Source organism: Rhinopithecus roxellana, chromosome 18 (assembly GCF_007565055.1).
Source record: "Rhinopithecus roxellana isolate Shanxi Qingling chromosome 18, ASM756505v1, whole genome shotgun sequence".
Lineage (NCBI taxonomy): Eukaryota > Metazoa > Chordata > Mammalia > Primates > Cercopithecidae > Rhinopithecus > Rhinopithecus roxellana.
In genome coordinates this window covers 41098820-41387177 of record NC_044566.1, presented here as the reverse complement: position 1 = coordinate 41387177, position 288358 = coordinate 41098820, and the positions used below count along the sequence as shown (strand labels likewise).

At 40.8% G+C, this 288358-nt stretch overlaps 3 protein-coding genes across 8 annotated transcripts; 2 read left to right on the top strand and 1 right to left on the bottom strand.

Moving 5' to 3' along the window:
• The first annotated feature begins 55787 nt into the window (after window positions 1–55787).
• Window positions 55788–115650, top strand: FAM124A (family with sequence similarity 124 member A). Its single transcript, XM_010363814.2, has 4 exons — window positions 55788–56028; window positions 64830–64861; window positions 84701–85434; window positions 111842–115650. Exons 1-4 carry the CDS (start codon window positions 55961–55963, stop codon window positions 112643–112645), a joined length of 1638 nt encoding a protein of 545 aa, XP_010362116.1. The 5' UTR covers window positions 55788–55960; the 3' UTR covers window positions 112646–115650.
• A 51530-nt stretch (window positions 115651–167180) lies between these two features.
• On the bottom strand, window positions 167181–287652 carry INTS6 (integrator complex subunit 6). Of its 6 annotated transcripts, none has more exons than XR_004054651.1 (22): window positions 286897–287652; window positions 286456–286533; window positions 285503–285652; window positions 264523–264612; window positions 228745–228928; window positions 222933–223058; window positions 221003–221157; window positions 216924–217076; window positions 216664–216796; window positions 215365–215459; window positions 212803–212913; window positions 211284–211499; window positions 209115–209241; window positions 207618–207760; window positions 207166–207397; window positions 201922–202293; window positions 200777–200870; window positions 198670–198812; window positions 187136–187295; window positions 178900–179092; window positions 176941–177119; window positions 167181–168090 (listed from the first exon to the last, which is right to left on the bottom strand). XR_004054651.1 is itself a non-coding variant. In XM_030921981.1 (19 exons), exons 1-18 carry the CDS (start codon window positions 287005–287007, stop codon window positions 198719–198721), a joined length of 2664 nt encoding a protein of 887 aa, XP_030777841.1. In that variant the 5' UTR covers window positions 287008–287652; the 3' UTR covers window positions 186825–187295; window positions 198670–198718. The 6 variants fall into 6 exon arrangements, 4 of the variants coding, with proteins under 4 accessions (XP_030777841.1, XP_030777842.1, XP_010362115.1 ...); XR_004054650.1 differs by lacking the exon at window positions 167181–168090 and adding an exon at window positions 172923–173168; XM_030921981.1 differs by lacking the exons at window positions 167181–168090; window positions 176941–177119; window positions 178900–179092 and having other exon boundaries at window positions 186825–187295.
• On the top strand, window positions 173383–194985 carry SERPINE3 (serpin family E member 3). The gene is given in 8 exon segments (XM_010363811.2): window positions 173383–173638; window positions 176892–177125; window positions 179683–179892; window positions 180870–181068; window positions 187995–188095; window positions 194256–194342; window positions 194794–194909; window positions 194911–194985. Coding segments are annotated over 8 exon segments (1278 nt in total).
• Window positions 287653–288358: the final 706 nt, after the last annotated feature.

Genomic DNA, 288358 nt, shown 5'->3' with positions numbered 1-288358 from the left:
TCAGGTGGTTCTTTACAGCCAAGCAAGAACAGACTAATATAGAAAATTGGTACTTAGGAGTGGGGCATTGCTATAAGATATTTGCAAATGTGGAAGCAACATTGGAACCTGGTTTAACAGGCAGAGATTAGAACAGTTTAGAGGGTTCAGAAGAAGACAGAAAGATGAGGGAAAGTTTGGAACTTCCTAGAGACTTGTTAAATTGTTGTGCCCAAAATACTGATAGTGATATAGACAACGAAGTTCAGGCTGAGGAGGTCTCAGATAGAGATGAGGAATTTATTGAGAACCAGAGCCAAAGTCACTTTTGTTATGCATGAGCAAACAGATGATCTGAAACTGGAAGCAGAGTGTAAAAGTTTGGAAAATTTGTAGCCCAGCTATGTGGTAGAAAAGAAAAACCCATTTTCTGGAGAGGAATTCAAGCCAGCTGCAGAAATTTGCATATGTAAAGAGGAGCCAAATATTGATAGCCAAGATAATAGGGAAAATGCCTCAAAGGCATTTCGGAGGTCCTTTGCAGCAGCCCCTCCCATCACAGGCCTGGAGGCCCAGGAGGAAAGAATGGTTTTGTGGGCCAGGACCAGGGTCTAGCTACTCTATGCAGCCTGAGGACGTGGTGCCCTGAATCCTGGCTGCTCCAGCTTCAGCCATGGCTAAAAGGGGCCAAGGTGCTGCTCAGGCAGAGGGTGCCAGCCATAAGCCTTGGCAGTTTCCATGTGGTGTTAAGCCTGCAAGTACACAGAGTGTGAGAGTTGAAGCTTGGAAGCCTCTGCCTAGATTTCAGAGGATGTATGGAAATCCTTGAATGTCCAGGAAGACTGTTGCAAGGGTGGAGTCCTCATGGAGAACCTCTACTAGGGCAAAGTGAAGGGAAAATGCAAGCTTGGAGTCCCCTACACAGAATTCCCACTGGGGCACTGCCTAGTGGAACTGTGAGAAGAGGGCCACTGTCTTCCAGACCCCAGAATTGTATATCTACCGACAGCTTACACTGTGCTTCTGGAAAAGCCACAGGCACTCAATGCCAGCCAGTGAAAGCAGTCAAGGGAGCTGTACCCTGCAGAACTGCAGGGGTGGAGCTTCCCACGGCCTTGAGAGCCCACCCATTGCATCAGTGTAACCTGGATGTGAGACATGGAGTCAAAGGAGATTATTTTGGAGCTTTAAGATTCAATGGCTACCCTGCTGGGTTTTGAACTTGCACGGGGCCTATAGCCTCTTTGTTTTGGCTGATTTCTCCCTTTTGGAATGGGAGTGTTTAGCCAATGCCTTTACCCCTATTGTATCTTTCCAGTAACTGACTTGTTTTTTTACTTTACAGACTCATAGGCAGAAGGGACTTGCCTTCTTTCAGATGAGACTTTGAACTGTGGACTTTTGAGTTAATGCTGAAATGAGTTAAAACTTAGGGGACTGTTGAGAAGAGATGATTGTACTTTGTAATGTGAGAAGGACATGATATTTGGGAGGGGTTGGGGTGGAATTATACGGTTTAAATTTGGGTCCTTATAACCAATGCCATGAAGCCTTCCTACAAATCCTGGGCTGCTTACACACCAATTAATATGGTTTCAATTTGTGTCCCTGTCCAAATTTCATGTTGAACTGTAATCCCCAATGTTGGAGGAGAGGTCTGGTGGGAGGTTATTGGATCAGGGGGGCAGACATCCCCCTTGCTGTTCTCATGATGGTGAATGAGTTCTCATGAGAGGTGGTTGTTAAAAAGTATGTAACACCTCTCCTCTTCTCTGTTCCTCTTGCTCTAGGCATGTAAAATGTGCCTCCTTCCTCTTTGCCTTCTGCCATGATTGTAAGTTTCCTGAGGCCTCCCAACCACGCTTCCTGTACAACCTGTGGAACTGTTAGCTAATTAAACCTCTTTTCTTTATAAATTACCCAGTTTCAAGTATTTCTTTATAGCAATGTGAGAACAAACTAATACACCAACTATGACATGAAAGAGAAAGAAATCTCTATTTTGTTTAATTTCAGATCTCTGCCACCATGACCAAGGCTATAGCCTAACTAAAATCTCTTTTTTCAGAAGATTTTCTCCTCTTATCCCTCTTTAGAAACAAGTATTCTCTCAAAGGAATTTAGGTAAACACAAGAATAACACATTTTGGTGGGAAACCCTTATTGGTTACAGAACACCTTCAAAAGCTAATAATTTTGCATTCAAAGAAATACATAAAGTCAAGAGATTTTGAAAATAAAAAACCTTAGCAATATCCAAGGGCCTATTAGGGTACATATTATGTTTCTGAGATGCACTGATGAAGTAATGTGTGTTAGAGAAACACATGCTACATTCATTTAATTTTTAACCTTTTGGGTAAATGTCCCTTTTTAAGGAACGTCCTGAAAATATGGATGTGAAAATAGTGGCTTTGAAATCAAAGAGAATCAAGGCCAGGTGCCAGCTCAGCCACTTAGTAGCACAAGTAAAGTCTTTAATTTTTCTAAGCATTAACAACTACTCAGCTAACAGTAACTCAGACCTCATACTATAGGAAAAGAAGTAAAAGCAATGATGAACAAATTCACAAACAAATAAATACAAAAGACCAATAAGCATATGGGAAAAAGTCAGCTCAATAGATATCAGAGAAGAGTAAAACTGTGAAAGAATTATATAACTCAAAGAACTGTCCCAGAATATTTGGAACCATATTAGAGTACCTTACATATAGTAGAAGCCTGGCAAGTGTCCATGGTTGGTCCAACCTGCTCTGAATTTTGTTTGCATTTCACAGCAACTAATTCCTTTAATTTCAGGGAAAGTGGCTGTGCCTGCTGCTTTATGTCTGTCTTATAGAAAAACTAGTTCAATATAACTTGAAGACTAGAGGGGGAAGTTATAATAATAGACAGTTCTGTTTGGTTTACATTTAGATGCTGGTGAGCAGATACACTCTTGGACACAGAAAAGGTCACAAAACATGAAGTCAGGAGCCACTAGTTTTAGTCTGAGTTCTACCATCTACTTGCTCCATCAAATTTTGGTCAGTCTCAGTTTTCCCATATGAATCTATGGCATTATACGTTTGTTTGTTTGTTTTTAATTAACGGACAGATACTCCAATTAGTACAAACATAGATACCAAGCAATGAAATAAACCCTGAAGAAGTGAAATGACAATGTGTAACAAACAACCAACTATGACTCAATGAGCAAGAGGAAGTGACCTGTCCTCCAGGATGCAGACAGTGAAAACCCTCACACTCTCCACATTCCCAACTGTCCTGAATAGCCAAGTCCATGTGCCATTATTTCAGACTGCAGCTCCCACCACACACACACATAAACACTCACATACCCTTTCTACAGATCTCTAACCCATCTTTGTCCCCTGCACTAGATTTCAAAGACTGACATTTCCAATCCAGTGTCTACCTCTATACATGCTGTAGTCACATGTCTGCTGCATTCTCCAAACTCTCTGGAACTAAACTGAATGTCTCAAGCCTCCATGACCTGGGCCTGAAATCCCATTGTTTGTTCTACTTGGTGGAGAAGTCTTGGAGTCTTTTTCCCAACTCAGATGCCCCTGCTACAAAGTAATATCTAAAAAGCCCATTGAAAAAATAAAAATAGCCAGGTGTGGTGGCTCACACACCTGTAATCCCAGCACTTTGGGAGGCCGAGGTGGAAGCATCACCTGAGGTCAGGAGTTCAAGACCAGCCTAACATGGAGTAACCCCGTCTCTACTAAAAATACAAGATTTTTACAAAACACAAGATACAAAAGATTTTTACAGAAATACAAAAAGATTGTGCCAAACCCATCTATCTGGGTCCTTTCCCACTGCAAAATTAGCCAGGCTTGGTGGCACATGCCTGTAATCCCAGCTACTCAGGAGGCTTAGGCAGGAGAATTGTTTGAACCTGGGAGGCAGAGGTTGCAGTGAGCCGAGATCACGCCATTGCACTCCAGCCTGTGCAACAAGAGCGAAACTCCATCTCAAAAGAAAAATAAGAGAAAAGAAAAAGAAAACTGAAAAGCTTATTGAATCAAGAGCTCCCAGCCTCACAATGACACCCATCACTAGGCCACATCTCTCTTCTGCTCTTATCCTGAACTTTGAGCAGTCTGCCCCTTTGGACTGTGGAAATCCTAGAACTCCCACAAATGACACTCACTTGGCTTATTATTTAACTTCCAAGTGACAAGCTGAGTAGCAGTGGTCTCCAGTCCCCTGCTTGCCCCCTTGCTGAACACCAAGTAATGAAAAGGCAACCACAAGGTTCAGAGTTCTTTCAGTGCTTATTGAAAAAGAGGCAATATATGTTTAGGAAAATGTCCTCCTCTCACAAAGTTGCCTCTGCTCTCAGGGGTCTATTGTACCTTCTCTTTGTCCTGAGTTAATCACCTCTTCACGGTGTAATTAGAATGTCCACTCGTTATTCCTAGGTAGAAATGGGTACCTCTAGGGAGGTAGTCAGGTTTCCCACACAGCAGTTGATTGACGAAGTGCCCACACCTGGACAAGCAGTGCAGCGATCAACCCAAGGACTATCCTACGGGGTCATTATTAAATAGAATATAGGACACACACCAACATCCTGAAACCACAGAGCTATACGTTGTTTTTGAAGGTGCCTTTTCCATCACTCCTCCTAATGTTCCCTTTACACGTTGTGAAATTCAGCTCCTAGATTGACTTCCCATGCCTTCAATAATGCTAGGCTTTCAAAATTCCTTGCACTCCAGTGCCTCACCAGGCCAGCCAGCTGTCTTGGCTGATAAATTCTGCATTAGCAAGAGAGACATTAAACTTGAAGTATTTCATTTCCAAGAGATGTGCTGTTTTTTCTTTTATATGAATTTTCATGGAAAAATAAAATTGACATTAAGTTCCAGGTTCATCTGGAAGACCAGGAAAACTCTCCCTTCAGTGAACACACTTCTCTTAATACCCAGGAGTGCCCATGGGAAGTCACTGTACCTCGGTGAGAAAGGATGGGTCTTAGAGTACACAGTCCTGATGTTGAATCCAGATTTTCCAAATCACCATCTATGTGACCTTGAACAAATTATAAATCCTTTCTGACCCTTTGTTTCACCATCTATGAACGGTGATGGTGGTAATATTACTTTGCCAAATTAGCAAAGAAATACATGTATAATATCTGGCACCTGATACTAATTCAATGGCTAGAGGCTAGTATATATCCTACCAGAAGGCTATGTCCCTAATCAGAAGTATATATCCCTTAGTATTTATCCCTAATCAGAAGGGATTAGGAACTTGAGCTTTCATTCCAGACAAACCTGGGTTAGTACCCACGTCAGTACTCTGATTTGTGAAAATTTATTTCACCTCCTGAGTTTGTTTCTCTCTGTAAAGTATTAGTGAAAACTAATACATTTCTTGTTGGAAGGATTAAAGGCAATTTTTGTAAGCACTTAGCACGTGGTATATGTTTAATAAATGGTAGCTGTTATCACCCTTGATGTTGCTACTACAGTTGTCACTTGGTATTAATGAGGGGATTGGTTCCAGGACCCCCTCGGATACCAAATGTGCAAATGCAGTAAGTCCCTGCTTAAAGTGGCATAGTATTTACATGTAACCTACACACATCCTCCTGTTTACTTTAAATCATCTCTAGATTACTTATAAAACCTAAAACAATGTAAATGCTATGTAAATAATTGTTCTATTATATTGTTTTTATTTGCTCTTTAGATTATTGCATATTTTATTATTTTTTCCCCGAATATTTTTGACACATGGTTGGCTGAATTTGCAGATGCAGAACCCATGGACAGGGAGGGCTGAATGTACTATTATTGGGCACCTTCCCTAACACTGGCTCAGAATGTCCCCTCTCAGCAGCATTATCTACCAAGTACGTTTAAGAGGCAACTTGGAGGCCACGTGTCTGTTTTGCCCATGGGGCAGCTGAATGGCAGGTAGGAGAACAAGTGAAGGTTTTCATTTCTTGATTTTAAAATTCATTAAGGAACCTTTGTGGCCTCCTTGAAAAATGTCTGTTACCCAGTCTTCAGAGTGATTAGGAAAGCTATCAGACATGATTAAGATTTCCTCTTCACAGGTGGAAGAGTGGTCCAGGGAACTACAAACCCAGGGTTATCAAGGCTTACAGGGCTGAAAGCCCCGAATGACTCAGTGCTATATGTTTTAAGGGAACCAATAAAGATCATTATTGTTACTCAGCAATGACATTCCTGCCACACGATGCAGGCTCTCTACATTTCTATTTACAATCTTTGTGTTAAGTCCCAAGTAATATTTAGATTGTTGTGTAAAACCCTAAATCCTGCTCCAAAAGAAGATTGTGCCAAACCCATCTATCTGAGTCCTTCCCACTGAACTCATCTTCTTGCCCAAAGGTAGTCCTTCAATCAATTCCTCTGGAAATCTTACTAAACAAAGAAGAGCTGACTGCATTTGAATGCTCAAGTCCTAAATTGAATGGGGAAGGAGTTACACAAAAAAACACACCAGCCAACTGGCTTCAACTCACTTGAAATATGAGAGATTCTAAGACACCTTTCATGAATAAGGTTGGAAAGGACTATACTCAGTTAAATTCTTTGAATACTCATGAAAAAGCCTACTCTATATTCAACAGAAGTTGAGTATAAATGGGGAAACTGCACTGAAAAAATTGAAAAGTAAATTATTATATGCAAAGCATGTACCTTTGCATGAAAACAGAATTTTATGACTGCACTATCTCTATTAGCCAATCAAGTTTCACATGATATTTTTGATCATGTCTCAAGAACCTTAAGTGTTGGAGTTTCCCCAACAGAGCACTCACATGAGAAAGAGACAGAAAACAAGCAGATGGCTCTCTGGGCATGACCATCTCTGTGGTAATCATAAGGGTGGGAACCTCCCTAACAGGTATCCAGGGTTCAAGGATCAATGCCCCAGGGGTGATTGTGAATGTGATAATTAGTTCACAACATTTGTACTCACGCATGGTGAATCTGTAAACCAGAATAATCATCATTTAAGTATATGTAATAATATAAATATATATACATAGATATCTATAGCTATCAAGGTGGCTATCTAGCTATCTATATCTATCATACATAATTGTGTAGCCAGGGCAAATCCTCCTTAGCACTGTCATCCTTGACTGGCAGCATAATTAATAATCAGCACTTTATTAGGCTATTGTGATTTCATATTGTCATTATCTGTTTCACTCTTCAAATTTCCATATGAAATATCCACTAAAATATATTTAAAAGACCAATACTAGAAACTTTTGTTATTTTTAATTTGATGTACAATACACTGAATTTATCTATCTATATTATATATATCCATCTTTTAAATTATTTTGCTTGAATCATTAATCCTGTGCTTGCTTTGTCAGAGACTGAATGTAGTATCTAGCGATCTCTTAACTTCAGCATCCTGACCTTAGCCCTCCCCACTCCACTCCCACCAGCCCAAACAAATCTATTAATAATCTGGAACTAGTTTCCAGCATTCTCAACTAAGCTTCATGACAAAAAATAATTCTGATCAAATAATCCAGTGATACCAGTTGCTAAAGATGCTTACAATAACTAACTGTACACTAACTTACAATAAGTGATTGTTGAGAAACGAATTATCACTCCAGATATCTCTGAAAAGTGTCTTGAAACACGCTTAAAAATTGATCATATCATAGGCCACAAGGAAAATCACAATAAATTCCTCAGTAAGCTCTGGTGGCATTGGGACCAGGTTTCCCATGGGGGTGGCCAATAGTTAAGCACCCTTCTTTAGATTTTCCTCGTTTACTTCACTAGCACCACTCTCCTACTCTTTGGATCCCATCCCAAATAAACCATCTGCCCATAATCCCTTATTTCAGCTTTGTCTTCCTTGAAAACAAAATCTAGGATATGTTCTTTCTTTTGCACTTATTGTCTGCATCCTGCTCAATTTGGATTCTATGTCCAGCTGTTTCTCCTCAGTGCATGTTTTGTCCTCCAAGGGGGCTGTACTTTCTTAGTTTTGACAGTCCGTGGGATCCAATCCACTCTAACACTCAACCATAAATTGGAGGTTGCAAAGTGCTCCCGAAGTTCTGTTCTCAGACCAGCCAGCTGCACTTTCCTATGAAAACCCATTAGCAATTTCGAGGCTTTTCACCCTTGATCTGTCAGAAATTCCTCTGCTTTCCCTTCTTTCTCATCTGTAGGTAAGTGCTAATATTAAGCAGATTTGGTTACTATGCCTAGTTCACTTGTATTTGAGTGTTCATGTGAATACCTTCTCATACACTTCTATGTGGGGGTTCATATGACTACCTTCTCATGGGGCTTTTGTTGCAGATTTCTCTATTCATTTGCGTTTGCTCTCCTAGTGGCATTCTATTCCATTTCATTCCACAACCACACATGAGTAAAAGATATATTCTGTAAATGATCTGCAAACTCAGTGATTGAAAAAAATAGTGGTCATCACTTTACAACACATACTAAAGCTGCAAATGAATTGAGATAAATCTTAAAATGCAAACATAACAAGAAGAAATAATAGGCAAATATGTATCTTATTTGTGAAGAGGAAACTGTTTTTCTAAGCTTAAAGTCCTAAAATGAAAAGAGAAAAACAATAGACTCATTTATACTAAAATTTCAAAAACTTGATATAAAATAGTAAGTTTAATGTAAGTTAAATATTAAGCAACAAAAATACTGGCGTTAATATGGCAAAGGATTAATTTTTAATATATAAATGCTCTGAAATATATAAGTATGAATGACACTAAAGTCTAGACAGAAAAATGAGCATAAGGCATGAACACAGAATTTGTAATAAAAGCAACAGAAATGACTAGTAAATGTGAGACTAATTTGCAAACTCTTTAGCAAGCAAAACAAAGTGTAAATTAAAACAACAGTATAATATCATTTTTCTCCAAATTGCCAATCTTTAAAAATCAGGTAAGTCCTGATGAATTTACTTAAATTATTCATAGTTTTATAATTTCACAAGTATTTCATATTTCATCATTTAAATAAATTTAGTAGAATGTTGCTTGGTAAAATAGAGAATCAGAGCAAAAGGAGGTAGTATATGAAGGTATGTCAAACTTGCTAAGCATTGGTGACTTCAATACATCATCCTTCTCCATTACAAGGATGAATCCAGTCCACAGATTAGGTTTGTCTATTTGCTATGGCATCCCCTACCCAGAAAACATATTAGAAAATAGTTACTCTGTAATTCACCTTTTCCTAAACTCTTCTAGGACTATAGTCTTTCTCTTTTCTCTTGTTAGGTCACCCTTCTTTATTTTCAAATCTTGGTTAATGGCCTCACCATCTAATTAGTCAACCTAGCTGGATCCTAAGATGTCTTTAACTTCTTGTATCTTGTTCCTCTCCCTCACAAGCAGAACCTTGGGATGCCAATTTAGATGTAATATCCAGGAAACTTAAATGGACCCCAAATATGGGGTATTATTTGTGGTGGCATTCACAAGGGAGTGGTCCAAGAAACAGTGAATCAGAGAGCTGGGTAAATTTCCAAAGGAAGTATCATATGAGAGGGCTAGATGAGTTACGTTCATACCATCTGTGAAATGTTGTGAAATACAGATGCCTAAGTCTCCCCACAAGAGATGTTCATTAAAAAATGCTTCCACCATCATGAGATCAGGAGATCGAGACCACCCTGGCTAACACGGTGAAACCCCGTCTCTACTAGAAAATACAAAAAACTAGACAGGCGAGGTGGTGGGCGCCTGTAGTCTCAGCTACTGGGGAGGCTGAGGCAGGAGAATGGCGTAAACCCGGGAGGCGGAGCTTGCAGTGAGCTGAGATCCGGCCACTGCACTGCACTCCAGCCCGGGCGACAGAGCGAGACTCAGTCTCAAAAAAAAAAAAAAAAAATGCTTCCACCAAATTCATCAGTGAGGTCCTTATCAGTAAATCCAATGGGCATTTTTTTAACCTCATCTTGACTGAACTCTCAACAGAATTTAACACTCGGAGGAAGAGCTCTGCTGTTCCCTTCTTCCTCTCTGGCCAAGACTTCCAGTCTCCTTTTTCAGCTTTTACACTGTTTAGTCTTCAAATGTAGATGTTCCTTGAAGCTTGCTTCTTGTCTCTTCTTGCTCCACAAACTCTGACAATATCATATATTCACTTAGTGTATACATGCCCAAGACTTCTACAAATATATCTTCAGATTTAATATGCTCTTCTGAGCATATTGAGGTTAATAAATGCTCATTGAATTCATAAACAAATGACAAACATTTCAAAAATGCATAACTACTTTATCTTCGATCTCATTTTAGATTAGTACATTCTTGGTGACATGGAAATCACCCTTATCTCATAATCAATATCTCCAATTCTTTATTTCTATAATCAGTAAATTGCATACAGAGTTTGAAAACTGGTATAAACTTTAATACAAAGAGTTTCTCTTTAATGATCTGTCTTCATTTTGACTTGCAAATTAGTCATCTCACATATTGTTGTTTATCCCATTGTATCTAGTATAATAGTTTACACATGGAGTTCAGTGAAAATGTATTGTATGTTTGATTTTGTTTATTCCTTAATTTCCCTAGAGGAGGCCAAAGTAAAATTTGAGGTATTTCTATTTTATATAATCTGATGTAATTTTGTATGGATTGATCCCACATAACAACATCTTCCAATTTATACCTTTTTGCTTTGGACTATTCAACTTTGGGCTATATTCTCTCTAGAAACTAAAAATATCACAAGTGATTTTTGTAGAAAAATAGTATATGGCTTTTTTTTTTTTTTTTTGAGTCTCGCTCTGTCACCCAGGCTGGAGTACAGTGGCGAGATCTCGGCTCACTGCAAGCTCCGCCTCCCGGGTTCACGCCATTCTCCTGCCTCAGCCTCCCGAGTAGCTGGGACTACAGGCGCCTGCCACCTCGCCCGGCTAGTTTTTTGTATTTTTTAGTAGAGACGGGGTTTCACCGTGTTACCCAGGATGGTCTCGATCTCCTGACCTTGTGATCCCTCTGTCTCGGCCTCCCAAAGTGCTGGGATTACAGGCTTGAGCCACCGCGCCCGGCCAGTATATGGCTTTGACAAGCATAATAACTGAAATCAAGCAATTAGAGACTGTCATAAGTGCACAGAAACTGGTACAGAAAATAAACAACTTATAAATATCCACATAGTCGATGTTTTTAAATAAATATTTCAGTACGAAAGTGTTTGCCTTATTATGTATCTTACTCTGCTTCTTGTCTTATTTCTTCTAGTCATAATCCTCCCTTTGTACTTTTACAGAGTAATTCAGAAAAGAGATATCCTTTCTTTTAATAATTTTGAACAATAGTCTCTCCATAACTATCTCTAACGCATAATCATTTCTGTTTTAGAACATCTTGTTTACCCACAGTCAGGAGAGGCAGAATTCCAAAATAAAAGATTCTTTAAAAAAATAAATTGACTGGTATAATAAGAGTGAACTCAAACTATTTCAGAATTCTACTCTGTCTCTTTATGCTCAGTGCAGATGTTGGGACTGGAGTGTTAACAAACAGCCTATGTATAAATTCCTCCTTCAATTTTTTTCCAGAATAGGAACTGCCCTCGATCAGTAGGGTTAAAATTTTACAGAAAATTAGTCAGATGTGAAAGGATACATAGCCTTGGTTTATCTACCTCCTGAGCTCCTACTTCAGTGGAGAAATATAGGGGAAGATGAGATGGGTGAGTGACACAGGGACCTGAATCAGTTATTGTAATATGCTCTTACCTGTTTTAAGTAAGTCCCTTTCAATATTTTTTTCCTTTGAGATAATCCATTTTATTTCCAACTGTCTTCTCAAAATGACATCTTGGTGCAATATATTTCTAGCTGTAAGAGTCAATAAGTACACCCTTCACCTCAGAAATGAGGTAATAGAACTCAGGGGGGGAAAAATGAGAAAAATCATTCCAGAAATGAAGACTAAACTAGAAGCATCACAGAGCATCACAAGAGTGATGGTGTAAGAGAAATGGAAGGACAACAATAATACATTTTTTAAATTGAAAATAAATTTAGAGATAAAAATAATTTAAAAACCATAACAAATATTAAAAATACGCAAAGGATCCATTTTACAGGTAATAGGAATCCCAGAAGAAACCCAAAATAAGAAAACACAGTAAGTACTAAAAAATATAATTCATGAAAACTTTCTTAAAATTAAAAGAAACGTTTGAAACTACACACTGAAGGAGCACACCATGTACTTGAGAATAATGACCCACAGTGACCAACATCAACTCATGTTTCACTAAAATTACTAGACGTTAAAGAGAAAGAAAAAACCCTGCAGTCATCTGGATAAAACCATTACATTTCTGATGGTAAGTAAATTGCCATCAGAATTCCAGAATTTTTAACAGCAATACATGTGCCAGAGAAAGTAGAATAACAGATTTTAGATACTCAAGGAAAACTGAACCAATTATTATATAACCAGCTAAACTGACTTTCAGATATAAGGGCAATAAACTATTTGACATGGCAACAACTTAGGAAATACTATTTGCATAAGCCCTTACTGAAGAATATACTAAAGAATGAACTTCAAGTTTGATTGAGAAACATCAAAATAAGGACTGGCGAATATTAAATACACATTGTAGAGCTAAATTATATTTAGGATAAAAAGGAAAGTGAACAACATACAATGTCTACATGTTCAGGCAGCATAGATTTTACATAATTGCAAAGAGTAGAGGATGATAGGGAGCATCATCTGCAAAAACAATTTTAACTAGCAGTGGTAGAACAGTATTACTGTGGATATTCTTATCTTAGACTATGTATGCAACAAGGAAAAAAGAAAATAAATACTTATGAAATTTTCTAATTTGATTATTCCTCAAGTCCTTGAGAACCAGGATTCTCAGATTCTCAATATGGAAAAACAAGATACAGAAGTAATATAGCAGATTAAGAAAAAACCTTACGTCTCTGAATTTTAATTAAAAGTATCGATATCAATTCACAAGATTATATAGCATAGAGTTGTCGGAGGTATGTATTAACTCTGCCTACTAAGAGCCTAGAAACACCCAGATTATGGTCTTAGAATACCCTTTCTACCCAAAGATGCTTGAATATCTTTGAGGAAGTGACTGATTCCAAGTCTGAGGCAGAAAATTAACAAGATGCAGCTAGAACACTTTGTTATGCCAGATAGCAAGGAGGCTATCAAAGACTACTAGGGCCATGTCAAAAATACTCAGAAACTGATTTGAAGAGGCTCCCACCAGCCAAAGAAGGAAAAAGTAAGCTTCAAATGGATAATTGCAATCATAGACCCATTAAATCAATGAGTTTATAATAATATTTTTTAGACCAAATTGTTGTTCACCTTCAGAGAATGACAGAAAAACAATTCATCTTGAAAGCTAGTAATTAAACGGAAAGAAAAAAGTATCATCCTGTCTTTCTGTATGAACTAGACCACTCCATAAGCAAATTGCAGATGTGTGAAATGTCTCCTTATAAAGAATTTTACATTAAATAAACTGCAAGAAATAACAGAATTACAATTTCACTATTTCCAAATCCCAGGGAAGTAATGAATCAAGGCATTGAGCATCAACAGCTGCAACCACAGAAAGAAATGACCAGACATTATGTGCCTCTTCACCACAGAACACACCACGGCCTACAGCCTTGAAGAAAGGATTAAGCATGAATCTGATCAAGACTTTGGATCCAACTACCAATCTGCGGGAAATACACAGGATGGAGGAAGATGTTGACTCACACTATGATTATGTAATTTAAAAATCCACACTGTAGATAACTTTCAGGTCAAATGCAACAGATAAATTTTAAGAGAAAGGGATGGAGGGAAAACTAGAGATTAAGAGACTTAACAGCTGTAATTTTTTAAATGGACAAGATTATAGTATCTATTGGTGTACATTTAGATAATAAAAATATTTAAATATCACAAATGATTGATTGCCAGGTTAGCTTATTTTACTATATAAACATAGTTGTGTACTACTGGGGAGGCAGAGATTAAGACTGGGGTAGACCTTATGGAGGGGCTTCTGGAGTGACTGGTGAAATTCTATTTCTTGACCTGATTGCTTGCCTTATAAGTCATTAAGCAAACATTTGTTTTGTAGCTTCTTTTGCATCTGGTTTACTTTTAAATATAAAAGTTTTTTAAAGTTTATGTGAGCATTCACTATTTTTCACTGCTTCTTTATTGTGCTATTAAGACAGACATGGTGACTTTATAAAAAATGTAAAACTGAAAAATTTTTTTACATTAAAAATTTGAGGCCAAAACCAACTGAACAAGTAGGCGTAAAGAAGATGTAAAGTTTTCACGAAAAGAACTTGGAAGTTTTATTTTATGGTAAGGTTAAGGTGTATTAGTATTTAGATAAGAAATTTCCCAGGCACTAACATGGTCTTGGCACCTTAATAAAAATATAAAATCTGAAACAACAGAATAATCATTGCTGTCTCCACTCTGAATGGTTGTAGGCTATATACCTTCACAAGGACTCTGACAGGCAAGGGTGCTCAGAGACAGATGAGGGTGGGAAGGGTCTCAAACCATATTATACAAGGAACAATGAGGCAATGAAAAATATTTATTCTGCAAAGACTAGACTGAAAGATGTGACCATTAATTTCAAACATCTGAAGAAAGCCTGTTGAGAAAGGCGTAATAGTTGTTCTCAGTGGTCTCAAGTTCAGTTGGTGGAAGAAACGGAGACAAATTTTGTGTCATAAAGAATTTTCTAGCTGGGCATGGTGGCTCATACCTGTAATCCCAGCACTTTGGGAGCTGAGATGGGTGGATCACTTGAGGTCAGGAGTTCGAAACCAGCCTGGCCAACATGGTGAAACCCTGTTTCTACTAAAAATACAAAATTTAGCCAAGCATGGAGGTGTGCACCTGTAATCCCAGTTACTTGGGAAGCTGAGGCAGGAGATTCTCTTGAATCCCTGAGGCAGAGGATGAAGTGAGCCGAGATCATGCCACTGCACTCCAGCCTGGGCGACACAGCGAGATTTCATCTCAAAAATAAATAAATAAATAAAAATTAAAAAAAAAAATTTCTGAGTGAGAAAATGTAGTGAATTGCTTTAGAAAGTACAAAGTTCTGTTTGAAGGTTTGAAATCCACTATCAACAGATATAAACCTTACTATACACACATACATGGACATGTTAATTTAAGATACCTTTATTGCTTCTGTGCCTTTTCCATTAAATTTCCCTGAACCCGTTCCAGATACTTCTCTTCTTGTCCTTGGCAGCATTTCCATAAGTTGCATCTATCTTACCTACCGTTCGAACTAGGCCATAATGGAGTGGAAATACACCATCAGTCTGCATATCACCCTTTTTTCTGGGAAACATTCTACTTTCATTCAAAGTGGTCAATGTGAGGATGATGCTGACCACACATTAGTCCCAGAGATAGGTATGTGACCCAAGATAGGCCAATGACAGGGCTCCAGCCCTATGCCCATAATGATGGTTTACCGAGATGGCCCTGTAATCCTAACTGAGGCACAGTCTTCCCAAGGAATTTTCTGTCTGGGTTTTTTCTTCTTCTGGGATTTTGAGTCCTAAAGTCAACAAGTTTAAGCTGCTTTGAAACTCTTTCCTTGATTAGAAAAAGCTATCTGCTATAGCAATTAAATGGACCAACAGTGAAAAGCAGAAGAAAATAGATTGAAAAATTAATTCTTTAGGTCCAAATGTACCTTAAGTATACCTAAATTTTGTAGTAACATAAATCAGTAAGTTTCTTTCTCTTTTCCTTTAAATCATTGTGAGTTCAGTTTGTTACTTGCAACCAAAAGAATTCAGATTAATATGTAGAGCATATCACAGTTGTACGTTTGTTTAATATAATGCTTTCCTGGATAATTGTGTTAATGAAACAAGATCTGACAATAAAACTTTAAAGTGCAGACAGTAGCATTCAATTAACTCGGCCACATATTCGTATGTTCAATTGTTATTATGGAGAGTAAGATTTGGTTGAGGAATTAGAAATCATTTATAGCATAAAGCTCTGATATCTGGATTGCAAAATTCTAATCTCTGTAAGATGAATAAAATATAGTTCTTTCTGCTTGAGAAATAACTGGCTTCTGCCTAATTTTGAATTTTTGCCTCATTATGTGCTCTGAATCAGTACTTTGACAAATGGAAAATATTAATTCTCATTAGAACCCATTTGAATTCTGACAATAGCTGTGATTTGTATTTGCATCTAATTACACTCTACTAAAGGGAGCAAATTGGATGCAGCAGAGATGAAATCTGTTGAGTCCTGAAGAGTAAGGGAGTCTACAACAATGAGAGGGAGAGTCTGGTGAAACTGAAAGTGGGTAGGTGCCTGAACGCTGTCATATTTTCACCAGCCAAATACATTACAAGAAATGTCAGCCTTTCTGGGCCCTGGATTCACAGTGAAAGTAGGGCTTCTCTAACACACACACACAGACACATACACACTCTGATTGTAGCTCCTTAAATATCTGGAAGTCACTGGCCACATTTATTACTCAAATAATTTAAAGTATGATTCAAGAAGTGACAAAAGTGTCACTGTGTCTACAGATTTACTCATTTCACCTATCCTTTTTAGTTACTCCAGGACTTCAACATCTTTAAAACAGGCACTCTATGGTTTATTAAAAACATTACATCCCAAATTTCTGATGGCTGTTTTAGATATTTTATACAGACATCTATAATATGTTTTTCCAGATGCTGCTGGAAATAAAACGTTTTGCTTGAAGAAGCTTCAATACTATCCTGATTCCTCTGGTTCTTGCATTAATTAATCTTCAACGAGGTTTTCAATAGCTCCAGTTCCAAAATCCTGCTGCATATCGGAGTTACCTAAGGGGCTTTCTTGTGAATTCAGTTGTGGAAATCCCTGCTCTAGAGCCTTGCCACCCAAAGCAGCATTGATGTCACCTGGGAGATAATGAGAAATGCAGACTCTCTGACTCCATCCCAGACATACTGAATCAAAATCCTCATTCAACAAGTTCCCCGGGTGACTCTATGCACATTAGTGTCTGAGACGTCCTTATCTGCAGATCGTGGTCAACAGAACTGGTCCCCTTTCCCTCCATTCCTATTATACAAAATTCTGACTTCTCCTTAATTAAGAACATTACATTGTAGACAAGTTTGATTTGTTCTTCATCTGTACCTTATTCCAACCAGATTTTAAATCCTGTCTTAGACCACAGGATAAAAATAAGACTTCAAACTTTTAAAAACTCCTCTTTATGTCTCATTCCATTCCTGTTCCCCATAGGCCACTGAAGCCTCCTGAACACCATCTCCCCTTCCATATTTCACCTGTAGGTTTTACTTCAAAAGCTGTTTGATCTTAGCTGTGACATCGCCATTCCCTTCCCGCTACCTCAATATAAAAATCATCCCTTTAAAAGACTTCCCAGGCTCTTGCCAGCCTTTCATTTCTGTATGGGCCAGCTTTACTTTTAGATTACATGGAGGCCTATTTTCCGGAGGCTCCCAAGTTGGACGCCATGATCTAGTCCAACTTCTAGATTTCATTTCTAGAAAATTGCCCACCAATCTCCACTTTCTGTCAGTTCCTACTTGACTTCAAAACATCTGAATAAAAAAGGGAAGTTCATCAATCACCTTGATGTTGATCTTCCCACTGCTGGGGGCTTGGTGTTGCCCGAACCACCTTCTTGAGGATCGTCATTTTTTCCCTTTTCCAACTGGATATTTTGTCATTACACAGGATAAAAGAAAAACTTCAGCCGAATTAAATTTAAAGGAGTTTCATCAAGCAATGAAAGATGCACAACTCGGGCAGCCTCCCAAGCCAGAGTAGGCTTGGAGACTCCAGGGCAGCCACAGTGGTGCAAGATCTAAGGAGAGAAAAGGGGAAGTGACGCACAGAAAACGGAAGTAAGGTAAAGAAACAGTGGATTGGTTACAGGTTAACATTTGCCTTATTTGAACATGGTTCAAACAGTTGGCTACATTTGATTGGGCAAAACTCGGTGACAGCCACAAGTGTAGGCTACCGTCTGTTTACATCTCCACTTGTTATAGTTCACGATTGTACAGAAAAACCTCTAGGCTGAATTTAAAGTAGGTAAGGAGTCAGCTTTAGGCTAAACTTGATTTAACACACAGATGCGGTGAATAGCAACTCAAAAGCAATGGTTGACTTGTTCTAGTGACAGTAGTAATGAGTAAGCACTGATAATCAGAGCATGAGGGTTGTTAGGAATGAATTCTGCCTAGTTTCTTCAATTTCTCAATTCCTAAAACTTGCAATGCCCCTCCCTTTCAGTCACCTCTCCCATGATCAGCCCCAAGGCCAGGTCATCATGGGGAATTACCAACCTCCAACACCCTGAACACCAATTTCCCACTGTTCTATTAAAAACATTTTACCTGTGACACTCATATTCCCACATTCATGCCTGTTGACCCTAATTCAGGCTGAATCAACCAGAACATGAACTCAGCCTTTCAGCAGTTTCCACAGGACATGAAATGACCTAAGAATGCCATCATTTCAGAAGTCATTACTGAAGACTTGTGGAATCATAGAGAAAAGTTACTCCACACATAGGACAGTGTTGTGAAGGTGCTTCTCTCCACACATCTGGCACTTAGCCCACAGACTCCACTCTCTGATAGCCCCTCCACCCCTTCTCAACATTTCACTCAATTCTCCCATCCCTCATGCAGGGTAATTCACTCTACACCCAGCTCCTACCCCAAAAAACCCAGAGAACCTACCAAAACCAAAATTAGTGCCTGATATGCAGCAAGATTCCAGGAATGCAAAAAACAAACAAAACAACAACAAAACAAAACATTGGTAGAAGATGAGACCAAACAGCAAAGTACATGGAGCAACAGAGGAGGAGCTCAAAAAAAAGAGAGTTTGCAAATAAATCCACTTGAAATCGAAGTGCATGAGCACCCTCTATGCTTCATGTTGACCTATATTTTTGCATCACTGCTCCTCCATGTATGAAAATTATATTAACTCATTAGAAGATGGTATCCATCTATCAGGCCTAACAGTATAGAGGCTAGATGCAAAGGCTCTGAAGTCTGGCTGCCTCTTACCAGTTGTTAACAAGTTACTTAGTTCCTCTGTCCCTCTTTTGTAAAATGGGAATAAAAGCATCTGCCTCCAAGGGTCATGATGAGGGTTATATGAAAGATTGTATGCACACTGCTTAGCACACAGCCTGCCCAAAGTAAGCACTAAATGTATTTTGGCTATAGTAAGAATCAGCATTGACCATAAACCTTCTTTCTGAAGGGCTCACATTAAAAAGAGCTTTTTATTTGATAACTCGTATTCATCTGTTATTTGGACATAGCATCTGTGTAGACAAAAAGATAAGATAAATAAAGATATAGAGTGAAAGGGAGGTAGGATGGAATGCTGGATTTTAAACAAACACAAAAGTGATGAAAAGAAAAATGATTCCTCTACCCTATTGAATTATTACAAAAATAGACTCAAAAATCAAGTCAACAATGCCATGGAAAATGAAAGGTCAGCGACTTTCCTCTCTCACCTTCATTCAGGACCACATCCAACTCAGCACTGGAAGAATACATTTTATTTCCAAAGGGCCTCTTAGCAGAGACTGGGCATTCTGCTTGAGTAAACAACTCCTTTCTTCTGACTGTCAGATTAGAAAATGCATGCCTTTATATTCAGAAATTGATGTATAGAAATAAAATTGAGTGGCCAGTGGGCACAGAATTGGGCAATGTCCCTGTCTCTTATTTAGAGTTCTGTTTTCTAGTTATCAAACATAATTTGCAATAAATAAGAAACAATTACCAAAAATGCTATACTCAGATATCCTCAGAAAATCTTGCATTGTTTCCTCAGTTTTTAAAACCCTTGTCACTAGTATAGTCTTGTCCATCTAAATTTGCAAAAGTGATCTTAATACATTTCAAACAATGACTGCCACTTCAAGAACAGGTCTTCAGCAATCATCCTTGGGTTTTAACCTCTAAATTTAACCTCTTCCCTGAACTCCAAGCTTATATACCCAGCTACCTACTCAACTTCTTAACTGGCATAGGTATTAGTTTGGTGCAAAAGTAACTGTGGTTTTTGCCATTACTTTTAAATCAACCTACAATAGGCCTCTTAACGTACCCCAAAGTAAATTCCTGATCCTTCCCATAGCCTGCTTCCCTGTCTGCTCCCCTCACTCTTAGTTGCACAGGTCAAAAGTCTTACAGTCTTCCTGACTCCTTTCTTTCCCATGCTCCTTCCAGTCCATCAGAAAGTCTCAGGTTTGCCTTCAAAATATATCTAAGAGCACTCCTTAATTCCAGTAACAATGAGCTAAATTATTCAAGACAAACCAACCTTGGCAACTAAAATCTCTGGATAAAATAGTTTTAAAAACATGAGAGCTGACAAAATGATAATGAAATACAAAAATGAAGAAAAAATTATAATCCAAGGGGGAGAAAATATCTGTCTTTGAGGACATGTGTACATCCCAAAACAGTTTTCTTGAGGACCTAAACATTATAGGGATATAACAAAAAAACTATTTCTAGTTTGAGAACTTAAAGGATTGGGACCTTAAAGGGCCTAGAAGGTGAGGCTAGTTCAGGAATAGATGACCTCACATAGAATTACACCTAAACCTTATTCCTGGGTCATCCAGTGTAGTGATCCCCAACCTTCTTGGCACTAGGGACTGGCTTCATGGAAGACAATTTTTCCACAGACTGGAGTAGGGGGATGGTTTCAGGATGATTCAAGTGCATTACATTTATTTTGCACTTTATTTATATTATTATCACATTGTAATATATAATGGAATAAGTAAGGACAACTTGCCATAATGTAAAACCAATGGGAACCCTGAGCTTGTTTTCCTGCTACTAGACAGTCCCATCTGGGAGTGATGGGAGACAGTGAGATCATCAGACACTGACAGATTCTCATAAGGAGCACGTAACCTAGATCCCTCATATGTGCAGTTCACAATGGGGTTTGCACTCCTATGAGAATCTAATGCTTCCCTGATCTCACAGGAGGCGGAACTCAGGTGTTAATGTGAGTGATGGGGAGTGGCTGTAAATACCGAGGAAGCTCCCTTGCCTGCCGCTCTTCTTCTGCTGTATGGCCCAGTTCCTAATAGGTCACAGGCCTAGCTAGGTAGGTTTGTGGCCTGGGGCTTGGGGACCCCTGATCTAGTGAATCCCAAGCCTTGAATTTATTTTAAGGTCGTACCAAACTGGTAGCATCTCCATGCCTGGCAGAAACAATTAGAAATCCTATCTGAATGAAGTTTTCCTTAATTACAGGCTTCAAATTACCCCTGTGATTTTTTTTTTTCAAACACAACATCTAATATCCAGTCAAAGATAACTAGGTAGGTAGGAAGCTAGACTCCATGAGAAAGAACCAGCAGAAGCAACAGATAACAGAAATAGATTCACAAGGCTTACACAGGAATTATCAGTATATAAAATAATCACGCTTGCTATGTGTGAATCCATAAAAGATAAAACTTGTGGATCTCTGCAGAAACAGAAAAAGATAAAAAGTGACAAAGCAGATTTTAAAACAGAATTTCATAGAAATAAAAACACAATAAAATTTAAAACAACATGGATGGGTTAAACAGCAGATTCTACGTGATTGAAGACAATTAGTAAACTGAAGGATAAATCAGAAGAAATTATACAGAATGCAGCATGAAGAAAAAAATGATTAAATAGTATATAGGTAGCCAGTAGGGGGTGGGAGGGAGCAGGTGTCACTTCTTTGCTTCATGTCCCCTGTCACTACCTGCATGCCATCAGCACCATGAAGATCCGGACTTCAGAGCATATCTCTGACCACCCATGGGGCACTGTTACAACAGCTGCAATGCAGAAATATCCAAACCCTAGAAACCCAGGAATTGTTGGATTTGATGTACTGAACAAAAACACAGGTCCCTCTGGAAAGTTGTACAGCCATAGACTTTTCTACAGAGACTGGGAACTGCTTTCCATTACGAATTCTCAAATATGGTTTATTCCAAAAGCGAAAGGATGATTCGACATTAGACAATGGAATGCACCGCATAAATAGCATAAGGAGAAAAACTGTATGATTATCTCAAGAGAGCCAGAAAAAGGTTTTGATAAAATTCAACATCTGTTATTACAAAAACTCTTGGTGAACTAGGAGTAGAAGAGAATCTCCCTTATCTGATGAAAAGTATCTATAAACATCATACCTGAAACACTGAAGTGCTGGAAGCTTATGCTGTGAAACAAAGAACAGCATGAGGATGTCTGCCAGTATCACTTCTTTACTGTATTTTGCTGGAGGTTTCAGCAAGTAGAGAAAAGCAAAAAAAAAAAAAAAAAAAAAAAAAAAAAAAAAAAAAAAATGCGTGGGGAGATTATAAATTATACAGATTAGATGCAAAGAATGAAAACTATCATTATTTGAGAATGCTATGACTTGTATGTATAGAAAGTCCCAAATACTCTACAGACAAATTATCAGAATTAGTAAGTGAGCTTAACATAAGTGATCTTGTTGATGAAAACAAGGCCAATGTGCAAAAATCAATTGCATTTGGACATCTTGCTGTGTGGGAAAGCAATGAAGCACTTAAAGACTAATGGGAGCAAGTCAAATGGACGTAGGAGGCAGCTTGAAGAGGCTTCCACTGGCTGAAATTTGAGAGAATTTAAACATTGAAGAGAATAATGATAGTAATTAACTGTAAAGTAATAAATAAAAATTCATGAGTACAGTGAGAGGAGAGAGACTTAATAATAAAGCTGCCTCTGAGACTACCCAGGAAGCTGCTGGGGCACCGGTGGAACTTACTGGGGAGCCCTTGTGTGGGTGTTGCTAAAGTCACTGGAAAGTTGCCCTCAGGGATGCTGCTGAAACTTGCTAGGATGTGAAAACACCTGGGTGTCCCGCATGCCAGCGGGCACCACAGGAGCAAGAAGAAAAGAAAGCACTGGAAATAAGAAGAGAAGCCCCTGGCTTGTACAATGTCCTAACAGTGTCCCCCACTGACAAAGCCTAGCATCCTATCATCTGGCAAATTAGAAAAGTGTACAGGGTCCAGCTACAGTATCATAAAGCAGAGCTGAGAGGCAATTAATCAATAAACACATACATATGTATGTAACATGTATATTACATGTATATGGTTTATTCCAAGAACAAAAGGTTGATTGGACATTAGACAATGGAATGCACCATTGTAATTACATTACAATTAATTGTAATGTACATTACAAATACATTACAAAAAATACATTACAAAAAATTGTAATGTATATTACAGTTTTTATTTAATATGCTGATAAAGTTAACTCTGGTTAAGCCAAAGTTGAAAGCTTTAAATTTAATTTACATTTGTATATGTGCGTATTTGGAAACATGGATATATAAAGATGTATTAAAATTATATTTAATTTTCTAAAGTAAACTTCTCAATAGGTCAGAAAATGAGAAATCTTTGAGTATATTTTCTTTGGGCATCACCATTGTAACTCACTTTAGCAAAAGTCCCTTATTTATCAAAAAAGCTCCAAGTTTTTAATAACCATGTCTTATTGCTGTACCCCTTCAAAATAGTACCTGTGACTATTTCCTGCCTTTAAATAACTATAACTTATATTCATATCTGACAGCTCTTGATAGCTATATTATAAACTATCTTTTGTTTTTTTTAGAATAGCTACCATGTAATTCAAAGATTTGCTCCATCCCCTTACAAAAGAATGAATCATAGAAATACTGAGATTTGCTGACTCTCTTTTCAGACTCAGCCCACCTGCACCCAGGTGATTAAAAAGCTTTATCGCTCACACAAAGCCTGTTTGGTGGTCTCTTCATATGGACGCGCATGACATTTTGGTGCTGTGACTTGGATCGGGGGACCTCCCTCGGGAGATCAATCCCCTGTCCTCCTGCTCTTTGCTCCATGAGAAAGATCCACCTACGACCTCGGGTCCTAAGACCCACCAGCCCAAGGAACATCTCGCAAACATCTCACCAATTTTAAATCTGGTGAGCGGCCTGTTTTTACTCTCATCAACCTCCCTCTTTCACTATCCCTCAACCTCTTTCTCCTCAAGAACTTAAAACCTCTTCAACTCACACCTAAAACCTAAATGCCTTGTTTTCTTCTACAATGGCGCTTGACCCCAATACAAACTCGACAGTAGTTCCAAATAGCCAGAAAACGGCACTTTCAATTTTTCCATCCTACAAGATCTAAATAATTCTTGTCGTAAAATGGGCAAATGGTCTGAGGTGCCTGACGTCCAGGCATTCTTTTACACATCGGTCCCTCCCTAGTCTCTGTTCCCAATGCAACTCGTCCCAAATCTTCCTTCTTTCCCTCCCGCCTGTCCCCTCAGTTCCAACCCCAAGCGTTGCTGAGTCTTTCTAATCTTCCTTTTCTACAGACCCATCTGACCTTTCCCCTCCTCACCAGGCCGAGCTAGGTCCCAACTTTTTCTCAGCCTCTGCTGCCCCACCCTGTAACCTTTTATCACCTCCCCTGCTCACACCCGGTCTGGCTTACAGTTTCATTCCTCCACTAGCCCTCCCCCACCTGCCCAGCAATTTCCTCTTACGAAAGTGGCTAGAGCTAAAGGCATAGTCAAGGTTAATGCTTCTTTTTCTTTATCCGACCGCTCCCAAATCAGTTAGCATTTAGGCTTTTTCATCAAATATGAAAAACCCAGCCCAGTTCATGGCCCGTTTAGCAGCCACCCTGAGATACTTTACAGCCGTAGACTCTGAAAGGTCAGAAGGCCGTCTTATTCTCAATATGCATTGTATTTTATACCCAATCTGCTCCCGATATTTAATAAAAACTCCAACAATTAAATTCTGGCCCTCAAACCCCACAACAGGACTTAATGAACCTTGCCTTCAAGGTATACAATAATAGAGTAGAGGCAGCCAAGTAGCAACTTATTTCTAAGTTGCAATTCCTTGCCTCCACTGTGAGACAAACCCCAGCCATATCTCCAGCACACAAGAACTTCCAAATGCCTGAACCACAGCTGCCAGGGGTTCCTCCAGAACCTCCTCCCCCAGGAGCTTGCTACAAGTGCCAGAAGTCTGGCCACTGGGCCAAGGAATGCCTGCAGCCTGGGATTCCTCCTAAGCCATGTCCCATCTGTGCGGGACTCCACTGGAAACTGGACTGTCTAACTCGCCCACTCCCAGAGCCCCTGGAGCTCTGGTCCAAGGCTCTCTGACTCCTTCCCAGACTTTCTCGGCTTAGCGGCTGAAGATTGACGCTGTCCCATTGCCTCAGAAGCTTCCCAGGCCATCACAGATGCTTTGGGTAACTCTTACAGTGGAGGGTAAGTCTGTCCCCTTCTTAATCAATACAGAGGCTACCCACTCCACATTACCTTCTTTTCAAGGGCCTGTTTCCCCTTGCCACCATAACTGTTGTAGGTCTTGACAGCCAGGCTTCTAAACCTCTTAAAACTCCCCAACTCTGGTGCCAATTTGGACGACATTCTTTTATACGCTCCTTTTTAATTATCCCCACCTGCCCAGCTCCCTTATTAGGTCGAGACATTTTAACTAAATTATCTGCTTCCCTGACTATTCCTAGGCTACAGCCGCACCTCATTGCCACCTTTTCCCCAGTTCAAAGCCTCCTTTGCATCTTCTTTTCATATTCCGCCACCTTAACCCACAAGTATGGGACATCTCTACTCCCTACCATCCCATTAAAACCTAATCGCCCTTACCCCGATCAATGCCAATATCCCATCCCACAGCACACTTTAAAAGGATTAAAGCCTGTCATCACTCGCCTGCTACAGCATGGCCTTTTAAAGCCTGTAAACTCCCCTTACAATTCCCCCATTTTACCTGTCCAAAACCAGACAAGGCTTACAGGTTAGTTCAATATCTGCACCTTATCAACCAAATTGTTTGCCTATCCACCCTGTGGTGCCAAACCCATATCCTCTCCTATCCTCAATACCTCCCTCCACAACCCGTTATTCTGTTCTGGATCTCAAACATACTTTCTTTACTATTCCTTTACACCCTTGATCCCAGCCTCTCTTCGCTTTCACTTGGACTGACCCTGACACCCATCAGGCTCAGCAGATTACCTGGGCTCTACTGCCGCAAGGCTTCACAGACAGCCCCCATTATTTCAATCAAGCCCAAATTTCTTCCTCATCTGTTACCTATCTCGGCATAATTCTCATAAAAACACACATGCTCTCCCTGCTGATCATGTCTGGCTAATCTCCCAAACTCCAATCCTTTCTACAAAACAACAACTCCTTTCCTTCCTCGGCATGGTTAGTGCGGTCAGAATTCTTACACAAGAGCCAGGACTGCATCCTGTAGCCTTTCTGTCCGAACAACTTGACCTTACTGTTTTAGCCTAGCCCTCCTGTCTGTGCACAGCAGCTGCCACTGCTTTAATACTGTTAGAGGCCCTGAAAATCACAAATTATGCTCAACTCTCTACAGTTCTCATAACTTCCAAAATCTATATTCTTCCCCCAACCATCACTCAAGACAACACTTACGCTGATAAGGTAGCTAAAAAAGCAGCCATGAAAAGGCATCAGATCCCATCGCTCAGGACAATGCTTATACTGAAGTTAGCGAAAAAAGCAGCTAGTGTTCCAACTTCTATCCCTCAACTTCTATCCCTCATGGCAGTTTTCCTCCTTCACATCGGCCACTCCCACCTACTCCCCCGCTAAAACTTCCACCTATCAATCTCTTCCCACACAAGGCAAATGGTTCTTAGACCAAGGAAAATATCTCCTTCTAGCCTCACAGGCCCCTTCTATTCTGTCATCATTTCATAACCTCTTCCATGTAGGTTACAGGCCGCTAGCCCACCTCTTAGAACCTCTCATTTCATTTCCATCATGGAAATCTGTCCTCAAGATCACTTCTCAGTATTCCATCTGCTATTCTACTATTCCTCAGGAATTTCTCAGGCCCCCTCCCTTTCCTACACATCAAACTCGAGGTTTTTGCCCCCACCCAGGATGGGCAAATTGACTTTACTCACACGCCTCCAGTCAGGAAACTAAAATACCTCTTGGTTCGGGTAGACACTTTCACTGGATAAGCAGAGGCGTTTCCCACCAGGTCTGAGAAGGCCACCATGGTCTTTTCTTCCCTGCTGTCAGACATAATTCCTCGGTTTGGCCTTCCCACCTCTATACAGTCTGATAATGGACCAGCCTTTACTAGTCAAATCACCCAAGCAGTTTCTCAGGCTCTTGGTATTCAGTGAAACCTTTATATCCTTTACCGTCCTCAATCTTCAGGAAAGGTAGAACGGACTAATGGTCTTTTAAAAACACACCTCACCAAGCTCAGTCACCAACTTAAAAAGGATTGGACAATACTTTTACCACTTTCCCTTCTCAGAATTCGGGTCTGTCCTCGGAATGCAACAGTTTCCATCCCATTTGAGTTCCTGCGTGGACATTCCTTTTTATTAGGTCCCAGTCTCATTCCAGACACCAGACCAACTTGGACTGCACCCCAAAAAACTTGTCATCCCTCCTATCTTCTGTCTAGTCATACTCCTATTCACCTTCTCAACTACTCATAAATGCCCTGCTCAGGTTTACACTGCCAGTTTACACTGTTTCTCCAAGCCATCACAGCTGGTATCTCCTGGTGCTATCCCAAACCGCCACTCTAAATCCCCTCTTAAAGTAAATAAATAATCTTTGCTGGCAGGGCTATGCTGAACCTCCTTGGGCACTCTCTAATTAGATGTTCTAGGTCTTCCCAATTCTTAGTCCTTTAATACCTGTTTTTTCTCCTTCTTTTATTTGGACCTTGTATCTTCCATTTAGTTTCTCAATTCATCGAAAACCATATCCAGGCCATCACCAATCATTCTATACGACAAATGTTTCTTCTAACAACCCCACAATATCACCCCTTACCACAAGATCTCCCTTCAGCTTAATCTCTCCCACTCTAGATTCCCATACTGCCCCTAATCCCGCTTGAAGCAGCCCTGAGAAACATCGCCCATTCTCTCTCCATGCCACCCCCCAAAAATGTTTACCACCCCAGCACTTCACAACTATTTTGTTTTATTTTTCTTATTAATATAAGAAGGCAGGAATGTCAGACCTCTGAGCCCAAACCAAGCCATCACATCCCCTGTGACTTGCAGGTATACGCCCAGATGGCCTGAAGTAACTGAAGAATCACAAAAGAAGTGAAAATGCCCTCCCCGCCTTAACTGATGACATTCCACCACAAAAGAAGTGAAAATGGCCGGTCCTTGCCTTAAGTGATGACATTACCTTGTGAAACTCCTTTTCCTGGCTCATCCTGGCTCAAAAACTCCCCCACTGAGCACCTTGTGACCCCTACTCCTGCCCACCAGAGAACAACCCCCCTTTGACTGTAATTTTCCTTTACCTACCCAAATCCTATAAAACAGCCCCACCCTTATCTCCCCTTCACTGACTCTCTTTTCAGACTCAGCCCGCCTGCACCTAGGTGATTAAAAAGCTTTATTGCTCACCAAAAAAAAGAGAAAGAAATACTGAGATTTGCTTTACATTCTCCAAATTTTAGATAATGCCTAACTTTAGATAAATGTGTTTCAGTGACTATGAAATTTTTTTTTCAAGTTAAAGAAATACGCTCTTGCTCAATCACAATTATTGGTACAATAACAGTCTAAAAATTGAGAGAAAAGGCCTTTTTAGTAAATCATTCAGAAATAGTTGGATATCCATATGGAAAAAAATTAAATTGTCCCCACTTCACAAACATATACAAAAGTCAATTGTATATCTAAATATGAAAATTAAACTATAGAACTCTAGTAGATAATACTAGATAATTTTTCCATGATCTCGGACATGTCAAGGAAAAAAATGGGTAAATTGGAGTACATTGAAATTACAAGCTTCAGTTCATAGAAGACACCATGAAGAGAATGAAAAAGGAAGTTATAGAATAGAAGAAATTTACAATAAAAATAATTGACATAGGGCTTATTTACAGGCTAAAGAACTTCCACAAAGCAGTGAGAAAAAACAACCCAATAGAAGAAGGGCAAATGATTTAAACAGGTACTTCACAATATGGGAAATGCAAATATTAAATAAATATATATATGTAAAGGTGCACAACCTTATTAATAATCAGGTAAATGCAAATCAGGCATTAGATTCTCATAAGGCACAGGTAACCTAGATCCCTCACAAATTAATTAATGCAAATTAATGCAAATTAAAACAACACCAAAGGCCTGGCGCAGTGGCCCACACCTGTAATCCCAGCACTTTGGGAGGCCAAGATGGGCGGATCACAAGGTCAGGAAATCAAGACCATCCTGGCTAACAGTGAAACCCCATCTCTACTAAAAATACAAAAATGTAGCTGGGCATGGCAGTGTGCGCTTGTAGTCCCAGCTGCTAGGGAGGCTGAGGCAGGAGAATGGTGTGAACCCGGGAGGTGGAACTTGCAGTGAGCCAAGATCGTGCCACTGCACTCCAGCCTGGGTGACAGGGCGAGACACCATCTCAAAAAAAAAAACAAAACACACACCAAAATATTACTATATAAGCACCAGAACATATAAAATGTAAAAGACTGACAATAACAACTGTTGGCAAAGATGTGAAACAACAGGATCTTTCATACATTGCTAGTGGGAATGTAGCCTGCACAGCCACTTTCAAAAACAGTTTCAGGTTAGCTACTAAAGTTGAAAATACCCATATCACAGCCAGAAAGGTATATATCCTGATACAAATATACATGCATACATATATACACATACACACACACTCACATATCCAAATATTATGTGTCCAAGAGTAATGTATATACCAATAGATATGTAAAAGAATGTTCACAGTAGCACTATTAGAAGCAGCTAAAAAATGGGGACAACCCCCAAATCCTCAATATGCACCTGTTCGAAATAATTTTGATCTATTCATGCAATTTTATATTGCACAAACATAACATTGAATACAAGAAGTCAAACATAAAATACATACTATATGACGTCATTTTCTTAAAGCTCAAAAAAAGGACAACAGCAAACTTTACGCGTAGGTGTAAAAAAAATAAAAAGAAAAGCAAGAAAGTGATTATTCTAAAAGTTAGGAGGGTGGTTACCCTTGGGGAACATGGTAGACTTTCTGAGGAGGTGAATGCTTGTGCTTTGACCTGGTAAATACTCACACTTAGACCACAAGTTGCTACATTTCTGTTTATGCTTTTCTGAATGTACATTCTATTTCATGACACAAATGGATTGTGTTGGGTGTGGTGACTTACGCCTGTAATCCCAGCACTTTGGGAGGCTGAGGTGGGCAGATCACCTGAGGTTGGGAGTTTGAGACCAGCCTGACTAACATGGAGAAACCCCGTCTCTACTAAAAAATATATATATACACAAAAATTAGCCAGGCATGGTGGCACATGACTGTAATCCCAGGTACTGTGGAGGCTGAGGTAGGAGAATCACTTGAACCCAGGAGGCAGAGGTTGTGGTGAGCCAAGATTGCGCCATTGCACTCCAACCTGGGCAACAAGAGCGAAAATCCATCTCAAAAAAAAAAAAAAGGTCAAAGTTCAAAGTCTTTTTAAAAAGTCTTAACTTGTGTATATTATTTAACTTCTCTGAACTTCAGTTTCGCCATCATCTTTAAAATAATATCTGTGGCATTATATACAATAATATAATATCTGTGGTATTGTAAGAGCTAAAGATTCAGAATATCATGATACCTCAATACAAAGTTTCTTTGTTTCCCCCCAACATCCAAACAGCCGATTCTCCCACATGAGCAGTAGGGGCAGATTTCTTGGGGGGTTCACAGGAGCAAAAGATTTTGGGCACCATCCTTCCCCTACTTGCCTGGGCCCTGGTGACCATTGGTTGAAGGGAAGAATATTTTTTCTCTCTCTCAAGTAGAGACCTATGCCCACCTCTACTCTTGTTCTCTGAGGCCTTCAGGCATGTGGAGCTAGTTAGTGGCAGACTGAGAGAGTGTAGGAGAAGAAAACAAACAGAACAAATGCCCAAACCCTAAGTTCTTGAAACAAAGGAATGTTTCAGACAGAAAGCATGGTAGACAGTGTGAGATGGAGCAGACAAGGCTCAGGTAGCCTGCAAAAGCCAATTTACTCCCACGTGATGGAAGAAGCAACAAGTGAAGGAAGAGTCAGCAGGAGCATAGGAATGTTACTTACCCAGTGCACTGTTGTGTCTGGAGTTGGTTCCTTCCAGTGGGTTCATGGTCTCACTGACTTCAAGAATGAAGCTGCTGACCTTTGCAGTGAGTGTTACAGCTCTTAAAGGTGGCATGGACCCAAAAAGTGAGCAACAGCAAGATTTATTGTGAAGAGCGAAAGAACAAAGCTTCCACAGCATGGAAGGGAATCCGAGCAGGTTGCTGCTGCTGGCTAGGGTGGCCAGCTTTTGTTCCCACATTTGTCCCCGTCCATGTCCTGCTGACTGGTCCATTTTACAAAGCTCTGATTGGTGCATTTTACAAACCTCTAGCTAGCTACAGAGTGCTGATTGGTGCATTTTACAAACCTCTAGCTAGCTACAGAGTGCTGATTGGTACGTTTTTACAGAGGCTGATTGGTGCATTTTACAATCCTCTTCTAAGACAGAAAAGTTCTCCAAGTCCCCACTCGACCCAGGAAGTCCAGCTGGCTTCACCTCTCAATCTCCCCTCTAAACAGTACACCCTAACTGCTCTTTGGAATTGGGTGATGACCACTCTAGCTACTTCCTGCTGGATAGGGGTGAAGAAGGGGCCCTGCAGTGGTAGTGTCCTCCAGAGAGGAACTCTCTAGGCCAGCCAGAGGACCAGAGGGTTGATCGAAGGGTCCTCGGTAGAAGTTGAGAGTTGAGCTCATTTGGGGGTCCATTTGTAAGACCATCTGTAGCTTGATGGCCTTGATCCTGGAGGAAACCAATTTGACAAGGAGCTTAAAAATTCAGATCCCAAAGGTGAGTAATAGCAAGATGGCTGTCACGGGACCTAGAAAGGGGAAAAGCCATGTCGTCCAGCTCCAGAGGTTGGTATAAGAGTTTGAAAGGCATTGTCAGATTTCAGAAACCTTTTCCCATAAATGTCGGGTAGCATTTTGTACTATCCCTGACTGGTTAGTGTAAAAACAACACTCTTCCCCTAAGAAGGTGCAAAGTCTTGCTTTTTCAGCAGTGAGGAGGTCTAGGCCTCAGAGGTTTTGGAGAGTCACTGCTGCCAAAAGAGTCTATTTGGGACTGTAGAGTAAGGATAGATTTTATTTCTTGCAAACTGTCTGAGAAATTATTTGACAGTGTGTGGTAGTAGGATAAGGAAGTAGATAAACCTGCTATTCCAGTTCCTGTAGCAGTGCCCATTCCTAACCCTATAAGAAGAGGTATTAGTTGTATGGTCCTGAGCTGACTGGACTTGAGCTTTGAGGGGCACTGATAGGATCTGATTTCCGTAAGATTAGAAGTTAGGATAATACATGTTACACTGTTAACTTTTAGCAAACTTTACTTTTGTTGAAAACCTTGTAAGTTTGGGATTTCAATTATTCTTTGCTATTAATAAGACCTCATTCAGTCCATATTAACTTAGAATTGATAGAGATAGCTCCTTCCTGATTCTGTAAGTACTTTAAGGTTTAGCTGAGTGCAAACAGCTAGCAAGTTTGAGCAGACAAATTATTAGGCAATTTTCCTAACTCTGCTTCTGCAAGAGTTTCCTTATCATTTACTGAATACCCATTTTGTCTTTTTCCCTTAATCACCCAGGAGGAGCCATCTATGGTCCTGTCCTGAAGGGAGTTCCTCCTAGGTCTGGTTGGACCTTTGTATGGTAATTAATGAAGATTTAGATCCCCTGTTAGGAAACCTGCTGGGTTAAGGATTTTTGATAGGAAGTCGATGGGTTGTCAGTGGCTTCAGTGCTGGCTGTGCCCTTGTTTACACTGACAACAAGGTGATATTGGAGTGTTACAGGGTCACACGGAGAAGATCTTCAATAATCAATTATAGGTTTTAAATTTACCCTGGATTTTAAAGAAATAGGGTACATTGTTTTTTCTTTACTACTTTTACCTCTCTCTCTCCTTCTCTCTTTGACTTTCTCTTTCTCTCTCTGACTGTCTCTCTGTCTCTTCCTCTCTATCCTTCTCTCTGACTTTCTGTCTGTGTGACTCAGACAGAGGTTCTTGGCTCTCACCTCTGCCTCCACCAGAAGCCCCACCTGTAACAGGCAGGAGCAAAGGTTTACCCTCCCACCCCCAGAGGGCCAACCTAAGAGAGAGGTACAAATGAACTCCAGTTCTATTATGGGTTAAGGGGTCTTGTGGTAGAAACTAACTACTGTGTTTAACATGATTTATAAGGAAGATACTTTCCAACCTCCAAACATGCAGGACTAATTTGTAAATTCCTCTATGCACTTATTTGTTTAAAATTAATATAATTTATGATTATGCCTTCTGAAAATATCTAGAGCTCCTAACTAAAACCCAAGTAAAGAGGTAAAGCATACTCATTAAAAACAACCAGAAAAACAATAATTTTAAGAGACTGTAGTAAAGGTTATCAGGCAACTAGGAAAAATTGATTACTGTTGTTGAGGACAAGATCTACCAAGACTCCTGGAAGTTCAGTGTGGTGAAACAAATGTCCTCTATGGTTTCCCTACAGGACGGTGACCCAAGGACTGACCGGGAAGAAGGAGCTTGCTGCTAAAGAATCCAGGGCATATGCAGCTGCTTTAACATCACTGGGCCTGTTTCTCTCCTCTGTAAAAATGATGGGATTCACCAGATGACATTTAAGGTCATTTTTAGTTCTAGAAAGTTGTGATTCATTCTTGATTCATTGATCAATATTTTTAAATGTCCCAGTTCATTCTGAGAAGCAATTTATTTTTCCTGGTATTAATTTGTAGGGGAAATGTGTCACAAGAGTTCTTGATATCAGGCGCACTGAATCACCCAGCTAACAATGTGCTCACTACAGTTTTGCAAAGAATACAGAACTGCACATTTAGAAAGATTTTCTTGTATCTTCCCTTTTAAAACTTGAGGACAAAAAATATAGATGAGCTCAGTGCTTCCTAAAGTTTGTTCCATTGGTACTGCGAGACACAATTTGAAAATTTTAAATGAAAATAAGGAGCAAAATTCACAATGAGTATTAGTTTATCAAGGTGCATAAAGATAGGTAGGAAAGACTTTTTTAAACCCAAGGTTTCTCAAAACTTCATTTGCATTAAACCAATGTAATACCTAATATAGCTCACATTCTGAAGAACTTGCTTTAGAAAATGTTAACGTTCCATTTCTCTTTATTTGCTTCCAGCAAAAATGTTCAAGAGATTTCACCAGGAATGTTGCCTCCAGCTCTTCCTCTCCCACTCCAATGGAGCTTTCGGTTTTTCCACTCTGGTGAAATGACTCTGAATAACGTCAACGAAAACCCTCATGCTCTCCATCCCATAGGCTCGTGCCTGTACCACCTTCCACAGCCCACTAGCTGAATTCAACTGATGGCTGCTCCTACATTCTAGAAGCAGTCTCCTCTCTTGGCATTTGTCTGGCTGTACTTTCTGTTTCCTCTTCCATCACTGCCCTCCTTCCCAGCCTCCTCTTTGAAGTCTGTTTGGCCAGACTTCAAAGTAGGGCTGTTTCTCCACGTGCTGGGTCTTCTCATTTCTGCCTCATCTATCTACACCCTTCCTCTGGGTCATCTTTTCCTTCCCTGCAATGTTAAATGCCATATTTTGCTTACGGCTCCACAATTTGGTCTCCAGCCCAACCCTCTTTGTCATATTTTGTTCCCCCTTTCTCACTATGCCCCTAGAAGATGCATTACGCTTTTCTGCGTTGGGGCTTCAGACTTGCTGTCTCCTGTTCCTGAGACACTCAGCTTGTGGCTTTTCCTGTTTCTTCTTTTGTCATCTTAAATGACAAAAGGCTTTTCTTAAAAAAGCCTTTTTTCAGAAAGGCTTTATCTCTGAGTTTTCCTTATCTAACATAAGCACCCTGCCAATCATTCTCCATCACATATCCTATTTGTTTTCTTTTTAACATTTGTTCAAGCTAGCAATGCTTTGTTTATTTGTGACTTTTTTGATTACTTGTCGAACAGGTTCCAAGAGTGCTGAACTATGTCTGTTTTCCCAAGTACCTAGCATACTGCCAGATGCATTGTAGGTCCCTGATAAATTTTTGTTGAATAACTAAATGAATATGGTTCTTCTGATTTCTTAAGCTAACAGAGACCTCCTCATGCTGTTTTCTGGTGATCTAGGTATACAGCCTAAAACAGAGCGCTTAGACATCTCTCCGAAGTATCAAAGCTTCAAGGGAGGTGATGTAGTTTGGATACTTGTCCCGTCCAAACCTCATGTGGAAAATTGATCCTCAGTGTTGGAGACAGGGCCTAGTAGGAGGCATTTGGGTCATGGGGGTGGATACCTCATGAATGACTTAGTGCCTTTTTTGCTGCAGTAATGAGTGACTTCTCACTCTACTACTTACAGTAAGAGCTGGTTGTTAAAAAAAAAAAAAGAGCCTCCAGGCCAGGCATGGTGGCTCACGCCTGTAATCCCAGGACATTGGTAGGCCAAGGTGGGTGGATCATGAGGTCAGGAGTTCGAGACCAGCCTGGCCAATATGGCGAAACCTTGTCTCTACTAAAAATACAAAAATTAGCAGGGCATGGTGGCAGGTGCCTGTAATCCCAGCTACTCAGGAGGCTGAGGCAGGAGAATTGCTTGAACCTAGGAGGTAGAGGTTGCAGTGAGCCAAGATCGTGCCATTGCACTCTAGCCTGGGTGACATGAACAAGACTCCGTCTCAGAAAAAAAAAAAAAAAAAAAAAAAAAGCCTGCCTCCCCCTCTCTCTTTAGCTCTCTCTCTCACCATGTGCCATGCTTCTTGTACAGCCTGCAAAACCATGAGCAAAATACACCTCTTTTCTTTACAAATTACCCAGCCTCAGGTATTTATTTATAGCAATGCAAAACAGACTAACACAAAAAGTTTGAGGAAGAGGTGGATGACAGACAATTCCCAATCTACTTCTCTGAAGAGTTCCCTAAATGCCAATTCTGGGACATTATATTTTCCTAAGATGGCCACAAACATGCCTCCCAGCCCACATAATCTTCTTTAAAATATGACTTTGACATTCCTCCTGTTGATTGGTAGGGTCTATATTCATATATGGAATCTAGGCAAGTTTATAACTTTAGCAGAAATGATACTGTGTCTTTCAATTTCCCTTGAACAAAGAAACAAACCAACAAGAAACAAGGCTACATCATAAAGGGCAATACAGCCTCCACCTGGTCCTCTAGGGATGCTTTCTCTTGAAACCTAGCTACCGCCCCAGGAGAATGTCCAAGCTGCTACACGCAGAGGCCATGTTTAGGTGTTCTGGACAATAGCCTCAGCTGTGGTTACAGATGAAAGCCAATATCAATACCAGATATGTGAGTGAGGAAACCTTCTAGATGATCCCAGTCCCCCAGTTAGCAAGTAACCCCAGCCTTTGAGTGTCCTGGTTGGAGCCTCTAACATGGAGCAGAAATAAGCCATCCTTAGACGTCCACTGTCCAAATTCCTGACCCACAAAATCCATGAGCATAAGACAGTTTTTGGGGGCCGTTTTGTTTTGGGGTTTGTTGCAGCAGTAAATACCAATATACTTTGTTATTAGTTATAGAAAAATGTCTAACCTCCCAATATCAACTGGACAGCATTGAAAATTTGCAAGCAGGGACTGTGTTTGGAGAGATGAACAGTTCTTTCAGATCTGTATAAAAGTAACGTGCAGTAGTGCACTAGAGATAGCCCAGACTGGCATGTGAGAGCCAGTTGTGTGCAACTCTCCCCAGCTGGTCATGGTGGGAATATTTACACCTCGAAAACTGGCATTCGGGGCTTTATTTTTTTCCCAGTGAATTGGTTTACCAGCATACCACTGGAAATTGCAGCTTCACTTCTTCATCTATTATTGAATTTCTGCCTTATTGCGAAACAAAACAAAAAGAAAAAATATTGGCTTTGTTGCCAGTTTTTCCACTAAGGCTGCTTTAAGGCTGGTCTGTGGTGTTCCAAGAGCTGCTCATGAGCCTAAGACTTGTAGGTTGGCTTCCCATGTTCTAGTGTTCTCTGTAAGTGCTTCCACATGGGCTGTCCCATCCCTGCAGCATCCTTGACATACAGTGATGGGCAAAGGTAGAGCAAGCTCGAATGTTCTGGAATGGGCCAAACGGCCCCATGATTCCCTAGAAACGAGGAATTTTCCTCTCTTCACATAGTATGCATCCATGAAAAGCTCTCCTGCTGGCCACAGCTAGGCTACCAAAGGCTTGGCCAGCAGGCTCAGCACAACTGCAGTTTTAGATGGTGAGGCATAGCAGGCAACTTCCATACTCCTCTCTGTTGTAGCTGAGGACCACATATGGGACTGAGATGTGCACAAAAAAATGAATCAGGCCAGCAGGGCACGGTAGCTCACACCTGTAATCCCAGCACCTTGGGAGGCTGAGATGGGAGGATCACCTGAGGTCAGGAGTTTGAAACCAGCCTGGCCAACATGGTGAAACCCAGTCTCTACTAAAAATACAAAAGAATTAGCCGGGCATGGTGGCAGGCACCTATAGTCCCAGCTACTCGGGAGGCTGAGGCAGGAGAATTGCTTGAACCCAGGAGGTGGAGGTTGCAGTGAGTGGAGATCGTGCCATTGCACTCCAGCCTGGGAAACAAGAGCGAAACTCCATCTCAAAAAAAAGAAAAGAAAAGAAAAGAAAAGAAAAAAGAAAGAAATAATCAGGCCCATGAGTTGAGCCTTTAATAAAGGCTTAAGGAATTGAATTATTAAGTCAATCTCCCAGTGCATAAGTGGTACTTTCCGCTGCCACTTTAATAAATTACATCTCCAGTGTATTATTTGCATAGCTATTAAATATCTTCATTATTAGAATAGGAAATTGGGCAGCAAGAGATGAAGTATCAAGCCCTGGGTTAGTCTAACACAGTGGGAATACTAGGAGTGAAAACCAAGTGTTCCATGTATTCAAACTACAGTTTGAGGAAGAAATACTTTAAACTATTTTAAGCATTTCCATTAACAATTTATCTTACAAATGTATTTACACATGGACAAGTTAACAAAGAGGTATTATAAGGATGTTGATCAAGGCATTGTTTGAATTCATAGTAACTTACTAGTTTAAAACATGATACTCTATGCAATAAAATATAAAAGGAAAAACTTTTTCAGAAAGGAGGTAGATGTGTATGTATTCACATAGGAACATCTCTAAAATATATTAAGGGAAAAAATAAAGTCAAAGCATAGTCTGTTTGTAATATTGCAAGTTGGTGAAAGATAATACATTCATATATGTGAGTATATGCATGGAAAATGTCTGGAAGGAAGCAGAAAAAACTTGGAGAGAATTAGGTAAAGGAGACAAGACATTTTGGGTAGAAAATACCTTGTTTTTCACTGTATTAGGCTTTATACTGTTTGAAATTTTTACCATTTGCACATATTTTTAAGCTTAAGAAAATCACATGCCTAACTCAATAATGACTTAGTATTTAATAGAGTAATTTTTGTTAAGATACTCAAAATATTCTATGGTTTGAATGTATTTCCCAAAAGTTCATGCGTTGGCTGAAAATTTGGTTCCCAATGCAGTAGTATTGAGAGTTGGAACATTTGGGAGCTGTTTGAGTCTTAAAGGTTCTGTCCTCATGAATGAGCTAATCCACTCATGAATTAATGGATTATCAAGGGAGTGGGTTAGTTATCACAAGAGTGGGCCTGTTATAAAAGCCAGTTTGGCCAACTCTCATGAGCCCCCTCACCACGTGATGACCTACGCCACCTCAACACTCTGGAGAGCGTCCCCACCAGCAAAAAGGGCCTCACCAGATACAGCCCCTAAATCTTGGATGTCCCAGCCCCCAGAACTAAAAGATGTCAGTTATTTTCTTTGTAAAATTCCCAGTCTCAAGTACTCGGTTATAGCAAAAGGAAGCGGACTGAGATAAAATCCTTTTAGACAATTTTTCCTCTTCATTTCTATTGTGTCTGAGACCCCTCAGTTTTCATCTTTGGTTACATGGACACACCCTTGGAAATTTGCTGCTACCTCAAGCAGCTCACAGAGGCATTTGTCTGCAAACACATTGTCTGTTTCATTTATCACTGTATCTCCAGCATCTAGAACAGCACCTGGTGCACAGTGGGAGCAAATCATTAAAATACATAGCATGTCAGATGGTGGCTAGTGCAATGAAGAAAATAAAGCAGAGCGGGGAAGGGTGAGGTGTAATTTTTAAAAGCTGATCAGGGAAAGTTTCCTTGGTAAGTTGATAATTGAGTAAAGACTTAAAGAATTTCGTAAAGCAAGGCACAAGGCTATCCAGTGGAAGAAATTTCGGGCAGAAGAGTACCAAGTGCAAAGGGCCTGAGGTGGGATATGCTTGATCAAACAGTAAGCTGAATTCTTTTAAACTTTACATTTCAAATACATACAGATCACTTGTGAACTTACAATGAGACATTAATACAGTATATTTGGTGTACTTCATCATTTATTTTATTCCTAGGATTAAAGACATTAACCAAGTAAATGATTTTACTATCTCAAGCAAATGGGGATTACTGCTCTAACTGCAGCCAACAGGCTACAGCTACTAGCCCAAGAAAACAGAGGTGACTCTCCAAGAAAGCCAGGGTGATTCCTCTAAGAATCAAAGTTGCTTATTAACTAGTTATTTGGGGCAATTTTGCCAATTACCCTGAGCAAGAAGACGTGAGCTTCCTTCTGTAGACATTATCCCAATAAGGACGCCCCGTGCACTTCTGCCCAGTGGAGTTGCCTTTCAGCCTGTATACCTGGATTCAGGTTCACACTGACTAATCCTCAGATCTGATTTGAACCTGCAACCACCTTGACTGGAATCAATAAACCTCTCTGTCACCCAGTTCTCAGCATCTCAAACTAGGAGCCACAGCTTTCCCAGTCATTGTGATGACATCTTGTTTTACTTTTCCAGCAAGCCTTTCTGACTCTCACTGACTTCTTAAATGGTGATGTACCCAAGGTCTGTTTTGACTTTTTTTCTCTCTCTCCCTCTGGCACTGGCTCCCACTTGCATGCTTATAACACCCTGTCTGTGCTGACCCACAAGGAGAAGCGAGACCATTTCCACCTTTACCCCATACCATCCATCACCATTGTAGCTTATAAATAATGTCACCTGCTGAGTGCTCAACAGAAACACAATGACATGGTAGATAATATGAATCATATATAGAAGGAAGCAAAGAGAGTGTGCATAAATACAAAATATGCAATTCGTGTTAACCCAAAGCCAGTCAAGCTAGCTTGCTGGTAGCTTCATCGTCGAGAGGCACAATTAGAGTGGAATTTTTAATTAAGAAAGCTGAAATCTGAGCAATTGTATTTTGATCTTTTAGAAGAAAGATTTGAATGGAAGACTGTGGTCAGCAGGTAGCTAGGGAAAGAGCCACAAGACAGTGCAACTCTGTCCAAGTGTCTATTGCACAGATCAGAGGAGAGGGAGTCCCTGTGGACTGACCTGAGAGCTTGTTTCCCCCGTATTTTGCCTGAAGTAAGCAGTCTGGAGCCAGGGCACTTAAGAAAGGGAGGCATTTGGGGGGATTATGTGAGTAAGGATGATAAAAACAGAAAAAGCACCAATGTCCCAGCCCAATCCCCAACCCAGGTCCTCTGCACCCTTCCATGGGTGCAGACATATGTCTCCTCAAGCGACTGTGGCTTACCACAGACATTGTGTTATTATCTCCTCTGGGACTATTGACCACTGACTTGGGTCATTTCCAGGGAGAGCTAAAGGAAGAGATCATGTTCTTGAGACAGTGAACTCAGGAATCAAATCACCTGGGTTGAAATCCCAGGTCAGCCATTTTCTTGACTATGCTTTAGCAAGTTACTTGCCTCATTGTGCCTCCATTTTCTTATCTGCAAATTGGGTAAATATACCATCTAACTCACAGGGCTTGGAGAATGCAAAGAGTTAATATATATAAAGGGTGAGGAATAGTGCCTGGCTCAGAGTCAAATTCTCAATATTATGCTAATGAGGACAGGAGGAATACCACAAAACTCAGCAGTTGTGAGCTTAGAACTTTTATTGCGCTTCTCCCAACTTCTGCTCATCAGAGAAGAGCTTGTGTCTCACTGATTCTTTTCCCCTAAGGCAATTATATAAGAAGCATGGTGCTTATCGTTCTTTAGTGATTTTTTCCTAAGACCTAAGCAGAAAAGAGGAATCAAATGACTATTTGCTAAACTGCTCTATCAGCCTCAAGGCAAAAAGTTTAATAAATTAAAACATTCTTCCAGCTGGTTCCTGTTGAGAGTGCAAAGTTATCCTTTGACTTATGATATATTTTGAACCAAAATGAGGACAGGAGGAATACCACAAAACTAGTATTTCTAAATGCTAAACATTTTCATACCCTTGTGTTTTTCTTTTGTTAATTGTTTGCTGTTTTGTTCTGTTTTTATAAGGGACAAAAACCATTGTAGAAAAGAAATGTATCATATATTTGTAAAAACTGCTTTACAGTTTTGTTTTTGTGTGTGTGTTGGTTTTTGTTTTTGTTCTGTTTTTTGTTGTTTGAGACGGAGTCTGACTCTGTCGCCCACACTGGAGTGCAATGGCACAATCTCAGCTCACTGCAACCTCCACCTCCCAGGTTCAAGCAATTCTCCTGCTTCAGCCTCCAAAGTAGCCGGGATTACAGGCGCCCACCACCACACCCAGCTAATTTTTGTATTTTTAGTAGAGATGGGATGCTTTACAGTTTTTGTCTCAATCTCAAATTTTGCTAAGCACAAACAACTTTAAGACACAGTCTTGACAGGGGCTAGAACATGTACATAAATATGCTGAACCCACAATTCAATAAGAATAATTTTTCTCACTTTCCTAGCTTGGAGTCTATGCTCACCAAGAAGCCTTTTGATTATAATTCGTCTTACAATAGTTTGTCTTTAGGCAGCAAATGTATTGAGCCACTGTTTGTCTTTGGTAGTTGTATTTCTTACTATGAATTAATAAATTGACATGTTAATTGTACATCAATCTTTTGTGAGTTTTGTCTGTTATGAACAGACCCTAAAAGACTGGTTAATTCTGGAAGCTCTAGAAAGCAAGAGTGTCCTATTCTCTAAAGTCTCTGTAATACTGTAACCACACCCAGGTATGATTGCCAATATGAGGTTATGACTTGGGGACCTCCTAGCTTGCCTTTACAACATCTCTAGTTGGTTCTTAGTTACTACAACTACTGCATTTATATATCCTATGATAACCTCTATCTGCAAATGCCCAATGGACTTTAACTTAATGTCTACCTGAAGCTCAACATTTCTAAGACATAATTTGTAGTATTGCCCTGCAAGCCCATTCTTCCTGCTACTTCTAGAGGTGTCAGGAGACCAAAGAAAGAAAGGCCTTAAGCAGAGTAGAAACAAGATCTAGTTTGCATTTCTGTAAGAGTTCTCTACCTGGCATAGAAAATAGATTGTCAGAGGGCAGGAGTGGATACAGGATGGCCAAGTAGGATACTGCAAGTTATCTATGTCTACAATGACATTGACCTGGACTGAGGAGGTGACACAGGAGATGAAAAGAACTAGACAATTCAAGAGACATTTATGAGGTGTATCTGTGATGGGTGGATATGAAAGGTGGCAGAGGCAGGGTGTGGTAGCTCACGCCTGTAATCCCAGCACTTTGGGAGGCCGAGACAGGCAGATCACCTGAGGTAAGAAGTTCAAGACCAGCTTGGCCAACACAACGAAACCCCGTCTCTACTAAAAATACAAAAATTAGCCAGATGTGGTGGTGGGCATCTGTAATCCCAGTTACTGGGGAGACTGAGGCAGGAGAATCGCTTGAACCTGGGAGATGGAGGTTGCAGTGAGCCAAGATGGTGCCACTGCACTCCACCATGGGTGACAGAGCGAGACTCCATCTCAAATAGAAAAAAAAAAAAGGTCGAAGAGATGGAGGTATCAAAGATGTCTCCCTGATATCAGATGGGTCATTTACTCAGAAACATGGAGGAAAAGCAGCAGGTTTGGGGAGGAAAACCATAGTCACTGTTTTGGACGTGCTGAATCTGGTATATCTCTGAGCCATCCAAGTAAAAATGCTATGTAGAGATTTAGACTTAGGGTTGAAGCTCAGCTGGGGGAAATGGGCCAAAGGCATAAACTTAGAATTCATCTGCATATTAATAGTGCTTATACTCATGAGAATGCACAGGATCTCCAAGGAAATGAGTGGAGAATGAGAAGACAAAGCAGGGTACAATGGACTGGAATAGAGATTCCAAAGCTCCAGTACTAGAAGCCAGATTGACCTCTAGGACCTAGCAAAGGAATCAGAGAAGCAGTGTCCAGAGAGGTGGGAGATAAACCAGCAAGAGTGATGGCATGGATGCCAAGGAGAGGAAGTGCTCCAGGGAGCGGGCATGGCCACCTGTGTGGGCTGTGGCTGAGACATCAAATTGAAGTTTCTACAATCTTTCTCTTAGGAAAAATCCTATAATAGTGTCAGAAAATGTTTATTTAAAAAAAAAAACCCTCTGCATATGCAATGTAAATCCCAGTTCCGTTTAATAAAACAACTTTTCAAAAATTATTTATGTAGCACCAAATTAAAGAATTTTAGAAAATATATAATTGTTCATCCAGAAAGTTGTCATTGCAATGCCAGACATTTGAATGTTTTCAAATATCTCAGTGTTTGGCATCTTGTAAACCAAACGGGCAGATGTTCGGCAGTCTTTTTTCTCCCCATGAATCATCCTGATATTCAGCACCATGTATAAAACAACCCAAAACTTCCCACAGCTAGCTGACCCCACATTCCCACCGATCTCACTAAAATCCAGTGGCTCTACCTTGATCTCTTTGGTTTATGCACTACTGGCTTCTTAACTCACTTAGAACACCATTTGTCAGTATTCTCAGATTCACAGATAAAATATTACATGCATTCCCTCCCACCATGAAGCCAAATCCAGATAAATTTTGATTCAGTAGCATAAGCCCTCTGAGATCCCCATATAGGGCTTTGCTTGTTTCCAAGGTGACGAAACCCTGCAGCTAGTTACTATTCCAAAGCACACAGCCAGATTCCCATCACTATGTTATATTCCATTTTCTATTCAATTTCACCCCCAGGAGAAAACTCAGAGGTTATACGGAATTGCACATTTAGACTTGCCCTTCTGTCAAACATTAATAGAATCATGGAATCATGAGGCAGAGGGAGACCTGGGGAACTCATGGACTCAATCTCCTCCCCTCAGCAGGTGGATGTTTAACCTAACTCCAAGGAACCAAGGACCCTCCTATTTAAAAGATAGCCCCTTTATCCTCCAAAGGCAAAGATTCTACAACCTGCAACAAACAATTCCTGGTGCTTAGCAACCTCTACCCTGTGAGCACCCTGAGGTAGCACAGCATCCACAGCTATCACAGTTGGGGATTGCCAGTCAAAGATAGACTGGGAAGAAAATGACCTACTGTACCTACAGATGATTCACATAGAATACTTTTAATTTTGGAAAACATTATGAAGAAGCAAAAGCATCAAAGCACAGCCAGTTCATAGTATAATGTTTTTCAGATTAGATTACTCAGCTTGGAAACGTCCAGAGGTCACCCACCATTCACTTGGGTTGCTTCTTGAGGGGTTGTGGGAATTAACCATTGTCACTCAGTGTACTCTGTTTTCATGCCTCTTCCAGTAAGTAAATCTCCCAGTGGGAGGAAACCTAGTTATGTGAACTGTGTCAGCTCTCCCACATATTCTGCTTTGCCCATGATGAACACTTTAATAAAATTCGAAGTCTTTTTTAGAAAGAGAGTGAACATCTTTGGGAATTCCTCTAGTTTCCTCTATGGGATTAGAAAAGGCATCAGAACATTCCCAGCCCGTGTGCTCAGTCACTTTTTGGCGACATTTGCAGAATGCCTACTGTGTGGTAGGCTGGGCGTTCAGTGCTAGGCACTGAAGCGTTTCTTGTAATAACACTTACCACGTGGCAGGCACTATGTTAGACGGTGAAGGTACAGTGATAAGCAGGATAGTGTGGTCTTCATGGAGCTTATAATTTAGAGGTGGGAAAGAGGAGATAATCAAAGAATCACATGAAGAAATACAAAATGATTTTGGTGCCAATCTAGTCAGGAAGGAAATAATGACTGAAAGGTCATCTAATGACTAAATAGGAGTTAACCAGATGAAGATGGGCCAAGAAAAGTATTCCAGGTAGAATACCTGGCATATGCAAAGGCTCTGTGCCTGGAGAGGAAGCCTGTCCTGTGAGGAACTAAAGAAAGCCGGTGTACTTGGAGTTCAGAGAATGCAAATAAAGTAGGGGGAAGACTATGATGACACATGGAAGGCTTGTCTCCATCCTAAGTGCAACAGGAAGCTATTGCAGTCTTTCAGTTATGGAGGGGACAATATGGCCAGATCTGTCCTCCAGGAAGAACACTCTGCCTGCAGTATGGCAATTGGATATAACGGGGCAGGAATGGATGTGGGAAGCCATTTGAAAGACTAATGTGATAAGCTAGGCTAGAGAGAAAGGAAGAATGGAATTAAGATGGTAGCAGTGGAATTGAAGATGAGGAAAAAATTTCAGGGCACTTCTAGCAAGCAGAAATGAATAGGCTCAGTGGTGAACTGAGAAGTAGTTAAGGCAGAGGGAATTTTCAAGGATGACAGCTAGAAAAAGGCTTGTATAGTAGAGAGATGATGGTACCACACACCGAGATAAGGAACAGGGAATCATGGCAGGGGCAACTGTGTGGGTGAGGGACTATGGGTGGTAATTATGAGTTTAGTTTTACATAACTATAATTGGAAGCACCCTCAAGACATGCAAGGAAAGATGTCAAGGACATAGTGGAATCAACAGGGCTGAGGCACAGAGGAGATGCTGGAGCTAAAGATTCACATTTGGAGTCATATGCACGTCAGATGAAATTATGGGCCCAGGGAGAAAGTGCTAATAAAAGCAGAGAGCTGAAGAACAAGCTTTGGGGACTGCAGTCCATAAAGACTGAGTAGACGAGGTGGCATAGGAGGCAAAGCAGACAGGACCAGAGGGGCAGGATGAAAACCAGGGGCCGTTGTACCTTAGGAAACAGGACAAGAGACCATTTCAAGAAGGAAGGAGGGATCAACGTGTCTAAGAACACTGCAATCTACCTGTAATGGAAGGGAAATGGAGATAACAACTATGGACAATGGTTTCAGAAAATCTACTGTGTGAAGGAGTAGCACCTGCTGAAAGGGGATGTGGAGTTAATTTTTTTTTTCTTTTATAACATGAAAAAGTTAAGTGTATGTAATGCTAATGGGAGAGACCACTTAGAAGACTGAAGATGCTACAGAGAGATGGAGCAAGCAATAGTGTAACATTTCTGAGAGGGATAGAGAGGATCTAGGTGGATTGACTATTTGTAAAGTAGTCATTGTAAAAGGGATGACCAGGTCAGGTTCTCAGACTGTATTAAAAACAACAACCACACAACTAACTGCAGGAGCAAGCAGCATCATTGCTAGCACCAGGGAACCCCAAAGAAACTGTCAGTTGTGCTTCGTGTTGCCACCCTGAGGACAGCCAAGCTAGTCAGGCAGTTGCCTACTGGTCGACCCCCAGAGTGGTTGTCTGTGTCTGAGACTTTGCTCAAGCCCACCCAGTGAGGCAACCTCTTTCTTCGTTCAGTGGCCCATGATGCTTATGAAGCTACAACTCAGAAAAAGGGCTCTGGACCCACAGGCACGGTACTGCCAAAAAGCAAGCAAGTGAGCCAAGTGCACCAACGGATGTTGTGATAAAAGTTATGATAAAAGGTCCAGGGACCTATTATGGGGGGTAAAGAGGATTCCCTCAGCCTAACTTGGAATTTGAGAAAAGTTACCACATTGTTTTCAAACTGTCTAGCTACTTTTCACCCCTGGAATATAGCTGGCAGCTGCTAGGGGCAAGGATTGTGCCTTTTTGTATCTGTGTCCCCAGTGCCTAATGCGGTCCCTGATACAGAGTAATTGATGAGCCAGGAGTACAGGGTCCATCACAAGGAAGGTAGAGAGAAATGGGGCTGAAAGATGAACCAAGGTGTATGCCTGTATTTGGTATTCTGTGAGATGGTAGCAATGAAAGTACTTTTTCTTTTCTTTTCTTTTTTTTTTTTTTTTTTTGGACAGGGTTATATTCTGCTGCCCAGGCTGGAGTGCAATGGTGTGATTCTAGCTCACTGCAGTCTCCAACTCCTGGGCTCAAGCAATCCTCCCACCTCAGCCTCCTGAGTAGCTGAGACTACAGGCATGCACCACTATGCCCAGCCAATTTTTTAAAATTTTTGTAGAGACAGGGTCTTGAAATGCTGCCCAGGCTGGTTTTGAACTCCTGGGATCAAGTGATCCTCCCTCCTCAGTTTACCGTAGTGCTGGGATTATAGGTGTGAGCCACTGTGTCCAGTCACAATGAAAGTTCTTAAAGCTGTGCTGTAGGCCAACAACTCAAAGCAGTAGGTATGTCCAAAGACTTTTAGGGTAGCTCAATTGAGATACCTAAGTAGGAGTTTTTATGAGGCTAAGGAATAGGTAGGAAGATAGAAATGAGAGTAGGAAGGACTAGAACAAGTGGTCATAAATTTGTATCTTGGAGTTTCAAATTGCAGGGTTAGAGCAGGTACAAAACGAAGATAAAAATTTAGGTACACAGGATGATTCTGAGCCAAATGCCAAGGTCCTCCCTGGGCCAGGGGGAGGTGCCAGGATGTCTGTAATTACAACACCAGCAGCCACGAGAAGTGGGGCTGGAGGAATGGTTTCTGCCCTTCCCCTCTTCATCTCTTTGCTGAATTCTACTCTTTAAAACTCAACTTACATGATCTATTCTCTGAAACCTGTGCTTATCACTTCCTCCCCTTTTCCTCTTTTCCCTGACCCCCTCCCTTCCCATTCTCCTGAGGATGTGTCATTTTCTCCCTTCCATGGGCTCTAACAGCATCTTGTACAGCTTTCTTTCCTTTTTTTTTTTTTTTTTTTTTTGAGACAGGGTCTCCCTCTGTCGCCCAGGCTGGAGTGCAGTGGTGCAATCTCAGCTCACTGAAACCTCCGCCTCCAGGTTTGAACAATTCTCTTGCCTCAGCCCCCCAAGTAGCTGGAATTACAGGTGACTGCCACCACATCCAGCTAATTTTTTTTTTTTTTTCTGAGATGGAATCTTGCTCTGTCGCCCAGGCTGGAGTGCAGTGGCGTGATCTCGGCTCACTGCAAGCTCCGCCTCCCGGGTTCACGCCATTCTCCTGCCTCAGCCTTCTGAGTAGCTGGGACTACAGGCACCTACCACCAGGCCAGCTAATTTTTTGTATTTTTAGCAGAGACGAGGTTTCACCGTGTTAGCCAGGATGGTCTGATCTCCTGACCTCGTGATCCGCCCGTCTCGGCCTCCCAAAGTGCTGGGATTACAGGCATGCCACCGTGCCCAGCCTAATTTTTTTTTTTTTAGTAGAGATGGCATTTCACCATTACACAGCTTTCTAAACTGAATTGCATATGCCACTGTCATAGCATTAATTACATTGTATTGAGATTTACTCGCTTGGATCTCCCCCTAATGATTGTCAGGGTCCAAGGACAGGATCTCTATCTTATTTGGACCAGATCCAACAGGATAGTCGGGTTAGTATAATTTGGAAGAGTGAGTGCACGAATGCATGGCTTTCCTGTGGACAGGGACAAGAGCACTGGGACAATCAGATGCAGAACCAGAAAGAGGTCATGAAGAAAGCTTTAGATATGGAAGCTGACTGCAAAGTAAAATGATAATACCAAATACTTCCTATGTGCCAGGCGTTATCTCAGCACTCTCTGTGTGACAACATCTCAGTCCTCATAAAGACCTTAGTAGCCTGTGATACAAACAGCTGAGTCCAGGCAAGGTTAAGTAACTTGCCCCAGTTCACAAGCCTAGCAGGTGATAGAGGGAGAGGGAAGACTTGGGCTTGTGCACTGCGGCTGGAGAGAAACTCAGTCTTACCCATGATAAGATCGTGCCTCCCACATGATACGGCTTCAAAGGCAGTGTTATGAGTCAAATTGTGTCTCCCAAAATTCATGTGGTAATATCCTAATCCCCAGTACCTCAGAATGTGACTGTATTTGGAGACAGGATCTTTAAAGAAGTGATTCAGGGCCGGGCGTGGTGGCTCATGCCTGTAATCCCAGCACTTTGGGAGACCGAGGTGGGCAGATCACAAGGTCAAGAGATCATGACCATCCTGGCCAACATGGTGAAACTCCATCTCTACTAAAAATACAAAAATCATCTGGGTGTGGTGGTGTGCACCTGTAGTCCCGGCTACTCGGGAGGCTGACGCAGGAGAATTACTTGAACCTGGAAGGTGGAGGTTGCAGTGAGCCGAGATTGCGCCACTGCACTCCACCCTGGTGACAGAGTGAGACTCCGAGAAGAAAGAAAGAAGGAAAGAAGGAAAGAAAGAAAGGAAGGAAGGGAGGGAGGGAGGGAGGGAAGGAATGGAGGAAGGGAGGAAGGGAGGAAGGCAGGAAGGAAAGAAGGAAAGAAAGAAAAAAGAAAGAAAGAGAGAAAAGAAAAAAAGAGAAAGAAAGAAAAAAGAAGAAAAGAAAGAAAAAAAAGAAAGAAAAGAAAGAAAGAAAGAAAAAAGAAAGAAAGAAAGAAAGAAAGAAAAAGAAAGAAGACGAAGGAAGAAAGAAGGAAGGAAGGAAGGAAGGAAAGGAAGGAAGGAAGGAAGAGAAAAAGAAAAGAAAGAAAGAAAGAAAGAAAGAAGACAGAAAGAAGAAAGAAGAAAGAAAGAAAGAAAGAAAAAAGAAAGAAAGAAGGGGAAGAAGAAGGAAGGAAGAAAAAGGAAGAGGAAGGAGAAAGAAAGAAAGAAAGAAAGAAAGAAAGAAGAACGAAAGAAAGAAAGAAGAAAGAAAAAAAGAAAGAGAGAAAGAAAAGAAAGAAAGAAAGAAAGAAAGAAAGAAAGAAAGAAAGGAAGGAAGGAAGGAAGGAAGAAGGAAGGAAGGAAGGAAGGAAAGAAAAGGAAGGAAAGAAGAAAAGAAAGAAGGAAAGAAAGAGCTTCAGTTACAAAGAGGCCATTAGAGGTGGCCTTCATCTAATCTGATTGTTTTCTTTACAAGAAGAGGAAATTTGGACATGCAAAGAGACCCAAGGATGCACACAGATAGAAGAAAGATACAGTGAGAAGGTGGCCATCTGCCAGCCAAGGAGAGGCCTCCAAAGAAACCCATCCCACTGACACCATGATCTTCCACTTCCAGCCTCCAGAACTGTGAGGAAATCAACTTCTATTGTTGAAGCCATGCTGTCTGTGGTACTTTGTAATGGCAACCCAAGCCGACTGACAGGTCCTTGGAGCTGGGGAGGACTGAGTCCCTGAAGGAAAGTGTCAGGATGAAAGCGGATGGAAGGCCAAAGTTTTCCAAGCCTAGGTTATTAGTAGGACCATAAATGAGTGACTTAGCCACCGTTCCCAGGAGGCATGTCTATCCTTACGGGAAACTGGAGGGCAATGCCCTGAGTCTAGGGTTCCCTTTGATTCTTAAATTTCCACAGCACGTTTCCAGAAGCCAACCTTTCACATTCCCATCTCATTTTACGCCCACCCACCCACCAGTTGTTGGGAGTCACAGTGGGTGGGTGGTCTGATGTCTGGCTTGGACTCCAGATCCTGTCCAGGTATAAACTGCAGGCTGAGAATTCTTGGGAAGCCTCCAAGGCAGGACCACTATCTGTGCTCTCCCTTATCAAAGCGGAGTCATTTATATTTTAATGAGATTATTTCCCAACACAACAGTTTATCTTTCGTTTCATTTATCCCTTTGCCATCTGGTCCCCTTATGCTTGCATGTAGGGCTAGTGGCTTCCTTTGTCTAAGTAGATTTGTCAATAGTTTATAAATTTTCTTCTCATGATCATAATATTTATTTTTCACATTAGACAGATTCTTCTGGAGACTTGGAAGAAAGAGATTTCTTTTTTTAAATTTTAATGTCATTCCTTAACCTGTAATTTTTGTTTCTAGGGAAATGTGTTTTCAAAAATTAATTAAAGTGAATGAACAAAAGTTCCCAGACCAATATATTTTCTGGTTCTGTTTGCTACTGTATAACCCAAACAAATATTTTACTTAAGGAGCTAGATCAAGCTCGCCTAATAGCAAATGGTGCAGATACAATGAAAGTGGCCTAGCTTCCCTTTAAATCGAAACCCACATCTGGGCAAATCCTATGTTCTGGAGATTTTTCTTTTTATCTGTTTTCAGTCTCTTGCTTTAAAGTTCTTATCTTAAAGCTACTTAGCTCCTCTTTTTTTGGCCCCCTCCCAATTACTCTTGGCCTTCTTAATCACGAATCCATCTCTTTCATCAGCATAGTTGACGGACTCTATTTACCATCCGATTAGCTTCAGTTTTTTCCTCCAAGACAGGGCTTTGGCATTCCAGTCCTATTCTAATGGCTGATGGCACTACATACCTCTCAGGTCCCTGGTGGGAAGGCCAGCCATGCCCATTGGCCATGGAACATGATAAACTGCCCTCTCTTGACCCAAAAAGTTCCATTAGGCCAGAAAATAGCTCTGGCCTATTTCTCAATGTATTCTCAGCACCAGCCACTGCCTAGTACACACTGAGTGTTCAATAATAAATGAATGAACTGCCTTGTTTTCTAACACACCAACACATGCAATAATATAAACAGAGACTAAAACATGCTTTATAGGTGAAATACAACATAAGATTGATGTTCAGACCTTTCTGAGAAAAAGTGGTTAAAACATCAGCAATATATTTTATTCATATACTTCATAGTTTCTAAGGGGCTTTGAATCTCCTGTGAGATTTATATCAACAACCCCATTTTAAGGACAAAGGAAACCTCACAAGGTTTTTGTGAGAATTAAATAAATCATGTATGTAAATCCTTATCACAATGCCTGACATGCAGTAGGAACTTTAGAAACAGTTGATGGGCTACCCTTTTTCTCTATCGAGAGTTTAAACAACTAGTACATGACGGATTCCGATCCAGAAGTCAGGTTTCATGTTTCCTGGCCTGTTACACTTCCTGCGATACCTCAGTATTCCCCCAACACTGTTCTCAGGCTCTGATAGGAATATCTTTAGGGCAGCATTCAAGATACCCTAAGCAGACCAGTGACACTTTTCTGAACCCATCTTAAAGGGGTGAAGAACGAGAGCATTGTACCCTCACAATTAGAGAGACTGACATTAAAAAGCTGGACTGTGGAGTGTGGGAACCATGTAATTTTAGGGGCTACATACCCTGCAGTGTTCACTTCAAGGTTCTTGTGCTGGTTACCTGCCAACAACTCTTATACCCACCCTCCCCCCCGCAAAAAAAAATGGGCCAGGTGCAATGGCTCATGCCTATAATTCCAGCACTTTGAGAGGCCGAGGCAGGGGGATCACTTGAGGCCAAGAGTTCGAGACCAGCCTGGGCAACATATTTTTCTCTACAAAAAAGTTAAAAATCAGTTGGGCATGGTGGTATGCCTGTAGTCCCAGCTACTCAGGAGGCTGGGAGGATCACTTGAATCAGGGAGGTCGAGGCTATAGTGAGCTGTGATTGTGCCACTGCACTCTAGCCTGGTCAACAGAGCAAGACCCTGTCTCAAAACAAACAAGCAAAAAATGAAGTGAGACTATTAAAACCTGGGAACTGAAGCAGAAAGCCATGCATCATTGGAATACAGTGATACTGTTCAAGCTTATCTTCCATATAATAAATGCATCACTGAGTTGCCATTAGACTGCTATGCCAATGATGAATGATAACACTATATCCCCTGTGGGCAAGGGGAACCTGAATCAATGCATCATTTTGAAATGTGGCTCGAGGTTTTGGTCTGGCGTGCCCTTTCTCTAGATATTTAAGAAAGGCAGGCCGGGCGCGGTGGCTCAAGCCTGTAATCCCAGCACTTTGGGAGGCCGAGACGGGCGGATCACGAGGTCAGGAGATCGAAACCATCCTGGCTAACACGGTGAAACCCCGTCTCTACTAAAAATACAAAAAACTAGCCGGGCGAGGTGGCGGCGCCTGTAGTCCCAGCTACTCGGGAGGCTGAGGCAGGAGAATGGCGGGAACCCGGGAGGCGGAGCTTGCAGTGAGCTGAGATCTGGCCACTGCACTCCAGCCTGGGTGACAGAGCGAGACTCCGTCTCAAAAAAAAAAAAGAAAGGCAGAAAGCATTTAAATAGCATCTCATTTTCCAAAGCCCATCTTCTAAAAGTCATGCTGATTTCACCCTTTCTTCCGTGGCCTTTTTCCTAGTACCATCTTCCTGAAGATACAACTGGCCCACTCATCAGCCTTCTAGGTAAGTGACACGGGCTCCAGCCACCTTAAGTGGACTACCTGGCTTCCCTGCTCACTGATAGGGTGTCCTGGGACAAGGCACTCGAACTCGGTGGGGTTTAGTTTCCTTGACAGTAAAATAGAAAAGTAAGCCTATTTCACAGCACTTCCCTGAGGATCAAACGAGGTACAGTTTGAATTGTTCCCACACAGAGTAAACAAAGGTGGGTTCCCTCGTGGCTGCAAGAAAAAAAAATGGCGGAATGTTCATTATGCTTACCTACTTGGCCACTTGTATCACTCCTTTCAGTTTGGATTCGTTGACAGTCTTTTTCTATTTTCCAAATACACTGTAATGATCTACTGGTGACTTCCCGGAGGTGTCACACTTAGGTCAAATGTCTTGCTACCTACCGTCTTTGCAATTTCTCATAGCTCCAGTCACCCAACTTGCCATCACTTCCCCTCTAAGTAAACACTCAGTGCTACAGCCTGCCTCACACTTGGAGGTCTCTCTTCCTGGAGCACCTCCTCACCTCACAACCTGCACCAGGCTGCTTCCCTGTCATTCACTGGACACACGCACATTGCTCCAGGGGCTGTTCCAGGTGTTGGGGACACACCAAGAACAAAAAACACTGTGTCCCTGCTCTCATGGAGCTGACATTAGGGGTATGGGTGAGGAGGAAAGAGCAGGTGGCCAGTAAATAAATCTATCATCTGCCAGCTCCTAGTAGAGTGCTAAGAAATAGAGTTGGGTAAGGGGATACTGTGATGTAGGATTAGTCAATGAGGCCTCCGTTATGAGGGGCCATGTGAACCCAGAAAAGAAGGAAATGTGGGGGGAGTCTTGCAGAAAATCTGGGAGAAAATATCTCAAAAAGAAGGAACAGAAAGTACAAAGGCCCTGAGGCAGAAGAGGGCTCAGGTATCCCTCCCTGAGAGAGCTTTCCCTGTTCTCTCACAATTTGAATTATGTTCTCTCTTTCTTGGGCACACTATTCTTTTCCTTCATAGTGATTTATCTCCATTTTATTACACATACATAATAATAATATATATATATACACACACACATACACACAGAATTTGTTTAACTGTCTCTCCTCTGGATTGTAAGTGCCATGAAGGCAAGGATCATACCTGTTGCTATTTTCTCTCATTTGTATATGCAGAGTTCACCCTCCTGTTTGGCATTTAGTTATTGAATGAATCAGTACATTAAAAATGATCATTAATGACATTGTGCAATGCATCACTCACAATGTTTCTCACCCCACTTGAGAATTTTCTTTTAGAGATTAGTGCATGGGCAGGGGAATCTCCCTTGAAGAACTGGCACGCTCCTTTCTTTCAGCTAATGAGCACCAATATGTCCGTTGCTGCTTGGGGTGCAAGGAATTTTAGGCTCAGTAAGGACAATTCCTCCCAGTGGTTTGGATAGGACTGTCAGAACTAAATTCAAGTTGTTCAGATTCTCCTTCCGACCGCCCTGCCAACTTGCCTTCCTCTTCATCCTCCTAATAGGAGGTGAGCCCCTCCAATAGTGATCATTAACTCACCCTGAGGTTATCCCCTTGCTGCAACAATCCGTGAATTGCAGGTTCATTCAATGCTCTTTAAATTATTTTTAAAGGCTTTTTTTTTTTTTTTTTTTTTTAAGTAGCAAAAGAATGCATGACACCTATCGTAAACTGGCAAGTTGGGGGGTGGGATGCCACTCAGACGTGTACTGAGAAAGGTGATAATGAATTTGGCGTCAGCAATTCTTCAGAAACTATAAGAAAACACCCAGGTATTCGAATTGTTCCCAAAAGGGAAACAAATCTTTCTCAGCTTTCACGATGCGCTGAGGTTGGTTTTCTCAGTGCTCCTCCCGGATCAGGAGCTGGGGAACCTCGTGGCAAGCCCCGGGGCTAGGGATTCCCGGACTGTGGGCCTGGGAGAGAGGGGCGGCTCTTCTGTGAACACTCACCCCGCCCCCACAACACATACGCGGTCACGCACCACACATGGGCACACGCGCTCATCGCTGTTGCACAGCCACAGTCGCGTGCAACCAGGAGTGCACACCGCACCCACATCACATCGCATCCACAGACGCACGGGACCTCACACGCCTCGGCCACCCACGCGCACACGCCCCCCACGCGCACACGCACTCGCTCGCGCGCACTCACCTCGCACCGCCGCGCGCACACGCGAGTCCCGCCGGACGGCGAGGGGCGGGGCGGGCGCGGCCGCGGGTGCCCAGCCGGGCGCGGCCGGGAGAGGGCGCGGCGCGGGGTTCGCGGCTGGCGCTGGAGTTGTTTGCCGGCTCCAGGGCCGCCAGACGCTCGCGGGGAGCCCGGCCAGCTCGGACTGGAAGGAGCGGCCGAGAGGGAGCGCGTCCCGGATCACGACGGCGCCCGCGAGCCGAGCCTGGCCAGGACGCGCATCATGGACCCGAAGGCGGGCGGCGGCGGCGAGGAGGACGACTGCGTGGACTCGGGCGCCGAGACCGGAGGGTGAGCCGCGCCGGGCCGGACCGCGGGCGGGGGGCGCTCTCCGAGTTGCGCGGCGGCTTCTCCCCGGCTGGGGACCCTCCTGATCCCCGCAATGGGACAGGGGCGCGGGGCTTCTCCTGCCGGATCCCCCGCTGCCTCCCGGGCGGGCCGCGCGATCCGTGGCTGCCCCCGGCAGGGCGGGCCCCACCCGGGGGAAGGAAAGTGGAAGGGCTCAAGGTTCAGTGCAAGCCCACCCATCCGGTGAGGCGATGCAGAGCGCCAGGCGGATGCAAAGACCCCTTGTCAGCATCGCTAGAGACAGGAGATGCTCTTGCACTTGTTTCCTCCTTCCTCGGGGACTTTCCTCCTGTAGCTCCGGAGCACCCTGGAGTCCGGCCCTGGAGATGGGGAGAGGAGGAAAAGCAGGGTGGGACACCCACACCTAAAGTCTTTCCGAAGTCGGCTAGGAGGATGGCATTTCTCGTTATATGGCTTCGTCGTGGGACTTTAATCTGTGCTGCCGAGTCCCCTTCCTCGACTCCTCCAGTCCCGCCGAACTTCGTCACCTCTAAGTGCACCTGTCCCAGCCGGAACCGTTGGCCTGTTGTACCAGCGGGATGGAGATGGTGTTAAGATTAGGATCTAGCCCTGCCTTTTTTTTCTTTTTTTTTTTTTTTTTTTTTTTTTAATATTCTCTTCGCTTCAGCGGACTCAAACAATGAGCTCAAACCTTTGGAGACTAATTAGTCTCCAAACACTGTTTTCCTGAGCGGAACAAAAGACAAAATGCCTTTTAGGAGATGAATGTCATTATAAAGGCTTCCCGGCAGCCCCTATATCTAAAGGACTTTCCTGTGCAGAGTCAGCACCACATCCAGGCCACGGGTACTGACCCAGGAGGAAAGGATGTCTTTTCCTATCTGGAGTAATCCTGGGGGAGGGCGGGAGCTGCCCAGACTGCAGAAAGCCTCATTCCTGAAAGGTCGGAGAGGTTTTAGACTAATCTCAGGATTTGGCAACCCGGTGAGGGCAGGTAGAGAATCTAGGCCCACAATCGACCCAGAGTTCTAACCCAACCCCGGCAAAGCTCCCCTACACAGCCCCTCCTGCCCCACCACTCCTAGCCCAAATGTGGGACTTTACTCCCTAGGGCATTCACCCAGCAATGGGCTTTCTCTGTTATCCAAACTCATTCATAGCTCTCTACAGCACCCAATTATAATCTGGTGGAGTAACCTGATGCTAAATGCTAAACTCTCTTGCTTCTTCCCACTCTTTGTATAAGTGGCATGTATCAACTTTAATTGAAGATTATTGGCTTTTTTTTCTGCCACTAGTTAGCTGGACCATGAATAGAAGAAACAAAGCAAAATTAACCAGCTTATTTGTAGCTGCCTTAAATAAAGCGCTCACTGGTCTATTCATTTTCAATTTGCAGAGCTCACCTAAAACTGATGTTTTTTTCAAGGGCTCTGTCTTAGAGAAGGGAGAGGAAGTCCTGACCCAGGGGGTGATATCGCCCCAGGATCTGGACATCAGCATGACAGCTGCCAGGCCTCCTGGGAGGGGCTCGCCACTCCTGCTGACACCAGAGCTTCTGTTCTCAGCCTCTGTCACTAAAATGTGTAGTTGTAACAGGACAGAATTGTTTAAAGAATTCTTGGCCGGGCACCATGGCTCACGCCTGTAATCCCAGCACATTGGAAGGCTGAGGTGGGCAGATCACCTGAGGTCGGGAGTTTGAGACCAGCCTGGCCAACATGGAGAACTCTCGTCTCTACTAAAAAAAAATACAGAATTAGTCGGGCGTGGTGGCACATGCCTGTAATTCCAGCTATTCGGGAGGCTGAGGCAGGAGAATCGCTTGAACCCAGGAGGCAGAGGTTGCCATGAGCCGAGATCACACCATTGCACTCCAGCTTAGGCAACAAGAGCGAAACTCCATCTCAAAAAAAAAAAAAGAAATTCTTACTGTATCACTAGCATCCTTAAGCTAAAGGTAAAATAGCATGCGTTTCAATGTATGCTCATTAGTGTTGTGTTTTCCATATATTCATAGAGCCCTTGAATTTCAGTTATCAAAAAGCTGTTCATCGTTTCCCTACTTTTCTGGAGCTTGCCCCCACCCCTTACCCTATCTAGTTTTCACAGAGATTGTGTAGAAAGCACATAGAAAACAATAAGTGTTTGCTATCATTAGTATTTTTAAAATGCAAATCTGATCATGTCTCTCCTTTTCAAACTTTTATGGCTCTGTTATCTACAAATGCAAGGAATTTAACATGGCCTATATGCCCTGACTCCTGTTATGGAGTCCCTTCTTCCCTCCTTGGCCTTGTTTCTCAGCAGGTCCTTCTTTGCACCTTGTATCTAGCCACATCTGACAGGTTTTTCTGTTTCCTTGCCTTTGTCAAGCTGCCCTCTTTGCCACCTCTGCCATTCCCACCTGACATGCCTGTCTGCTAGGTGAAACTCTACTCTTCTTTCAGGACTTAGCTCAAGTGACACATCAGCTAAGGCAGTGATCCTTAATTTGGGGTCCATGAATTGCTTCAAGTTGTATGCAAATGATGTGCTTTGTGAATTTGTATGAGAAGAAACTTATTTTTTTTATCACATTCTCAAAGTAGCTGGTGATCTCTTCCAAACCAAGTCTGGGCAAGGTCTGAGACATTTCATTTTCAACACACTGTGTCTGAGGTGTTGCGAGACATCCAAGTAAAGATGATGAATCAGCAGTTGGGTATATCTGTCTGGAACTCAGTAGGGAGGTCCGCATGATGACATTGCATTTGGGAACTATTTACCTAAAAATGGCAATGGAAGCCCTGGGAGAGACGAAATCAACTGAAGGTAACAGCAAGCACTTTCTTAGCATTTAGTATGTGCCACCTACTGTTCTAAGCCTTTATGTATTTCATGGACTCCTCGAATCCTTCAACAACTCTGTGCAGCAGCTGCTGTTTAAGACCAGCCTTGAGAAACTACATTTAAATGCCCAGTCAATGAGAATGAACTGATAAAGGAGGCTGAGAAAGAGTAGACATGAGGTCAAAGAAGGAAGAATATGAATCATTGAAGCCAAGGGAGGTTTGAGTTTTTGAGAAAGGAAGGAGAGATCAACTCTGCTACTGAGAAATTGGTGAAGATGAGGAAAGCTAAACGTCTTTTTTAAATGGAGATGATGAAGTGAAGGAAGAGTGGTATTTCACAGTGGGGCGGTGGAGATAGGAGCCAGATTAGAGAGGCTCTAGAAGGCAGTAGAAGGTGAAGAAAAGGAGGCAGGTGAATTCCTTTGTCTGGAAAAAGGAGAAGCAAAAAGAGGCAGTATCTAAAAGGGAGACTGGGGTGAAGAAAGATTTCCTAAACATAGGCACTGATTGAGCAATCAGTGTGATAGAAAGGATTCTATAGAAAGGGAAAGGAGAAGGAGGAGAAAAGATTATCATCTGTAATGTTGGCTTGCTTGTTTGCTTGCCTTTTTTTTTTTTTTTTTTTTTTTAACAGACAGGATGTCTCTGTCACCAGGCTGGCGTGCATTGGTGGAATCATGGCTCACTGCAACCTCAGACTCCAAGGCTCAAGTGATCCTCCCGCCTCTGCCTCCTGTGTAGCTGGGATTACAGGCCTGCACCACTGACACCATGCCCAGCTAATTATTTTTTTTAATTTTTATAAACACAAGGTCCTGCTATGTTGCTCAGAAACTGTCTTAAACTCCTGGCCTCAAGCAATCCTTCCACCTTGGCCTCGCAAAGCACTAAGATTATAGATGTGAGCCACTGCTTCTGGTCCTGTAGTGTCAGCATTCTGAAAAAGTGGAGGCAGATGGACTTTAGACCACAAGGGAATGGATGGCTTTAGGTAGGAGACAGGATATCCCCTCCTGCAATTAAAAGGGCAGGCAAGATGGGGTTTCTCTTTGGTGTAAATACAGCCCTCCACCATCTGAGGAGAAAGGAGATTTGAATAGTTGTTTGGGGCAATGTTGAGCGGGTGCCCAGTTGAAATTTGCAATTACGTATTTATAGAGGTACAAGTTCCCCTAGTTATTTATTTTCTCGCAGCAATGCTCAACTACCTAGGGTCAGGCAGAGAGAGAGAGTGGATAGTTAGGATCATCAAAATTTGGGGTAAGGGGGTGTGAACAAAACACAGAAACAAGAGCTGTCAGGGTATTGCTTAAGCTGATTATCCGTCCTTTCAGCGGCATGATGGAAGAAACAGTTCTGAGAAACTTCATGCATCCCACTGCCAGTGGCTGTGTTGGCCACTTTGAAAGTTAGTCACAAGAGCCAGTCTGCTCTTTCAAATTCTGGCTCCTCTACTTAGGGACTGTGAAACCTTGATCCAGTGACTTAACCTCTCTCTGCTCTCAGTTTCCTCTTCTGTACAATGGGGATGATGGCAGTAGTACCTACCTCCTAGGGTTGGTGTGAGGATTAAATGAGCGTATATATTTAAAGCCCCTAGAACAGTGCCTGTTCAGTGCCTAGAATCTTAGTGCCTGTTCAGTGTCTAGAACTTTTAGGACATGATTATTTCTCATCACACTATATTATTATTGTTATGAAGAACACTCCAAATTATAAACTTAGAGTTTTATATAATAAAAATGGTGAACTCAAGTCCATATGTTTTTCAAACTCATCACAATAGATCCTCTGTTGCTTTTAAATACCTTAAGTAATTTGATCATTCAGAACATGTGAGAGACTACAGGGCATGCCTCAGTATTCTAATAATTATATTTTACAGATGAGGAAATGTAGACTCAGAGGGCACATGGCTCGTTAGAGGCATGAATTGAAGTCTGGATCTCCAGTGTGCTTCCCACCTAGTGAAGTTGCCTCTCCAGGAGCTGTTTGATCTGTAATTCATTCTTGTTTTCTGCTCCTTTTGTTGCTGTCTCACCTACTTACTACAAGCCAAGACTAAAAGCAAACTAGTGTTCTTCTATAGCAATTGATGTCATTTTGAAACTCCCATTTTCCAAATCCACTTGAAAGAAGCCTTGTGCTCTTATGTACTTTTCGTTATAGCAAAAATTGGCAAGTTGGCTGCTGATGGTGGTAAACTATCTTAAGAAACAGAATCCCTTAAATAGGAGGACAGCCAGTTCCTTGTAAACCCAAATAAAAGCCAATGCTTTATAATGACTGTTTCATTAGTGATGCCTTCAAGATTTGGCATGTAAGCCACTCTTTTGCATGTGATGGATTATTTTCATTCAATAGTTTGGTCTGGCATTAATGAACTTCCACTTCCATCTCAGCTGTCGCTTCTGAACATGTAGGGCCATACCATGCCCTGTTTCTTTGGAGGACCTCCAATTGATACTTCGTTGTGACTTAAGACGTAACAAAAAATCAGGAGTCTAGACTTTAAATAGGTGGGTGGAAAAGAATAGGTGGGGTGAATTTTTAAATGGGACAGGTCTTTTAAAAAGATGAAAGGGGAAATGCTGTATAGAAGACCAGATCATTTGTTAGTACTTTGCTATCTTTGTGTTCAAGGTAGAGCTAGTTAACACTAAATTTAATTCAGTGCAATGAGGGTTAACAGATGAGGTCCATGATGCGTTGAACTGATATTTTACAGAAACATCAAGATCAATTTTACAGGAATGCCAAGATCAATTCTTATGCCATGATTTTCCTGGAAAATAATTTAGGAAGGTATTCTGTATGTATGTAGTATATCATTTGGTAGCTAGGCTGCTGTCTGATAGGGTAAACTGTTTTAAGTACAGAACCTCTATATAATCCCTACATGTAATAATGTAATTAATATAGTCAAGGGACTGCATCTAACTTTCTGTTCATTATTGGCACAAATACTAAATAACATTTGGAAATGTGTCTATATTTGTCAGGTGTGTGAATATACATAATTCTTGTATTAGTCTGCTCTATATCGTGTATAAATTTTTCATTCTGAATTCACCTTTCGTGCTTCATTCTGGCAGGGTTGAATGTCTTATGCATAGCCAGCTAACTACATTCTTCTGATGTGAGACCGATAAACAGAAATATCAAGGCAGGCACCCGACTGCTGTTCCTTCATGCCTAAGAAGAACTAGGGGAGTACAGGCTTGTCCAGAGAACCCTAATCTAATACCTGGTTATTCTCTGAAATGGTTTGAACCTATTTATTTTGTGCAAAATTGTTTCAAGCTTTGTAGTTTGTCTTTCCTGGCAGTATTTCTAGTAAATAAGCTTTTGAGGTTATTTGGAATATATTTTAAGAGCTATAAAAGTATTTATACCTCAACTCAGTCTATCTTTCTGCCCATGATAATGTTTCTAAGGAAAAGAAAATAAATATAAAGCTATATTCATAAATACCTCATTGCTGTGTGTTTTGTAAAGGTGAACAACCAGGAACGATCATTTAGCCAACAAAAGAGTTGAATAAATTATAGTATATTACTCAATTTAAAATGATAATTACAGGAAATGTGTAGCAGCATGTTATGATGGTATCAAGTGAAAAGAGCAATTCAAAATTGTGTCTCCGTCATTATGGCAACTGTGTACAAATTGCATATACTGAGGATCAGAGGCTGGAGAGCAGTGGGAGGCTGTAGGTGACTCTCTGTGTGTTTCTGTTGTGACAGTGGACCGGGGTGAAAGTTGGACTGCAGAGCCAGGCCATCCATCACAGAGAGAGGGGTTTGTGTTTTACACTAGCGAGCTTGAATTTCATCCAGAGAGAGACATGATCAGATTTATCCTTTGCAAAGATTGGCTGCTGTATGTGGAGGGAACTGGAGCAGGATCAGTGTGATTGTCAGAAGGCTGACCATTTGGCAGGCCCAACCTGGTGGTGCCCTTAGTCTAGAAACATGGAGGGACTCATAGAGGGGCATCAGTTATGCCAGCACTGTCCTAAGACACTAAAATACTATTGCACTTTAAGATTCTTGAACTATGTTTCAAGTGTAAATTTCATTCTACATACATATCCATCTGTATGCAGATCTTTAAAATGTATGCATATGTGAATCCCATCTGCTTCAAGAGAATTTGGAAAATCCTAGCTGAAAATACACATTTTAAAGAATAAAAGAAATAGAAATATCGCACATTCTTAATGTGTGTTGTATTTGAATAGTCATGACATTTCTTTAAAGTCTGTCCATCTCAAGATGATTTTATTGTAATCGAGTTGCTTTCCTGTTGCATCTACCACAGTGGATGTTTGCTGAGCAGTCACTCAGTTTATATATAATTACATTTTCAAGTATTGTTCAAAAGTTTATGTCCTGAATGGTTCCAGAAAGAATTTAATGCACCAGTACTGGGTTACAAATCCTGGGCTTCAGAACATTGCTAATCCTTGACCCTCCCCTCTCTGTTTTCTCCCTTAGCCGGTATGTCACCATGTGCTAGCCAGTCAATCCGTTCTGCCTTTGGACTCCTTCCTTTCCACCTACCCTGCACACTCACTTCAGTCACTAATCATTGCTCACCTCCTGGTCTCTGTACAGATAGTATCACTTTAATTTCCTAGTCAATAAAATAAAAAATTGAATTATATCTATATCTCTCTATATATATATGAATGCAGTTTATAATACATAAAGGGATATGCAAATGTTGGTAGCTGTTATTCTTTCCAGTTTTAAAATTCATTGATTCCATGACTACTAAAGTATTTCATTTGCAAAAGTGAAAACCACATGTTGTTTTCTTCCATTTTGTTCCTCAACCAATAAATCAATGCAGCATTTTGAGTGATGTAGGTTATTTTAACCAGTAAGAGGCATGCTGCTTACGATTTTTAAAAAAAGTTTTGCATGTGCTTTTTTAAACGTGGCAAGAAGTTCAATGGAGTGAAAATTGGATGATTTAAGAAAGGCAACAGGAGACTACGGAGATAAAAGAAATGTGTATCTATAAAATTAAACATAATTAAGCAGTTTATTTGCATAACTACATCCCATAACTTCCATGGCAGAATAAATCCCTACGTGCTAAAGTGATTAATTTCCTACTGAGAATGACTTTGGGACACTAGAGGAAAAAAATAAATAGCTTCCATATCAAATTTGTTGCCAGAGAGGAAAGTCTTAACAGCTACAGAAGTAGGGCAGAAACTTACTAGAGATTAAGCAGATCCTTGGCTAGAGCCTCACTGTTACAGAGGCTGAATGCCAGCAGCTGATTCCTCAGCGTAGAAACTGAAAGGGCGATTTCACTCCAACCTTAGCCTGCCTTTTCCCTTTCCCTATCACAGCTCACATCCTGTTACTGTAATATCCAGCAGGCTTTCTTCTCAGATGGAACTGAAATCAGTGGAAATATCATTGTGCCTTTGTGTCCTGGTGGTCAGCCCCACCTTGAATGCGGAAACCTTCAAAGCTGAGGTTCCCTCTCTCCTCGCACTGGGATCCTCTGCTTAAGTCAACTAAGAACATTTCCCCATGGTGTGGTGCGAACATTTGAAGGGTGCTCATTTGCAGTAACCTTTTGAGGGAATCTGCGAGTGATGAGTCTGTTGAAAACTTTGGGACTTCTCCCCAGAAAAATAACCATTCAAAATTTTTGCTAAACCTTTAAATGGCTTCTTCCAAAACCCATCAGAGGAACTGGCAGAACTCATATGAGGGCCCCCAAAATTCTAAAGTTCCTTTAAAGTTTTGCTTTCAAATTCAGACATAACTTTGTTTTGCATAAAATGAGCCTTAGCACTACAGTTTTTAATTGGTAACATTTCTTTACCAGTTAAATGCTACTTACCACTGACTGTTTAAAATTCTGGCTTGAATAAATCATTTGGATAAAGAATTCGACTAACACTGAGGTCTTGTGTTTCAGGTCCGACTACAGCCACCTGTCCTCCACCAGCAGTAAGTATCGTTTAAACATCCTTCAGCATTGTCTAACGGTCCCCAGAGAGGTCAGTACCATAGACGCCATGTGTGTACATGGTTTTATAGTAGGTATGAATAACCAAAGGCATCCTTGCCAAAGAATGTGGTACAGGATGCTGTAACTCTGGAAGCGGAGGCTTTTCCTGGAGAATCTGATCATACAGAAATTCAGCCTTGAGGATGTAACCTGGGCTTTATCAGCTGCTTGTGGATGCTTCTAGGAGCATCATCCCTGAAGAATCTGAGGTAGCACTTTCATTGAACAAACATGTATCAGATACCTGCTACCCTCAGGCAAACAGAAAGCTCAGAGCACAATTCCTGGATCCCTGTGGTTGCTCCAGCTTATCTCTTGCAAAATCTCTTCCCTTGCATGTCTGCATCTGCAGGCAAATATCCTTCCCTCTCCAATGGAGGGAACATCTATCTCTGGCAAAATCCTGCAAAGTGTGTTAACAGTTGGAACAGTTATAGCTAAAGTGGAAAAGTGATAGCTAAATTCCCTAATTATAACCTACATTAGTTATACATGCCAATACATATGTACATCGATATACATATATATCAGTGTGGGTAACCGATGTAGGTTATAATTAGGGAATTTAGCTATTACTTTTCCACTTAAATGTGGCTAAAAGGAATACAGACATTTTTATCAATCCATCATCCTGTATTTGTAATTCCTGGCTTATAGGTGGTTATTGTATGTGGCAAAAAATGATCGGGAATATGTTCACAAAGACACTCTAGTTATTTAAAATGTGCTTATATTTAATATTAAAGTACAGGTAAATGTGCTGTGAGAAATTATGCCTCATAACTAGAAAGAATTGAGAGTGATTAAGATTACTACATAAATGACCAAAGCCATTCAGATTGATTGAATACTTATTTTAAATTAACAAAAGTAATTGTCTTATAATAAAAGCCCTGATTGTTTAAATCAGTAAATACTAAATTGTTTTGCCCTATTTCACTAGCCTGTTAAACTCTCAATTCTAAATAGTTCCCAAATGGAGAGACACTTAATTGGGTTATTCTATTTATTGATGTTCTGGCTTAGTTTTCCTTTGCAATAACAGACTGAGCAGATAGTTTTATATCTGGATTTGTAATTTAGTGTCAAATTATATTTCATTATTACTATAACTGCAATGAGCAATTTCTGGTCAGTTCAGCCAATTGGAGACTGAATGTTGCCCCTTAGTTATTAAGAACCATTACTAATAATGAGAATAATGCTTCAGAGATTTGCACTCATTCCCCAAAGCTCCTGCATTTGTAAAACCAGAGAAAGCTCAGTTGAACCCTCTCTCTCTGTGCCACCATTTTCATTCCACTCAGTTGTGCCCAGAGGCTACATTTGTTTTCAGAATGATTTTTTCTAAAATACTTGTGTTAAGCCTTAGCTCAATTTGTAGCTCACAAATCAGTCCTCTGGGTCACAACACAACACCTCTGTAGTTATCAAAACTGGTAATTTGGTTTGAGATGTTTTCCTCTCCATTATTTTAATTGCAGTCTCTGAGTTGGAATTTCTATTAGTGCAGCTGGGATCAATACCCTGCTATTGCTCTTCTTTTCTACTTTAAATGTTGAGTGGTTCCTGCCTCACTCTTCAGTGTTGGGGCCTCTTGGTGAGTAAGTGTGTATATGTGTTTCAGTTAGGAAATGTATTTGACTACAAATAATGGTGGGAAATGATGGTTAAACAAGTAGGGATTAGTTTTCCTCTAACCCTTAAGAAAAAGAAAGAAAAAAAAAAGTCCAAGGAGGCAGTGCAGGTCTGGTGCAGAAGCTCCTTCCGTCATCTGACTACACGGTTCTCAGCTTTTGGCTTCCTTCCTCAGGCTTGTCATGTTATAACATGGCTGCCTCCACCCCAGCCATCACATCTTTGTTCTGGGCAGGAAAAAGGAAAGGGGAAGGGCAGAAGGTACCTGCCAGCTGAGCCATCCCCACTTTTTAAGGAATTTTCTCAGAGACTCTACCCAGTAATTTTTATCTCTATTGGCCAGATCTTGGTCACATGTTTATCCCTAGTTACAAGGGAGTCTGAAAAATGTTATGTTTTCTTTGGTTACGTTGTCACATGCTATGGTTCCATTAATAAGGAAGAAAGAGAGAGTGGATACCAGGGCGGGGCGGGTGGGGGGAAGCGGGAAGGGTTGACTGTTCCTGCCTCAGCACCAGCAAGGTGCCTGGCCTGCCTCTCCTCCCAGCCAGAGCATAAATCCTGGCCCCACCCACTTTCAGGAGAAGGCCCTGGGAGCAGTCAGTGAAGAGTAACATAGTTGACTTTCTGAAAAGATTTGGAAACAATTTTAAAACCTAAAGTCTTAAATCCTTTAAAGTATCAATTTGACAATGCTACAATAAGAAAAAAATATTTTCTAAGTAGATTTTTAAAATAGTGTTTCCCCACAAACTGCATAATCACAGGGGTCTGAGTGGAGAAAGGGGTAGTGACTTTGTTATTTATCCTGAGTGATTTAGTTGCAGGGCCTCTCCCGGTCACAGTCGAGACTTGGGGTGGCACTGTCTGTGTCCAGAAGGGTCCCAGGCTGCCCCTGCCCTACAGCTGCATTGTCCCAGTCCCAGTTTGACATCCTGGGAGCAGCTCCTGCATTTCATTGTCATTCTGCCACTGCTGTCAGCCTCTCTCGACTCAGTGACTTTTGAATGATTCCTGATTCCTGTTGGGAATTGAGAGTTAATTCTAATCATTCACTATTACAAAGTGGATTTTTCTACGTCTGCAAGTGGTTCTTACTCAACATTCACATGATGCTTTTTTACCCGTTTGTTCCTGAGTTCACAGGCGCAGAAATGCTTCCTTGGGGTGAGCTAGCAGGAGCATCCACCTTGTTGCCTGTTTGTCCACAGCTGAGTTTTCATTACTAGGGATTGTAACGAGACCTCCCTCCAGAGAGCACCGTTTTATTTAGTTGTTGTCTTTTTCCTCAAAATGCAGGGGGCTGCTTCCTCATGCCAGCTGCCGCGTGGGAGAAAAAGAAAAGTTATCACTAAGTGTAAGGTCTAAAAGTAGTGGCGTGGTTAGGTGTCCTGAGTTCTAGTCCCAGTTCCACCATGAATTAGCCACAGGCTCTTGGGTCATTCGCCCTCTCTGGGCCTTCGTTTCCTCCTCTGTAAATAAGATGATTGGGCTGGAAAGCCTTTAAGGGCCCTTCCAGAAGCTCTAGGAGGCTGAAATATGAATTTCCAAGAAACTCCTCTACAAAGAGATGGAAGGAAGGAGGAGGAAAGAAAGAAGCAGGGAAGTACTGAGGCACTTACACCTTTTCTCTTAGCTCTCTTTTTGGCCCAGAATACAAATCTGGAGGCCTGGGCATCCTGTCTTGTGGCCTGTAGTGTAAATCCTAAAACAAGGGACGGCCAGAATCAGCCCGAGCTTCTGTGAACTGTGAGCTGCCTGTAGGTTGGTCACAGGAGAGAGACTGGTGAAAGGCAGCTGCTGCTGTCTCCCTCCCCTCACAGAACTGCACAGGTCTAGGGTAGGGGCAGGCATGGGGACTGCTGGGCATCGCCCTCTTTTCCTCCACCTCACAGATCATGGAACTGCACTTCGCCGACTTGTCCTCTATTCCTGTCCAGATCTGGGGGGCGTGGCCGAGGGGCTTCTTTCATGGATGGTTTGGTTTTGTCTGGGTGAATTTTTTCCAGTTGCAACTGTGTCATTTACCTTTTTCAGATTGACAAGGAAGGCAGGATTTTTATTTTATTTTTTTCAATGTTTTCCGAAAGGCTAAACACACTGTTGGCACTCAGGAGATCTCAATAACTCATAATACTTGCTATGGAAGATTAATTTTTACTTCCAGAATCCTGTTTTTCCAGAAACCTGGTGAGATCATCAAGCCACTATGTACAATTTACATTCTCATGTGGTTTAAATAAAAGGGGGGAAATTATTTATAAATGAGAGAAAAGAAAAACAATAATTATGCCAGGAAAAAAAATCAACTCTGCTACGTAATGCTAATGACATCTGTATCATGTGTGATTGAATATTTCCATTCAAATTAAGATTATAATCATACTTAGAGAATTACTCTTAGAAGGTATTAGGAACTTAAAAATTATATTTTTAGGAAACTATGACATTTTTTGAGGATATCTAGCCCCAGAATAAGCCAATAGGAAATAGTCAAAGAACTAACCAGTCCTATTTGAGGCTGTGGATAGGAAATAGTCAAAGAACTAACCAGTCCTATTTGAGGCTGTTCTGAAGGAACCTTCTATGTTTTATCTCCTCATTTTACCTCTAAAACTGTTCCTCCTCAAAACTCAGGATAGTCATGAACTCTTTATCTGGCACCTTTAGGAAGTGCCAGCGATGGCAGGAATGCCTTGTAGACAGCAGAAAGCACAAATGGTAAAAGATTGGGTGAAGTGATAGAGGGCTTCTCCTAGCCCCTTGACAGTTCCCTGAGGAATTCTCTGTGGCTGTGGAAGTCAGGGAGAAAAGGCCACGAACAGTGTGCTCTGCTGATCTGAGCCTGGGAACATGTACTAAGCTGTGCAAAAAGGCACACATGATGCGTGGCTGTGAGGCACTGAAACTGTTTTTCAACCTACTGGGGCCTCAGATTCCTGCCCACTTCCATTTTGGCCCTACCTTCTTTTTCCAGCTTCCTGCTCTGTCCCTCCAGTATGTCCCTCAGATAGCCTCTCTCCCTGCTGACATCCTCCCTGCTGCTTTCCTGGGGTTGCCATGTCTGAACTGCCCTCAAAGCAGCCTCAACTAGGCACAGCTGCTGCTCGGGACCCCTGGATACACTCTTATTGAGGGAAAAGGGGTCAGGTGGATCACAAGTGTTTTTCAGATAGGCAAGTCCAGGTGTCTTGGTTAATTACAAGCCACTGTAGCTGGTCTAGAATCACCACTAGGACTTGTCAGTTCTGCTTCGCTGCCCTGTCTGGGAAGACATCGCATCCCTTCCTGAGACTGTCTTTTCTCACAGCTGTCTCTTTCCACATAAATGCTGCCTTCTCCCTCTAGTTTCTCAGTCATTTCAACATTTTCTTACAGGTTCAGGATACTGATGCAATAAATGTTTTGATTTTGGCCTTGGCCACATTTTTGCAACCCCTCAGCATTTTGCAGGGAAAGATGAGCTCATTGTGACATGATTAAGCAATTACATTTGTGATAAGCCAATGTAGGAGCTTTGAAAGCAACACATGGAAAAGATAGTGATTGCATACCGTAGAACTCCTCACCAATGGGGAATACGTGAATACATATGATCTGTATCTCCATATCCAAGAGCTAAATTCAGACTTGGGATAATGAAGTATTTATTATTTTCTTTCTGTTTTCATTAGAGAAGATGATAACTTATTGACAGATTTTGCTCATTTTAGAGCCAGTTTTTTATCACATCTCCAGAAAAGGAAGATCAATGTGTCAGAAGAGATGCTAGTAGCCAATTTAACTTTTATCCATTTGTAAATGCTAGTCTTCATTTTTTCTTCTGTGTAAAATACTTTCCCTATAATTCTCAAAACAAATATTCTTTCAGAGTCTTATTCCATAAGATCTAAGCAAAACTCAAATCTGTTTAATTCTCATAAAGAACATTTTTAGCTATTGAACTTGCTTTATTTTGTGATTAGAATGAAGCTGGCAGTGTTCACAGGTTTGTGAAAAGACTCAAACATCCACCTCTTCCGTCCCCAGCTTCACACCCTATTGCAGTAAAAGTGTCATAAAGAAAAGTCACCAATATTCTCTAAATTAGAATGTAGTCGCTTAGAGTTAGTTGTATACCTTGAGTGTCTCTGTTCAGGTCTGCCCCATTTTCATTAGTTTTTTACTTCCTTAGCTTCCAAAGGGCTTATTAGTAATACTAATGATTGCTTGATATACTGTAATAAACCCAGCAGTTGACATAAAACAACTGAAAGCACTGGGGAGATGGTCTACTTATTTCCAAGTGGGGGAAAATCATAGGGTTTAGAATTTCTACTCTACCATCCACAGAGCTGGAAGCACTTGAGTGTGCAACTTCCAGCCAACAAACCCCAAATAAGAACTATTTCCATTTTTATTACATTTAAGACCATGTCCTGGCACAACAGTCATGTTTATTCACAAAACTGTTCTCAAAGGAGATTCAGGGCGAGCTGTGGCACAGCTGGAATGAGTCTGCAGCCCTGGATCGGGTTCTCCATGAGGGGCTGAGTGTTGGTCGATGGTGTCAGTGATAACGTGTTCCATCTTGGTGTGTGGTCATGGCTGTAGAAACAAGTGAGGAACCACTGAAATGCTGTACATCTGGACAGATCAATCTGATTTCCTTATCCAGTCTGTCTTCTTTTGTGGCTTTTCCTTCAAAGTGACTGCAGAATTAAAGCTTTTACTCAGTAGTGTCTATTGCATTCCAGGAATGGGGCATCCGGTATACTTATAGCTACTGTCTCTGTAGGTGTATGGGAGAGCACCCTTAAGGTTTCTTTTCCCTGCCCCAGAAGCCGGGGGCCTCACTCCAGCTTTCCCTAACTGTGGAGAGAGGGCCCTGCTGCTGGTGGCTCTTCCCACAACCCCAGGCATTGAAGTGTTCTGTGGAGGGGCTTTGGGATACTTGTCAGGTTCCTGGGCCCTCCTCCTAGGGCTGGGGCCCATTTAGCATGTAGCTGGTAGGTGACACTAATAGGCCACAGGCCTGGGTGTGTCATTTATGGCAGGTCTGGGTTTTGCAGCCACTCAGGTGGTGGCTCAGCCATAGCCTCAGAGCCACAGAATGCCAGCTGTTGTGGGTCAGGGCATACTGCTTGCTTCGCATTTTGTCAGCTGCCCAGGGGAAGGTATTAATGGCCTAGTAGAGCATATAGAATCACCAAATTGGAAAACTTGCTGCTTAGAGTGTGGTCCAGGGATCACCAGGAGCTTGTTAGAAATGCAGAATCCCAGGCCTCCCAAGGCCAGTAAGTTGTATGTACTGAAAGTTTGAGGAACACCAAGCTAGCCCATCTCTTCGTTATGCAAGCTGGCTCTTAAATCATCCCTGATACACATGGCTTATCTGAATCTCTTACTTTCAGGTTCTAATTTTTAAAACCTATAGGCTCTAGGATCCACCTAATATCTGGATGAAAAAATTTTTCACTTGATATTTGCGTTTTTAAGTTGATAATTGAAAAGAAAAGATCATGTTTACCCACTGAGCATGGTTTATTCTAAAACACAGGGTATATCCCTTATGAAGAGGGTAGAGGTGTGTGTTTGGGGTTTCAGGTAGCAGCCTTACCTGTTGGACCATGGAAGTGGCAAATGAAACTTCTGAGATGAAGGAACTACTGAAGCTGAACGTGTGAGTCCATTAGATTGTTATTTCATGGTGTGGGGCCTGTATATTCAGAGTCCTCTGAATGGGGACCTGAAAAGCTAGGCAGTGTTAACTATCTGACAGTGGATAAGAAAAAAGCAATAACCAAAGATATGCATCAGGAAATCACAGGGTAAGGACAATACATGACACAGATAACTCCTTTGATGCTTTGCTATGCTGGTATCCATTTCCAAAAAAATATGGTGTAGTCTTCTGGATTCAAAGGTAAGTTTTAGTTGTGTGACTTCACGTCCAAAGAGGGTGTTGGTTTCTATCCAGGATATGAAAGAAAAATGGAGGCAGACTTCTCATTACCATGTTTTTTACTTGAAAAGCTGAAGTGGTACTTTAGGGATATCTGGTCTACCAGAATTGTCAGGATTTCCCCCAAGAGAGGAAACAAAAGTGAATAACTGCCACTACTCCTTACCTTGATGTGCCTGGTGCTTTTCTTAATTTCAAAATAATTTTTTGCTACCCAAATAATACACAGTCATTGCAGAAAAATCAGAGAATACAGATTAGCAAAAAGAAGAAGACCCAGAATCCTACCATCCAGAAACAACCATTATACATAATTTGGTGTCTGCCTTTATAGGATTTTTTTCTGAGCATCCATATATTTCTGTAGATATATAAAATTTGGGGTAATAATTTACTAAAAAATGACATTGTATATTTTGTTTTATAGTCTAATTTTCTAACTATAGTGCAAACATCTTTATATGCCAGGAAACTCATTTCTATAATAGTTTGAATATTCATACAGTATTCCCTTATATTTTTGCACTGTACTTTATTCACCAGTGCCCTATTGTTGGTCCTATAGGTTGTATTTGCTTTTTCACTACTATAAACAGCATTGCCAAAAAACATCTTTGTAAGAGGTCTTTGTGCATATCCTTCCTTATTAGAAGACACTCCTACAATCAGAATTACTGGGGTAAAACGTGTTCTCTTTAAAGCTCTTGATCCCTGTTGCTAGGGTATTCTAGCAAAGGTGCCATTTCACTGTCCCACAGACATGGATGACAGTGTCATAAAAATTGTCTTTATGGAAAATATTTTCCACTCCAGTAGAGTTTCTATCTTTATTCAACATCCATACTGCTGCCTTTAACCCCTCCATAGAATAACAAGTTGGAAGTAGCTGAAAAATATGATGTAAAAAGTCAAGTCATATCTTTTCAAGGTTACAAAATAAGATGATCTCATCATTCTTCCTTCTTTCTAAACCTTCTCTCCTTCTTCCACATTTGTGAAACTTCTATTTTGTACATTACCTGATTCGGGAAGGGAAGGAATGTTCCACATGCTCTCACTCCCCTTTTTATTTTGACCTGACCCTGACATCTTCTGACATTATTATTGGCACACAAAGGAAGCGAAACTGAGCAGTTCAACTTGTGCTTAGAAGAATGATTTTCCTTTTCGTAACAAGAATAGTTACAAGAAGTCTTTCCTTTGTCAATTATGGAGATAACTGGGCTTTCTCTACAAGTCCATATTTAATATTTCATTATCCCAGACTCAAGGAGAGTGAGGCTCAAACATGTAGGGCCACAGATAGCCTGAACTGGGAAATTGGAGGTCTCTCTATTAGACAGTGTGATGAAGGGCTCGCCATCTGTTAGATTATAACACTTTCTGCTCTTCATTGAGAACTCCTATAAGAAGCTCCTATTATAAAGAGTATGAATTTTCAGTCACCAACTCAGATATAAAAGCAGTACTGCTTTATTTCTCTATAATTGAGCTAAACTTCATCTTGAGCTGCTGCCCTCACCCCCTAATAAGTGAACACACAGTCCTGCTCTTCTCAGGGATCCCAATGCCTGAAGGGCTCAGCCCAGGGGAGGTTCTATCCATGATCCTTTCTCAGAACCCTTCTGGCATACAGATTTTTGTCAGATTCCTTCCAGTTGTCTTCCTCCCACCAGAAGCCCAGACTTGGCATCTGAGCTGGAAAAGCTGCCCTTGCAGCCCCACATGTTCTTCTGCCTTCCGGTTCACAATGTGAACCCTCTGCTCTAGGTTTTTAGCCTTTTCTGGCTGAGAAAGCCTTTTCTGTCTCCAAAAGCCCAGCTCTTGCAATAGAGAGACTTGCCCTTCAAGACCATTTCCTCTGCTATGAGTTAAAACAAAATTTTCAGAAATTCAATTACTAAGTTTATCTGCTACCATCCTCCCTGAAGCAGTGAACAGCCAGGACTCTGTAGCTGGAGGGCCCCAAGGCCATTAAGAAAACTGTGGGAGAGGGAAACTTGGTTATTATTTCTGCATTTCATTCTCCACATCATTTAGAATGTATCTTGTATTTTTGTTATGTTTGTCACATGTGAAGGTCTTGGCTTCTCAATTAGATTGTAAGCGGCCCAAAGGCAAGGACAAGCTATGGCTCCTCTTACTTGGAGTCCTTGGGGCCTTCAATGAGAGCAGGCACTTCAGGACTAGGTGCAGCTGAGGTATAAAGGAGAAAGCCCTGAACTGGGAGTTGGGAGATGTTTGTTCTCTTTCTAGACCCACCATTGACAAGTGGCCTGACCTCAGTTGTAAAATGAGGGGGCTGGACTGACTGTCTTACCCATCCTTAATTTTCTCATCATGTCCAGTAAGTTTGTTCTCCAAATGGGCCCAATGTACACATTTTCTAAGGAGACTTAGGAACAAGGACTGGAGACTTGTCAGTGTTATGTTAAAATTTTCAAAATATTTGACTATTGCACTGAATTTTAGGAAAAAAAAAAAAAAAAAAAAAGAGTCGCCAGGCTCCATCCACTTCCTACATTGCTCATTTGATCATGAGCAAAGGCCAATGCTGGATTTCGTCACTGCTGCGTCTACTGCGTTCAGGACGTGTTTTATAAGCACATATACAGTGGCTTTTCTTAGAAGAGTTGCAACAGCTAATCATTGTCCATCTGATTTCTCAACATCCTGCCAGAATAAATCCCTTTTTAAAATAAATCTTAACTAATATAATTGTAAGGATTTCTCCCATGAGCTCTAGTGTAAGACTGAGAGGCCTGGAGTTTCCTGATGAACAAATCCTTGAGATAGGCTTAGGCTAACTTTCTCTTTTGTCTTTTTTGTTTTGTTCTTTTTGGTAGATTTCTTTCATTTCCTAATACAAGATGAATATTAATTCTGTTCCTCTTGTTTCTAAGCCCTGCTCTGTCATCTCCAGATCTCCAATATTTATTGAGATCCTGACTTTCTCAGGATGACTTTGCTACAAATGAAAATGACAAGCACATAATGTGGTTTACAGAGAATTAAAATTACTGAGTAGAAGAAAGGACTCTGTGTAGAATGCTATATAGTCTCTTCAGGCATTTTGAACTGTCAAATTTTTATGCAAGAGGAGTCTTACTACATCATTAAGCATGGTACATTGCTGTGTATCAAGCCTGCATTACCTTCTCATAAACTTTCAAAGTTCTTGCAAGCCCAAGGACTTACACACGTGTGCTAGATAAGTTTAAGTGTTTCTAGCTGCAGTTACACCTCCTCAGACTAATTACATATCAATCTCCTGGTCTTCTCCCAGAATCTCTGTCAAGCTGTGTCAAAATTTAAAGTGTCTGTCATTCCTCTGGTTAGTGTCTGGCTTTTGCTCCCCCTCCTTTTCCCATCAGGAGAGTATGTTTCAGAATGATGGACCTGAATGAAGCTTAGAAATACATTTAAAGTAAGATGGATGTCCCATTTCTGAGTGGGGGGGGAAAAAAAAAAACAGCAGCGTGTCTAAAGTATCTGCCTTACTTTCTATATATTTTTTTCTTAATAGTGTCCTGGTTTTAGAATGAGCTCAGGAATATGAATTAGACATCCACATCACTGACATTGTTTCTGCAGCAAATCATAAAAAAAAATGAGAGGGCAGTCGAATAACTGTTATAGCAAAGCCACCCCTCTTATAAAAGTGTGAGAGGGCCTATAGACCAGAAAGATCCCTTATTGTACTCCTCTGCCAAATGAAAATATAAGCTTTAGCTTAATCATTTCAGCCTAGGTTCAGTTCTTCAGTTACAGGACACTTCTGTGAAATCAGGCTGAGGAAGAACCTTATGATCCGTATTATAAATGCAGTTTGGATCTCCATGTTAAAAATCCTATATGTCACTTCACTGCCACCACAGGTCATTATTTCCAGCACTGTGACCAGCCTTGTCACTTTCACAGCCCAAAATTGCAGGCCAACAGGCCTTGTCAAAATTATAAAATTACTAAGAATTAACAAAGTCTGAGATTTTGTCGTAAATATTGGTGGAGTAAAGGAGTTGCTTACGTATTTTTAATTAGTTCAGAGTTTCAAAGAACTGGCTTCTGAAACTATGAAAAAAAGAGATGAAGGCAGATTATTCATTACATTCCGGATGAATAGCGTCTCCCAGGAAGGAATTTGGAGGCCCATTTCTGAAGGCATTTGTTTCTGGCGTTCTGGGGAATGCCTCAATGTGGGGAGGCCAGCCCTCTGCGAGTTTTGTGTTCGTCGTCACCCAGAGCCTTTTTCCCTCCTGGTTTCAGATCTGTTTTTGTTTTTGTTGTTGTTGTTGTTGTTTGTTTTTGAGATGGAGTTTTGCCCTTGTTGCCCAGGCTGGAGTGCAATGGCGTGATCTCGGCTCACTGCAACCTCTACCTCTGGGGTTCAAGCGATTCTCCTGCCACAGCCTCCTGAGTGTCTGGGATTACAGGTGCCTGCCACCACGCGTGGCTAATTTTTTTGTATTTTTATTAGAGACGAGGTTTCACCATGTTGACCAGGCTGGTCTTGAACTCCTGACCTCAGGTGATCCACCTGCCTTGACCTCCCAAAATGCTAGGATTACAGGCATGAGCCACGGCGCCCAGCCCAGATCTGATCTTTATTCATGGTGTCAGCCGGTGCCCCGGATGTGTCTTTGTTGTGTGTGTGATGCACCATCTCACCTGAGTTTTCTGCCACTGGATCACATGGGTCTGGTTGGCAGACCAGTATCCCAGCTCCCCAGCCACTCAGTGCCATTGATGGGGGCTTTAGAAATGCAAATAAGGTGTTTATTCAACCTTATACAGGTCTCAAGCCAGGCTCCAGGGCCAGATTCCTAAACCAAATAGCCTGCAACAGCTGGAGGTGCCCTCGTTCACAGTCTGTTGGCCTCGTGGGGGATTACTGGGCACTGGGGAGTTGGCAGTAATTTTGGCACTGGAATGGTGCACGGCAGTTTATTCAGTCAATGGTAAACGGTTATGGCTGCTGCCTTGGAAACCACATTGAGCATGTGTGTGTTCAGTGAAGTGTCTGTAGGACTTACTACCCGGCTTCATCTTATATGTTTGTTTATTGTCTGTCTCCTTCACTAGATTATAAGCTCTCTGAAGGCAGAGACTGTTTTATTCACCACTGTGTCCTCTAGTGCCTGGCACATGATGGGTGCTCAGTAAACATTCTTTGATTAAATAGATGATGCAACTAAATTGCAAATTGTGAGTGACAAATTGTGTCTAAAGTGACAATCATATTAATCGTTGCCCAAAAATTCTAGAAAGGGGTACCTGAGCTTGTCATATCCTGAGACTTGTCCAGGAATTTCCTTTGGAATGAGAGATACCTTCAACTAGACATGCCCACTGCTAGGGAGGGGGTGCTCTGGGGACACACCAGTTGGCCAGTTCTGGGAGGAGGGCTAGTCTGGCAGGCATCAGGCAGCAAGAGGCAGTGCAGGCACGGCTGATCTAAAGCCCAGGACTGCAGAGAGTGGTTGTGAGGGGCCCTGGCACAGGCAGCATTGAGGTAGGTCCAGCACCCGGAAGTCTGTCAACAGGCAGGACTTGACTCTCCTGCCCTCTTCTTCCGAAGACTCCAGCTGAGGATGCCCACCCAGGCGAAACAGCCAGCCCATTCACAGCAGGCTCTCCCACCTAAGGTGGGTGAAGGAGCTAAGCCATGATTTCAGAGCCCCAGCCAATTTGGGGCAGAAAAACCAACACGATGATTCCAAGTGAAGTGGCGTCATTCGTCTGGAATAATACCCCAGATGTGTTGTCTTCCGCCAAGGAAATCAAGGATGTGGACACACAAGGATTGAGATTAAGAGCAGAGCTTTAATAAGCGAAAGAAAGAGAAAGGCTATCTCCTGCCAAGAGAGGGCTCCCAAGTGGGTTTCTGGTCTGCCACGAAATGCACAGGGTTGTATAGATGAGCTTGAGGAGGTGGTGTCTGATTTACATAGGGCACAAAAGATTGGTCGGAGCAGGTGTGCTATTTGCATAAGATGCAAAAAACTAGGTAGGACTAGGTGTGCCATTTGCACAGCTTGCGAAAATCTGGCCATCCCCCACTGTAATCTTCTATTATGCGGATGGGTTCTCTACCTGGCAGGCGCCATATTGTCTATTCCTTTACTGTACGCATGGGGGACAAAGAACAGGGAAGTCGGAGCCTCCATGTTGAACATACCTGGCCTTCAGGTAGCCCTTTTCTATTGGCGCAGCTGCTGGCATTCATCCGTGCAAGCTTCCAGCTTGCTTATCTATGTCTACAGCTCGAATTTTCAGGCTGCTCTTTGTTAGAAAAGAAATGATTTGGGGGCTGCTTTTTTGTTAAAAGCAAAATTCTGCCAAGGGCTCTTTTACACTCACTATATGCCTAAATAATTTCTTTCCATCTCCCGTATCACAAGGATTGTGCCCTTGAGAGGTGAGAGAACATACTGGTGAGGAGCACAGATCCAAGCCAAATGGTCTTGAGCGGGTCAGTTAGTGGTTCATCTATCATAGTGTTGCTTTAAAGATTAAATTAGATAGTATACATTAAAGCTTGTAGGACAATGTCTGGCAAATAATAAGAGCATAATAAATGGTTGCTATTGTCTAAATTAATTTTCTGTTAAATTTAAATGGCCAAAAACAGGATACACATGAGAGGTAAAATGTTGGAAAATATATATATAACAAATGCCCAGGCTAATAGTACACTTTCTGCATCATAGAAGGCCTGAGCTTGTGCACTCTTTCTTTAACACTGTTTTCATTTTATGTTATCGAAGGAAAGCCTGATTGTCTATAATCAAATGAAAAAGAATCTCCCTTCTCCTTAGGAAAACACAAACTAATTTGAAAGCCTTGTTAATGGTGTGCTAGCAGCTCCCATCCTCTCACCAGCCTTGGGGCAGTCTGTACCACTGCTCTGTTTGGTTCTGGTCTGTGTTTTACCCTAATTCAACAGGTGCTCGCTAGTTCCTTTGAGAAGACGTGTAATAGATATGATAAAGTCAGAGCCCATCCCACAGTCATGTCGTCTGTGCTTCTCCAGGGAGGCATAGAGACTTTTCGTGGCAATTAATTATTCACATTTTCTGTCCTTCCCCTCAAATACTTGGTTTCCTATCCAGCTCCACAGAGGCACATTTCTCTGGGGGGTGTGTAACTCTAACACTTGATGACAGCTTGAAGCTGCGTTCTGTGTTCTTTGCTGTGTGTTTTCAGGTCACGTGCAGCGGGTACATGCTAGTGATGGCCGGAGCATGCTAATGCCGCTGCTCATTCTCCTTAGCTCCTCTGGGGCAGAGTCTTAGCCACTTACATGTCCCTGGTTCACGCAGTGCAGAGGGGGCTCTGGGGGTTGGGTCTTCATCATCCTGGCTCGCCTGCTCTTGGCTGCGTCCCAAACTGCCAGGCGAGCTGGTACTTGGTGGCATGCCTTTCAGCTCACCCCCCTGCTCTGAGGCCGGGCATTTCGCCCTACTGCGGAGCTGTAAACATTCACTAATCCATGCAGACTTCAGCGTGGTCTTTGTTACTGCTCTCAGGGAAACCTTTGTGTAACTGATAGAGATGGCACAGGGCTGAGCGCCCTGACAACTCCACTGGGGAGTCTCAGAAGCCACCTTCTCTTGGGCCTCTCCACACCCAAGCCGCTCACGCCATGCTTTAGGCTTTCACTGTTGTGCATTCCTTTCACTTGTGCACCCACCTGTGGTGCTGGCCTGTTTGAGTTGCCCTTGAGGGCACTGCTGAGATGTGAAGACCTGGGCATGTGCCAACAGGGAGGGCAGTTTCTAGCTTACTCTTCCTCCAAGTCCTGGGGCCAGAGGAAAGAAACGTAAGTGGGTGTCCAAGAAATGGAGCTGTTGGCTGCTGGCGGGGAATGAAGCCAATGAGAATGAGGTGGGAGAGCTGTGCAGAGGGGCCAGATGGGAGCCACTGTGGCCACACATGGATGGAGAATGGCAGCTGGCCACTCTGCTATGAAACGGATACAGTGGAGAGGCGAGCACACTTCTCTGCAGAGCCTGGGTTGATGGTGCACACGGAACTCGGAAGCTGGAGTTAGTGCTCATACTCTGTGTGACCTTGGCAGACTACTCCATCTCCTGTGCCTCAATTTCCTGTTCTCTAAAATGGGGACAATCATAGCACCTCCCCTTTCTATAGTAGTTGTAAGGATTAAACGAGTTCATACATGTAGAACATGGAGACAGCACCCATGTTAGCTAACATGTCACCCTGTGTACCTGGCCACATGCACACCTGGGGGTGGGATCAGGACCTTGAAGGGACTGCGTGGTGGCCCTGGCAGCTTCTTTTCCCAGATGTTCCTTTACTTTGCATGGTGTTTTCCCCCCGTCATTGAAATCATCTGTACTTTTTTCAGGTAAAATTCTTGATCCCCAGATTGTTCAAAGTCTTTCTGTCCTTTTCCATTTACATGGAGCATTCACTGATGTTTAGCAAAGTTGCATGTCTCCACTGTTGGGAGTTCAAGGCCCCAGAGAAAAGTGAAATCCATTTAGATGAAGTGGTATTTTCTCCTAATTTTACTGGAGTTAGTGACTGGCAGGAAATTTCATTGCAGCATTACTACTTTTGCGTCAACTGTACTTCTGCCGATAGCGTCATGAATGTTCAACCAAACGGAAATAAACCAGGTAAGCAGAAAGGGCAAGCAGAGAAAAGGGCCAGAATCATCTCTGAATTCTGTTTTCCTAGCCATCATGATGAATTTTCATGATTCAAGCCTATATGGGGGCACACACTTATCAGATAACTGCATAAAAATGAGAATATGATCTGAAAGTAACTGGCCCATCCTTAAATTCAGCCCTTCACCTACACAACACAAAATTCCAGTTGCCAAAGGACATCTCTCCTCGAAGTCATTTGGATGTCTCAAGCCAAGTGGCCAAGGTGCAACTTTCTGTCTTTTCCCACAAATCTGCCCTTCTTCCTCTATTTCCTATTTCAGCTAAACCACATCAGATCACTTGTTCAAGCTGGAAACATTAAGGTATTCTCCTCTCCAACTTTTCCTACACCCCACGCACCAGGCCTGTGGACTCCCTGGCCTGCCATTTGCATCCTTATAGCCTGTGAATCCATGCCTCTTCTATTCACCCACTTGACTGTCTGTCCTGGATCTGTAAGTACTGCTGGGTAACAGCCACCTCCAGTCTCAGTGGCTTGAAACAACAGTCATTATTATTTCCCATTTGTCTTGGGTCAGCTGATCTAGACCATGCTCACCTGAGTGGCTCTTGCCCTGTGTCTTTGGATGTGAAGGTTGGCTGATCTAGGGCGGGCTCAGCTAGAGTGCGTCTGTTCCATGTGTCTCATCCCCTTACCAGGACCGGTGGGCTTACCCAAGCATGTTCTTCTCATGGAAATGTTGGGAGCACAGGGAGGCAAGCCAAAACACATGCCACTGCTGTCTTTTTCTCCTGGCCAAAGCTAGGCATATAGTCTCATCCTAAATCAAAGGGTGGGGAAATATGCCACCCATTTAGTGGGAGGAACTACACAGTCACATGGCAGAAAGTAAGGGTACACAGTAGGATAAGGAACTGAGGCCACTAATGTAATCTCCTACACTGTCAAGTCCTTGTCATCTCTTGTCTGGACTCTTCACGAGTCTTCTAACTCCTTATTTTGCCTATAGCCAACTTTCCCCCAATTTGATCCCAACACCCCTTCATTAAACCTTCCTTTGCCCCTTATCAACTACTGAATTGAGCTGAGGCCCCATACAGCTTGGTTCTAATCCATTTTTCCAGCTGCATCTGTTGCCATGTCTCAGAATTACCCATGGCCCCCTTCCAAATGTGCTTGTTTTTTGCACAGTTCTATACCTTCATAAACACTTCCAAATCGCCTCAGCATCTGAAGACATCATGAGCAAGAGGATGTGCTCTCTGCCTTTATCCTTCAAGACCCAGTTCATATGGTACCTCTTCCAGGAAGCCTTCTGTAGAGCCCTCCTTCCTTTGTCATGTGTAGTAAGTTGGAATTGCTTTATGCTCATATTTAACTCATACAAATTTGGGAATACATGCTCAGCCAGCAGGAAGGAAAGAGAGGGAAGACAATTGAAAGGATTCCACTTGCCATTCTACTCCATGATTGTGGAGAGCTGAAACTTGACTCTGCTCTTACCTTAGTCATCCGTAAGTTCCAGAAGCCTCTTAGGTTGCCAAAAGCCTCTTGTAGAGTGAAGGGCAGGGTTTGATGAGTAAAGGTTTAGTGTTTAAAGAACAGACTATTCTCTTATACATGACCCTGCAGCAAAATGGTTATTTTATATGGTGTTCAACTAAAGAAACGTCTGTCTGGCCATCTTGTCTTGTTACAAGTTAGTGCTTTATTGGAAATTTGGGAGACTTTCAGTGTTAATGGTGTCTGTAGATAACCTTTTCTTCACAGTGACTTTAGAATCTAGCCCCCACCCCAAGTTACTATTCCATTGTATTCCTTTTAGGCATATATCAGATTTAATTTTAATTTATCAGATTTAATTTTAATTTTTGATGTTTGTGTTTCCCAACTCAATCACAAAGTTCTCATCTTATGGGCTTATGGGTCTTCAGAGGGCTGCTGCCTATGGTTGTGCATGTTGTGCACTGCACAATTCTCAGGGAGCATATCATGCCAGAGTATGTGTAAATGCACTCCGATAGTGCTTGGGCATGCATAATTAGTGCCAGCTTCTTTGTGTCCCCAGTGCCTGGTACAAACTGATTGCTTAACAGATGTGCAAATGAATGCATGAATGAGAGAGAAGACCACAAGCTGGACTGTTTTCAAGTGAGACACTTAATAGAGTTGGGATGAAAATTCAGACAGGTTTTGATCCGATTAAATTAAAACCATGTTATTGCAGCTGCACATGGTGAAATGAACTTGTAAGCCCACTTGGAATGTCTACCTACCACAAAAAAATTTTCATCCTGTGACTTGATCAAGGTTATGATTCTGAAAAGCACACCACATTGGTAGAACACAATTGACTACATGATCACTCTATGCCTGATACCCCTAGTGGATACTGTGAGGCATGTGTGTTGTAAAGGCAGATCTAGATTCTGGGTGAATCTAGCCCCCTAAATCACAATTGGCCTAAAGATGTCTCAATTCCCTTAAATGAGACCTAAAACTTATATAAATGCAAATAGAACCATCTTTTAAAAGAACAAGCCTTTTATCAGGTATAGTTATATGATTTAGAAATATGCCAAGTCTGGCCAAAAAAACTGTCACCCCATGGGAAAGTGTTGCCAAGTTAAACAGTCAACTTCATGCTTGGAATTCAATACTTTCGGGTGTTTTGCCAGAGATCACAGGGTAACCAACCCATTCAAGATGTGTGGGCTTCTGGGTGGACGTGGCCCAGCAAGGGGCACAAAAGGTATCCTTTCATGGGCAATCATGGTCTCACCCTGCTTTCCTTCCGCCCTAACCTCCGCCCCAGGAAGCTCCAACAGCAAGCAAACACTGCGCTTGGCTCCAAGGGTCATCCTTCCCTGTGTTTCCAGCTGCAACATGACACTGTGCACAATAGGGGACACTGTGGGCAGGACTCATCACCAGCCAGGGCATGACCTGTCTATAGAGTAAGCCCCAGGGGGCAAGCACAGGTCTCTCTTGTCCTCCATCGTTTGCCTTGTGCCTCACTCCCTGTGAGGCAGGTAGGAAGGAGCCCGTGAGTGTGTGTTAACAAAATAAACAAATGAAATAAGCAAACCAGAGGAGTGCGTTTGTGTAGGGAACATGTATAGGGCAAGGCCCTGCAGTTATTTCAGGAAATACTTAATGGTGTCCACAAGATGCTATGGCATCTTTTCTAATGGGCCTGTTGTTCCTTCCAAGTCACCAGACTTAACTTTCCATTTGTCTGATACATAAATATAAAGTCAAATGTTCCCTATACCGATCAACCTGATGAAATACAGGACCAACGTTCTCCTCACCCTGTCCAGCTTGGAAACTATTCACGTAGCAACAGCCCTTTCCTCTTTGGCTGCTAGGGTGCTGACATAGTAGTTTTTGTAGGTAAACTTGGGATCAGAACATCACAGGTTATGGAGTCAGTTCAGTTAGAATTTGACTTCTCTTCCTGCCAAGCCTGTACACGTCATCACTGGACACTTTAATGAAATAATCATAATTGTATTCATTCATCCATTCATTTTTTGTGTGCCCCCAGGTGAGCTTTCCGTTGAAGAGGCGCAGGACCCTTTCCTGGTCAGCATCCATATAATCGCAGACCCAGGGGAGTCCCAGCCCCTGCAGGAGGCCATCGACAAGGTCCTGGCATGGATCCACCCGGACCTGCCGCTGTTCCGGGTGTCCGAGAGGCGGGCATGCAGGCGGCGGCGGAAGCCCCCCAAGGGCGCTCAGCCGGCGCTGGCGGTGGTGCTGTTCCTGCAGGAGGAGTACGGCGAAGAGCAGATCCTACAGCTGCACCGCACACTGCAGCAGCCGCCCTGGCGCCACCACCATACGGAGCGAGTGCACGGCCGGTTCCTGCCCTACCTGCCCTGCAGCCAGGACTTCTTCACGCTGGCCCCTGGGACGCCGCTGTGGGCCATCCGGCCAGTGCACTACGGCAAGGAAATCGTGCGCTTCACTGTCTACTGTCGCCATGACAACTACGCCGACAGCCTCAGGTTCTACGAGCTGATTCTCCGGAGGAGCCCCAGCCAGAAGAAAGCGGACTTCTGCATCTTCCCTATTTTCTCCAATCTGGATGTGGACATCCAGTTCTCCCTGAAAAGTCTGCCCTGTGACCAGAGCCCGGTGCCCACCGACTCGTCCGTGCTGGAGTTCCGAGTGAGGGACATCGGCGAGCTCGTGCCCCTCCTGCCCAACCCTTGCAGCCCCATCAGCGAGGGGCGCTGGCAGACGGAGGACCACGATGGGAACAAGATCCTCCTACAGGTACTGGGGGTACACCTGTCTGTCTGTTTAGGGGACCCGAGAAACAGTTAGCTCTGCCTCAAACCCTATAGTACCAGTCACAGAGCAATGGTCAAGGAAGGAGAGATCAGTGACCCTCTGCCCAGCTCCTGGTCAAAGTCAAAGTGGCCATACTGGATCCCAACAAAAGAGGGGGAATGAAAGACTCTTCCCATTGGTTCTTTTCATTTCACTGTCAGCAAAGGTGTTCCCAATTCTTCCAGATTCCCCTTCTGTCCTCCCCTGTTGGGCATCCACTAAACACCCATGACTCCTGGGGATTTCAAATGAGCTTATTAGCTGCGGAGTTTGCCATTAAAGATTCCTGAATCTATGCCCATGTACTTAGAAGTTTTTACCACTGGATTCTTCCCTCCCACAAAGAAACTTCAGGAAAGCCCATCTATCTGGAAATTTTAAAATATATAGTGATGTTCATAGAGGAGATAGCTGTTCTCTTCCTTCGGGTGCCTCCTCCATCTTCTACTATTGCACCTTCTACTGCTGGGCAACAGGTTGTTGAAATCCTGTGATCACTTGGAAAAGGATGTCCCGTTAAACATTTTAAGGAGGAAGCGATGCCTTGGGAGCTTCTGGTTTCACTAAGCTTGGAAGGGGTGAGCGAATTCATTTTAAGTAGGCTGCCCTAGTCCTTCTGCGGTGAACTCTTTAGCTTCATTACCAGCCCCCTTTCTCCTCTCATCCTTCCAGTGGTTGACTCATTAGAGATAATTAGTTATACTCAATTCAAAATTCAGCATGTGTATTACAGAACATCCTACATCTGGTCCTACCTGATAAATGCTTTCCAGACCCAGGCTTTCTTGATTTAACAAGCAAATTAGTTCCAGGAGCATAGGGCTTTATTTTTCTGAAAAGCCTCTACCTCTGACGTCTCGATTTTCACACTTGGCTACCCGAAAAGGGAAAGTTGATAGTGAATTGGGGGACGTTGCCTTAAGAGGCAGGGATTGTGGTTACTTGAATCTCAGGTAAAGTTTCATCGTTTTTGTTGGTTTTGGCTTTAAGCACCAGAACTATAATCCACATATCATGAAATGAAGTCAGAATTTGGCACATGTCAGACAACTGGTTCAGACTACAGCCAGGCCTCATTTCTCATCAGAAAGGTCACCTTGAGATTCTTACTATTTATAGGAACTAGATAATTTTCAGTCTTCCTTTTGAACTATGCAGTTAAGGAACTAATGTTTTATTATTCAATATGCTAGCATTTACTCTATAATCCCTTTTGAAATGTGAGAAAAATTGTCTTCTGTGTTTGAAGAATGCCAAATCTTTATGCAAAATATAATGCAGTTGCACCAAGTAAAAGTTAATGAAATGCAAAGGATATTGTTTGTACTAAAAGACCAAAAAGAACGTGACTGTTTCTGAAGTGATGTCTTCCTTTTGGCAGTAATTAGAGAACTTTTTTCTCCTGATCCTTCTAATAAGATAAATAAGAGAATGCAGTATGAAAGCTTGGCCTGGACTCTACTCAAAGGAAGCATGGAAAGAATATTTCAAAGAAGATCCACACACTTAAATGGCTATAAAATCCATATAGGTGCAGGCTTTTGAAGTTAGAGCAACAGAGTATGAAAGAGTAGAAAAAAGATTTGTATCTTGTGACTCCGGAATGCAGGCCCTTGTTCAAATAGTAATATGTTGAGGAATTAAATTAATGTGGCCAGAAAGGACCCATAACCTCCTCCCCCAAGATTCTTGGTAATGTCAAGCAGGTTCCTGTTCATCTGCATCAGTGCAGATAGCTAGCATGAGATCCACACCTGCCCATCTCTGTCAGTTACTTTTCAAAGTAAAAATTTATATTTCAGTCTTCAGCAAAATTAAGGTAGTTACGTCTTGGCGGGAGGAACAGTTGAGAGTGAACCTTTCTATCCACATTCTCTTTAGCAATGTATCTTCCCTGAATGCCATTTTGAACTGTAATGTTTAAGATAAATTTTTTTGTTTAGTTGAATGGAGCTATGTATTGAAGAAAATCTCGATTGGGTAGTTTTTAGTTGCTTTCTTAAAATATAGTTTTTTGTTCAGAAAGATTGCATTTATTTCCTCATCCTACACCACTGACTTAACGTTCCATATTTTGGGGACTTCCTCCTCCCATTTAAATTCCTCCAGAGAAGAAAAGTTGAGTTTTTTTTTTTTTTTTTTTTTTTTCTGGGATCAACTCAGCGCCTTGTAAGAATTTGGAAATTTTTTTACTGAGATCAGATAAAATGCAAAGAAAGCTGTCCTCCTCCTGAAACGTATCTTCCCCTCATTCTTGGCATTGCCTGATTCATAGGGGAAGGGCAGAGAGGTAGATGGGGAGTTACTAGCATCAGGTATGGCTGAAGATTCCTCTGGAAAAAGCAGAGGGGGCATGAAAGAGTCTTCCCATTGGTTATTTTCACTTCACTGTCAGCAAACATGCTCCCAGTTCTTCCTGGTGCCCCCTGGAAGAATTTTGTAGAAATTTGCACTGATGCCTGATGATACTAAACTATGGCTTTGTGGAGTCAAGGACTGCTTTATGAATCTTTCCGGATCCCCCATAGAACTAAACTGACATTCCACTTTGAACACATCTCCTTATATGTTTTTGTTTACTTTCCATTGAAGAATATTATTAATTATGTATATACCAAAAAGTTTGCAGTGTAAATATACAGCTCAGTGAATTTTCACAAATTTAACGTTTGTATAAGCAGCACAGATGAAAAAAAATAACAGAGACAGAAACCAAAGAAAAGATTCTTCCTCCCCCACCCTGGGACTCCCTCCACTTAAATGAACATCTTAATTACTCTATATTACCTGAAAGGGGGAGGGAGAAGAAATTTCTAGTCCAAAAAAATTGGGCATATGGCTATGTTATCCTTTTTATAATATTTATAAGTGGATCTCACATTTAAAAAACTATGTTTAAGATGGCTGGCAAAGATATATACCATGAAAGAAGATTAGTGATAACAATTATATACAAAGGGATTTCAAGTAGAAGGCAAATATTGATAGAAAAATTAGATAAACCAAGTGTGACATCCAAAATGCATGTCATTTCCTATATACTTTCTAGAGCTATACTGTTCAATGATAGCCACTACTACATAGTTAATGTCGCCATTAAAATTAAAATTAAAATTTCATTCCTCATTGGCACTAGACACGTGGCTAGTGGCTACTGTACTGGATAGCACTGTTGCAAAATTTTCCTTATCGCAGAAAGTTCTATCCGCCAGCACTCTTCCAGAAATAAGCCCCAAAGTTGACTTGGAGTTCTTGTAGCAGCAAAAGCAAAATGAAAAATCATCAATGATATGATTCAGAGTTCACGAAGGAAAAAATCAACTATGCTTTAGATGCACAAGTAGTCCCAGTTCAGAGTCCTGGAAGCAGAGATCCCCCAGCATCTCACATGCTCAGTGGTGTCAACAGCCTGTGCTCAGCCATACTTCTCGAATAACACAGCAGGGGACTCACAAGGCTTTCTTACCTGATGCCTGCAGTGAGGCCAGGTATGCCCAGCCAGATGTAGTTCAGAAAAGCTGCTTTACAGGGGGAGGCTGGGCAAACAGAGTAGCCCCCACTCACACCTCCTGGTGGCTTTGCTTAATCTCAGAGGGAAGAATGCACCTTCAGATACTCTCCCACCATTTGTTTCTCTCAGCCAGGCTTTCAGTAGCTAGTGTCAGTGAGTTTGCCTTTTTTATTCCCAGCCAGGTTCCTGGAGCCTGTTCTCTATGTGATGGGTAAAGGACAGGCTCATGCGTCCTGCAACTCGCCATGCGGGGTTGTGCACTGTTCCTTTCTCAGGGAGCTCCAAGCAGCCTGGTAGGAACACAGGCCTGAATGGAAGGCCGCCTGCCTCTTTTGGAGGCCTGCTATGGGAGTGCTGTGAGCAGGGCCAGAGTTCTCCTTAAGAAGTGACTTGGGGCCCCCTAAAATACACAGACAGAAGCACAGTCCGAGGACCCAAAGCTCCATTCCACAATGAGATTGTGGCTGTACCTTTAGGCTGGAAAATGGTGAGAGCAGGTAGTTCCATGTCTTCAGAGTGGCAAGATAATTTAACAATGGTCTCCAAGTCTATGGAAAAGTTCTTCTGTAAAAGATGCTCACCACTATCCCTTGGGTCCTTAGAAGGTAGAAAGAGAAAAGAGCTTCAACTAAAGGTTTTTAATAAGGCTTAAAAGGCAGGAAAACCTGACATAGAGAATTATTACCAGTTGAAATAAGTTGCCAGGCAGAGGCCTGGGACTGTCGTCACCAGAGAGCTTTTCAGATCTCATCCACACCACTGGTATTGCTTATCTTCTTCATGCAACAAGGAGATTGACTGGGCCATCATTCCTGGAATACTGGGGACACTGGTTTTGTGAGGACAGAGAGACAGATGCCTCTGAGGATGTGATGAGGGACTGATGTGGGCTCTAGAGAATTATTTTTTAATTGTTAATTGTGGTAAAATACACATAAAATTTACCATTTTGGCCAGTTCAGTGGCTTTATATATTCACATTCTTGCGCAACCATCACCACCATCCATCTCTATAACTTTTTCATCCTGCCAAACTGAAAGTCTGTACCCACTGACCACTTCCCATCCCTCCTCCCCGAGGCTCTGGCAACCTCCATTCTACTATGTGTTTCTGTGAGTTTGACTGCTGTAAGTACCTCATGTAAGTGGGATTGTATAGTATTTGTCTTTCTGTTATTGGCTTATTTCACTTGGCATAATGTCCTTAAGGTTCATCCATGTTGTAGAATGTGTCAGAACTCCCTTCCCTTTAAAGCTGAATAATATTCCACTGCAGGAATATGATAGATTTTGCATGTCCATTCAGGATGGACACCTGAGTTGCCTCCATCTTTTGGCTATTGTGAATAACACTGCTATGAATGTGGGTGTATAAATACCTCTTCAACACCCTGCTTTCAGTTCTTTTGTGTGTATACCCCGAAGTGGAATTGCTGGATTATACGGTAATTGTGTGTAATTTTTTGAGGAAAGGAACCACGACACTGTTTTCCATAGCAGCTGTGTCATTTTATGTTCCCAGCAAGACTGCACAAGGCAGAAACTTGTTTTTCAGGGAAGCAGAGAAGAGCCTGCTCTTTGTGAGGTGAAGCACATGGTTTTCTGCACTAGGAGGTGCAGAAAGTGACAGTGGATGGAAAAAGTGGAGCTGACCCTGAGATGGGCCTTGTTTTGTCTTCATCCTGCACACTCCAGATCTAGACCATTTGTGTGCATGTGCTTATGTGCGTCGTCATAAAAGATGCATTGCATCATGTCTCTTTCAAGATTCAGAGTTTCCAAGGGCTTCCCATGGCCCTTGCAATCCCTTTAGATCTTCACCAAGGCCTATGGCTTTCCAACAGCTGGTCGCCGCTTACCTCTCTGGCTTTATTTATCTCTCATTTCCCTTCCTTCTTGCTCACTCTCCTTCTACATTGGCCTGTTTTCTGTTCCTCAGATGCAGCAAACTCATTTCTGCCTCAGGACCTTTAAACCTGCCGTTCTCTCTCCCTGGAATGATCTCCTCCATGATTTCCTTCCTGTTGTCCAAGTTTCAGAGGGGCCTTCTCTGCCTTCCTCACCTGGAGTAGTTCCCTTTCCCCAACCCTCAGCACTCTGTTTGGTTTTTCTTCTAACACACTTAATCACTTTTCTAAGTTACTCTCTTGGTTTTAACATAGTACCACAAACTGGGTGGTTTAAACAACATAAATGTATTGTTTCAGAGTTCTGGAGGCTAGAAGTCCAAAATCAAGGCATCAGCAGGGTTGCTTCCTCCAAAGGCTGTGAGAAAGAATCCGTTCCATGCCTCTCCCCAGCCTGCTGTTGCACTGGCCTTCTTGGTCTTCCTTGGTGTGTGGAAGCACCAGCTTGGTCTCTGTTTTCACGTTCACATGGCATTCCCTCTGTGTGTGTCATCTCCAAATTCTCCCTTTATGTAAGGACACCAGTTCTATTGGATTAGGAGTTCACCTGTCTCCAGCATGATATCATCCAAATTAAGCTCATTCCATCTCCAACAACTCATTATTTCCAAATAAGGTCATATTCTGAGGTTACTAGGAGATGGGACTTCAGTATATGAATTTTGAGGGGACACAGTTCAACCCATAACAACTATCTTGTATATTTATATGTTTACTTGTATCTTATCTGTCTCAGTTATTACATTATCAAAAAATGAATGAGTGTGAGCTGGGGATAGAGGAGTGAGGGCCGTCTGGGATCTCTCATGGGTCCCCGAACCCTCTTTAGACTCTAATATCTGAGTTATTGGGCAGCCCCTTACGCCAGGCTTCACCTTTCAGAGAAATGGAGATAGCAGACATGCAAATCAAGAAAGCTAGCAAAGCATTCCAGTGCTGTGGCTTCAAAACTCATCTAGGGCAGCACGTGGCATAGGCTTCAGAGTCTTACCTCCTGGACTCCTGTGGAGCGGCTAGGGGCATGTTCCACTGTGTTGGGAACCTTCATTTCCAAATCTGAAAGCGCAGGATGGTCATTCTTCCCTAGCAGGGTCACTGAGACCTGCGGGAAGAATGCTTCTGGTGTGCCCTCGGTCAGCACCCATGACCCGGGAATGGCAGCTGTTACCACATAGAGAGTAGATGGGTTCGTGTGGCCAGGGTAGCAAGATGCCATGAGAGGCTACTCAGAAGAACCTATGCCTGAGCCGAGCTGGGGCAGATGTTGTTCCGGGGAGACTGGGGAGCCCCAGGGAGCAGAAGGCACAATGGCCTGGGCAGGACGGGGCCGGGGCAGCCGTCAGGGTTCCGAGCTACATATTCCCTGGGCCAGAGACGTCTGGTAAGAAACTAACTCAGGAACAGACAAACCATGCTCCAGTTCCAAAGCCCAAACCAGCGGAGTCATCCCTGAGTCCTTTCTCAGGAGACCACTTGCTCTACCTCAGGACGCTTGCAGAACCCGGCCACTTCTCCAGTTCTGCTGCCACCACTTCTGCTGCCTCCATCTCTAAATGCCACTGGCATTTCCTCTTGTTTCTGCCCTGGGCTCCCACAGCACTTCTCCACTGGAAGGCTGACGGATCCTTTTACAATGCAAATCAGATAATGTGACTCCTGCTCAGCCCCCTCCAGCGGCTGTGCATCCACAGAGTAAAGCCCAGTCCTTCCCAGGGCCTCCTGCCTTTGCCTCCCGCTGACTTCCTGCCTCTCCTTTCATCTCCCTGTGACCCTGTGTCACTTGGGGTCCTTCAGAACGCAGGTTACCTCCCATGCTCACCTCTCCTGCACCCATCTCCTGATCCCCTCCCCAGATAAACACACACTGGCTGCTTCACCCCCACAGGTCTCCCCTCCCTGGAGGCTCACTGAGATCTGTGGGAAGAATGGTCGGTCTTCCCGCTGTGAAACGTAGTTGCCCCTCTCTCATTCTCAGGCACAGATGCCCCAGCCCGTCCCCCTCACCTCGCTGTGTTCCTCCCTGTAGCCCTGTCAGCTGCCAGTGAATGGCAACTGCCCACATCACAGGCTTGGCCACCCCCCCACCAGGGACAAGCAGCTTGAGGGCAGGGACTTGGTCTTGTTTGCCCACTGCTGTCACGCTAGCACCTCTAACAGTGTCTGGCACGTGTTAGACACCCAGTGTTTGTGGAATGAATAAAAGAAGGAAAGGGAGGAAAGGTGGTGGAGATGGCGACCTTGGACTGGTGGGGGTGTGTGCAGGAGGCTGAGGGAGCAGTGGAGAGCCTCAGCAGAGGGGGCGGTTCAGAAGCAGTTCCTGGGTGTGTGCAGAGTGAGGAGGACCCCGCAATAGGACACAGGAGGAAGCTATGTAAGGAGGTGTCTGGGAGGAGGGCTCCTGGGGCCGTGGTGTCTGCTGGCTGGCTGTGAGCAGGAACCTCCAGCCACTGAAAGCAGGGACAGAGAGTAAAGCAGGCTATGAGGTAGCCATCCTGGGCCCTGTCCCTGCCCCTCATGCCAAGCCTGAGGCCTGTGGGCCAGCTTCCCTTCCACACACAAAAAATGGTGGCTGTGCTGATGGAGTCCTCCATCCCCAGGCCAGCCATGTGGCTATGAGAGAGCCCCCCTTCTCCCAGGGGAGGGCTCAGCCAGTGTCCCTGGGAAGGCCAGAGACACACACTGCCATGGTCTCCCCTCCTGGCATGACACCTCTGCTTCTTGCTGCCAGAAGTGGTGACAGACTCTCCCCAACTGGTCTTGCCTGGGAATGAGCTCATGCAGGAAAGCCTTTACCCTAGAAATAATAATATGATAACTGATGTTAATTGCACGCTTAATAGGTTCCACACTTTGAGCTAAGTGTGATCTAATATCTTACTTAACCCTCAGCATTTCTACCAGCCTCATCTCCATTTTGCAGATGCACACACTGATACTTAGGTCAGGAAACTGCCTGCTTCCCAGTACTACAGATGGTAAGTGGTAGGACTGGAGTGGATGGAGGCACAGCTGACTCATGGACCCAGTAGAGACCTGGCATTTCCAGTGCTGGCATCATCTCCAACTTTAGAAGGCATAAAAGCCTGGAAGGCTTGTCAGACAGACTTTTGGACTCCACCTGCAGAGGGTCTGGTCCAGCAGATGTGGGCTGAGGCTGAAGTTCTGCCTCTCTGACCGGCTCCAGAAACTGGCCAGTAGCGCCCTCCTAGACATTTGCCAGGCACAGCGTACTCTAGGGCAGGATAGCCCAGCTGCTGCTTCAGGTTTGATTACCGCCACCTAAGACACGGCCACTTTTTGAAACATTTGTAGTCTTCATTAATAACAGGCTCAGTAAGACCATCAAGAATACAAGTCTCAAGAGGTGTCTGGAGAGTGAACAAACCTTCCTCAAACTGATTTTATCCCATTAGCACCTGATGTCTGATACACAGCAGCTACTCAGTAAGCATTAGCTTGCCTTATTACTCCCGCCTGGGCTCTGGTATTTTCTGGGCAGGGGTGCAGTGACCTGAGGGGCAGGAGATCCACATGTGGGGGCAGGAAGACACCTGCGAACAGCAGTCTATGGGGCACAGGGCTAGCGCAGAGGGTCCCCGGACCTGGGAAGTGATACTAATATGCCCACCATGGGCTTGCCCCTAGGCCGAGACTTTGAAGGAAATCGCTATTTCAGCCAACTGCATTGCCTGCACAGGGCCATTTTATCTGTGCCGGCTACCCAGAGTGCTTGGAAGTCACCCCAGAAAATCATTTCTCAGAGCACTGTCTGGGTTTGATATTCCTGCGGCAGGTATAAGTGACATCATCACCTTTTCAGCCCTGAGAGGAAGAGTAATTTTCTTGTAGGAAAAAAGCAAACTATGATTGCAGGCAGATCTTTGAGGTGGAGGAAGGAAATGAGGAGTCTGAAGCACTGTTTTCTACCCTCAGTTTGGAACAGCTTTCCCTTTTGGCCTTCCTTTCTCACTTAGCTTATTTAGTTTGGTGTGTTCAGGGTTCCGTTTCCTAAGGGAGGTTTGATAGGAGATCTGGAGAAAGTGCTGCTGCTTCTTCATGTAGCAAGTGGTGCCCAGCAGGCAGGGCCCCTCCCCAGGGACACAAGACTGCAAGCCAACTGCTCTGTGCCTGTGAGTAAACCACACCAAAAATGGCCAGTCCAGCACTTCCAGGAGCTGCTCAGGTCAGCAAACTCTTTGAACAGCTCCTTTCAGCCAAGTACAGCACTGCAGGGGGACAAAGATGAACCAGAGGGTCCCTGTGCCCCAAGTTCACAGCTGGTTCCGATTGTTCTGTGCCATGGCTCATGAGAGCCATGGCACAGGGAAGTGGGGTGTGGCTTTGGAGGGATACCCTCCTGGGCCAGGAAAACAGGAAGGCATGGCCAATGCCTGCTGGGAGGCAGCAGTTAGAAGTCCAGGCTCTAGATCTCACAAAGCAGAGACCAAATCCTATCTGTCCTGTGACCTGCCAGCTTCGTCAGGTTGGCCTGTTCTTCAAACACCAGATCAAAAACCTACTTTAATCTCCACTGAATTTTCCCCCATGTTAGTAGTTATTTTTTTGTTAGCTTCTATTTATCCTTCTTTTGATGTTTTCATACTTTTAATTATAATTTTATTAGAAAGTAATAAAACCAAATTACCCAAAAAAAGTTTTGGAAGTTGCACAGTATTTTTAAAAATCACTCATGATACAACCACCATCACAGAGCATTTTGGTACATTTTCATCCACATCATTTTTGTCATGTGAGCTACATGTCAATATTTTTCTTTAAATTCTTTAATTTTTTTTTCTTTTTCTTCCTCACTTATCCCCCAAAATGTAGGAGAAGAACCTTTTCCTAAATGGGTTTCAGACCTTTGGGTTAGTTGTCTCTTTTCTGCTGCCAACCTCTTTCCCATTCAAACGGAAGGTCAAACATTACGTTCACTTTAAGGAACTTTCCTCCTGGTTCTTGGCTTCATGCTGAGAGATTGAGCCCCTGGGCCCTGGGACTTTATGGGAAGGGAATCCCTGCTTTGCTACCAAAGAATCTAGGTTCTACTAGTTTGGATTTTTGTTGTCTCAAAGAAGTCACTTTCTTCCCAAGGTGGTCTGGAAGCGGACATGTGTGAGAATCCAGTTACTATTTACCCAGGCAACTAGCTCAGCACCTGCCCACAGCAGGCTCTCAGTAAGCTTTAAAATTTAGTGTCACGTGACCAGCATCAACTGGCCTCAGACGTCTGCAAGCACCCATCCAAGCCACAGGGTCAGGCAGAGGGCTCCTGGGCCCACTGTAGCCCCTGCTGGGTCAGTGTAGCTGGAAGGCTGCGAGTCCTTAGTGGGGAGCCACAGCCTTTCCCACTAGGGGGCCTCTCACTCTGACATCTCCTGTGGTGTTCGGACCAAGGGTGGGAGGGAGACACGCTGGCCCCAAAGGGAGGTGGTAAGGAGTGAAGACCTCCAGGCCCAGCCCACAGGGGCTCCGTCCATCTGCTCCTGAAAAGCCCACGCTGGCCTGCCTGCCATAATGCCAGCCCTGCCCCAAGAGACTGGGTTACTCTTGGCCAGGCAGAGAGCCTGCTCTCTGTGCATTCCCCAGCATGGGATGGAAAAAGGGCCTGAATGGTCGTTGGTCCCTTTGCCAACCTTTCTGTTCCCCTGGACCTCACCACATCCCTGAAGATGCCTCTTCTCCCGTGCATCCTCACCCTTCCAGGGACAAGAGCATTGCACAGCCCTGGCTGGAGAGTGATGGGATCAACAAGAGATGGAGCCCCACATGCCTCTCAGGGGGACCCTCACTTGGCCGAGTGAACCCTGTGCTACATGAGCTTCAGACTCAGGGCTTTGTAAGTAGGTGGGAAACCTGGCTGAAACAAGCACAGCACCCCGCCTAGGCACACAAAGCTCTCCAATCCCCTTTGAGAAGGAAGCAAGTCAATGGTGTCCCTTCAGTGTGCTTCTTGGGAATTTCCTATAATCCTGTTTAGTTTGAGTTGTTATTTCTTCAGTACTTCTTAGTGTCTGTATTTGGTATTTATAAATTATATACTGCCATCTTTAAAAATTTCAGTAAATATATACATAGCAGGATAGTTGTCCTACGAGATTAGAAAGCAAATATAGCAAGGGCAGAGAAAGGAATTGAGGATTAAGTGCTCAGCTTCCTGGAAGCCAAATCAGAAAGAAAAATGAAATTTTCATTAGTTGATTAAAACGAAAATCCAGATCTGAAAACAAACTTTTCTGGGTGCTGAATCTCATTATGTCCTTTTAGGAGAATCATTCAAAATAACAGTAAATGGCCTTCCATTATGACTTTTTGAAGGTGCATAAATGTTTTTCAGGTGGCCAAGAACAAAGTTAAGGGTGACTGATGCCTTTAGTAGCTATACCCATTAGTACTCTAGGCCAGTGGTGCTGTCTTGCTCGCTCTGGAATGGTTTTAATGCCCACAATTGCTATTTGTCCAACTTTGGAAAAGGAAATAAATAAGAAATGGCTTTAAATAAAACCTTATAGTCACTGGATGAAAGCAGCCACTTGGGTTCACCCCCAAGGCACCCCCTCTCCCTGCCAGTTGTCCATGTTTCCATTATCCTATAGGATTCTTCAAAACCTGACCTTTCACCTTCTACATCCTCAGAAACTCAAGCCCTGCCTATATGTCAGCCCCTCTGCATCAGTCCTTCCTCAGTGGCCTGTGCTTTGAGGTATCTCTTAACTGAAACTTAAGACAGCTTCAAAGTTGCATACACCTGCCAGATGTAGTGGCATATGCCTGTAGTCCCAGTAACTTGGGAGGCTGAGGCAGGAAGATCACTCGCACCCCAGAGTTCCAGGCTGCAGTGCTCTATGATCACGTCTGTGAATAGCCACTGCACTCCAGCCTGGACAACATAGCATGACCCTGTCTCTTAAAAAAAAAAAAACAAAAATTGCATACACTGTTTATCTTCCACAGCAGTGGCTTCCATTTATTTATTTGAAATTTTGGCTTATGCATTTTATGGATTCATAATAGCTGTACATATTTTCACAGTACTTGTGGCCATCTGATACACTCATATAACCAAATCAGAGTAACTGAGATGTCCATCACATTTATTAAGCGTATATTTGCACCTGTCATGGTTCAGACATTGTGTATGTATCATCTTCAAGCCTTGATACTAAGAATCATTTTTCCTGTTTTGTGCATTAGTAAAACAATGATCCAAAGACTGGTCTCTAAGCCAGGGTTTGCGTTTGTATCCTATCTCTTCCAAATGCTAGCTCTACAACCCTGGGCAAGTTGCTTTTCTTCTCTGTGCCTCTATTTCTTTATCTGTAAAATGGGGGTATTATGAGTAAGCACCTCATAAGATGACTGTACCACTCAGGGCTCACTCAGAGGCTTACCAGTGATCTAGCCTAAGGATGGCACACAGTCAGGGGAGCTGGTGGAGAAGGAGACTCCTGGTGTTGGGGCTCAGATCTTCCCAGGTCGGCTTGGCCACCAGATGGGAAAGAAGTCTGGGGGGAAGTCAGGGAGATCTGGGATGTGCTGGAACCCACATCTGTCTCTCACCACCTCAAATTCTGTGACATGGTGACCTGAGGAGCAGCTGGTACCCTTTGCCATGGTCCTAAAACACACCTGCCCAGGGCCAGGTGAAGCTGAAAATGGAGATCTAGTGAGAGCTGGGGAGCTGCAGGCCTGGGAGCACTGAGCCAGCTGACTGGGGACAGCCCTACTCTAACCTTCAGAGCATGAAGAAATGACCACTTCTGCATTTCCACCTCACACCCAACCCTATACAATGTGGCAGGAAAGGGACTTCTGGGTGGTTCTTGTGTGCCTAAGTCAACACAGTCAAGGCCACATGGTTATGGGATGAAATGAACAAAATATAGGGAAAGAATTTAGCATGGTAAATCCTGGCACACGGTAAGGACTATTAAGAATTAGCTGCTGTTATTACCATTATCACCGCCACCACCATCATCAGAGCCCATAAAACACTAAGGATTGAAATACACAGAGGTGGCTCCACCATTAGCTGAATTTGATGGCTGCCCAGGGCCTTCCCAACAGCAAGGGCCTCTTTTCAGACCACAAAATATATCACCTTCCTGACTGAGATAGGAATTCAAGATGCTTGATTGGTCGATGGGAATATGTGCCCATCTCAGTCACATTTGTGGGATTTATATAAATTATTCTAGAAGATGCCACAAATTACTTTCAAGTGGCTCACCAAAAAACTATACAGATTATATTACATATGTACTCATACATATATGTTTACATATATAGATAATATATGTGCATATGTAGATTTTTAAAATAAGACAACTTCATCTAAGTGGTGGGTATAGGGGTGTTGTCCTTTAACACTTTTGGATGTTTGAAAGTTTTATGATAAACATTGGAGAAAAGTGCACGTATTTTCAGCCATTTTTAGGGGATAGTTTTGGGGGCCTTTCACCAGTGGAGGCCACTGAATAAACATTGCCAGATTTTTATTTAGAATATATAAAACTGTCATCTGCTAGGTAAAACATAAGACAAACACAGCGTCTCTGTCCTCCTAAAGTAGGTATCTAAGTTGTACTCTTTTCCTTTTTTGTTTTTTTCTTTGAAACCACCTTTGTAAAATAAAATTGTACTTTTAATGTGCATTAGTGACCAGGAATCTACCTGTCCAACCCCAAAGCCGGTTCAGTTCGCAGGGACTCAGTAATGCTCTGAGGATGCATCTGCAGGTGTTTGTTTATGGCAGAACTTGACAACTAGATTTTAGAAGGTGATGGGGCCCATTATGAGCCATGGAGACTGATGACTTACCAGTAACAACACTGCAAGTTTATAGCAATTGTAAAAATGTCTGTAAGTCAGAATGGAGGTGGCAAGGGCAGGAAAGCTTGAGTACTATCATCCTGAAAGACAAGGCCACCTACTTGAGAAGGGGGGCCTGCTTCCTGCATAGCCACGTTCCTTGGCCTCTGCTCACACAGAGCCCATGGGCTTCTACCATGCACCGCTGCCCTCATAGTGACACTCGGGAAAAAGAAAAGTCCTGCCACAGCATCTGCTACTATAGTTAATCCTTATGGCAGTTATTGGCATCAACACAGACCTGTAATCTTTACGTCAGGAGGAATTTCTGTCATGCCTAAATTTAACCAGTTGTCCATTCAGCCAGTTTATAGAGTGCCTGCTCTGTGCCAGGCCCTGTGAGCTCAGAATCATCAGTAAACAACACAGACAGAAGTCCCTGCCCTAGTGAAATTATATTCTAGCAGGGGCAGGCAGATAATAAACAATAGCTGTAATAAAAATTATGTAGTGTATTAGGAAAGTTGATGGGGGAAATGGGTTCAACCTGCTTTTTAAAACTTGTAATAGGAGGCTGATTCTGTTTCTCAAATCACTGTTCACTAAACCTCCAAAGCATAAGGATTTTTAGTTACTTGAATTAAGCCATTATTGTCCTCACACATGCTAAGATCCACTAGTAATCCAAACCAAAAACTTCTGGAAGCATGTAGATAAACCTCCTGTGGAAGAAATGACCACATTTGTTTTCAAATATATTCCCTTGTGTTTACATAATATATATTATACAAAATATATAGGATTTTGAAATTTTTTAAATGTGTGTCATTTTAGTTTGATCCTAGTATCTAATTGTTTATCTGAAATACTTGTAGGAAACTGCAAATAGATTTTTCTGGACCTCAAAAGAGAAGAATAACTTCCTGAAATTGAGAAGCAAAGAAAATACCTAGAACTGCTGGGTTGAAGTCAGACCTAAATCTTTAGGCTATGGCTGTCTGCTCATTTCCTATAAATTTCCAAGGAATTTGGTTTTATAGATTTCTTGTCACTTAGTTTTCATGTAAATAAGTTTTTTTCTAAAAGCGTTCTCCTTTTCTGATTCATTTCAAACAATGTAAATGAGAAATGTAATCTAGCTGTTTTAAGAGAAACAGCTACTACTGAACCACCTAAGCAACGATCTGAGTGTAAGGGTTCAGCTGCCCCTCTCCTAATATTCAGCACCGGTCAGCTCCAGATTGTGGCCAACTGAAGTGTTCCTTTTCAGTACTCTTTTACTGAGAGCCTCCTACCCTATTCACACAGAAGTGCCATGTCAGAATAACCCAGTCCCGCCTCCCTAGCCGTAGTCAGTGTGTCAAGACTATCTGTGCACCAGATGTCACGAGGCATTGGGGATTGGAATTGGGAAAGAAAGTTGGCTTTTCCATGTAAAGTTTGGGGAATGGTCAGCAGCTGTGTTTTCCATCAGGGAGAGAAAGCCATCCTGCCTTGAGTGAGAGGAAGGGTGCTGACCTGCAGAGAGAAGGCCAAAGAAGAGAAAGAACAGGACTTGTTGCATCTGAACCCTTAGCTCCACTTATCCTGTTGCCCAGCTGCATTCCTGCAGTTGTGGACATCTCCCCAGTTCATTAAATCTCTTTTCTTAATAGTGTGAGTTGGGTTTCTGTCCTTGACAAACAAAAGAATAAAACAGTCTTAGGGGACAAATTCAGTTCTGACATCTTTCCTTTGAAAGGGCAATGGAAAGGAGCAATGAGAACGGCTGAAGAAATAACAGGACCAAGGAAGAAGTTTCCAGAAGTTGGTCATTATTGAGTGAAGAAATAATTTTATAACCTTCTCTTAATGTCATATTTTTAAAAATAAAAAATAAAAATAAAAAGGTCTTTTATCTCCTTTTCACTAGAGGAAATGGGTGAAAGTCAAAACCCAACCCACACTATTAAGAAGAGGGGGAATCCAGTTGGCTCAGCTCAGTCTTTTAGTTGCTTTTCATTAGGTCGTAGTTTACAGTTGCTATAAACTTGCAGTGTTGTTAGTGGTAAGTTACCCCGGCTCAGTCACCCCGGTGGCAGGATCAGGGTCCTGTAGCATAAACAGGTGCAACTGGGACCTCAGGAGGAGGCCTGTGCATGGTCGACACCATGTTGTAGGGCCCAGAATGTCAATAAAGGAAATTGCTTTCCAAGATCCGCTTAAGTCTAATGGTGTTGATCGCCAAGTTATGAGCACCTTTAGCAGCTTTCTTACCTAAACCTGCTTCTCTCTTCAGTTGCCCTGGCTGGTTTGGGGTTGCTCCTTTAGTATCACACTCAAGTGGGACATTTTAAACAGCTGGGGCTTCCAGGTTCAACTAGCTCCTCTCCTCCATTAACTCAGGAACATCAAGTTATCAGAGGGCTACAGAGGCAGCAAAGCCTCAAGAGAGATGCAGAATCCAACTGAGAAAGATGTAAGTATCTTAGGAGAAACAAAGACATGCAGAGCCAATGAAGCCATGATGGAAGTTAGCCACAATCTGAGTAAAGTGCAGAGAGATGGGCCATGTGCACAGCCCTGTTCAGTTCTGAATCCCTGTTACAGAAACCACAAAAGAGGCTGCTGTGTGTCCCTCCTTGTTGGGACACCCCCTGGCCAGAATTGCTGTCTGTGTGCAACCTCAGTCAGCTAGAAAAGCAACACCAAACTGTTGGAAATGATATAATTACCTCCTTAATGGACACTTAATCCCAGAAAACTTTAGAATAGAAATAATACAGTAAAAATACATTATATTAACATAGTTTGTGGTAGCTGAGAAACAATTTGGTCATGTTTGGTATTTTAAGAATTTGTTGTGTTTCAGAGAATTTGACCTATTAAGACAAGAGGTCAACCTTGTGATACCAATTTAAAATGTAGTTGAGAATTGATTTAGATTTGTACTTTTAAGTTAAGGGATATGAGAGCAAAGCTTTAGGAAATTTGTAACATTGGAACAGCTAAGAGGACCTAATTGTCACCATGTTTGTATGTTGAATTGGTTAGATTTACAAGAGTCACTTAAGTACTTTAAAGATTTTATTTATTAATGAGACCACTGAACTACTTAAAAAGAAAATCAAAACATTAAATGTATAAATGAAGTTTAAGATGTTAAAGGAAATTAAGCTACATAGCCCTTTTAAAAATAATTGTTAATTGTTAACATTTGCTAGACTTATTAATAGAATAAGATTTGTGAGTTGAACTCAATCAATTTAAGGGAAAATTGGGTTTGAAATTGGTAACTTTAATTAATTGAATGTTAATTTTTAAAAGTATTGTTTTGATTTTTTTTTTCTGTACCCAAAAGCAGATCAGAAAACCTACCTTGATATTCCAGAATTTTATCTGATTATATAAACACCCACCCTAGGTATCTTGTGGAGGGTTAGTTTAATCCCAGCCAGGACTACTTCAGGTACAGCCAGGATCCCAGGACCCAAATACTGTCCTGGGTGAGTTTAGAATCAGTGAGACAGTTCTGGGGGCCACTTCTCACCCACAGTGCTCCTGGAGATGTCCTGTTTACTCTGGGTTCTTCCAGATCCTGTGGATGTGGGGTTCTGGCCTGTCTCTTTGAAGGCCCTTTGCAACTCCAGGGTGGGCCCAGCCTGAATCAGAGACCCCAGACCCAGATCATCCTCTAGCCTTAAGGGTCCCCAGCAGGTTAAGAGGCTGGTACTTCTTCAGGCAATAGCCCACTGACTACATACAAGGTTGCTGCCATATCTGAAAATGCAAACTTGAGATAACTCATTACTTACAATGTACTTTCTTCCCATCTTGTCTCTGGAGAAGATGCTTAGTTACTTGACATATTCTTTGAACATCTGTCAAGTTGTCCTGTCTTTAGGTCCTTTTGTTTCTGCATTTGTGTCTTAAATACTATGCACTTCAAAGATAGGAATTTTTTTAAATTTATAATGTTCTTACTTGCTTTTTACCACTCAAGAAAGCCCACACAGAATTCTGGCCAGGAGAGCACCTAAGGACTGCTGCTTTGCAGATAATAGAATAGCCACAGTGAGTTTTTGACTTATTCTTGGCATGAATCTTACTAACCCACAAAACTTTGAGGTGTCCTAAATTCTATTTGCTGAGAAGAGGCATTGTTAGTACAAGGCTAATTTCAGCAATCAACATTTTCCCCCCTTAGGCAGATTTATGGAAAAGATTAGATCTATAGTTACTCTTTAAAATCTACAATGGCCATGACGTCCATGTATTCTGAGGAAGGCTGGATGGGCCCTTTGTTCAGCCTGAGTCTTTGTCCTGTGGGTGGTTAGTTGATCTCTTCTGATGTAGGCAGCCTGTGTTTTGGGCATAAGCATTACAAATATAATAGTTCTCTGTTTTAAGTGAGCTAACAGATAATACTGCAAAAGCAAACTTATGTAAGCCATAGAGATGGGTGGAACTGATGAGGATTCAAGGCTAAAAAGCAAGTTTTGTTATTTAAACAGATCTGCAGATAAGAACAAAATAAAAATTTATTGAGAGGGAAATGTGGCAGTGGAAATTCATTCTCTGGAATTTCCATTATCCATATCATTTTCCAGACAGAGGTTAATTGAAAGGACAAGTTCAGCCTACTTTAGCCAAGATAATTGCATACAAAGAGGGGGAAATGTGAATGCTAAAGGAATTAAGATAGTAGGGATAAGACAGAAGGGGACAGAACGCTCCTGTGTGCTGGGCCGCCTCTCCCACTAGCTTTCTCACTGCACATTAGACGGGGCACGGTTTTTCTAGATCTCCATTTTTACAGCTTTCCACAATCATAGATTTTTGGATTTGGGAGGTTGCAAGAGTTTAGTTCACAGAGAGTAACAAAGGGCATTTTTAAGTTTGGAAGAGTATATAGTCATGAAAATATAAGGTCATTCAGAATAAAATAATTTCAGTAGCCATAAAAGTAGATAAGGGCCCCAGAACAAGAGAAGTAAAGTCAGCTAGGCAGAAGGGAAAATCAGAAAGTTGACCCTTGTCTGGCTGCACATTCATTCAAATCACCTGGGGAGCCTTTCAACTGATGCCTGGGACCCACCCCCGAGATTCTGTTTCAGTTGCTCTGGAGCGTTTTTTGTTGTTCTTGTTGTTGTTGTTGTTGTTGTTGTTGTTGTTTAAAGCTTCCTGGGTGATTCTTATGTGCAACCAGGATTGCAAAGTACTGACCCACATAATACAATAAATTCTGCTCTCATTTCTGTTCCACTTGGCATGATTTCATGACAATCTCAGTCTTGAGGATGCTGCCAGTATCTTTCCTGGCAAATACGTGTATTCACTGATTCTAATGATGGTGTGGGTGGCCAGAGTGGAGGATGGTTAGGTGGGGACTGTGATGCCCAGCTGCAGTCTGGGCAGTAATATAACCTCACCAAGTCTAGTGGAAGGTTTTGAGAGTGTTGAGGAGACTTGACTCACTGGTGTTACCACAGTTTAGGCGTGGATCCTTTTCTGACATGGTCAGCTAGCTCAGCCTTGCAGTAGCACTGCTTCTGAGTTTTCGTAATCCATTTTTATTATGTCAAGTAGTGGGGGCTCACTTTTCTCTGAATTAGTGATTGGAGTCCAGGCCAAAAAGCAAAAACAGTGGTAAGTATCTCACACTTAAAGTTCAGAGAAGCTCCAGCTGTGAGACCAGCCACTTCCCTCTTCAAAGCAGGCTGGGTGGCCCAGTTCAGCAAAACCAGAATATCCTTTTTCCCCTACCTTCTTACAAGGAAGTTGGGGGCACATGAGGTCAGTAGGTTGGCTTTGGGGGCACACCTCCCCTCTGCTCCCTACCAAATCAAGAGTCCCCAAACCACATTTCCCTCCTGCCCTGATTGTCTCTTGTCTTTATCATTCAGAGCCACTGAATGGCCAAAACTTGATGCTGCAGGCCTGGGCCCTAAGAAAGCAGCAGGAAGGAGATGACCGGGCTAAATGGGAGATAGACAGTGTCTGTGCCTAGATGAAAGAGTGGGAAAATTGGTTTAGAAGTTTGTACAGAAAGCAATTGACAGGAGTCAACAAATTAAAGACCACAGGCCAAATCTGGCCCAGCACCTATTTTTGTAAATAAAGCTGTATACACAGACACACACACACACACACACCAGTTGAACACCCAGATCAGCTACCTCTTCCCCTTAAGGTCAAAGCTTACACTCTGGAAAGATGGACCAGGGACCTAGACCACAGGACACCAAGCACAGTCAAGGGTGGGAGTGCCATACTGGGCCCAGGAGGAAGAAGTGCAATTCTGTATTGCACTTCTGGGATTGCCAGGTTCCTAACAGCTGCCCAGGCAGGAGGCTGAGGGAGTCCCCTCTGGGGAGAACTGGCAGGCTAGTGGCTGCCAAATCAGACAGCACAGATATTGAACATTTACATCATTGCACAGAGTTCTATAGACAGCACTGCTCTAAGAAATAAGACCTGGATAAGGGTAAACCTCTTTTTTTCCCCCATTATAAGCTTTGTAGAACGAATGTATACTTTGTTTTTAAAAGTCTGTTTACATATCAGTTTATAAAAATAAAAATTTAATTCAAAAAATGATAGGGAGGCATTCCCGCAGAACTTACACCCCCAGGTTTATGCAAGGGCATTATATTTTCATAACACAAAAGCTTAGCAGCAACTCTCACCTGGGGGCACTTGGCATCTCTCCTCCACCAGGGGACATTTGGCAGTATCCCGAGGCAGTTTTGATTGTCACAACTGGGAGGTAGCGAGGGTGCTATTGGTATCTAGTGGACAGAGGTCAGGGATGCCGTTAAACATCCTCACAGGACAGCTCTCCCAACAAGGAGCTATCTAGCCAAAAATGTCAATTGTGCTGAGCTAGAGACAACTGGGATTAAACTGAATCTCCAAGATTCCAGGCAGGCTCCCAAATAGATATGTATGCATGTAATTTTTCTTTTAATGAGACAGGGGCTTGCTATGTTGCCCAGGCTGGTCTCAAACTCCTGAGCTTAAGCGATCCTTCCACCTCAGCCTCCTGAATAGCTAAGACTACAGGCATGTAACACTGTGTTGGCATAATTTTTTTTTTTTTTTTAACTTGAATCCTTTGGGCTAGAATGCAGTAATTAGCTAAACTTCAGTCCCACAAGCTAGCATTATACCCTTAGTGCAATAGAAAATTAAATTGGAGAATTGAACAAATTATCTGGATAATTCAAAAACAAAATACTCTATCTCTTGTTGTTCAAATAAAGTAAGAATGGGATTTTTAACCTAAGTTATTGTTAATCATTTCTGTCAACTCCTCCTGGTCATTGAACTATATCACAGGATATTTCTCTCTTGAAATTTCTTAAAATCAATGATACTTAATGAAACTCTGCTGATCCTTTGTTAATATAAAAATCAGTTCTGTCTACTCCTGTGTTTTACAGCCAATGGGCAGGGTAATTCACAAATTACACCAAAAATAAATGATTTGGGGAAAGATGCAGAACTTGTACAAAGAGAAAGCTTGCACCCGAGCATGATACTCTTTCAAGTTTTACAGATTCTATCATTAGATTTGTTGGTACCAGCTCCGGGTCCTCAGCTGCAACTTTGATTTTCTCTGTTGTTCCTCCTTAAGTGAATAGCTTTTTAATATACGTCAGATCAATATCCAGATTGTTTCCTAGAACTTCTAGGTGCCCCGCCCTTTTCTGTTTATTAATAGTATCTATAGTATCTCCTGTGATCTTTGCCACATTTTCCCAAGAGTCGCTGCTGACACAGGTTGAGTGTCCCTTCTCTGAAATGCTTGGGATCAGAAGTGATTAAGATTTCAGATTTTTTTGGATTTTGGAGTATTTACATCATACTTATCACTTGAGCATTGGAAATCCAAAATCCAAAATGCTTCAGTGAGCATTCCTTTGAGCATCATGTCAGCACTCAAAAGGCTTCAGATTTTGAAGCATTTTGGATTTCGGATTTTGGATTAGGTATACTCAACCAGTATTAAACAAAGCTGGTTCCTGAGGCAACTACTCAGATTTTTTAATTTGAAAAGTTGCTCTTTATCATTAGATGTGGCTACTGCTTTTCCCGAAAATATCAGAGTCCTCATAACTTTTTTCTGTTAAAATCAAATAATATTTATTGGTATTTATGACTTATGATATATAGGTATATGCTTACACATGTATAAGTACCTTGAAATTACCTTAAGTTATTTTAGAAGATATGTATTTGTATCTCACATGTGTTTTTGTATTTATTCATTCAAGAATGTATTGAGTGCTTGCTATGTACAAAACTGAACATTTGTTTAAACACATAATTGCAGGGTCAGACGTCAAGCAACCCAGTTTCTAAAAGCCTCAGAGAACTAAGTGAAGATATAACAATTAACCCAGTTCCTCTAGATATATCAATGTCTTTTATTTGTTGAGGTAATTTGTAAGCTCAGGTTCAACTGAGAATGGCAGGGACCTAAAGAATTGTGGCTTAATCAAGAGTGGCTTATTTTCTCTCCTACTTGTGGTCATCCACAGTACTCAGGAATCCTGGTTCACAATGGCTACTGGATGCAGTAGCAAAAAGTTTTTAAAATAGAGCAAGGGGCCAGGCATGTTGGCTCATGCCTGAAATCCCAGTGCTTTGGGAGACCAAGGCAGGAGGATCACCTGAGGCCAGGAATTCAACACCAGTCTGGGAAACATAGCCAGACTCTGTATCTACCAGAAAAAAAAAAAAAAAAAAAAAAAAATTGGCTGAGCATAGTATCACATGCCTTTAGCTCTAGCTACTCAGGCAGCTGCGGCAGGAGGATCACATGAGCCCAGGAGTTTGAGGCTGCAGTAAGCTATGATTGTGCCACTGCACTCCAGCCTCAGTAATAGAAGGAGGCCCTATCTCTAAAGAAATAAAGAAATAAACCAGAGCACAATAAGTACCAGCCTTAAAGGAAAAAAGATAAATGACTTTAAAAAGAACTTCTGTTCATGAAAAGACACCAATAAGAGAACAAAAAGGTAAAGCCATAGACTGGCCGGGCGCGGTGGCTCACGCCTGCAATCCCAGCACTTCGGGAGGCCGAGACGGGCGGATCACGAGGTCAGGAGATCGAGACCATCCTGGCTAACACGGTGAAACCCCGTCTCTACTAAAAAATACAAAAAAACTAGCCGGGCGAGGTGGCGGGCGCCTGTAGTCCCAGCTGCTCCGGAGGCTGAGGCAGGAGAATGGCGTGAACCCGGGAGGCGGGGCTTGCAGTGAGCTGAGATCCGGCCACTGCACTCCAGCCTGGGCGACAGAGCGAGACTCCGTCTCAAAAAAAAAAAAAAAAAAAAAAAGACACACACAAAAACTTAGACGAGCATGGTGGCAGGCACCTGTAGTCCCAGCTACTCAGGAGGCTGAGGCAGGAGAATCACTTGAACCCAAGAGGCAGAGGTTGCAGTGAGCTGAGATTGCACCACTGCACTCCAGCCTGGGTGACAGAGCGAGACTTCGTCTCAAAAAAAAAAAGAGAGAGGGAGGGAGAGAGAAAGGATTCTATCCATGTGCCAGGGAATGAGCCTCTTGACACCCAGATCCTTGAAAAGGGTGCTTTGGCTCAGTGGTCCACTGCAGACTGCTTTGCTTCCCCAACTGCAAACTGCACTCAAAGGTGCAGGAAAAACTTTTGGATCAGTTTCTGAATTCCAATCTTTTGGTGACTTTAGGGACATAAGTAAATTTCCCGGGCTGGTTGCCTTCAGCACATTAATTTATGTGACGCTATTCTGTTCCTTAAAGTTCCTTAAATAGAAAGAAGGGAGCTTCTGGATTCCAGGGAGGCAGCTAGCCTGTACTGCTTCGAAGAGAAAGGAAGGAACCAGTACATCGCTGCTGTGGCTTGGAGCAGCTCAGGAGGGCAGCCCCTAAGAGCTGAAAGCCAGGGGGAGGCTTCCATGTGAGGAGGATTCAGGTTCCTGTTTCACTCTAAAAAGGTCCACTGAGGAGGAGTCTCTGGAAACATCTAAAGTAACTCCCTCTCAGCCTCTAGTGTTTCTGGTCAGCAGACAAGCACACAAGAGAGGCCAGAGATGGAACCACCACCAGGGGAACCGCACTTAAAGGAGCTCCAACCTTCACAGGTGCAAGTTCTCTGTAAATACAACAAGACCCCACTTTTAGAAACTGACCCCTCTGCCACTGGACAGAGCCAGGGAATACTACCAGATCTGCCCAGCAAACCCTGCATGCACATTAGCTCCAGGCCTCAGGAGGGATGTGGAGACTCCTCAGCCACCTGCCTCCTGCTGCCGCCCAGGATTCCTGCCGTTATTCACAGTGCCGTGCCAGCCTCAAATTCCGCCCACCCAGCAGGCAGCTCCACTGTGCACGTGGGCACCCTCCAGTGAAAAAGACCAGGTACCATCTCTCTTCAAAGCAGCAGAATGTAAGGTTTGTCTGGATTCCTACCTTCATCATGTGGTAAAAATAAGAGAGTACAGATAGATTTCTGTTAAACAAGCACAGTCATGAAAATCTCTGCAAAACTACACAATGTTCATCCTCCATCAGTTGTGCCTGATTTTAAGCCAAATTGAACAGTCCCCTATTCCCTGACAGTGGGAAGATTTAGACGTCCCCTGGCATTCCTTGTATGGGAACCTTGACCTTTTGCTCCTCATAAAGCAATAACCACAAAGGCTTCCTTTTTCAGGCAGATTCAGACTGCAAAATTTTTCACCAAGTGCATGTTCTCAAATAAGACTTTGAAGACAGAAGTTATAAGGTGATGCATACTTATCAAGAAAGAAAATGATATCAGGGCACCCAAGGGAATTGGCTTTTGGAAAAAATAAGATAGACATTTGAATTAATCAACATTGTTCCCCCTACCCCAAGGACTTCTTTCCCTAGCCTCATGACTTATTTTCTCTTTTATTCAGCCAATTCAAATGATTAAGAAAATTGGTTTGTTTCCCCATCTGCCACCCAGCTGTGACACCTCTCAGGCCTTTTGGGGCTGCTCCTTACTCCATCCCAAAGGGGTAACTCTTCATTCCTGCTGGATGCCAGGAGAGAGCCCTTGGAGTAAACCCCAGTCAGAACTCTTTTCTTATTTCAGGGATTTGTAAATCAGATACTATTAATATATACTAAGTCAAGCCAGACCGACTGTCCTGAAACCCATTATTTAATTGAAACCTTGGATGGATAGTAAGGCTGGCCTTGGGTTCTGGCCTGTAGGCCTGGACACAGACCAGAGAGAGAATCTGAGAGAAGTAGACCCTGGTGCAAACGCGCATTGGAAGAGAGGTCTCCAGTTCTGCGCAACAGAAACGGGTTACTGGTGAGCTGCAGTGAGGGCTGGGTAGGGCTGCTGGACCAGAAGGACAGGCTAGGATATGACAGGGCAAAGCTTCTCATCCAACCCCTGCAGGATCTGCAGGATCAGTCAGCAGGTGGCAGCTCCCTTTCGTGTACACAGTTCCTGAAAGGCGTCGTATATAGAGAAATCAGTAGTTACAGCAACAAGTAGATAAATGCTAACCCCAATAGCCCCTCACTCATGGAGGATTTACTGTCTGGAACCATGGACCACCCCACCCTAAGATTGTGTCCTGGCTATCATGCATGTACTAGAATCACATCCCATGTGGATCTGGTCTGAAATGGTCTGTGCATAGCCCATCCTGATCACTTCTGTCCTCTCATCAGGAACATTTCCAAACAGTGTCTGTCAATCAGGTGGGCACATTGTGATTCTTTGGTTGGAAGGAAACAAACCCTGCAAGCATTCTTTTTGCATTTTGTGATCATTCTTATCTCTGTTATCCTGCTCAGCCAGGCCCGTGTTCTTTTTGCCAAATTGTTGAGCGCAATGGGCATGTGGCTTTAAAAAGTATTCTGTATTGTGATAAGGAGCTGAATCTCCTCCTGGCCTCGGAGATGGTTCCTCAGACTGAAAAGTCTGTCTGGTGCTCCTCAAAGCTCTGCTACCTCTGTCTTTGCTCTAGAGATTGCAGAGCTGGTAATGCTGGTAATGCTTTATTGCCATGACATTGCCAGGAGCTTCCAATGACTGGTAACTGTGTTTCCTGATGGATTTAACAATTCCCATCCTGCACTAATGTGATCTGCCTTCCCCCCACAGGCACAGAGGGTGCATAAGAAGTTTCCTAAACCTGGCAGAGTGCATCATTCCTCCGAGAAGAAACGTCATTCCACTCCTTTGCCCAGCACTGCTGTACCAAGCCATACACCTGGCAGCAGCCAGCAATCCCCGCTCAACAGTCCTCACCCAGGGCCCATCCGGACAGGCCTGCCTCCTGGGCACCAGCAGGAATTTGCTGGACGAGCCAACAGCACCCCCAACCCTCCCTGGTCTTTCCAGAGAAGCAAGTCCTTGTTTTGTTTGCCCACGGGAGGCCCCTCCCTGGCCTTCTCAGCTGAACCACAGTGGTTTTCAAACACAGGTGCCCCAGGGCACAGGGCATCAGAGTGGAGACATGGCTACCTCCTCTCCATCGATGACCTAGAGGGGGCCCAGGAGACAGATGTGGACACAGGCCTGCGGCTCTCCTCCTCGGACCTGTCTGTGGTCTCTGCATATTCTGCACCCAGTAGGTTCTGCAGCACAGTGGAGACACCCCTCCCCTCCGAAAGATGCAGCAGCCACTGGGTGGCTCGCAAGGATTCCAGGGAGGGACCACTGCCCGCTGTCAGCAGGGTGACCACAGAGACCTCCTGGGCTTCCCTCCCTTTCTTCACCAAAAGGTCTTCCAGCTCCTCAGCGACAGCTGGTGCTGCTCCCCCAGCTCCCAGCACTTCCACCCTCACAGACTCCCCACAGCTACCATGCAACACCCCCAAAGTCAAGCAGACTGATGGAGATGTGCCACCACCCCCAGGGTCGGCTGGCCCCGGGGATAATGACGTGGAGGAATTCTACATCTGAATGCCCTCTGCTCTTGTTCTCAAAACACACAAACTCAGACACACAGACTCAGGCCACACTGCCCCTCTGGCCGCTGAGCACACCGCATTCTTCATGATCCATTTCCCAGGAGCTGTAGCACATTTGCCTACCACCCACTTTTATCTGGGGGGTGGTATATCTCTAGGGACACAGCAGAAAAATACTGGCATTTTTATGCAAATAAATTCTCAACAAACTTGTCATAAAATATATTTTTTGAATATTCAGCATTTGAGATATGGTTTAGAGGGTTTATACAATTTAAATGGCTTATATCATTATTTGAAATGAAAAGAAAACCTAGTCAGCCAGAACCAATTTGGCAATTTTTCCATGGTATGAAGGAAAATCAATTAAGGCCAAAACATTGAATGTGGGAGAGATACTAAGTGACTTGTATGAGGGATTACTGCCTAATAATGTAACGCACACCTTACTGGATTCTCCATATATATTTACTTTACCAGAGAACAGTGGCCCTAGGGATGTTTAAGCACTGCTTATAGTGGAGAAAGTCAGCTTGAGAAGTAAACATATATCAGACTACAGGTAATTCCTCACCTTGAAGCCGTGCAGCGCCTAAAACTCTGGATTTATACAAAAGTTGCTAATGTGTTTTATAAAGATTTAGCATGAGTAACAGACTCTTGGTGCATTTAAAATATGTGAGTTCCAGAAAGTAGATTTGCATACACCTTTTCAACAGCACATTTCACTGGAATGGACGAGGGGCTTCAGAAGACCACTCCACTACCTGAATTTATTTGGATCACTGAGGAAGAGCATTTGTTGGGATTACAGAATTACAGGCCATTAGACATCATGGGCAGGTAGGCTTAAGATTCTTCAACTTTCAAAAACCACAGTCTAAGGGCTATATTCAAATGACAGGAGCCGCACCGTCTACTGCTTTCTGCAGTGACCATGCTGGGTCACACATCCTATGTTTCTCATTTTTCAGTGATTCGGAACATTTTAGCCAGCATTTTGATTGCACAGATTAATAATACTGTTCTCCCCCAAACGGGAAACTGTCCATGAAACACTCTCCTGAACAAACACCAGTGCACTGCCAGCCTCACATGACTGCATGGGAGCTTTAATTAACACTGGAGCTGGAGCCCAACGACCTTGGCTTTTCCTGCCTGTTATCTGCTACTGTCACAGCATGGATGGCATTTGAATCTCACCTCCCTCTCACCCCAGTAAGGGTATGTTTGTTTACAGCTCCAACCTCAGCAACGCCAAAGGCTGGCATCGGGGGCAGTGCCAAGCTGTCCCTGGATACTATTTTACCTTTGAGGAAGAAGAGCATGGGTTTGCCAAGCTCAATTCCCAGGCTGGTGCTCCTTGAATTAATAATGGCACAGTGTTCATCTCTCTGGAAATGCCCACGCCAGCCCAGACACAGCCTCAGAGTCCTTTCCAACACAACCCTCCAGGCAGCAGTTACCAACCATCAGCCTTCAGCTGAAGCTTCAAGTCTTTGCCATCCTTGTAATGAGAGCCTTAGGTCTTGCCCCAAGCATTCTGGATTCTCCAACACTCAGAATTGTAATATTGTGCTTTAATTCAAATTTTTAAAAATATATAGTCTACTAATTCAGGACAAGGGGTAAGCAAACTTTTTCTGAAAAGGGCTAGATAATAAGTATTTTAGGCTTTGCCAATCATATGGTCTCTGTTGCAGCTACTCAACTCTGCCACTGTAGTTTGAAAGCAGCCATGGGTAATATGTTATTGAATGGGAGTGACTGAGTTCCAATAAAGTTTTATTATTTATTTATTTATTTTGAGACGGGGTCTTGCTCTGTTGCCCATGCTGGAGTGCAATGGCACAATCTCAGCTCACTGCAACCTCTGCCTACTGAGTTCAAGCAATTCTCCTGCCTCAGCCTCCCAAGTAGCTGCGAGTACAGGTGCACACCACCATGCCCTGCTAATTTTTTGTATTTTTAGTAGAGATGGAGTTTCACCATGTTGGCCAGGCTGGTCTCAAACTCCTGACTTCGTGATCCGCCCACCTTGGCCTCCCAAAGTACTGGAATTACAGGCATGAGCCACTGTTCCCAGCCAATAAAACTTTATTTATAAGAACAGCTGGTGAGCCAGATTTGGCCCAAGGGTCATAGCTTATTATCCCTTGAGCCAGTCTGTTGCCTGAGGTTGATTCAACATTCCCAGCTCCAGTCAACAACAAAAATTCTAAGTCTCCCGCACACTGCTGCTGTGGTGTGTCATGCCAAGAAAATGGGCTACTCAGGTCAGACCAATGACTACAGAACCACAGGGCTCAGAACAGGAAGGAGCTTCTTTCTGCAGAGCTGATTCCTGGAAAGCCACCAGCACTCCACCTCCTGCCCAGAAATGTGATTCAGTCAATAGCTGATGATGAAAAGCAACCTGCAAACAACATTAGGGAGAAGGAGAAAAATAATTCAGAGGTGATGATACTGCCTCCAATGAACAGGGAAGCAAGTTCATCAGTAGCAAAAGTCAGTGAGGCAAAAAAAAAAAAAAAAAAAATGGCTAACGGCCGAGGGCTAGCTCCTTCTCCCTAATCAGTGTCCTTATTTCAGTATGCCCACATGCTCACCTAGGACTGCTTTAGAGTGCAACTCTGGCCCCACCCTTTCCCAATGACCTGCTCTCATCACAGTCCAATCTACCAAACTGAGTGACCCCAAAGGACATCATAGACAGCATTTGAAAGCAAGAAATGCAAAATGTTCCCACAGCATCAGGTGAGCAGGGAGAGGACACCTACTGCAGACTGCATGGAAATGGCAGTCCCTCCACGGACAGGGAATCACAGGAACACATTTACCAAAGCCTTCCCTTCCATTTCTGGCCATTCCAGTAGCATCTTCCTCATCCAGAAGGGCTCCCAATACTCTCTGGAGGATCCTGACTCGTTTGAAGTATTATCCTTGTAAAAGATGCTGGCACATTGTAGGTGCTCAATAAATGTGTTCAAATTGAAAGATACTGAGGTTGTCTCCTAAATTACTCCTCTCTGTATGTATTAGGCTCTGTAGTATAAGAAGTCTGGATTGTAGCCCTGGTTTTTTGTCACTTAACGGAACCCTGTCTCTTGTTTCCTTGGCGATGCACTTCCTCCAGCATTGCCAGGAAAGGGGGCATGTTAGTAAGTGCTCTGGTTGAGTTATATCCCATCCTTCATTTGCCTCTTTCCCAAGTAAGATCCCCTCACCCCTAAATAACTGCTCAGAGTCCCACTTTGGCCTACACTAACCACCACCTAGTGTCTGCTTTAAAGAGCAAATCTGTCTGTCTGTCCCCAACTGACCTGGCAAGTCCTACAGAAATCCACCTTGGGTCACATCAACTGGTTAAAAGGAGCATAAGAGGAACTGGTGGAAGCAGTGGGTGAAGCCACTGCAGAGACTTTTGTGACATGGGAGGGTTGACGTGTGCTTGAATAAATGGGTTTTAGTACTGGCTGCTCCTTGAGCCCCTGGGTCTGAGGGCAGGGGGACAGTCACAGCAGAGTGTATTAGACTGCACCACCCAGTGCGTTCCCAGGTGAGACCACATGTTTACTTGGAATGAGCTCCTGGCCACAAATAAATCAGGAGAAATGCAGGTATCTTCCCATCTCCCTATTTTCTTTTCCTTTTTTTTTTTTAAGACAGGATATCACTATCTCCCAGGCTTAGTGCGGTGGCACAATCATGGCTCATTGCAGCCTCAACCTCCCAGGCTCAAGTGATCCTCCCACCTCAGCCTTCTGAGTAGCTGGGACTACAGATGCACAACTATGCCCCACTCATTTTTTATTTTTTGTAGAGACAGAGTCTCACTATGTTGCCCAGGCTGGTCTCAAACACCTAAACTCTAACCATCCTCCTGCAGCAGCCTCCCAAAGTTCTGGGATTACAGGCATGAGACACAGCACCCAGCCTATCTTTCTACTTTCTGTAGATGAACTAGTTCTCCAGACGGTCAGCCAAGAGGCATCTGAATAGATACATGGAATTCCTGTAAGATTTTTAAGGGCAATAAAACCAACTGTGGACAGCTTCTCCCTCCTCATACCCTCAGACTGGTATCAGCGACCAGTAATGACCAGTGCCTGGGTCTGAATTTCAGGAGAGCTGTAGGAATAGCTGAATAGTCACCCTCTCCTTCTCCGCCCCAGGCCACATGGCTCCATGTGCTCATCATTTGTAGGGTGCTGCTTCTCTTGCATTCCTGAGAAATACAATTGATCAGATACTGCAGAGCCTTCAGAAAATAGCATGAGAAACTGACATGAATAAATTGGGTTCTCAAGGGAAACACCTTTTGACAAACTATTATTATAACAGATGGAACCATGAAGGGTCAGGAACCTGAATTTAAAGATTATATATAAGTACATTCTTCCACCTTTTACTGAAGGCTTTTTCTAGTCTTGGGTGCAGAGGTCTATTTACAAAGTGGCTTTAAAAGATCTGATTTCCCTGAGTGAATAATGGAGGTGATCATGAATGGTAATGTCGGCAGGCTTGGGTCTTTTTAACAATTTCCATCTTAGGGGGGAGAGGACTGGTGTCCAAGTGATGTTCCCATTATGAGGAGCAACACGCTCATTTCAGACTGAAGTCACTTGAACACGTGGTGAAGGCACAAAGATCCCTTCTGGGTCCCACTGACAACCTCCACAAACTCTGTTTGTGATGAGGGTGTCGCCTCCTGTTATCTGGGATGGTGGCATAGAAAAATGGAGCTGTAGGCCAGGCACGGTGGCTCATACCTATAATCCCAACACTTTGGGAGGCTGAGGTGAGTGAATCACTTGAGGTCAGGAGTTCAAGCTCAGCCTGGCCAACACAGTGAAACCCCATCTCTACTAAAAATACAGAAATTAGCTGGGTGTGGTGGCGCACACCTGTAATCCTAGCTACTTGGGAGGCTGAGGCAGGACAATCACTTGAACCCAGGAGACAAAGGTTGCAGTGAGCTGAGATCACGCCACTGCACTCCAGCCTGGGTGACAAAGCAAGACTTCATCTCAAAAAAAAAAAAAGAAAGAAAGAAAGAAAAAGAAAAATGGAGCTGCTTCACTGTTCCCCACTGCACTGTTCTGGCTGGGAGTGGTCCATTTGAGACATTTGAGATATTGATCTTACCAGTTGAGTGCCTGAAAGAAGCTGCCTGACTCCCTTAGGTCAGTCTTGCCCAGTCCCTAAAACTAAACCCAGAGCATTTTGGATTGGAGTCACTCTGAATGTGTGTGGCACAGTCTAAGAAATGACCAGCCGGCTGAACAGAAACGCTTTCAAGCCAAATCGCATCCCTGAAGGTGGCTGTGGGGAAGCTTTGGTGCCACCTGGTGGCTGCTGTGCCCAGGAGGGTCAGTGAGTACCCTTTTCGTTGAAGAAGCCTCCACCTGGATAAACGGGAGGGAAGCACTTCACTTTATTATCCTGCATTTAATTTTCTATGCTGTTTATGTCTACAAAGGATTGAGGCAATTGAAGTTCCAAATGAAACAAGACAATGCAAATAGAAAAGCAGGCCCCCAAAAAGGAGCCTACAAATATGTCCACCATAAAGGAAAATGTAACTGCTGTAGGTAGTTGAATTTCCTGGAAGCCAGAGTGAAAAGGGAAAGATGAGTAGCTGTCTAGTTCTCATTTATGATTAAAGAATCTAGAAACACTATCTTATTTCATTGTAATTTAAGTTGCCTCAACACAGTTCCTCAGAAGCAAACAAGTTTTTCTTAGCACAGATTTCTAAAATCTCTTTCTCACCAGGGGATTTTCATTAGGGATTTTCTCTGTAGGGTTACTAATTTGGTCCAAGTCTTGGGCTTTCGTGCTGGGGAAATGGAATCAGCAACACCTGGAGGAGACAGTGCACCCACAGCTTGTGGGTGAGGCTCCCTAGACATCCTTCTCCTTCCTGCTGCACTATGCAGCAAGGTGGAAATTTCTCAGCAGAAAGCCTGGAGGGCTGGGCTTCTCCATTGCTCTTGAGGCCATATCTGTCAAGTTTAGAAACAGAAGGGCCAATGATAAGGTTGCTCCGCTTTCCAAAGCTAACCTTGCCCCTATTCAACCAAGGCCAGAAGCGTCTATTACCTCCTCAGGTTTCCTCATCACATAAGATGTGTCACATCCTAATGAGGTAAGAAGCAAGAGGAGACTAAAAAGTAGGCTGGATCTGCTGCCAGGGGCATAGCTCTTAGCAGTGACCTGAAGACTGAAAATGCAGTCTGTCAGAACAGAGGAAACTGAGGCGCAGCGGGAGACTCCTCAACCTATTTCTACTCCAGGAGTTATGTTCCGCTTCCTGCAAAATGAGCCCTCCTGTGCCCGATATGAGCTAAATCACCTCATGCCAGGGCCTCTGAAATTCTCTTTGGCCATAAAGCTCTGTGGCTGTCTGGGCCTGTGTTCATCACCCGAGCTGGTTCTGCACTCCTGCAGTGACCTCTTTGGGCCTTTGGTCATTTCAGATCTCACTGCCCCCCACCCCCACAATGGCTTCCCAGGAGTGTTCCCTCTGGCCAGCTTTGCCCTTGCTTGAAACAGTGAACTGGCTGCAGCTGTGGAGGTGAGCACCCGGGCATCTGGCAGCAGGTTCAGGACTGTGACCCAACCTTGTGTGGCCCTCCCAAAGAACTCTGCATGGCCACATTCTGTTCTGAGTCTAACCTCACCTTTGCTCTCAAATTCAGTACACACTGGAGCTTTCCATTTGGTGGACACTGGCTTTCCTTTCCCATCCTGCATGGGCCTGGCCTCTCTTACACATTCAGCCACACTTTCCTGGGTGCTAGAGCTGAATTTTCAGCTTCCTGCAATATACCCGTGACTTGGGGTTTTCCCGTGGCGCCAAATCCACACCAACCCACCACACACACATCTACACCAATAAGGATATCGTCATCATCCTCTTCCTCCCCCTCCCCCACCCCTCCTCCTCCTCCTCCTCCAATTCCTCCTCCCTTTTCTATCTCATCATTCACATTCGAAAATGAAGAGTGAAGCACCAAGATAGCCCAGTGGAGAGAAGCAGGGCTTTGGAGTCACATGTATTGGACTTTGAATCCCACTGAGACTTGCTAGCTGTGTGACCCTAATCAAGCTATTCCATTTCTCACTCTTAGGTTCCCCATTTGCAAAGTGGGAGGAGTAGGGTGAGGTAGGTGAGGTACTCGCCTCAGGGACAAAACTTAAGACAGTTCCCAAAATCTCATTCATTAAGATTAATATTATTTTTGAGCTCATAGAAGAAAGAAGTAAAACAGAGGATACTAGAGGCTGGGAAGGGTAGGGGAAAAGGAGGGACAGGGAGAGATTTGTTAAAGGATACAAAATTACGACTAGACAGGAGGAATAAGTTCTTGTGTCCTGTATCACTTCAGGATGACTCCAGATAACAATATTACATAGTTTCAAATCACTGGGAGGGGGATATTGAATGATAAATGTTTGAGATGATAGATATGTTAATTACTCTCATCACTATAGATTACAGGGTTCCAAACATTACTACATACACTATGATATGTACAATTATTTGTCAATTTAAAAATAAAAAACTGAAAAAAGAGATTATTAATAATAACATTTTAAGGAATGAAGCCATCTTCATAGGGTCATTCTGAAGAATAAATGAGATCCAGAGGCAGCGCCTGGCACAATGAGCTGTCATTTCCACCTTCATATTAGCAGAGGTTTTGAAGATAATGCTCCATGATGTTTATTCATGGTTTTGGGCATGGGAAAGAAGTGTAGCAATAGATATATCAGTAGCCTTAAAAATGCTTATGTCAGGTAGGGTGTGGTGGCTCACGCCTGTAATCCCAGCCTTTTGGAAGGCTGAGGCCAGCCAATCGCTTGAGCCCAGGAGTTTGAGACCAGCCTGGGCAACATGGTGAGAATTCATCTCTATTAAAAATTAAAAACAAAACAAAACAAAACAAAACAGTAGCCAGGCGTGGTGGTGCATGCCTGTGGTCCCAGCTACTTGGAAGGCTGAGGTGAGAGGATCACCTGAGCCCCAGGAGGTCCAGGCTGCAGTGAGCCTTGATCATGTCACTGCACTCCAGCCTAGGCAACAGAGTAAAACCCTATCTTTAAAAAAAAAAAAAAAAAAAAAAAAAAAAAAAAAAAAAAAAAGCTTATGTCTGGTAATTTAGTTTCTGGGAGACTATCCCAAGGAAATTATCCAAAGCAGAGGTAAATACTTGTACACTTGTTTGTCACAGTACATTTATAATAGCAAGCCACTGGGGATCCACCTGAATGTGCAGTACATTCATAAGAAAGAAAAGTACGGCTGGGCGCGGTGGCTCAAGCCTGTAATCCCAGCACTTTGGGAGGCCGAGACGGGTGGATCACGAGGTCAGGAGATCGAGACCATCCTGGCTAACACGGTGAAACCCCGTCTCTACTAAAAAAATACAAAAAACTAGCTGGGCGAGGTGGCGGGCGCCTGTAGTCCCAGCTACTCGGGAGGCTGAGGCAGGAGAATGGCGTAAGCCCAGGAGGTAGAGCTTGCAGTGAGTCAAGATCCGGCCACTGCACTCCAGCCTGGGCGACAGAGCGAGACTCCGTCTCAAAAAAAAAAAAAAAAAAAAAAAAAAAGAAAGAAAAGTAAATGAGGTGCCCAGGAAATGGAATATTATACAAGCATGACAAATAATGCTTCAAAGCATGTTTTATAACAAAGGGAAAGCTTGACATAACTTTAAGCTCTAAAACATCAGGATAGAATGTTAAATGTAATAAAATGCCCTTGACCATGTAAGATACTGTAGAAAAAATAGATTGTAAAGAAGTATGTCAAAGGAAGATGGCTTTTGCTTCTGGGTGGTAGAAGCATGGATGGTATCTCTTCTTTTTCATTTTCCTTTTTGAACTTGACATTTTATATGATAAACATTTATTAATTTTATAATTAAAAGGTAGAGATAGTAAAACTGGGCTGGGCACTGTGGCTTATGTCTATAATCTCAGCACTTAGGGAGGCTGAGGTGGGAGGAGTTTGAGACCAGCCTGGGCAACAGAGTGAGACCCATCTCTACAAAAAAATATTTAAAAACTGGCCAGGCATGGCGATGCACGCCTGTAGTCCCAGCTGCTTGAGAGACTGAGGTAGGAGGATCACTTGAGCCCAGGAGTTTGAAGCTGCAGTAAGCTGTGATGATACCACTACACTCCAGCCTGGGTGACAGAGTGAAACCCTGTCTAAAACAAAAACGAAAACCTGGAGAAACCCAGCCGCCTTTGAGTATTCTGTACCTTCACATCACATCACATCTGTCCCCTCCAGCTTGTTTGTCCTCTCCAGGTTTTGTGTGTTGTGTGTTTCTGCTCCTTCCTTCCCCTCCCACCCTAGTTATACAGGTGGGATAAACTAGTGGTTAGAGCAAGAGTCTCCTAATCCTTAACCTGAACAAGTTCCTTAACCTTCTGTGACTCAGTCTCCTCATCTGTAAAGTGCGGACACTCGAATACTCCACATCTCGGTGTATTTGTCTTTGTGGTACAGAAACTGCCCTCATGGGCCACTGTGGGCTGGGATGGTAAGGATGTTGGCAGTAGCACCACAAGAGACCAGAGGCCCATCCCCATCATCGCCTACCACATAGTCCTTATAGAGTCAGCTGTGTCCCTATTCAGAGGAAGGGGTCCCCAGTTATGATTACAATGGAATTTTTCAATGACACACAGGATGATAGCTTCAAGTCAGAATTAATTTGGTTTAAAGAAAATGCAGAAGTATTTTTTGCACCCCTGATTTTGTTGCCTGAGAGTCATGTCTTGTACCCATTGTCATGAGCTGGGTTACCACTTTCCAAGGTTGTGGCCATAGACTCCCAACTGTCTCCTGGCCCCAACATCAATCCACTCCTGTCCATCTACACACAACTACCAATTTTTTTTTTTTTTTTTTTTTTTTTTGAGAAGGAGTCTCACTCTGTCACCCAGGCTGGAGTGCAGTGGCCAGATCTCAGCTCACTGCAAACTCCGCCTCCCGGGTTTACGCCATTCTCCTGCCTCAGCCTCCTGAGTAGCTGGGACTACAGGCGCCCGCCACCTCGCCCGGCTAGTTTTTTTATTTTTTTAGTAGAGACAGGGTTTCACCGTGTTAGCCAGGATGGTCTCGATCTCCTGACCTCGTGATCCGCCCGCCTCGGCCTCCCAAAGTGCTGGGATTACAGGCTTGAGCCACCGCGCCCGGCCTACCAATTATTTTTTAAAAGATCTTTGCACATCCTTCTGCTCAAGACCATCCTATACCTCCCTCTTGCCAAGTAAAAAAGCCCTTTTCCCAGACACTCTCTCAAGGCCTTTGCTGCCTGGTCCCATCACCTTTGCTATCTCGCACTCACTATTCCATGCTCCAGCCAAACGGGCTCTTAACTCTCCACCAAACATACCTTGGGCTCTCCCACCTTCGGGCCAAAGCTCAGGTTACTCCTGTAACTCACAGTCTCTGCCCATCAAACTCCTGCTGTCTACCAAAGCCCAGTGCAAACACTGCCTCTTTCTGGAAGCCTGCCCAGCTATCCCTGCCAGAGCACACGTCCTCCTGCTAAAATTCATGAGGTCGTCCTTGACTCAGGACAAATCACAGGTTATTTAGACTTGTAGTGATTTAGGCATACGGCTTATCTACCCAGGCCAATTATAAACTAGTCCTTGGTCCAAAATAGGACCTGGATAAATACGATTTGAAGGAATGCATGTGTGAGTGGTTTATGGGCACAGGGCAGCCTCTCTGCTGCCTAGCAGATGTGCTTTTCATGATAAACCCCATTATCACATTCCTGTGTCAAGGTCCCTGCCCTGATCAGGCTGCTTATTTCATGATATTCAAATGTCCTAGAGGGTCAACAGGGAGAGATTATGTGCACAGAGGAAAACACATGAGGCCATTACTGAGCCTGTTTGTGTCTACCTTAACCTCTGCCATTTACTTTGTGTTTTGGTCCTGATCCTATTTGTCTTCATCCTTCCAGGCTGAAGAGTCCTGACTTTTCAAGCCTGTCCATATGGAAATTTTCTCTCCCCCTTCCTTCCTTACCTCTTTTTAAATTTTAATTATTTTTTCCAGGCCTTCAAATGCCCTCATGATGTATTTCTGAGTCACTCTATCCACACTCTCGTATGGATCCAGTTGTGTCTTGGTTTGGACCAAGAGCAGGGCAAGGTTTGATCTCTGAAATATTTCTTGTCTTTGCTGACATTAAGGCTAAAGACTGAGGGCATTTGCTTACAGAACCTTTTCCCAAACTAGAATTTACCCTCATTCCCCTACAGACATCCTGTGTGTACATAGCTATTTTTAAACTTTTTACCCACAAAACTCTTGGCAAAAACACAAACTGAGTAGATTCCAAACCCAACTGGCTTGGAGCCACAGGTTTGAAAAGGAGCATTAGAATGGCTTGACTGCGCAAGCTTGCTCTGTGTTTGAAGGTGAGAATTACAGCACTTCAAGATAGGGCCGGGAGTTCAGGTATTTGACCTGTTTCTTTGCCTCAGACTGGAAATCGTTTTCATTGTCACTTTCCAGTTGTTTTCTCAAGATCAGTCTTCTGTACCTCTAAAGCCACATGTATAACATAAACCAACAAATGGGGTCCTCTGGGAGTGGGGCTGGGGCTGTGCACTGAGAGTCTCTCTGAGAGTGGGAACCACTCCCTGGAGCTACAGTTTCAGACTTGGTTATTTGCTTTGCATTCTCACCATATCCGTGCACTCACTGTGCAATTGTTTACTTCTTTTTAAAATCAAATGGAAACCAGCAGACTCCCCCACACTAGGTTTCCTGGGAAGTGCGGTGCAATGCCCAGCATTTGGGAGCCAAAGGCAAACTGAGGCGGAGGGCGGTGGCCGGCCAGGTTCAAGGTGCGCGGCTACCTCTCTGTGCTCAAAGCTCTGGCCTTTCTTCTCAGTACCTCCACCGCTTTGAGGCCACCTTCCTTGGAGGCTGGTCAGACCCCAGGGAGATAGGCATGCCCCAATCTGTCCCAGGGCAAGAGGCACCATGAGAACACCTGAAAGTATTCAGTGAAGAGCCTCCCTACAAGACAGTTGCCGCAAGGGCTCGCTGAGCAGCCACAGCCCAGTAGGAAAACATATAAGTAAAGAAACAAAGGGAGGAGAGAAGGTGACAGAATCTGTGAATTGGATCATGCCGCTATCCTGCTTAAAGTCCTTCAGCGGCTTACCATTGGCCTTGAACTAAAAATACAAATGTGTGTGCAGAGGCCACAAAGCCCTACATGACCCAGCCATTCCATCTACACCCAGCCTTGTCTCCTTGTCTCTCGCCCCCTCTGCTTTTTTCTCTATCTCCCGATGTCACCAAACTTCTTGCATTTCATCAAACACTCTGCAAGACCTTTCCATGTGCAGTTCCCTCAGCCAGGGATGCCCTTCTCCTTTCTTTGCCCATAGTCACTTCTTACTCCTCCTGTCTCTGTTTCAGTGCCATCTCTTCTAAAAGGCCTTCACTGACCATCTATCTTTATCTGCGTACCTATCCATCTACCTACCCACAAGCATCCCTTCCCTCTATTCTTTTTTTTTCTTTTGAAAGGGAGTTTTGTTCTTGGTAACTCTAGCCCAGGCTGGAGTGCAGTAGTGTGATCTTGGCTCACAGCAACTTCCGCCTACCGGATTCAAGTGATTCTCCTGCCTCAGGCTCCCGAGTAGCTGGGATTACAGGCATGCACCACCACGCCTGGTTAATTTTGTATTTTTAATAGAGATGGGGTTTCTCCATATTGGTCAGGCTGGTTTCGAACTCCCCACCTCAGGTGATCCACCCGCCTCAGCTTCCCAAAGTGCTGGGATTACAGGTGTGAGCCACTGTACCTGGCCTTTTTTTCCTTTTCTTTTCTTTTCTTTTTTGACACAGTCTCACTCTGTCATGCAGTGGCGCAATCTTGACTCACTGCAACCTCCGCTCCCAGGTTCAAGTGATTCTCTTGCCTCAGCCTCTCGAGTAGCTGGGATTAAAGGCATACACCACAATACCCAGTTAAATTTTCATCTTTTTAGTAGAGACAGGGTTTCACCATGTTGCCCACGATGGTCTCAAACTCCTGAGCTCAGGCAATCCACCAGCCTTGGCCTCCCAAAGTGCTAGGATTACAACCATGAACCACCATGCCCCTTCCCTCTATTCTTTTTATTCTCCAGCTCAGCCTCTACTCTTTTTTCCTTTGTGATTATAATCTATAAATGTATATATTTGTATCTGGCATTATTTTTTATCTGACACCCTGACTATACAATACTTTTCATGACAGCAGAGGTTACCTCTAACTTACACACCACTGTCTTTCAGGGCCAGGCATCTAGCTAATGCTTAGTAGACATTTGCTGAAAGGATGAATGAAATGAATGAATGAATGACTACATGAATGATAAGCATTGATCAGGTGTTTGTATAACTTTAGGCCACAACTTTAGGGTACATGATATATCAGATTCCTTTGTTTCTATGGGAATATAAACATATATAGAGAGAGGTCACATGTTACCTCCCAAAGCACCCACCTGCCATTCCCATAATGAATCTGATCCCAGCCCTCACTGAAGCTCCCATACTCTCTCCAGGGATCACATAATAACGTGGGCTTATAAGGTCCTAGGAAATCGAGGAAGGGGCTGGCTGCTCCCCGGTGTCAGCCATCAGGGCCACTGGAGTAGAACCCTGGTCCTGTGTGTGACAGGCTCTGTGCCCGAAGCAGGCTCAAAGAAGGCCTCATAGCTGTCTGTCCCTCTGCTGCCAAAATTCTAGTACAACACAGAAATGGAAAAATTATCAAAGGCAGATCCATGCCTTTTAATGGTTCACACTCTACCAGTAAAAACAAATCTTTAAACATATACCTGCTCTCTAATAAGGTAGTTGCAGTAGTGCAAATAAGAACAATCCTGCAAGAGGGGAGGCAAGGAACTCTTAATGGACGCTGGGGAAAGCTTCCCGACCGAGGCACTTGTTTGCACTTGGTCTGGGAAAATCAGTGCAGGATACCAGAGGAGAGGAATAGAGAGGAGCTTTGGTGAAGTTGGAAAAGTTGGAGGCCACAAAGGGGAGAAACGCTGTATCCAGCTCTGACTTTGCAAAAAGACTGTCCAGTGAGAGAAACTGCCTCCCATTATCATCCATAGATATTGACCAAATCTACTTTGGGTGTGGACCTGAAGGTCACAGAGTGATTGCAAAGGCCTCTGCTTGCTATGGGGAAATGAATGCAGAAAGAAATAGGCATCAATTTAACCTTCCTTGGAGAGTCCTTGTAAAACAGCAGAGTACCAAAAATACCCACCAAAGCCACGCTGTGTCACAGGGAGACTAGCACAAGATGAGTTCACTTGAGAGTGGACACAGTTATCTGGGCTATAGATCAAATTTATAAGAAGGTTGAGTTGTATTTTTATGTGCTGAATGTAGAGTACATGAGACCCTTCTGGAAATGGCCTGTTATTGTATATAGAACTTGAAGCATTATTTTACCAGTTGAAATTACTCTCGCTTTATAGTTGTTACTTTGCTTTTATGGGATACTGTTGATCATATCTATTCATCATTTACCACTGCACCCTTGGTCAGCAAAGAAACCACCCTACCTCAATGTAACTGCTGAAAAATACATTCCATGTTAGTAATGATAGAATAAACAGCTAACATGTATTAAGAACTCAGTGTGCCAGGCCTTTTGCCAAGTACTTCATATACATGATCTCATTCTATCTTAAATGTAGGAGATTGTAGTTGATCTCCATTTTACACATGAGCAAACAGACAGGGACAGGATAAGAAATTGTCCAGGATCCGCCGGGCGCGGTGGCTCAAGCCTGTAATCCCAGCACTTTGGGAGGCCGAGACGGGCGGATCACGGGGTCAGGAGATCCAGACCATCCTGGCTAACCCGGTGAAACCCAGTCTCTACTAAAAAATAAAATAAAAAAATAGCCGGGCAAGGTGGCGGGCGCCTGTAGACCCAGCTACTCGGGAGGCTGAGGCAGGAGAATGGCGTAAACCCGGGAGGCGGAGCTTGCAGTGAGCTGAGATCCGGCCACTGCACTCCAGCCTGGGCGACAGAGCGAGACTCCGTCTCCAAAAAAAAAAAAAGAAAGAAAAAAAAAGAAATTGTCCAGGATCACACAACTAACCAGGAGTAGACTATCATCATCTATTCATTCATTCCTTTAAATAAACGTACTGAGTCTTGTAAATTGCATCAGAACGTACGAGTTGTACATAACATGAACTTTCCCCTAAGGAGTTCAGGATATAGCAGGTGAAGAAAAACTTAGAAGAGTGAGGTATGTGACAAATGATTGAGCACTTTATGCTTATAGAGAAGTGAGAACTCAATTCTGAAAAGGTAAGTAACAACTGAGCTAGGTTTTGAAGGGAGTAAAATTGTTAGAATAAGCTATGAGAAAGTTCTTCCAAGCAGAAATATTTCTTAAGTCAAGCTCCTCTAAAACAAGAATAATAAAACCAGCACATCAGGTATAATCTATTTTATTACTATTTATTATTTTGTTAATAAAATATTAATGTCTTATTTCTTCACATATTTAACTGTAAGCCCAAGTCACAATCCTGTTCTTCTCAGAGGTGGCAGTTGAACCTGATGGTAAAAATCTGGCAGGAACAGCCTGTAGTCACTGGGGACACAGGTTTCAGAAGTCCTAAACAGATTTAGCAAAACTCTGTCCTTGTGACTTAGTTATGGTCATTAACGAGACTAACTGTGGATTGTCTTCTTTTCAATGGGAAGGTCCTGCCTGAAGCAGAAATGTGCTGAGTTTGAGTCTGAACTCTGCCTTTGAAAAGCGGGCAGGAGTATCCACGTATGACATATGAAAAATCTGCTTTATGAAAATTGTATACACATAATTTCAGGCCCCATCCATGGTCAGTTAGTGCACTCAGGGCCACATATTCTCATTGGAAGTGTCCTTGTCACACTTGTGGTTTGACAGGGAGACCAGCTTCTTCCCTCTGCATCCAGGGGGCCAGGGCAAGGGAACTCTGGGGGCTCTTCACCTTCCTGATTTGGGGTGAGAGGAAGAAGAAATGAGAATGAGTCTCTAGCTTCCTGTCACTCCCAATCAAGAGCTGAATTCTTCCACCACTTTGATGTTTGCAGCAACAAGAGAGAGGAGAGGGAAATAAGTAGAGGGTAAGAAGGACAGATAGAAGGATGGGAGGAATCAAATGGTCCCCCAGAGGGACCAGAGAGACACAGCCCTCTCTGCTCCTTCTCACCACTGTGGTCCGAGAGTGGGGGTGAAGGCTTGGTGGGGTTTCCCTGCATTTCTGAGAGGTCTTGACTCCCCTGCATTTCTGAAAGGTCTTTAATGGTGCCTTTAGCATCACTAAAGCACTGCATACCCACTTTGGATTAAAGCGGGGAGGATTGATGTCTCCACAATACCCTATGGTGGACACCAAAGATGGGTATGTTAAAATTCTCCTCACGAATAAGGAGAATCCAGCACAGAAAGGAATAGTAATCCAGCCAAGATCAGACAGTTTATCAAATCAGATCTGTGACATTTCTAACTCAGTTGAAGGATGTCATCAATTCTCAAAACAAAATTCACATCGATTTGCTCTATTTGGTAAGTTATAACATTCATCTGGAATTAGGGAGGGATGAAGGGTAGGAATGGAGCGGAGGGAAGGAAGGATGAAGCTGAGTCCCGCTATGGTCAGAAGAAACAAATGATGAGGATGAAGCTTCAGGAAAACACAGTGAAATGAGTCTCTGGTCCCACACATGGACTTCACTCTTGCAGAGAGGCCCCTTGCGCAGGTCAGCATTTGCCACTGAGCCCCTCAAGCCATGAATTTGGCCAGCTTTTCCTCTTCTAAGTACAATCACTTTGGGAATCTGAGCATTTGACTTGCTATAACCAACATAGGGTCTTCAAAGCAGCTGCCCTGACCAACTGGATTTTTGTCTGTTTATTTAATTACACTGTCTGAGATCCCTCCTGCAATGCATCACCTCTAGACAGCAGAAAGATGGCACCATAGGTGAGACAGGCCTGCTAAATTGCAAATGTCTCCCAGGCATTTAACAGCTCACCACAGAGCTCTAGCAGGGCCCCGGAACCAACATGCTCTGAACAGCTGAAGCAGAAATAACCAAAGAGGATTCACCAAATGGAGAAGGAGTCCAGGATGAAGGGTGAGGAAAAGTGTGTGATGAAGTAACAGAGACATATGCATTAAAAATTATATATTTGCAAAAGCTTTGCGGAAGTCATGCCTGATACTAATGTTTATAGTCTTCTACTCCTGATCTATCCCACTTACTATCTGCAGGGTCTTAATAGAGTTAACCTAAGTAGAGTCAGTAACAAAACCAATGTCCAATGCAGAAAGACCAACCCCACATTCTAGAAAGACAGTGGTTGGCCTCACCACATTGTTGGCTTCCAGAGGATTCCAGATGTCCCATGGAGTAGGACAGGTGGGAAAACCACCTCTATGAGACAGAAAGAGAAACTTTTGCCTCCAGCCATTTCCAATCCTTCATTTTGCATCTTTATCACAGAAAAATTCTAAAATGATAAATTAAAAGAGAATTATGCACACCTCACTGGAATAGCTACACTTTTATTCACTGATTGTCAACTATATGCCAAGCATTGTGCTAATTGCCTTGCATTTTCTTTTGAATCCTCAGAACAACCCAGTGTGATAGGTTTTAGTTACTTATTTTATCAATGAGAGAAGAGAGACTTGGTGAGATTAAGTAAGATTTCCAATGGTATATAGCTAATTACTAGCTGGCTCAAGTTTCAAACCCAGATCTGTCAGACTGCAAAAACCATCCTCTAAATCATGATACGGTCCTGTTTACCCACCACTTGGTTTGAAGTAGTTCTTAGCTGTAAACAACACAATCCAGTCTCCTCGTTGAATGTAGAAAGAAATTTGTGAAAGGGTACCAGACAGATCCCAGAGTCTGTGAAGGGGCAGAGACCCAGCTTGAATGCCACACTGCAGGAATAAGGAAAGAAGGAGACCAAACTGCTCTTTGGAATGTTTCTAGCAGACAAGCCACTGCTGCTGTGACACTAGTCCTGATTATGCCTGGAACTGGGCATCAGATTCTCCACTAAAATTGCCCCAGAAAAGCCAGAAGCCTCTGCCACCACATTTACCAGGAGGTCAGTCTCCCTGCATTGCCTGCCATTGTTCAGTTTCCATTCCTGTCTTGCATGTGTGCTTCTGACTAAATCACATGGCTGTATCCAGTTGCAAGGGATTCTGGGAGATGTAGTTTGGGAGTGTTTATCTCAGGAAGGTGAGACTTGCAATACAGAAGCCATGAAAGAAAAAAGAGGGGTTAAAGAGATTTTGATCCACTAAAAATAGTAAGATCAAGCATTTCTTGAGGGGCTACTATGCATAGAACATGGAACTAGACTCAAGGATTCCACGTATGAGGAAATACGATCTGAGACCTGGTCCTTGGAGGTGTGAAATCTGACTGTGTAAAGTAAGTGGTTACCCACCCACGGCAGCCCTTATGAGGGTCAAGTAAGCAGTCAGAGAAGAGATGAGACTGTAGTTCAGAGCCATGTGCCACCTCAGTGAGCTGGGGCATCAAATGGGATGGATGAAGACATAGGACCAGACGCTTTGTCCCTGAAAGGCACAGACGGCATCTACAAAGCAGAGGAGACATGGATGGAGATGGTGGCCCTCCCCTAGCCTGGCTCAGGGTGTGTGGGGTCAGGAAGAAGGATCACAACCCCAGGGTAGGGTCTAGGGTTCCACTCCAGCCACATGTAGAGGGCCCGAGTATGCAGGAACGTACTTACCATGGAGTGGTGTTTCTTTAAGGATCAGCGAGGGGAGAGGGATGACATGGGATGGGGAGAGAACACACACAGAGTCGTGACCATGAGCGTGTGGAAGAGGACAGGAGCCCAAAGTGGCCTGTGTTTCAGACAGCGGCATAAGGAGGACAGGTTGTAAGACTATGCCAGGCAGAATTATGAATCATAAACAAGACCCCTCTCCCTCTAGCTGTTTAAGCAGCAAGGATTTGTTTCTAAAAAAAAAAAAAAAAAAAAAAAAAAAAGGGAGTTACTTTTGGATCCCTGGAAGAGCCAAAGAGTCAGTTTGGAGTCTGTGCAACCAGGACCCATGACCAGAACCCGAGTGTCTGTTGCTGTTGCAGCAAGACAACCTTGCAGCCCAGAAAGTGGAGTCCGAAAGGTGCTGTGGTCCTCCCTCCCATCGCTCTGTATAGGAACACTTCTTTGTGGGTGCCTTTGTCAAAGCCCATGTTCCAGCTCCCAGGGAAGCCTGACCAAATGAGTTCTGCCTTCTCCCGTGGGGAAGCAGGACAAATATTGTGGGAAAAGGTTGTTCATGGATCCAGGTACCCACTTTCAAAATAAATGTCCTCCACAGAGGCACAGTGTGAGCTGGCTCTTGTGCCTGACTAGGGAACAGTGACATTGGACTTGGCTTCATATACCCTGACCAGGAAGCAGCACCTCCTACAGCCATGGAGAGCCTCCAGGGTCCAGGACACCCAGGTGTGGGGCTTCTGGGCAATTGAACCTGTAGGAAAACTGATCTCTGAAAATATGAAAAGTTCACTCATCCCAAGATATGAAAATGACTGACAAAGCCACAGTGGCTCCTGCCTGTAATCCCAGCACTTTGGGAGGCTGAGGTGGGCAGATCACCTGAGGTCGGGAGTTTGAAACCAGCCTGGCCAACATGGTGAAACCCCATCTCTATTAAAAACACAAAAATTAGCCGGGCATGGTGGCGCATATCTGTAATCTCAGCTACTCAGGAGGCAGAGACACGAGAATCACTTGAACCCAGGAGGTGGAGGTTGCATTGAGCCAAGATCGTGCCACTGCACTCCAGCCAGGACAACAGAGTGAGACTCCATCTCAAACAAACAAACAAACAAAAATGACCGACAATGCTTATAGTGCTTATAGGCTACCTTCCCAGAGGTTCTGCAATTCAATAGAAAACAATGCTTTAAGTAAAAGGGATAAGTTACTACTAATTGGCCCATTTTGGGTATCAGGCACCCAGTGGAACAAATATTTGCTAGTCGGTGGGAGGAGAAGCTGTGGTGAACACCTCAGATTGCCCGCCCAACACCCGGTCTTCATTGCTTCACTATTGACAGTATTCCAATTTGGTGGGAGGGGAACAGTAATGTACTGTTTAAAAATAGTCACTCCCTTGCAGCCCAGGTGGTCAGGTGACCCAGTTTTGGCTTTTGGAGTATAAGCAAAAGTCTACTGGAATGGATCTCTCTGGAAGCTATTATTTTGTTGATGAAAAGGGGCAGACTCAACTGGCCCATTACTTTTCTTAATACTTTATAGAGCAGTTTTAGATTCATAGCAAAATTGAGCAGAAGGTCCAGAGACTTCCATTATATCCCCTGTCCCCACACACATACAACCTCTCCCACTCTCAGCATCCCCTACCACAGTGGAACGTCTGTCACAGTCAATGAACCTACATGGCCATGTCATTATCACCCAGATTCCACAGTATTTACATTAGGGTTCACTCACAGTGTTGTCTTTTCCATGGGCTTGAACAAATGCATGACACATACACACCACAGTAGTACCTTACAGAAGAGTTTCACTGCCTGTATCAGTCAGTTTTCCTTGCTATAAAGGAATCCCTGAAGCTGGGTAATTTATAAAGAAAACAGGTTTACTTTGGTTCACAGTTCCACAGGCTGTACAGGAAGCACGGAGCTGGCCTCTGCTTCTGGTGAGGGCCTCAGGAAACTTCCACTCATGATGGACAGTGAAAGGGAGCGAGGGAGTTAACATGGTGAGAATGAGCAAGAGGGAGAGAAGGGGGAGGTCCCATACTCCTTTAAACAACTAGATCTCTGTGAACTGAGTAAGAACTCACTTATCACCAAGGGGCTGCTGCTAAACCATTCACAGGGAATGCACCCCCATGATTCAATCACTCCCACCAGGCCTCACCTCCAACATTGGTAATCACATTTCAACATGAGATTTAGAAGGGACAAATATCCAACCATATCACTGCCTGAAAAATCCTCTGTGTTCTGCCTATTCATCCATCCCTCTCTCCCCCAACTCCTGGTAACCACTGATGTTTCTACTGACTCCTTTTTCGGAATGTCATCATACCGTTGGAATCATAGCCTGTTCAGATCGGCTTCTTTCATGTAGCAATATGCACTTGTTTCCTTCACCTTTTCATGGCTTAACATCTCATTCCTTTTTAGCACTGAATAATATTCCACAGTCTGGCTGTAGCACAGTTTATCCACTCACTTACTGATAGACATCTTGGTTGCTTCCAACTTTTGGCGATTGTATTATGATAAAGACATACCCCAAACTGCGTAATTTATAAAGGAAAGGAGTTTAATGGACTCACAGTTCCACATGACCGGGGAGGCCTCTCAATCATGGCAGAAGGCAAAGGAGAAGCAAAGTCACATCTCACATAGCAGCGGGCAAGAGACCTTGTGCAGGGGAACTGCCCTTTATAAAACCACCAGACCTCGTGAGAATTATTCGCTACCACGAGAACAGTATGGTGGAAACTGCCCTCATGATTCAATTTTCTCCACCTGGCCCCACCCTTAACATGTGGGGATTATTACAATTCAAGGTGAGATTTGGGTGGGGACACAGCCAAACCATATCAGCAATTATGAATTAAGCTGCTATAAATATCTATGACTGGTGTCTGTGTGGACGGAAGTCTTCATCTCATAGGGTAAGCACCAAGGAATGCAATTGCTGGATCGTGGTTCATCATTTGTGCATTTTGCCTATTGCCCTTCCTCCTGCCTGCAACTCAGGGGCAATGCCCAGAGGAGGAGAAGCCATCCTGCCACCTCAGGCAGAGGCACCCCAAGCTAAGGAAGGAGGAACTGGAAGTCAGAGAGGACATGGTCCACGGTGGCTTCTTTAGCAACTGCACCAGCCCTCAAACTGTCTGCACCAGACTTTTTGTTACACTCAAAAACCAGATCCCTTTTGGGTTATGCTACTGTGGTTTGGTTTTTGTCTCATCCAAGCTTAGTCCTAACTGGTATGGAAACCCTCTTGATGTTCCTGAAATCGCTTCAGATTGGCACCTTCTGGGTAACAGGCTTGGTTCTTAAAATATTGTCAACCTAGGAATGACTGTGGAGGTACCCCCTTTTTAAAATTCTCTATTTGAATTCATCTGAATCTCGAATCTTTTGCCTTTCATTTAAAATAGACATCCCCTCTTCCCCAAGTGAATCTCAAAGAAAAGAGAAAATGCGTTGCCGGTGTTTGAGAGCTAGACCCCTTCCTTCCTCATTAAATCCCCAGTTGGGAATGTAAAAGCACCATCTGCATTTCAGTACCTGCTGGGCAGAAGATGTGCATTCTGAGCAGAGAATCCATTTGCTTTTATGAGAGAGGTTTTTTTTTTTTCCTTCCTGTGAAAGTCCTATTATAAAAACAATTAGTCTCCTTGAAGGATTTTGTTCTGCAAAAGAACTAATTCTCTGCACAGCTGCTCATCCTTAGAAATGGCCTAAGTACCAGAGGGAGGGGCTCCTGCCACTTCCACGGAATCTGCTTCCAAAGCCAGCACCAGCTCTCTGCCAAAGCAGAAGCCCTTGGGTCCCCCTACACCTCCAGAGTGGTAAGAGCTGTCAGCCACCATGTGTTAATCTGCCCTCCCTGCCATTTGGAGGACCCTCAGGAGCCTGGGAGGCAGGAGACAGACAAGGCTTTTAACCCATCAGCGCTGCTCTGTGGTCAAGAGGTCACAGTGGCTCAAATCCAAAGGTGAGAAAGGGCTCAAGGATCATGTTGGGAAACAATTCTTTGGGACCCCCAAATACTTCATAGTGTGTTCAGCAGCAGCAGCAGCTCTTGAAAAAAAGGGCCCTTTTCAACATCTTTAGTTTTGTTGAGGTATGCAGTTTGATTGAGGAGGTTCAATTTAGGAAAGATAGACATTAAATAGATTATTTTTCCACTATGCCATCATGCTTTGCCACATTCAACTTTGTTGCTGGGTACCAGGCTTCCTTAAGAAGACTTCCATCCCATTTAATAGCTTTTCAACAATTTTCTGTTATTTAGATAGTAAATAACTGTCTGGGCACAGTGGCTCATTTCTGTAATCCCAACAATTTAGGAGGCCAAGGTGGGAGGACCACTTGAGCCCAAGAATTCACGACCAGTCTGGGCAAAATAGCAAGATCCTGTGTCTCTACAAAAAGAATACTAGAAATAAAAAGAATCAGTTGGGTTTGGTAGCATATGCCTGTAGTCCAAGCTACTCAGGAGGCTGAGGCAGGAGGATCACTTGAGGTCAGGAGGTTGAGGCTGCAGGAGGTGTGATTGTACAACTGCACTCCAGCCTGGGCAATGCAGTGAGACCCTATCTCAAAAGAAACAAAAAAAAAAAAAAAAGAGAGAGAGAGAGAGAGTGTGTGAGATTAAGTCTTAGTCTTGTCCATTTTTAAATCTAAATCCTATTTGACTCACATGCTTCCCCACCACCCATCTCAACTTAGCGGTAGCAAGTGGAAAAAGCACCAATTGGTATATTTTGCTGATTCTTGTGGTTAAATCTTACCCCTATGGTGGGTTTCCAAAGGTGATGTCACTCAACACAGATTTGGGAAGGAAGAGATGGGCACAATGAGCTCCCACCAGCTGATAACAGCAGAACAGCACCGTGTGGAGGGCATGGAGGGACATGGCCCCCTTCCCCATGCCCTTCCCTGGACCTGCTCTTCTGGTGTTGGGGCAGGGAGTATCAGAGGCGTATGAACCAGAGCAACTCCATCTTGAATAGGAGCTGGGTAAAATGAGGCTGAAACCTACTGGGCTGCATTCCCAGATGGTTAAGGCATTCTAAGTCACAGGATAAGACAGGAGGTCGGCACAAAATACAGGTCATAAAGACCTTGCTGATAAAACAGTTTGCAGTAAAGAATCCAGCTAAAACCCACCAAGACCAAGATGGCCACAAGAGTGACCTCTGGTCATCCTCACTACTACACTCCCATCAGTGCCATGACAGTTTACAAATGCCATGGCAACATCCGAAGTTACCATATATGGTCTAAAAGTGGGAGGCATGAATAATCCACCCCTTGTTTAACATATCACCAAGAAATAACCATAAAAATAGGCAATCAGCAGGCCTCGGGGCTGCTCTGCCTATGGAGGAGCCATTCTTTATCCTTTTACTTTCTTAAAAAACTTGCTTTCACTTGACTCTATGGACTCGCTCTGAATTCTTTCTTGAGTGAGATCTAAGGGGGTCTGGATTAAGGCCCCTTTCCTGTAACAGGAGGACAATAAGAAGGCCAAAGAAATTTCCAGATTGAGCAATTACATGATAGTGGGACTGCTCGTACCAGCAGTTCCAAACCACCACCCTTTGATTCAGCCAGTGTCACCATAGCTCATTAGTGATTGTGCAATTATTTGACATGTTATTGCATTCTGCCTTTATTTAAAAGAAAAGTAAAGAAAACTACTGGAAAGTAAGAATTAAAAGGTCTTCTATGGAAGATCATTTCCACAGAACGATCTTCCAAATGATCTTCACCAATATTGATGCTGGGGGCTTTTTCTTGGCCATCATTCAGCCATTTTTTTTTTCCTCTCCTCCCCTGTGATAACGTCCCTCTCCCTGAGCAATGTGCGTGCTTCTCACTCACTGGGTGGGGAGGCAAGCAGGGAGCAGGGAGTAACGCTTCAAAGACATTCTCATGGATCTGTAGCCACAGGAAGCACAGGCATCGTAAGTTTCATGTGCTTGGAAGATGTGACATGCCAAAACTGGTGAATGAAGATTCACTTCAAATCAGATGTCTTAAACACTTAATCAGATACACAGCAAGGCTGTGTATTTTGTCAATGTTTATTATTGATATAAACTCTTAAGGAAAGTGATGTATACTTCTTTAAGATAAAGTAATGACTCGCTCTCTCTGCTCAGCCCTAGGCCAGCTTAATGAGGAAATACTAGGAACATTCCCATGTAGGTCAGAAACAAAATGTCAAGACTGTCTACCTCCGCCCCCTTCAATTATTTAACATCATTCTGGGATACTAGCCAATGCAATCAACTGGTAGAAAGAAACTGAAGAATAAAAATTGAACAGAAGAAGATACAATTATAATTCTTTGAATTATAAGATTGGTTCACATGAAAAAACTAAGAGAGCCAAGTGAAAAACTATTATAAACAAAAAGAATTCAGTAAGGGAGTTGGCTACAATTTTAACATATAGAAATTAATAGCCTTTATGTATACAACCAACCAATAATTAGAAGGAAAAACAAAAGAAATGACCCTATTTACAATGGCAATAATAAAAAATCCCTAGGAATAAGCTTAACCAAAAATTTACAAGATGTTTTTAAATTGCCATTTAAATCACCAACAATTCAAAGAATTTATCCTATAGGCACGTGCACATATGAGAAATAACACCTACATTGAAGACTTGTTTATAATAGGAAAATTCAAGACAGGAAAAAGAACTTGGAGAAAATGAAAAGCCTACTATGTTCTTGATAGGAAGTCTCTGTATCATAAAGATATCATCAGTTCTCCTTAAGTTAGTCAACACATTTAACATGGTTCCAAGTAAATTCCAATTGGATTTTTTTTTCTTTTCTTTTCTTTTCTTTTTTTTTTTTTTTTTTTTTTTTTGAGACAGAGTCTAGCTCTGTCGCCCAGGCTGGAGTGCAGTGGCACGATCTCAGCTCACTGAAAGCTCCATCTCCCAGGTTCACGTCATTCTCCCACCTCAGCCTCCTGAGTAGGACGGACTACAGGCATCCCCCACCACGCCTGGCTAATTTTTTTTATTTTTAGTAGAGACGGGGTTTCACCGTGTTAGCCAGGATTGTCTCGATCTCCTGACCTCATGATCCACCCGCCTCAGCCTCCCAAAGTACTGGGATTACAGGCGTGAGCCACCGTGTCCGGCCTCCAGTTGGAACTTTTTAAGTGAACAAGATGATTCTAAAGTTTCTATGGAAAAACAAATAAGAATAGCCAGGAAAATAATGAAGTGGAACTGTCCCTACCAGGTATTTAAACATAAAGCTACTAAACAGTATGATGCTAATACATAAACAACAGACCAAAGACACTGAACTGAAATAAAACCAGATACATGGAGGAAATTATTATATAATGATAAAGATAGAACTTTAAATCAATGTGGAAAAGATAATGTTGGATTAACTGAGTGGTCATCTGAAAAAAAAAAAAAATAGAGCCAAACATCATATCTTACACCAAAATAAACTACAAGTGGCACAAATATTTAAATGTAAAATTTTAAATGAAACCATAAAGGCAGAAGAAATCACAGGAGAAGTCTTTTCACCCAAGGCAAGGAAGGCCCAAGGTATGACACAAAAACCCAAAACCAAGAAGAAAAAGCAGATTAATTCTATGATATAAAATTTAAGATTTTAGTATTTTCAAGACAAGAATCATCACAAGCAAAGTCAAATCCAAATGACAACTTTGAGAGAGGGGCAATGGGGGAGCACATGTAATTCTTGATCTGCAATCAAGTGCTCTACCCCGAGCTATACCCCCAGGCCCAAGCACATATAATTCATATCTCAAACAAACAACTCATTTTTCTAATATACAAAGAACTCCTACAAATCAATAACAAAAAATGATAGAGCAAAAGAAAAATAGGCAGCCCACGGATAAGCAAAACAACGAAACATGAAAAGGTGCCCAACTGCAGATGAAATGAATGTTGCTAATCAGCTCACCGTAAAATTGCCCAGAGCAATCAGAAGTGTCCTTAAAAGTGGCAGAAGGAGGGAGAAGAGAGTGAGAGATGTGACAACGAAAGCAGAGTCAGAGAGATGCATTTATAATGAAAACAATGCCCATGAAACACCACACTTAGATGCCATTTTTTATCTTTCAGATTGGAAAAGATCAGAAGGGTTTTTTTTTTTAATTTTTTGAGACGGAGTTTCATTCAGGTTGCATGGCTCACTCCTGTAATCCTAACACTTTGGGAGGCCAAGACAGGTGGATCACCTGAGGTCAGGAGTTCAAGGCCAGCCTGGCAAACATAGGGAAACCCTGTCTCTACTAAAAATACAAAAAATTAGCCAGGCGTGGTGGCAGGTGCCTGTAATCCCAGCTACTCGGGAGGCTGAGGCAGGAGAATCGCTTGAACCCAAGAGGCAGAGGTTGCGGTGAGATCAAAAGTTCTAAGACAGACTTTGTTGGTAAGGATGTAAGGAAAGAAGCACTGTCACACACTGCAGGTCAAAATGTACTAGTACAACCTCCGTGGATGCCAGCTTAGCAATACCTAGTAAAAGTCACAAGTACCCTTTATGTATCAATTCCAATTCAAGGAATTTACTCCACAGGCATACTTGTACATAGGAGAAATAATGCATGCATTTAAGCATTGTTTACACAAAGAAAAATCACATATGGACCAAATGTCCGTTAATAGGCTACTAGCTATATGCAGCTGTAAAAAACAGTAAGAAAGACTTTTATGAAGAGAAACAATTTCTTGCATTTTTAAGGGAAAAAAGGCCCATAACACACATGCATATATAGTAAAAATTTAAATGTAAATATGAATATAATCATGTATATCCATAGTTGTTTGCATAAAGAGAACTGAAACACAAGAAACCAGTACTCTTGGTTGCCTTCGGGTACTAGAACTAGGTGTTGAGGACAGAGCTTTGACAGAGAGTCTTTTCTTTTTTTTTTTTGAGACGGAGTCTCGCTCTGTCGCCCAGGCTGGAGTGCAGTGGCCGGATCTCAGCTCACTGCAAGCTCCGCCTCCCGGGTTTACGCCATTCTCCTGCCTCAGCCTCCCGAGTAGCTGGGACTACAGGCGCCCGCCAACTCGCCCGGCTAGTTTTTTGTATTTTTTAGTAGAGACGGGGTTTCGCCGTGTTAGCTAGGTTGGTCTCGATCTCCTGACCTCGCGATCCACCCGTCTCGGCCTCCCAAAGTGCTGGGATTACAGGCTTGAGCCACCGCGCCCGGCCGAGTCTTTTCAATGTATGTTACTTTGCGCCTTTCAAATTTTGCAACCTTACGAATACCTTTTCTAAAAATAAATTTTAAATTGTGCCTAAAAGAGAATAACTATTTGGGATTTTGCTATTTTGAGCCCTCTAAAATCAGAGCACCTCCTCTGCCCATAGTTCTAAGTCTGCTCTTTCATTTTCTCACAGTCAACCTTTTAGCAAGTTTTCAGGAACATTTTATATGAAGAGGGAACAGCCGGCACATCAGTGTTGCAGACCTTAGTCTCTTTTCAAAATACAGACATCTCCCCCTTACATGCAGCGATTTCCCGTGGATCTTCACTAGAGGTGGATTTACTGAGAAAGATCTCTCACATGCACAGACTTTTTCTTGTGGTCAGGTACTTTGGTAAATTTGCAAAGGTAAGATATTTTAACCATGAGTTGTTAACACTCATGTCTCTTTTAATTCCCCTTCATTCACTTCCCCTTACTGGAATTCAGTCAGTCTGCAAGCCTTTTAGGGATCCCACTAAGGGGGAGTTCAGCTGAGGCTTCTCGTAATTTGAGTTTAAGAGACACACTTCTGCATCCTTTTGTAGTCTTTTCCATGCAGAGTTAAATTGTGGTTGGGGGTCACAGTGCTAAGAATGGCTTCCACAAGAGCCCATCAGGCCTTGCACTCGGCCTCCCCTGTTAAGATGCAGCGCAGGGGAGTCACACTGGCATCAGGGAGTATCCTCTGGCACCATTACCAGGCATCGCAAACACTTGAGTGGTGGAAGAGAAAGAAGGTTCGAAATGTCTAAGACCAGAAGCTTGTCTGGGGAAAATCCTCCAATCCTAACACATGTAAAACTGTGAGCAGATTCAGTTCTGTTAAAGAAAAATAAAAGCCCACAGTTGAGATATACCCCGAGTCCGATGGCCCATAACCACACAACCAAAACATAAGTCATTCCGATTTCCTTGAAACGCTAATTCTAATCATAAACACAACATGTAAGTTTTACATCCTTGTCAATATGTTTCAATGAAATTAAACTAAACAGCTATGAACAAATCAGTTTAAACAGCTCTGTTTGCCCTAAATAAAGGTAATATATAACAGCAAATCATAAAAAAAGGTCAAAATACATCCTCCCTATGCTTTACAAACTGTAATGTAACTGTTGTAAGGCAAGCTTCTTTTTTGTTGTTTTTTTTGTTCGTTTGTTTTGAGACAGAGTCTTGCGCTGTTGCCCAGGCTGGAGTGTAGTGGCACAATGTTGGCTCGCTGAAACCTCCACCTCTTGGGTTCAAGAGATTCTCCTGCCTCAGCCTCCCAAGTGGCTGAGATTACAGGCACGTGCCACTATACCTGGCTAATTTTTGTATATTTATTAGAGACAGGTTTCACCATGTTGGCCAGGCTGGTCTCGAACTCCTGACCTCAGGTGATCCGCCTGCCTCGGCCTCCCAAAGCACCAGGATTACAGGCATGAGCCACCATGTCCCACCAAGGCAAACTTCTTACTACTTGGTTTGAAGTCTCCCGGATCAAGATCTATACTTTTTGTATGACAATAAACTTTAAAATTTTTTCTAACTTAATCTGATTTTATTTTAGACAGTTCTCCACAGATGCCGAGTAAAATAGAAGTTCTCTCATTAGGAATATACTCAGTATTAAAATATATACAAATATAAACATACCATGCATTTTTTTTCCTATGGGAATTACATGGAAGATAATTCATTAGAATTCCTTTGTCTGTAACACATAAACCTACAGCTAATAATACAAATAGTTTGTACTTCAGTAGATGAAGTCACATGTTTTATATATCCTGACTGTCAATTAAAAATTTTTTTGGTCAACCTTGCTAGAGGAAAGTCTGAATTATCTTTCTAATCTCTCTACAGAAAAGGATATTACAAAATTATCACTATAAAAAAATGGATAACGGCTGGGTGCAGTGGCTCACACCTGTAATCCCAGCACTTCGGGAGGTCGAGGTGGGTGGATCACTGGAGGTCATGAGTTTGTGACCAATAGCGAAACCCCATCTCTACCAAAAATACAAAAAAAAATTAGCCAGGTATGGTAGTTCACACCTGTAGTCCCAGCTATCAGGGAGGCTGAGGCAGGAGAATCACTTGAACCCAGGATGCAGAGGTTGCAGTGAGTCGAGATCGCGCCATTACACTTCGGCCTGGGGGACAGAGCAAGACTCCATCTCAAAAAAAATAAAGAGAAAGAAAAGAAAAGAAAAGAAAAGAAAAGAAAAGAAAAGAAAGAAAATAAAATTTAAATTTAAAATGGATAACAAGTATGCAGCCAAAAAATTGAAGCTAAAAGTATTAGGGAAGTGTGTCAGGTACTTAGCTTATTAACATAGGTTTTCCTGGATTTTGTATATTATGCTACTTGTCAGATATTTCCAATCTGTAATTTGTTGTGATGTCTTTTCTCATTCTAAGTCTTTATTTTCCTTTCTAATTTATTTTAATATTTTCTATTCTTTTTTCTATAAAGTACACCCCAAATTATTTAAACTTCAGGCCCTACAAAACTTGGACCCATACCAGGTATTCACTATCAATTTAAAATTTGAACTTGTCAATCTCCCACATAAAGATTAGAACTAGTAGAGCAGGGTGATTTTTATAGTATACAGGGTTTTTTACACTAAAGACACTGACATCCAGATCAGCCCAGTAACCTGAGCTAGTGAAAACTCTGGAAACAAAGCCCTGTCTCTAAATCCCCCATTAACTCGCTTTTAAACCTTTGTCTCTTTGGGGAATGGAAAACAAAAATAGGTTTTTCCCCAAAATCTTCCTAAGCCTCAGTCTGCTAATCCTCAAGTGCTGTCATTCTCCCAACATGCTCAAGGCCTCAGTGAACTTCTCATTTTACATCTTAAAAGTGGAGAATTAATTGTAAGACTTCATTCACTCAGTGATGGAACCTCTGCTGAGTGACACACTTTGCAGTCTCATTTGGAGGGCTTGAAATTAACCCAGCATGTGCCACACAGCTCCTGAATTCTCAGGCTGCACAGCTGCTGTGCTGCTTTGGGTTTCATTACATGGGAGGCTTTTCTACCTGCTGGCTATGTCGCAAAACCCAATCTGTCCTAGCAGGGCTTTTTTTGTTCAGTTATTGAAAGTTTGGTTTTTAGCTGTAAGCCGAAATCTATATGAAAACCTCAACAGACAACAATAGCAGAGGTTGGCCAGGCGCAGTGGCTCATGCCTGTAATCCCAGCACTTTGGGAGGCTGAGGCGGGTGGATCACCTGAGGTCAGGAGTTTGAGACCAGCCTGACCAATATGGTGAAACCCATCTCTACTAAAAATACAAAAATTAGCCCGGCATGGTAGCATGTGCCTGTAATCCCAGCTACTCAGGAGGCTAACACAGGAGAACCGCTTGAACCAGGGAGGCGGAAGTTGCAGTGAGCTGAGATTGCACCACTGTATTCCAGCCTGGGCAACAGAGTGGGACTCTGTCTCAAAAAAATAAAAAATTATAGTAGAGGTTGTTGTTGTTCTTCTTTGCATTTGGAGAAAAAAAGTTCCCCTTATATTCCTGGCAACTACGGGAATGCATGGTTCAACTCTCCCTTGCAGAGAGAACTTGCTGCAGGGAGTATAGCTGGCTGTCAGCTGCTGCCCCTTCAGGATGCAAAGCAACTCACACAAGGCCATGCTCTCCCTGGACTGTTCCTAGACAATGACTGAGCACAGGGGGATTTTAGAGCCAAGACATTCCTGCTCAATGCAGGATCCTCTAACAAGCAGTCTTTGCTCTGGGGTTCCCCATTGCTAGCCTAGACCTTCTCACAGTTGCAAACTCTCAAGCTCTTCCTACCCAATCTTTCTCCTTCCCTTTCTCCTCTCCCAGGTGTCAGGCCAGTATTACAGTCTGATGACTCTCTGCGCCTCCTCCTGCTCCTTCTTTCCTTTGCTCTTCTCAGATACTTCCCCCAGTGAATCTCTTGCACATCTAACTTCATCTTAGCATATATGTCTCCGAGGACTTAAACTGATACACCACCTTAGAACCGTTGAATTACGTGAGTAAAAGGGGAAAAAATTAATGCTATCATTTTTTGCAAAGAAAGACAGAAAATAATATTTATGGAGCATCTACTCTGTCAGGTATTGCTGGGCATTTTAAAATATATTGTCTCATTCAATTCATAAATGAGAGTTTTTTGTTTTTGTTTTGAAATAGACTCTTGCTCTGTCACCCAGGCTGGCGTGCAAGTGGTGCGATCTTGGCTCACTGCAACCTCCGCCTCCTGGGGTCAAGCAATTCTTGTGCCTCAGCTACGCAAGTAGCTGGGACTACAAGTGTGCACAACCATGCCCAGCTAATTTTTGTAACTTTAGTAGAGAGGGGGTTTCACCATGTAGGCCAGGCTGGTCTGGAACTCTTGACCTCAAGTGATCTGCCCACCTCAGCCTCCCAAAGTGCTGGGATTACAGACATGAGCCACTGTGCCTGGCCAGTGGGAGCATTCTTATCCCTAGGATTTTAAAAATACAGGTGAAATTCTGGTTGGCAAAGTGACTGTGGATGCCCTGGGTATTTACAGAGCTGCCAGCCTGATTTAACTTTCTAGAGAAATTCTAGATTTGAAGTCACGAGGTAGTTTACATTCAGTTTTCCTGAGCTTAGGGGAAGGGCTAATAAATACGTTATTTTGTAGGCTGCATGGAAGGAAAACTATTACCTTTAGTGATCTTATATCCTTCCTTAACCCTAGCCCCTCTCAGATGAGAAATCTGCCTGGCATTCTTTCCTCATTGACTGTCCACCACTCTGGTTCTGAGAATTCTCTGCCAAAGTCCAGACTGAGCCTGAATCTGTGTGGCGGAGTCTCAGTCTTTCCACTGTAGCTTCAAATCTGACAGCAAAAGTTGGATCAAATTGTGGCTGTAGAATATCATGGGATGGTTAAAGCAATGTTTGCAACAACATTTATTTGGAACTCCCTAGCCTTTTATTATAAAAAGAATATAAAATCAAAAGAGTAAAAATATGGCTTAAAATGTTGGGTAGATATATTAATAATGATAGCACCAACTGCTAGAACATTCGCTGCCATCTCACTGCTTTCACCCAGCAGAAGCTTGTTTCTTGTTTTTGTGAAGCCCCATGGTAGTGGTGGCAGGGCAGATGGTGAGGTCCTGGGCCACATGCAGTCACTCAGAAACCCGGATCCACAGAGGCTCTGCCATCTTCAATACATGGCATTTCCAAGATTGCCTTGGGTGTCAACATCCATGTTGTATAGGAGGAGAAGGGAGAGAAGAGCCTGCTTCTTCTTTGCTGCTCACATTACAGCCATTGACAGGAACCAGCCACACAGCCACACTTAGGTGCAAGGGTGGCTGGGAAAGAATGCGTCATGATATGTGGGGGACAGTGGCCATCTCTGCCACACTGGCAATGTCACCTAGGGTGGCCACAATCTCAATTTGCTCAGAATTCTCCAGTTGGAGCACTGAAAGCCCCATGTCCTGGGAAATCCCCTCAGTCCCAGGCAAACTGGGACCGTTGTCATCCTATTAGTCAAAAATGAATTAACAAATTAAAATCATAATTTTTGGACAAAATTGGTTTCACATGAAATCAAGCATTTTGCGGATACAAAAACCTGAATAAGTGATTGGAAAATTTTAAGAATTAATGAAAACAGTGACCAGCAAGTAAAAGAGTTACATTTGGCTGAAAGTAAATTGGAAATAAAATATTATAAAAAAATAACTTCCAAAGCTATTGAAAATCTTCAATACGTGAGTACACGTGGACACAAGGAGTGGAACAACAGATACCAGGACTTCCTTGAGGGTGGAGCTGGGAGGAGGGTGAGGATGGAAAAACTCTCCATCGGGTGCTATGCTCACTACCTGGGTGACGAAATCATTTGTACACCAAACCCCAGGGATTCGCAATTTGCCCATGTAACAAGCCTGCACGTGTACCCCCTGAACTAAAATAAAAGTTGGAAGAAAAAAAATCTTCAATATGCGAGAAAATGAGCAAAAATGCTTAATAACACACACACACACAAAATTGCTGAACTGCCCATCTAGTAAAATAAAACCATCAATATCTGGGAAGAAAACAGTACTGTTCACTTTCCCCAAGACAATGTGTTATTTTAAATGATGTGTTTCAGCCAGTGTTTCCACCCATTTGTTGGATGCCACCTCACCCTGGCCCTGCTCTGTGTTGACTGTAGAGTGGGTCCTGATTCTCTGAGAAGCCCTCCCAAACCAACCCACCCACAGGTGATCACTACCTGACCTCCTCCCCAGCTCCTTTTTGTTTCAGCATCTTTAGTCAGCTTTGCCTCTCAAGGTCTCGTTCTCCTCACCTGCATTATCATTTCTCTCAAGCACAAAGGCAAAGTGTTTCCTTGGGGTGTACTCTCCTCCCCCACCCTCCAAAATGTCTCATTCCAAAAAGCAACACAAAGCAAAGAAAGTCTGAGAAGATCTAGTTCCCACATTCTCCCCAGAAGGAAGAGATGCTTCATTGAATACCCTGCTTCCCCCAACCCCTCTACACACACACACACACACACACACACACACACACACACACACACACATCAGAATTAATCGCTTCCTCCTGGCCGGGTGCGGTGGCTCATGCCTGTAATCCTAGCACTTTGGGAGGCCAAGGCAGACGGAACACGAGGTCAGGAGATGGAGACCATCCTGGCTAACACGGTGAAACCCCGTCTCTACTAAAAATACAAAAAAATTAGCCAGGCATGGTGGTGGGCGCCTGTAGTCCCAGCTACTCGGGAGGCTGAGGCAGGAGAATGGCGTGAACCCAGAGGGGCGGAGCTTGCAGTGAGCCGAGATCAGGCCACTGCACTCCAGCCTGGGTGACAGAGCGAGACTCTGTCTCAAAAAACAACAAAAACAAAAACAAAAAAATCTCCCTCCCATATGCTTATACTTCCTTTGGGCTTCCTCTGTGAGTGCCTTTCATGGGCTGCCGGGAGCATGTGACTTCCCCTTTGCTACTCCTGATCTCCTTAAGGAATTCCACGTTGCACCTTACCCCTCTCAGGAGCCCAAAATGCATTGCATTGTGTTGAAGTTTGACTTGAAAATGCTAGATGAGGAATGGATCCACAAACTTTAGTCTCATGATAAAATAAAATTCTCTAGGGAGGTTGGAACAGCTATAGAATTTGCATTTAAACAATTTGGCAATTTCCGCGAGAAATTTGAGCTCTAGAAGGCCACATGGACAAATCCATAAATTCTGGCTCTCAGTTTCAGCTGCTGGGAACCATAACATTTTCATTCTTGTTCGTGGCCTTTCAGTTTTCAGAGCACTGACTCCAGCTAAATTTCCCGGGCACTGGGGTTTATCTACTTAGGTCATTGCTGATTTAAAGAAAGTGAGTGGGGCTGAACCAGCTTTTGCTTTCCACAGCTGTGAACCACAGCTGTGAATCCCCAGGGTGCTGAAATGACAGTACGGTACGCTAATCCAATCTGTGCTTTTCCTGGGGGCTGTCATTACTGCAAAATGAGGTGAGCTGGGTGGATGAAAAGCTCTAAGGTGGCTACAACACTGTACAGTTAGAAGTGATGCAAAACCATGTCTGGGGCTTAATGAAGAGTTGTGATCAGAGGAGAAGGTAGCTGGGGACCCAGGGGCTTTTCTACTGTAACCACTATATGTGCTATACATACACACAAACACACATGTATATACACACACACACTATAACCTCTATACATACTAATATCCCTACTATATACAGTGATATGTGTATATATCAATAATTACTTTGGCTACTACTGTAGTTAACTCACTGCTATACTGTCCATCTGTCCAGTGTTTGGCTCCCCTATTCCTACCACACTGGCCTCTTTCAGCACCTTGAGTGTGTCATGCTGCTCCCAGGCCAAATCGTATAGACAGGCCCCTTTCTTAAAACCCATCTCGCCATGATGGGAGACAAACCCCGCTTACAATACCAGGTGCCATAGTGATTGCTGGAGTGGTATCTCCATTACAAGCCTTTTTTGGTATATCAATGAATCTCACTGTTGTTGACTGAATTGTTTCCCTCTGAAATTTACCCTCAGCACCTCAAAGTATGACTGTATTTGGAGATAGAGCCTTTAAAGAGGTGATGTAGTGAAAATGAGGTCATTAGGCTGAGGCCTAATCCAACATGACCAGTATCCTTATAAGAAGAGGAGATCAGGACAGGAGACAGGTACAGGGGAAAAGACCATGTGAGGACCCATTGAGAAGCCAGTCATCTAAAAGCCGGGAGAGGGGCCTCAGAAGAAACCAACCCTGCTGATCAATCCATCTTGATCTTAGACTTCTAGCCTAAATTTCTGTTGTTTAAACCACCCCATCTATGGTATTTTGTTATGGCAGTCCAAGCAGACTAAGTAAGACGCTCATATAACATGGAACAGAATCATCTCAAGACCTCTACTTGCACACAACATTCCATGGCCCCAGCTTCCTACACTTCGCTCCACTGGGCTGAGGGACACTCCACTGTTTTACCTTGGGCCAGCTAATCGGCCCAGGCAGATAATCCAGACTGGTTAATCTCCGGTACCTGGCAGCCCACTTCTGTTCAGTGACCAAATATTAAGAGGTAGGGGTTAATTGAGGCTCCCTTAATCCATGCTGACTGCCTGTCTCTGTGTCTACATGGTACCGAAGGTTAAAAAGTATTAAGAACCTTAACCATGAACTTGAGGTTCCAGGGTTACAGACTTGATGCCCAATCCTATCCTCAAACATAATACTTGCTTTCATCCCTGGAGCCAACTCATGGATCTGAAGTTTCTCAAAGAGAAAAGCTTGTCATAAGACTGGTCAGCTGTCTCATATCAAGGCTTTTTATGGGGATCAATCAATGATTATTCATCAGTTACCCCTGGCACTGTTAGAATTTCAAGGAAATATTATACTTGGCTCCTGTCCTCAACATGGTGACTGTATAGTTGCGATTGATGTGGTTTAAGATCTTCAAAAGTTAAACAAAATAAAGGAGCTGAGTAACTAAACAAAGATCAGAACTGAAGCCTGATTCTGTCTCTGGTTAGCTGTGTGATCAAAGCAAATTCTTCAACCTCTGAGTCTCAGGGGCCTTCCTTGGCCCAATGAGGATAAGAGAACCTTCCTCACAGGGTTATGGTGAGAATGAAACAAAACACCATACATAAGAAGTACCCAGGGCAGAAATGGTGGCTCACACCTGTAATCCCAGTGCTTTGGGAAGCTGAAGTGGAGCATCACTTGAGGCCAGGAGTTCAAGATCAGCCTGGGCAGCATAGCAAGACTCCATATCTACAAAATAATTTTTAAATATAGCATGGCATGGTTGTAAGTCCCTGTAGTCTCAGCTACTCCTGAGGCCCAAGGGGAAGAATCCCTTGAGCTCAAGAGTTCAAGGGTACAGTGAGCTATGATTGCACTACTGCATTCCAGCCTGGGTGATAGATCAACATCCTGTCTCTAAAAAAGAAAAAAGAAAAAAAGTGTTCAACTAAGTGTTTGGCACCTAGTAAGTGCTTTGTTTTAAAAAAAGAAAATCAACAAGTGCAGGCTGTGTATGCAACAGCAGTGAGTGGGGGATGGTCACAGGACCTTGTTTCTAGCATTCGCCCAGTATTTACTGGGCACTTAGTATGTGCCGGAAACCTAGCTCTGTGTTGGGAACACAAGAAAGACCTGGTCACAAGCTGCTCCCAGTCTGGTGGAGGCAGGCAGGTAAATAAGCAAGAAGAGACCAGTACTGAGTAGGACTTGGGGTTTTTATAATCCTGACTCATCAAGCCATTCACTGAAGAGGCTAAAATGAGCCCATGAGGCCAGGGATCATTTTGACACACATGCTCAGAAGGGTGTATTGAGGTTCCCACCTCACTTTGCAGTTCGATGTTTTGTCTATAATGGCACCTTGGGGGTCTAATCTGGGCAAGGGCAAGACCTGAATTCAGGTGAAGATACATTGTAGTTTTCTGTGGTCCATCTGGATTGAGGTAGGGTCCTAAGCAGACCCAAGGGACTTCTGGAGTCATAGTCCAGCTACTTGACAAGGGCTAGTATACTAGTTGGTGTCCTCCAAACAGAACCAATAGGAGATATCTATCTATCTGTCTATCTATCTATCCACACACACACACACACACACACACACACACACCTATTGAGAGAGAGAGATTAAGAGATTTATGATAAGCTACTGGCTCACACAATTATGGAGGCTAAGTCACAAGATCTGCTGTCTGCAAGCTGGAGACCCAGGAAAGCCAGCGATGTCGTTTGAAGGGCTGAGAGTGGGAGAGCTGATGGTATCGATTTTGGTCCAAATCTGAAGACCTGAGAAACAGGAGCACCGCAGGCTGGAGATCAATGTCCCAGCCCAAGCAGTCAGATGAAGAGCAACTTCAACCTTCCTCCATCTTTTTATGATTCAGGCTCACGATGCATTGGATGATACACACCCATGGTGGGGAGGGCCATCTGCTTTATGCAGTTCAACAGTTCCAATGCTAATCCCTCCTGGAGATGCCCTCACAGACACACCCAGAAAGAATGTTGAACCAGGTATATGGATATCTCATGCCCCAGGCAAGTTGACACACAAAATTAACCATCGCAGCTAGGTAAACTTACACCAAGCACAGCCAGAATCCAAGGATAGTCACTGTCTCAGAGTGGGGCCTGTACCTGAGATGGAAGCTTCAGAAACCCTAGGAACAAGGAGCGTGTAACAGGAGGAGGGGAGGCATTAAAGACAGTGGTAGTTACTGCTTAGTGAAGAATTTATTCTATGCCAAGTGCCTTCCAGGGGTCATCTCCCCTGAGCCTCACAGCAACCTCAAGGGGTAAGTCCTTATTACCCCTGTTTAACAGATGAGGAATCAGAGGCTTGGAGAAGTTAGGAAGCAACCCAAGATCTCATAGCTAGAGAGATCAGCAACCCAGCCCAGACCCGATTGTGAAGTTCACATCTTTAACCTCTCCACCCCATTGCCTACAGGCGAAGCCCCTGGCATTCAGCAAACAAGGGCTCAGTCCAGCAACACTCTCAGGATAACAAGAGCAAGACTGACTCAATTCCTTACCCACGGTGGGAGACAGATTCTTTCTGTATTTACTGACCTGGTCAGCACTGGCTTCTGAGGCAGGGAGGCACAGTTCACAGGTGCCTTGCTTCAGTTACTTCTGCTGAGGAGGGCTGGGGGAGACAGTGGTTAAGATCTAACAGCAATAATGGTAAGAAGTGAAAAATTCAGGGCCTACATTTCCTCCATTCAAATCTACAAAATAAACATTTGGATGGCAAACTGTGTTTTCTACTTCCTACCTGGATGCTTTGATAAACAAACTCTAAATTATCTTCTTTTTCTCATGTTTAGGAATTTTCCTGTGCTTCACAGTCATTCTGATCATTCTTAATAATATGGTGAACTCTGAGTAGAAATGGCTTATGTTTCTTCCTGCATGTCATCATCCATGTAGATTTCATGAAGAGTTTTTAGCTGGAAGAAGCAAGCCAGAGAATGCATCTCGTAGTACCAGTCACTAGAAATGTTTATTTCATAAGGAGAAGTGTTGTAATGTTCACACCTATGACACCAGTTGAAGTGGGCTTCCTGCCAGGGGACAGCCAACAACGACCAACACAGTAGATGTGAGGATGTCCCATATCCAGATACCAGATCTAGCCCCTATCTTTGGTACCAGAGGGAGGGACCAGGCCCTCCCCTCAGTCATTGTGACTAGACTCCACTGGGACCTGAATTTGAGGGCCTGTCCAAACCCCAGCAAGAAGGAAATCAAGGCTTAGGCCATACTGGGGTTTCAGGCACAGGGACAGGGCACGGGTATAGATAGAGCTAGCCCATAGCAGCACTGGAGTCAATCGATGGCCAGTGCAGGGCAGCATGGCAGGACTCAATACCCAATTCCAGAGATAAGACAGCAGATCTGCAGAAGAGTCTGGACGGCATGGAGTAAGCCAGGTGTGCCTGAACAATGGCCGGAGGAGACAGGTGCACGGGCCAGGCTTTTTACAGCAACACCCTCACTGCCCACATGAGGCTCCAGGCTGGAGAAGAGAGGCTTGTGAGGAATGCCCCCTTGTTTACACACATCCCAAAGCAGCTCCCTGGCTCTCCCAGCAGGGCGGGACATCTCCAAACAGGGTGATAACTCCTTGAATTCATTTCCTAGGGCTGCCATAGCACAGTACCACACACTGGGTGGCTTAGAACAACAGAAAGCTACTGTCTCACAGTTCTGGAGGCCGGAAGTCCAAGATCAAGGCATGAATGGGGTTCATTCCTCCTGAAGGTTGTAAAGGAGGGTCTGTTCCTTGCCTCTCTCCTAACTGCGGCTGCTTTGCAGCAATCCTTGGTGTTCCTTGGCTGGTAGAGACATCGCCCCACCTCTGCCTTCATCTTCTCGTGGCCTGCCCCCATGTGCTGTCCCTGAGTTTCCCCTTCTTATGAGGACACCAGCCGTATGGGATTAGAGTCAGCCCCAGTGACCTCATCTTATCTTGACCGCATCTGCAAAGATCCTGTTTCCAAATAAGAGCACATACGGAGGTGCAAGGGGTTAGGACCTCAACATGTCTTTTCACGGGGCAGTGATACAGTTTAAGCCATAACCCCCCTCTTTACCATGCCTTTGAGCAATTGTTGTTTCTCAAACCCAGCTCCCATTAGGTATTGAAAAATACCCATGTCTCTATCCCATCCGCAGAGATTCTGACTCAGTTGAGCTTGTATGGGGCCCAGGTATCAGCAGTTTCTAAACGTTTCTCCAGGGGACCCAAAAGCACGGCAGGTTTGTGCACCTCCATCCTGGGGGTGAAACAAGGTGAGCAGCCAGAGACGGCAGGGCAGAGTCACCAGCGGAAGAACTGAGCCCCTGCTGGCAGGAGCTAGCAGCCCTGGGGAGAGCACTTGGATTAAAATCATCAGCTCTTTGGAGCAATATTAAATGATGGCTCTCAGTATCTTGGGATGAGGGAGTCCAGGGCTTTTTGGGTTTTCGAATCACTAAATAAAAAAGGCATAACTAATCTTTCTTTCCATGAAGATCTATTTGCCTGGGCCAACCCTGAGGAGAGTCCTGGTGTTTTTAGAGCATACAATTGCCTGCCAAGCTAAAAAGCCAAGGGTTTTAAGTCAAGCTGAATATTACAGAGAAGACTGAGGCTGGCTAACCTTGCTGCAAGGTAAAACAGGAGATCACAGCCATATGTCATCCAAGCAAGAGAAAAAGCAATGAAAATCTACACTCATGTGGCAAACTCTTTCAACAGTCAGAGGCCTGATTGTGTGCCAGTCAAAATAATTTTGCTCTATTTTTAAACACTGTTGACATGAAAACTGAATTAATAGGGGCTCAAATTTGAAGGGAGAAAAAGGCACCAAAATTCATAATAAACTGACAAGCTAATGAATGTATCTGAACAGAGGAAGGAAACCATAGAAACAGATTTGAAATCATGTGGATTTCATTCATATGAGGGAGAAAGCAACTGAAATATTCTCGTGCAAATTAATTAAATTTCTAATGCACCCAGAATGCAAGTTGTTCTAGCTCCCTGCTGAGGCCCATGGGAGATGCTTAACATTGCCTCCTGACCAATAAGAATGTCTAAAATGCATTCTGACAATGTTTTAGAAGAAAGAAAAGACACACATGCAATTGGATCATTGTCACTGAGCCTCCGTGGGCCTGAGCTTACAAGGCCCTCAAATTCAGGTCCCAGTGGAGTCTAGTCACACTGACTGAGGGGTGGGCACTGTGGTGAGGATCAGGCCCACCGTGGCCTTTTCTTTCCACCTATGCCCTCCATCCCAAGCTCCAGCCTGGGCAGGTTCGTATTATACCCTGGGAATAACCAGGCCCCAGGGATGCTAAAGCCAGGATGTCTAGCCCATGTCAGAGCAGGTGGGTGGCAGAAGACTTTAGCTCCCCTTCCATCATACCCCAGAGGCAGCTGCCAGCCTGGCCCCTGCTGAAAGCCACCCCCATGTCCAAGCCGAGGTGGGCAGGTGGTCTTAGAAGAATCACAAATTTTATAAGACCGAGAATGTAGATGTAATTTGGCTAAATCAACTTTTAGACAAGATTATTCCAGAAGTACCTGAAATTAGCTCTAAAAGATATATTATTTTTGTTTTACAAATTCACGTTGGCTGGTGAGTATTAGTTAATATTATTTTGGTTACAAATAACAAAAACTCACTTAATGAGGGAAAAAAGAACTTTTTGGAAGGAGAATCTCAGATAATTTGAAGGAGAGTTGAATAACTGGGGTTCAGAAAGGAATCCGTGACAGCTTGGGGCCCATAGTAGGAGACTCAGGTATTTCGCCCACTACCAGCCTTTGGGTTTCTTACTTCTAATCTAAGAGAGAAAAGCCTATAAGGCAGTGTGGGCTAGGTGCTGTCTCTTGGCCAATTATCTAGGCCAGGGTTGCTGTGTAACAAGGTACAACCCTGGCTACCAGGACCTGCCCCTGTGGATCTGAGCAGGCAATGGAAGGGCGTTTGCAGTTACCTCAACTGCTGTCTACTAGCCAGTAGGGGCTGGGAAAAAGCTGAGTGTGCCATATGCATTTATGCCCTTGATCATGCCTGAGTTATCTGCCTGGTGTGTGCCCTCGCCTCCCCACCCACTGCCAATCCTTCGCAGCAACTCCCGGGTGAACCCTGGTCCTGTCCCTCCAAGTCAGAACGAAGCGATTCTCCTTGAGGCTCCCGCAGGCCTTGCTTCTGCCCCTCCTGAGCACTAAGGACAGCCCTGTCTCAGCCTTCTACATGCTCTCCTGCAGGCTGTCCTGTCCCTTTAGATTTATCCCCAACCCGGTCTCCACGTGCTCCATCCCACATGCAGCTCTGACGAGGGCACTCTACAGATCAGACACTTGAGGGATGGGATGCACTTTCCCTCTAAGAAAATAAGACCCCTCTCCCACCAAGCCCTTGCCTTGTCTAACATCTCCTCCCCTCCCTTCCCCTCCTGGAAACCCTTTCTTCCCAGCACTTGCTCTGCTGACATTAGGCACCCCTGCTCTAGGGCCCCAGGCATGGCTCCAACAGCACACTCGCCACATGATAGAAATGCAGTCTCCCTCCTGCTCAGACTCGATGCTACATATGATTGCTTGATTTTTAAAAATCACTTGCACTTAGCCTAAGGCCTTCGCCCAAAATCTGTGCTGAAAAGGTAATAATTTTGGATGAACGGATGAATGAATTAATACATGCATGAGTGAATTAATATTTCTTGTTATAGTTAACTGATTTCAGCCTCTCTTCTCCACAAAGATGCTAAGTTTTCCAGATTAGACATGGTGTCTGAGTCAAATTTATTTTCAGTTTATACAGACTAAGGAGTCCAGCAGTGCTTGTTCCTGTCCCCTTTCCACACGACTCCCTTTGTTGTGCCTTCAGCCCTGGAGCACTCCATAAATATTAGATGAAAGGATACTCTTCTGCAATTCTGTGACTGGTGCAGATGTGGCTTGTGTCCTTGAGGATAGGTCTGGGCTGGGAGCCCTTGCCTAATGCCAGATAGAAACAGCCTACGTGCTAGTATTAAAACTCCACAGTCATTCAGCTGGAGATTTTCCCTTAAGTCACAGTCATAGGTTCAGGAAATCCTTGATCACAACTTACCCAGGGAGGTGTTCAAATGTTCCCTCCCTTACCCCATACGGAGCAAGAACTGAGACTCAGGAGTCAGGGAGCTGGGCCAGAGTCTCACCCTCTGCAGGACTTTGACCACACTTCCAGTTACTGTTCTCATCGCATCTGTCCTTTCCCTGCCATAACAGTAATTACATTGCTCTCCACACTATGATTCATGTGCTGACTATATGCCCACAGGACAGTGACTCCCTGTGCAGACAGGGACTATGCGCATCCTCTTCCCTGCCAACTCTCAGCACCATGCCTGGTACATGGAGATACTCAGGAAATATCTGTTTAATAAGCGAAAAAGAAGGAAGGAAAGACAGAAAGGCACAATGAGGGCAGAGGATGGACAGAGCAACGGAGAGACAGAGGGGCAGAGAGAAGTCAGGCAAGAAGGAAAGAAGGAAATTTTTCTTACCTCAGTTTCCTCATCTGTGAAAATGAGCCAACAATTCCTGTCTCCCAGGGTTGCTGGGATGGTTAAATGCATTGACTATTTTCTCCTTCTTCTGTCTTCCTGTAACCTTTGTATGCACTATAATTACAAAACTTAACACAGATATTTGTTTGCACGTCTGTCTCGCTGTTAAACTGTGAGCTTCTCTAGGGCAGGGGCTGTTTCTTCTTTCACTGGGTAAGCCCTGCATCAGCTGCTGGCACCCGGCACACAGCAAGCTCTTAGCACCACCTGTGTGCTTCCTGCCTTCTCTGGAGTACTGAGGCCTGCCAGGCACTCGCCCCAGGGGACCTGGCTGAGGCAGCCAACCCAGATGTCCACCCAGCACCCACCCTCCCACCGTGCCCCCACCAGCCCAGCTCCGTAGCCTCGGCTGCCTCCCTTAATGAACAGAGATGAACCGAATACCCTGCCCAGGCCTGCAGAGGGGCGTGCAATGGGAGAAGCAAAATGTGAGACCAGTGGGGAATCAGAACAGTGTTGTTGCTGTGGCAAGAACAAAGTGCCAGGACTCATGGGCCCACCTGCTATTTTGCATAAATTTGCATCCCAGACTCAGCGAGTTCTTCTCAAGCTTATTGTGCTGTCAAAGCACCCCTCACTGGTGGGCGTGGCCAGCCTCACTCTCACCCGGGGATTTCAGACCAGAGGGCCCTGCGGCTACCTCCAGTGCTTGGCTCACTCAGCCCTGACGCCCAGTGCTGTGGCTGTGGCCGTCCCTAGTGGGTGGAGGACCTCCCAGAACCGGCAGTGAGTTATGTTTCTCCAGGAGATTTACCTTCCTATTGATGGCAGGTTTTGCCCTTGTTCATACAAGTTTGCATTCCCAGCTTTTACAATAAGTAACAGCAGGATCGATTGGTCCCCCAGGCTTCAGGGGCATGGAGAAGGATCCAGAGGTTTCAGAAACTGAGATTCACCAGCTGTACCATCCTTGCTATGATGGTTAATTTTATGTGCCAACTTTGCTGGACCATAAGGTGCCCAGAGAGTTGGTCAGACATTTACTCTGAGTGTGTCTGTGAAGGTGTGAGATGAACGTTTGAATTGGTTGATTATGGAAAGCAGACTGCCCTCCCGCATGTGGGTGGCCCTCCTCTCCTTTGGAAATCCTGAATAGAATAAAAGTTTGAGTAGGAGGGAACTTCAGCCTGAGTGCCTTGAGTTGGGACACTGAGATATTGGTGGTTTTCTGCCTTTGGACTCAAACTGAAACGTTGGCTCTTCTTGGTCTCAAGACTGACAGCCTTCAGACTGGAACTGCACAATTGGCTCTCCTTGGTCTCCGACTGGCTGACTGCAGGTCTTGGGACTTCTCAGCCTACATAATCATATGAATCATATGAGCCAATTCCTTCTCTCTCTCTCTCTAGCTCTCACACTCTCTTCTGTGCTCTGTGTGTGTGTGTGTGTATGTGTGTGTGTGTGTGCGCGCGTGCGCGTGGGTTGGTTCTATTTCTACGGAGAGCCATCTGTAATACACTTGCTGGGGAGAACATAGTGTGGTTATGGACAACAGGCTCAGGCCTGCCTTCCTGCCTTTCTGCACTCTCCTGAGGGTGCCACCACCCCACTGCCACCAGAGTCAGTGCTAGAGCACAGATATATGCATACCTTTGCACACACATACTTGTCCCCAGCCCTTCCCCCTCAACTCAAATTTCTTTCTTCCTCTGAAAGGGATAGCTTTCCAACAATACCCAACAAATATCACTGGATGAGGGGAATTTTAAGGACTGTGGTTTTTCTCCTTTATATTGTTCTATTTTGTTCAAATATTTTTCTTTTTTTTTTTAATATGATGTTTGTTTGTTGAGACAGAGTCTCACTCTGTTGCCCAGGCTGGAGTGCAGTGATGCGATTTCGACTCACCGCAACCTCCGCCTCCTGGGTTCAAGCAATTCTTGTGCCTCAGGCTCACGAGTATCTGGGACTACAGGCATGCAGCACTACGCCCAGCTAATGTTCATATTTTTGGTAGAGACAGGAGTTTCTCCATATTGGCCAGGCTGGTCTCAAACTCTTGGCCTCAAGTGATTCCTGCAACGCTGCCTCCCAAAGTGTTGGGATTAAAGGCGTGAGCCACTGCACCCAGCCAAAAATATTTTTCAAATGACCATAAGGAACATTTACCTGACAGGATCGTTATAAAGATTAAATGAGATAATACTTGTAAAAGGCTTTGTGCAGCATTTCTCAATAAAAGTAGGCTCTTATTTTAGAAATCTAACTAAAAATAATAATACAGTTATGCACTGCACAATAACATTTCAGTCAATGACAGACCACATACATGACAGTAGTCCTATGAGATTACAATGGAGTTGAAACATTCCCGGCATCTAGTGATGTCATAGCCATCATAACATCATAGCATAACTCATTACTCTCATGTTTGTAGTAGTGCTGGTGTAAGCCAATCTGCTGTGCTGCCAGTCATATAAAAGTATAGCACATGCAATTATGAACAGTATGTAATACTTGATAATTACTCTGTTTCTAGTTTATGTATTTACTATACTATACTTTTAATCCTTATTTTAGAGTGTACTCCTTCTACTCATGAAGAAAACAAGTTAGCCAGGTATAGTGGCCCATGCCTATAGTCCCAGCCAGTCATGAGGCGGGAAGATCACTTGAGCCCAGGAAATGGGGGCCAGTTTGGGTAGTCTGGACAAGATACTGTCTCTACAAAAAGAAAACGTTTTTAAAGTCTGTAAAACAGCCTTTGTCAGGTCCTTGAGGAGGTATCCAGAGGAAGGCATTGTTGTGATAGGAGGTGACAGCTCCATGCATGTTGTGGCCCCTGAAGACCTTCCAGTGGGACGAGACGTGGAGGAGGAAGACAGTGATATTGATGATCCTGACCCTGTGTAGGCTGAGGCTAATTGCAGGTGTTTATATCTTAGTTTTTTACAAAAAAAATTTAAAGAGTAAAAAAAAATTTAAATAGAAAAAAGCATATAGAACAAGGATATAAAGAAAGAAAATATGTTTGTATAGCTCTATAATGTATTTGTGTTTTAAACTAAGTGTTATTGCAAAAGAGTCAAAAGTAAAACAAAATTTAAGTTTATGTAGTCAAAAAATTGCAGTAAGCTAAGGTTAATTTATTATTGAAAATAGAAAAATATTTTCTAAATGGAGTGTAGCCTACGGGTACAGTGTTTACAAAGTCTACAGTAGGCTACAGTAATGTCTTAGGCCATCACATTCCTTCACCACTCACTCACTGACTCACCCAGAGTAAATTTCAGCCCTGTAAGCTCCATGCATGGTAAGTGCCCTATACAGGTGTACCATTTTAAAATCTTTTATGCTGTATTTTTATTATGCCTTTTCTATGTTCAGATTTGTTTAGGCACACAAATACTTCCCGTTGGGTTACAATTGTGTACAGCATTCAGTAGAGTAGCATGCTGTTCAGGTTTGTAGCCCAGGAGCAATAGGCTACACCATCTAGCCTGGGTGTAGAGTAGGCTCTACCATCTCGGTTTGTGTAAGTGCACTTTGTGAAGTTTGCACAACGATGAAATTGCCTAACAGTGCATTTCTCAGAACCTATCCTTGTTAAAGTGATGCATGACAGTATATGTTTAAAGAACTTCAGGATTTACAAAGTACTTTCATATACATGATTTCACTTAAACACAAACTTGAGGCGCACTTATTATTTCTAGTTTACAGATTAGGAAACTGAGGCCCAAAGACATTAAAAAGACAGGGCCCAGGCAATTCAGCAAGGAGCAATGTGGCAGGGTCGGGATTAAGTTGTGGGACATGATGGGGCCCCTGCTCACTGACTTGACTTGTGGGTTCCCAGTGCAAACCCCCTGCTCCATCAGCTCCTGCCACCTTAGTGGCATCACAGTGCACACCTGAGTCTCTCTGAAAAAGAAGCCCAGCATTCCCTGGCACTTTTCCCTGACTCTGGGCTCCCAGTTAACTCCTGAGTTTAGACACCAGGCATGAGTTCCCCTAATCCCTACAAGCCCCTCCCACTCTGTGGAATCTGGATAAACCCCAGGCCTGAGAGATGCAGGAGGGAGGCACCTTCCCCAGTGTGATTGGCAGGATGCAAAGCCCCAGGGCTAGCATGGGACAGGAGGCTGCCTCTGGCAGGCAGGCAGGCAGGCAACCATCTCACAGCTGCCCCACTAGGCTGCTGGGCCAGTCCCCTTGAGCCTGGGATGAGGAGCCACGAGTCCCCACTTTAACATGAATCCACCCAGGGCAAAGCTTCCTAAGTCTTTATTTTTTTCTGATTTGTACAATGGTTCAAATATCTGCTGTTTTCTTATCTCACAGGGAAAAAGGTTTTGAGTAAAAAATAAGATCTATGTGATACTGTAAACTACTTGGCATGGAGAGTGGGATGATAAAGTGTCTGTTAAAAAGGCTACTGTCCCTTTCTTTGATTGATTCATTCATTTGTTCAATAACGAAGTATTAAGCACCTTCCATACGCCAGACTCTATTCTCAGAATTGGGAATACAGCTATGAACAAGAAAAAACTCCCCTCATCCTCATGGAGTATAATGTCCAGAAAATTCAAACCCAAAGCCACCAATAGTCAGTACAGTCAGAGCTCCATTATTCCTCTGAGTCTTTTCTACAGCATTTTTTCAATGGAGTGTTCCCAAATGAAAGCAGTGCAGCCCTGCTTCTAGGATGACAAGCCCGGTGTATTGGAAAATACAAATTAATCTCAATACACATTGAAACAAATAATAGGTACCAAGGGTAGTTCACTGTCTAGTCTGTGATATGCAAAGTGAATTTTTGTAAAGGATATCTCATCCTACATTTTAACAGGCATAAATAAAAACCTGTTTGCTGTGCTTAAAACTGGTAAACAAGCTTTTCCACCAAAAAGATTCCTTTGCTTATAAACATGTTTTTCTCAAAAGTAGTTAAAATTATAAATGTGTTTACCCCATTCCCAATAAACATATGGCTACCTCCTTCAAAAGTGATAAACAGCTCTACCCCAAAGTCATAAACATGTTTTGCACTGTACAGAAAATTTATGGCATAAATTGGTAAGTTGTGATATAACTTGGAAACCACATATATAGGCAATGATGTAGTGGCTTAGGTAATTTTGGAGTACAACCAATATGGTAGATCCAACCACAAACCATTAAACTATGAGCAAGTTCAGAGTTTCCAGGCTCTGCAGTTAACACAGAGACCTGCTGCCAGACTGTGTGAGTGTTGATGACCCCCTACATCTTCCCGGTGTGTGCTGAGCTGGCTGCAGTTCACCACATGCCACCCATAAGGGACTCTGCCCGGAGGAAGATGGAGACCAAGATCTCTGCCAGTGGAGGCCACTGGATGCATCAACCAAGAGTGAGTGGCAGCTAAAGCCAAGGGGAAGATGGGCCAGTCCCTGACAGGTGGCACATGCGTTCCCCACTCAGCCTCCTCTTGCTGGCTCACAGGTGCCCCTTGGCTTGTTGAAGGAAATAAATAACTGAACCCTGTTTAAACTAGGTGGTGTTTTGTGTCTGATGGTTCCCACTCATTGACATTCTTTTTAAAATCCTTTTTATTTTTATTTTTAGAGATGGGGTCTTGTTCTGTAGCAGACTGGAGAGCAGTGGCACAATCATAGCTCACTGCAGTAGCGAGCTCCTGGGCTCAGGCAATCCTCCCACCTAGGCCTCCCGAGCAGCTGGAACTACAGGCGTGCATACCACTCCTTGGCATGCTAAATCTAGGCTCTAGCTTTGACTAAAGGTGTAATTCCTCAGAATAAAAAACCCATTTATACTACTATGTGCATTGCCAATCCCAACAAAGAGGTTCTGGGAAGCCCACCATTCGTGAAATTTTCCATCTTTTATAAACAATCAGCTTTGGGCTGTGTTGGAGTGTAGCTGCTCCAAGGTGTAAGGCAGCGGGCCCTGAAGGTAGAACATTTTGCTCAAGGTAAGAACCCTGGGAGAGCCCCTGACTTGTCCACCAAGACCTCCATCCCTCATACCCTTGTCTAAGAGGCGAGCAGGACCACGGTCTTCATTACCCGAAAGGGCAATCCACCAGCCTCCCAGGGAGGCCTCACTGTCTTCCGTCAGCAACCTAGCTCTGACACCCTGCTTCCCAATTGGCTTGCTGGGTTCGGAGCACTGGGCACCAAGTCTGCATTTTGGTGTCATTGCTATTCACACAGACATTGTGTCCAGGTTCCTGCATCCAGAAACATTCCAGAACAGTGCCAGCCTTTGTGGTTTCTCTGTGCTGCCTCTCCCACAGCACTCACTTCCCTCCAACCAAACCACATCACCATCACTCTTGTGACAAAAATAGAAATAACAAAGTTTAGAAATCTTGATCTCACAGCCTCCCACCTCCTCCCACCTCTGATCTCCTGTGGGGCATGTTCAAAGAATGTGTGTGCCACAATTCTGCCTCTGCTTTCAAATTATCCTCCTTACCTTGTCCCTTAGGCCCTGCTGCACTCTTCCAGGAATGGTCTGGAAAATGGAGGTGCAGCCTCCCTGGCACCCCAAGGGCAGAGCACATCACACATCACAGTGCCAGGGGCCCACTTTCATTTGCAAAATGCTTTAAAACCAACTGTTGCTCTCTCCACCTCCTCCTTATCTTATTTCCCTCCTTTCCCAACTAAAAAACAAAACAAAACAAAAAATGGTCATCTTGCTTTATCTTCAACTTGAACTAGAATGGATCGTGTTGATGTATCAACATGGCATCCTGTCCCCAGGCTCTTCCCTGAAGTCTGCAGGGTCTGCCAGAGATCATGTGCCCCTCTCCCTCAGCCCTAATCTCTCCCTCAAGCAGAATTTGTTTAAAGCCACTATTGAAAGACTCACGGAATTCCCCCAGCCTTGCTGTTCTCACTCCCACTCATGAACTCCTGTGCAGCTTCACAGTGGCTCGTGATTTGTTTTCTGAGATTGTGACCTCAATGTGACCAGGAACAAATGTTTCTGATGTGTTTGGCTTGGGCCATAGTGTGTGGGAAATGAAAAGGATATACAGGAATAACAGCCAATGCAGTGGCTGACCACAGCCCATGGCATCGCCGGGGAGCTCCCTCTCTGGGCTTCAGAGCTTCAGAGCCACCTGGGCATGCTTGTGACCCATCAGTTTCTCCACTGTGTAATAACTCCACCAGGTGGCTTGCCCACATGCTGTCCAGCATGTTGTCCAGTAGCCAGTGGAGTCCTATACTTTGTGGGTTCACAGGAGGTCACGGAGTTTTCAGAGCTGAGCCAAACGGCCCTTATGAAATAGTTCAGGCTACTTCAGGGATGGCAGATACGTTTCTTCTCACACACCAACTTTGACATATTGGAAGTGGCTCCCAGGTGCTACTGAGAAGAATTGCAGGTCATGGCCGAGCTCACTGGGAAGGACGATTGTAACAAATCAGGGATGCCCCCACTCCTTGGAGAGAAGGAAAAACACATGCCCTGTGCCTACAGCCCCTGGGCTGCTTTTTCCTACTAACCAAGCTTGCCAATTCCTGAAGAGCGAGGCTGGCTTAGCGAGGACCAGCCTCACCTGTCTTGTTATCCAGCCTGGGTGCTAGGGAGAAAAATAGGGGATAACCCTAACTCTCCTTTTTTTTTTTTTCTTCACTTTTAAAATCTAACTGTATAAAAGGGGTCAAAGTGCAAATCATATAGAAATATCTGAAAAAAATGGGATGGAAAGCACGACTTAAAGAACCAGAATATACCAACAGTTTGATACATTTTTTCCATTTTCAACCTTAGTTACTTTCTGCTGAATTTTTTCTGTTTTTAGGATTACTTGCCAAGCTAAATAATAATCACTTTGAACTCATACCAAGGCCTTATTTGGAACCAGAAAGTGTTTGAGGCAGAAGTGCTATTCACACTGGTTCACACAAATTCATCAATATCATGATGAGCCCTGAGCATGTGTCCCCAGCATTTATAATGTCCCCAAAACACTTCTGCTATGGTCCTCCAAATTTGTATGTTGAAACTTTATAGGAGGTGATTAAGAATTGAGGGCAGAGCCCTCACAAATGAGATTAGTGTCCTTATGAAAGGGCTCAAAGGAACTAGCTAGCCTTTTGTATCTCTTCTGCCATGTGGAGACACCTAGACACAATCATCTATGAGGAATGGGCCCTCACCAGACACCAAATTGGCCAATATCTTGATCTTGGACTTCCCAGCCTCCAGAACTGTGAGCAATACATTCATTTTGTTTATAAATTACCCAGTTTATGGTAGTTTGTTATAGCAGCAGGAGCAAAGACACCTTCCATCTCTTTGCCTTATTACTTAAGTCTTTTACTTATAGTTCACAGCATGTGGCTTCTCACACCACATCTACACTTTAAACTTCTCACAACCACAAATCCACTCTTTCTAATCAGGACCAAAATATGAGAATTTAAAAAATCACCATGCATGCCTCTAACATCTGCCCAACACTTTCTCTGATTTAGTGACATCCACCCTCCCAGACTGTCAACCAACCACCTGTTGATCTTATCACCTAAATTTCATTGACACTTGGCAGACATTTACCAGTTTACATTCTATAAATGTTAATAGAAATAAGTAATTCATTAAGAGTTGAAAAGACTAGCCACAAACTGGGAGAAAAAAAAATTTTAAAACCACCTACCTGAAAAAGGATATACATCCAAAATATACAAAGAATGCCTAAAACTCAACAATAAGAAAACAAACAACTCAATTAAAAAGTGGACAAAAGATCTGAACAAACATCTAACCAAAGAAGATATACAGATGGTAAATATGCATATGCAAAGATGCTATCCCTCACATCATCTGGGAATTGCAAGTTGAAACAACGATGAGATACCACTACACACATATTAAAATGGCTAAAATACAAAACACTGACAACACCAAATGATAACGAGGATGGGGAACAACAGAAACTCCTATTCATTGCTGATAGGAATGCAAAAAGGCACAGCCACTGTAGAAGACCAATGGGCCATTTATTACAAAGCTAAGCATAGTCTTACCATAAAGTCAAGCAACTGACTCCTAAGTATTTATCCAATTGAATTGAAACCACAAAAATCTGCACACAAATGTTTACAGTAGCTTTCTTCATAATTGCCAAAACTTGGAAGCAACCAAAATGTCATTCAATAGGTGAATGAATAAATGAACTATAGTACATCCATATAATAGACTTTTACTCAGTGATAAAAAGAAATGAGGTATCAAGCCTCAAAAACACATGGAAGAAACTTAAATGCATTTTGCTAAGTGAAAGAGACCAGTCTGAAAAGGCAGCATACTGTATGATTCCAACTAAATGACATTCTGGAACAGGCAAAACTATAGAGACAGTAAAAAGTCAGTGGTTCCTGGGGTTGAGGGAAAGGGAGGAGGGAAGAATTAATGTATGGAGCACAGAGCAATTTTAGGGCAATGAAACCATTCTGTATGTTACTATCATGGTGGACACATGACATTATGTATTTGACGAAAGTCACAGAACTGTACAACAGAGTAAGCCCTGACATAAACTGTTGACTCTATTTGACAATGTATCAATTATAACAAATATACCAAAATGCAATATGTTAATAATTGGGGAAACTGGGGACAGGGAAGAGGGGGTTTATGGGAACTCCATGCTTTCTACTCAATTTTTCTGGAAACCTAGCACTGCTCTTAAAAAAGTCTATTAATAATAAAAAGAACATGGCAATAAGAGCACGAAGCATGGAAATTTAGTCAAGAATATACACAAGATCTCTATTTTTAAAACTTTAAAATTTTATTAAAACAATCTATCAAAGGAGATGATTTTAATAAATGGAAAGACATTCCATAGTCTTGGATGGGATAACTTATTGTTAAAATTTTCCAGATTAATCAATAGATTAAATGCCATGATAATCCCATTTTAGTTGGATTTTCTTGAGGCGCTTAATAAACTTACTTTAAAATTGATTTGGAGAATCAATAAAAGCTTTTGAAAGCTAAATCAACTTTTAAAAAGTAAAGAGGGGAACTTGTCTATTATATAATAAGACATTTGTTGTCCAGGCACGGTGGCTCATGCCTGTAATCCCAGCACTTTGGGAGGCCGAGGCGGGTGGATCACCTGAGGTCAGGAGTTCAAGACCAGCCTGGCCAACATGGTGAAACCCCGTCTCTACTAAAAATACAAAAAATTAGCTGGGCGTGGTGGCGGGCACCTGTAATCCCAGCTATTTGGGAAGCTGAGGCAGGAGAATTGCTTGAACCCAGGAGGCGGAGGTTGCAGTGAGCCAAGATCATGCCACTGAATTCCAGGCTGGGTGACAGAGCAAGATTCCATCTCCAAAAAAATAAAAAAAGGACATATTTTAAAGCCATAGTTATGAAAACAATTTGGTAAAGAGAAATTGACGATGGAACGGAGTAGAGAACTCAGAGCATCCCCGTGTGCATACTGGGATCTAACAAACAAGAGAAGGGGCACTACACATCAGTGGGAAAGAACAATATTAATAGAAATACATGAAAATTAAGGATTTCTCTTCAACAAAAGACATCATGAAGAGAGTAAATACATGATGGCCAAAAGGGGAGAAAATATTTGCAATATCTGTAATTGGCAAGGGATGCATAACTCTATATGGACTACAAATCAAGAAGAAAACAACAACCACAATATAGAAAAATGGATAAACAGTATAAATAGGTAATTTCAGAAGAGGAAACACAGAAAAGTAACAAGCATATTATGAGATGCTCAAAATCATTGGTAACCCGCCAAATCCAAATGAACAGAATCAGATACGACTTTGCATCTATTAAAGTTGAAAAATAAAAGTGATGGGAAATACTTGGCAGAGATGCTGGGCTTTAGCGGGGTGTAGAAGGATGTAGATGTTCCAGAGCGTGGTGTGGAGCTACGTAGTAAAATTAAATATATGAATAGTGTATAACCTCCAAATTCTCTTCCTGGGTAAACATCCTAGGGAAATTCCCGCACAGTCCACAAGAGCTGTCCAAGGGCTGTCTGCACTGGCGAGGAGTTAAAGGCAACCTGGATGTTCATCACTGGGAGAGCAGATAAAGAAAATGTGGCAGTTGCACACTATCGAGTATCGCCCAGAAGCTGGAAGCCAGGATCAGATGCATGCATAGCACCACACGGCTACATCTTAAAAAACGTTGCGTTTACTGAAAAACATTAGGGAACATAACAAAATACATAACATAAAAGCAGGTATGTAAATGTAAAATGCATGCACATAAAACAACAATGTATCTTTTTCAAAGCATATTCGTAAGAGGAAACAAAATGACAAGCAAGAGAGGGGTGCTTGCATGGAACTATGTGGCATGAACTGAGGAGGAGGATTAACTCAACCCTCTGCACCTGAGACAGCAACAACTTATGTTAACATAATAACAAAGTAAATTATTAAACAACTTACTTTCTCCAAAGTTAGATTAAAAACTAGCTCTGAATTCAAGTCTAGAGACCTTTGTTAAAGTTTCCAACCTATTTCTTGCAGGACATTTAAAAACATACTTCCGGCTGGATGCGGTGGCTCACGCTTGTAATCCCAGCACTTTGGGAGACGGAAGCAGGCAGATCACTTGAGGCCAGGAGTTCGAGACCAGCCTAGCCAACATGGCGAAACCCCATCTCTACTAAAAATACAATATTAGCCAGGCATGGTGGCAGCCCCTTGTAATCCCAGTTACTCAAGAGGCGGAGGCAGGAGAATTGCTGGAACCGAGGAGGCAGAGGTTGCAGTGAGCTGAGGTCATGCCACTGCACTGTAGCCTCAGAGACAGAGCAAAACTCCGTCTCAAAAAATAAAATAAAATTAATTAAAAAAAAACATATTTCCGGATACAACAGCATAGATTCATAGTCCAGCCGGTTACATGACGATTCCCAAGCTCCTTCTTATGTGAGCATGAAAGGACCTCGATGGCAGTTTCTTAAGTAAGATGAGATGAGAGATGGGGACATAGTCCAAAGAAGCTGATGCTTTCAGCCTTTCCTGCTTATCAGGTGCCATGCTAAGGCTGTTTGCTGTCATCTTCACAGTGAGAGGGAGGTATTATACACCCACTTTGTGGAAGAGGCAACTAAAGCTCAGAGCAATTCAGTGACTCGCCCAAGGTCTGCAGTTATTTTGAAACCAGCCCTCTGTGCTCTCTCCAGTACACCATTCTGAAAGATATCAAAAAGTAGAGAAGCCCAGGTTCATTTTGAGTCTAAGCACTGCATAGCTATGAAGAACTTGAGGGCCGTGTTGCAGCTATCAGCCAGGACAGCAGGAAGCCCAGCAGCAGCGCTTTGCCTTTGCCTTCCTGGAAGGACAGGTGGAGGCTCACCTCCACCATTTCCCATGAAGGACTTGCTAATTTCATCTGGCTCTGCAGCACCATGTGCTGGGCTACCTTGTGTTGCCCTCTGGTTTGCTCTAGCTGTTCCCTGAGACTTCTTTTAGCAGTGCCCATGTCTTCAGTGGGTGTGCTCTCTCTTCATGGCAAAATCCTCAAGGTCAGGGCTACAAATGGGACTCCCTCTGTACAACCCCAGACAGGCAGCCCATATAAACACAAAGGAGATGCCTACCTATTAATTATGTCCTAACTGAATTGAAATGCAATGCTTCTATCCATCACATTAGTTTGGTAGACCTTTGGATTTGAAAGTGATTTGTTTATAAGAATCGGCTACTGAAAAATGTCAAACCATAATTGTTAAAAGTGCTGGGCCTCATAGCAGTCTGCCTACAGGTGATTCAGCACAGCATTCCTGGTAAATGCGGGCAAAGTGAACACACATTATGAGCGAAAGAGTCTGGGCTGGCCATCGAAAGACTTAGAATCCTACAGCCAAGAGGAATTTTAGGAGACCCCATCCCTTGGCTCCTGACAGCACCAAGACTGTGATGAAGGGCATATGCCTTAGCGTCAAGGTGGCCCTAGGTTCAAACCCCAACTTGACCTGGTGGGACCTTAGGCAAGATCTTAAGCTCTTCAGACTTAGTTTCTTCATCTGCAAAATACAAATGATAATACATTCCTCATAGGATTGCTGTGAGGATTCATTGCAACTGTGAATGGACAGGGTCTAATACAGTAGCTGGAACACAGTAAGTGCTCAATAATGCTCCCTATGTATGTTGTTAAAATTACAAATAAATGTCTCCAAGAATGGAGCTTCACTTAGCAGTATAATGAACATCCATCCCAGCAAGATAGAAATAAACATGATAATCTCTGCTTAAATGGTCAGGGGCACAGTGACTTACCCAGGTTCAAGGCCGAGTACACGGAAGAAAAATCATTTCCAGTTCATCTTTCATTCATTCACACTTTAAAATGTTTAGCCTATATAGAAAATATATCCTGTATGTTAAATTTCCCTAGCATTTTTCCTGAAGGATGTTTCTTAAAAGCAAGTTAGAATGGTGTATTCATAGAGTTAGAAAGAAATGTTTGTAGAAGTTACACAAACAACATTTTTTTCAATCTGGGAAATCTTTTTATAAGCTTCTCTCCACTGCTACCACTGGCAAATAGTGAATCAGCTGTTTCCCCCACAATTCCTGCTACAGGTAGCTCACAGTGTGACAAGGCAGTCCTCACAAGTTACTGCGGCTCCATCACCATCAACATCTAAAATATGCAGGCAGTGAGCAAGACTCTAAGTCCCGTAGGAGCTGAGTCCAGGTAACTGGTTCACTGCCATATGCCCAGAACCTAGAAGCACAGTGATTTGTGACCAAGCAGATGATCAAGAGATATTTGTTGGATGGATGGATAGGTGGATGGATGGATGGATGGATGGATGGATGGATGGATGGATGCATGCATGCATGCATGCATGCATGGACAGATGGATGGATGGACAGTTGCATGGACAGATGGATTGATGGATGAATGGATGAATGGATGGATGGACAGATGGATGAATGACATGCCCTCTCTGGGTGCTATAGAATAAGTTAAACCTGTTTATTCTCCTTTCATACTATGGCTTAGAGTCCAAGGCACTGAATCTAAAGATTTGGGGATATTTTATGTGATGCAGTTACAGAATTGTAACTATCCTAAGACATGTAAACAATCCCAGGTTTGGGTGTCAGTAATAAAACTCCTTAAAGTGAATTACCCACTGATTACAGGGGTATGGGTAGTTGTCAAGTGAAAACAGTCCACTGATTTTCAAATATTAACACTTACAGATGCCTGAGACATAATTATTAAGAATTGCATTTAGTTCTTCTTTAATCTGTAACCACATATAAGCTACCATCTATTTTGAACTTAATACAAGGCCTAAGTCCTTAATAGAAATGTATGTAATTCTGAACTGATCACAAGGACAGACTTTTGACAGAACCTGCTCATATTTTTCAAAAATATCTGTCTACTCATTGGTCTCTGTCTACTCAATATGGTCTCTTTCTCAAATTAGTTCTTGGACTTACTAACTGTTGTATCTGAGAAGAACCAGATTATTAATAGCTCAAGTTATATATATAAATTAGTGCATTCACTTTTATTAATAATAAATGAGGCAAGTCACCCTGCTCCGAACTGACTGTGCCATATCTTGCGTTGTTTTCTCTTTTGCAGAATTTCTTTTCATTTGCTGAATTAAGTAGTGCCCAATGACTGATTTATTGTTTTCTTCACAAGAGGAGGGGGGAAACATTAGGTACCTGGTACCCAGCAAAAGCCCAATAAGCAAAGTTATCAGTGGAATTCCTCAATGTGACAAAGGGCTGGATGAGGGGTTCCTTGCTGGTACAACCAGGTCACAAGCCTAAGAAGGCTTGACGGGTGTGGCTGGCTCCCCCCCATGGCCCTGCTCTGTTTCTGATCTGGGCTTTGCTGCCCTGGGCTGGGCTGCTTCTCCTGGCTCTCTGCAGGACCTCCAGGCTCCAGGAATTTGGACCGAGTGGTAGAGACATCGCCGGCAGAGACGGCAATCGCCAGCTTCCTCTCTGCGCTGTCTTGTGATTCAAAGCAGATTCTGCTCCACTTTTTTAAAAGGGGAGCACATGAATGCTGGAGACCCACAAGGACAGAATTGAGCAAGGAAAGGTGCAACAGTGATACAAAAGCCCGTGAGTAAGTGGCCATTCGAGGTGAGCCATGACAGGGATTTGTTCATGGGGAGCCCAGGGGCATCAAGGTCTGATTGCTGAGAGTGTTCTTGTGGGAGGTGGGAAGTTATAAGAGCTGCAATAACCCTGGGGCTTAAGAGTTTTGCAAATGATCCTGGGCTGGGACACAAACACACACACACACACACACACACAGAGAAAGAGAGAGAGACAGAGAGACAGAGAGACCGAGACCTGTGTACCAAGGTCATCCAAGCACTGCATTTGTACTTGGCTGCAGAGAGGAAGGGTTGGAAAAAAGAGGATGTTTTCTATCTTGGACCTTTACCTAAAATAGGCACCATCACGCTCAGTGGCCTTGCTTGCAAACTTCTACAGCAGGGTGAGCTGGAGAAGTGAGTGTGAATGTGAGCAGCAGGGTAAGCTGCTCACTGGCGAGTCCAGGAAGTGACTCTGGACCTCTTCTTACATCAGTCTGGTATGATACCACAGTTAGATAACTTAGCAAAAATTGCTGCTGGCTGGATGTGTGGCATGATCATCGAAAACATTTTTTTGCTTTGCCTTTTTCTTCTTGCATTATTTTCCAGCTAATGATCTCTCTTCCTTGGAAGAGTACATTTCTGTGGTAGGAACTATCTTTGTGAAAATATTCTTTTTTAGAGACAAATTGGCATCACAAGAATTCTGATATTCGAGGTACAATTAGTTCATGTATCAACATTTTAATGTACATTGGTATTCTCAAAATTGTATACACCACTCATAGAAGAGCAGGATTTGAGTCACAGCCCTGTTTCTTTCCCCATATAAATGAGTCACTGAGCCTCAAAGATTCAATCATCCTCTTTATAGATGAAATATAATAACAGATACTAGTGACATTGTTGGGATGATTAACTGCAAATGTACAAAGTCCTTTTTAACATAGTAGATAATTATTTATTATTATTCCTGATAGACATGGCACAGCTATAAGCTGGCTAAATACCAAGAACAATGAGTAGGATTACCTCTTACATTTCTTTTCCCAACACAATGCTTTGCTTCTGATCTGACCAGGGCTTTGCCAAAGTCACACATCCAGTAAGTGGACGAAGCAGATCTTCAGACCACAGTTTGGCTTCCAAAGGACCACAGTGAGTATTTCTAATGCTGAAACAAGAGGGTGCAGCTCTGCAGCCCAGGCGGGTGGGCCTCAGGGTGGGTAACCAAGACAGCTCAATGCATGTCTCCCTCAGCCGTCCCCAGCCCCTAAAAAGAGAGCTGGGGGTCCCAGTCCTCTGTGGGATACAGTCCTCTTTCATCACCAGTTTCCAGCCTACCTTGCATCTCTTCCCTCTGAATTGCAGAAACCCTCCCAGCCTCCATGCCACCTTTCCTGGTCACCCTCTTCCTCCTTCACTCTTGCTTCCTCCAAGCAAATGGCCACCTCCGTGAAGGAATGACATTGCTGAAGACTGAATTTGCACTTCGCCTCTACCAGAGCGTGGCCGCGTGTAAAAACGAGACGAACTTCGTCATCTCTCCTGCTGGTGTGTCCCTCCCCTTGGAGATCCTGCAGTTTGCAGCAGAAGGGAACACTGGCCAGCAGCTGGCAGATGCCCTGGGGTACACTGTCCATGGTAAGAGGCCTGCCCACATGCACACTCACTCACCCTCCTGCTCACACTCACTCTTTCCAGCTCACCCTCCTGCTCATACTCACACTCTCCAGCTCACCCTCCTGCTCACACTCACATTCTCTCCAGCTCACCCTCCTGCTCACATTCACTCTCTCCAGCTCACACTCCTGCTCACACTATCTCCAGCTCACCCTGCTGCTCACACTCACACTCACTCTCTCCAGCTCACCCTCCTGCTCACACTCACACTCACTCTCTCCAGCTCACCCTCCTGCTCACACTCACACTCACTCTCTCCAGCTCACCCTCCTGCTCACACTCACACATTCTCCAGCTCACCCTCCTGCTCACACTCACACATTCTCCAGCTCACCCTGCTGCTCACACACTCACACATTCTCTAGCTCACCCTGCTGCTCACACTCACTCTCTCCAGCTCACCCTCCTGCTCATACTCACACTCACTCTCTCCAGCTCACTCTGCTACTCAGGCTATCTGGGAGATAGGGAGCTCAGCTCCCTATGGCGTGCAAGTGGGGAATAGTGATCACTGGACAGGTCTGTGACAGAAGGCATTCAGACTTTGGAATGGTGGTGACCCTTGAATTTTAAGGTTTCCTTTTAACCTAACAGGTTTCGTGGCAATGTTTCAGTTTCATTTGACATGCCCTAGCATCATGCTTTCCCAGGTGCCAGGCAGCGCTGGAGGCACTTACAAACATTAATTGAATTAATTGTCACAACAGCTCTGTTGAGGATAATTTTATTATCATCCCAATTTTAGAGATGAGCAAATAGGCATGGAGAGTTGAAGCAACTTGCTCAAGGTCACAGAGTCAATAAGTGGCAGAGTTGGGACTCAAGCCCAGGCTGCCTGGCTTCAGAGCCCATGCTTTTGACCAACCTGCTTTTATAAATCTGTGACTTCTAGCCAGTGCCAGATCTGCCAGCTTATTTCTATGGATTATGTATTTTAGAGCAACTCTGCCGGCAGCAGCATGAGTCTTTCGAATGCCAGGTCAGCTTCACCTCTGCCTACGCTCAGTGCCTCAGCTCAATGCTTGACCTCAGAACCAACCTACCAGCTCCAGCTAAAACAGACACTCACGCACATACTTTTTTCTTCCTAGACTAGGATCTAGGAATTCAGCAAAGACAGAAAAAAAAAAAAAAAAAAAAAAAAAAAAAAAAAAAAAAAGAGGCTATGAGCTCTGTGGCCTCACATTCATTCCAAGTGGAATGAAGCTGTCCTAGGTAGGGTCATCCCAGCCCACCCATTCCTCACCCTGTGGGTGGGCAGGGTAGTAAAGCCCCACCACCTATACCTGGGTGACACTGAGCACCTTTATTAATCTGTCTGGGCCTCTGCTCTCTCATCTATAAAATGGGGATAATAATAGCCCTCAATTCACAGAACTGTCAAAAGCGTTTAGTGTGATCAGGAGTGTTGAGTGTTTAGCACAATGTCTATAAACACAGTTAACCTCCAGCATTTTTCACCCTGTCATTGCATATTCTGGTGGGTCTAAAAATGTTCTTCCTGTGTGCAAATATGCATGGACAAACTAAGCTAGGGCAGAGAAAAGATTTCACACAAAAATTCACTTCAACCCAATGTACTCTGCTGTTGTATTATTTCTGACTAAAAGAATGTGGGTCCCCTGGCCCAGAGAGGGTGGAAAGATAGAGAGGAGAGCTCTGTGACCATTCCTCAGGTCACATCACACTATGGACCAGGGAAGTGTTTCAGTTCTTCTCTGCAGACAGTCAATATTCCTAGGAATGTGATCTTAGAAATACATGTGACCTTCCTCGATAGAGTAAAATCTGATTATAAGTATGTTTTTATCCATTTTTTTTCTTACTACACTCAAATACAAGCACTTAAGTTAGGCTGATTCATGAGATAAAGATTCTGAGTCAATCTTTTGCAATTGTGGATTCTCAGAAGCAGCTTTGGTAGTGAACATATTGTGGACAAGTGATGTCTGCCTACTAATGTCCTCTGCAGCCTCGTGGCTGGGGGCCCTGGCAAGGGTAGACTCTGGATTCCTGTGTCTCCAGAGAACATTAGCCAGGAAACTCGGGGGTCTGCTGCTGCCTCCTGGCTTGGCTTCTGCAACATGAAGGGTGTCAGAGGGGACAGACCCCAACTGAGTGAGAGTTTCAGCCCAGTGAAAACCAGCTGGAGCCAGGTAGTGGAGGAAAAGATACCCAGCATTTTGTCTCACAGGGAGGGTTTGTAGATAACTGCAGGGCTGTGCCTAAAAGGGAGTAGAAGCAGCCTAAGCAAAGGGGCTTCACTTCCGGAAACACTCAGCTTGCATGTGCCAGGAATGTGAAGCTTGGGGTATGCAACTGTGTCTGGACTCACCAGCAGGCAAGAGCCCTCGTTCCAGCCTAAGGGATGCCTGGGAGAGGACGGAAGCTGCAGCTTGTGAATAATAACATGAAAACAAAATCCACTATTGATCATGGAGAGAAGGAAGCAATCTCCTGTATAAACAGTAAATAAATAGAAGTCCAGCTGCCATCCATGAAGGTGGAAGCTATCGACTCTCTCAAATGCTTATTATTTCCTCGACATTCTTGCAGCCTCTCACTGACATTAAAAACACAAGCTGTCTGCTGGGTCTTAGGGAAAGGGGGGATGGGAGGAGTTCTTACCTTTCCTCTGTATTTCTCAAATTGAAAGCATAGTTCTACACAAGGCTGAATCCAAATGTTACTCAGGCTCATGACACGTAGTTGTGGGAATGGATTTAAAGCCCTGAACAAGACATATTGACAGTACAACATCCTGGCCACCTCTCATCATTGTCACTGTGACATTGCACATAAATATCCTGATGTTGTGTTTGAAACCCCATCACCCTGCATGGTGGACCTGCTGTTTTCCCAGCTCTAGAAAATCTACTCCAGCACACATCAACCTTCCTAAGGCAGGAAATTAAGGAAGAATAACCTCTATTCATCTACAGGATGTTGGTAGTGTTTTTCTACTTGACTTCATTGCAGCCTGATTTCTTTCAGATTCTAGCATGGTTTCTTCCCAACTTTTAATTGGTGGATCCAGGCTGATTCCTGAGCACATTAGCTATGACTTTTTCAAACTGGCTTTGTGTGGTAGATGAACTTTATGAGCAAGAGTGGAGTTGCTGGGGTTCCATCTCAATGCAATGTGCGCTGGAGGTTGTGCTAACTCCTTACTCACACTCACCATTGTCAACTTATCCCAACTTATTTTTCACAGACCAAAGGGTGAAAGATTTCTTGCATGCTGTTTATGCCACAATACCCACCTCCAGCCAAGGTGCCGAGATGGAGCTGGCCTGCAGCCTTTTTGTGCAAGTGGGAACACCGCTGTCCCCCTGCTTTGTGGAGCAGGTCTCCTGGTGGGCCAATAGCAGCCTGGAACCAGCCGACCTCGGTGAGCCCAACAGCACCGCCATCCAGACTAGCGAAGGGGCTTCCAGACAGACTGCAGGTAAAAGAAAACTGTCCATTTCAATAAGGCTAAGTCAGAGGGCTGCAGAGAAAGAGTCTCACTCATCACTTGTCAGAGGCCATGGTGCTCAGGCCATCTTCAATTACAGCAGAAGTTTGTCCACTTAGGAGATCCTACCCTTGAATGACAAGGGGACACTAAGTCCCTTTCTGCCGCTTTTCCTGCTCTGACCCTCCCCCACACAAATATACACATGGGCACACATACACACACACATGAGCCACAAGAACACACAAGAACAAAGAAGTGTGCTCTTCAGAGCCTCCCAACTTGGAGGACCCCACAGGCTTTGTCCCATGCAACTGTTCACCCACTGAGCTCTGCTCTCATCTATAATAAACTACCTGTGACAGCAAAATGCAACAGGAGTCAAAAAAAGGGTTTCCTGGGAATTTAGATTAAGGAAATAATTTAAGAAAAAGTTACACACAATAAGATGTTTAGCTCAGCGTTATTGAATAAAGAGACTTAAAAACAGCCTCGCTGCCCCGCAATGAGGGGTAAATCAGTGTAGCACAGCACCTGCATGTTATGCAGTTGTAATTATTACAAAAGATAATTAAAATAATGAATGCTTACCGAGTGTTTAGTTTATTTAGTTAGCACTGCTCCAAGTTTATTATCTCAGTTCACCCTCACAATAATCCTAAGAGGTAGGCGCTATTACTCTCCCCATTCTATAATTGGAGAAACTGAGGCACAGAAAGCTCAGCCTCCTGCCCAAGGTCCACAGGCCAGAATTCTAACCCAGGTAGTCTGGCTCCAGCATCCTTGATCATTTCAAAAGTTTCACAGCAATGTGGAGAACATTCAAGACCCAGTGTTGATTAAATAGCAGAACAGGATTGGGAGGCCAAGGCAGGCAGATCACGAGGTCAGGAGTTCGAGACCAGCCTGGCCAACATGGTGAAACTCCATGTCTACTAAAAATACAAAAAATTAGCCAGGCATGGTGTCATGTTCCTGTAATCCCAGCTACTCGGGGAGGCTGAGGCAGGAGAATCACTTGAACCTGGGAGGCAGAGGTGGCAGTGAGGCAAGACTGCATCACTGCACTCCAGCTTGGGCAACAGAGCGAGAGTTTGCCTCAAAAAAAAAAAAAAAAAAAAGGAGAATAGGAAGTGATATGTATACTATGACTGAATGGAAAGCGGTGAGTGTGTGGACAAGGATGGCAGAATTAAATGCAAAAATTAACATCATTTGTGATAAAGTTCTCTCTCTCGCTCTCATATTTTACCATGTCTTTTCAATTTACTTAAATATGTTTAATTCCCTGCTCAGATCCTTGTGCTGCCAGGGCATAAGGCCAGAGAAGCAGCTCCCAATGCAGGCTGATTGTCCTCTAAGAAAAAGGGGCAGTTGGCTCAGTTGCTCAGAACACAGAGTCCAGAGCCAGGCTGCTTGGATTCAAATTCAAGCTTTCCATGGAGCTGCTGGGGTTCTATTTCAATGCAATCCACATTGCATTGGCTAACTGGGTGGATGGTGGCTTCACCCCTCATAAGTATGTGACCTTGCCCAACTTCTCTGAGCCTCAGTTCCCTCACCTGTGAAATAGGGAATAACAACAGAACTGTTAGGAGGAGTCGGTGAGGATTTGCTAAAGCACTTAGAACAGAGCCTAGCACAAAGTGTGTGCTTATTAAACAAATAAACAGCTGGGACAAAAACTATCCCCTTAGGGGTGGTCTGCCTTCTCCTCTTTCTGGCACTGCATGAAATTTTAACTGCAGCCCTCCAAAGACCATACCTTGAATATTGTTGTCTAAGCAAAGGCTCAATGAGAGATTCAGCTCAGCAGCAGGGCAGGATGGGGACTGGGGGCGACATTGTGCAGGATCTCCCATCACAGCACATACTTCTTCCAAGGGTCTGCCTGGGGAGGGAATGTCTAATAATTCCTAGGAAATGGCCCCAAACAGAACCAGTAGCAGCATCCCAACCTGTTCAGAAAAGAATAAAAAGCAGAGTCTTCAGTAACAGCTGGTTATAAACACGTATCGATTTGCAATTAACAGATTTTAATAAATATGCTACCAACCCAACTCCAGAGATGCCTCACTGCCCCTACCTCCCCTGAGTGGTCATGCAAGTGTCAGGACTTCTGAGTTCTCACTTCCATTTCCCTCTCCACACCCTCATCCCCCAGCAGGGGGTGTCATTGTCGCCCTCATATCCAGCCCTACAGAGCCTCTGACTCTGGCCCTGTGAGGTTATCTTAAAGACTCTATCTAGGTCTAGGATTTTTATAAAATGACCATATCACTCAACAGTCCCCAAAAGTTGAGAGCAGCTCCTGGTGCCTTGGGTCCTTGACAGCACAAGGAGCTGAGACAGGGAATTAAATATTCTTAAGTAAATTGAAAAGATATTGTAAGATGAAGAGAAACCACCTTAAGCAAAAAGATCTTCATTTTCACGTTTTAACTCTGCATTTAACTTTAGCATTTAACTCCTTGTCCACACATGCACTGGGTTCGGTTCAGCTTCAGTGCACATTTAACCCACGCCCCCCTTGCTTTCCTGCTTGCAGGTGAGAGCCCTAGTGAGGGCCCTGGTGGCTGGCCGTGGGAGCAAGTTGGTGCAGCATTTGCTCAGCTTGTGCTTGTGAGCACCATGTCCTTCCAAGGCACTTGGCGGAAGAGATTCTCCTCCACAGACACGCAGATCCTGCCTTTCACCTGTGCCCATGGCCTCGTCCTTCAGGTCCCCATGATGCACCAAATGGCCGAGGTCAACTACGGTGAGCTCTGCCCCTGCTGGTTTGTCTAAAGGGAGAGGAAGCCCGGGCCAGAGGGCAGGAGAGAGGAGGCCAGGTCCCTGCTCCTAAGGGATTGGGATGTGTTTCTGCAGGGTTTAGCTGCTGGACTGGGCACACATGGCAGAAGGAAAGACTAGGGTGCCCAGAGACTTTAGAGAGGAGTGTTGGACAGTGTGCTCTGACAGGACAGTGAAAAGACACAGATGTGGAAGAGAAACTCAGTTTCATGCTTGACATTTCCTTCTGCACTAGTAGAATTTGGACCAAACTGCCACCCTGGCAGGCACAATAGGCCCGGATTGAATTGGCTGTTCCTTTAAGACTGGGTACAGTAGTACACTGTACCCTTATCCATGATTTTGCCTTTTGAAGTTTCAGTTATCCGCATCAGAAAATATTAAATGGAAAATTTCACAAATAATTTTCAAGTTTTAAATTGCACGCCCTTCTGAATAGTCTGGTGAAATCTCCTGATGTCCTTCTCTGTTCCACCTGAGATATGAATCATCCCTTTGTCCAGCATCTCCAGGCTGTCTACGGTACGCTGATTAGTCACTTAGTAGCCATGTTGGTTATCAGATCGAGAAGACGTAGTATATGCAGGGCTCATTACCATCCACAGGTTCAGGCCTCTACTGCGGTTCTTGGAGCATATCTGCCAAGGATAAGGTGGCACTACTCTATGTGGTTCTGCACATGCCATCATCCCCCCCATACCCAGCCCTACAGAGCCTCTGGCTCTGGTCCTGTGAGGGTATCTTAAAGACTCTAGGTCTAGGATTTTTATAAAACGACCATATCACCCAACAGTCTTTGGCCTGAAACTGCCTCCTGAGGGTGAGGTGGATGCTCCGTTTTATTGTTTCCAGTCCTCTGAGCCAGCCTCTCTCAGGGTCTGGCACTGGTTCGTTCTCCTGGCTCCTGGGACAGAGCTGACCTCTGATCCACTGTACCCTCAGGTCAGTTCCAAGACACCGCAGGACATCAGGTGGGGGTGCTGGAGCTGCCTTACCTGGGAAGTGCAGTGAGTCTGTTCCTGGTGCTGCCCCGTGACAAAGACATCCCCCTGAGCCACAGTGAGCCACACCTCACAGCCAGCACCATCCACCTCTGGACCACCAGCCTGAGGAGAGCCAGGATGGATGTGTTCCTGCCCAGGTGAGCAGCTGAGTCCCCCTCACAGGTGCTGTGCAGCCAGCAGTCAGAAGAGCGTAGATTTGCACACAGGTGGTCTGCCTCTAGGGTCTGTGCTTAGCCACTGGGATGACTTGTCTAATGTGTACCCCCAGAAGTTAGGCCAAGAGGAGGTGACCCTCGAGTTTGAGTCCATTTCAGAGCCACCACTGGCTAGCTCATGGCACAGACTGAAATAAACTAACTTCCCAGAGTCTTCCCAGGACAAGATATTCTGCCTTCACTGGGCTGGACTGGAGCCCCCCGAGGACCCCTGATCCAGCCCTAGGCCACAACCAGTTTTTGGAGAGGAAATGCTCATGGTTCCCTTGTAGGAACATTCCCCAAATCTTATCCCATCCTAAGAGTATACAACTGTCATTTTTCCAAAACCAAAGAGATAAGATGACTTATGTAATTGAGCAAGTACAGATAAAATTCTGATGAGATGCCAAATTAAGGCATAAAAATATGACACTTTAAGTCTCTATGCAGAAGTTTCTCATTCTTTCTAAATAGAGGTGAATTCTCCTTTAAGAAGACCCAATAGGTACAAATATAAATCAAAAAGTGAACTGGCAGCATTCTATTTTGCTTTTTCAAAACAAAATATATTAGCAAAACTCATAACTTTACAAAAAGATTCCTCTTAGGGCTTCTTTAAATGATGAGCTTCTGTGATATATTTGAAATCAGAGTACATTTATAACCATTTTTTGACCAGCATTAAGCAAGGAATGTTGTCCAGTAGCCACTAGCTGCCTTGGCCTCTCTCCACTGCCTGGGCTTCCAGTAGGCAAAGGCAAAGTCCTCGGCAGTACTCCCTCAAGGAGTTAAAAATAAATCTATGCACTAGAAGGAAAACATACAAAGAGAGACCCAGCAAGTTAAGGGCCAAGGTCTAAAGTGAGATCTGGCATAGCCCAGGGCAAAAGGTGCACCTAACTCTAAGGTAAAGGGTATCTCTCAAAACGAAATATTTGGAACCCAAACCAAAACACAAAGAATGAATATTTCAACAGATCTCTCAGGGAGGGAGCAGAAGCAACCCTAATCTTCCTATTATATTTGAGAGAAACTCAGCAAGGGAAGGAAGAGCAGCGTTCCATGTCAAAAGTAGAAAGAAAAAGGAGGCTGCTGCGGGAATTTGCCACAACCTTTTTGGGTTTAAGAGACAGACGGTGGGCCTCATCTTGGAGCAGCTCTTCCCTGGAAGAGACCCCAGGGAAATGCTCAGCTCCACTGAGAACTCTCCACTGTCCTGATTCTGCTTTTAGAAGTCTCAAACCCTCAAGCAGTGATCCTGAAAAATGCTGGCAGGCAGGCAAGGCAAGGCAAGGCAGAAATCTTAGTACACAACTATTAGTTAGCACTTAACCTCATTCTGATAATTTTTTTTTTTTAATCTCCTTAAGACTACCAAGACTGCTGTCCAAGAAGGATAGAGGTTTTTAGGAAAATTAAGTTATTTCACAAGTAAAACTAACCAAGTTTTGTTTGTTTGTTTGTTTCTAAGCTAGCTTTAAATCCTTTGGGGAACAAAACAGAAAAAGTAAAAACTGTCTTAGGTCTAGATTTAGGTATAAGCTTTGGATCATGATAGACAGAAAGTCAGCTTTTAGGCAGGAATTTACCTCTCATTCTCTCAAATCACTCATTCTTCTTTTAGTATGACCTGCTCTACAGTCAGCAGGCATTTTTTGTTTAACAAGAGCAAAAAATTTTGCACACCGTGGGTAGCAATGCAAAATTGTGTGACTATGAGATGTGCTTTCAGATTACACATCACCAAGCAGTGCACTGGTAGATTCTGGATGAATTATGGGGTCTAGCTTCCAAAGTAACCTTTTATGTATAAATAAATAAAAAAGTGCATAGGGACTGTTAATCTTCATGAGGGATGCTTAGCAAACTAAAGAAATAATTGGCCGGGCGCGGTGGCTCAAGCCTGTAATCCCAGCACTTTGGGAGGCCGAGACGGGCGGATCACGAGGTCAGGAGATCGAAACCATCCTGGCTAACACAGTGAAACCCCGTCTCTACTAAAAAATAAAAAAAACAACAACTAGCCGGACGAGGTGGCGGGCGCCTGTAGTCCCAGCTACTCAGGAGGCTGAGGCAGGAGAATGGCGTGAACCCGGGAGGTGGAGTTTGCAGTGAGCCGAGATCCAGCCACTGCACTCCAGCCTGGGTGACAGAGCGAGACTCCACCTCAAAAAAAAAAAAAGAAAAAAAAAAGAAATAATCAAGAAAACCAAGAATGTGTTAAGGGTTATTTATAACCACAATCATGTGATGTCCCACAAGAAAGACTAATAATGTCAAATATGTATGTAATGAATAAAACATTTGATTATCAGGTCAACATAGAAGGCTGAGCAATGTTTTGATATTAGACATAATATATATCTTCTTAAAATCCACCAGATCCCACATATTCAAAATGAGTTTTGCCCTTCCTCCCAGGAGCTGCTGATTATCATGGTGTGTGGTTTATGCTTTTCTAGGAGTGTTTCTTTTTTAAAAAATCAAGATATAATTCACATATTATAAAATTCACTCTTTGAAAGTACACAATTCAGAGGTTTTTAGTATATTCACAAAGTTGTGCAACCATCACTACTAATTCCAGAACCTTTTCATCACCTCAAAAAGAAACCCCATATCCATTAGTAGTCACTCCCAACTCCCCTCCCCACCTCCCAGCAACCTCTGATCTACTTGCTTTCAATAGATTTGCCTATTCCAGAATTTCATGTAAGTGAAATTATACAATATGTGGCCTTTTGTGTCTGGCTTATTTGCATAATATTTTCAAGGTTCATAGTAGCATGAATCAATACTATCTTCCTTTTTATGACTGAATAATATTCCATTATATTGATATACTACATTTTGTTTACCTATTCATCAATTTATAGATATTTGGGTGCCTAGACACATTTTGGCTTGTTTTAACTTGTTGGCAACTAGAAACAATCAAGTGTACATTTTTTTGTGTATATATATTTTCAATTCTCTTGGATATACACCTAAGAATGCAATTACTAGGTCATGTGGTAACCCTACATTTTACCTTTTGAAGAACTACCAGACTGTTTTCCAAGTCACTGCACCATTTTACATTCCTACCAGCAATGTGTGTGGAATCCAGTTTCTCCACATCCTTGTCAACACTTCTTAATGACCATCTTTTTATTTTAGCCATTTTAGTTGGTGTGAAGTAGTATCTCATTGTGCACTTCATTTGCATTTCCCTAATGACTAATGAGGTAGAGCATCTTTTCATGTACTTGGAGAAATGTCTTTTTTGTAGAAATGTCTATTTCAGATGATTTACCCATATTTAAATTGGTTGTCTTTTTATTATTGAGTTGTAATAGTTCTTTATTCTGGATACTAGTACCTTAACAGATTTATGATTTGTAAATATTTTCTGTCATTCTGTGGTTTTTCTTTTCACTTCTCAATGCTGTCCTTTGAAGCACAAAAGTTGTTAATTTGGATGAAGCTCAATTAATCTATGTTTCCTTTTGTTTCTTGTGCTTTTGATGCCATATTCTTTTGAATAGACACCATTGTCTAGTTAGGGTCACAAAAATTTAGGTTTATGTTTTTTTCTAAGAACTTTATAGGCTTAGCTCTTATATGTAGGTCTTTAATCCATTTTGAATTAATTATTGTATATCGTATGAGGTAGGGATTCAACTTCATTCTTTTGTGTGTATCTATCCCTTTGTCCCAAAATCATTTGTTAAAATGATTTTTCTTTCCTCTACTGAATTTTCTTGGCATCTTTTTCAAAATCAATCGCCCAAAAATGTGTAAGTTTATTTCTGGACTTTCAATTCTATCCTATAGGCATAGATGTGTGTTTGCCAGTACCACACAGTCTTCATTACTGTAGCTTTGTAGTGACTTTAGAAATCGGGAGTGTGAGTCTTTCAACTTTCTTCTTTTTCAAGAGTGTTTTAGCTATTCTGGGCCCCTTGCATTTTCATATAAATTTTAGGATCAGCTTGTCAATTTCTGCCAAAAAGGCAGGAAGGATTTAGACAGGGATTGTGTTGAATCTATAGATCAATTTGGCGAGTATTACTTTCTAACAATATTCAGTGTTCTGAGCCATGAACTCAGAATATCTTTCCTTTAAGTTTTTCTTTCTTTCAACAATGTTTTGTAGTTTTCCATATGCAAGTCTTGCACTTCTTTTATTAAATTTATTCTAAGTATTTTACTCCTTTGAATTTTTACTTATTTTCAGATTGTTCTATAGTGTATACAAACATAATTGATTTTTGTATCTTAATCTTGTATGCTGCACTTCAGTGAACTCATTTATTAGCTCTAATAGGTTTTTTTTTTGTGTGTGTATGTGGATTCTTTAGGGTTTTCTATGTGTAGGACCAAGTCATCTGTGAATAGAGATAGATTTACTTCTTTCTCTCTAACCTGGATGCCTTCTATTTCTTTTTCTCATGTAATTGTCCTACTCACCCTCCAGTAGCATGTGAAATAGAAGGGGTCAGAGTGGACATTCTTGTCTTGTTCCTGATCTTAGGGGGAAACCTTTCAGTCTTTTACTGTAAAGTGTGATACTAGCTGTGGGGATTTTGTAGATGCCCTTCATCAATTTAAGAAAGTTACCTTCTATCCAAAGTTTGTTGTATGTTTGATGTTTGTTTGTTTTTAATCATGAAAGGGTGTTGGACTTTGTCAAATGCTTTTTCTGCATCTATTGAGATGGTGGTGTGGCTTTTGTCCTTTATTCTATTAATATGGTATATTATATTAATTGGTTTTCATATGTTGAACCCACCTTGCATTCCTGGGATAAATCCCACTTTGTCATGGTGAGATTTATATGGTGTTGGATTCAATTTGCTAGTATTTTGTTGAAGATTTTGCATCTATATTCATAAGGTATATTGGTCTGTAATTTGTCTTTCTTGTAATATCCTTGTCTGGTATTGGTAAAGGGTATTTTTTAAATCAAGTTATTTTTGTAGCATTTCTTCTGGATCTGCCTTCACAGCCATACAAGACAATCACTGTAAGCTTTTATAGTCATACCTCACTTTTACTGCTGTTTTTAGTTTACAAAAAATTTATCACCCACCATAATCACATTTAGTTTCAAATAGCCCTTAATTAACTCTTTCTCAATATAATTGAAAAATAATTTAAAAATCACAATGGTAACAGTAAGTGCATGGGCTGTGCTGGGGATTGTTCCAAGCACTTTACAAGGATTCATTCATTTAATCTTTACAACCCTACAAACACGCATTACAATTATGGTCATTTCACAAATGAGGACTGAGACAAACAGAAGTAAAGTAACTTCCTGTGGAGGTAAAGTAACTAGTTTGCAGGTAGTTACTCGATCCAGGATTCAAATTCAGACATTGGATTCCCAAGTTCATGCTCATAACCACTGCTTCAGCAACTAGAGGTTTCAAAAAGGATGTGTTTTCAGTATTTAAGAAAATTTCATAAGAGATGGTCCAAAAATATTTTGGAGAAATGTCAGCATATTTGGAGAAAGTATATTTCTTTTTTGGAAACTATTCTGAAGATTCAAAAATATACCTTTATGAGAAAGTATGATATTTTTGGTTAAAGTATGAGTCACATTGTCTTGTATAGCAATGAAGACCTTTGATATTAAATGGTCTTGTTCAATATTTTTACTCTCCTACAAGTTCTGTATTATTTATAGAAAAAGACCATCTAATTTTCACTTTGATCTTTTATATTTTCAAAGAAAAATAGTATCAGCAGCTCTTTTAAAGGATTTTTCAACAGTAAACTTTTAAAAGCCTTGTTCCTGGGGAAATATAAAATTGGTGTGCTGATTCTTTATGCTCAAAGGGTTTACTAGGAAAACCAAGGCTTTAAGTTCCATTCTTTTCCTACTGTGCTCCAAAGGCATAAACTGCACACAGCAAATATGAAAATAGATTTTATCCAGTATAAACACTCTATTAAATAAAATACTCTATTAATTGTCAATAAGGCAATTAGTCAACAGCCTCTTTTCTGCACCTACTATAAGTGAGATGCCACACGAGATGGGAGGTAGCAAAATGTAGGTGATTAGAGCATGGACTCTGCACACACACAGGCTTGATTTGAATCGAGGTCCATCACATACTCATTATGTCATCTTGGGCAAGTTTCTTAAACTCTTTAAGTCTTGATTTTCCCATCTGTAAAATGAGGATAATAATAACATAGTTATATGAAGATGAAATGAGATAATCCACATAAAGCTTTTATAGTATCTAGCATAATGTAAGCATTCATTAAATATTAATTCTTATTAAGAAACAAAAATTAATTGGAGTCTGGCACAGTGGGGCACACCTGTAGTCCCAGCTACTCGGGAAGCTAAGGCAGGTGGATCACTTGAGGCCAGAAGTTCGAGTCTAGCCTGGCAACATAGGGAGACCCCCATCTCAAAAAAAAAAAAAGTGTTTAAAAAATGAATTGAGATAGCCACTCTTCTCAGGTAGTTTACAATATCATAAATGACGCTAATAGGAAGCAGAATGTTCTATATATCATAAGAGCAAAACAAGGTGTTAATGGGGCTTTAAGAACCAAAGGTCACAAAATAGCTGAAGAAGAGGAGGAGGAGGTAACAACTGAAAAATGGATAACTAAAAGATAATCCAAGTCAATGGGAAGACTTAGAATGAACAGCAGGAACAAGAGTACAGAGGTGGGGAAGAGCTCTGTGTGGTCAGATTAGGGCTTATGGGAAGGCGCCATGGAAGATGAAGCTGGAAATAAATCTGGTGGAGCCAGTCCGACTTCCAAGTTAGGGACTTCGGACTTCATGTGGTGTGCATGAAAGCAAATTGAGTAAGAATTTTGAAAGTTGATGGTTTGTTTTTGCTTTTCAGGTTTAGGATCCAAAATCAATTCAACTTAAAAAGCATTTTAAATTCTTGGGGAGTCACTGATCTTTTCGATCCACTCAAAGCTAACTTAAAAGGAATTTCAGGTAAAAATGGTTCTTCTTCCAAACTTTCTAGCCTTGTGTTTGGGGCAGTTTTATCATACTTTGATTAAGGGATTCTCGTTTCCACAGAGCCTTCAGTGGTAAACAATCAGAGTCAACATTATGTAAAAGATAAGAAAGGTGCTCTGTTTGATATAAAAATGTGTTGCTTCTACTAACAGTCAAATTTGAGTTAGATCTTGTGAGGAAGGGATGTTTCTTCAGGCCTTAATCACGGTTTTCAGATACCACCTTCACCATGGGGTCAATGTCCACAATATACAATAAAGTGACCCTCCCTCCAACCGTCATGACTAGGAGTGGATCCAAGGCATTGCTACAGCAATAGATTCTTCATTATGACCTCCTGCTGTTCCATCAGCTTCACAGGCACCCTTTGTTTCTACACCCTTTTCCTCTCTCCTTCCCTATACCTTCTCTGTCCTCTTCTAATAAGCTAGTCTTGAAACCTCCCTCATCTGTCCAATTTCCTTTCTTCAAATTACCCAGGCTCTTACAACCTTGTCTTAAAATGTTCTCCTTTCCACCAATCATGTTGAATTTCTTTGCACATAGTTGAATTGCTACTACCAATCAATACATGCTGTTTGCTTATGATAGGGAATTTATATCAAATATAAACAGGGAGTGAATGCCAGAACCTATGTTCTACAATCCTCTCAAGACACCATTAACTAAACTATTGCCAACTCAGAGGCTCAGGTTTGTTTCTACTCTGGATATTAAATTATCTGTGCAAAGATGATACTGTAGCTGGTATTTCCATTGGCCTTGACATTTCCCTTACCTGAAGAGCTTGAAAATCACTATTTTGAATTCTAGAACATCATAATGTGGACTTTTCTAAATTTTGGCTCAGAATCTTCCTTCTTAAGCAATCACAGGAAAATTGAGATTTTGACCCACAAGAGAAGTCTTGGTGACCAGATTGACAGAGTTACTTATCAAATAAAACACAGGAGTGAGAATCTATTCTAGAGAGTTTAAAATCTACCAGCTCTGTACTCATTGCCTGAACACGCGAAGAGATAAGCAAAGCAATAGTCAAGTTTGGGCATAGTGTCCACAACGATGCTGGGCACACAGTGGGATACCAAGTAAATATTGTTGACTTGGTCAAATGACTCAAACAGAAACTTTCCTTACTGACACAGGCATAATCTCACATTTCAGGGAAAGGAGGAATACTGAAGAGAAAAGATCAGAGGGCAAGGAAAGAGCAAGGGATGAAGAACTTAAGAGAATTCTATGTTTGATAATGTGCAAAATCTAACCAGTGTCTTCTTGCAACTCCAGAGCTCAGCCATGGCATCCCTGTTGTTGGTGGTGATTTTGAAAATCAGAGTTCAAAACTTTAAGACCATTCTTGACCTTTCCTTCTACATCACTATATTCAACGAATCACTAGGGCTTACTGACTGTCCCTTCACAACTCCTAAAGCTCTCCCTTTTATGTCCTAAAAGTATATTCTAATGTGCCATCAACCCTGTGTTCTCAAACAGGACTGATCTTAACACACATCATGTAGCTCCCCTATTGGTGAAGACTTCCAAGGTCCACAAACTCCTCTGGCAAGATCTAATAAGTAACCTGGTTTTAAAAGTACCTTTTGATACCAAACCTCTTTTTTTTTTTTTTTTTTTTAATGCAATTCAAATCTACTTATATTTGCTCAAACCAGCAGAAAGGTAGGCAGGCAGATCTGGCTTATTTAATAATTATCAAGCAATTATCATGTGCCAAGTGTGAAGCTTGCATTCACATTTCCTACTGACAAAACATGCCAGCCTGGTAATTTTCTCTTGTGAAGTTTTGTTCCCCTAAAGCAGGGTCAGCAAACAATGGCCTACTACCTACTTTTCTAAAGTTTAATTAAAACATAGCCACTCTCATTCATTCATAAATCATCTATGGCTGCTTTCCTGCTACAACAGCAAAATTGAGTAGTTGAGACAGACACCATATGGCCTGCAGTGGCTAAAATATTTAATATCTGGCCCTTTATAGAAAAAGATTGCCAACCAAAGTATTGTTTCTTAATGTCCTTCTTTAAACATAATCAAGAGACTAACCACTTCTCTGCCCAAATTGGCTTTCATCTTAATATTCTAGAGACAGGGCCACCAAATCCATCTCTCCAAGAAATAGTTTCCTCATTCTTAAAACGGGGGTAGCTACCACTCACCACACACCTTAATTGTAGAAACAAAATCATTTACATAAAGTATGGCATCAGCAGAGAACTTGTCGGAGAGTAAGTGATCAGAAAATGCAGGCCTCTCTTCTTCCAGTTTACAAGGGATTACCAAGCAGTTTTGTACTATTGATGGAACTGCAACAACCACAGCAGACATTTGGCCTTTCGGTCCCAGAATCATTTTACTCAAGTTCTCTTTCCCCATTTACAAGTCACTCATCTCTTCCTTCTTGGCATCAAATATTTTTTTTGCTGCCTGAAGGACTCATTAAATATTATTTCAAGGCCCAACTGAAACCAGAGTATAATTTCCTCCCAGTCTCCTTGATACTAGATGTTATGCAGCTTTTACGAGTAATTCTCGTTTCACTCACACTGAAGATGCCAGCTAAAGATACTCTCCTTAAGCAATCCCACTGGCTTTAGGATCAGCAGGCTTTGATATAGACCCATGCCTCCTAGTCCACAAAATACTCCTTGTGCACAAACTTGAAACTCTGAAGAAACTGTCTTCTTCTTGGCTTTTGTAAGTAGGTAGTTTTCAGTCTCTGCCCGGTAAGAAGTACAAGTTCTCTGTTACTATGACTTAAATGAACAAACCACCAGAGTTGTTTGGTTGAGTATGGAAGTTACGTATAAGTTAACTCATGCCACACCAGATGTCTGGTCAGAATTGCAATAGAAAGAGGTGCAGAGTGGGCTAGAGGAGACAAATGGAGAAAGCAACTAACCATAGCCTAATTTCAAAGGCCATTTCAGATTCTTCTTAGCACTCTTTCTCTCTATCCTGGGCCGGATACTATGTCTCTCTCTCTCTCTCCCCAACACTTAGTGTTAGCAACTAAGTGACAAGATGAAAAAGATAAACTAGAAACAAGTTCTGAAAGCCACTAACTTTGCCTACAGAAAATAATAATTGTAAAGACAAAAGAAACAGCAAATGATTATCCTGATTTATGAGAAGCTGAAGATTAAATGTAGGGACACAATGTTTATACAACATCATGTTACGAAGTATGACCTTCATAACATGATGGTCATACTTTTTAAGTATGACCAGCCACACCTTTTAAACTTTTGAGTATGACCAGCCACACACAAAGAATAATGGTCTCCACCAACAAAGCACTGAAACAATCATTTGGCTGAGACTTGCAGATGACCCATCCTGTGCCGTGCCTTTATGGTTCTACAAACACCAATCGGCATTTCCTTACAAGTTTAACAAGGTTAAAGAACATTAAGGCCATTTGTATAGTGGTAAGGGGTGTCTATTATTAATTCATCCAGCATTTACTAAACACATTTATGTACCAAGTATTCTTAATGTAAGTTGGGCAAAGAAATATTTAAAATGATTAAGACATCATTTACGCTTTCTAGGAGTTAATAGTCTAAAAAGGAAGATAAACACCCTAGAAGATGTTACGGAAGAAGAGTGGAGAGTATGCCAGGAGGGAGGGTAGGAAGAGTATCACCCCTTTGCTTTGTATACAGAATGTATTGTAGGAGCAAGCGGGTTTATGGTGGGCTACAGTTTCCCAAAGTATGTTCCCAAAATGCTAATCCTGTAAATCTGGGACAGAGAATGGTGTGGGTGGTTCCATGGTTTAACACCACATAATTGTCCTGTAGAGATTCACTATAAAAGTTAGCAGATTAGCAGCTCTAAGAAGTCCCCTACTGAAAACATGAGTGCAAAACTGTTTACTATCTCCCACATATAATTAATCATGGAACCCTTTTATAGAATGCCACCTGTAAACAATCTTGAGAACAACTTTTGGGAAAATAGGATGTATGCCCCTCAACGGCATTAAGCAGCTGTCAACACTTCAGGGGAGTAGAAAAAGACCAGGAGAATCCCTTTGTGCTTGACTTCTTCTAGGTTCATTTCATTAGTTTTGAAATATTTCAAAAGGTACTCAATAAAAAAATAATAGGAATCTGTAATACAAGATCAAGCAGGAGGAAAAATGCAAAACCACAGATGACTCCCAAATTCTCATTTTTATCACATGTTGGTCTTTTGAAATGTCAACTCTTACCAGAGATAATATTTAAAAGATGCTGATGCTGGGGCATGGCATGCATAGGCTATGGACCTTGGTTTATGGCTGTGCAAACATATGTCAATTATTGGACCACTCTTATAGTCTGATGGAGAGAAACTATTTAAATGAAACTCTTCAGTTGCAGTTTCAAAATACTGAAATAGCCTGGACCATCTAACCAGACTCATCCACATCAACTGGTCCCATTTCTCACACTGCCAAGGTGCCCAGACTAAGACAGACACATGTTAGCTGATAAGGGGTTTCGTAGTGAATCTCTGCTTATTTCACCAACATTCATTTAAAATGTTCAGACTCCATCCTATATGGTAATGAAGTCATGGAAATTAGTAAAACCCTCTCATGACTCTCATAAAATAACCATTCTTTAACCCTAAAGCTCTCTTTGTAACTTTGGCACTGCATTTCAGGTTGCTTAATTAGCTAGTAAGAGGAGATAATTATTAATGATAGTGAAATTTGTTTCTTAAAGACCCTATAGAAAAATACCAACTGCTAAAATAAATCAAATTCTTTGCTGGTTTTAGGACAAGTGACACTAGTGAATGTTTCTATTGATTTTTACTTCCTCTGGCCCTTCCTGTCCCCTTCACTGATGCTGGAAAATAACTGTTCCTTACAGTGAATATAGCCAACTCACAACATTCTGTGCACACCTTACTTACAAGATGGATGGAATGCCGCATATTCTTTATTTTAGTCTGGTTTTATTCTCTCATGGCATTCATGGGCTATCTCCTGTATGAGTGTGACAAACAAACCAATTTAAGCATTAGTCTAAGATGAAACAAAGCTCCCTCACATAGGTGTTCATCAAACTGATTGTTTTAATATTCATGCCACAGATACCTCCCAGTGGCATGTTGGAGTTGACTAGCATACACTTTCTGAAAGGTGGGAATGTTTGAGTGGAGTGGAGAGATGGGATGGGAGTGGGCTTTCAATCAGAATATTCTCAACTCTGCTTTTCAAGTGTGTGATCTCAGATGAGTTAACAGCTCACTCTAAAATGAAAGGATTGGACTGAATGATTTCTTAAGTTTCTTCTGGTTCTAAATTTTTCATTTTTTACTGTGTCATCAAGTATCCTTTCATCTTTAGAGCTGTTTAAAAATGGTTAATGATTAGCTTACAAAAATCAGCCAATTCCTCTAAATTATCACTTAGTCCTATTTGCTAAACTTATAATCTGTGAAACTTAGCACATAGAACATTTATACTAACCGCTCTGCTTTGTAGATTCTAGCCCATGAGGCATATTAATTGCATAACTGATACATCTAAGTATACAGAATGCAGTCATGCAACACTAGACACATTCATATTACTCTGAATTGTGCCTCAATAAAGCCTGTAATAAAATCCTGTGACTTTGTCATTTAAAAGTGGCTCTTAAAATGCAGTCCAAAAAGACATTCAAGGGAAATGATCTCTGAAGCTTGGTGAAAATGATTCCTGGGCTACAGAATCTGCATTTTAACACATAGCCGGGTGATTCTTATGACTACTGAAGTTTTGGAAATACTGGCTGAAGGAGGGATTGTAGTATTAACTAGAAATCATTTCTGAAAATGAACCACCGAAAAAAATGGGGCAGTGCTCTGAATATTATTTTGGGAGAGATTACATATATTTAACAAATTAAAAGTTTTGAAAGTTTGGTAACATATTGAACCTTAAGAATTTTCCAAACAGCTACCTGAGCCTCCAGTAAAAACAAAAACAAGAATTTTCCACTCTTTCCCTAGCTACACAGTAACCAGCATTGGATACTATAAATTTTGTAAGTACATTTTTAAAGAATGTGTTCTAAATGTGTTAGAAAAATGTTAATGAGCAACTCACATTTTTATCATTTTCTGGGGTTAGGCCAAGATGGCTTTTACGTTTCTGAAGCAATCCACAAGGCCAAGATTGAAGTTTTGGAGGAAGGCACCAAGGCATCTGGAGCCACAGGTATGTTCAAACAGAGAATACCCAGTCACACTGCTCACCCATATCTACCTTTCTTAAATTTACCTAGTTGAATCTTCACACTTCTGAATCTTTCCATAACCCCCAAGTTCAGGTGTGGTATAGCATTTTTTAAAAAGGAACACTAAAGAAAACAAAAAGATTTTGAAAAATGATGGGGAAGAGGAGATATCCATCCTATAAAAATCATTCTGAAAGTTACCTTCAATAAGGAATTTATTCCATGGAATGTGTTCAAAACAGGAGACAGGATTGGCTAGATGGCATCTTTTAATTTTCCCATTTGCACCCCCATCACAACAGTAAACAATGAAATGCCATTAGGATGCTTGGATTTCTTTAAAAAAATGGGATATAACTTACTTCATAACCAATAGTTATTTTCTTAAAAATGCACAGAAAATGCAATGGGATTCTTCTTTCTTTCCTGCAGCTCTGTTGTTATTGAAAAGGTCTCGGATTCCTACTTTTAAAGCAGATCGGCCATTCATCTATTTCCTGAGAGAACCTAATACAGGTATTACAGTGTTTTTTGACAGGATTCAGATAAATTATGTATCAGTGTCTCTCTAGCAACAAGGGCTCATTTGTCCACTATCCCCTCAAAAATAAGCATTCTTTCTAGCTGCTTCAGAAGCTTCCCAGTTGCTGTCTTGTGTCCTAAGAAAGGGAACTATTTCGTAAGTACAAAGAAACTTATCCTCCATGTTTTTTACCTTCTCATTTTCTCAGCTCATATATAGTTAATGTAGATTTTTAAAAAATGCTATAGATTTCTACTTCTGAAGATACTTGGAAAAATTATGAAAGCAAAATAAATTATAAATCTTTCCCTTTTTTTCCCTTTGTCCCCTAGCTTTCTTACCATTTTAGAGTTTTTTTTCAGGTCACTAGAGTATACCAGAGTAGTCCTCTTGTGATCCTAGTATTCTGATGAATGCACCTGGATTTCTATACTGTTCTGTTGATCTTTCTCAAAAATCAAATGTTTGCCCTAGTACTTTTAAGTCCTACTACATAACCTTATGGTAATCCAAAGATGGTGTGGTACCGGCAAAGCCTCAGTACATCAGAAGGACACACAAATATCCTTAGGCTTCGACAACATTGAACAAAGTCTTTAGATTATTTCTCTTAATGTTCTTCCTCCCCCACTCACAATTACTTAGCCTAGGAAGGAAAAGAGATTCTCAGTTAAGAGTTGTTGGCAAGTCTAAACAGTGTATTAAAAAGAAATAGGATAGAACAAGACTAATAAAATCAAGCAAAGGTGGATCTACTTTAACTAAACATCAAGCATTACTTTTATTTATGGAGAAAAAATGTCAGAAGTTAGGATAATGAAAATTATGCATAGTTTTACATAAATTGTTAAGGAAATACTGTCAACATCATTTTATCTGAGAATCATTTGCATCCTGCTGTACCTCGTGCTAGAAATCAAAGGAACATTTTTGTGACGAGAAAGATATAAACCATTCACTAGAAAATAATCTATTTGGGATTATTTGGGGAGAAAAAGTCCATCAACAGAATATGTCTTCCTAGTATTTCACCATGATCATCCCAACCCCATAATGATTAGATGAAAATATCACTTATCACCCAGAACAGGCAGCAGAGAACCTTCTCTCAGAAAGGACACATCAAAAAAATGAAAGATCAAAAAAAGGACAGGTTCTACTCCCTAAAGAAACAAAGAGACAGGACTACATTTGAATGGAAAGGTCATTGCCAAAAGCCAATAGCCAATAAAGGTTGATAGGTAAAAGAGAGATTCTGATTTTGGAATTCAAGTGCATAAAAATGATGTAAAATCCTTAAACAAGGAAAAGACACACCACTATTTCAATGGTAGGCGTTTTCAGAACTGCCTCAGTAATCAGAATGAAAATATAAGGATAATCCAAAACCAGTTCCACAATCCACCGGAATTCTAATAGTCCTTGTGACTTTATTTACCTCTATCTGGGAGGCATTAGCTCACATCACACAACACAGTGGCTGCTTTTCTGGTGATGGTTATGGAGGAGTTTAGAAATGAGTCTCAGCCTTCATTATTCCAAACTGACATATCTTACTAAGAGCAACTAATGAATCAATCAGCAAATGGGAAACATGGGAGAATTTAAAAAAAAAAAAGATTTGAAAACCTCAAGATTAAACTTTCCAAGAATATCATTTGTCGAGCCATAAGTCATTCAGTGACATAAAGGGCCTAAAAGACATGATGTTCCCCCTAGATGTAATCCCCTTCCAACAGTAATTCTACAATAATATACCCATAGTTTTTTGGTTTTTGTTTTTAAATGAAAAAAGCCTGAGGGAGATGGGATATTAACCTTTGGTTCTAATAGGTTTCAAACTCTCCTGACTAGGTTTTAGGATGAGGTGGGAACAATGGCAGAGAGATAAAGGACAAAAAGAAGAGATGAACAAAACTGCTACTTTTCACCTCCCTCCAGGGTTCATTCAGAAAAATGTATTAAAGGTCATGAGCAATCTGTGAAAAAGAAAATAAAACTTTCTGATAGGGAAAGCTGCTAAATACTGGGATAGGCTGAATCTCTTCCCTAGATACTCTTGTTAAGTATGAATTTTTATCTGAATGACTTCTAATCCCTCCTACTAATCCCAGAATCTAAATACATATAATTTAGGAACAGACAATATATTCTGGATTTTATGCAACTCTCATTGAATTTAGCAATGTGACTACAGGCAATTACCTGAACAATTCCACCTAGTAATTGTTATCTTGCATTACTTGAAAGTATTTGTATAGAAGTAAACAAAGCTTAAAGAACTGCATATGAAAATACTATATAATATTAAATTCTTTTTCTTGACAGGGTTTGTCTTCAGTATCGGGAGAGTTTCAAATCCCCTAGACTAAATGCATGTTCTCCACTTTCATCGATGCTTTTCTTCATAAAGTTATAATTTTGCTATACCCTTGAAATTTAAAAAAATGTTCTGATAAAGTGTAAAAAGCTAAGGGTATGTGGTTTTCAATATCATAAACCTAAAAATACTTCAATTTTTAAATTTTATAAGTTTATTTTGTCTACTCTTAATCCAAATCTATTTTGACCTTCTTTTCTACTGGTTACCCCCAAACCACTAAAAGGCACAGCAGTGATCTATGAATGGTGAGTGAGTCAGGCCGTAAGATCGCTTCCTCAGTAAGGATATTCTAGGCCATGTTTAATTGAGGGTGGAGAATGAATACTGTGGTTTTCCTTATCCTGTGAAACTCAGGGGGGGATGCAAAATGAGGAAAGTCTTCTTAAAGGTGTTTCCTTTACATTTAGCTTATAAGTAAAACAGAGTTTAAGTGTGAGAACAGCAGAGCAGAACAAAGAGGCCTCCAATTTGTTGTGGGCTTTTGCAAGCATGGCATAAAGCTGCTAAAGGCTAGATATTTCAGAGTATGTAGTGCACTCCAAACCTACCACTCCCTAACAGCTTCAACTTTGTGCCACCCACAATCCTAGTGAGAAAGGAAAAGGTGTTGAAGGAAACCAATAATATCCAAAGTTGTCTGCTTTTTAAATAGCTTTTAAAGTATCTATCTGCCCCAGACAAAGTCATTCCCATAATCTAGGCAGAAATGGGAGTATGTTGGCATGGCCAACAAAAACTACAAACATATAGTAAAAAGGCAATGCAGATTATGTAACATGTAATTACAGTTAGGCTTAACAAACATAAACTTCAAGTGGTGTATTTTTTCCAATGCTAAAAAGCAAGGCCTTTAAAACTCCATTATCTTAGGACGTTTTTAAATGATTACTTTAAATGTGATTATTTCCTAAACCACACAAGAGTAAAATAGAGCATTTATTGATGGAATAACAAAAGTGCTTTTCTTAAATATTCTTCAAAATACATTTGTACAACTTACAATAATATATCCAAAATAACTGTATATACAAAACATTACCTAGTTTTAATGTATGTGCTTTTTTCCCCAAAAATTACAAAGTAACTTCTTTTTAATTTTTTTTGGCAAAGTTCAACCTTAACAGAGGTGACAATTTTAAAGGTTGGTTTAAGAAAATAGAACCTGAGGGAAATTGACACGCAAGAGTCAATGACAAGCAAGAGATTTGGAGGAATATTTTTAGTTCGTTAAATAAAAATGTTTTTTAGAGTGATACTTTTCACATTACAAAAATAAACCAAAATGAAGAAAAGGTCACTGTAAAATGATGGAAAAAGGATCTGTAATTTGCTTTTAGTATTTCAAATAGCCAACAATGCATGTCAGAAAATGAATGCAAGATCACAACAGTCTTGTATTTACTTTGTATTTGAAGAAGATAGTGAAATAAGTGGCCACATTCTATTTTCTTTTAATTGCTATTAATATGGTTGATCTGATTGGCTCTTCGATGAATTTCATCCAAGAAGTTCTCCAGTTGTTCTATTAGCATTCGTTTTTTAAACCTGTATGAAAAAATAAATAGTACTCTCAATTACTTTTTAATGAATAGTATATATCAGTATAATTTTTCTTAAAAAGGAGAGAAAATTGCTTTGGGAAGATGTTTCAAACTGAAATGAAAATAGAAAAATCAATACTATGACAATAGAAAATATGTTGAAAGATTAGCAAATTATTATACCAGTACAGTATTTTAGTTTGTCCCTAAAACACTCTATACCTAAACAATGGGAAAGAGGTTGTTCCTTCCACAACCGAAAAGAAAAAGGAAAAAAACAAAAAAAATCAAAAAACTAATATATTCAAAATATATTCAAGGGCTGCAAACACTCTAGTGAAATCTGGGCTCCCAAAGCAAATACTTCAATAGCTTCTTCTCATGCTCTTTGTAAGTTGAATGTTGAAAGGAATGTGAACAAAGTATGAATATAAACTCCCACAAAATGGAAGAAGAAATGAAAACTGGGCAGTAGTATTTAAAAACCATGGTCTTCTATTATAATTTGAAAACTAGCAAATCAAGGATAGACATCTATAATACAGAGTGTAGCAAGCAGTTAAAGTTCAAGTAACAACTTTTAAAGATTTTCAGTAACAAATATGGGCAGACTAAAATTGCATCTGTCTACATAATTGCCGATGGTTTTAAGAATATCCCCCGGCACTGGACATTTTATTCCTACTTCCTTGCTAGTTGGAAGCTAATATAAATAGCCACTGTAATACTACACAACTCCCTAAAAGGTGGCAGAAGTGAAGTACAGATACCGGGAATATAAATTCCTAATGAGGTTTTAGCTGACAGAATGTTACCATAAAGAGCATAATAGGTTAAATACTCAAAAGTATATGAAAAGTTATAGCCTTATCTTGATCCTGCAAACTGGCCTATGCTCTAGCCACTCCAAAAGTATGAAAAGAAAAGAAAGCCAGAAATAAAAACCAACTTTATCTAAAATCTTCATGTGTAGCATAGAAGAGACAGGAGGACAAAGTGTAAGTGTGTTTACATTTAGAAGGTCAAATGAGATAAGCCCCAGGTTTTCTTATAATACTAAAATCCCCAAAATATTGAAGGGAAAATAAAAAATGTTTTTAAACTCATACAACTATGTTTTCCAGTTAATTGCACTTCTTAATTACCATTTATAACCTTTATCCACCTTCATTATACAGTGATCCCTCTGTATCCATGGAGGATCGATTCTAGGCCTCCCTATGAACACCAAAATCCATGAATGCTCAAGTCGCTTGTATAAAATGGCCCAATATTTACATGTAACCTGTGTACATTCTCCCATATGCTCTAAATAATCTCTAGATTATTTATAACACTAACACAGTGTAAATACTATATGAATTAGACTGAATTATTTAGAGAATGACAAGAAAAAAAAAAGCCTGTACATATTCAATACAGACACAATCATCCATTTCTCCACCTCCAAATACTTTCAATCTGTGGTTGCTTGAATCCAGTGAATGTGGAACCCAAGGATACAGAGGGCCAATGTACTAATGATCCTGGGCTACTGAAACAATCAGAATAAGGCCCATTTGTCCAATTCTGGTCCCCTTAATTACGCTTTCCCATGTAAAAATAAATGACATTCAAATATGTTATTTTTAGTCACCAATATTAAGGTATAAAGGAGAAAAATTAAAGGTTGCAAAATATTAATGTAAAGATATCAAAAAGCTACAGAGAAGAATAAATAAGAATTCTCCAAGTATCTAGTAATTTGCAGGGAGAAAAGGTCCATAATTCCTGAAGAATGTGTATGTGGCTGTTTTCTAAGTGAATTTCTTTCAATAAACTAAAAAGGAGTAAGAATTTATTTATATGTTGGTATGCCATATACGTTTATAAACAACACAAGTGCAAAACAGATATTGTTAAAATACTGCCTATATAAACTGTGGACTCATTTAATCACCATTTCATTATATGCAATAATTTATTTACCTTGATGCTTCTTTAATGACATTTTGTAAAAATATTAGTCTTGTTTGTAAACTGCCTTGCACATGCTTCAGTAAAGTGAAGATTCTTTCATATTCTTAAAGCAAAAGAAGCAAAAAGAAAAATTAAGTGCCTTTCATTTATATTCTTATTCAATATTCTTCTTTTACAGTTTATTATAAGATATACTGAGACAAAAAAAATTCTACATAAAAATTTCACCACTCATTAGAGATTTTATATTTTAACATATATGTAAAAGTACACAGCAACAAAGATAAAACAACTAATCAAACCCTGCTTTGTAAGTAAAAGTTCCTATTAAGTTATCAAACATAAAGCTTAAAAGGATGAGTAAATAGCTTTTTGGTAGTATCACTAAAAAATAAGAACAAGTGGCCTTTACAAAACTCCATCCTTACAGTTTAAAATTCTAACAGCTAACATGGGGGTAAGTGGGAAGTGGGGGTAAAAACCAAACAGGTTAGGAGTGTTATTCCAGTTTAAAGTTTTCATATGAAACTCTGCAAGGGCTATAAACGTCTAAACTCCAAGGACTGATTTGTACCCATTTCTGGACCACCCAGGTCACTGTACTACCCCAGGGCAAGTGATGTGTTAACATCCTCTAAATGAATGCCAATAATACTGAACTTTTTCCCACGAAGTTCTTTTGTGTTCATATACCAGATAGCTTTCGTAACTTTAGTTTTTCGGCCTAAACATATCCTATAATATCACTATCACAGTTTAACTATTAAACATAGTGGTAGGCACTATGACAAGAACTTTACAGACATGAAGTCATTTAATTTTCAGTATATCGTTTGTGAGCTAGCTGCTATATTAAAATTCCATTGTTGGTCAGAAGAATATTCAAGATTATGGGTTCCTGTCATGGTAGGAACTATATGTAATTTATCTGTACAGTGTTGCTCTGCTCTTAGTCCCTGCTGCCTACCATACCTAGTACCTTGGAAATAGAAGATATTCAGTGTTGGTCAGATGAATAAAGAATCTTAACTGAGATGTTGTTCAAGACAGATCTAGAATCATATCTATTCTTTTACTAGTTACTTGACCTTTTTTTTTTTTTTGCTTTTTGAGCACATACAAGAAATCAGATCTTCGTCTCTTATTATACATACTTCTTCCTGGCTTTCGGATCTCTTTCATTATTTGTGCTTTTAATTCGGTATTGACCTCTTCATGGCTTCTGCAATGCATCAATTTCTTTCCTTTGTTGAGTGAAGATGCTGGTATGTTCTCTTCAGCACATTGTTCTTTATCTCTTGGCTCCTCATGATTCTCTAAAACTCCACCAACAGTGAGGTCATTGGTTCCTAAATGGTCATGACCAAGAGCCTCCGTATGATTGGTTGGCCGTTCCAGTAAACCGGCTGGAGAAGATGTTGAAAATTCAGTATCCATAGCATTTGGTGTAATGTCTGATGAAAGTTGGTCTGCAACATGATTTTCAACCACATCATGTATTATTGAATCATTAGTGGTCTCTGAAACTAAAAACAAAGATATGGGGAAAAAATTATGAGGTCCAGTCTCAAAGCATACAGTAAATAAAGCTACAAAAGAACATTATTACAGCAAGTCAAAACTGATTTCCTTGACTAATGCAAGTTAACAAATAATGTGATATAGTTCTTAAGCATTGCCAAAGATACAGTAGATTTCAATGTGACACATACACAGTATTTACAAAATATTTACAATTTTTGCCCTTAGAGGAAAAAATAAAGTCGATTTCAAGTAGTTTTTAGTTTTCCAGTTTATTCTATGGCAATTTTATTGAAACAAGTAGGTTGATACTTCAATGAAATATCTATGATCAAAATTATCACGGTCATCTATCTCTACCTTAGAGAGCCCTAACTCAATATGCCTTATACATCTGGTATCATTTAGAGGTAAAAGTAAATAATGGGTAGTTTTTACTTTCTACTTATACTTCTGCCTTTAAGTTCCAAATTCTGCAGGGAACATAGCACCAAACAGGTAATGTTTTACAGTATACCCTTCTGACTACAGAATCTAGTCATCATTTATTCACCACTGCAGAGCAACCTGGTGCCCACTTCAGCTCATTAGACTACTAAAATTGAAAGCTCGCAAGCCTTCCTCTTAACACCAGATTATTAGGCGTGCCCTACAGAAAGCTGCTGAATTTTAAGTTCTCTGATTGCTCACCAACCTCCAGGATACCAGCTGAATTCATCTCTACTGTCCTCATTTCCTGTCCAAACTATTAACTCAATTTACTCATATTCCCCTATACACTCATTTCCACAAATCCCTCAAATTCCTGACTCTCTCCTAAATTCGATTCCATGAATTGCAAACTCCCCTTTACTGAATATTCTCTACAACTTATGCTTTAACTGAAACCCAGCTCTCCTGTATGCAGACTGCTTTCCTTTCCAGACCAAAAGTAGAAATTGCTTTCTCTTGCACACTCTCCATAGGCATAAAAGGACATGCAGTCACTGAATCCTTCACTTCCTAGTGCTATTGCAAAATTACTCCCTTGTACTCTTGTGAGATTCAACCATGCCACTCACACTGTCTCTCCTTATCACTATCTTATGCCAACCTCCAGGCCACAAGCCTATAAGACACTGTTGTCTCTGGCACTCAGTTACAGCCTTCCTTCTGTTGTGCTGAGCCCCTATCAACTCCAGTGGGGATGGCACCAAGTTCAAGAAGGCAAAGAAGAGATCCAGAGCCAGTAAATAAGATAAGGGGTTTTGTTGGGGGCTTACATAAAGGGGAGCGAGCCCAGTGGTGGCAAGCTAGGCAGAAGAACCCCCTTACATACAGTCCAATGGCAGTGGGCTGGACAGGATAACTGCATGGCCCAGTGGCAGCAGGCTGGACAGAAAAATGGCAACTACTTGCAAAAAGTATGCAGTTTATATCGTATTTTCACTTAGAACTCTTCCCCCTAACAACCTCCACCTGGCAACCTTCATTTAACCCAAAACAAAGGGCCTCAATCCCCTGTCTGGCCTGCATTCACTTCACAATGGGCTGGGGCTCAGATGTTCCTCATAGATAGGGAATGGATCTTTGGGTTAGCCACCCTATTCCCTAGCTCAGAACTCCCAACCACATGCAGGTGTGTCTGCACGCAGGGTCAGTCTCAGGGTATGCTTCAGTTATTGCTATCAAGTGCATCTGCCATGCACATTCCACCCCTGAAGCCCTTGTCACTTCATTCTTGGTCCTTACTACTACTCGAAATGTGGTGTGTGGACAAGCAGCAGCAACACCAACAGAGTGCTTGCTAGAAATGCTCATCTGCCTCAGACTGAGTAAATGAGAATCTGTAGTTTAACTAGAACTCCCAGGTGATTCACATGCATATTCAAGTCTGAGAAGTGCTGTGGACTTCAATGTTTAAGCAGATCATCTGGTAAGAACCTGGCCTCCCCGTTCCCCAGCTTCTCTCCAAAGAACTTACATTTACACCTTCGCCTTTCACATCCAGACAAATTCCGAGATGGAGAAGTATAACCCTCATCTTCAGAGTACTCCTGCTGCTGCTGCTTAACTCAGCCAGACTCTAGCAATTCCTCTACTTTCTTTCTCCTATTAACCATATCCCTTCTAAGTAGCCAATTCTGTATCAGGCTTATATCTGATGATACATCACTTTTACTAATATCTTAATTTCTCTTGTTCTACTGTCTTCCCAGAATATCTGCCAAGCAAAATCCCATCTCTTGACTCACTCTGCTTGCCCCAGACTTGCATTTGGAATCATGAGCACTGCTGGAGAAAAAGGGTCCAGCTCTACAGAGTGGTCACAATCACCATCTCTACTTGGGTCCTGGGCACTGTCTAGCAATCTTATCACAACCTTTTCTCTCTCCCACAGAGATTGTTAAGCTCCCTCACTCTCTTCAAACCCCTGATTTCCCAATATCCCCTTCTGTCTCAGCAGTATACTTTACCTTCTACCTCACAGAGCTCAAAAGAAAAGCAAAGTCATGATTAAAGGACTTCCTTTACCTCCCTCTTAACTAAATTACACCCTCATCACGCTTCCCCCCACATTCTGCTTCAACTGAGGGAGCATTCTTTCTTCTGTGCTCTAGACCTTTCCCTCTTGCGTTCCCAGTAATTTTGTGCTGAGTATGCCTTTTCTCATTTTCATTTTCAACTTCTCCCTATTTACTGGTTCCATCACCAGCACTGAAACATGCTCAAGCGTCTCTGATCTTAAATACAAAGAAAAATCACCATTTTCAAAACCCTGTGAACTCTTCCAGGTACCATGCTCTTTTCCCATCTTCCTTTTACAACTAAACTTAACTAGCTGTTTATACTCATACTGATTGTTTCCATTTTCTCACCTCTCACTCCTCCCATAACCCCTTATTAGGCTCTGCCCCTTTACTCCACAGAAATTGCTCTTGCTAAGATCACCAAAGACCACAGAATTTTTCCATTTCTCTTGATTGAACTGTTTTTGTTGTTGTTATTGTTTGGTTTGTTTTTTAAGTATTTGGGACAACTACCCACTCAATTATCTTGCCCTTTAGCTTCCATGACATTACATTCTTCCCTATTTTCTCCTATCTCCAAAATTCTTCCTTCTCAATCTCCTTTTCTGCTTTCTTATCTTAACTTTGGCACTTTCGAGGTTCTGTTCTGAGCTTTTTTTCTTGTTTGCCTTGGTGAGATTTTATTCAGTGCAATGGGCAGTAATCTGCCTCTCATACTACCCCTCTAGCCCAATCCTCTTCTCCTGAGTCCCAAACTCAATATTCATCTTCTAACTTAGGATCTCCACTTGATGACCTAATATGCACTTCTAAACTAAACTCATTTATTATTTATTCTTCCACCCACCCAGTGTCTCTCAAGACAGATGCCTGACTCCTCCCACCCTGCTCTGGTCCCAACATCCAACCAGTAACCAAGTCCTTTAGTGATGTCTCCCAAGTATTTCTCAAATACATATTCTTCTTCAAACCCCACTGTCAGGTCACCAGCATCTGTTCCCCGGGTTTCCTAACTGATTCCTGTGCATGCACAATTATTTAATAATATCAAATATACAGTCCATGTCCATACTCTCCAACATGTTTTCTGTTTGTGGAAAAGTTTGATTTTGTTTGATTCTGAGTACAGTTAAGGCCTATACATTGCAAAAACTGGCTTATATATCTCTTAAACTACATTTGCATCCGTAAAATCCTGCTGTACCTCTTTTACTGTGTATTTTTCTGGAAAAAACCCAACAGATTCTTTGTCCTACAGAGTTTTCTACAATCTGGATTTTACTAACTGTATCCCACATGTTTCTCTGTCCCCTGTATTTCCTATAAATTGGTTTGATTACATTGATGTTCAACTTGGTTTTTGGGTCTTTTTTGGTAAGACAACTTCAAAGGCAGTATTGGATACTTCCATCAGCAGTCATAAAAGATTTTGTTTCTCTTCAGTTAATATGCTGTAAGTATGACCACTATCTATAAGTGATAAGTCCATTAATTCATTAGGGTTTCCCTACATTCATTCTTGCTCCTCTCTGATAATATTCCACACACATTACAGTCAACCTGATCTTCATAAAATGCTAATCAGATTAGGTCACCTTCACTTTAAAACCTTTCAGTGGATTCTCACTGTCCTTAGAATACAGTTGAAAACAGCTTCCAAGGCCTTCCATCATCTGGCTTCTGTCTTTCAGTTCTCACCTTACCTCATGCCCAACACCCTTGCTATACTGGAATTCTTTAAATTCCCTTAATGTCTTTCTCTTTATGCCTCTGCACATACTATTGCTCTAGTATAAGCAAATGCACAGCTTTTGGCTTCAGCATTAACTTCCTCAGTAAAGTGCCTTGACTTCATTGACTTAAATCCTCTTGCCAAATGCTTCCACAATATACTTGACATCTTTTCTGTAACATTCAACATACTTCTAGTATCTGTTCAATGACTGATCTTCCTTGCTGATTATAAATGAGGGCAGAGATCACTCCTGTCTTCAGTGGTATACCTCAAAGCACAGCATTATCCAAAATAGCATACATATTTAATAATTAGTTGACTTCAACTGAAATTGAAAACCACTTTCTGTGGATAGTGATAATGCTCCTTTCAAAAGTATTATTTTGAAAGATTTGCAAATGATATGTTAGAGCATTATAGCTAATAAAGCATCATAAATATAAGAAATGTTCAAATGTTCATTAAGACATACAAAAATGATCATATGCTCATTTAAACAAATATCTTCTCTACACATTCATTCACTCATTGTACTACTAATCAATTTCCTTCTACAATCTATAACAAAAATCTCTTCCTTGAAAAGGAACCAAAAGGCAGCAAATAATGTTTAAGAAAAAAACAATTCTTACTTTTATGAAGAGGAAGAGGTTTAATAAGATCTGGCTGTGCTTGAGTTGTAGGTGCAGGTGGTCCTTTTCCCCCGATATGATTGTTTACAACAGGATTCTGCTGTCTGCCTCTTAGTAGTGGAGACATACACCGACGTCTTTTAGGGATCCCTTGCATATTTGGTTCTCCAGGTCGTTTATGTTTATTTTGAGGTCCAGCCACAAATTCATCTGCTTCATCTATCATCATACCCTTTAGCAAAAAAGAATACAATTTTCTTGAATTTACAAACAATGTTTAAATGGCACAACCAGTGTCAATTCCAATGAAAGTAACTATATTCTAATTATGTTGACATTTATTAGATGCTCTACCAGGAAAATAGCTTCAGCTTACTTTAGTTAAATTAAGAACTATAAAACTGACAATGTCTACCACAAACAAATTACATAATAGAACATTTCAAAATTACCTTCTTATCCAGCTTGAAGGGGTTGCCAAATGTATGCAACCTTCGCGGCTGATCAGGATCAAGTTCTCTTAGTGGAGAAGGTACTTGCTTGAGGTATTCCTGGTAGTTCCCCATTTGTGCTATAGGAACACTGTGCACTTGATCTTTCAAAAAGAACACAACAGCAACAAAAGTTAACCTCACTAAGACTATACTCCAATTAGTTCTTAAATAATGTTTCCTTATATATGAATGCTACCTAGTGTTATTCTAGACAGTCTTCTTTACCAACATATTCTAAATTCATTTGGTGCAATTATAACCACTGCGACAAAATATTTTAAAATAAAATTTAAAACACTGATTTCATCATCTAAACAAAACAAAAATTGCCATTAATTTCAGTACAGAGAAAGTATGTGTGGCCGGGCCCAGTGGCTCATGCCTGTAATCCAAGCACTTCGGGAGGCTGAGGCAGGCGGATCACTTGAGGTCAGGAGTTTGAGACCACCAGCCTGGCCAACATGGCAAAACCCTATCTCTCCTAAAAATTCAAAAATTAGCAGGGCATGGTGGCACGTGCCTGTAATCCAAGCACTTCGGGAGGCTGAGGCAGGCGGATCACTTGAGGTCAGGAGTTTGAGACCACCAGCCTGGCCAACATGGCAAAACCCTATCTCTCCTAAAAATTCAAAAATTAGCAGGGCATGGTGGCACGTGCCTGTAATCCCAGTTATTAGGGAGGCTAAGGAGGAGAATCGCTTGAACCCAGGAGGCTGAGGTTGCAGTGAGCCGAGATCACACCACTGCACTCCAGCCTGGGCGACAGAGCAAGGCTCTGACTCAAAAAAAAAAAAAAAAAAAAAAAAAAGTATGTGTGATCTTACCGTGAAAGGTATATCTCTTCTCTTCTACGCTATTCCAAATAAGCAGAATTTTATTATAGTAGAATTTGTAGAAAACGGAAGTACAGTTTGGAAAAGAGAAGCCACATAGCTAACCCTTTTTATATAAAATTATTGTTAGAACGCTTAAATCAGAGGTGGCAAAGGTTTAAAGTCTCATCTGACTTGATTTATAGTAGGTGCCATGGATAAAGGTGAAGGAAGTATCAAAACATGTCATGAAACTGGCCATCCAGAGTTAAACCATCAGATACTGGTATATCTCAAGAAAATGACTGAGATAAGAAAAATCACTTATTTTAAGTATACAGTTTGATAAGTGGTGCGGGCGTGTGTGTGTGCATGCACGCATAAATGCATGAGAAAAGCTATAAAAGGAAACTAAACTGTTAAGAAAGGTTGTTACCTCTAGGGAAGAGAATTTGGGGCAACAGTGATGGTAGGAAGAAAGGTAGAGAATCAGGGATGATTCACCTTTTACTTCATTTGAACTTACAATAAGAATGTTATACTACTATAATAATTCTTTGAAATTTACATCACCATGCTATGCTTTTTCAGACTATAAAGAAAAAAAAACATTAAAAATACCAGTATTAAACTATGATCTAACCTTCATCCTGTCCTTTAAGAAATCTGCGAGTGCTCTTCAAAAGATTAGATCTCATTCTTGTTAAGTGATCCAAAAGATTTCGTCTTGGTATGTCATAAGCATTTCTAAATGTCTGTGGCTTCAAATCCTATTAAACAACATTCAAGGACAAATTTATTGTCAAACACAGAATTAAAAGAGACTAAAATCTCTAACCTGAAGCATAGGTTTGAAAATAAGATATATAAACTAGTTAGCTTAAAAAAATGAAATAAAGACATATAATCTTAATGTACTGGTTCAGGGCCAAAAGATGAATATTTGGTAGTGAGATCAACCAAACAATCTCAATTCACCATCTAACTCTAAAGATTTTATTATATATTCTGGATAAAAGAAGTAAACTCAAGTAAAAACCAATTTCCAAATTTTAAAAACCGAAGTTTTTTAAAAAAACAGCTTTGATGTGTGATTTATGTACCATAAAATCACCTATTTTAAGTATGTAGTTTGATGTGTATTAGTAAATTCGTAGTTGTGAAACCATCATCATAATCCATTTCTACCATCCCCAAAAGTTCCTTGTACCCACTTGCAGTCAATCACTATTCCTTATCCCCAGGCAACCACATGATTTGCTTTCTTTCTATGTTCCATTTTGTAAATGGAATTTTGCAGTGTCCAATCTTTTGTACTTGGCTTCTTTCAATTAGCATGATGTTTTTGAGATTCATTGACATTATTCGTGTATCAGTAGTTTGTTCCTTTTTATTCCAAGTAGTCTATTATATGGACACACCACATCTTCTTTATCTATTCACTAGTTGATGGGCACTTGGACTGTTTCAAGTTTTTGGCTATTATGAAAAATGCTGCTATGAATTGGCATACTAAGCCTACAAGTAGATGATTGATTGTACAGCAAATTTATGTTTACCTTCTTAAGGAAATATCAACTATTTTCTATCAGTAATGTTAGGAGGGTTGCTCCACATTCTCATCAATACCTGTATTTTTTGTCTTTTAAATTTTAGTCATTCTAGAAGTTATGAAGTAGTATCTCATTATGGTTTTAATTTGCATTTCCCTAATGGCTGATAAGGCTGAGCATTACTTCATGTTCTTATTTGTATTTGCATATTTTCTTTGGTGAAATGTCTGTTCAAGTATTTTGCCCATGTTTGTCTTTTTGAGTTATGAGTTCTTTATATATTTTGATACAAGTCCTTTATGTGATATGTGCTTTTCTCCCAAGCTGTAGCTTGCCTCTTCATTTTTCATTTTCTTTTAAAGAGCAAAGTTTTTTTATTTTAATGAAATTCAATTTATCAACATTTTTGGTATGTGCTTTTAGAAATCTTTGCTAAGTCAACATCATGAAGATTTTTTCTTGTGTTTTCTTCTAGATGTTTATAGTTTTAGTTCTTACATTTAAGATCATGACCAGTTCAAATAATATGAGGTAATGGTCAAATTCATTATTTTGCATATGGATATCCAATTGTTCCATTTGTTTAAAAGACTGTCTTCTTATCCACTAACTTATTTTTCTATCTTTGTTAAGAATTTACTGTGTGTGTGAGGGCCTACATCTAGACTCAATTCTGTTCCACTAATCTCTATGTTTATCCTTATGATAGCACCACAATGCATGGATCACTGTAGTAAGTTTTACAGTAAGTTTTAAAATCAGATGATATAAGTCTTCCAACTTTACTCTTCTAAAATTGTTTTAGCTATTCTAGGAGCTTTACATTTCCATATAAATTTTAGAATCAGCTTGCCTATTTCTACAAAAAGGCTGCTGGGATAAAGATATCTGTAACCATGAGTACTCACAAAACATTTTTGGATCATGGTGTGGGCCTAATAGGGTCATCAGTTTAAGTACAAAACTATAGTGAATTCTACCATCCACTATTGCAACTTAAAGCAATTTCTAAACCTCTGTTTTCTCATCTATAAAATAAACAAGTTAGTTTACTCTTCATCAATCTATCCATTCATTCACACACCATGTACATTGTTTTAATTCTAGTGGTGACAGTATAATGATCATTATTCTGCAAGGATACAGAAGTACTCTTTAAAGTCTGGATAAAATGAATGTCCGAATTAGCAAAAAATGTGATTTATCCAGTAACAGAACGGAACAGAACTAGAGTAGTACTAAATTCATATGATTATTACCTTATTCAGCAAAGCAACCTGGAATCCAGTGTATTCCTTCATATTAAGGTCTAGCAGTCTGTGAGGGACATCCTCTGAAATTCCCTGGAGGAGTTGTTGAAAATCTTTCCTATACGCCATTGATAAACCATGTGATCGACTCCGGACTTTTATTCCAGTTTCCTGTACTACTTTTTTGCCTACAGATCCAATGACTCGATCAGATTCTATTTTGGCCTAAAATAAAAATAAGAATTATCTTGATAAAATCTAAATTAATAAATCAGATACTAATGGTTATGATCTTCTATAAATTAAATATATATTTTTTAAGTATGTAAGAAGTTAAAAACTCAAGTAGCATAGTTTATGTCAAGTATTGGGTAAACTAAACATAGTTTAAACAACAACGTCTTATGATTTTAAATCATTACAACTCTTAAACTTTTGGAACAGGACAAACACACTTTCAACTTAATTTTATTAACACCCATTATACTTAAGCCATGAAATGTAAATGCACACTAAATGAAATGTGTATTTCCAATTCAGGGGTGATAGAAGATTATTTTTTTAAAATCATCATTACATAAGACATTTTTATTAGCACATCAATATGGCAAATAATTATGCAGTTCTTCCCCGGAAAGCAAGAAGCAATGTTTTGACTCCTCCCAAACTGCCTTTTGATTTGTAGTTAAGGTAGCGAGTCAGAAGTACTGGAAAAATAAACTATTTCATAGGACATTAACAATTTCAGTCAGTTAAACTATATACTGCTTGACTACTATAGCATTTATTAATGTGGTTTATGGCCAGAATGACAAAATTCAGTGTTTTGTACAAACATTTCAAAGAAACTCCCATTCTGAAAGAAAAATCTGCAGGTTTCAAAACATAAAGAAGTTTTTTTTTCTCTTTTAAGGAAAAATGACTTTCTAATCTAAATTTCTCAAAAGATAAATAATGTTCACATATAGGAAGTCTAGGACCACACTCACGAAGCCATTTTCATAAATTAGGAATTACTATACCATTTTCTTTTTTCTTTTTTTTTTGAGATAGAGTCTCGCTCTGTCGCCCAGGCTGGAGTGCAGTGGCACAATCTTGGCTCACTGCAAGCTCCACCTCCTGGGTTCACGCCATTCTTCTGCCTCAGCCTCCTGAGTAGCTGGGACTACAGGCGCCCGCCACCACGCTCGGCTAATTTTTTGGATTTTTAGTAGAGACGGAGGTTTCACCGTGTTAGGATGGTCTCGATCTCCTGACTTCATGATCCGCCTGCCCTGGCCTCCCAAAGTGCTGGGATTACAGGTGTGAGTCACCATGCCCAGCCTATTATACAATTTTCAAATTAACATTTCAAACCATAGCACACCATGGGCGTGAGACAGAATTATGTAATATATGGCTCTAAAATGTAATATAGTAATATAATGGAATTCCATTAGAACCATCAAGAACCAGCTTTAACCTGTTTAACTATCTTAGTCCAAACCATTCAAAATACTTAATGGCTCACTCTATTTCTTGATATTACCTGTTGACTCAGTTTTTTGAGGTATGAAATGACACTGTAACTAAGTCCATATTCCATACTGTCTGCTATTAGGTTAGGTGCTCCCATCATCCTAACAGCTTTCTTCAAGGGCTATGGGAAAAAAGAAAACATCATTCAATATTAAGCTTATTAAAAACTTATGGTTCCATGTATAGTCTGTCTTAAAATTTTCTCCAAAAAATTATTTCCCCTTCTTCTCCTCAATAAGGAAGTAACACAATCATATTTATGTTTCAGTAAAATGTTTGTCAGTGGGATGAAAGGCCATCTGAAGTAGTTAAAAAGGATTTAGAGGCCACAATAACTCCCCAAGACAAGAAGGATAAAATACTGGACTTCCTTGGTACCACTGGGAGATACTAGGAGATACTGGAAGAAATGGACAGAAGACACATTATAGAGGTAGCTCTGGGTAGTAAGTGAAAAACACTCAAGGAAAATGCAAGATTTCTACTTTGAGTAATTAGCTGCTCAACCACTCACTAGTTACATGATTCTAGATTAGATTATAAATAAGCTCTCTGTGGCTTAGTTTCTCATTTGTAAAATGAGGAAAATAACAATACCTACCCCTTACAGGGTTGTCATGGGATTAAATGAGTTAATACACATAAAGCATTTTATAAAACCATTGGGTACAAAGTATTAATCATTACTATTAGTATAATATGCTGAGCTGAAAAAAACAAGCTCTGAAGGAAACATAAGCAGGAGGAAAAAAAATCTAATATTTATTATGGATGTGGTAACTGAAAGTTAAAAAACTTTTCAATTGCAAGGAGAGACTGAGAACTACTTTGCATGACAAAAAATATCACTACCAAGAGTGTCTAGCATATGTGAATGGGATAGAGCCAGAAAAAGGATGATAACCATTGACACATTAGAGTGTATAAGCACTGGTGTCAAAATGAAATCAAATCCCAGCCCTGATATTTAACACCTATCTGGCTTGGCTAAATCCTCAGGGTTGCTATGAAACATAAATGAGTCAATATATGTAACAGTTCCTATTCAAAGTGTTTGTTCTTTTTTGCCCTTCTACTTGCCAGGCACTGTGTGCTAGACACATTCAATACAACTTATCTCTTAGAACTATAAAATGTCATGATTTTCAAAGCTCAAGAAATTAATCTCCTAATTATATTAGGGATGATTTAGAAAGATTATTTATAGCCAAATGCTATAATATTCCTGCATCAAAAACAGAAGTAATACAGTAAGTGATTTTAAGTACTTTTGTTAAAAAGTTACCTTTCACAAACTAAATCACGTATTTAATAAAATGTATGTTATTGGTTTTACCTACTATGATACACTAGTGTTGAAGTAATGAACTCCTCTAAAGCATATGGTTCTATGAGAATATACACTTATCCACCTTACAAGGTGTTTCCAGAGATTTGGGAAATAATACAACAAAAACTATTGTGCACCCTTAAAAAGAAATATAGTAGGCCCTACATATCTGTGGATTCCGTATTCTGTGAATTCAACCAACCACAGACTGAAAACGTTAGGGAAAAAAAAAAAAAATGGATCGTTGCATCTGTACTGAACATATACAGACTCTTTTTTCCTTGACATTATTCCTTAATCAATACAGTATAATAAGTACATACATATTAAGTAACCTAGAAATGGTTTAAAGTATACAAGAGAATGTGTGTAGGTTATATGCAAATACTATGCCATTTTATATGAGGGACTTGAGCATCTGTGACTTTTGGTGTCCATAGGTGATCCTGGAGCCAATCCTTCACAGATACTGAGAGACAACTATAATCATAAAACTGTAATTTAAAAAGGTAGTACAACACTTGAGGTTAAAAGCCTAAATCTAAGCCAGACTGAATTTCAGGCCCCTCATCCCCTCACATATTAGCTATGTAGCCTTGTGCAAATTATTTAATTTTTAATGCTTTAGTTTCCTCATCTGTGTAACAGAACCAATAATCATTTCTACCTCATAGGGTAACTGTATAAATTAATGATGTTGCTTAGGACAATACCTGGCCTGAGTAAGCAGTACATAAATGTTCTCGTGATCATGATCATCATCACTACTCTGCAAATCACTGAAACCTCTCTTTACCTTTACATCTATAGTGGTCATTTGTATACTCAATTTTCATGTCATTTAATCTACAAAAGCAATAAATAAAAGTTTACAATACCCACAATAAACCATAAGCATAATATAATTAACAAGTTCTTTTTTTTTTTTTTTTTGGAGATGGAGTTTCGCTCTTGTTGCCCAGGCTGGAGTGCAGTGGCACGATCTTGGCTCATTGCAACCTCTGCCTTCCGGTTTCAAGCGATTCTCCTGCCTCAGCCTCCCGAGTAGCTGGGATTACAGGCGCCCGCCACCACGCCCAGCTAATTTTTGTATTTTTAGTAGAGACGGGTTTCACCATGTTAGCCAGGCTGGTCTTGATCTCCTGACCTCAAGATCCGCCCGCCTCGGCCTCCCAAAGTGCTGAGATTACAGGCGTGAGCCACTGCGCCCGGCCAACAAGTTCTTTTAAATAATATTCTTACCCCGAGATAGTAGGGAGGCATTGTCTTCAAATAACTTTCAAATGACTGTCTCCACTTCAATGTTGGTTTTGCTTTATGCACTTTAAACAAGTCATCTAGAAACGTATAATGTGAACAAACTATCACTACTCATTATTTTCACACATAGAAGTCAAGTCAAAGATGCTTCCTTTTTAAAGTCTGCCTTGTTATTTTTGAGAGAGTAATATCAGACTTTTTTTTAACATGAAAGGCAGTAAGATTTATGGTTTTGTCATTTTCTATAAAATGAAAAGATGCCAATTATGGTCTAAAAGTACATGTAGGAATTAAGTTAGAAATAGAAAATACACAAGGAAAATCTATGCTCTCCCTAGACCTAGACACAAAGCAGATTTGAAGACAGAAACAAAGCATGCATAATGTTTTCTATAAAATATATCTACTAATATTTTGACTATAACTTTTAAATTTAAAGTGATTTCATGGAGCGTAAGTTTTCTCCAACAGCACTCCTCAAAAATGATAGCTAGATGGTACCTAGAAACTAACTTTAGGCTTTTATCATATTATTTTGGAACAAACTCCTTTATTTAAAAAATATTTCCCAAATGAAAATTAAAGTATAAATAAATTCTTAGAAAATGCACTCAGATCTTGTTAACTATACTATGCTTCTACAAAATGTCTCATTTCAAACGGAAAGCCTACATTACCAATTCTAACTGTTAGAAATCTAACTTGCAGAAAAGTTAGAATATTTAATTAAAAAATTTAAAATGTAATACCTTTGGCCGGGCACAGTGGCCCATGTCTGTAATCCCAGAACTTTGGGAGGCCAAGGCGGGCAGATCACCTGACATCAGGAGTTCAAGACCAGCCTGGTCAACATGGTGAAACCCTGCCTCTACTAAAAAGCAAAAACTTAGCTGGGCATGGTGGTATATGCCTGCAGTCCCAGCTACTTGGGAGGGAGGCAGAGGCAGGAGAATCGCTTGAACCTGGGAGACAGAGGTTGCAGCGAGCCAAGAATATGCCACTGCACTCCAGCCTGGGCGACAGAGCAAGACTCTATCCCCAAAAAAACTAAAAAAAAAAAAAAAACCTTCATTAAATTGCAGACTAAGAAGTGTTTCAGTATCATCTTTTAATTTACTGTAAACACAAACAGTTTGTTATCTTTTCTTCAAGATGTTCAATATTTTAGAATATTCGAAATATTTTCATTGATTTCCAAAAGACAAGAAAATCTATAAGGAAATGCTCTTTAGGAGAACTTTTGCATGCTAAATCAAGGAGAATGTGACAAGAATGACTTACCTAAGAGGGGAAGAAGGACTGGATAATTGTAAGGCATCACAAATAAGTTGACACAGTTCAGTGCTGTACTGGCTTTCAAGTAACCAAAAGGATGACCAAGTTCACTATATTTTGCACTATTGCTCACGTACACCTGTTAAAAAGGAGCAATTAAAACTTTAATAACCTTTAAAGAATGTTATATAAACTACTGATTCAATTCAGCTTTTTAAGAAACACCTCATTTAAATTTTGGGGTCACTATAAGTTGTTCAGCTCACCTGCCAACACGTTTGAGGAGATTTCCTTTCCAGGATAAATTGAGTCAGTGGTGAAGGTTCCAACTCATATTTGTCAAAAGGAAGTTTATCAATAACCATTGGTTCACAGTCTGTACAGGAAAACTTCACTACAGGATGAGATGTACGAGGTGGCTAAAGGGGAAAGTCTTGTAATTACTATTTTACATGAAATTCCAGAAACAGAACTAAGTATCCCTCATTATCAAAATTTACTCAGTTCCTCCATCTTACTAATAAGAGTTTGATTTACTGTTAAAAGCAACATTAAGCTGAAAGAAAACACTTGAAAATGTAATGCTAAAGTTATGTAATATTCAAAAGAAAGAGACAAACACTTGAAAATCTGTAGAAATGAGAATAGTTTTAGGTCTTATGCAAAATTTAGTAATTGAGTATTCATTAATTTTTACATCCAAAAAATGAGAAATGTATATGGAAACTGTCACAAGTCTTCATTTGTAGCAATTTACTTATAGAGAGTACGGCCGGGCGCGGTGGCTCAAGCCTGTAATCCCAGCACTTTGGGAGGCCGAGACGGGCGGATCACGAGGTCAGGAGATCGAGACCATCCTGGCTAACACGGTGAAACCCCCGTCTCTACTAAAAATACAAAAACTAGCCGGGTGAGGTGGCAGGCGCCTGTAGTCCCAGCTACTCAGGAGGCTGAGGCAAGAGAATGGCGTAAACCCGGGAGGCGGAGCTTGCAGTGAGCTGAGATCTGGCCACTGCACTCCAGTCCTGGCGACAGAGCGAGACTCCGCCTCAAAAAAAAAAAAAAAAAAAAAAAAAGAGTAGTGACTTCCAACGTAATCATAGATCTTGATAGGTTTTTGAATATACTATATCATATATTTCTAATTATTTAAATTATAAATGTAGATGTCCATAACAAAATATATGCCAAAATGGTATTAAAATAGGAGAAAAACAACCATAAATAAAACTTCTAATGCTTCCTTCCCTATTCCAGCAATTATTTTGGTAAACTCTATAGGATATACACCCTGTTCTAGAGGTATAAAAAAGAAATACTTTTTTTAAAAAGGCACGTTACCCCCATCTACCTCTTAATAGTCCTCTTTCTAAAAATCCCACCAATTGTGAGATTTTGTGAACAAAATGAGCTATGAGGAAGTAATTTTAAATTTCATAGCTATTGGCCTCAGTTACTGCTTACACCCTGGTGGTTCACAAATCTACTGTGTTGGGGTCAGATGGCTCTCATTTCTCTGCTGTATCTATCTACTGGACATAACCTGAATCTTTCACAGGTCCCTCAGACACAATATGTACAATTTGTTATCTCTCCCCCAAGCTACAAAACCTGTTCTAAAAACCTAGTCGTTATTCTTGATATCTTCCCCTCATCCTCCATATTTAACTGTCACAAAGACCTGGATAAACCGATAACACAAATTCTAAGGCACTTACCAGAACACATAATCATGGTAGGTAGTTAGTCCTAGTTGCTGCCTTCTGTTAATACTAAACTCTCATCTCTCTAGAAATGTATCTTCTATTTCTTACCACTTTAATTTGGGCCTTCATCATTTCTCAGATTAGACTAGTACAACTGCTTTTTGCTTTGTTTAGTCTCTAATCAGCCCCCCTCTGATCAATCCTATGGCAGTGAAATATAAATAGGATCATATAATTTCCCTATCTAAAATTATTCAGTAAAAGTAACAGCCAAACACCTAAAAATAGTGTCTAGACTCTCAATATCACATACAAAGATCTTCAATGATCTGGTCCCTGCCTTCCCACACCACGCCATACAGACTCCATGCTTCTGCCATGCCAAGTACTTATTTTCTCCCTTGTGTATTGCAAACAAAGTTTAGAAGAATGAGTTGGCATGTAACAACCTCTAAAAGACTTCTTCCCTCATACCCCTTCCCACTCTGTACTCCAAAAACACATCAGGCTGTCAGGCCCACCTCCTCTGGCTCTGCCCCACCCCTCCATGACAGTTGGCACACAGTACTCTATGATGTGTACATGTCTGATCTGCCCATAGACGCGTAATGTTCAAGAGGGGAAGCACTATGTTTTACTCATCTTGTGCTCCTGTGCCTAGCATGCACCTGATACACAGTTTATTCAATCAGTCCACGAAACACACTTACTCTGTGAATAAAAGTACTGAGATCCAAGACAGAAAGTGGAAGGAAAGATCCTCTAGAACTTGGCAAAGAAAATTTTGCATATATGATTTTGTTTAATTCCCAAAACAACCCAATGAGATGGAGCTATAAGCCACTTAACAGATGGGAAATTGAAGCTTACAAAAGATAACCAAAGGCACTAGTTAGTAACTAGTAGTGCCGTGATTCAAATTCACATCTTGTAAATTACACTTAACTTCAGTAGTAATATTTCTTCAATATTATAATTTATAAAAATTTCACTTCCCCTAATATCCTTCAGTTACTAAAGTTTGCCAGTTCTTTCCAATATTATTTATTATTCTCTCTTCCATCATCATAATTCAACCACTTAAAATCTCTTACGTGAACCATATCAATAGCCCTCTAGGTAACCTACCTGCCTTTCAGCTCATCTCCCCCTTCTAATTTTTCTGCATATAACCACTACCAAATCAATTTTTCTAAAGATGTCTGTTAAAAACATCTTCAACTGTTCTTTGAATTCCACTGTTAAAAAGCTAATATTCCTTAACCTTGCATTTAAAGTCATAAGCAATTTGGTTAGTTTAATAGTACTCTCAATATCCTATATACATGTTATGATCCACCCATACTGAGCTACTTGTTACTCTCTAAACATACCTTGTTCTTTTTCACTTCCATATTTTTTTCTCATACTATTTCCTTCTCCAATTAGAGTCCTACCCACCCTCTATGGCTTGTAAGAATTTGTGATAGACTGCTAGAGCAGCATTAATAGATAAGGGTTGTGATACTGGTTTTGGATTTCTTTCCATTAAGACTCAGGTACTGTATGTTCTCCTGTACGTGTTAAATAAATACAATAGAATAAATAACCAACATGACAATATTTCATACAAATAAGGTATCTATTCTGTAAGAGTTGAAAGACCTCCAGAAGAGAAAGTAAAATGACCAAAGAAATTGAAAGTTTCTCCATAAAGCCAGACTAAAAAACTATGATGGTTCTATCAGAAAAAAGAGAAGGTATGAAGATACTTCAATGAAATTTAGAAAACCTTAACTTCATGCACTACTTTATTAAATCCCTAATGAATAAAAGAAATATCACTTTATAAATTCAAAATAAAAATTATCCTGAAGAGCTGATACAAGTTTGAAGTACAAAAGGTTTCAAAAAGGTTTTGTTGTATGAAACATTATTAAAGACTGCTTAATGATCTCTGAAATACAATTCTTATTTTCTAAGGGTAAAATCAAGGAGAACCACTGCCATGCTCTCCCATAAAATATCCCTTAATGCCCTCAGATACTTGGAAAAAAAAATATGGAAAGAAAAGAGTACACTAACACAACTAAATAGATATTAATCTGTATAAATGTACCCTGTTATTTTAAGAATTATATAATGAATACTGATAATTCACCATGATCACTGAGCAAACTTCATTGTTCCTAAAAATAATTCAGGTAAACAAAATCAGAAAATCTGTTCTAGCTTAAACCTCCAATCTGCAACACTGTATATAACTAAAAGCATACACATCAATATGAATTTAAGACTAAGTCCTAAAAAATTGCAGGCAAACTATTAAAATTATTTTCTAAACCTTCATTTAAATCCTAAATTGTGTCCCAGAGACAAATCCTCATTTAGAGTTCAAAGAGGAAATTTTGTACCCAGAAGCCAAGAATAAAAAACGTGAGCATAGTATTAGATTCTAAAGGAAGGAGATGCCTTTCTTTTTTCTATTACTTCATAATAAACAATACAGTACACTAAAGCAAGTAACAGGGTATCACAGCACTTTGAACATCTGTCTAATCCCCATAAATTAATCACAGCTTTCAGAACAGAATTTAAAACTAATAGGAAAGGCAGCTGAATGGTTACTATTACATAGTTACAGTCTCTCTGGTACTTACTAGTGTTGGCGAATTTTGATCTGGCCAAAAAGACTCTGGAACAGGCCAATGACCTATAGGAACCCCAGTTTTAGGATTTGGTCTGACATATATGAGTTTGTGACAGCTATGCCAAGGCTGAGATCCAAAAGGCCTTGATATATCTGGCTGTCCATCTATAGCAAAGAAATTAAGACAAAGAAAGCATGTATCATAAGTGGGGGATAAACATAAAAAGTTAAATTATATCCATTATTACTTAAATTAATAAAAAATTCCTAATATTTGTTCTTTTCTAGGTTTTCCTATTTTTCTTAAATGGCAAAACACTATGACTGCTTAATATTTAGACTAGATTGTAATTCATTAGACAATAAGTACAAATTCCAACTATGAGTTCGCCAGTTCAAAGGAGGTCCGCAGCATCCTTTGCCTTCCCAACTGGAACACATAAAACATGCTTTACAGTGAATATCTGTTTGATGAATGACATGTTTTCTTCATCAGATGATAAGAGCAAGCACCAAATTTGCCACCTTTATCATCATATTCCAAATGTCAAAAACAGTGCCAGGCGCACAATAAATACTAGAATAAATAAGTATTACAAATTAAGTATTTCTTAGAAATCATTTTAACTGAAGCCTAAAAAAAAACTTAATAAGCAAATCTAGACCAAAGCACCTACCTTTAATCTAAAATAACTTCAGCAAAATACCAACTATCTTCAACAATTCAGTGAACATTTACTAGTACCAAACTCTAAACAAAGCATTAAAATAATTTAAAAATAAATACATTGTAACAATTCAATTAAATTTTTTTTAAGTTTGGTTTTGTTAAAGACATGACACAACTTACTGTTATCACCCATTCCTTCCCTATGGTACTCTCTCAGTGCCCCCATTCTTTCATTTATCTCTATGATCTTTCTCTTTTCCCAGGTACCAACTTTAATGGACCACCTCTGCCGATTATCATTAAATGACTCTCTAAATCTTTGTGCATGTGTGTGTGTGTGTGTGTGTGTTTTGAGATGGAGTTTCGCTCTTATTGCCCAGGCTGGAGTGCAATGGTGCCATCTTCGCTCACCACAACCTCGACCTCCCGGCCTCCACCTCCCGAGTTCAAGCAGTTCTTCTGCCTCAGCCTCCCGAATAGCTGGGATTACAGGCATGCGCCACCACGCCTCGCCTGGCTAATTTTGTATTTTTAGTAGACACGAGGTGTCTCCATGTTGGTCAGGCCGGTCTCAAACTCCAAACCTCAGGTGATCCACCCGCCTCGGCCTCACAAAGTGCTGGGATTAGAGGTGTGAGCCACCACGCCCAGCCATGACTCCCTAAATCTTGAAATAGGTAACATACAATGCAGAGGGTCTCAGCTATAAACCATCCATTGGTTGTACTATAACTCCTTATATCCACTGGCTATTGGAAATAGTTCATGATACAGAAGCTAAGAAAAAGCCATGTGGACTCAGCTAGAGTTACAAGAATCAAGCTTAATAAAGCCTGGTTCCTCATTTTTGACCCACATACACCATTTAGTTTCAATCAGTTTGATCCTTGGTCCAAAAGTAGCTAAGGAGTTAAACATCTAGGATTGAACACTTTGGGAATTAAACAGCATAGGAGAAGCATATATATGTTGACAGGCAATTGTATAATACTACAAAGAAACTATAAATTTGCTTATCTATAAATACTTTAAAAGGCTTTTGACTCATCGAAATGTCAGGCAATAAACAATCATTAATACAAAAAGGTGATGCTACTAGACCACCATTAGTTTACCTTGACTTTCCTATTTAAGCTTCCCTCTTTACCAACAGCCTGTCTTAATAATTTGGTCTTGCCAATCTTAAGGTCAAATCATAGTAAGTTTCCAATTCTAGTTGAATAAACAATAAAGCAAGTTTTGAATGTCTAAAAGAAAAGTACAGTAATACCTTCTACGGGGGAAGGATCTGGTCCTGCTTTTTCAAAGTTTATTACCACCCCACTTTGTACTTTCTGCACCAAGGACTCCAGACACTGATTAAGCATTCTTGGAGAACACACAGAATACGAACGGCCTGAGATTTAAAAGAAAAAAAAGAAGAAGAAGAAGAAGAAGAATATAGTAAACTAGTTAGTTGCAAGAATTCCTATCTTTAGCAAGGAAAAAACAACTGTGGGGTTTCTGACAGTACTAATTAACAAAAGTTCAATGGTAGAAGTTGACTAATTTCATTATCTTATGAAAGTGCACAAAAAATCCTTATTTCCAATCAACCAACAATCCCATTTTGTGAGAGTATGTATTTTCTTCTAATTATAGGTATTTGGAACATAGAATTCTTGGTCTGAACAACACACAATGAAAACAAGTCACATATTTTATGTTTTTAAAAACATATACAAAAAACACATTATCTCCAATTGTTATGCAATATAATTTATCTTTAACACATCTACACACACACATCTAGTAACTGTCTCCCCAAAATCTTATTCCTGCTTAACAAAAGTATTATCACTAAGATTTACTGTGCACATAGTAGATATGTAATAACTACTTAATTAGTTCATTGGCAGTTTTTAAGTATTTTAAATATTTGCGTTTTAATATACAGATGGTAGCGTGTGCTTTTCTGAATTTCACTTAGCTTACACACTTGGGAATTACCTGTCTTACGTGAATTCCCCTTTTGCACATTTTAACCTATATTACTTTTGGTTCAGAAGCATTAAATACTAGTGATTTTTTTAAAAGATATGAGTGAAAAGATTTTTTAAAGAGGAATTTTCAACAAAAATATCTAGACCTTAGCTATACAATAATTTATATACTAGACACATGTAGCTATTGAGAACTTGAAATATAGCTAGTCTGAATTGAAATGTATAGTAAGTGTAAAATATACACCTGATTTTGTTGACTTAGTATAAAAAAAATCTCAGTAATTTTAAAATATCAATCGCATACTGAAGTAATATTATGGATATATTGATTTAAGTAAAATATATTATTACAATTAATTTCATGTATTTTTAATTTTTAAAATGGCTAGTATGAAATTTTTAATAACATATGAAACTTGAATCAGATTTCTGTTATACAGTTCTGATTCAGACCAACACTAAAAATCTAAAAACCTTGACAGCTAAAACTCAATCTTTGGCCAAATATTTTGCACTATTATTTGTAATAAGCTCAATATGAAGCCCTACTCTTTTACACATTCAACCAATTATTTCAGAACACAAGCTACATCATTACATTTGACACATCAAATTACTCATGTCAACTTACATTTAAGGTGATTTGTTAAAGGCTACTCAGAAAAGAGAACATTATAGACAATGGTGATTCAAATCGTCAAAGTCAGCTTTACTTAGAAAAAATAAGTATCATATGACAACTTAACTGTATAAAATAATGATTGTAACCTTAACAAATATCTACCAATTACTGATATCTATGTGCCTGGCACTGTTCCAATCATTTTATGATATTAATTTCTTTAATCCTAGCAACAATTGTATGGGTTATTTTCCCCATTTTACAAATAAGAAAACTAAAGCACAGAAAGGTTAACTAACTTTTCCAAGTTAGCACAGTGATACAGCTACAATTTAAATCCTTACAGGGTATCAGAAACTATTCTGGATATCCTTTGTCCCCTGGAAATCCTCTGTTAATTTGAAATTGTACTTAAAATAGAGCATTTATATGAAGTCATAGTTATTTGAAAGAATTGGTAAATTTAAATCTTTTTTCTAAGTCAATTTAAGTACATACAAAAAGCAATCCATAAAAAGGTTAACCATCTTTACATGCAAAATATTAGAAGTTTACATAAAGGCTGAGTATCTTATTTCATGAATTTTAAACATATTCCTAAGATGTCATTAAAAAGCAAAAGTATATAAACTATGACAATTATCTCTGCTCTCCTAAGTTGTGTCATCAGTTATTAAGAAAACATAAGCAAATCAATCTTAACATGAAATAAAATTACTAATCAGTACATTTTACAAAAATTGGAGAAAAAGAATAAAATGAGTCATTTGGCAAATTAAAATCTATTAATTACTTTAAAAGTTAAAGAGAAATAGCAAATTTTGCTTTCTTTACAAAGTGAGCCTATATCCTACGTAATGTTCCTCATGCTACTTATTGTCTATGTCAAAACTTACTCTTTGGAATATACGACACTTTGTGCTAACGCATAAAGTTTCTGGGATCGCTACTTGTATTTGTGAAAAAAGTTATATTAGCACACACCTTCAAGTCAAGAAGCTGTCTCACTTTGGGTTATGTGGAGTCCACAAAAAAGTCAAACTAAATATAGTGAGTCTAAAGGTAGTATTAGCATCTTTGTCAAATAGAGAAGAAGCAAATGAATATTTCTAAGTTGGTCAATAGTCCTTACAGAGGCTAAGAAAATTAAATGTATTTAATCTAGAAATATCTATAAATAATTTTTATAAAATACTTAAAAAATTCTTGATATATTCAACAAGTCTATTACACATTTTAAAATTTATTATCGTCCTTGCACCTCCCCCAAACCTGCTTCTCCCTAGTGTACCATCTCAGTCCTTGGCACAGCCATCCATCTCTAGTGGTTCAGACCAACTGAATCATCTGGGAACCATCCTTGATTGCTTCTTCCCTGATTGTCCTCATCTTTGGTTCTCTTTTACGTTAGGCCACCTCTCACCACCTCCAAAGCTAGAACACAGTACTACTACTAGTCTTCCTGCTTTCATTCTTGCCACTCTATATTCTCATCTAACAGGTGAAGTGATATTTCAGAAATAGGAATCAGATGTCACTGCCTATAAAAAGCCTTCAAAAGGCTTCCCATCATACTTGGAAAACAAAAAAACATTTATTGTAGCCTAAAGAGCCATTCAATATTTGGCCCCTGCCTACCTCTCTAAACCTAGCTACTATTCTATTCCTCCCTATGTAAGCTCCAGCCATGCCAGCCTTCCTGTCGCTTCCAAAAATACAGAGAGCATGCCCCTTTCCTTGCCATTTCCCTCGCCTAGACATATGTGTAATTAACTCCATTATTCAGGTCTCTGCTCAAATGTTACCTCCTCAGAAAAAACCTTAGAATATTCCTTCTCTGCCTCAAGTTAGTCCCTATTCCCTTACTCTGTTCTGTCTTCAAAGTAGGTAGCACCCTACTATGTACTACAATACTAGTAGGTAGTACTACTACAAAATATCATTTATTTTACATGATTATTATCTGTCACTCAGTACAAAGATGTAAGCTTTCTATTGTTCCTGCTGTACTCCGAATACCTAGTAACAGTTATTTGGCATAGAGTTACCTTTACCTGGTATCAAAAGAAAAATGCTTACAATGACTATAATTATGTAATTAAAAAAATACATAGAAAGAAATATATTATTATTTTGGCAATACAGGTGAATTTTTTCCCATATTTCCTTAGTGAACGTGAATTACTCTATAATGGGAAAAATAAATGTACACAAATATACACATGAACAACCACTTAAAAAAAATTTTTTTTTTTTTTTGAGACAGAGTCTGGCTCTGTCAGCCAGGCTGGAGTGCAGTGGTACGATCTCGACTCACTGCAACTTCCACCTCCCAGGCTCGAGCAATTCTCCTGCCTCAGCCACCCAAAAAGCTGGGATTACAGGCATGAGCCACCATGCCCAGCTAATTTTTGTATTTTACTAGAGATGGGGTTTCACCATGTTGGCCAGGCTGGTCTCAAACTCCTGACCTCAGCTAATCCGCCTGCGTTGGCCTCCCAAAGTGTTGGGATTACAGGCGTGAGCCACCGCACCCAGCCAACCTCAAGTTTTAAAAATGCACAGGAATTGTTAGCAGTGACTACATATTTAGATAGTGCAATACCAGTGGGTATTATCTTTTTTGTTCTTGCTACTTTCTGGTGTTCCCCAAAACATTCTTTAGTGAACATCCTTTAAAAAAGAAAGAAAACACATTATTCAGAGATATGAAAAGGTGAGTGACATTTGAGCGGCTTACCTTATTGCTAGTAAGAGCATGAAAAGGGGCAAATAAACTATCACATCAGGAAGGATTTAGAATGTATATTTAGAGAAGACTTCCTAATTTCTTGTCTAAGATTTCTGCATCATTGAAAGACATCACCAAGGATGACTTTGGAACTTCTCCTCTAGAGATGTTCCTTTGAAAGAATAAGCAAAGTAGCTTTAATATATTACTGCCTAAAGGCAAGGATATAACTGCTACATGATGTCTCATGGTTCTTTTCAGACTCTTTGATTATACCACTCACTTCACTTCACACTGAATATTCCTGATCCTAGTGACAAAGTTATAGTACATTTAAGTCCCAAAAGTTCATCGTAATTCTAAGTTCAAATTAAGTAATTCACAGTAAGGAATTTCCAATGTGAGAATGTTATAGCCTCCAAGCCTTTCAGAATCTGTTAAGTAAAATCCCCAGTTAAAAAAAAATTTTTTTTTAATCAGAATTTTTAACAAGGGTGCCAGTTCAAAGCTGGAAACTGAAATTTCATGAATATAAATGTGCACCCTGCCACAGAAAAAAATACAACTGTCACCAAAAAATATTATCTATGTAAAGAGAACTGTTAGTTAATTTTCAAATTTAGATGACAGGTTGTCCCTTAAAAAAAATTACATATATGCCCTTTTTGCCCTTTGTTAATTAAATTGTGAAGGCATTACAAAAGTTCACAAAAAGCATTTCTATAAAATGAAAGCATTTAATGACATGAATAACAGTTTTCTAACTTATCTATTTCACACACCTGTGTAAGGTTAATCCCTTTTTGTCTGTGAATTTTGCAGATTTCCAAAACCCATAGAATTTTAGAAAAAATGCACCTAAAATATTAATTAGAACTTATATTTTCTCTTATGTAGCTGGCTATGATGAATCTCATTAGTGCACCAACTGTGTCTGCAGACTATGTCACAGGCCCTTATTGTAAGCAAAACAGTGGAATGCTAGACTTGCACGTTTTAATATCAAATACAGAATTTGATATTAAAATTACTTTAATAAAATTTTCAGGTGAGAACTGAAATGCTCCATGAAAGCAAAAATGCCATGTCTGTCTTACTGACTACTGAAAGCCAAAAGCACGGAACAACACTTAGTACACAGTAGGCACGCAATACATACCTATATGAAATTAATCCACCTGTCAGCCAATTCTACATTAAATGAGTTCTGAGTTGATTACACACGTATTTCACAATTTCCCTTGCTGTTCACTTAGCATAGTACCTATCTAATCTGATGTATAAGTGAAACAGAAGCTGGATAAGACCTCACTATCTGTTTCCTTTAATCTATCAATCTCTTTGCCTCTGGGAAAAATTGCACTTAACCAAGCATATCCCATCAAATATACAGAGATGATTCTCAAAACATTTTTTGCAAAAAATAATGCTATGGTACTTCTAAATCATTGGCAATCTTTCTAGATAAGAAAATTAGTTTAACAGCTTCAAATACTAGCATTTTCTATACAAGTAGAAAAAATATTACCATTCCTTGTCATATCCAATAGTAACCACATTCTATTAAAATGAAGATCATAGACCATTATCAATAAATGTACTGTTAAAACCATATATGCCTATTAATTCCTAATATTAACTTGTTAAATAAAAACAAACATGGATGTTTGTTTTTGTACACTTTTAAAACATTCAGATAAAATCTGCTTTAAGTTACCGAATTACTGCCAGCAAAAAAACTTACCACCTGTCACTTCACACATTGGTGTGATTGCAGAGTCATCTAAAGGCACACCTGTCAACTGTTCTGATTCTACTGACATGGTGCCAGGCAACCGCAGCACTAATGCAAAGAGTCTCTGATCCCAACGAAAAGGTTCCTTGGTCAATTCACTTCCAGGCAAAGGAGAATTAAGAGGTAAATGAAGCTGAAAGTAGGGGGAAAAAACAGTAATAAGAATTCCACAGGCTATTTTTTCAAAAAGCCTACTTTAACTACACTTATGTTAAAACTTCATCAACTCTCCTATCATTTGAAAAACAAGCTCAAATATAAAAGCTTATTCAGACATAGCTAAAACAGCACATGATACTGTTAATTTTCTATAGAATGAAAAATATCTGTATTGTTGGAATGAATTTCAGATTTAGAGTCAGTTAATTACTGGGTGCTGAATTGCCTCCAAATAAATCATTCCAATTATTCATTAAAACAACCCTGTGATAGATATATTATTATTCTTTTCTTTTTTCTTTTTTTTCTTTCTTTTTTTTTTTTTAGGTGGAGTCTCACTCTATTTCCCAGGCTGGAGTGCAGAGGCACGATCTTGGCTCACTGCAATCTCTGCCTCCCGGGTTCAAGCGATTCTCCTGCCTCAGCCTCCCGAGTAGCTGGGATTGCACGTACGCACCACCTCGCCCAGCTAGTTTTTGTATTTGTAGTAGAGACAGAGTTTTGCCATGTTGGCCAGGCTGGTCTCAAACTCCTGATCTCAGGTGACCTACACCTCGGCCTCTCAAAGTGCTGGGATTGGCCGGGCGCGGTGGCTCAAGCCTGTAATCCCAGCACTTTGGGAGGCCGAGACAGGCGGATCACGAGGTCAGGAGATCGAGACCATCCTGGCTAACACGGTGAAACCCCGTCTCTACTAAAAATACAAAAAAATAGCCGGACGAGGTGGCGGGCGCCTGTAGTCCCAGCTACTCCGGAGGCTGAGGCAGGAGAATGGCATAAACCCGGGAGGCGGAGCTTGCAGTGAGCTGAGATCCGGCCACTGCACTCCAGCCCGGGCGACAGAGCAAGACTCCGTCTCAAAAAAAAAAAAAAAAAAAAAAAAAAAAAAAAAAGTGCTGGGATTACAGGCGTGAGCCACCGTGTCCAGTCTTATTATTTTCTAAATATTTAAAAAAAATAGACCTCAAAAACATGATTTGGCCTCCTGTGTCCAGAGTTAGTACTTTTTATTACACCACAGCAATCTCAAACATCTTCACAGCTCTTAACATTTTAAAATATGCTTCACTTTATACAAGATAAACAATCTTAAAGCATTTGTAGAAGAGTAAATTTTGTCACTCTAATTACATTTTAAATGTAGTGATTCTTACCACATCTGAGTAAATGTAGAGAGGTTTGGGGGGTTTTGTATGTTGCATGTTTTATTAATAATAGATGTTTCTTCCCTTAGACTTGCTAAGTTAGAATCTTTTCTGAGATTCTTAAGCATCTTATAAAGTTTTAAATGACTATAACGGGCCCTTCTATACCAACAGAGTAACAGTGTACAAACAGAATCCACATATTCATCTCAGCATCACTCAATGAGGATGACCAGACACTATGTTTCTCATGATAATGATGCAATACCACAACATCAACTATAAAGGATTCTTACTCAAAAAGAGGAAGAAAGAAAAGATTCAACCCGAATGGAATCAAGCCTTCAGTTCTACCAGTTTGCAGGGAATAGTGGGGATATAGGATCAAGTTAAACACCAGCACAAGGGAGCAATCAGTCAAATCCAGAATGTGCAACATTATACAGGACAAATGACCTGGTTTCTCCAATAAATTAGTGGCATAAAAAAGCAAGGGAAGGGAATCTGAGGAGTTAAAACTGTTATAAAAGAGGCAAAAGCAAAGATTTTTGAGACAATCAGGAAATTTCAAAATTACATTACTGGAATTGCTAACAATCTTTTAAGTGTGATAATGGTACTTAAGTATATGGTGCTTAGGAAAACAAAAATCCTTACCACTTACAGATTTTTAAAAAATAAAGTCAAAACTCAGTTTAGGACTTTTTTTCTACAAATACTGGAGTATATTTTCATACAGAAAATGCTTTAAAATGATCACTTCTAAATTGTCATTTTTTATACTAATTTCTTCACAAGCAAGACCTAATTATATTGTGTACAGCCTTTCTAAATCTCACATAGAGAAGACTTCCAAACTTGATGGGGGTTGAAGTCATTCTACACTAAAATAGACTCAAGTTTCTTCATTGACTTACATCAAACCATTAAAAAAAGAAATCCAATTCTATTCTAGGAAGAGTTTTCCTAGTGAAGCTATGTTTTACTGGCACCTCTCTTCAAAAGATTCATGCCATGAGAATATGCTGCAAGACTCCTTCATCAAGATCAGCCAAGATTTTGTGACTCTGGACAAAAGTCATGAGCGCTTTCTCTGGCACGTAAGGCAGAAGGCAGAAGCAACAGAGAAGGAATGCTGAAGAAATCTGGGCCAGGATATTCTCGAAGAAGGTTTCCTAGCCTCACAGACTCTGTGACAGTTGTAAACAGCTCAGGAACTCCAGGCCCTTACTGCTATTACCACATCCTGACAGAAGATAAATAAGCAAGCACTATTTACATCATCTCCTATTACCCCAGACCAACCAACCACCTTTAAAGTATTTGGGAAACACAGCTACCAAGTGCTTGGTCATTTTCTCTCTAATATCACAGAAATGTCAAAGCACCAGTGGTACTAGGTGAAGTTTCAACTGTTAATGCAGTTGCTTTGCAGAATAATGGATACATGGAACTGTCTTGAGAATCTGGGGGAAAACAGGGACTGCGTGGACCACACACACACACATACACACACACACACACACTAACCATGTAATGATGAGCATCTGCAACACAGACAATATAAAATGAAATAAATTGCCTTTGGCTGTACAATGCTGAATCTAGACTGAATTTCAAATATACTTTAAAAAACCAGCAAGCGTCACAAGCATATTCTAAGCATTTTACACATAGCTGTATCAATTTTATAAACTTTAGGCAAATTTTTATTTTTCTATTGCTTCTCATTTCTCCCTCCCCCAATCACCACCAACCTCTCAAAAAGAAAAAAGCGGGAAAATCCACTGTAGTTTAAATGAATTAATAAAATAAAGAGTAATGGCAGGCAAACAGAAATAGGAAAAAGATTAAAATCTGAAGGAAAACTCTCAGGAGGATTGACTTACTCCAGGTTTAAAGTTTACAGGTGAAATTCCAGTAATGTCTTAAAAATCAAAGGGGGTGGGGAGGTCCTTCCTGAATATATGGACTTTAAGAATCAAGGAAAATTGCACATAAATGAAGAAAAATATAAAGTTAGTCACTAGAAAAATATGCAATAAAAATATACAATTCCCAAAAGCAAAAAATGGGCAATAGATAAGGATACCTAAAAGTAAATCCATATGACCTATAAACATGTAGAAAGATGATCAAATACACTAGTTAACAGATAACACGAATTAAAATATTGATGAGATACCATTTCACACCCAATAAGATTAGCAAAAATTTTTTAAGTTTGACAATACCAAGTGATGACAAGAATATAAAGCAATAGGAACTCTCCAACACTTCTGGTGAGCCTATAATTATATTACTGTTTGGAGAACAATTTGATAGTATCTGATAAAGCTAAACATGAGCATACCCTAAAACCCAACAATGCCACCTCCTAGAAGAACTCTTATATATTTGTATAAGATGTTTAAAAAAAAAAAAAAAAAAAAAAAGCAATTGACTACAGCATTATTTGAAACAGAGGAAAACGAGAAACAATTTAGAAATCCAATAAGGGAATCAATAAATAAGCTGCAGTCTGTTCACACACATTTGAAATGAATACGCTAGAACTCCTAACATCCAACATGGATAGATCTCAAAACAATGTTTTTTGGGTAATGTAGCATACATACATATAAGAACATTTATCCAGAAAGCACAGCTTAACAAATTTTCACAAGTTGAATGCCTTTGTGTAACTAAAATTTGTATCAAGAAAGGTAACTTTACTAACTTATGCTTCTCTCCAACTGAGTTGTTTTGCCTGATTATGAAAATGGAGTATTGTCTCTTTGGTTTATGGCTTCTTTCATCATTGTAAAGGTAAGAATCACCTATACTGCTACACAGAATGGTAGATCGTTCATTCCTATTGCCAAATTGTTTATCTGTGTACCATAATTTATTTATTTTTATTTTTCAGAGACAAGTTCTTGTTCTATCACCCAGGCTGGAATGCAGTCACATGGTCATAGTTCACAGCACCCTCGAACTCCTAGACTCAAGAGATCTTCCTGCCTCAGCCTCCCAAGTAGGTAGGACTACAGCACGTGCCACCACACTCAGCTCAATTTTTAATATTTTGTAGAGAAGGCTGGTCTCAAACTCCATAACTATCCTTTTAAATTGTTTGGGTATATTATGAATAGTGTAACTATGAAATTATAGTACATGTCTTTGTGGAAAATATATGTATGCATTTCTGTTGAGTATATACCTAGTTGTGGAATTGCTGGATATGAATATGTTTACTTTCATCAGATACTGCCAGTTTTCCAAAGTGGTTATACCAATTTATACTCCTACTAGCAATGTATGACAGAACCAGTTGCTCTGTGTCTCCTTCATCAATACTTAGTTTAAGCTGTCTTTTTCATGTTAGCCATTTTGGGGTATGTGTGTGTGTGTGAGTGTAGTGGGGATTTAATTTTCCTGATGTTTATGGAAGTGGAATACCTTTCCATATGCTTATTGGTTATTCCAACGTGCTCTTTTGTGAAGTGACTATTAAAGTCTTCTGCTTATTATTTTTAATTGGGTTGTATAGCTTTCTCTTATTGATTTGGAGGATTGTTAATCTATTCCAGATGTCTTTTATTGCAGGGATCCCCAAGTCTGTGGCCTGTTAGGAATGGGAGGAATGGGGCCGCACAGCAGGAGGTGAGCCGTGGGCAAGCAAGCATTACCGCCTGAGCTCCACCTCCTGTCAGATCAGCAGTGGCATTACCGATTCTCATAGGAGCATGAACCCTATTGTGAACTGCACATGCAAGGAATCTAGGTTGTGCGCTCCTTATATGAGAATCTAGAGCCTGATAATCTGAGGTGGAACAGTTTCATTCCAAAACCATACCTACCTATGTCCATGGAAGAACTGACTTCCAGGAAACCAGTCCCTGGTGCCAAAAAGGTTGGGGACCACTGCTTTATTGGATACATTACAGTATTGCAAGTATCTTCTATTCTGTTACCTCTTCCATTATTTTAGTGGTATCTTTTGATAAATGGAATTTATCTTATTTTTTCCTTTCACAGTTAGTGCTTTTTGTCTCCTCACAGATAATGAAGACGCTCTCCCATGTTTTCTTCTAAAAGCTTATTATTTTCCCACTTCAAACCTGAAATACATCTGAAATTGAGTTTGGAGTATGGTCCAAAATAGGGGCAAAGACACATTTTTTCCCCAAATGGATATCCAATTGATATGGCCATCCCTTCTATGCTGCACAAGAATGTTACCTCTTTCTTATATCGGGTGACCGTACACGTGGTAGTCTATTTCTGTGTCAAAAACAGTATTACATGGAAGGAAAAAAAGTGCAAAATGGTGCACAGAATAGCATCTCTACACATTGTTAAAAGTAATGTTTAGAATAGTTTTACATATGTGTAGTAAAAATAAGAAAACGTGGACTAAATGACTATAAATCAAATTCGCAATTGTTGATTACGGGAAGGAAAAGAGGGAGGAAAGTGACACTGAGTAGGGCAACAAGGGAGACTACACACTATCAATCTGCAATGTTCTGTTTCATTTATTAAATTTTTTAAAATCCAAAACAAAAAAGAATAAGGCAAATATGGCAGAAACTTTTATATTCCTTATTCTTATCCAAAGTACTGAAACATATTAATATGAAGATAATTGTCAAAAGTCAGTAGTAGTTATCTATACGTCTTTTACAAAATGTCATTACTTTACACAAATCCAAAGACAAGAAAACTTCCTATATGCCTCAACTCAACAAGAGAAAGATAAAATACAGTAATTACTAACTCCAAAGCTCAGACATTTGTAAGGATCCCTAACAAAGAGTTATTCTTGATCAGCCATTAAAATACATTGCAAGAAGGTAGACTACTTCCTGAAAACTATACATGCATTCACTCATCATTTTTTATGTACCTACCAAATATTAGGCATGTTTAGGCTCTGAGGATTTAAAGATAAATAATAAAATACACCCAGTACTTTAAGAGTTCTAAACAGAAGGATCATGTTCCTGAAGGAATCTGTTTCAGAGCTGTATTTAAAGATAAGCCAACACACAGAAAGAAGAAAACTGAGAATCACAGTACTAGCTAACAAGATATTTAATAGGATTTTTATTTCTGAACACTGAATGGGATTAAGAGTTTCATAAGAGCTGTTTTCTGAGACTTAATCCCAAGAAACTCTAGTAGGAGTATTCAAATGGAAGTGTCTGAACTAATGATGCTTTAAAAAACCTAGCTATTAATAACAATAATACTTTATAGTGTTTACTATTAGATGCCACAAGTTATTCTAAGCCCTTTATATATAGTAACCCATTTAACCCACAAAACAAACATATGAGATAGGCACTATTATAATCCTCATTTACAAACGACAAACAGAGAGCTTCAGGACTTGTCAGAAGGTACACAGTAAGTGGTGAGGAGACAGAATTCAAACCCAAGTAAGTCTGGCTCTTAAACACTGTGCTCTTAAACACTGTTATTATACTGCCTAACCAGGAGTGGAAATACAATCTGCATTTAAAAAAAAATCAAATGTTGAATTATTAATATAAAAAACTAATTATATTCAATGAAAAAAATCTTAAATATAACTACTTTTAGAAAAAAATTTAAATTAATTTCTGTATCAATCTAGTGATTTTAAGTCCCTAATTAATACATCTTATAAACACTGTAGGTTATTTTTATAATGCATAGTCCTATGCTTTTTCCCTAGTTACTCTTGATACAAAGGAGTGGTAATGTATTTTTCTCCCTCTTGCGTTTCCCTTCCATTTCTTAAAACACGGGCAATAACAATAAACAATAGCTAGCATATTCTGAACACTTATTATGTGCCAAGCACCATGCCATGAGCTTTACATACAATATTTACAACAAGCAAATGGGGTAGATACATTATCCCCTTTTCAGAGATGAACTGTAATATAAGATTGTACGTTAGGAGACATCTGTTTGGAGAATACACTCAAGTAACCCATGCTACATCATCAACTCTAGAACATCTAGGGAGGGAGGGCTGTAATTTTAAGAACTGAATAAACCATGTGTGATTCAATAATATAGTAATTTTCCCATAACCATGATATTGTGAGCCTTTATTAGAATCTTATAAAATTATACTGGGCAAAGTTTCAGTCTAATGGACTAATAAGCAGAGAAAATTATTGTTTATATTCAGTTTATTTTTTGCTTGAATACAAGTGAGGTTTTCCATATTGTTATTTTAAATGATTAATTTTAGTAATATTGCCAACTCAAATATCTTATGTCAACATCTTGGTAGCCAACAGAAAAGGAAATGCAACTTCAATTTAAATTTGGGAAGACTGTCCTATTTTTCCTAGTTTCCCTTGGAGACCTTACTGCCCCTTCACCTTTGAGTCCTTCCTCAACTTCTTACCAAAAGAAAAGGAATAAAACCTACTTCTCCATTGGTCTGAAAAACAAATGGCAGATTAGGCAGGTGACAGTTATCACCAGGTATGCTCAAATTTTATGTACTTACAAAAGTGCAATTTCCTTTTTGATTGTTTTATATTTGATTACGGTACAGACCCTAATTATTTGTGACTTTGCTAAAATTACACTAAAGCGCAACTTAAATTTTAATTATTTATTCATGGAGCACTGACCATAAACATAGCACGATTTCAGGACTTAATGTAGATAAATTATGCCCAATAAACAAGATTTGAGATTACATTTTAGCTAGCTCACTGTAAGAAAAGCGATTATAAAACCTCAGATAACCAAAATTCTCATACATTATTACTTATTTTTTAAACTGTAGAACGTAAAAAATAGAAACCAACAAACAGTAAAAAAAAGATAAAAGAAGTTTATTTTTAAAACATCTTCAATTCAGTAATCTAAACAGATGTCTCCTAGCATACAACCTAATTGGCTGGATGAGGATCAAACCTGAGCCCACCATGAGTCAGGACTAATCTGTACCAACACAAGATTTCCCCTTAGCTGGGCACAAGATTTCCCCTTAGCTGGGATTACACCTGTAATCCCAGCACTTTGGGAGCCCAAGGTCACGGATGACGAGATCAGCAGATCGAGACCATCCTGGCTAACACAGTGAAACCCCATCTCTACTAAAAATACAAAAAATTATCCGGGCGTGGTGGCACGTGCCTGTAGACCCAGCTACTCGGGAGGCTGAGGCAGGAGAATCGCTTGAACCTGGGAGGTGGAGGTTGCAGTGAGCCCAGATCGCACCACTGCACTCCAGCCTGAAGGACAGAATGAAACTCCATCTCAAAAAAAAAAAGAAAAGAAAAGAAAAAGATTTCCCCTTTCTTGAACTTGGAAGTTCTGCCAACTGGTTCTATTACCAAAGTAATTCAAATGATATGTACTCTCATAATCACGCTTCCCACTTAAGTTTTAATGACCTATTTACTTCGCAGCCTATCCCACCAGTTTGGAAAAGGAAAAGGAGAAGGATCTGATACTTTTGTTTCCCCCACAGCATTTCTCACATGAAATAATAAATGAGGTCCCACTCATGCAGTCAAAGTAAAAGAGATGCAAAGCTGGAGTTATAATCAGATCACAAGCACCTCTCAGTGTCCTACCAATAAAAATTGTGCTCCTGGCCAAATATGGTGGTTCACACCTGTCATCCTAGCACTTTGGGAGGCTGAGGCGTGGAGGACTGCATGAGGGCAGGAGTTCAAGACCAGCCTGGGCAACATAGTGAGACCCTATCTCTACAAATACACACACATGCACACACACACATGGACAACCCAGGTGTGGTGATGCACACCTGTAGTCCCAGCTACTTGGGAGGCTGCAGCAGGAGGACAGCTTGAGCCCAGGAGGTTGAGGTTGCAGTGAGTCATAACAGCACCACTGCACTCCTGCCTGAATGACATAGGGAGACTCCATCTCAAAACAAACAAGCAAAAACTAAACAAAAAACAAAAACAAAAAAAACCTGTGCTCCCTCCACCCCAACACACATACACATACACACATAGATACCAAGCTTCTATGCTAATGTAAGTCCTAAGTCACAGAACCAGTCTTATCTCCAAGAGCTGGAGTCTTATTCTTTCCGTGTGTGTAACCAGTTCATCTCTATGGCCTTTGTATGTGCCCATACATAGAGAATACAAACACACGAGCTGCAAAGCCTACCTGACACCTTGAGCAAGGTGGAAAAACATATTCCATAAGCTCGCACCATAACAAACACTCCATCCAGCTCAATATATAAGATGCATACTGAGAATTTACATATGTACATACTTCCACTGAAAACATAACCTCATATATTCATTCTGGCTTTATGAAGAGATATAAAAAATTTGACCATATATTATTTCTTGTAATTTTTTACTTCATATACCAAATCATAACTTTTCTTTATAGTTTACTGCAGTGACCTAGTACCAATGAACTCAGCACAGTATCAAATAAATAATTAGGTCATCATAAATACATACATTTTATTGTTAACATGTGGGGCCTTTTAAAAAAAAGTAAGAATGGGGATCAGAAATCAAGCTATAACTCAGGAGTTATTTAATGAAAGGCAACACATTAGACATTGTAATTTTCTACTTCCAAGACATGTAAGTAAACAATTATGTGTTATGATATGTACAACAATAAAAATATGCATAAAGTACAAAAGAATAAATGATTAGGGGATAAACCAGGGAAGACTTCTCAGAGGAAGTAGCACCTGAGCAAGTGTGAAGAATAATAAGTTTACTGAGAACTTCATGCAAGTTAGGGAGCAGTGAAGAGTGAATATCATGATCAAACACATAGGAGACAAGAAATAATAATAATAAATACTGGGTTGAAAACTAAATTAAACTTCAGAACTGGCGGCGAATAAAGTGCAAAGGAGGAGAGAAAGATTTTTAAGAAAGACTTTAATCCTCTAAGGACGTGTTGGATTTTAATTTAGAGAGATAGAGAAATAACGTCCAGGGAGAAGGAGTACATGAGGAAAGAAAGAGGAAGTGTTCAGGAAATTAGTAGCCCAGGTGAGGTCAAACTTAAAGAAAATGCAGAGGAATAATTAGGAAATTTTCTTCATTCCCCAGTCCTCTCACTCAATGTATCTGTCTTTTGGAGTTATACTTAGCCTATCAATTATTGGATTTCCCTACTGTTAATTTTTTTTTTTTTTTTCACAAACAACTCTCACACTAGACTTATCAATGGGTTTTGTCTTGTTTTGGCTTGGTTACTCTGGTAGATGGCATAGTACTCCGACGTACTCAAAGGTATTCAGAGTCTAAGTCTTACTAGGCCTAGCAGCTTTATTTCCACTTCCATGGAAGCTGGCTACCATGTTTAAAGGCTTGAATTATGCTACTAAATGATGGAGACAGAAGCCACATGGATGAGAAGCAAGGTCCCCCAGAAAACAGGCAGCACCAAAGCCCCAGACATATAATTAAGACCATCTTGTATGTTCCAGTACTAGATAAGTCTGGGGCTTATGTAACCAGCTAACAAATTCTTAAGAAATAATAAACTGTTGTTTTAAGTCACTGAGTTTTGGGATGGTTTGTTACACAGCAGCAGATCTCTCCTTGAGTCATTAAATCTATTGGACATTTTCAAATCTGGCTTCCAAGCAGCACTCAAAACTACTTCCCAGCCTTTTGAAAGGAATCTTCCTTTGGCTTTCATGCTGAAATATTTTCATGGTTTTCCTTCTCTCCTCTGGCTGCTCCTCCCTTCCATCCTCACCCCTAACCTAGACACAACCTCCAATACCTAACTAGTAAGTGCTGCAAATCCTCAAGAATCAGTCTTAGGTCTTGCCCAATGTATAGTCTCAACCGTCAACCCTACTACTGTCAGCTTCAATTTCTATCAATAATCAAATAATAGTAATAACTGTGTATGTTGAGGCTCTCTCTCTCTTTTGAGCACCAAATATTCTGCCTTGTGACACACCCTCCCAAATGGCTCAAAGGGTGTGTCAAACTAAACATGTTCAAAACTGAACTTAAGATTTTCCTCTACCCAAAATGGTCCTCTTCCAATATTCCCTAACTCAGTAAAATGGCATCATTATTTATCCAATTTTGCAGGACGCCATCTCCTCCCTGTTTCTTACACCTCCAACTGTATTAAATGTCAGCAGGTTTAACTGATTTAACCTCCTAAATATCTCTTGAAACTGAAACTCTTCTACCATCACCAACCTCCTTGACCAAGCTATTGTCAAGACTAAACAACAATGCTCCAACAACCACTTTTATCTCCCTCTCCTCCACCCCATCTCTAAATAAAACCCTTGGATGGCTTCTTATTGCTTTTATATTAATAATATTCCTCAGTATGGCCTGGAAGCCCCTTGTATGGTCAAGTCCAACCTTCTTTTCCATCTTGTACTACGATCCCTCTTCTTTTATGCTCTAAGCCAAGCATGTCCAACCCGTGGTCCACAGGCTGCACGTAGCCCAGGACGCCTTTGAAAGCAGCCCAATACAAATTTGTAAACTTTCTTAAAACATTATGAGATTGTGTGTGTGTGTGTGTTTAGCTTATCAGCTATCATTAGTGTTAGTGTATTTTATGTGTGGCCCAAGACAATCGTTCTTCCTTCCAAAGTGCCCCAGGGAAGCCAAAAGATTGGACACCCCTGTGTCTAAGCCACATTAGCCTTCTTTCAGTTTTTCATTCTCAAAATATACTCCCTTAACAAAAAAACAAACAAACAAAAAAAAAGCGTTTGGACATGCTATTCCCTCTGTCTGGTATAATCCTCTTTTCTATTTTTTGAGTAACAAATCCTACTCTCTTCAGATCTTGGCCCTCCAATAACCTCCTTGACCATATCTAATTCATTATAAGCTCTCATAGCACATATTCCTCCCTCTTGTAGAATGTATGATGACTGAAAGTTTACTTTCATCTATGTGGTATTTTTATTAATGTTTGCCTTCTCCAGACCCATGGGGCAGGGCTCCTTTTTGTTTTTGCTCACCGTTTTATCCTCAGAACCTAGCATCCTGTCTGGTTCATAGAAGAAACTAATAAATATGGCTGAATGAATAAAAGGATGGATGAATAAATAATGTGACTGGCTAAGTTGTGAAGGGCAATGAGCAATCTAGTGGACAATGGAAAGCAATGCAACATTTTGAACAGTAGAGTGGTATACCACTTCATACACTGAAGTGGTATGCTTTAAAATAATTTTGCAACATACAGGACAGACTGAAAGCTGCCATGATAAGCTAGAAAGCAAATGCAATAATTTAAAAAAGCACTAGGATGATTGATAACAAAAATAATAGGAATGAAAGAAACAGACTCATAAAAGCAAAAATCCAGGGACTGATACCAAAGACAAATACAGAGGAAAAAATACAGAATATGGTATGTCCTAATGTTCTGTCTACCTCAACTATTATAGTATTAACATGTTCAAAATAACAAGGTACTATAATAAAGTATGATTTTAAAAAAAGGCTACAAAACTAAGTTCCAAATAGATACATACACACACCATAATAGTGTTTCTGTACGGTGTGGCCAGGCACAGTGGTTCATGCCTAAATCCCAGCACTTTGGGACTTGAGGCCAGGCGTTTGAGACCAGTCTGACCAACATAGCAAAACCTCATCTATACTAAAAATATAAAAAGTAGCCGGGCATGGTGGCACACGCCTGTAATCCCAGCTACTCGGGAGGCTGACGCTGGACAATCACTCGAACACGGGAGGCAGAGGTTGCAGTGAGCCAAGATCGTGCCACTGCACTCCAGCCTGGGCAACAGAGTGAGACTCGGTCTCAAAAGAAAAAAAGAAAGTATAATAACATTATCAATGCTAAAGTGTAGCTATATATAATTGTTAAATAATAACCCAGATTATTCCGACTCTACCATAAAACATTTAGACTAGAATAACCTATTGAGGTGGGGTTTTTTTGAGATGGAGTTTCGCTCTTGTTGCCCAGGCTGGAGTGCAGTGGTGCAATCTTGGCTCACTGCAACCTCTGCCTCTTGGGTTCAAGTGATTCTCCTGCCTCAGCCTCCCAAGTAGCTGGGATTACAGGCACCTGCCACCATGCCCAGCTAACTTTTTGTATTTTAAGTAGAGACAGGGTTTCACTATGTTGGCCAGGCTGGTCTTGAACTCCTGACCTCAGGTGATCCACCCTCCCTGGTGTCCCAAAGTGCTGGGATTACAGGCAAGAGCCACTGTGCCCCGTCACTGAGTTTTATTAATAAGTCAGAAGGTTCATTTAAAGCACATTGGCAAGGAATCTTAAAAATTATAAAGGAAAAGCTTTGAATCATTTCAGAGCCATTATTTTTCCAGGTAACTGAGAGCACTTAATGCCTCAAGCACAAAAACATCAACAGAAACTTTCTGTAATATGTTATATATGTCCCTATTTATGAAACTAGGTTGTATCAAAAAATAATAATCTCTTTCTTGATAACTCAAAGAAGTAGGGAGACAGAAAAAAACTTAAAGATCTCTTGACCACACCAAATACTGCCCATAATCACACAAGTTAAGAGATTGGTAATTCACCATTTACTGAATGCTTATAATGTGACAAGGTTTCAATGAGTTACCTTGCTTTTATCATCTTATTTAATCCTCCAACAAACCTATAACCTATAACTTAAATTCTAAGGTATATCATCAATTTAATATATTTCTTTACTTCCCCAAATTTAACATTAAATGTGCATAAAAATTTTTTCCAACAATAGCATAAAATGATCTAGGCAGCGGCATATCCCTTTCTTCTTCCATATCATATCATAGCATTTGAGTATCACAGAGTTTCCAGTCTAAGCCTTCCGCAGACTGAGTCTACTAATTAAATTCCTTTTGGCCCTTATAAGTTAAGCAGAGCATCAGGGTCATATTTTATAATGTGTGCTTAATGATCTTGACCTTTTTAGCACCTTTAGTTTGAAAAGTATAATTTCAACCGGGCACAGTGGCTCACGCCTATAATCACAGCACTTTGGGAGGCTGAGGTGGGCAGACAGCTTGAGGTCTGGAGTTTCAAGACCAGCCTGGCCAACATGGTGAAAACCTGTCTCTACTAAAAATACAAAAATTAGCCAGGCATGGTGGCACATGCCTGTAGTCCCAGCTACTCGGGAGGCCGAGGCTTGACACCAGGAGGTTTCACCAAGTTGTAGTGAGGCAAGATCATACCATTGCCCTTCAGCCTGGGTGACAGAGCGAGAATCCGTCTCAAATAATAGTAATAATAGTGTAACTTCAAGGTATACTAAAGACTCTGAGTATTTCATTTGCACTTTCTATTAGAATACTTTATATTCTTATTTCAATTACAAACTACCAGCCAATATAACACTTACCTTTTAAATGTTGGTTTTGGAGAGATATTTGATTCCTCAGTAACAGTTTTTCACAGTCAGTGAAACAGTTATAATACCATCTCATAGCTTTAATAGCTTTATCTGTTTTCTCAGAAATTTGGCAAAGTCAACTGCCTTTATTTGTGCTGTCTGACATAGGTTAGGTAATTTATCATTGGTATTGTATTTGTTACAATGCTAATTCATCATAGGTAGTATTTTTTTTTTAATTTTAAGGAACAATTAGTGCTCCTTAAAATTAAATGTTAATGTTAACAAATTAACGTTAAGCTTCTGGATTTCAAGAACAACACGACAATGTCCATTCTCACTACTTCTACCAGTACTTAATTTAAGCAAGAAAAAGAAATAAAAGGCAGACAGATTTGGAAAGGAAGAAGTGTAACTGTCTATATTCAGTCAAGATGATTTTGTATGTAAAAAGCTTCAAGGAATCTAGAAAAGCTACCAGATAACAAGAAAATTTAGAAAGGTCACAGGATACCAGGTAAAGATGCAAAAAAAACCAACTGTTTATGTACTAACAACAAATAATCAGAAGTTGAAAGTAAAAAGACCAATTAATAATAACATCAAAATAGGCCGAGTGCAGGGGCTCATGCCTGTAATCCCAGCACTTTGGGAGGCCAAGACGGGCGGATCACAAGGTCAGTTGATCGAGACCATCCCGGCTAACATAGTGAAACCCCGTCTCTACTAAAAATACAAAAAAATTAGCCGGGCATGCTGGCAGGCGCCTGTAGTCCCAGCTATTCGGGAGGCTGAGGCAGGAGAATGGCGTGAACCCGGGAGGCAGAGTTTGCAGTGGGCCGAGATCGTGCCACTGCACTCCAGCTTGGGCAAAAGAGCGAGACTTTGTCTCAAATAATAATAATAATAATAACATCAAAATATATAAGATACCTAACATATGTATAAACTCCCATCTGAAAACTACAAATATTGCTGAGAAAATCAAACACTTAAATCTGAAAAACATGCCGTACTCATGGATCAGAATAGCCAATAAGGTAAAAAGTATCAATTTTCCCTCAAACTGATTTATAGATTCAATGTAATTCTAATCAAAATTGCAGTAGGCTTTCTTATAAAAACTAATAAGCCTGATTCTAAATTTACATGTAAACTCAAAGGACCTAGAACAAACAAGGCAATTTGGATAAAAACAAAGTTGGAGACTTGACTAAATGATTTCAAGACTCGTTATAAAACCACAGTAGTTGAGACCATGTTGTATTACCAAAGACACAGGTATCAACAAAGCAGAATAGAAAGTCCAAAAACAGCCACACAAAAACATAGCCAATCGACTCAACCAAGATGCTTCAGCAATGAGGAAAGGATAATCTCTCCAATAAAAATGCTGATACAATTAATTATCCATATGTCAAAAATAAACCTCAACACTTTCCTCCCATGATACACCGAAAATTCTAAATGAACTATTACCCTCAAAGTAAGGGCACAAACTATAAAACTCCTTGGAGAAAATACAGGAGAAAATCCTTAGTATCTTAGACTAGGAAAAGATTTCTTAAATAAGACACAGAAAACACAAACTAAAAGGAAAAAATAAATTTAAAACTTTACTCTTCAAAAGACACTCTAAAATATAAAAAGGCAGCTAGAGACTGGGAAAAAAATATTTGAAAACCATATATCTAATAAAGAACTTGTATCCTATCCAGAATATGTAAAAAATTCTTGTAACTCATTAACAAGAAGACAGACTACCCAATAAAAAACAGCCAAGAGGTCAGGATGTTCACTTCACCAAAGAGATACAGATAGAAAATAAGCACATGGGGCTGGGCACCGTGACTCACACCGGTAATCCTAGCACTTTGGGAGGCTGAGGTGGGTGGATCACCTGAGGTCAGGAGTTTGAGACCAGCCTGGCCAACATGGTGAAACCCTGTCTCTACTAAAAATACAAAAATTAGAGGGGTGTGGTGGCAGGTGCCCGTAATCCTAGCTACTTGGGAGGCTGAGGCACAAGAATCACTTGAACCTGGGAAGTGGAGGTTGTAGTGAGCCGAGATCGTGCCACTGCACTCCAGCCTGGGTGACAGAGTCAGACTTTGTCTCATAAATAAATAAATAAGCAAGCACATGGGCCAGGTGCAGTGGCTCATGCCTGTAATCCCAGCACTTTGGATCGAGGAGGGTGGATCACCTGAGGTCAGGAGTTCAAGACCAGCCTGGCCAACTTGGTGAAACCTGTCTCTACTAAAAATACACAAATTAGCTGGGCATGGTGGCGGGCACCTGTAACCCCAGCTACTAGGGAGGCTGAGACAGGAGAATCACTTGAACCTGGGAGGCAGAGGTTGCGGTGAGCTGAGATTGCGCCATTGCACTCCAGCCTGGGTGGCAGAGTGAGACTCTGTCTCAAAAAAAAAAAAAAAAAAAAAAGGAAGAAAAGAAACACATGAAAAGATTTTCAATATATTTAGTCACTTGGGAAATGCAAACTAAAACCAAAAAAATAATAAAACTTTAAAAACTGAAAAAACTCAAGTGTTGGAAAGATGTAGAGTAACTAGGCCTCTCATACATTCCTGGTGGGAATACAAAATAGTACACACACTTTAGTAAACAATTTGCAGTTTCTTATAAAGCTAGATATACACTTATCATATGACCCACCAATTATGCTCGTAAGTATATACCCAAGAGAAATAAAACACAGGTCTATAAAAAGACTTGTATACCAATGTTCACAGCAGCTTATTCGTAACGGTCAAAAAAACCCAAATGTTTGCTCTGGTGAATGGATAAGCAACCTGTTGCATAGCCATACAATGGAATATGGCTCAGCAATAAAAAGAAACAATCTACTGACATATGCAACAAGAACGAATCTCAAGAGCATTACGCTAAGTGAAAGAAGTCAGCCACATATTATACAGGGTATAGTCTTTTACAGTGTATAATTGTGTCCACTGTATAATTCCAAATTCTAGAGAAGATAAAACTATAGTAACAGAAAGCGGGTCAGTTGTCAAGGCTGACAGGAACTACAAAGGGGCATGAGAAAATTTCTTTGGAGTAACATGTATTTTATATTATTATTATAGTATTAAATACATGACTTACGTTTGTCAGAATTCATGAAGTTTTACACTTGAAATTGCTATGTTTTGTTAGATATAAATTATACCTCAACAAAGGGGACAATAACACAACAAAAATAAGCATATGCAAAATTTGAGTGTCATGTATTTCGTAGCCAAACAAGAAAAGGCTCTAGAATACAAATGCCATTTGACTTAGGATCTAGTGTCTTATACTGTACCATGTTGACCCCTTTCTCAGAATACTTCCCTAAAGATCCAGGTGAGAATTCTCATTTTGAATCTTTCCACGCGGACACAAAAGATGCATGCGCAGAGGTGCTGAGGCTCACAAGCGCATAGGTGAGCTCTCTCTCTCCCATGGGAGTACTACAGGTAATTCTTGGGAGAATAATCTGTATGTGCAGCTCTCTCCCTCTTAAGGCAACATAACAAAATGGAAACACCAAAGTGGTTTCATTATAAGGGATACCTGAAGTATTTTAAACTCTTGTTAACAATAAATTACTTGGCACACATTTCATAACATACCAGTATATCCACATTGTGGCTGAGAACCTGATCCAAACAGACTGGAACACCAGCAAATTCATTCGTTTACTCTTTCAATAAAAACTGATAAAGAACTAATGCTATTAAGTGTGCAAAATTCTCCAGAGTAATTAAAGTTATTGACTTGGAAGAAACTAGATCAACTAGTAGGAAACCCTCAGTAGGTAACAATGAAATAAATGCAGTATTATTTATGTATATAATCAAATGCAAATTTTTGTGATATTTATAAATGCTTCAAAATTTTATTCAGGGTCTGAACATCAACTGTGTGACTATTATGTGGCAGGCACTGGAGGTATAATGGTAATCAAAAAGAAAGGATAGTCCTTCCTTGTCATTGTGGGGCATAAAGGCAGTCAGACAGTAAGCAAATAAGCACACACACTACTACTTCATTACACGCTATGATAAATACTATCAGAAAAAAGATTTTTTTTTAAAAGGGTCAAAATAGAATCCTATGCACCAGCCCTGACGAACGCAGATCATAGCCTCCGCTGGGTCCCTTACCTGGATATTTCTTCTCACTAAACCTCCACAGCCCATTTAAAACAATCTTCCCTGATGGCACAAGTGTCTCTGTCTTCTCTAACCCCGGTAAGAAGAATTAGGGGTCTCTCCTTTTTGTATTGTGATAGAGAATAATAAAATCAGTAAAAATTTCTGAGCACTTATCTCATTTAATCATATGACAACCACGAGATGTAGTTATTATCCCCATTGTAAAGATGAGAAAACTGCAATTCAACATGAGCAAAAAAAATGATACCTCTAATAAGTTGCAGAACCAGGAATCAAACTTTGGTCTTTATGACAGAAACACATTCTTATGTGTTTCTTTATGACAGAAAAACATTTTAAATACCTACCTTAAAAGTGAAATGCAAATAGTAGTATGGATTCATGACCTAACCTATTTTCTCTTTCAGAAAAACATATTTCCTAGCTCTGTACCGAAAAAGCCTGAAAATGATGATTAACTCAATGGCAATGCAACCTTTTCTAAAACCCATGCTATGGTCTCCATATACCATGTCCTAATACATGGAACCTGACCTGATTTCAGGTCTGAAGCAAAAATGTACAAGATAAGCTTAGAACAAGTAGTTACACTAGAAAGCAAAGAAGCTTTCAAGCTTACTTTCTTTACCACCCCTGTAATTTCTGATAACTGCCCCTCCACATCTAGTCTCTCCTTCTTCCTTCTACTACTTTAACCCCCCAGATTTTAACTGGACTCACAGTCACCCAAGCAGGGATTAGTTTCCACTCTGCCTTACAGCTAAGTGTGGCCAAATTCTAGTTGATGGACTCTCATCGCAATTGCCATTTATGTTTTAGGTCATGCTTATATTAGGAAGTTGTTTGCCTTCTACACTCTTTAGTCCTTCCCACAGGCGGAAATCCAGTTGTATGATGTGCTGTGAAACCAGCATCAACCATTCAGATAAAAGCAAAGATAGAGTAACAAAGTAGAAGAAACTTGGAACCCTAGACAATAGCTTAGAGCAAAACCACTCCACCTCCCTGACTACTAACCAGTTCTATCTTTGATGTGAAAGGAAAAGCCTTCTGTATTTTTAAACCAGCTATTTTTGTCCCAAATAGAGAAGCTGAACCAATATCCTAAAAAAATATACCTTGCCAGAAGCTTTTCAGAATCCTTGAAGACTCAACTAGATGTTTGTCAATTTGTTTTTCTTTGTTGCAGAAAATATGCACTCAAAGAGGCATTGTGTGTGTGTTAAGGGTAGGAAAGCGCCCATTCTAATCAAACTAATGCTAAATCTTCCCGTGTTTTAATAAATAGAAAGTTGGTCCCTCCAACATCTAGTCCAACTCTAGTCCCAATTATTCAGATTTGCTTGGATAATGTAGATAGAAAAGAAGCTTAATAAAAGCTTTTTTTAAAGCAAACAAAATTTTAATATTTTTGGTAAAACTTAGTGGGTATTTCTTAAATCCTGTTTCTCAAATATAATACAGCCACAGGTCCTATTCATAACATAACAGATAATAACAAGAAAATACGTAAGTACTCTCAGGCCTTTATAGATTCATTTCTGTTTCTTCCTTCCATATATATATATGTATGTAGTTCTTCCATATATATACACACACACACATACACGCACACACACATAGTTCTAAGACGCAAGATTGAATTCCTCAACTTCCTTTCTCTCCCTATGGTTTCACCCTCCAACAATCCCAATCCCTAGTTTTTTCTAATTATTTCCAAGAACAATTCAAAAGTCAAGAATATCCAAACTGAAATGATGCAGTGGAAAAAAGGTATACGAAACAGATCTGCCTATCCTAGAATATATAAGAAACTCACAATTAAAGAACCACTGCATTCTGTTATAGCAGCTTAATACCCTGACAAGTATGACTTTTGTTTTTTTTGTTTTTTTGTTTTTTTTAAAGGAAAGGATGTACTAAATGGCACAGAACTCTGTTCACTTAAAAAAAAATTCTTTTAAAAATCTCTCTATTTGAAAAATTTCAATCTCACAGAAAAGTTGCAGTGATTGTACTATGAGCTCCAGGGTCATAGTGGAGCTATGATTCCAGTGGAATCATCTAGATTCATAGACAGTTTACATTTTGTCACATTTATTTCTTTCCCTTTTATATAACAACAATAATAATGGTAATTGATATGGTTTGGCTGTGTCCCTACCCAAATCTCATCTTGAATTGGAACTCCCACAATTCCCACATTTTGTGGGAGAAACCCCATGGGAGGTAATTGTATCATGGGGGCGGGTCTCTGCCATGCTGTTCTCGTGATAGGGAGTAAGTCTCACAAGATCTGATGGTTTTAAAAACAGGAGTTTCCCTGCACAAGCTCTCTCTCTTTGCCTGCTGCCACCCATGGAAGACATGACTTGCTCCTCCTCGCCTTCCACCAGGATTGTGAGGCCCTCCTAGCCATGTAGATCTTTAAATCCATTAAACCGCTTTCATTAATTGCCCAGTCTCGGGTATGTCTTTACCAGCAGCATGAAAATGGAGTAGTACAGTAATATATAAGTATTAATATTTGACAAACTATTTGAGAGTAAGTTGAGTCACCAAGACTTTTAGACCAAATACACACACTTCTATGCAGATGAACATGGACAAAGCCACGGGAATGAAATTGTCCAAGAGTATGTCAGTAAATATGTAAGAAAATCTAAGACTAAACCAGTAACACTTAGGGACAGGCAAATACACTAAGGTCAAGGATGGAAAGTAAAACAAAACAAAAAGCCAAAGCAGAGCCAGGAAAGTGTAAACACAGAAGTCAAGAGAAGCTTTAAAAAAGAGTGTTCAATAGTGTTGGGCAAAACATCATGAAAGAAAAACTAAAAAGCAAATTTGGATTTGGAAGATAAGGACATTATTAGTGATCTTATTAACAAAGGTAGAATCAAAAGTCAGATTGTAATAGATTTAAGAGGAGGTAGGGAAGTCAAGGAGATAACAAATGATCTCTAAATTTGTTGCAAAACGATGAAGAAGACAGGCACCAGAGAGGAAAATAGTGTGAGTGTATGAGAGTAAAGATACAAGTTCTTCCATGTTTTTCATTTATTTAGAGTGGCTGAACCAGGAAGTCAGAGTTGTACAATCATCACCACTGTCTACTTTCAGAACATTTTGATCACCTGAAAAGGAAACCCTTCTATATACATTAGCATCCTACCCTTACCCCAAGCCTCTGGCAATCACTTATTTCTGTTTCTATGAATTTGCCTATTCTAGATACTTCATATAAATGGAAACTTACAGTAAGTAGCCTTTTGTGTCTGGCTTTCACTTAGCATGTTTTCAAGGTTCATCCATGTTGCACTATGTGAGATAATTTTATTCCTTTTTAAGGCTGAATAACATTCCATTGTATGGATATATCATATTTTGTTTATCCATTCATCAGGTAATAGATATTTGGGTTGTTTTCACCTTTTGGCTATTATGAATGACATTTATATGATGTTCACTTACAGGTTTTTGTGTAGACATGTTTTCATTTCTTTAGATATATACCCCAGAATAGAGTTACTGGAGTTACCACAAGGTAACACTATGTTTAACTTTTTGAAGAACCACCAAACAATTTCCCAAAGCAGCTGCATCATTTTACATCCTCACTAGCAAAGTATGAGGGTTACAGTTTCTCTACGTTCTCACCAACATTTGTTATTGTCCATCTTTTTTATTATATGTCATTATAGTAGGTGTAAACTGCTATCTCATTATGGTTATAATCTGCATTTCCCTCGTTACTAATAATGGTGAGCATCTTTTCATGTACTTACTGGCCATTTGTATATCTTCTCTGGAGAAATGTCTAACCAAATCCTTTGACCATTTTTAAATTAGGTTGTCTTTTTATTTTTATGTTGTTATAGTTCTTTATATATTCTGGATATCATGCCCTTCACAGATAAATGATCTGCAAATATTTTCTCTCATTCTGTTACTATCTTTTCACTTTCTTGATAGCATCCTTTGAAACAAAAGTTTTAAATTCTGAAGTCTAATTTGTCTAGTTGTTCTTTGTGCTTCTGATGTCATGTCTAAAACTTGCCTAATCCTAGGTCAGGAAGATTAAGCCTATGTTTTCTTCTAAGTTTTAGCTCTTATATTGGGGTCTTTGACCCATTTTGATCTAATTTTTGTATATAAGATAGAGGTTAAGTTTCCTTCTCTTGCATGTGCATGCATATTCAGTTGGCTCAAAACCATTTGCTAAGAAAATTATTCTTTTTTTTTTTTGAGATGGAATCTCTCTCTGTCACCCAGGCTGGAGTGCAATGGCATGATCTCGGCTCACCGCAACCTCCCGGGTTCAAGTGATTCTCCTGTCTCAGCCTCCCAAGTAGCTGGGATTACAAGCACATGCCACCACACCTGGCTAATTTTTTGTATTTTTTAGTAGAGATGGGGTTTTACCAGGTTGGCCAGGCTGGTCTCGAACTCCTGAGCTCAGGCAATCCACCTGCCTCGGCCTCCCAAAGTCTAGGATTACAGGCGTGAGCTACTGCGCCCGGCCAGAAAATTATTATTTTCTCATTAAACTCTCTTAACTCTTGCCAAAAATTGACTGACTATAAATGCATGGGTTTTACTGCTAGACTCTCAATTCTATCTCACTGGCCTATATGACTGTTCTTATGCAGTACAATACTGTTGCTTTTTTTTTCTTTTAATCCCACACTACAGTGTGAAGAGCAATGGACCCAAAAAAATAAAACAGTCAAGTCCTAGCTCTGCCTCTTAGGTAGAAATTAGCCTTACTAAGACATTTTCCTCACGGTCACAGAATTGAGAATTATAGGAGATGTGAAATTACCTTGTAAACAATTAAAGTTAAATATTTAAGTTTACACATTTTTTTAAATGATTAAGCTCAACCTCATACATTATTTTGGTAGCCAGGAATAAAAGAAAGTAATATAGTAAGAGTCCTTCACAATCTGTTTCTAAGAACAGTGCCTAGGCACATGGTAGGCCCTACATACATATTTATTGAATGAAATTAACCATTTTCCAATTGTTTTGTATTCTTTTTATTCATTTCCTATAACTGCTAAAATTATGAGGAAACAATTTACAAATTTAAAAGCATCCTATATCAACTTTTTCTTTAGCATATTTCCTTGAAAAAAAAAAAATCAAGTAAATTTCCCATAGGCTATTTCTAACTTTAATACTATTATCCAATATAAGCAATGAAGAAGGTTCTCCTCGTATCGTATTTATTAAGGAAAGGAAAATTGAGAAAGTCTAGGCAACAAAGCAAGATCCTGTCTCAAAAAAAATTACTAAAGTCAAAGTGAATTCCATAAAACGTAATACCAACCTGATTATTTATTGTTAGTTCCTATTGTTACACTCTACAGTTAAAACGTATATCCTTAGGAATGTCCAATGTACATCCAAAAGGAATTTTTTATTAAAAAATCAAAACTTTATTTTAGCTTCTAGTAGTTTAAGGTCAGTATTTGTTCAGAGGAAAAAGCTATCACTTGACAACCTGCAATATGGAAATACTTTCTTCAACAAAGTTTTACCCCAACAAATTGCAAAGGCAAAGTCCTTCTAATTTTTTAACAACTTTATTGAGGCATGATTACCTACCATAAAATTCATCCATTTTATGTGTTCAATGATTTTTAGTAAATTTACAGTTGTACAACCATCACCATCATGCCGTTTCAGAACATTTCCAACATCTTAGAAAGATCCCTGTGCCCATCTGTAGTCAGTGTCCCAAACATGTCCAGGCAAGCACTCATCGACTTTACGGACATTCCATATAAATGGAATAATGCTATATGAGGTCCTTTGCATCTAGGATAATGTTTTTGAGGTTCATCCATGTTGTAGCATGTCACCAGTTCATTCCTTTTTACTGCTAAATAGCACTCCAAGTTTCTTAATTTTATGTCTGGTATAGTTCAACCTACAATCATGTCCTCTTTTATGAGGAAGTGAAAACAGATGAGGTGCCAAAAAAAAAAAACCCTGCTCTTTGCACAGTCCACGCTACTGCCACTATCTTTCTAAAATGCAAATCTAATAACTTTCTCCTCTACTAAAATCTCTTCAATGGTTCCCATCCATCTACAAGGCAAAGTCCAAGCTCCTCGACAGAGAATACAGGATGGGCCATGCCAATCTATCTAGTCTCATTTCCTGCTGCTATTTCTCTTGAACACTTCGCCAGCTATCAATACTGAGGCACATACAGTTCTTCCAAACTCTCTTCAGTGACCTTCATGTCTTTGCATCCATCTGCTTCACAAACTTGAATTAACCTTTCAAAATCCAACTCAAGACATTTCCTAGAGTCAGCTCCAGCCTCACTTTCTCAACTGTACCATCTTATCAGCTTGTGCTTTAATAATTTTATATCTTACACTATGCCATAACTGTACCTCTCATATCAAACTCATAAGCCAGCACCTAACCCTGTGTCTGAACTTCACTACTGTTCAATAAGCACCTGTTCACTTTAACTGAATACACTCTGACTACTAGTGGTGTTCCACCCACTTCATAAAGGAAAAATCAATTCCATAGATAAAATCCACTCTCCAAAACTAATGTGAAAAGGATCTAACAGAAGTAGTATAATACAACTCCAAGGTCTAGAGCAGTAGTCTACAAAACAGGGTATACACCAGCAATCAGCAAACTATAGCACACCAACCAAATCCAGCCCAGAGCCTAATTTTTGTCAATAAAATTTTATTGAACATGGCCACACTCATTCATTTAACATACTGTCTATGGCTGCTTTTGTCCTCCAACAGCGGAGTAGTTCCAATAGACACCATATAGGCTGAAAAACCTAAAATGTTCACTATCTGGCCCTTCAAAGAAAATGTTTGCTGACCCCTAGTGTAAATCATGATCCATGTTATACAAGAAGCAAAGATCAGAATTTCCTTTGTATAAATTTTTTCGTCTCATCTTTTTAAAGTTCTATGTTTATATATGTTTTTAACATAATAATATTAATACAGTAGTCACATATATAATTTCTAAAATTAAAAATATGCATACAATGGGAATGGTACATAACCAATGTATTTTTTTTTTTTTTACTAATATAGGTGGTTCAATTTAAAAAAAAAAGTTAAGTCTTAAGACAAGTTTTAGCATTTAAATTTAGTAATCAAGGTTATTAGCAATCAATGTTATTACATGAATAACTGAGTTCTGTAAGTGCTTCAAATCACAGAGAAAGAGGCCTAGAATTAAACTTTTTCCAAAATACTCAAAACATCTCTGGAGAATCTTTTTCTGGTGCTAAAAATGTCATTGAAATGATGCAGGTAGTACTAATATTCTTCAACAGAATGCAATAAAATATGAGCTACATAAATCCAAACTTGGTTCAAAGGTAGCTATGTTTTATAGAAAAGTTTATTATAACAGACAAAGCAAATGCAAACTTATCCTTCCAAACCCTGATAAATAACTGCCTGATAAATAATTGGTATCTAATAAATATACAAATCAAGAGAATACCTTGCTAGCTAAATTAAAAAAAAAAAAAAAAAAACTATCCATACTTAACCATGTGCAATTTTGTAACCAAAGTGTTCCTTAGCTATAATAGCAATGCTATTTCTGTCTAAGACAACAGATACTAACCTAAAGCTGTGAAGAACCTCAGGAAATACCAAGTCCCTCACTTACAGATCTTAAGCTTAGCAAGGTGGTTCTACTAACTCAAAAGCTGGGATCGGATAATCATCAACCAATTTATAAGCTCAAAGTTAAATTACCAATTGAATCTGGATTTATCAGGTTAGGGTTGTCATTCTATGTGGAATCAGATTCTCCAACAAATAGTCATAGCCCCCAGAGAGAACTACACTCTACTCTGCTCACCTTTAAGGCTTTTTCTGAGGCCTTCCGAGATGACTAGCATCAGACTTTTGAGGAAGGCTAGCCATTAGACAAGGCTTTTCCCCACGATCTGACTGCTTGAAGTGACATCCAGGATCAGGTCGATCCTGTATCCAGGAATCATGACCCTCCCTGAGGCACCAGTCATCATGAGACAGTCAGTGCACTTTGGCACTTCTTGAAAACCACTGGGCTGCTCCTTTAGCTGAAAGGAAAAAAAACATCAAAACCACAACAAACAAAACAAAGGGGGAAAAATCAGTAATTCAATCTGAAAAGACAGAGCGCGGGGAAAAATATACCAAAATAGCCTTGTCTAGAACAAAATGCAGCCTTGCCTTGATATAAAGCCCATAGTTTCAATATCTTTGTAGTAACTACACTAAGGTTATTCCTAATATAAAAGTCTAAAGTTTGATATCTATGGTATTACATCTGAAAAGAACAAGTGAAAGTGAAAGTTAAATAAAATCACTATGGAAATACAGCTAAATAAGTATAATCAAGGTATTTATAAATGACTAGCAGCCTAAGGGTTATTTACAGGAGAGTGTGCAACATCAGAAGACCACATACTCAACATTTTCATTCTCTCAAAATTGAAATCTAACGTGGAGAAACATGAAACACCCAAACAGGCTAAGTTTAATAGAAAACTGCCAATCTATTAAATAAAAAATTAGGCTAGTGTCCTCTAACTTACTTGACACTAGTACACAGAGTAAAATGCACATACACACACTGCTCTTAAACTAGCACTCTGTAGAATTTTCAATGCTTGCTTGAAATAACAATTTTAAATGTTCATATCATATGTCCTTAAATTTCAAACAAACTTTAAAAGCTGATTTAAGGCTTATTTAAATCTGCTTCAAATTAAAAAAAAAAATAACTATCAGAATCTGCTCATTTCAATTTTTAAATACAAAATATTTTCCTAAAACATAATGTTAAAAGGCAAGAAAAAAATCTTTGAGGTAATTGTCTTAAATGTTAGATTATAACTCCCTTAAAACATCCTTACCCAAAAGGTAATGATACTTTGTCTGTCAATTACTTTATCTTCCTTTCTCCTTTATTTTTTATCACCCACATCTCAGTTAACACTACCAAATATCCACATAGATGCCCAAGTTGGAAAGTGGAAAATAATACTAAACCAGTATATTTTTACTTATTTGAGAATATGATTAAAGGTATGGATCTCTTTACCCAGAAAAATGTTCATGCACACAGATGGACAATGGATGTCAGGGAATTCACAAAACTCTCTTCAGACCAAGCATGGACCCTAGGGTTCAGGACTCCTGTCAAATACTTTGCCTTTTTTCTCCTATCTTACAAATCATCTTTGAAAACCTGCCTAGCTTACCTACCAAATCTCTCAGAATTCTGCCTTCCTGTCCAGCACTAGCTAAGTTTTGGCATTCCCCATATCTTCTAGGTTGTTACACGTAGTTTGCTAACTCTTCCCATCTTACCACCCTCCCAGTCCATCTTTTACCTTGCTGGCACAGTAACCTTACTAAAATGCAAATCTGATCATGTGACTCACCTGTTTAAAATCTTCAATACCTTCCCTGCAAATGCTAACAGAATGAAGTCCTGTCTCCTTAGGGTGCTACTATCTGCCCTCTACCTACATTTCAAGCTTCTACTCTTCCTACCTATACTTTCCATACTCCAGGTGCACAATTTATAATCTCCTGATACACTGTTTTCAAGTCTTCATGCTTTTGCATACTGTTTCCACTTCCTGAAATGTCATGGCTCAATTCCTTACTCTTCCCTCAACACTTTACTCCTTTCTTTATGCTGTCTCAGAACCTTCTGTTTATTTCTGCCATGAGATTTATCTTAATGTATTACAAATGTTTATTTACTTGCCTGTCTTCAAAGATAATATGTTTTCTAGCCTTGCTTAATTCCATCTGTGTGTCCCCAGTACCTAGAACATAAATATAGAACTAAATATAAATGTATGGAGCTGCCACTATTCTTATACACAGCCAAAGTTACTATGTATCACAAGGAAAACCGTTGCTGAATTAATTTAAAATATACTTTCACAATTCAACATCTAAAGAATTCATTCTGGAAAGGTATTTTTGCAGCAACCGTCTAGAAAATTAAGTGTAAGTATCAACAATTCTGTATAAACTGCTCTCATCTGGTAAGGCAGGGTATGTGGGGGTGTGTGTGTGCGTGTGTGTGTAATGCTAATTTCATGGACCTCTCTCCTCATATATGGGGTCTAAGGAGAGTCCTCAATACAGCACACTGTAAGCAGTAACTGCAGATTGCCTGCAGTCAGCACAGAAGTTAATTTTGGGGGGTTATTCAATAACCTATTCTAAAATACCAAGCAAATTAGAAATTATCCTATTAAAAATATTCACAGAAGGCCAGTTCCATACCCCTTGGAAACCCATTCCCAAATTTAACAATTCTAAAGGTCAAGAATTATTTTTATCCTAAAAAAATACTTTTTGGTGGTCTTCTAAGTCAAAAACATTTCTAACTTTCTAATCTGTTTTGTTAAAAGTTGTTCATTTTCACATGCATTGTGTAGCTTAAAAAAATTGTGGTTAGATTGTGTTCTAAAACTATAGCTTCTAAATTTGACTGTACATCAGAATCACATGGGCTGCTCTAAAAATACAGATTCCCAGGTCCTTACCCCAGATCAACTGAAACAAAATTTCCAGAATAAGAACAAAGGCATGTGTATTTTATAAGGTACACCAGGTGATTTTGATGCAGCCATTTCAAAATTACTGTTCTAAATACCACAGTACTTTATATATGTAAGAGCTAGAATTGGATAATAGAAACATCTCTAAATAAAATTTTCCTTACATATGTAGAATCTCTTATTGCTTACTGGTTCTGACAGGCTAATAAACACAGGGTGAAACTGCTTCACCCTCTGAATAAAAACTATTTTGATGTATCTTAACAAGGAATTCTAGAAAGCAGATTAGTTACTGTAGCCATACAGGTTTGTTAGAATGATCAACCATCATTTCTTTTAAATTTCTCCATTGCTGTGTTTGTCTAGAAGTACTCAAGAGTCTTTCTTACTACACGATCTTGAAGAAAAGTATATCAATAAGAGTACTGCAAATGTAAATTGCTGAAAATTTACTATAATATTAAATTGAAATATTTCATCAACTTCTTTAATTATGCATTATTATAATTACATATTTTTAAACTACTACTAATTGCAGATGTATATATTCCTATAACATACCAGCAGTAATAAATCCAGGGGTTGAGAGAACAGGGCCAAAAATATGAGTAGAAAAAGAAATACAAATGATCTACATTCAAAAAATTCTTATTAAATGTTTTTAGAAAGATGAATTGACAGAGACTAACATATACAGTAGTGTTATGCATATATTTAGAATATCTGAATCCCAAATCAGTAAGACTAGAGCTAATCTTCAGATTGTTACTGAGTCCCTAGTAATATCACTATGAAGAGGCTACTACGGGATAAACATGAAAATTCCAACACATTTGTTTGATATTTTCTATCACACCACTACGGCATCCCTCAAAATTCCTTACAGATCTTTTTAAAAAAGAGAAAGTTCTCCAAAATTCTAAGTGTCTTGGGAAAACCAACTATTTTAAATATATGTTTAAAAGTCTTTATACAATAAAATCAGAGTTTTGATACCCTTTGGCACATATTTTTAGTGATTTTAGTGAATAAAAACATTTTATGGGAGGTAGAGGAGAGAGCTATGGTGTTTTTAATCATTTCAGATACTAGAAACTGATTTCAAAAATTTCTGGCCTGTGTTTTAATCATTAAGAATTAAATGCACATCATAATTATAATCTTTGCCAGTTAAAGTAAACTAAACCCATTTACACTGCCTAGAATGATCCGTATCTCAAAGAATGGTGGACTTTTGCATCAATTTTTGAGAACCGACAAGTTGGAAAAGAAGACCCCAATCTACAGCCATTTGAATACACAGCTGAGACTACTCATTCTCTTTCTATGAAGACATACCCTTCTGAATATCTATCTCATGAAGTTGTAAAAGTAGTTGTCCTAGTTAGGCTTAAAAAGCTGGGACAGTTAATAAGAAAGTAAAACTCTTCCCAACAGATTACTTTGGCTGCAAATATCTTCTCTCAGTGTTAGCCTCCACGGCAATCATAACGTTGATAAGAGATGCAGAAGAACTCATCAGCATATAGAAATCTCAATATTTGAAAGACAATACTACTATTAGCACTTTCAAGGAAGAGAAAAATAACTGCTACACTATCCTGGAATGTCATTCATCGCTAAGAAAGTACTGGCAGGATTTCTTCTGGGCTCCTTTATTGAGCAATATTCGTTAGCCATGTGTTCCTGGAATCATAGTACTGAATAGTTTCCCATTGCAAAGCAGTACTAGAGAGGATTATCTGCAGATATCAGAAGAAAATCCTTTTCAATAACTCTAATTATAATTTGTTGATTCTACCAAAACATTTGATATATCAGTTATATAACATGACAAACAGTACTGAGTATCTGGACACAGGTATGTTTATCAACATCAAAGGTAACTACTAATGAAATAAGTAATATAGTTTTCTCATGTTTCAGAATTCAAAGTCCTATCTAACACACTCCTCATAAGTGAAAATGCTGCAAACAACCAGTTTTATCAGATAGTTGCATTAAAAGAAAGGCCAAATATATACACATAAAATTCAATCCAAGAATCATCAAAAATCCTAAACAGTTATCCAAAAATACTACACTAGAAACACATTCATGACACCTCAGACAATGGCTTGGACTTTGATTAAATGAGGCCCAAGGATATAATTAAAATCATAAATTAACGTAAAATGATCATATGCAGCTCAAGATTTTCATTCATAATACAGCTATTACTTTTCTTTCCTAATTCATAACACATTGCTAAGTGACGAGCTGTCCCAGAGAACAGTATTCCTACATTTTTCTGACAAACAAGGTGTAAGAAATTGGTTCATTTGGGCCTATATATACTTAGCCAGGTCAAGAGACAACAAGGCACCACGTTTTTCCTAAGGTTACAAAAACTATTTTCTAGGCTCAAAACAACTTTACACTGAGCTTCTTCCTAAAATTCACAGATATAAGGTAGGAGCCACACCCTATGCCAAATCATCCGTAAGATTCTTGAATTCAGTCATTCAAAAATGAAATTATACTATAAAAATTCACATTATACAAGATTTGACACACTAAAGGTAATATTAACCCTTCCCCTGCTTTAGTACTCCCACGCACTTAGTATGTATCCCTATTTTATCATTCATAAAACCATTTAATAGGTGATTTCCCCCATAATACTGTGAACTTAAATATTAAGAACCAGATATGTCCTGTTTATCTTTGTTATCCTCATTGCCTAGAAATGCTCTGGTCATAATAGTTTTTCATGGAAAACTGAATAAGAACAGAATACTAAAAAGACACTTATATAGAAAACTGAAGTAGACAAATACGAAATCAGGTAAATAGAAGGTAAACTTTAAGAACACACAAAATTAGAATCAAGCAAAAAGGCAGTAGCCATATGAGGAAGAAAGCACTGGTCTGGAGGTGCTGGAATGTGTTTGGAATTGATAAATTCTAATCTGGATTTTGGCAGTAACAAATGTTATAACCTAAGCAAATCACTCCGACTCCCTGGATCTCAATTTCCTCATTTGTAAAATATAAGACTAAATGAGTTCTATATTTCCTCAAATGACATAAGGATGATTTTAAAGCAGCAAGAACATTTACTCCTGTAGAACAGATATAATACACAATGCTGGATGACATGACTCTTAAGCAAAGGATATCATACAGGTGGAATACACAACTCGATAACAAGTAATAGGTCATACCAACAGCAGCCACAAGCCAACCAAGAATTAAGTACACACATCTCTAATGTGGAAATTAATGACACATTCACACACTGAATAAATCTAAAAAAGAATCAAGTTCTGCCAGAGGCAAAGGTTGAGAGATGTGAAAAGACAGATATAAAGGCAAAATTGTTATTCCCTAGTAGGAACCAGAATACAGATCACATCTAGCATTCATGCACATGCACAATACACACACACAAGAACAATACAAAAAGCATCTTTATGCTTTTCTATGAATTGAAAAGCTCCTTAAAACAAATCACATAATTATTTAGGCTAGACTATTTCACAATATCTCACAATATTTAGCAAAAATTAATCTAGGATAACTTTCTCTTTGCTCCAACAAGAGAGTCTTGTTGGTACATTAAGAAGAAAACGTGCAGGGGATCAAAGACGTTCCTAACCTTGAAACAACTCAACGGCCTATGTTCCTTCCAACTTCAAAATAATTTACTTTTGCTTTAAAACAAATGCACCTTCCACCTCAGATAATAAGTTGCAATGGTAATCAGTTTGGAACTTGACGACTACCAGATTCAATACACCAATGTTTATAATCAATACTTTTAAAAAATATAGGCTCTGTTGTCGATACTATGCCTCTCTGTGTCGATACGATAGAATTGTAAAAGATAAAAGAGAACTAAAAGGTATGATCTCTGCCCACAGGAAAATCTTCCTAACCTTACTAGCAAGGTAGTTTCAGGTTATTATAAACACATTGCCCTATTTTTTCAAAATCCTTCCCAAGGAAGACACAGGAAGAAAGGTGAGCAATTCAAATACACATGTATATTTCAAGATATTTTTAAGCTAGAAGAGGTCCCCACAAAACAAATTTTACAAACAAAACAGATCCAAACATATGGAAACAAAATACATTGTACCCTAAAGGGCATTTCTACAAAGGCAGCAGACAGTACCTCAAATTGATCACCTCACACATAAGAATACTTTACAACAGAAAACAGAAACGACTTCTCAACCAAAATCATTAAGGATAAAACGAACATTCAAAAGACTTCTAATTTATTAATATGTAAAGTTGAATGAAGCGGTTAAACTATTATGGGTCCTATTAAGAAGAAAAATTAATTTAAGAGCTTCAAATTTAAAATGAGTTTCTTCTTTTTTTTTTTTTTTTTTTTTGAGATGGAGTCTCACTCTGTTGCCCAGGCTGGAGTGCAGTGGCACAATCTCAGTTCACTGCAACCTGCGCCTCCCAGGTTCAAGTGATTCTCCTGCCTTAGCCTGCTGAGTAGATGGGATTACAGGCGCGCGCCACCACGCCCAGCTAATTTTTTTGTATTTTTGGTAGAGACGGGGTTTCACCATGTTGGTCAGGCTGGACTCGAACTCCTGACCTCATGATCTGCCTGTCTCAGCCTCCCAAAGTGCTGGGATTACAGGCGTGAGCCACCACGCCCAGCTAAAATGACATTTTTACATTTTTATTGCTTGCTTTTTATATAATCCACGTCTACCTGTTTCTAAAAGTAGCAGAACCATAATTAGCTGTACATGTCAACTAATCTAAGAAATCCCAAAAGCCCATCAAGTTCAGCTATGGAGCATTCCATAAATTATATATAGACTATAAATTATTTAATCATGGATTATAATCTACCTAAATATTTCAGCTCTATCTCCATGAATTACATCCTAAATTAACTTTAATATCAACTGTTCAAATAAAACAATTTTAGCTCTTTTCCCCCAAATAAGAGCAGAGAAATACATTTCTTTAGTGGTTCCAATGGCTCATGAAAGAACAATACTATGTACTTTTCTTTACAGCCTACTAAGTACTTTCATATACATTATTTCAGACTTCAAATAACCCATAACCCTAGGAAGTAAGGCAAATGTTATTCTCTTTATTTCATGGAGAAGGATAGAGATTAGGAAGTTAGGTCACTGGTACAAAGTTTACTGCTAGAAAGTAGTTAAACAAAGACTAGGACCCACATGCCCTGACTCCATGTCCAATTTATATTCCACAATGTCACACAAATAAAATAATTCTAAAAGCTACTGAACTTAAAATGTATAGTTTTCCTGCTTAATTAAACCCTTATAAATATCATGGGAATTAAGATACCAAAGCAAATGCAAACCATAAAGTGCCATCGAAACAATCACCTTTCTTTATCAGCCCATGTTAAAAGCAGTTCAAATACTATAGTAAAAACATCTTAAAATTTAAAAAATCTATTATATTCATTATACCACACCACACACAACTCTGCATAACGAATGTTGGTGCAGAATAGGTAAGGTTAGCTATAATTTTTTTATACAGCTGGGTGCAGTGGCTCATGCCTGTAATCCCAACACTTTGAGAGGCCGACGCGGGTGGATCCTGAGGTCAGGAGTTCGAGACCAACCAGGCCAACATGGCAAGACCCCCATCTCTACTAAAAATACAAAAATTAGCCGGACATGGTGGCTCATGCCTGTAATCCCAGTTAATCGGGAGGCTGAGGCACAAGAATCGCTTGAACCCGGGAGGTGGAGGCTGCAGTGAGCCGAGATCGTGCCATTGTACTCTAGCCAGGGCAACAAAGTGAGACTCTGTCTCAAAAAAAAAAAAAATTTTTTTATAATACATTTGACTTAGAGAAAACAAGAATGTCCAAAAACCTTACTTTTCCTAGTCTTAACACCTCTTCTCGGCTTTGCTATACTCTAGCCAAGGAGTTTCCACAGTCGTTGGACTGCCAACGACAATCCACTCAAATATAGGGAGAAATTATTAGAATGCTATTTTCCTTTTTTTAAATCTGAAAAAACAAAGAAATTCATTTTACTATTTATGATACAAACTGACACTGTCACCCTCACATAACTCATAAATACACATGCAAATGGGGTGTGGGTATGCTCAAACATTTGTCATAGAAGAGATTCTTATTCAAGAAAAAAGGAACACTGCTACAAACAAAGATGGGCCATAGGAGACAGATGACTCTAAACTGCATCAAATAATCAACAAGAGAACCTATTAAAGGTGTTCAATATCCTACACAAATAAAGGATTGTTCAACTGCATTTGCATAATCCATGTAACATAAGCACAACTTACCTCATCCTGAACTCCACTGGTGGTAGTCAACTTGCTCCCATCAGTAATTGTGATAATTATTGCTGGCTCCAAGAAAAAAGGGTTTCTTCCCTAAAGTCAAAAAACACATTGATCATACAAAGGTTTGGACTTTGGCTTAACAAGTAAAAAGTCAATTCTCAGAACAGCATATATACGATCTCCCTTTCTAGTTTCATTTTACATGTAGTATATACCTGTTTGTATGTTTTAAGAAAAGATATAGAAGGACACATAAACTAAACAGTGATTAACCCTGAGAAAGAGGAATTAGGTAAAGAAAAAGATGGATTTTTCACTTCTTTATAAATTTGCGTATTGCTTTCATTTTTAGAGGGAGTATATTTATGTAACTAAGAGTATTTAATTTGTTAAAAGGGATCCTAGTAGTTCAATTCTAATAATTTGATTTTTGTAGATATTATAAATTACAATAAAAAAAGAACACTTCTTGAGAAACTTTCTTAAAAAGGAAGGCAAGACAGTAGCTGAATATTACCATAAGGTACACATATAATCAAAATGTCTAAGCAAATAACTAGGTAAATGGTTTGAAAGATTTTAAGAGCTAGTTCTATGGAAATAGTAGGGCTACTCTAAACTCGGCAAAAGTTTAACAGTACAAGATGAAAAGTTAAAAATGGTTACCTAAAGAAAATGCTTGGAGAGAAAAGTACAAAAATAGTGGTAGCAAAAGCAATGGAACAGAGTAGCATGGGCTCTCAAATGCTCTACATAGAAGGTTGAGATAACTTCAATAGCTTCCATTCAAACCCACTCTACTAGCACAATGATCAGTTCTAGGCGACATACCTGGTAAGGGACTAAGACAAACATAAGCTTGCCTTTTACATACAAATGGGTCCCAACTGAGGGACTGACAGAACTAAGACCAAAGGATACAAATTTCAAGAGGGTAAACCCTGTATTTGAAATCAAAGATATCAAATTCTCTGCCACTAACGGTACTAAGAATTGAATGAAGCTTTCTTGGATTAAATGTAGAACCGCGTATGACAATTTTTTAATGTGCATATGAGTCACTTGGAGATCTTAAAAACAAAATGCAGTTTCTGATTATAACAGGGATAAAGACTAAGATTCTTCATTTCTAACAAGACTGGCAGCTAGAAGACACTAATAGCCACAGACCATACTTAGAACAACAAAAATGTAGAAGAGTTAGCATATAATATTCTATGGTCCTATAACCTTTCTAACTCTCAATTCCTATTATAATATACATAACATTTGTCAAAAGAATTAAGTTAATTATATGATTATAACCTAATCATCCTAAAGTGGGAGTGGGGGAGATGTAATAGATCGTCTTGATCAAACCATTCAACTTGTAAGTGACACGTGCACTTTTCTAACTGGTACCCAAGAAAAAAATGGTTCCAGAGGGAGAAAGATTCCTTTGGTTATATAAACTTAAAATATGTTAGATATAATCTCTAGAAGATTCTAAATGCATAGCAGCATTAAAACGTCACAGGAGTCTTGCAGGGAGAAAACATGAATTAATTTATCCCTCCTTCTCTGTAATATTCATGTTAAATAGAACTCATTTTGGGGAATTATTACATTATATTGTCTCTCATACCATTCACTCGCAAAATATATAATAAATTCTAATAATACGTCTTCTCAGGCAATGTTCATTCCCAACTCTTAGCTTTGATTGTTTCCCTAAAGTAGAATGTTTTTCCTCTTCTCTCCTCAAAGCTACCCAACTCCTACTCATTCCCTAAGGCCCAGTTTAAATCTTTGTATTTTCCACAAAGCCTTCACTGATTACTCTGGCCTTTAGTAATCACCTCTTTCCCTCTCCATATTCTAATAGTGGTAGTTTTCACACTTTAAATTAAATAAGAAGGTAAAGAAAATGTTTCTTTAAATAAAATTAGATTTGAGTGTTTTCATGGAGCACAGTTTGAATACCACTTCCCTACAACATCCTCTCACCTTTTTGAATAATTTTTAATTTAAATATGAATTTAAATACACACCATCTTACACAATGTGAATATACCTAACAGAACTATACACTTAAAAATGGTTAAGACAGTAAATTTTGTTGTGTTTTTTACAATTAAAAAAATACACCATCTTGTATTGTTTGTTATTTTTTCATGTGTTTGAACATGCTGAAGGCAAAGAGTATGTCGTATTTCTTTCTACACCACTAAGCAGGCACTGGGCACAAAACACTTCAACTTATTCACTGACTCACTGATTATAGCTTAATACAAAACGGCCTGGGTTCACAGAACCATTTACAATTACTCAGCCTTCAACAAGATTCAAAAAATGTATGTTACCTTTACCTCAATATAAATGTGTACTCCCCAAACTCAGTGCATAGCAACTCATGAATTTGCTGGGCTACTAGGTTATAAAAAGGAGCACTATCTCCCTCTTGTGTCTTTCAGCCATTCACATTGGCCATTCAAAGATTTATTGAGTGGTTACTATATATCAGGTATTGTATTAACTGTATGATAGATAATCTCTACTCTCATACATAATAAACATATGTACATATGACAATAAATCTCTCTTTGTCTCTACCAGTAGTATTTTAGCTCAAAAATTCCCTACGGGAGATAAAAAAACCAAGAGGTCCTAATTGCTTCAAAACTATTTTATCTTGCTTCCACCCTTAAGCTAAACTACTTATTTGAAAAACAAATCGGCAAAGCTCTAAAAGCCACCACAGCATGGATCCAATACTTGTAGTAGGGTCTTCTATATCACTTCTACATTTTAACATAAAACAAAATCAGGCTGGGCGCGGTGGCTCCTGCCTGTAATCCCAGCACTCTGGGAGGCCAAAGCACACGGATCACTTGATGTCAGGACGGCGAGGCCAGCCTGGGCAACACCATGAAACCTCGTCTCCGTCAAAAAATACAAAAATTAGCCAGATGTGGTGGCACATGCTTGTAGTGCCCAGCTACTCAGGAGGCCGAAGCAGGAGAATCCCTTGAACCCAGGAGGCGGAGGTTGCAGTGAGTCAAGATCATGCCACCACACTCCAGCCTGGGCGACAGAGTGAGACTCCATCTCAAAAAAAAGAATCAGATTTTCTGACCAAAAGTCTGACACCCATTCACTTTTATTCCTGTATAAGCACAGAGAATGTCATACTTCTAACTAAAGAAAAATAATCTACCATGTAGCAGACTCATATAAATGATGACATCTACCCGAAAGGTAGTACTTTTTAAAGCCCCATAATATCTACAAAATCAAGTTAAAATATATTAAAACTTGACAGAAAGTCTGAGTTATTAAATTTAATTAAGCTAAATTCAAACAATAAAACCAAAGTTATTTTTTCTTAGACAACAAAACAAAGCTTTTAGTTGAAACTTGACTAGTCTTACACAAAATACTCTCCAGAGGCTACCCTTAAACGGGCCTGAAGTTACCATAATAACAGTAACATTACTGTCATTATATTGTCTTGATAATAACAATAAAGCACTTATCTCATTTGACCCTAAAAAACCTTAGTGAGGTAAAATATTCAGGGAGATTAAATGATATAACTCAAGGTGGCCTAGATGGTAAGTGGCAAAGCCAGAACCTTATTAAGATGTTCTAATTCTAAAATCCACATGGTCTTCCTGCACCATCTGGAGGTCCTACTGGCAGCTGCTAAATTCTCTTGGATATAATTCCATACCAACCTGGATTGTGCCATATTTACCCAACAAGGAATGGTGTTACAATCAGATTGTTTTGTTTTTAATATATTCTTTCTGCAATAAAATTAACTGTAGTAAGATTATTCCTTTACTTGGTAGATTCCTGTGATTCTGTAATTACTTAGCTATCAATTTCTTTATGTATAAAATCAATGTATTCTCCCCAAACACAAACACACTGAAACAAAACACTATATATAACAATATTTACTTTTAAAAACGATATAACTTCAACTTTCAGAGAGTATATACACAAACACAAGATAAAATAATAAGTTCTTTAGTGACTTTAAATTTTGGCAAAGTCAGATAAAGATCAAACATAGAAAAGAAAAAAGAAAAATACAATCATCCTCACTGTACCAACTATCCCCTGCCATGCCCAAGATTCTTTCCTCTCTAAGATTAAAGAGCTTAGTCAAGAATCACACTAAGAAAAGCAATAATCAGTTACTATAAAAATTAGAATAATGATTAAGTGAATGTAATTTATACACATAAGGTTTTACTATTTCTTCAGGAAAAATGTATCCCCATCTCTATTATATAAATGTTTGACATTAACAAATTTATTTAAGCATGAATTTCTAAATCACTAGCAGAAAGTGAACATGTAGCTCCAAGAAAGTTTTCTTATATACTATTTTGCACTGTTCCTCGCTGCATAATGCCATCTTTCTCTGTCAACACTGTTTACCCAGCAAATTAAAACACAGTTTTAGTTGTCTGCCAGTACTATAAGATTTTTGTCATGTTTTACAAAAAAATAAAGTTTTAATACCTCCAAAGTCTAAAAGAAAGTTACAACTTAATTACTGCAATATAATGTTGTTCACTATCTGGTGTCAAGCCTATGCAATTTAATAATTCCCAAATCCTTATATTTAAGAGCAATTATTTTACATTGTTATTCCTAAGTATGTTTATAAAGTCACTCAGTTGGGAGACAATCCTTTAGAATTTATGTCAATATTCACCTTGGCCATAAAGTTATAAATAGCCTTCATCATAATTACAATAAGATATATTAAAAAAAACAAAAACAAAAACAAAACTAAGCTCTGCTACAACAAAGACAGCCAGTAGAGGGACTAAAAGTTTACTTTTGCTATTAGCAGAATAAATTCACATTTTACTCTCAGAGCAGTGGTTCCTGTCATAAAGAAATCCAAACATATCACTAGAAAATACAATGCAAAATATAATGTTCTAGCTCTAGAGCTACTTACTAACAGGAGTCAATCTTTCTGTCATTAAAAATTTTTCATTTTAATTTTGGTCAAAAACCTCAAGTAAGAGTTCTGCCACAGGACAATACAAAGCAAAACCTTTTACTTCACTTAAAATTTCCTATTACAGTTCCCTCAACAACCAATTACCATGGTGTTAAATTACTCAGTTAAAGCATAAAAATCTCAATAAGAAAATTTAAAGAATATAATTAACATAAACAGATATTATCTACTAGAACCTATGTTATTTTTGAAAGAAAATGCTTTTGAAATGTTACAAATTATTTTGAAAAAAAATTTTGAAAATATTAAAAAAAGGTAATTTCCTCCAAATATAAACTAACCTGATCTCAAGAAAAGAATTATTTTCACTTACCTAAGAAACTGAAAAATGTAGTGGAGGAGGGGCATGGGAATGTTACCATACCCTTTAACAGGTCATAAAATCTTCTGATGTACTAATCATGTTTGTCAAGTCAGTAATTCATTGTCATTAATACTGTTAATTTTTTTAAAGGTGGAAGAGGTTCATTAAATTATGGTGATAAACACACCAACTGGGTAATAACATACTACAAACAAAATAAAATTACTTAAGTCAATAAAGGCCTGACGGGCTTACATTTAATTAAATCAATATTCCAAGGCCAGAATTACAAATTTTATGTTTGTTTTAGATTTCAGTAAGATTATTACTTTTATTGTTAAAATCTCAAGTAGTGTAGTATAAATGAGTCTTTTGATGTCAAACTCTAAAATATTCATCTTAAGACATTAACGCTTGTAAAATAATACCTTTGACCACATAAAAAAGACCTCTGAAGGATACATTAGAAACTGGTTAGCAATGGTTGCCTCCATAGAAAAGAAGTAAACAACTGTGTGACTTTTTATAATACTTCAACTTTTTCTAACCATGTGCCTTTATTATACGTTCAAAACAAATACTCTTCAAAATTAAAGTGTTTAGTATTCTAAAATAAAACCTGCTAGTATATAAAAATCTGGTAACAGAATACATTAAGGTCTACAGTTACAGCAAAACATGTTAGAATTCCACAGTATAAGAAATATATTTTTAGTTTCAAGTAACTCCGTTACACAAGTGTGTTCCAATACAATTCCTTTATTCAACCACATAATTCCTTATGTTAAAAATACAACAGCATTAAAAACAGATGGAATACTACTACTTGAACAAAAGCAGGGAGGAGTTCCATACATTTGTTTCAATGTAATGACTAAAGAACTCCATCCTGGAATTTGATTTAATAATAGACTGAAGAGTAGGCCGGGCGCGGTGGCTCAAGCCTGTAATCCCAGCACTTTGGGAGGCCGAGACGGGCGGATCACGAGGTCAGGAGATCAAGACCATCCTGGCTAACATGGTGAAACCCCGTCTCTACTAAAAATACAAAAAACTAGCCGGGCGACCTGGCGGGCGCCTGTAGTCCCAGCTACTCGGGAGGCTGAGGCAGGAGAATGGCATGAACCCGGGAGGCGGAGCTTGCAGTGAGCTGAGATCTGGCCACTGCACTCCAGCCCGGGCGACAGAGCAAGACTCCGTCTCAAAAAAAAAAAAAAAAAAAAAAAAAAAATAATAATAGACTGAAGAGTAATAATGTAAGAAATCGTAAGTCACCATAAGAACTGAACTGCAGAATTACTAAAGTTTGACTTTGTAAAAAAAAAAAATTAACATTAGGGAAATTCAATAATTGATAGGACTAAGTATAACTGCAAAAGATAGTAACATAAACTCACTATATCTAAAATACTAATAATTTGGCAGAATTTGAGTTTTATACTTGAACTGGAATCTAAAGTTTGAATAAAATTAACAAACTGCTCTGGGGAATACCTAAAAAGTAGTGCCAGGCAAATAGTGTTTATGCTGGCATATAAGGAGTAATTAAGCTATCAGAAATACAACTTTACTTAATAAATAGTAATATTGTAAGAATCTAACACATACATTACATGAACTGGGACCAGGCACAGTGGCTCACACCTGTAATCCTAGCACTTTGGGAGGCCAAGGTGGGAGGACTGCTTGAGGCCAAGATTTCAGGATGAACTGGGTAATAACAACTTGGGAAAATTTTGTTCTAATGAAGCATGTAATAAAAAACATGTTAGAAATATGTTTTTTTAAAAACAAATGTATACATAAAAGCCAAGATGTAAACATATTTTCAAAAGATAGGTGAATGGAGTTATACAGCAATAATGGTACAATTTTATTTGACCTAAAAGAAATCTGTCTAGTCTCTCATGATTAATCACCTCCTCGGGTTGTTGATTGCCACAAAATCTACAGATACCACCTTTGTGAAAGTCTGGTTAAATCCCATCTTGAACCCAGCACTGAGTTCAATTTTAAACACTATCACAAGCAGACCTTGAATGCAGGGCAAAGAAGCAGATGAAAACCATTCTGGTTACTTCCTTCTAAACATCACACTACAAATATGGTCTCAAAAAAAAAATAAAAAATCAATTTCCACACACAACTGTCCTACAAAAGAAGATGGCATTCTATGACAGCCTTCTACATAAATATCTTAAAAGACTACAACTGAAAATGAAGAACTGCCTAATAAATGTTTCAGATCAGAAGTTAGCCATAAAGCATTAAATTTTAAAAAGGAAAAAAAAATTCATGATAAGCACTTGGAAAACTCTGACAGTATATTGTTTCCCATATGCTATGGCTGAAGGCCAATCTGAAAATAATCGGTAAGGCATAAGATGAGGCCGGGCGTGATGGTTCACATCTGTAATCCAAAACTTTGGGAGGCTGAGGCAGGAGGATCACTTGAGGTCAGGAGTTCCAGATCAGCCTGGCCAACATGCTGAAACCTTGTCTCTACTAAAAACACAAAAATTAGTCAGGTGTGGTAGCACTTGCCTGTAATCCCAGCTACTGGGAAGGCTGAGGCACAAGAATTGTTTGAACCTGACAGGCAGAGATTACAGTGAGCCAAGATCATGCCACTGCACTCTAGCCTGGGCGATAGAGCGAGACTGTGTCTCAAAAATAATAATAACAAAAAAAAGACATAATGTGAAATTAGTTTTAAGGGGCCCTGGTTTGTAAAAAACGTGGATTTTTTGTTTTCAAGGAAAGAAACGGTACTAACCCAACTTTGCTAAGATTTTTTAGGAGGAAACAAATTTCTCTAAATCCATTACACAAGTATATGTACGTGAGTAAAAGTTTTTAAGAATCCATTCTTGCTAGATTCTGACTGAAACACGTATTGATGCTTGTGCTAAACACCTTCCCATGTGTTTGTAGATTTAAAATTTTCAAAGCAGATAACATTTTCAGGAAACAAAAAGATCGTACTACATAATACTTCTGCTTATCATTTAAAAATGTTTTATAAGCCTTCCTAACTATACATACAAATCCACCAATAGTTTTACCTTAGAAATGCACTTCATGAAGCAGCAGATGTCACATATGGATGACTGCACAGATTGCTACATGTTTTAGAATGTTACTATAGCTCATTAAAATGGAAACTTTAAGAACATGGCAAGATAATCATTTGTTACGTTAAGATTTCTATTCACTATAATCTCATTTGTGATTAGATATTACCCATTCTAATTAACAATAAAATTTAGAATAAAGACCTTCTATTCTTTCTACTACCTATTTAGGCCTGATTTTGTGGATGCAATCTCTTGGTTTTCCTTTCTAACTTATTGGTTTAAGAAATGTGATTGCACAAAATTCAAAATTTTACATTCATTATTTCATTATCTGCCAAAGTATGTAAATGAGCAAGATAGTTCACAACTCAGAAATTACCAGAGGACACCAAGACATCATTTTGCTAATTCCTGATAATCCAAAAGTAATGTACCTTGTCATTATCTTGCAACATAACCGTCACTTGCAGCCTAACCTTTCACACTACATATTCAACTATCTTCAATTCCTTATTTAAAAGAGATTTTCAATTATTTCAGAATAATTCTGCTATTAGATGTTTCCAGTGTTGAAACCCCAGAATAACCATAAGACTGTTGTTGTTTCCTAGTATGTAACAAGGTTCACTCACTTTAAGACAAAGGGAAAGTTTTACTCTAACACACCAGCATCAATCCTGTCATTTCCTAGCTACAAATTGCATCACCTAATAGTACTACAATTACTTTTTCTCACATATTCAGAACTGTTTTCATGTCCATAATAAAGTTTTATAGAAAATATAATCCTTCCAAGGACCTTCACTAGGAGTCCCACACCTCATTTGGGCAAAACTAATAGAAGGAAGATGTCAAAATGTCACAGATAAAACCGGCAATAAAAACAGGTATGTAAAGGCTCGAATAATTTTTGATAGGACTAATCACTAGACTGACATAAATTTGTCCGTTGGTTACAACTAATCCTCTTAACTGTGAGATTTTTTAAGTTATAGTACTTTTCATGTACAATTATCTCTCTCCATATACCAATAATCAAATTTCCAATCATATATGCCCTTTAAAAAAAAATCTTCATACAAAAAAATCCTTCCTAGGCCTATCCTATTATGTTTTTTCCTACATAAATCTACACAACAAATAAAATGAATTATACATTTTACACTTGACATTTCTTCTGCAGAAGAGCACCACCCTACACCCCCATCCCAACCATCACCAATGTGAATTCTAAAATATACAAAGTCCTAGAAATAAACTATAAATTTTCTTAAAGAAGTTTAAAACCTTTCTTGCTCTGAAAATTACTTTAGCTAGAAAAACTGGATAGCCACTTAAGTCTTCTCATGATGCATGTACAGTAACACACCACATAACGTTTTGGTCAATGACAGACCACCACATGCACGACAGTGGTCCTGTAGGATTATAACACAGCTGAAAAATTCCTATCACCTCCTGACATCTTAATGATCCTGACCCTGTGTGAGCCTAGGATAATGAGTGAGTCTTAGTTTTTAACAAAGGTCGGGCGCGGTGGCTCACGCCTATAATCCTAGCACTTTGGGAGGCCGAGGCAGGTGGATCATGAGGTCAGGAGATCAAGGCCATCCTGGCTAACATGGTGAAACCCGTCTCTACTAAAAATAGAAAAAAAAAACAAAACTAGCCGGGTGTGGTGGTGGGCGCCTGTAGTCCCAGCTACTCAGGAGGCTGAGGTGAGAGAATGGCGTGAACCCAGGAGGCGGAGGTTGCAGTGGGCAGAGATCACACCACTGCCCTGCAGCCTGGGTGACAGAGCAAAACTCTGTCTCAAAAAAAAAAAAATAAAATAAAAGTTTTTTTTTAAATAAAAATTTAAAAAATAGAAAAACACAGAAGAAGGATATAAATATTTTTTACAGCTGTGTTTGTATCTTAACTCTTACTAAAAAGGGTTAAAAAGTTTTAAAACTTTAAAAGTTTATAAAGTTACAGTAAGCTAAGGTTAATTAATTATTGCAGGGAGAAAATTTTACTTAATAAATTTAGTGTAGCCTAAGTATACAGTTAAGTCTATAGCAGTGTACGTCCCAGGCCTTCACTTCACTCACCACGAACTCACTCACCCACCCAGAGCAACTGCCAGTGTGCAAGCTACGTTCATGGTAAGTGCCCTATCTAGGTATACCATTTTTTAATCTTTCATACCATATTTCTACTGTATTTGTCAATGTTTATATCTGTTCAGAGACATGAATGCTTACAAGTGTTAAAAACTGCCTACAGAAATCAGTACAGTTACATGCTATACAGGTAGATGTATAGCCTAGGAGAAATGGGTCATACACCATATAGCCTAGGTGTATAGTCATCTATCCCATCTAGGTTTCTGTAAGTATACTCTATGATGTTCCCACAACAGATATGCCTAATGGTGCAGTTCTCAGAACATATCTCCATTGTTAAGCGATACATAACTATACGATGGGTTATGGAACAACCTTAATTCTGTTTTTGTCAAAAGTTTCAGACTAAAAAGCTTTTATCCTGTTAAGTGTTTACCATAATATTGGAGATGATGATCATCATCATAAATGAGCTCCTACCATGTGCCTCGCAGGCACTTTTGCGAGATGATTAACAAATATTACTTCGAATCCTCACAAAATTTAAGGGTTGGTATAATCACAATTCTATTGATGAGAAACTTGATGCTCAGAGAGGTTAAGGGACTTTTCAATACAATACAAGCTAGTGAGTGACAGAACCAGGAACAATCAGTTCTAATACAGCAGTTCTTTCCATATCACCATGCTCCTTATTCTGAAAAAACCAACATTAAAAAAACCTCTAGTACCCCATAATTTCAATTTTTAAAATTCAAATAAGAGAAAATTCATAAAAATGATTAATAGGTTGTGTTACAATAAATTATGTTGTACATCCCTTAATCTTTATCACAATTCCGCAAGATAGGTCTTTTCATTCTATTTGTCTAGTGGGGAAAGTGAGGCTGAGAGGTTATATGACTTGTCAGGTCATGAATGGAATGGAAATTCATAAGTGGATCTGGTCTTATTTTTCTGAATCTTAAGACATAATGCTTAGAAATTTTCGAAACTACCTAAAGTTAAATGAAAATATGGTAGTTAATTCATTAAAAAAATCTCCAGGCAAAAAGTTATAAATGTAACCCTAATACTGGTTGGCATACAACATTGGAAAAATCCACTAATGAACAAGGTTAATAGCCCTATATTAACTAGCTACATATCAGAAACTTACTAAGAAGCACAAAATCAAAAAGTGCCATTAAATACATATGTATATTATTAGAATCTAGGCCTTAATTATAGTATAAAATCCTGTCAACTATCCCTTACGTCCCCAGGTCTCCCCCACTTTTTTTATTATTTTTGAGACAGAGTCCCACTCTGTCACCCAGGCTGGAGTGCAGTGGCACAATCTTGGCTCACAGCAACCTCCACGTCCTAGGTTCAAGCGACTCTCCTGCCTCAGCCACCTGAGTAGCTCGGATTGCAGGAATGCACCACCATGCCTGGCTAATTTTTGTTTTGGGTAGAGATGGGGTTTCACTATGTTGGCCAGGCTGGTCTTGAACCCCTGGCCTCTAGTGATCCTCCCTCCTCAACCTTCCAAAGTGCTGAGATTACAGGTGTGAGCCACAGGGACAGCCCCTCCTGTTTTTGACCATGATTTTTTTTTTTTTTTTTTTTTTTTTTTTTTGAGATGGAGTTTCGTTCTTGTCGCCCAGGCTGGAGTGCAATGGCACAATCTCAGCTCACTGCAACCTTCACCTCCTGGGTTCAAGCGATTCTCCTGCCTCAGCTTTCTGAGGGCGCCTGTAGCTGGGATTACAGGCACCCGCCACCATGCCTTGCTAATTTTTGTATTTTTAGTAGAGACAGTGTTTCACCATGTTGGCCAGGCTGGTCTCGAACATCTGACCTCAGGTGATCCACCTGCCTCAACCTCCCAAAGTGCTGGGTTTACTAGGCATGAGCCACCGCATCTGGCCATTGATCATGATCTTCACTCTGCATTGTCTCCTAACCTGCAAATGGTTCTGGGTTCTCAGTAAACTTTTATTCTTCAGATGCCACTAAGAAGTCTTCCCTGGTTTATCCCCTAGATCGGGGTCCCCAACCCCCGGACCCTATTAGGAATGGGCAGCACAGCAGGTGAGCAGTGGGCAAGTGAGCATTACTGTTTGGGCTCTGCCTCCTGTTAGATCAGCAACAGCATCAGATTCTTATAGAAGCACAAACCCTACCGTGAACTGTGCATGCAAGGAGTCTAGGTTATGTGCTCCTATGAGACTCTAATGCCTGATGACCTGAGGTGGAAAAGTTTCATCTGAAACCATCCCAACCACCTCTATCAATCAATCGAAAAACTGTCTTCCACAAAACCAGCCTGGTGCCAAAAAGGCTGGGGACAGCTGCCCTAAATTCATTTACTTTCTGCCAAACAAAGGGAGGAAAGAATCCAACTAAAGTTAATTTTGTAATAGTATTTAGATAGAATGTTACAAGAAAGACTAAATGTAACAGAGACAAAATGAAAAGCGTAACTTTCAAACAAGAACTGAAAGAAATCATACTGCATTATAGAACTATAGACAAAACTGAAGAAAGCAAATCAGATCCACTGGTTATACATTTAAATAAAATGTTATTAAATAATATACAAATCCTTAATAAAATCTGCATAACTGTTCTATGACCAATTACAATTTTTTAAAATATTTCATAAATGTGTAGAAATTAAGCCTCTTAACCTTTCTAGGCCTTTACCTATAAAATGAGGAAAATTGAGTAAACTTCTAAAATAATTTCCATTCTAAAGCCCTATGAAAATAATCATAATAAAACTACTGACAATAATTAAAACTTGTCAGTAGATGCAAATGTTCAATTTTTTTAAGAGTGTATATTTTAAAATTCACTAAGCTTCACACTTCAGATTTGTGTATTTAAATTATATCTCAGTAAAAATGTTAGAGAAAGATCAGAAAATACAAACCAAAACAAACTTCTTTTAAAAATTAGTATTTTGTTTCAAGTCTGGCAATCATGGCAAACTTTTACAGACTAACAGTAAGACTAAACAAATATAAAGTTTATATGAGGGAATTACTTTTTTAAGCTGAGTACAATGGCAAGAGCCTGCAGTCCCAGCTCCTCCCAAGGCTATGGTGGGAAGACTGCTTGAGCCCAGGAGTTCAAGACCAGCCTGGGTAACAGAGAGAGACTTTGTATCTAAAAATTTTTTAAATTAAAAAGCCCCAAAAAACAAGAAAAGTCCACCAAGACTAATTGTAGAGTATAAATCTGAGTCAAAGTTATTATAGTCAAAAATCATTTTATATATTTGAGAAACATTTCAAATTATAAAATATTATATAATCTCTTTGGAGAAATTTATGACATGAACATGACTAAACAAGACTAAATAATCCTTTTAACTAATTTTGACCACAAATGACCTTAATTCAAAATACATAAGTTCAGTTCCGTCAAATATTAGATTTGTTCCTGAGCTTTTAATTTCCAGCTGTATATAATACATAATTATCGACATTGTCCTATATCTAAAGAAAGTAAAACGCTCTTTAAAGGAGAAGTAGAATCTATTATTTGGTTTTTTTGTTTGTGTTTTTTGTTTTGAGATAGCCTATTGCCCAAGCTGGAGTGCAGTGGCACCATCTCAGCTCACTACAATCCTCCACCTCCGGGGTTCAAGCAATTCTCCAACCAGGAAAGTCCTGAGTAGCTAGGACTACCGGTACATGCTACCACACCCAGCTAATTTTTTTTTTTTTTTCAGTAGAGACAGGGTTTCACCACATTGTCTAGGCTGGTCTCAAACTCCTGACCTCAAGTGATCCATTTGCCTTAGCCTCCCAAAGTGCTGGGATTACAGGCGTGAACCATGGCACCCGATCTATTTTTGACTTTTGCATTTAAGATTTGTTTCAAACAATTTCTAATTAAGAATTCAACAATGGCCAGGCGCGCTGGCTCACGCCTGTAAATCCCAGCCCTTTGGGAGGTTGAGGTGGGCGGATCACCTGACTTCAGGAGTTTGAAACCAGCTTGGCCAACATGGCGAAACCCCGTCTCTGCTAAAAATACATAAAAATAAGCTGGGGGTGGTGGCGGGAGCCTGTAATCCCAGCTACTTAGGAGGCTGAAACAGGAGAATTGCTTGAACCTGGGAGGCAGAGGTTGCAGCGAGCCAAGATTACACCATTGCAGTCCAGCCTGGGCAACAGGAGTGAAACTCCACCTCAAAAAAAAAAAAAAAAAAAGGCAGTAACGTCCTTAGGATAGCTCATTTTTCTTTTCTTTTCTTTTCTTTTTTTTTTTTTTTAGTTCATGACTGGAGAATTTTTTCTTTTACAAAACAGATTTAGAGTATAAAATTCTTTAGAAATATTGTAGCAAATGTTTTGAAAGAAAATAAAATCTGGGTTTGGGGATATTCCTTTCCATTTAAATTATAGCACCATTAAATTAATGCTCTATAGGAAATAAATCATATTCATTTTGTACTACTTTGAGCTGTTAAATCTTATTAAAATATCCCTTGATTTACCCAACAGATGTGCTCCTAAAAGCTTCCCTGCAAATCAAACTTGTGTAAATCTCATCTAAAACGCACTAGGGGGAGCTCCCTATTTGAAAGAATCCTAAAGCATGTGCTTTTTTCACATAAGTATTCTTGCAAAAGAATAACTTTCTGACTTATCTGCTAAATCATTTAAATTGTTTTCATTTAACACTTCTTTAAAAACACCATCCTATGCTTATTAAATGCCACTGAGACAACTTTGGCCAAGTTATATTACTTTTCTTTCACAGCTGCTTTTCTGGGATATAATACAAAGCTCAAGTCAAAATATACACTTCATGACACTAACAGATTTTTAAAGCAAGTAATAATCAGCTTTAAAGATTTTTATAATTTTAATTTCAAATTTAAAGCTAAAAAAATAGAAAACTAGAGGTAAATATACTAACCTTTCGGGGGAAAAGGATGCTTTTGTCTAGTGAGCACATCCTAATTTTTAAAGTACATTTTAAATATATCATCCCATTTAAATCTCTCATCAATTCTATATTGAAGGTACAATGGCTTCATTATTGCCAACTTGGAATAAGAAGCAGCAGAGGCTCAAAATAGTAATGTGAATGCTCAATGTTACATAAGAATTCAATGGCAAGGCCAAGATTGGGATTCCAATTCTCACATTTCCAGCCATTGCTCTTCTTTTACACAATAAAGATGGGGAAAAAACATTTAAGCAAGTTTGACAGGAGAGTGCCCTCTCCACCAACAATAATTATTGAGGTTCAAAAGTTCAGGGATTTGCAGAGACCATTCAATGGGGAAAGGGCAGTCTCTTCAACATATGGTAGTGGAGACCGGATATCCACATGCAAAAGAATGAAGCTGGACCCTTACCTTATACCATATACAAAAATTAATTCAAAATAGATTAAAGACCTAAACAGAACATCTAAAGCTATAAAACTCTTAAAAGAAAACACAGGAGAAAAGCTTCAGTGACATTGGGTTTAGCAATGATTTTGTGGAAGACACCAAAGGTACACAGGCAATAAAAGTAAAAATACATAAATTGGACCATATAAAAATTAAAAACTTTGTGTATTGAAGAAACAACAGACTGAAAAAGCAAACTACATAATGGGAGAAAATATTTGCAAATCATATATCTGATACGGGATTAATATCCAGAAAATATAAAGAAATCCTAAAACTCAACAACAAAAAACAATTTTAAAATGGGCAAAGGACTTGTCTTCAAAGACGGTGTACAAATGGCCAACAAGCGTATGTTGATGCTTAACATAAATAATTAGGGAAATGTAAATAAAAACCACAGTGAGATACGACCTCACACCCATTAGGATGGCTAATGTCAAAGAAAAATAGAAAATTGTGTTAGTGAAGATATACAGAAAGTGTAACCCTTGTGCACTGTTGGTAGGAATGTAAAATGGTACAACTGCTATGAAAAACAGTATGGTACTTCCTCAAAAAATTTAAAATGGAATTACAATATGATCCAGTAATTTCATTTCAGGGTATATATCCAAAAGAACTAGAAGCAGGATCTCAAAAAGTTATTTACACACACATGTTCATTGCAGCATTATTCACAACAGCCAAGAAGTGGAAGCAACCAAATGACTATCAAGGGATATGTGGACAAGTAAAATGTGGTACATACAATAGAGTATTATTCAGCCTTAAAAAGGATGAAAATCCTGACATGCTAAAACATAAATGAATGTTGAGAACATTATAAGTGAAATGAGCCTGTCTAAAAAGGCAAATACTGTACGATTTCACTTAACTGTGATATCCAGAGTAGACAAATTCATAAAAACAGAAATTAGAATAGAGGTTTCCGGGGACTGGGAGTTACTCGACATACAGTTTCAACTTTGCAAGATAAAAAAGTTCTAGATATTGGTTGCACAGCAATATGAATATACTTAACACTGTGAATTGCACACTTAAAAATGGTTAAGATGGTAAATTTTGTCAGGTGTTTCTTACCACAATTCTAAAAAAATTTTTAATTAAAGGAATTAAAAAATTTACAAAATACCATTCATCATTGTGTTTCCAGTTTATATTCAACACAGCAGTATTTCAGGTATAGTAATTAACTTACTTTCATTTGAAAAGATGTCTATAGCTTAATAAATATCAAACTCTTATTCATACATTTGTTGATAATCTAAGAGAAACCAAACACCTAAATGGAAATGGAGTTCTCACTACTTCACCTGGCAGCCTTCAAAGCCTGTATTTCACACCATCTATTAAATGGGTACTATTTAGGTAAAGGAAAAAAAAGTAGTATTAGAACTATGACTGTATTATCTCCTAAGTTTACAAAGTAGACCTTTATGCTCAAAAATAAAATTCTTTAAAATTTTTTCCCCCGAGAATCATTAAATTTGACATTGTCTGAAAGCCACCATTTTTCAATGAGGTAAACATTCACCACAGAAACTCCTGAAAAAATTAAGCACATATTTTATCTCCTTTTAAGATATCTGTCAAGGATTGTCTTCACCGAGGGCACATAGTAGGAAAGGTGCCATTCTAACTCCTGGAACAATTTAATTAGTACTAGTATACTTCAGGTAGCAGGGGTGTGGAGTCAGGTCAGTAACAAAAATGGACTTGCAGGCCAGAGTAAGATTTATCGGCTAATCTTAACTAACCTAACTTACCGAAAAAAAGACAATGTTGAAAATATTGGACTGCACACTGTGGCTCACGCCTATAATCCTAGCACTCTGGGAGGCCAATGCAGGCGGATCACCTAAGTTCAGGAGTTCGAGACCAACCTGACCAGAAACCCAGTCTCCACTAAAAATTCAAAATTAACCAGACATGGGAGCTCAAGCCTCTAATCTCAACTGCTCAGGAGGCTGAAGCACGAGAATGGCTTGAACCCAGGAGGAGGAGGCTGCGGTGAGCCGAGATCACGCCACTGTACTCCAGTCTCAGCAACAAGAGAGAAACTCTGTCTCAAAAAATATATATATATATAGATGGAAAACAGGATAACCTGTAACAATATGAAAATTAACACATCTACATATAAAACTTTAATCAGATCTCTCACATTTTATACATTTCCTAATTTTAGATATTAAGGCTGGTTCAGACTTTCAGCAACTCTCAAAGGATCAGTGTTATTTGAAACTCTGTTGAACACATGTGAAAAAATTATGTATCAAATTTATCTGCAATTACATGCAATTTAATGAAGTACTGCTATAAAGGAAAAGATTGACTAAGGGCAACACATCGTTCCATTACTGTAGAAATATCAGTAAATGGTACTGATTATCAAAATTAAATATTTATAAGAACATCTATAGGCATGGAATTTGTTAGTAAAATATCCAAAGTGCTTGAGGAAAACATTCACTAAGAACCATTCTTTTTTCTCAGCTACTTTAACCTTACTAATGCCCTGCAAATTCTGACAGCATCCTAGCTAATAATTCAAAGATGTTTTATCTGTAGGTATGTTAACTAAGTTAACAAATGCAATACAGGTTTAATAGTCTTGTAATTATGAAGTTATGAAAAATCATATATGTGCATATATGTGGGAGAATGGTGGTGATCTATATAAATATACAAACATATATATATTAACCCATAGACATTTAAGAAAGTAATTCAGAACATTAAAGTTTTTAGATATTCTATAAAATATATATGTTCTATCTTCCACCTAATCTTTTCTCATTTCCTTCAACTACTAACATTACATACAAGTAGTACTGTGAACGCCACAGATCCTAGTATAGAGCAGGAAAGGGGAAATACTTATGTGAAGACATTGAAGTTACAAAATAAAAGTCTTCCACAGAAAACAGGCAGATACAAAGTACTTTTACAAAGAAAAAAACACATGAACAATATTTAGTATTAAATATTTGAGGCATCCAAAATTCCTAATCATTTATCCTTTTTGTGAACAGAAAACGTGAAATGTTTAAATCAGATAGTTTTATGATGAAAAAAATCTTCTGGAAGAATGTTTTCTTCCTATTAAATACCCTTTACTCAAATTATCATTTTCATTTGAAAACAGTGGCTCATTTTAAGGCTAGCGTCATTTTTAATGTGCCAATTCAAGACATAAGCATTAATATAATGCCTTGCAATCTTTGCTGATTCATCAAAATAAGGGAGAAGCATCATCCCTCCCTGTTATTGAATAAATCCTAACATGCAAAAACATCCCAATCTCCAGGTTTTTCTCTTGGTCAAAGTGGTAACAGCACAGGACCACCTTTCCCTCAAAGTTTTTATAAGCCTTACGGACAAGAACTAAAGTGTTCTCTGGGGGCAGATATCAACTGGGAAAACGAAAATACAGGTTTAAATTACAAATGTCCTCAGCCTCTCCATGACAAGCAGTTTTTCGAAGGAAGCAATCTAAGAAGTATTTGTGCTAGGCAGTAGTAGGTGAATGTGTCCAAATGCCTTGACCACTTATGAAATGTGATGCAGAAAAAGAGGAAACTAATAGTTCTGCCATACACTAACAGCATGACAACCAAATCAAGGTAACCAAATAATGGCAAGTTTTAAATATCTCTTTGAACTCAAAGAGATAAGGATGAAAACTTTAAGCAGTAAGACTGTGTTGTGCTACATATCACAAAGAAAGAAAAAAGAGAGAGAAAGAAAAAAGAGAAAGAAATCCACTATTTTACAGAAACAAACCAAAAAGTTCATTGCAAATCTACCTAAATTACTAAAAGTTGCAAAATAAAAGCAGCAGAGATGGGAAAACATAAAAGTATTAATGTAGTAAGAAAGTACATATTTACCTAATTAACCACGATGGAAGTTCAATTTGGTAAGCTCACTCTGAATTTCAATGTATACTTTAAATGTTATAGGACTAAATTCAGCTATTTCCAAAGATACTTAAGCACTGAGGTTATCCCTAAGAAGCTTAAAATTTCTTAAAACAGAAACAAGTTCATTTCCTTCAATAGGAAGCAAATAAAAGTTGTAGTCACAGAGAGAATTTCCCTGAAATGTATGAAACTCACAAAACTAGGGACTGTGGGACTTGGGAAAAGAACACAACATATACCCAATATATAATTATAGGAATAGTGCTTTTCACTACAACCTAAGAATTGAGCTCCTTGAAAATAATATTCCTTTGTTACATGTAACATTATATGTTGTTCAGTATCTCTTATTTCCAGGGCAAAGATATCATAAAATGTTACAATGGACCACCTTGCATTATTCCTTAGTGAATTGTTGTTGATTTAAAGCTTCTCTCATCCTCAAATAGATGAAAGTAAGTGAAATAAAAGGACCTGTGGGGGGTTAAGAAACGAAGAGTTCTTTCATATTTTCCAGCAGTCTTTTTTGCCAAGGGTTTGGAATTTAAATTAAAACTCTGGGCCTGAAATTTAATCTAGAATTCTTCCTGCAATAGTTAACTGTGTATGCTTCAAAAGGAGAAAACTTAATGTTCTCAGCCAGTGACTGTATTCCAGTGAAAATCTTCTTACCTTTCAGAATAGTTATACAGCATGATCACATTAAAACCTGATGCAACAAACAGATTAATTTCCTCTAACATCTTTACTAATATAGAAATGAAGACCACTAACTAGTGTCTGTAAGTCACTACAATAGTTGCACACACAACTTGAGTGTGGTGAGGTAGGATGCTTTCCCTTTTAGGTCTTTAGTGAACTTTCAAGGGATTAAAATCTATTTATGTCAAATTTTTAGCAAAAGATTCAGATTCTAATCCTGAATACAAATGCATTTTAAAGGGGGAAAAAATGTGGGATGTAAAACATATATAGTAGGGTAAGAGTTTTGCCTTTGAACAATGTGCATATTCTATTTTAATCTGGAATGTTTTATACTTGCATTTCATGTTATGTAGTTTTTGGATTGGACTGTGTTTTTCCACAAAATGAAAAATCAACTATTTTGCCACCTTATTATTCAACCTACCTGCCCATAGTTGTCTATGCCAGTTACTAATCTATTTAAATTTAATAAATCAAAAGCTGTCCTTAGGGATTGGCCAAGAGTCGTAAGTCCTTCAGCCTGAAGGTTTTTCAGTTCATTCATAAACGTTGCATGGTTTTCTTTCCATCCAGCCTGAAAAGAAAAATGTAAGTTTTTTTTTTTTTTTTTTCATTTTTTAAAGCCATGTACACACAGCCGTTATAATCTGACATTCACCAAGTAGCAGCTTCACTTTTGGTTGGTTTGGCTTGGTTAACGTGTTAATACTGTACCACTGCTGAGGAAACTCTCCTCCAAAGGTGGCCTAGGAATAAACCTGCTTCCTCTCTAGGTTTTGGTAGTTAACAACCTTAATACTTTATAACTTCACTGACAAATTTACTACCTAATCTAATACCCAAAATTTGGGTATGAGAACGTACTAGTGGAAGCAGACGGGAGCCAGACTTAGGAAGTTAACCTGCAGCTGTCCCACCGGCCCTCTTAGGACGAATTTGACAAGACCAATCCTGGCAGCCCCGTATTTGGCTCCCGTGCCGGCCGGGCCGATTCCCCTTTAATGCAAACGGGGGCTGTGCGCGGCCGGGCCCGGCTGTCACTCCGGCTAACTTGAATAAATATCCCCCACAGTTCATTGCTGCCGCTCACGCCGCGGAGGGGAAATGTCGGCCATGTTGATCGCAGCGCCGCCGCCGCCGCCGCCGCCGCCGGGCCGGGCCGGGAGGGGACGGCGGTGGCCCCGCGACTCCGCGCCGCGCTAGGACGCTGCCGAGCGGGGGAGGGGGTGGGAGCCCGCAGGGAAGAGACCTCAGCGGCTGGGAGCGCAGCGGGTGGGGGAGGGGAGCATAATGAAGGGTGAATGGGGGGGCGGGGAGGGCGAGCGAGGAAGGAACAGGGAAAGGAAGGGAGGAAAGGGGGAGGGCGAGGGCTGTTACCTTGATAGCATAGGGCGGCTCTTCGAAAGTGACCAGCATATACCTGTCTCCTCTGCTGGCAGGGTCCCGGGCACGGAGCTGCGGGACGGGAGGAGGAACAGGGCGGGCGAGAGGGAAGCACAGAGGCGAGGTTACGAGGCGGAGAAGGGGCGCCCAGCGGCCCCGCCGCCCCCACAGTACCGCACACGCAGCGGCCACCCCTCCACGCCGCCCCCAACACACAGATCGCTCCCCACACACCGCCCGGGGCCGGAACCCGGGCCCCGGCCGAGCCCGGCTTGCAGCGCCCGCCCGCCCGCCCGCGCGGTGGGGGAGGGGGTCCCCGAGCCCGGCAGCTCCCGCAGTCAGGTCCCCGACACCCCCGCCCTGGCCGCCCTCCCCCACCCTGCCGCCCGCGGGCCGCCGGGCCGGGGTCGCCGCCCGGACTCGGTCAGTCGGTACCTTCATGAAGGTCTCTACCGCGCCTTTGGCCGTGTCCAGGTAGGTGGTGCCCAGATGGCTGCGCTGGTTCATAGAGGCAGACGTGTCTATCAGGAACAGTAAGATGGGCATAGTGCTGGCCGGGGACACCGGGGCCCGAGGTGGTGGAGAAAGAGGAGATGGTAGAGGTGGAGGCGCCGGTGGCGGCGACCGCCGCTACGCGGGGCGGGGGAGCGCGGCCCCCGGGAGGAAAACACCGTCTGGGTCTTTCCTCCGGCTGCGGGGAGTTTCTCCCCCGATAGTTGAGAGGAAACTCCCCAGACCCAGTCCTCCCCGTCGTACCCCCGCCTCCGCCTCCTCCTGCCTGCCTGCCCGCTGGGGCGGGCGCCCAGCCGTCTGTCTGTCGGTCCGTCCCCCCCGCCTCGGGGGTCCCGTCCCCGCTCCCGGCCCCTGTGTGTGTCCCAGCGGGAGACGGGCCTGGCTCCCCACCCCACCCCCGGTACAGGGAGTGGGGACCTGGGAGCTGGCGAAGAGGGGAGTGGGCTGAGGGGAGATTGGCCCTGGGGCTGTTGGGAGAAGTTTCAGGGACTCCCTCCGCACCCCGCCAGTGTCACCACTTTCTCAGCCCCTCTCGCTACTGAAGCGCTTTTCTCTCTCACACTCCGGTTTTAACTCGGGCAGGGGCTGCGGAGGCTCCGCCCCTGACACGTCCCCGAGCCACGTGATACATCGCCTCGCCGTTCTATTGGCTAGTCCCTACCATCTCATTAGCATATTTAAACAGCTCAGGGGCGGGGGAAGCTTGCAGGCCGGCTCCGGGGACAGTTATTGAGCACGCGCGGAGGCGGGGCGTCGGGTGCGCGCGAGCGGGCGGGCGGGTCGACCCGGAGGCGGGCTTCGGGAAGGGGCGGGGTCGAACCGCGGAAGAACCGCGAGGTGGGGGCGGGGGACGCGTCCGTGCGCGCGCGCCGGCCGCGGCGGTGAGCCTGCGCGTCAGGGCCGCTGGCCTCTCTTTGGCTGTTGGAGGTGATTGGGGTCGAGAGAAGGGAAAAAGGGGTTGGCGTCAGCGCCCCCTCTGAGGTGGCTGTATTGTGGACGAGTAAGAAGGGATGAGTAAAGTGGACAAACACCTGGTTAGGAGAAGAGGGCAGGTCCGCAGCCGCCCTCCCGAGGAGGACTCGGGGCCTCGCGGGCGCTGGAGGAGGTTCCTGGGCCTCCTAGGGCCGCCCCGGCGCGGGCGGGCGCGGGCGGGGGAGGGGAAGTGAGAGGTTGTTTATGACCGGGGACTAATCTCCGCGAGTCACAGCGCTCCCTCTGGGGAGTGCGGTTGAGGGGCTGTCCTCGCCCGGAGCCTCGCTAGCCCTCGGGGGAGCGACGAGAGGTGGAAGTTGGACCCGCAGCGGGCCATGAACTCTGTCGTTGGAGGACCCGCCAAAAAGGAAGCAAACCTTCTTTATCCAGCCCCAAATAGGGCCTAGGGGAC

Excerpts from the sequence above, each read along its gene's own strand:
- FAM124A (XM_010363814.2), top strand. The coding sequence starts at position 55,961 with ATGGACCCGAAGGCGGGCGGCGGCGGCGAGGAGGACGACTGCGTGGAC. Across the intron at positions 56,029-64,829 it reads TCGGGCGCCGAGACCGGAGG|GTCCGACTACAGCCACCTGT; the intron begins GTGAGCCGCGCC and ends CTTGTGTTTCAG. Across the intron at positions 64,862-84,700 it reads CCACCTGTCCTCCACCAGCA|GTGAGCTTTCCGTTGAAGAG; the intron begins GTAAGTATCGTT and ends GTGTGCCCCCAG.
- INTS6 (XM_030921981.1), bottom strand. The coding sequence starts at position 287,007 with ATGCCCATCTTACTGTTCCTGATAGACACGTCTGCCTCTATGAACCAG. Across the intron at positions 286,534-286,896 it reads CGGTAGAGACCTTCATGAAG|CTCCGTGCCCGGGACCCTGC; the intron begins GTACCGACTGAC and ends CCCGTCCCGCAG. Across the intron at positions 207,761-209,114 it reads TCTTAAAGGACAGGATGAAG|ATCAAGTGCACAGTGTTCCT; the intron begins GTTAGATCATAG and ends TCTTTTTGAAAG.